Source organism: Lonchura striata, chromosome 2 (assembly GCF_050655825.1).
Source record: "Lonchura striata isolate lonStrDom1 chromosome 2, ASM5065582v1, whole genome shotgun sequence".
NCBI classification, from domain to species: Eukaryota; Metazoa; Chordata; class Aves; order Passeriformes; family Estrildidae; genus Lonchura; species Lonchura striata.
The window spans coordinates 104,440,908-104,710,836 of NC_140704.1; the positions used below are offsets into that span (position 1 = coordinate 104,440,908).

The window sequence follows — 269,929 nt, forward strand, 5'->3', positions numbered from 1 at the left end:
GTTGGCCGGGTGGGGGTCGGTCCTTCTCCCGGGCGAGCAGCGACAGGACAAGAGGACATGGCCTCAGGCTGCGCCAGGGGAGGTTTAGGTTGGACATTAGGAAGAAATTCTTCACAGAAAGGGGGATTAAATATTGGGACGGACTGCCCAGGGAGGAGGCGGAGTCTCCTTGCCTGGAGGTGTTTAAATCAGGATGGGGCACTTAGTGCCACGGTCTAGTTGACGCGGTGATGTTCGGCCACAGGCTGGACTCGATGATCTCGGATAACTTTTCCAACCGAACCGAGTCCGTGGTTTCTGTGACAACAAACCCTCGGTGGCCGTCTGGCGACCGAAGCCCCCGGCCCTGCCGAGCCCCCGCGACACCTGAGCGCGGCCCCGCCCCCGCCGGGCCAGTGACGTCACCGCAGGTGCTTCCCGCCTCCTCGTCCCGGGGAGGCGGGATCGCCACGGCTCTCGGTGGGCGGGGCGAAAGCCGCGCATGCGCCCGGCGCCGGCTGCGGGGCACCCGATCGCGAGCGTATGTGCGCGCCCGCCGCTGCCGCGAGGCGGGGGGCTGCGCGCGGGCGGTTGCGGGCTCGCCGCTCGGCCTCCTGCGGACCGGCTCGCGCGCCCTGGCGGCCGCCGCCATCGCCATGTCCGCCGCCATCGAGCAGGAGTTCCAGGAGATCGACGCCACGAACGACTGGCAGGCGCGTTATCTGGTGAGCCGAGCGGCGTGGTCGGCTCGAGCCGGAGAGCAACAGGGAGGGAGGAAGGGCAGCGGGGAGAGAGACTCGCGGGCCGGCAGCGGCCGTGCCTGGCGCGCGAGCCGCCTCAGCGGCGGGGAGAGCGGAAGTCGCTGGGCCAACACGGCTCTCGCCCTCAGGTGCGAGCAGCGGAGCCGTGGGCAAGCGCTGAGCATGCGCCCTGGGGGCGGGCGCGGAGGGGGGCGGTGGCGCGCAGGCGCGGGGCGAGGCGCGCGCGCGGCCGCGGCGGCGGCGCTTGTTGAGCGCTGCCCCCGGCGCTGAGCGGGGCCGGGCCGGGCCGGGCCGGGACAGCCGCCGTGCGACTCCCGCCGCTTGCGGGCGGCGTGGGAAGCTGGGCCCGATAGTACGGATTCGGCCAAGGCTTGGGTGCCCCCCCCGCCCCCGCTGGTTCGTGCGGCTGCTCAGGCACCCGTGCTCCCTCCTCAGCGCCCGCTCCCTCTGCCTTGGCCAGCTCGGCATCCACTGCGGGGGTTCTGCGCGAGTGCTACTTATAAAATGCAGTATTTGCATTTTTTTTTTTTTGACGAGATTAAGAACTTCCAAGAACAGTCAGTTCCGTAAAACAGGCATTACGTATCGGCTGGTGTCACTAGAGCAGTTATTTAAGCCCACAGTGTTTTAAAGCACTATTTCACAAATGAGAAAGAGAAACCCCTAAGTTTTCTTTACTGGCTTCAAATTATGCCTTTTCTCTGTTAAATTAGTAATTTATTTGATTTATATTTGATTCAAATACATATATCTTACTGCAGTATTTCAGATGTTTCATTTTTGGATATATCTGTATTACAAATAAGTAGGATCTAGCACCAAGCCTGCCAGAGTTCAGGAAATGTTCCGACAAAGCTTTCAGGCACATGGTGTGGCTCTTCGGTTTGTTTTGTGCAGAGTCAGGAGTTGGACTTGATGGTCTTTGTGGGTCCCTTCCAGGTCAGGATGTGCTGTGATTCGGTGTGATGGCTGGATACTATGTGGGAAAACTGATTTCTGAATTAGTCATTAAATTTCTTTAAGTTTATTTCTCTTTAGCAAACCTACCCTCCCACACCATCACTGTAGAAGTGTTCTCCTTATTTTAATGTTTCTTTACCAAAGCAAGGGTCTGTTTCTTTGCACTGGTGGTGCAAGTGCTTTAAGAAACAAAGTATGTTGCATCCTGTTACTGAGTAATAAAAGATTTACCTTTCATGCAAAGTTGGGTGTGAGTGCCTGCCAGATCCATTGGTTCCATGAGCAAGCTCCCAAAGCTTGTCAACCATGTAAACGAGCAATTCCAGTGTGCTGTATCAAAATAGAAAACCTAATAGATCAGGAGGTTTTTACACAAATATGTGGAGTATTGGTGCTTGGCAGTTGTTGCTCCACATTGTGATTTATATTCTTTGCAGATTGGCAATACATTTTAAAGAAAGGTCACGCAACCAATGCTAAAAATTGGAGCTTTCTTTTATACGTTACATTTCCGCTGATGCCCTTTCTGGCTGTGTTCATTGTCTGGGAATAGACTAGGCTATTTAGGAAGTTTGAAGACAAAGATAGTGGGAACATTGAGAAGACCAAAGAATGCTCAGTTGTAATAAGAAGTCTAAATGCCCTTTGGGACCTAATGATCAAATGTAGCAACATAATCTAAAAACGGAAGGAGAATTCAAAGTAAAATATTGTTAATTCTCTACTGAGCAACATTTCTGCTGAGATGGCATCAGTACAGGGATATAAATACAGAGTAGAATACACTGAAGGCTGTTTTCAGTTTTCTACATAGGGTAATTCTGTATATCTTAGTGAAGCTGTAGAAAAGGTGCACTCAGGGAAGAAATCAGTAAAGCAGAACATTCAGAATGTGTCAACAGTAGTGTCCTTAAAATAGTGTGTGGGTCTGAATATCTCAGAGATCGTTAGGTTTGTGCAAATGTGTGGGGAGACCAGGCTTTGATTCACATTGATATTTCTGACTCTAGAATTCTTCGTATTGGCTCGCATTTAACTAAAGTTGTATGGGATGAGCCATCAAACCACCAAGAATAATCCTATGGCCCTTAATAGTAGCCATAAAATTATTAACTGGTTCACTTAAGTTTGTGGGGTTTTAAACTGCCAGTCGCTTTAAAGGAGCCAGCAGAATACTGCTGTTGCATCTGAGTCCCTTACTGCTTTGGGAGATCATGTGCAGTTCTGAGGTAAACTGTAAACATAATAAATATCTGGGATTAGAGCTATTTTACCCTTTGATCCTGATCCATAGGTTGCTTGTCAAATGATGCTTACATATGGTAGTTTTAGCCAAATGTAGGAGGATCTAAATGGTAGCAGTTTGATCATGAATGAAATCTATCTTCTGAGCGAAAATAATACTAGGGGCAGTAAAACTTGGTATAAAAATGTTAGTTAATAGTAATGTTGCTTAATTAATAGTATGTGTAGAACATTAGTCTTAATCAGGTTGCTGGCTATAAGTCAATTATCTATTTTGTCTTTTTAAGGAAATCCGACATAAATCCAGTGACTACCCTCACAGAGTGGCAAAATATCCAGAAAACAGAAATCGAAACAGATACAGAGATGTTAGTCCATGTGAGTATCTTTTCTGCAATCATTGCAGTAAATTTACTAGACCTTCTCTTACCCTGTTGACACTGGAGGGGATAAATCATGGTCATTGCAAATTTTGCATTTTGTTTATTTCTGTAGGCATGTATCATGTGATAAATGTGAGATTTTTGGTAACACATACACAAATGTGTATAACAGGTTGAAGATAAGTCTGCATGTTAAGCTCATTGTACTGAATGGTGAATGAGAGATAGTTGCAAATCACAGGTATTTAGTGTATAGGTAAATTTTTTTGAGCTACAGAGTAATGTTTTAGAGGTACTTTTCTAATAGGGAAATTATTTGTTTACTAGTTCTTTATCCATTGTAAAAAACGAGTATAGAGGTTAAGTTAGTACACCTTGACTTAAAGAAACGTTTTCTTTTTGGACTGAGTGATTCTGCACATTTTTAAGGTGGTGTGGATAAATGCCATTCAATTTCTACTGTTGCTTTAAAAAATGCTTGAGATTTTGTTGGTTTTGACCATAGTAAGTAAGATATGAAGTGCTTCGTACTTCTACTAATTGCAATGAAATGGTTGTTTTGACATAATGATCTTATGTCTTATGTAAAAAAAAAAAAAATTAGACTAGCTTCTTTGCTACAGAGATGCTGTGGGCTTCTTTTCATCAGCATTTTACTTCAGAAGTTGTAAGCCAAAATTATTGCAAAAAGATATGTGAGCTAGAGATAGGGGAAAAATTATATAGCTTTAATTTTTTTTGCAGTATATTAGAACTGGGACAGATAACATGTTTATGTATTCCTTATGAAGTTTCCCAGAATACTGAAGGGTCCTGAAAACCACCTTGTTACTGGATCTATAGTTTTTGGAGGGTTGCTGGTATATTGGGGCTTTTCATTTGCAAGCCTGATCTGAATACCTATTCTAAGATTTGGGGAAGTGCTGAGCTCCTTGTTTCCAGTTGAAAGTTGTGGCGACAGCATGTGCATAGCACTTCCCAAAATTGCGCAGAAAGGTTCTTGGATTGAGTCACACTGGTAAGATGCAGTGCTGCTCCTTAGGCTACTGCCAGGATGCTCTGCTGGCACAGTGAACTTGTACCAAATGGGTCCAGTCTGGCGTAGTGCTGAATCCTTGTGCTGCATGCTGATGAAACGGAACTTAGGAATTCAGTGCATGGCCTCCTTGCTGTGTCTGTGTGGCATTCCATTGGAGGAGTATCCAGTGCTGAGGAAGATACATCAGATAGGCAAGCCTGACTGACTTTCACCGTAGGCTCAGGAAATGGAGCCAAGCCTCTGGTGGACGCTTGTTGGTCTGTGCAGAGGCACTTGGGTGTCCCAGCTTTGCTGTTCTGTTGCAGCACAGCATTAGCATCTTAGCAGTGCTGAAAGAGATGTTTTGTTTAATTTGTGTTTCATACCTAAGTTGCAATGGGGGTTGTAAGATGAGAAGGCAGGAAATTAGATTTGAACTCGGAAGTCCTAGGTTCTAGTGCTGGATCTAACATCCTATACAATTTCCATGTCAGACACTATCCATGTATTTATCTACTGTTTCTCCCATACATAAATGTAATTTATGTAAAGAGAGTGAAAATTTACTTTCAAACTGTTTGTGCTTTTTTTTCTTTTTAAAATAGTGTTTCTGAAAGAAATAAAAATGCATAGTATTATTTAAGTAGTATCTAATAATGCCTCCAGGAATACCTTTCGGATGTGACTTGTATTCATCTCTTGCAGTTATGTGGAGCTCAATATTTTCCTTAATCATGGCATGCCTTTTACAGTATTGAAGAGCATCAAACACCTTACTTTAGTCATGGCAAAACCTGCTTCTGAAGTGCATGTTTAGCTAGTAGAGAAAAATATGAATGATTGTATTAATTCTTGAACCCAGTGCAAAAGCAGAGAGACAGATAAAATCTAGTATTGAAGTAGTGGTTGTGCTTAGGAAAAGGCTAGAGCTTTTCTGTCACACTCTTGACATAGATTATTACATGATGAATGTATGAACCGAATAAGATGATGAATTTTATGAAGAATGTGTCAGCTTCTAGCATTTATGAAAGAAGGATGGTTTGAATTGGTCCATCTAGATAGCTTTGCAGAACTGGGCACTAGGAACAAAGCTTTATCAGGATTACAGAGCAAAACACTGTATTTGAACTGGCTCATTCCTCCTGAATTTTACTTCTGTATTTTTAAATATGACTCAGTTGCTTCAATGAGGATGAGAGTTGGGAGCAGAAAGAGGCCTGGAAGGGGAGTGTATGATAAATAAGATTTCAAGGTAGCAGTGCCTAAATTTCAAAGCAGCTAGGATAAAAGCTGCATGGTTTGCTCACTATGGTGAACACATCTAATTGTGGTGCATGTATGGAAGGACCTGCTGTTGTAGAAATGCGAAACAACTCAGTCTCACACAATCCTGACATCTCAGTCCTTCACTTTGCAAATTTTGCTGCTTTTTACCAGTATTTAGGTGAAAAACAGGTGATCTAATAGTCTCAGATAGTTAAAGGCCTTCAGAGCCAGCTGTTGGGCTTTTAAGATCTATCTACTTCGTCATACTGGAAGACATAATTTAAAGAAAGAGTTTTATTTCTCCAAAAGCAACGAGAAAATAGTTTGTTAACCGTCGTAGCTGCCAAGCCAGTGTAAAATCCGAGGTTGTGTGTCTGCAAGAGGAAGTGCAAAGGTTCTTCAATTTTACGGGAAATATGGCAATTACGAGTCCAGGAAAAAATATTTTGGGTTGGTTTACCCCATTTCAACTGTGATACCTGGGACAAGTACACTGAAACTTGTGTCTGTTACATACATTTCTAGATAAAAATTTGTTTGCTGGGAAAGGCTAAGCATCTCTGCCCGTTACAGTTGAATTTCACAGTATTTCCTGTTTAATAAGTATTTTTGTTAGTGTCCATTTTTGTTGGCTAAAGATCTGTAGCATAGATAAGTTTGGTTTGGTAGAAGCCCTCAAGAATTACTACCTAACTGAAAAAAATAGCATTCTAATAGTTTGGTATTAGTCTAAAATAGGCAGAGGAGTATTTTGGCTGCATAGTACTGAAACAGGAAGTTAATCTGAAATAGGTTTGGTTTGACAACCAGTCATTTCCGGACAGATGAAACCATTTCTCAGAAAACATTTTTGACAGAGGAAAGTAACTTATGAGGTTATTCTTTATTAATAATTTTAATGAAACTCCAAAGATTTCTGTAATTAACTTTCCTTCTAAATCTTATCCTTAGTTGTTATCAGAGGAGTCTAGTGTCTTGGATTGACTGTAAACACCTTTAGAGCTGAGTTCCCAGATTTACAGGCCAGAATGAAATCCCCTCAGCAGAATTGGCAAGATTTGTTTTTTGCCTTTTGCTTTTGAAGAGTAGATGAGGGTTTACACAATTTTCTCTTCAGCCTTTATTTGTTAATATGGTGTGTTGCTCAAGAACCTGTGTCATCTGAGCATTTTTGCTGAAAGATCATGTTGCTTTTGGAAGATCTTGCAAGGTAGTGACTTCTCATGTTTTCTTCCTATGGCCTTGAGTAGGTTTTGTGTCAGATCTTTCAACCATAGGCTTACAGTTGGTATAGAGTACAGGAGAGGAACACAAAGAGAATTGTGCTTTACAGTGAACAGAGTTGGAGCTGATTTGAATGGTTTTGCACATGGTGCTGATTAATTATCATTGCAGGAATGTTTATTCCCTTTCTGTCCTGTGCTTCAGGTGTATGTGCTGAGAACAGGGAAATGTTCAGCCCAGAATAAGCCTGCTTCATTTCTTGTCCATATTAGAAGGTGACATTGGTGATTTTTATTGCATTATCTAATGATTCTCTAAAACATCTTACCACGTGAAATATTGTAAAATAAACTCAAGATGGTGTTGAGTTTGGAGATACTTCTTCCTTTGGAGTTGGGGAAGAGGGGAATTTTATAGCACATGCTGATCTAAACTTTAATATGCCTTGAGATGTTTGCCTGTAATCCTGCTTACCATTGTAAGGATGCTATGCAGTAGTGACATGTGTATTTTGGTGTGAATACATTTCGGTGGTGAGCGAGGCCATGGCTGATACGATGGCATTCATTATATGCATCCAGTGACACGGTGGTGAGGAAAAGTTATTTTGCCTTTCCTTCGCCTTAGGCTACCTCTGAAACTCGAGATTGTAAGTCTAGTGACAGAGTATTGCAATTTGAATAATTTAGCAGTTCAGATAGACTAGATTTAGATTAGTGAAATTGAAGGGATTTGTTGGTAGGTGGGAAACGTTAGGCAGGGTCACTGGGATGGCTTGTTGGCTGCATGTTTTATTTATGACTTTTTTTAATCCGCTAAGTAGCATTTCTCCTTCCTCTATTGTTAATAGCTCTATATTTGGGGGACCAGAGACATCTCTTAGATAAAAGATAATTTTGAAGTTATACAGTGTTGTAGAAACACAGTTGTTTTATAATGAAAACCTTTCATTAATTGCAAGAACTGCATGATGTAAAATGCCAAACATTTTGTATCTTGATTTTACCTGGATCTGTCATTTTCTGTTAAGCAGGAGGTGAGCAGATTGATGAGTGTTGTGAAGATTTGGCATTATTTGATGCATGTGAAGTATTTTCAGTGAGACAGGGTTCCACTAGAAATGGGTAATCAGAGTTTGCTTGGCTCAGACAGGTTCATTCTGGGAGTGTTTTTTCTCAGTGCAGGAGCCAGAATGAGAATAATTTTAAGGTTTCCACTTCCTTTTCAGGCTGCATAGTTTGAAATAGGGAAATTAGCACTTCAGAAAAGCAGTACTGTATTTTAGCTGCTGTGGGTATGGCAGCGCATAAGCTAAATCTTATCTTAAAGATGGGTTTATCATTCATATAAATCTAAGTACTTTGTAACTGGAAATTATATACATGCGGGAAATGCATTACAGCTAACTCACTGTCAAAAGTTGGCTTGCTTCAGTTAATTCAGAAAAGCAAGCCAGGGTTTGAATGAGGTTTCTAGGTCATTGTGTCCTTTAAGAACCTCATCCCTTGAAAGAAGAGAAATCAATATATTCTAGTGGGCTTTTTTTTTGTACTGTGGACTATCTGCCAGAGTACTTGCAGGATCTCTGTTTTAACTGGGGAGGGAGAGGGAGGTTATCTGTGCATAGAATTAGTTATTAAAGGGACTTTCAAAAAAGCAACTTGCAAAACTTTGAGTCATGTTTACAAAGCAAAATTTATAAGAAGGGAAAAATGAATCTGGGAATGTAAGGATGAAAGTAGGAAATCTCTGTTGAGGCTGCAGTTATTTGCCCCTGGCAGCAGTACAGCAGCTGCCGCTGGGTGATTAAACTGTTAACAGCGCTTGCTTGCGTCACCTTTCCGAGAACACTGGTACCGGTATGTGTGATTTACTATAACAAGATCTTAAGTTTTTCCTGTTGGCAAATGACATGTAATATTTACAGAGGTCTTGGTTTCTTTCCAGTAGAAACATTTCAGATAAAGTGATACATGAAAGGAAAAAGTAATGCTTTCCTATCCTGGCACAATAATACAAAGAGATATATTTTACTTTAAAATGCACATGTGTCTTAATTTTGCTGCGTCTTGGCTTTGATAATATTTTTTTTTCTTCACACAGGGGTATCATAAATCTTTTAAGACTCCTGAAAGTTAAGATGGTGTTGCCTTCCAACTGGAATGCTAATGAGAACAGCCTAACCCAGTATATTTCTTATGCTTTTATATAAAAAATAAATTTTCAGCATTTTTCTATTCTCTGCACATTAGTATATGACTGCATATAAAAGCTAGGAGCTAAGGGAGATGGAGCAACACACCAAATCTGAATGCTTCAGCAGCAGAAAAACAGTTCTACTTTACTGTTGATTTCTTCACTTGAATCCAACAAGATCATCAATAGCAGATAGATGAGAGAGAATGTAAAGGCAGATCAAGACCTAGTAAATGTTCTTTTCCCAGGATTCCAAACACATGGAAAGTATTAATATTAAATCATACAAGCAGTCTGTAGAACAAGAGTCTAATTCAGTAACTGTTTTCTGATTGCCATCAGCTTTTTGCCTATCCAGGTTTATATATATGGATTTCTGAGATAAGCCTTCTGCTTCACATGCTGGCTGTGAGTTCATCTATTGTAGTTGTGCTGAATTTGATACTTGGTAGTTGCTCATGTCCTTCTGTGTTTCCCAAAGTATTTGTCTAAAGGAAGTGAACCTTTTGGTGCAAGGATGGGTGGGCTGGCATTTTAACAGCAGTCTAGGCCCTAATTGAGTTTTCTATGTTAGACTAGGTGCATTTGGTTTCAAAAACTGGTATTGCATTGTAATTCACTCTGCTGTTAGTTTCCTTATGGAATCTCTTCCATCTCTTCCTGAGATATGTTGAAGTTTCTTAAATTAATTTTAGTTTGCTGTTTTTAATTTACTCTTCTTATTTTGCTAGGTGTTGAGCTTCAGGAGGTTTACAGTCAGTTGAATCTCATTTTCTGGCATGTAGTTGTATACAAATTTTAAACTGAAAGTACTGTTTATTTAATACAGTGACCGATAAATGGCTGAAGGATTATTTACTGTAAACAAATCTGATTACCTAAATGTCTCCTAGAGGTTCATAAACCTAGAGATTCATAATTCATATACTAGAAGGTTCTAGAACAACCGCAATGACTTTCTATTATGCAGTTGTTTAGTTTGACATTATGATAATCTTTCTCATATTAATGGTAGAATTTTAAACAGAATCCTTTGCTTGCCTCTGCCTTAAAAGGGAATCGTCAGTCTTGCTTGTGTAATTTTGAGATGAAATCATGTTGTTAGATTAAGCTTCATTTAATTGGATGATTTGTTGACTATTTTTGGTTTTGCATGTGCTTTTTTAGTTTTTTATGTTGTATAATATTAGACAATATCTTACAGGGAAAATGAAATTGATGAAATTCAAGCCTGGCTTGAATTAATGCCAGTAGATTTTACTGAGATTTTTTTAGCTGTGTGAGCTGTGTGATTCTACACCACCCTTTGAAACTTCAGTTCACCAGAAATCTTTGAATTTTGAACTTAGGAAATAATGCCGTGGAGTGATCTGGTGTGATAGAATGGTGTTGTCTGGTGCGAGTTGTGGTGCTGTTGTATTAAGAAAATGCAGCTGTTGAGGGATGACTGTGATGAGCTCTAGGCTTGTGTGGGAGATATTTTGTTTGCTTAGGTTTTTTTTTTAAAGAAAAATAGGTATTCCAGTTTTCTGAGCAGTTTCTATGAATAGCTGCCTGAAATGACTCTGATGGAATGCTGATGGGAGAATGGGGACAGTTATCAAAGTTATGTGAGAAATTAGTTCCACTTATTTGTAGTTTGCTGTTTGGGTCATACAGCACAATTTAGTTCTAGTTGCTTGTGGACTAGACCTAAACTTGCCTGTTAGAGTATTCATCGAGATGGATGCATCATTAATTCTTAATTTTCTTTGAATTTTAGATGATCACAGTCGTGTAAAACTCCAGAACACCGAGAATGACTATATCAATGCCAGCCTAGTAGTCATAGAAGAAGCCCAGAGATATTATATTTTAACACAGGTAAGCAGTACAATTACTGGGTTATTACAGGAATTGAACATCTAGGGAGAGGGATTTGTACAGTTGTAATTTGTATTTGGATTGTTTCTTGTCTCCATGAATTGCAAGTATGTCATTATTGCATGAATTACAATATCTCATTGTGACATAGTTGCTAACAGATTATTTTATATTTTAAGAAAACCTAAAGAGGATATTGAAGTATGAGTAATTTACTGCATATTAAGCTTCTCAAATACTTCCTGCTCTTTTCTTTAGTTCTTTTGTAAATATGTTACAACAATACTTCTACCCCTTAAGCCATCTTGTATCTTCTGAGCATGCCTGCAGTAGCTTTTCTTCTAACAGCACAATAGCAGTGATGCTTAAACCAAAATATCCCTTCCCTGAGTTCTTATTGTTTTGTTGGTTGCTTTTGTTTGCTATTTTTTTTCTTAAAAAAGCCCCAGCCTTTTTAAGTCCTGGAATTATCTGTTCAGTGTGGCTACTTGCCTGCCATTTCTATAATTATCTTAATAATTTGTTTAAACTTAATAGGAAGACTCTTTCCTGTTTCCCCCAGTGAGCTATTAACTGTGCTCAAACACTGATTTGCCTATACATTCTCATGCCCATTTTTGTATTTTTTACTACATAGGGTCCACTACCTAATACATGTTGTCATTTTTGGCTAATGGTATGGCAACAACAAACCAAAGCAGTGGTCATGTTGAACAGGATTGTTGAAAAAGAATCGGTAAGTGACATTAGGCCTGAAGTTGTAAAATAAGCCCCACAATTTTAATACAGTTGAGCAATGTTTGATTGTTACGTTAGAAGAACTAACAAACGTTCTCAGTGGTGTGCAGTTAATGTAACAGTGTAAATGTGTAGTTAATGTAACAGTGAAGTGAGGGAGCCAAGACCTACAGTTCAGTTTGGTGAAAATAGCATCTAACAAACATACATCCAGAAAGGTGAAAGTAACATTCTGAGAAAGGATGTACAGTTAGAACTGATGAGGAGTAGAGGCAGTGTACAATGTTCCCAGAACAAAATGGAAGGTGGGAAAACAAGTATCTTTGGATGAATTCTTCTAAATGTAATGGAGTAGTGTATCTGTTATACAGAGATGTTAGCTGTAACAATGAAGGCAGACTGCTGCCCAAGAACTGTTGAATTGATCTAGTTATTTTTGATTCTTTAGAACCAGTGGCGTATGTGCAGAATACACAAATCTTCTGTTATGATGTTCTCTGCTGCAGTGCCTAAAGGCATTGCAGAATTTTGTTATGAATGCATGTCATTTGAGGTTTATTTCACAGGTTTGTGAAAAACAAATTTGACTGGTGGGTTAAAAAGTCACTTATATTCTTGTGCAAAAATTTTCCTACAGAAAGTTTGAGGGCAGAGCAAGAGGAATACAAGACAAAGAATAGTTTTGCATTAGTTTGTTAGTTCATTCTTTTGTTTCACTAGAACCTTCCAGTATGCAGCAAGCCTGGGTAGAACTGGGTGTGGTAGATGAGTTCTGTAAATGTGCAGGTGTACAAGTCAGAAACAAAGGGGGGAAATGCTGAAATAGCTGAGCAGAGATCTCAGTTCCCTGTAGAGAACGAGAGGGAAGGCTTAAGATGTATCTCAAAGCTTGTTAGCCATGTGATGGAAGAAAACATAAACATGTAAAACTGGAACACATTATAGCCACTGAAACAGTTGTAGCAACTTGTCTGTAAACATTATGGACTTCAGGAATTCCTCAAAGTGGGAGCAGGTACTTGAGTCTACTGTATTGAACAATGTGGACTCTGAATCTGCACATGCAAAGCCTAAGATACTAAGATATTTAACAAGGTTTTTCTTTTTTTCTTTTCCCTTCTCTTTAAAAAAAATCCATTAGGTGAAGTGTGCACAGTACTGGCCAACAAAAGAAGAGGAAGTTATGACATTCAGTGAAACAGGCTTCCGTGTGAGACTAGTGTCTGAAGACATCAAATCCTATTACACAGTACATCTACTGCAATTAGAAAATATCAATGTAAGCTTTTCTCAGTTGGTACAGCTCCTATTCATGGGCTTAAGTGTATCATGTGAACAAATTAGCATGATGTCACTTCAGATTTGAGTGAGCTTTTACACTGGAAATTTTAATGCACTTTGTTTCTGAGAATGTTGAAGATGTTCGTGTGGAAATAAGTAAGTGATTTAGACCTCAGTCTATACATTAGGAGAGATAACATCTTTAGCATTTGTATACTTGTATTTTCCATTTGGCAGTACACTAACATGCTGAATTCTAAATTGTGGTAGTGGTGATTCTAAGAGGAGCTGTAAGAATTAACTTAAGGGAGGAACACAAGAGTGGAAAATTCTGATTTCCTTTGACTATCAGATACCTGATAGAGTAATTACTGATTTTGTACTGGAACTTGAGTTTTCTATGTAATTTAGTCTAGCTGTCTTAAGTTTTTTGGGGGAGGAGTGATTACCACCTGTAGGTAGGTAGGTAACTTCATCTTGTCTTGCTTACCTCCTGTTTTGCTCCACAGGACCAACCATCCTTTTCTCTTAAAAAATTAAGCACTTTGACAGTTTAACCAAGTTAAGCTCAAAAAAACTTGTTCCTGGCCTGAGCTTGGCTTGGAATTGATTGCTTCTGTTTCAGAGTGGAAGACAGGATTGAAGAGCTTGTCTGTTTGTTCCAGCTATGTCTTGTAAGATACTCTCTCTCCCTATAAATCTTGCCTTATTTTAATTGAAAGTGCTAGTATGGCAAGTTTTCAAGGTCATCTTTGTCAGAGAACTTGGGAAAGGAAAGCTTGAAGATGTTCTGCATGTCCAAATAATTGAATTTATAATAATTATTGATGGTAGTACTATGAGATAATATTTAATTCAGAACTTCCCTCATGCGATTAACATGATAAAATTTGGCATATTGTTGGTTGGTCTTCTCCATGTTAGAAGAGCTTTATGAAATACTTTTCCTGCTGACCTGAAGAATTGAGTAGTTTGTTTATTGACAGCAAAGGCAAAAAAAGGATGAGTAATGTTGGCTAGCTAGTGCCTGAAAAAGACAACTGTGCCTTTTGGAAAGCTGAGGCAAGTTTTCCTTACTACCAAAAATGCTTCTTCATGGAAGTGTTTGGCTGATGTTGGCCCTTACTTTTACACTTCCTATTTTCGAAGGATGCCATTTTCTTTATATGTTTATGGTTGAATATAACATTAACTGGAAAATGCAGAAATGCCTTAAGGAAAAGCACAACGGATACTGTAGGAGACTTTTGAGTTGGAGCTATTGAGCACTTAAATTTCCAGGTTTGTTTTGGACCAGCAAGTGCAGGCCTGTCAGCACTGTACAGTTTCTTGTGTGTCATTGTCCTGGTTTAAGACAGCAAACCCAGGACAGTCATATAAATCAGTTTCACAAATACCAATCTTTCCGTAATGAATTTTTATTTTATATCTCTAGCACTCTGGTAAGGCTTCATGAATATTAACTTCAATGCATAATTTTTATAGAAGAAGCAGAACATACTTGGTTACTCAAGCGAAAAAAGCTCCGTAGTTTCTAGTCTAACACTGTCAGTGTTATATGCAGCCTTTTGTAAGAATTCGATAATTATACCATAAAACTTGTGGGAACTGAGTATTTGCAGTAACTTGAAATGTGAGCTTAACTGTGTTTATGTAAGTTATTCTGCAGGGGCCTTTGGTGGAGGCAGAGCATAAGGCATTTAGCCACTCAATGCCTGGAATATAGGATGACTCATGAACAAAATATACTCTGAATGCCAAGAATACTTAAAATTTAGTATTTCCTTGAAAACAGAGAGAACCAAGGTTATCTTTATAATGCAAGCATTCTGAGCTCAATTTAGTTTGTCTTACTGCAGCAAATCTCTTTAAGACATAAACAAAATATGAGTATACAAAGAAGTATATATGGGTATATATAAAATACAGTCATAAAGTGTTTATGCTGTTACGAATGAAACAACCTCTGAGTATTTGGTTGGTTCATTTTGGTGTTGTGTTAAAGATTATTTAGAAATACAGGTGGGATTTTTGAGCATTTTGGTAGTATTTTATTCAAGTTCAAACTCTCAGGTGACTGAACAACCTGAATTTGCTCTTAAGATTTTTGCTCCTTTTTGTTTTGTGTGATTGGATAGTCACTGTTAAAAGGTTATGGCAAGGCTTGTTTTTCTGAAAGTTAATCTAATGGGCTATTCCTTTTTTGCTCAAGTCCTCATGTGTATCTCTTAACTTGGAACTTCTGCATTGATCATCCTTTGATTATACTGTTGATGTTTCCAGCAGTCAGTGCAGAGCTGTGCAGTGTGGTGTCTGCTTTGCAAGTTCATCAGGTTTAGATATCTTGGTTATTTATAGGAAACCTATTCCAGTAGTTTGTCAAACTTCCACAGTTTGAGTAATTTAAAAACAAAATAGTCAAAATATTAAGTGTTTATATATAAATACTTAAACAAGTATATATATATTTATATAATACTTTGTTAAGTCAAAGTATTGTTTAAGTGTTGTCCCATGGTCATTCAAGGTTTTTTTTTGTTTTGTTTTTTTTTTTTGGTAGCTAGTTTTAGGGAATAAATCTTTGAAAATTGCAATGTGGTTACCACAGAACTAGCTGGTTTTCTGCTACCATGCAGAAATATATAATATTTCTGTGTTATATCTCTTGTATATTACATATAAAATTTTATAGTGCCTGAGTCTTGAAGTCCAGGGGTTTTTTATTTTAAAAGATTAGCTAGTTTCCTGGTAACACTTCAAATTAAATTAGTTGTTATTTAAATTTGAATTTTTGTCCATCAACAGTTGTGAATCAAAAAGCCAGACCTCTTCTCGTAACAGTCCCACGTCACTTCATGTAAGTGCTGCATGGCTCAGTGACTGGGAGTTGTTTAAGGGAGGGTGGTACAGATCCTCACAAAGGCAGTGTTTCAGCTGTGCAGCTTGACTGCCAAGCACCACTTGAAAGAGCCATTCTGTTTAAGAGAGCAGTGTGGGAGGTTTGAAATACTCAAATGGGATTTGGCTGTAGGATTAGAGACTGTGAATTCAAAGATGACCAGCTGGTTCCAGTGCCTCCCAATGGGACTCTTGTAGAGAGAAGAGACTAGGTATTTCTATAATGAGCTGAAGGGATGGAAAAACATGGGATGGACAAAGCCTTCATACAAGAAATGAAAGAAAAATGTAGTTTTGTGGGTTAGAGCAGAATGACATGTACAACAGCACTGTTTCATCTCTCTTTTAGAAATAACTATTTCAGATTAGTATATAAGTAGGGTGACACTTAGCCATACTTTATTCTTTTTCTTAGGGAAGAAGATGCCAGTGATTGTTATGGACGGGATTGGGGTAAAAAACCCACACAAAAGAACCCCCCACCAAACAAAAGCCCACACAAACAAACCCCACAGGTCACCTTGTTTGAGGTGACAGAAGAAGACATTTTTACCTTTTTGAGGTGTAAAGGATGCATTTATCTGGAATGCTCTTTCAGAATGTTGAAGTAGGGAGTATCAATTACTACCTGCAGACATTGTCTAGGTTCACAAGAAACAATTCCAGCCATTACTTCACATGTGCGTTTAGCTCACCTCTCCAGTTTGGTTCCTAATTTTGTTTCTAAAGTGATGACTTTTCTTAGTTTTTCCTAGAAATAGAGAAATTGCTCAATTGTTACTTCCAGATTTCTTATGCAAAATGTCTCCTTCATGATTTTTAAACAAACAGGTCATTCAGTTCATTTGTCAGTTAACTTTCTAATTGAAAAAATGAGAAGAGCAGTAGGAGAGCAAATGCAAACCCTTCAATGCTTTGCTCCAGACAAAGGGAAGTCCCAGTATATTTATACAGTTTTGAGCTTGATACTCCTTTTCACCTATGAAATCTTAACGTAAATTCATTTTCCCAATATCACGGATCACATTTTGTTGTCCTTGTTGAGCACCTAGCCAAAAGACAAAATATTTCTGGAAGATAACTGTGCATCTGAGGGTGACGGGATTCATGTTAATATCCACTGCTTTTTGTGAAAGTATTGGCTGTCTTGCAGTACTGAGCATTGAAGGCACAAGACAAGTTGGGAGACTTATTTTTGTTACTGCAGAAACCATGAAATGGATTCTTTTAGTTTCACAATGGAGATTTGTAAGTTGTCTCTCATAAGAAGCAGAAACAGACTGAACAGATAAAGAACAGTGGAATTTATTTTATCTCATGGCTATATTTTACTGTTGCTGAAGAAGAATAGGTTTTCTGGAATACATTGATTTTAAATAATTTTGTGTTCAGACTTTGCCAAGGTTTTTGTAGGTGTCAGTCTATGTGGAAAATTAAATAACTGAATTAATTAAAAATTAAAGAACTGAATTAATAAATTATAAAAAAAATAACTGAAGATTTATAAAATTCTTGAGCCAAAATCAGAATCACCATGGCAAGGAGTAGCATTTAACAGCATGTCTGAAGTGAGTTCTATAAAAATGTGATCCACATTTCATTTAAATACTTGCTTGCTGTTATTTCAGTACTTGCAGTTAGTTGTTTGTGTTAGGAGAGGAACTCTAAAAGAGCAGTTCTAGAGCAGCTGTATGATTTTGGAATCCTCTTTTTTACTTAAAAAAGATAGAAGATGTTCAGCAGAAGTCTTGCTAGACATCCTGCTGTATGGGTTTTATAGCCTTTTCCGGGAAGGAACGCTTCCTGCTCCTCTCAGTAATGTGGTTAGTATAAACGAGATGTAATACCTCTTGGCATTAAAACTTGCTTGAAGCAAGAATGCAGAGTGTGTACAATGCTGACATGGGTTTTTTTCAGTCATGTTAATTCTAACTATCTAATAACTGCTGTCAGACATTGAACTGCATTACAAAGAAAGACATTTGGGAGTAAGTAGTAAAGCAAACCAAACACAATACTGGAAGTTTGAGAAGAGGAAAAAAACCCACATGTGGTAATAATTGTAAAGGAGAAAATTACCAACTCAGATAACTGCTTCAGCATGCACTGTTGGTTGTCATCCAGCTTGAAGCAAGTTACTGGGTTGTTTGTCTTAATGGGAGGTTAAAAATAGAAAAGAGCTGTTGATTGAGATTGCAGAAATGTGCGCTAACTAAGCCAAAGAGGAATGCTTTCTAGTTCTAGTGTTTATTTGTTTTCACTTCTAGAGTGGTGAGTCCAGGATTATCTCTCATTTTCATTATACTACATGGCCAGACTTCGGAGTTCCTGAATCCCCAGCTTCATTCCTGAACTTCCTCTTTAAAGTCAGAGAATCTGGTTCACTGAGTCCCGAACACGGACCTGCAGTAGTTCACTGCAGTGCGGGAATAGGACGTTCCGGCACATTTTCATTAGTAGATACTTGTCTTGTTCTGGTAAGTGTTTGTATTTTCTCTGTAACCCCTTCCCTTGTCCTGACACCCTGCCAACCTTCCCAATATGGACTTTTTGGTCAGAAGGCTTTACAAACATTGAAGTTTGTAAAACTTGAATGTTTGAACATTGAAGTAATGACATTCCAGTGGAAACTTAAATTAAGACATCTGTAGAGTTGTGTTTGTACTGTATATCCTCTCATAATGGTTTATCCCTCCATATCCCCTCTTTGTATCTGTTTGGGTCATCCCAGCTTTCCCATCAGTACCTGTATGTCCATCAAACCCCAACCCATCCCCCTGTCTCCTCCCTCTCTCATCACCTGGTGACCCTTCCCCTTTGTCCAGATCCTTCTGGCAGGGTCACCAGGTAACTGGACCCTGGCTGGGACTCCTCCCCCACCCCCTCCTCAGTGGTCACTCTGAGGCCTTGCCCCCAGAGAGCCGCTCCCATGCCCTTCCCCTGCTGGCTGCTCGGGTTTCCCTGCCCCCCTATATCTGGCTGCTCTGGGCGGGGACCTCCCGCTCTTGCTCTGGATGCCCTTCGAGGTCAGATGTGGCCTGGGATCTCTCCAGGCCCCCATTAAACTTTGGAACTAATCCTGAGGGAGAGCGCCTCTTTCCTTTGCTTGTGGGACCAGCTCGGCTTTGGACTCACGAGGGAGCTTCTCCAAGCCCCCCGGGATCCAAGGAGAAGTTCCTTCCCTCTGCCCGCCTCACCCCACTGCCCAGCTGGCCAGGGTCCACAGGGGATCTGTTCCTGTGGATTTGAGGGGGAGACACAACAGACATCATGCTTTTTTATTCTTCACATATTTTGATGGCAAAAACACAGCTCTTGAAATGCATTTACAAATTCCTCTTGAAGTACCCCAGGACAATTACATATTCTCAAACCTTCCTGGAAAGTAAATTGTAAACATTCTTTTCCTTTTATGCAAGATGTGCTTAGAAAAGGTTGCAAATTGGTTGTTTTTTCCATATGAAAAAAGCTTGTGACTATATATTGAGATGATTGTATGTTTTTTTCTCCAGAGCCCTTTTCTTAAGCATGCAGAAAATCGTTATCTGAACTAGGATGAGAACTCAGGCATGCCCCTAATTCTCCTGCAGTGTGTATTGGAGGGTGGTGCAGAATTTCTCCTGCTGTGCAGCCCTCTGGGTAGTAGGCTTGGCAGCCAGTTTCAGTGCTACGTGAATGTACAGATTGTTTGCTTATAGTGAACTGCATCATCTGTAATTGCTCATGACATGAGTGAACCTTGAATGTTAAATAACACTTTAAATAAATCAAAAATTTTTTTGGACTTGAAAGTCCAGGCACAGTTTTCCCTTTGTGCTTGGTAGTAGTAAAAAGGACAGCACAGGTTTAACTGAAGAAGAATTCCAATTGAATTACAAGAGACACATGTTCTGGTTTGGTTAGAGCCTCTTAACTTTTTTTTTTTAACTTACTTTTGTTTGTTTGTTTTGTTTTGTTTTATGCATTTTGAAAAGCATAGGGGTATATTTTGATGCAAATGTCCTTCAGAAACACCCTGTGAATGTAATGTGGGGACAAGCATGTACATTGATTGGGTTCAGGGTTCTCCTTTAAATAAGGAAACTTCTGCCATAGACTGAATTGCTGTTCTACTCAGAAGCAGTAGGAAATACTGCTTTACAGCTCTGATTCTTAGTTCTATTTCAAAGTCCAAATACAAGCCTAAACCAAATTGAGCATATCTATATATCTTAATTTTAGGAGTTAATATTAAAGGGTACTAATTTATTTGTTTAATACATAATCCTTGATTTGTTTGTAGTAAGTTTTCATTAGATGGTTTGCATTTTTCTTTCAAAAACAAATTAGAAATAATTTGAGATGTTAATCTTCCATGTAACTAATAAAAGCAAAATATGGAGAAATTAGTTTTTAGATTGAATTTTATTACTGATTTTTACTTGTAATTATTTTGTATATACTGTTGACACTTTCAATGTAACTTGCTTTACAGATGGAGAAAAAAGACCCATTTTCTGTAGATATTAAGAAAGTATTACTGGATATGAGAAAATATCGAATGGGACTTATTCAGACTCCTGATCAACTAAGATTTTCATACATGGCTGTAATAGAAGGAGCAAAATTTATAATGGGGGATTCAACTATACAGGTAAATGTTTTGCTCCATGTATTTGAACAGCAGATTGCAACAGTAGTAAAACATAAGTTCCAGATTATTTTAAAACATGTAATTTTGTGGGATTTAAATAATTAGCCTTTTTCAGCAGACGCCTAAGACATATCAAAGGGTATCTCTTCAGTGCCTTCTATCAAACTAAACTTTTAACCATGTGTATATGTCCCCTCTTAGATAAAATATGAAAATGCTTTGTCTGTCCAAATGTTTAAAGAAAAAAAAATAGGTTCAGTTGATGTTTTCAATACTAAAAAGAGAAAGTAATGTCCAGGATCACTTTGAAGATAGCAAGGATATTTTTTAGAATTTCTTGATCTTTGCTGTTTTTCTAGCAGGTAAGTTGCCTGATGCTACAGATAATATTTATTAGTAAAGTTGCCTTGTTTCTTCATAACATTTAAAATTTGTATTACAGTTAGTACAATTTAGCCAAATCTGGGTGCAAAGAAATTACCAAATCTCACTGTTTTATCCGTGTGGCTTGCAGACACGTAACAGCTTTGTTAAGTAGCTGGACCTGGGTGGGAGGGAGAACTGGGAGAAAACTCTTTGAAAAACATTTAATTTTGCTTTCATATACTAGGGCTCTTTTATTTTGTTGATTTTTTGAAATTACAAATAGAGCAGATAAGCTAAAATGCATTTCCTTTCTTTATGGTATTGCTAGTGGTCTGATTCTTCCCTTAAAATATGTGTTCTCCTTGTTTGTAGAAACGCTGGAAGGAGCTCTCTAAGGAGGACCAAGTGCCACGTTCAGAGCAGTCTCCTCCACACCCAACCAAAATAACCACAGAGAAGTACAATGGGAACAGCATAGGCCTGGAGAACAATGATCAGATGGAGAAAATAAACACTGACCTGTCCACTAAGGTTCAAGATATCACAGATGGGAACATTGAAAAGTAGGCAAGATAAAGAAACTTTAAAAAGGCAGATAGACTCTCTCAAAAGACTTAATTATTAGGCTGCTTTTCTTACTGTAAAAACATTCAAGATCATTCTGCGGTAGCAAGGGAGAACAGGTGGTATTTGACAGTCTTATTTAATGATTTTTAAAACTACCACCTCAATGATTCCTTGTGATTTGGTTTTACTTTTCAGAAGTCAAGAGAAGAAAAGCAAGTGTCTCTAACTGAAGCAGCTAGATCTCACACTTTTCTTAACAGATTGTCAGTGAACTCCACTGTGAAGTGTGAATGAGGTCCTAAAATTGTCCAGCATAATTTCATACTGATTTTTAAATACAATGCTAACTTTTGTTTCAAAAATTACATGGTTCCTCAGAAACACAAAGGTTTTATCACATACTACTTTCTGTGTCATGGTTGAAATTGTATTATTGGAGCCATGTATTACCCTCTGTTCATGTTAAATCTACCTGCTGTGAGTAGTTTCCTGTGGTTTAGCCGTGAATTTGCCTTTCTTTTAGGAGAAATGATGCCTCAGCTGGGAGGCACACTGTCATTTGGACCTTCCCATATGTGGATTGCCAAATGTTGATCCATAGCCAGAGATCCAGAAACTGGGTCAGGGCTGTGCCAAGCTGAGCCATGTGGTGCACAGGAGGCAGGATGTGTCCCAAAGGGCTGCAGCCCGAGATGAGACACAGCAGCTCAATGTAGATAGGCTGGAATTGCAAGATAACTGGCCCACCAAATGAGCTGGCTCACCAAATGCCCCAATGAGTTCCTTTCTGTGTCTTCATGTGTGTTTTGAGAGAGAATGACATTAATTCTGTAGTTGTGTGAAGGAGCCCTTCACAAGAAGGAGTGAGGCTATGGGCATGTGTGTTAGAAGTCAATCAAAGTTGGTTTTTATGTCAGAGTTATGCTGTCTTAGAGATTTCGAGGGCACTTTTGGAGACCTGAATTACAAAGTTGTCCTGCTAGTGTAACACACAGAACTTGGGTTTATTGTGTGTCCTTTATCAAGATCTGGTTTGCATTTTGAGATCACTACTATTAAACTTGCATGCAACCCTGAGTAGGGGTTAGGGGTTGGAGTCAGTGTATCATTGAGGCTGCTGTGAACTCTGCACTGGAGGCACCCGTGTAAATACTGTGGCACTTGCATGTGGCACCTGGCACTACATATAAAGGCAGCCTCTACACAAAACATCTCAGCCACTAAATGGGGCACAGACAGGGATGAAAGACTCAGCTCAGATAATTAACTAATTCTGTTCTCTGTCAAACTCATAGATGTAGTACCGTGTACATCTTTACATCTGTCATTTACTTCTTTGTGGGGCTTTACTATCTGAAACTCTACATCAAGGTGGTTTAAACATAATAAAAGATTGTTTGGTTTGGATTTTATATACTGCTGCCATATGCTGCTGGTGGGTTAACTATTGGGAGTGTTGGAAAGAGGTTTGTTTTAATATTATAATAGCCTTTTTTCCTTTTCTTCAGTGTAAGATTCACCTTTTTTTCTTTTTAAGTTCTGTCCGAAAACGACTGCGGGAGGATAGAAGAGCAAACACAGCACAGAAGCTGCAGCAGATGAAGCAGAAGCTAAATGAGACTGAAAGAAAAAGAAAAAGGTGGTTATACTGGAAACCTATTCTCACTAAGATTGGGTTTGGTGCACTGATATTAGTTGCTTATTTTTGCTGGAAAATGTACTCTCAAGAACATTCCTTGTAAGTGAACAGTAAGTGTGACTGCTCCAATAGCTGATTTTGCTGGAAGGTAATGAGTAGGGGTGTGACTTTAAGCATAAACTCCTTATTCCTGGAATGGGTACAGACTGTTACATACAATAGAGAAGTGATGTAAACTTGATCTCATGTCGACATCTCAGGACTTTCCACTGCAGGTACTTAGAAAAATGAACTGCTGCCCCCCACAGAATTGATGGATTTTGTTTAATATGAGCAGGTCCAAAGTTGCTGCAACTGTTTATACACTTTTTAGCATGGTGTTCTACCAGATCTTGAACAAATGCTGAACCATGGAGGTTTAGCTATTGAAGGCTGTCTGGATTTAAATTTACATGCCTGACATAAGCAATAAACAGTGTTGTATCATTTACATTATTAATGCAAAGAAGTTATCCTTAAATATGTGTAATGTGTAATGTACTAGTGACATGAACATAAACATTTTATATTCTTATGACCTAGGATAAATATATTTTATAATTGCATATTTAATCTTTTTGTAGTTCACTGTACTTTTAAAAGCTCAGTTTGTACAAATTTCTGACCAAAAGAATTTAATTTTGAAACTAAATGTAATTATAATTTGTGCATGAAAAGAATAGTGCAGCCATTCCCCATATTTGACTCTCCAGTTTGAAATGAGCAGCTAGGGGTCTGATGAAGCACTTGCCAATTTCTACTCTGTTAATTTGCATTCCTTATTTATTTTTTGTAGTTTTCATTATTTAAGACTTGGAATTTTTTTAAGGCTTTTGAGAACTTAGCCCCCACTGAAAGTCATACTGTTGATTATTGTATTCAGACTTCAGCTACTGTTTGAAGGCCAACATTGTTCAAGTTCTGACATTCCATTAAGTGTAAAACATATTTTGTGTGTCTACAGATTTTAATTGCTAGAAAAAATACAATTAATTAATTGGTAATAGTTGTAGAAAACACATCAAAGGAAACGGTAGTTGAACTTCCAAGGGTGGCTCTAATAGAAAATAAATGTTGGTAATGTTCTGCCATACCCAGTGTTCTCAGCTGTATGAGCCACTTTGATAGCTTCACAAAGTCTAGAAACTGCTTTTCAGGTTCCCCAGCACTGTATTAGACATGCTAGTAAAACACTTAAAGACTAATATTTTGGGAGTATCTCTGCTAAAGCCCCTTTAAAATGGAGCACTCCCTTTCCATTACTTGAATAGTAACACTTCCTACATAATAATTCAACACAAACCACTTTCTGCCCTTTAAATTACCTTTAAATACAGAGATGCTATATAGCTGAATGTAGCTTGTTCAAGCAAGGATCTAGTAATTTGTAAGATTGGAATGTACTTTGAAACGGGAATTTTATTTATTCAAGCATTGCCTTGTTGGGTAACTTCAAAGAAGTTATGTTTTCTCCTTCCGTTTTCTAAGCTTGGTTGTTTTCTGTTGGGCGTGGGGTCTAAGGGGTTTTCTTCAACTCCTCTCCCCCATTTTGTAAAGCACTTCTTGGATTTACTGCTGAAAAATACTCAGAGAGCTGGATGATTATTTGCTCCTTATTCAAAAGAATTGACTTCACAGTTTTCCAGTATGCCCAAGCTTGGTAGTCACAAACAAGGCATGGGGCCCAATTACTCTGACATTTACTACACGAAGCTAAGTGCAGTTTACTCTTTAAAATTCTCATTTCGCAATAGCTAATACTATTCTGGACTATGGTCTTTGTATAGTAAACAAATGGTGAAGGGTCCACATAAGGAAAACAAATGTAGTTTCATGGAGTACTGGATTTGGGAAGTTGTACGTCAGTAGAGTAAGACAGTTTGTTCCATGGCATTGCTGACCAACTGTGCAGCTTGAATAGCAAAATGACTGCTGGGACACAGCACAGGCAGGCAGCTCATTTATTTTAAGACATTTCACAATTTTTACAACCACAGTAACTTTTAGCCAGCAAGAAGACTGTCAAAAGATTTTTTTTTTCCTCCTTTAAATTGAGGATAGGTTTTTCAGTATCAGCTGTAATTGATAATAGGTGTAAATGTATGTGCCTTATAAAGATATTTTGGTTATGGAAAAATACATGGAATGTAATTTAAATGCTTTTGTAACTGAAATATTCCAGATTTTATTCTAGATACTTAAAAGCAGCTAAGGAAAAAGTGCAGGCAAAACTTGGACTGATACCACACTGTTATTTATTGCCCTTCTTTTGGCATGAGGAGGATTTCCTGGGCTACCAGTATCCTACAGGCACTGAGCTCTAACCACAACTTGTCAAGTTGTCACTTGATTTTTTTTTTTCCTGATTCCATCTTCTAAATTCTGTCTTTTCAATTTTCTTGATCCTGAGTAAGCATTCCTCAGTTCAGGGTGGGGCAGGGCAGGGGGCAGCCAATTCAGATCACCTCATACTCTGTTACCTTCTTAATGCAATAAAGCAGGACTTGCACATTCAGCAGTTGTTCTGTAAAAGTTTGGTTCTGTAATTGCAAGTACCTTGGGAGTCTTAAATGTTAATAATTTAAGGAGGATGAACCAGTACAAGCTTCAGACAAAACTATTTTGAACAGTGAATTGTTTATGATGGTCTGAGAATAGTAAGGAAAATCAAATTATTGGTCTCTTTTTACATTCCAGGAAATAATTTGGATAAAAATCTTCTTTCTGGTCCATCACTAATCCTTAAAACCCAAAATCTGGAGGATTGTTTTCCTTGCTGCACACTAAGCCCTTGTGATACTTTGTTATTCTGGAGGATTTAAATTTGCAGCATTTTTGCACAGCTTGGATGTTTAATAGGAACAAATATGGGCCAAAAGGAAAAATTGTCAATCCCAGTCATCTCTATCATAGAAAATGCTTAAAGGGTGAAATTGAAGGACCCTCTCCTCTTCCCCTCTCCAGTTTCTGGCAAACTGCTGCCTGGTCTCATGCTATTTTTAAAATGTCATTGGGCTTGATTCAAAATTGGTTTTGGTTTGGTTCGTGTTAGTTTTCCCCCTTCTCTGGAAATGCATCGTTCAAAATATTTGATGCATAGTGATTAAACGTTTGACTCTCAGATGAACACTTGTGTACAAATCACACACGTTTTCATAAAGAAATACCTAGCAAACATTTGCACCTCCACTGCAAGGGGTTTGCAAGATTGGAATTAATCCTCTAGGTTTCCTACTTGGGTTCTTGATGCAGGGACAGTCCACTTAGTGACGGTACATCTGTATTTTCTTTGAAATGTATTAAGTAAAATAATTCAGTGTGAAATAGCAATTTGGAAAAAACCTCTGGATTTGTTATGCAAGTGAGATGTTGCCAGTGAAATGTGGCTTATTCTGTTAAACCTTGAGTAATATGGTTTACTGACATCAGTTTATGTCCCCCTGAAAAGGGAAGAGGCATAAATGTGTATGCATGTATGTGTGACTGGATCATGCAGGCAGTGAAAAAGCCTGGTTAGCTTTATGTTTATTGAATGTAAACCAAATTATTTAGTTTGCTGTTTGGCATTATAGTAAAACCTGAGACACTTGAGGACTGCACGAGAAACTAAATTAACAGTGACAAAAGAGGAAGTCTTCTGCAGGGCTGAGTGGCTTAAGCCAGAGGATGGTATTTGCAAAGGTGATGTGACACACACAGTAGTCTTCCTGGGCCTTTTTGTTTGCCCCCAAAGTTTTAAGTCAGTCTTTCATTTTTATGTACAAAAAATAAACGTGTTCAAAATTGTATCTCTGTCTGAGTCTTTATTTAAGTTGGAAGGATAAAAACTTGGAAGCCCTCTTTCAATGTGTCGTAACTGGTGGAGGAAAGCTGCTTTATGAATCAGTGTAGTGCTTGCAGAACTCAGACTCATTTTACCTGTAGTAGCTCGGGGGTGTGGTGCTGTAAACACCAAGGTCTCTTTCTGTAGACTCGAGTAGAGCCTTCCCTTGCCTAAAAAGAAAATGTCCAGTGCTGGGGTGTCTTTCTTACTGCAGGAAATCTTTGCCTAGAAACAGTTACTTTTGAGCCGCTGTAGCAGGATTGGCCTCCTATAGCATCATCTCTGTGGGAGGTGATGAGTTTTGAGATGCAGCCTGTCATAGTCCCTCTGAGGCCTAAGGAGACTTCTGCAGTGCTTGTGGTTACATGTGTGAGGAAGTTGTTTGCTGGACTGAGACCTGTACTTGAAACTCTCCAGCAAGGATGTGCCTTATACTGTAACATGGAAATACCTTCTGGAAAAGCAACAGTACTTGCTCAGAGGCAGTAGTTGCTCCGGGAACACATGAGAAGCTGTTTGGTGTTGCCAGTGCGCTGCAAACCCGCTGTCAGTTCTTAGTTCTTTTTTTTTTTTTGTTGCTTTTTATCCCCGTATTCTGTACTGAATCGGTGACTTTCTTTTGGTTGTATGTCGCAGGCCGAGACTGACTGACACCTAAGCCTTCGAGACTTGTGAATATTCTGCAGCTATAAACTGCAAATTATTGACATGCAAAGCAAGACATGACCCCTCCCCTCTTCGGGAACAAAAAGTGAGGTCTGTTAAGTACCAAGAAGACCTCAGTTATCTGTTTACAGCGTAAACTGCACCGAGGGGATGAAGACCACCAGCAGCGTGTGCTACTTTGCAAAACGAAATAATTTGCCATCTTGTGTTTTTATAATGCCTGTATTAATGTAGAAATATGTAAAAGAAATAAATTAGGAAGTATTTTGTTTTGTACTGCCATTCTTATTGTATTTTTATACTTTTTGGCAGCATTAAATATTTTTTTAAATTGATGATGTGCTGTTGTGTGCGCGTTATGTTAGGGAGAACCTGTTAAAGAGTGTGTGTTGTGGAAAAAGAAGGGTTTTGCCTTAAGGTTTCCCGATACCTGTCTTAACTGGAAAGTGGCAAAATTGTTAGAGTGTGCTTTATGCAGGTATTTTCATTAATGCTAAGTATTGTAGTTTGATTTAGGAGGAACTCTTGCACATTTCTTTTGTAATACACCACTAAGAATATTATTTTAATAATCTGACCAGTTGGTTTGGTAATTCTTTTTATGTTTGCTATAAAATATGCACAAAATGTTCAGAGTAACTTTGTGACGGGAAAGTGTTCTGTTGGTGATGCTTTAAAGGGAAGAAAGAGGTTGAACCTGACCTCTCTTGACCCACAGTTCTGTGTAGTTAATGGGAGCTGAGGAACAAAAACAAAGTGCACAAAAGTCAATGGTGTCTGTAATTAAACAGGTTTTGGATTGTGCCATTACTGTGTGTTCTAAGGTATTTTCCTTCACATCTCCTGCCTTCTGTCAGTGTTGTCCTTGACACAGTCAGGATGGATTGGAAACGGGTAAACCAGAGTGCTCTTTAAAGGAGTTCTTCCAACATGGTCAGCAGGGTTTCCAGCCTTGTGCCTTCTGTAACAGAGCTGATCTCAATTCTGGCACTTGTTCTCTGATGATTTCAGATAAACCTTAACTCACAAAACAGTGTATTTACTCTGACTGTCTAAACAGGCATGTGGTGGGGTTTTACATGGCAGCATCCTGAAATTGTACCAGAACTTGGTCTTGAGGCCCATTCATGAAAGCAGTGATATTCAGAGTTGTGTTGAACTTGAAAGGGAAGCTGAAGCAGGGGAGTACTTAATGCTATTACTTGAGCTAAAGATGCGCTTGACACCATCCTAAAATAGTCTAAATTTCCAGTCTGGTTTGTCCAAATATTTTTTCTTTACATGATTACCATTGTTCTGAGCCTATGCTGGAGAAGAAAACAACATTGAGACTTGATTCAGTTTTCATTTTCAAGTTGGTGCAGCTATGAAACCAGGAGTATTTATAGCAAGAGATTAATCTGCCAAAACCACTGCAACAAACCGTGCTATTGTTGATTACGGGAACAGGGCCTGTTAATACCACTTGGGACATCTTTGGATAAGACTTTCAGCAGTTCATGCCTTTTACCTTTAGCTATGGTTTAGGTTTTCATTATTCTCCCCCTCTTGGAGTTGCATGACTACTAGAAGTGTGCATGTGCTGCCTTATTCTACCTCCTGCTATCACATGCAATTAGTTTATCTTGTGGGGCATAAACAGCTGAATATCCTAATAAAAATGCTGATTGCCCTCAGTTTTTAAATGGTTTTCAGCTACGGAGATGCTGGAATAAAGTTGATGTCAGCCAAGATGATGAATCAGCAAAGCAGATCAAGATAAGAGTAGTTCAAAAACCAGGGCTTTGTTGTGTTTTGTTGAATGCTGTCTTGTGACAGGAGAAGTCTCGCTTTCTGACCTCTATACTTGTTTGGTTATTTCTACACAGGCCCCAGTTATTGACTACTGTTGAGAAAGTGTATTTAAAAGGGTGAAGGAAGAGGAGAGCGGACCAAGTGAGTGTGTAATTGTAGCTTTTAAAGAAATGGCATTAAAATGATGAGACTTTTGAAAGACATTTCTTTCCAAATGAAGAAGCTGTGATTTACTGCCATTTCTTTTCTCCATGCTCAAGGGTGGTGTTGCAGAGGTGTTTTTATTTTTGCTGGACACCTGAACAGCAGGGCAAAGGCGGCCTTTGTCCTGCAGGAAGGTTTTGGCGCATGCAGGGCAGGCATTTGGAGGCAGGAGTGGCTTTGGACCAAGGGCAGCGCTGCCCACGGAACTGCTGGCCTTAGAGAAGCTGTGTCCTTGTTCCTCCCACAAGGATCTGACTGCCCTCTACCTTCTTCACAGGGAACAGGAAAGCCCTGAGGATTTTGTCTTTCAGAAAGTGCTCTCAGTGTTCTCCTTCTCCCTTCTCAAGGTTTTGCTCGGCCATGCCTCTTGAGAAGATAGTGAACATCTTTGGCTCACTTAAGAAAAATATGTGAAGCAAGTAACACCCCTTTCATCGCTTCTGTCTGGTCCTTCAGTCCCTCAAGACTTAATTTTCTCTCCTGCTCTATATATACCTTGTAGTTACCTGGCTCAATTTGAATATAGTTATTTTTCCAACTAGCTTTAGGCTTATTAGACTTCCCATGTGCTGCACTTGGCCTTTTGTCTGCATTCCCTGACTGCATCTGCATTTTGACTCACCAGCTTACCAGTCTGGATACCTGTGGGAGCTCCTAAAAATGTATTTTGGTTAATTCTCACTTTTCAACTCTAGAACTGACCATCTTGCATCCATGATTTAAAGTTGTTTTTAAATCAGCTAATGTGACCAAGCACTTCCAAAATGTCAAAATTGAACACATAGCTAAATACTACAGCAACAGGTACCATGACAGACATGGAACATGTGAACCGTCTATCACACAGCTGCTCTCTCAGACTAAGCCTGTAGAATACAGAGATACAAGACTGCCTGATATTAGAGGTTTCCTGATTCCTTTATGTTTCAGGGCACTGAATTAATGTTCGGTCTAAGGCTCATTGACCTAGAAAGCTTTAGTTTCAGCCTCTGGAAATGGAAGGGAAGCCTGGAAAGGAGAAGGCTTAGGGGTAACCCAATTGTGGCCTCCCAGTTCCCAGAGGGACTCTACAAGAGAGCTTGAGAGGGACGTTTTACAAGGGCACGTAGTGAAAAGAAAGGGAAATGGCTTTAAACTAAGAGTAGATTTAGGTAGGGTATTAGGAAGAATTTTTTTAATTTCAGGGTGGGGAGGCACAGGCTCAAGTTGCTCAGAAAAGTTGTAGATGCCTCATCCCTGGAAGCGTTTAAGACCAGGCTAGCTGGGGCCTTGAGCAACCCGGTCTAGTGAGGGTGTCCCTGCCTATAGCAGTGGGGTTGGAACTAGAGGATCTCTTGGATCAGGACCCCTTCCAACCCACACTGTTTACAACTATATAGACAGAAAAGACAGAACAGGCTGTTACACTGTTTGCAGTCTACCCTGTTGAAGCTACCACAAAAGCATTGGGAAAAGAAGGCAAAATCAGATCACTTCTGACCTTCACTTACCTCACCAGGAAGTCTTGAAAAAAGATTAAGATCCACAGGTGATGTGGAAGTGGAGGGTTTTATCTCCCAAGAAAATCCATGCCTACACATCACTTTCAGTTCTCAGCTGCATTAAAAAGAAGCACCTTAAGCTTGTCCATGGCAGTAACACATAACCAGGAAAAAAAGTTTCTTAAAAAATATTTTATTAGAAAAAACTTCCAACCAAATTTACTCAATAAACAACTGTACAAAAGGTATTTCTTTGGTGAGTTTGTGAAAGTTACCTTAATTTCTTTAGCTACCCACATACACAAAAGGAATTTTTCTTAAATAAAGCATTTATGTAGACACCAAAGCAAGCTGCTGCTCCTTGACAATTATTGTGTAATCACCACCTCAAGGGACATCTGTGACTGTACATGTGACTCACAGCGAGTTCAGAGCTGATCAGAAGAGGGCAGGTGGGAGACCATTGCCAAAAAGTAGGCGCCAAGAACTTGGTATCTTCCACTGCGAAGAAGGATCTGTGGAATTTTTGATCTGCAACAAACCCAGAATATTTAAGTATTAAGCAGTAATGATGTAACTGGGTGTTAAAATAATGGGCAGCAGTACAAGTGTCAGTGTCATGGTGGGTTGCTTTAGAGAAGAGCATTAGAAGAGAGAACTCAATCAAAACTTTACACAATTTTTGCCCACACTGTCAAACAAAAGAACTGGTGTTCAGATTTGTTTTTTCAGATGATGAAACTTCCAGTGAGATTTTAATACAAATACCTATTTTATTTGGCATATTCTTGATGACCAAGAGCCAAAATGAACCCATCTGGACTGAAGAAAAATAAAATAATGGATATAGAATATGACAGCAAGAACTTTAGATGAAACAGTACTTACTTCACTTTTAATTAGCTGGAGCCATTCATTAAGATAGTTAACAAGAACAAATGCATCAGGGATGTTGTCTCCTTCTGAGCAAAATTTCAGAAGAACTGCCATTTGGATTCCCTCTGAACAGCTGCAATAAAAATGACCATGCATTTATATTTATTTTTAGATCCAGAATAAATATACTTATGTTTTAAGAGCAGCAACAATATGCATGTATCTTGTGAAAAGCCAAAACCAAAAAGGAAAAATGTATGTATACATATATATTCTTTTTCCTCCAGATTTCCTAGATCACATTTTCACACTTCAGGCTTTTTGCTTAGTCTTGAATTTGTTCTTTACTTTGCAAGGCACAAATCCTACATCTTGCAAAAGTATTCAGGCCTTTTACATACTTAAGTTTGCATTTTTGTGCTGGTGAGGTGCCTGTACACATCCTTTAATACAATATCTCCTTATCTTTCTGTGTATTTGAAACCAGCAGTTTTGCAGGCTGCATATCACTACTTCACTTGGAATATTCTTATTTTTTAATTTAGATATTAAGATGGTTATTTTTAATTTTTTTACTTCAAGTCCTGGCAGGTTTTTTTCATTTGCAATTGTGTATCATTTCCATTCTGAAGTCAGTCTAAATGTAAGCATGGTATTAGTAACTTTGTTGCTGTTGAATACAACAGTGTGGTCAAGTGTCAAAACTAATAATTAAAAAATAAAAGTCAATTTTCCACTGAACACACATCTTTTGTGGAAACACACAATTGTGCTATAAGTAAGTATTAGTTTCTAAAATTAACTCAGCTTTCAGCACAACTTCTGATGCACACAGCTTTTAACAAAACCTCCACATCTCATTTTTTGGCTGGCCCTGAAATCTTAACTCATTCATAGAGCTCAGAATTGTTTGTGGATTTTTGAGTTTTTTTATATAACTGATGTTGGAACCATTTGCCTCAGGAAACAGCAAAGGTACAGAAATTTACTACAATTTATAAATTGTCATTTGGATAATATCAGGTATCAGATTGATTGTGATCATAACTGTAAAGACTTTATTATTTTCCTTTAGCCTATTCCCTTATATTTTTATCTTACTCTAACTTTATGATCCAGGACTCTACTTCTCTTCCTCTTAATTATGGGCCTGACCTGAATGAAATTCTATTCCTGTAAAGCCCTGTTCTATAAACAGAAGGACTTTGCTCTCCCTATAACATAGCAGTTTATAAGATAATTTCACCCAAGTACTAAAAACAAGACTTCTGAGACCTTTCTGTGCTTATCTTTAGGCCACTCACCTCTCAGTAAACAATAGTTTTGTGATTCCACCTCCAGGTATATGCAGAACTTTGTCTGTATTATTTATTCCAGGATAAGCTGCTACTTTTTCCATTTCTTTCCAATTTAGCTCCTTCATGCGGCCTCCAACTGCTTTCTCCAGATCAGGTGTGAGCAGGTAGCGCAGTGGTGTCCTAGAAACAAGTCAAGGATGCATTCAGTCTGCCAAGGAAGGACACTGCCCCAGTTAGCACTTCTGGCAGACAGAAGGTGCCAGCACTGAGGACCTCACACCTGCAGGGAAGAAATGGTCTGACATTGTCTCCCTCTTCAGATCGAAGTTAGAAAGTAAGTCTGTGGCCTCAAAACTGTACAAACTATTCAACTTTATGCCACAAACAAAATTTAGGTACCCTTTCAGGGGCTCAAATAACTGGCAAGTGCCAAATACTTAAGCACCTAAATAGGGAAACTGCTTATGGTTGTTAAAATAATTTACTAATAAAATGTGTTTTTTCTTCCTTCAGATAAGAAGTGATTAATTCAAAATCCGTTAAGGTAAACCTGGACTTCACCATGATACAGTACTTTTAGTAAGCTCACATTATTAATAGATTCAGACTTTAGTCAAGTTAAAAGTATTTTCTGGATGCACTACTCTCACTCTTTAGTAAATCTGCTCTAAGGGATTTGTTCTGTGGTGCTGAAGGAGCTGGGAGGGTTTAAATCACAACTTATGAATTAGACCTCATCAAATAACCATCAGTCTCTCTCATTTCATTCCATGTTAGCTGGCCATCCTGCAATTGTATGGATCTACCGCTATATCTGGGACATGCATAGATCTAAATCTCCCTTGAGGCCCTACACACTTATAGAGCCTGAGGATAACAACTGCAGAAATGCTGGTCTTATTTCTAGAAGTACTGATTTTATTTATTTCTCATTAAATCACCAATTAGGATGCCCTCAATCATCAGGAAAGGCCTGGTTTTTGGATGGGTAGTATCTATTAAAAAAAGACTGCAATTGCAGCCTTGCAGTTGCCTCCCAACAAATAACTTCCTATAAAAAAACACCCAAAAACCAGGAATGACAACTTACTGTATTGAAGAAAACCTTTCAAATGCAGAATGATAACAAAGAGGTCAGAAACAAACTAATACTGCCATCAACTATTAAAAACCTAACTTGTGACCTGTATGTCAGCAGTTAAGCCCTGATATTGCCTGCAGCCACAGAAGTTGAAACTGAGGCAATGCAGGCTGAGTGCAATTTGCTTACAGCTTTTCATTTGATCAGTACTTCTGACAGTAGTAACCTAGAAAATTCAGTGACTTGTACTGTAATACGTCATGTTTTAACAGTATACTAAGCATTTTATGACCAATGCACACATGCAAGTAAAAGCACCTGCCAAAAGTACTCAGGACATGGAAGTAGAGGGAAATATATCAGTCAAAAAAACCCAGAAACATCAATTAGATCTTTTAAGGAGACAAACATACCCCAAAAGTTGCTCATCATCACGCTGGTATGCGTGGCTGCTGGACAGGAGGACAACCCTGGCAAATTTGCTGCTCTTCACCCAAGAAAGCAGAGTTTCACAGAATGGCCTGTACTTGTTCTTCATGCAAAGACACAGACAAAAAAGTGAAAAATTTAATGTGTCCTTAACAATACTAGGTGTTACATATAGTATTTAGCAGTGACGTAAATTATTCTTCATATCCACTTAGTTTTCAGCCCCAGATATATTAGAAAGCAGAGAACTGCCCTGGTTGTTTACTTAAGCAAAACTACAAATAGAATTACAAGAATTATCTCTAAGACCATGTCAAGAACAACAGTAATACCTGTTTTGTGTGCCGTTAATACCAAAGGAAAAAGATTTAGAGCAGGATGGGATGGCAGGATCACACAGTATTTTTCCACACTTTGAACTGCTAAAATACTGCACTACAATTTTCTTTTCTGTGATGGCATTCTGCTTATTTTAAATTACAGACACTGCCCAATTGATGAGTAATACTAAATTCCTCATTTTTACCAAATGAACATTGTTTAAATGAATATAGAATAATATGAAATAATTAAATTGGCATAACACAAAAAAGAATAAAGCTATTACAAAGAATACAGAAAAAATATAAATGCAAAGGAAAAAATAAACAAACAAAACCCAGACCATTTTGTATTTTCATGACTCTTAATAACTAAGGAGATATTAGCACTAAAATCTACCAACACAGGCAGCTGTTGTGGGGCTTGGAAAAACAAAATGCCCAAACTGATGATGCAAAATGCCTCAGCAAATGCAGAAATCAGTAAAACTTTACCAACTGCAGAAGGTGTTACAGCTTGAAGTAGAAAAATATTTTTGCCAGCAGAACTATTCAAACCAAACAGTGAAGTAAAAATGATCGATGAACATACATACCTTTATAAAAGGTGATCTGATCTGCAGAACTACAAGTTTCTTTGAAGGTAAGGAGTACACTACAAGAAGAAATCATTGTCATATTAAGCAGAAACTGAGAATCTGGGTTTAAATATATCAAGAATTACCCCACTTACAAACTTTAGGATAGTAAAGTAAACCTTTCAGTTATCAATTCATACGGGAAAGCCTGACAACATCCACTGTGTTAAAAACACATATTTCTGTGCATTGTACTTTCAGTTGTACTAATTTAAGGACTGAATTATGAAACATATATGAGGATTTGCCTTCTGTAATGATTCAGATTATGTATGCATCTTTGCAAAGATTGCCATATTATTCTGAGATTTCTGTGATTTAAGAGTGTAAAACAAAGGAGATACAATGATGAATGTAGGGAAAGAAATTAAGAATTTGTAGGGGGAGTGGGAGAAACATTACACAGGGAAAAAGGCAGAGGTATGTAGGAAAGAAGAAGAGCGGATAAGTATCTTTCTAAATGAGAAATTCAACTTGCATTCCAATAATTTAAGTATGTGCACACTTCATATTGCTTTGGATTAATACCACAGAGAATTCTGGTTGCACTACAATATGGCTCAAACATTCTAAATGTCAAATTGGTTTTCCAAAATAACAACAGGAACAGTTTCATTTGTGAAATATGAATACATTCCTATCTGTAGGTTTCTGCAGCTGTTATTACTGCCCTTAATTTAAGCACATCAGCAAAATTTAACAACAAAGAAAAAGAAAATGTGGTGTTCTTGCATCTTATGTCCCTTGCAAACGCTTGCAGTATTCTATACCCACCTTCAGCATTTATACTCAGCTCCATTGAGTTTTCCTCTGCTGTTGCATATGGGTTATTTCCAACCATTGGCACCAGGCAATCGGTGTAGAAGTAACCAACTTTAGTCATGTCAAGCGTGGAAATCACCAGATCTATTGCCAACTGACCGACATTCCCCACGGACACTGCTGGCTGAAGTAACAGAATGAACCAAATTACAGCATACTTTATGGATGGCATAATGTGCTCTTCAAATAGTGAAACCTTAAAATCTGGTCAAACATCATTTCTGAAAGTGGCTGCTCATCCTCTGGCAAAGGTGACTATTTCCTACCAGAAGAATTGGTAAATACAGGATTTGGTCTCTGTCCGACAAAAAACATCCTGGCCAGTTCTGTGAATAATCCTGTCTAATTGTAAACTGAAAGAACAGCTTGGAAACTTACCTCCTTCCCCACATTTTTGGATTGAGAGTAGGTAAAAGTCACTCAAGTGACTGATGTGAGACTGGCTCACATGATGCCCAAAGGCAGCTCTGGTATTACATGTTAAGCCTCTAAATCTCAGACTGACTCATAGACAAGAGTATGTAATTTTACATATTTTTTAAGGATGAAAATTATAAGGGTGCCCTTAAATTAATTTCATAAGAATTGCTACGGGTTGTCATCGATCGGGGCAGATACTGACCTAATATGACGACACGGAAAGAGAAAGTAAAGAGTCAGTGTCCTTCCAAAGAAACTATTACGGGAAGACTACCATAAACCGCTCGGTTGCTTTCCTCTATTTATAATCACATCTAAGAATTACTGCTGCTGCTGCCTGTTGGGGAAAGACAGCGGATTTGAGGCGGACAGAAGATGAAGGGGGCCGCGGCAGCACTGCTGTGCCCCCGCCTGGCTGGCACCCAGCTGCCCGCCCGCCGCAGGCGCGCAGCTCGGCAGGGATGCGCTTCCTGGCGCTCGCCAGCGGAGCGGGAATGACTCCCCGGCAGCCGTGCCGGCAGTGGAGCCGCCTGGGCGGCGGCGGGGCTCCTGCAGCCAGCGCAGCCAGGCCAGACCAGACGGCGTTCGTCCCTCCGCAGCCTGCAGCTCCCGCCGGCAGCGTCACCTCGGGCACGTCACCCGGCACCGGTGTCACGCGCAATAAAAACACTTCCGAAAACAATCCTAGTCCGAGATTTAAATGTAGCAGAATGGCTTTTTAAAAAAAAAACATTTGAAGCATTTATATATCACATCTAAATGAAAAAAAAAAAAAAAATCCCAAGCTTTTATTGCAGTGACAACCCACGGGTGCTGCAAATCCAGTAAAAGCACATAGGGCGCGTTAATTTTTAGAGCAACAGCGTATAGCTATAGCTCCGAAATAGCATATAGTTATTGCTCTAAATTAAAATATAGCTGTTGCAGCTCGGCACGGATCGTCTTGACAGGGGCAAACCCGGGGTTCTGAGGAGGGAGAAGCTGGCAGAAAAGGAGAAGACCGCGCTAAGCTCTGCCGCAGACAGAGCCCTCCAAACCCTCTTTTCCCAGAACACCCCACAGATTCCACACACACCGCCTGCCCTGAGCTTTCTCCGCGTATCCCGCGGCCAAGCGCCCAGGGACGAGCCTCGGGCAGGGCAGGGACCGACACCAGAACCCCGTGGGACGTGTCCCGTCCCACAGGAGCGGAGCGGAGCCCTCGGCACAGGGACCGCGGGCAGCGAGCCCTCAAACCCACCGAGGGCGAGGGCGGCGAAAGGCGAAGCAGGAGCGTGACTCACCATCAGCAGAGTGAACCCTTTAAAGTCGGGGGCGGCGGAGCCCCCGCCGCGGCCGCACGGAATGAACATGCCAGCCGGGAAGGGAGGAGAAAGCAGGCAGTGAGGGAAGGAAGGAGGGAGGGAGGGAGGGAGGAAGGAAGGAAGGAGGGAGGGAGGGAGGGAGGGAGGAAGGAAGGAAGCAGGGAGGGAGGGAGGAAGGAAGCAGGGCGCGGACGCCGCACCCGCGTGCTGCCGCCAGGGGGCGGCGGCGGCGCTGCCCGCGCTGGCTGCGGGGCGGTTGGGCTCGCTCGGTGGCGGTGCCGCCATGTCGCTGCCGCCGGAGAAAGCCTCGGAGCTGAAGCAGATCATCCACCAGCAGCTGCTCAAGGTGGGCCCGGCGCCGGAGAGACTTCCCCGGCCCTCAGGGAGCTGTGCTGGCCTCCGTGCCGGTGTCACCCGGCCGCGGGTGGCGGCAGCGCCCGCTCCGGCGCCCCGCTTTGTTTTCCCAGTTGGGTCGCTGCAGGTGGTTTCCAGGCGCCGCTTGGTCGCTTTCCTGTTGCTTTTTGAGCGAGGGTCTTGAACTGGCCGGGGAATAAGTAAGGAGGCTGTAACTCCTATAGCGCTTGTTAGTGCAGTGGTGAATATTCCTGCCCGTCACAGGAGAACGGGGATCTTGGAGTGAGTCCAGAGGAGGCCAGCAAGATGATTAGAGGGGGGCAGCGCCTCTGCTTGAGGAAGGCTGAGAGAGCTGGGATTGTGCAGCCGGAGAGGAGAAGGCTCGGTGGGAACTTCATAGCAGCCTTCTGAGGGGAGCCAGCAAGAAAGGAGACAGACTTTTTACCACAGCGTGTAGTGACAGGACAAGGGGAGATGGATTCAAATTGAAAGACATATTAGGAAGAGTTTTTCACTGTGATGGGTGTTGAGGGACTGGAGCAGGTTGTGGATGTCCCATCCCTGGAAGTGTTTCAGGCCAGGCTGGGTGGGGTTCTGAGTGACCGGATCTAGTGGAAGGTGTCCCTGCCCATGGCCAGGGTTTTGGAATTAGATGATCTTGAAGGTGTTTTCCAACAAGGTCGTTCTGTGATTCCGTTTCAGGTCCTGGTGACTGTGTCCTTAGCAGCCTTCCAGTGTGAGAGTCAGCTCTATAAATCCATCTGCTTTCACAGCTCAGATGATGGGCATTCTCAGACATCCCTTTGAGTATAGGGAAAGCTTGCAAAGGAGATCTACTGCTTTTGTGCCCAACCTATATAATGAATATTTTTTCCCCTTAAAAAATAAGGAAGTATTATATTAAGGTTGAATTTTGAGGGAGACAAGAAAATGGAACAGTGACCATTTTGTAATTTATGTATTTCCAGACCTTTTTGTAAGGGGGGAGGTTCAAGATGAGTTGCTGTCAAAGAGCAGTGAAAATGCCAAGGTTTTGTATGCTTGTAATTTTTTTTTTTACTGGGAGAGTTGCTTTTGTAAGATAGTGGCTCATTTGATTAGTTGTGCAAGGATCAGTATTTTGATATCGTTATTTCTGTGTTCTTAGGAAAACACCATTAGCCTTACAGACTTAATTGGTAAGTTGTACCTGCTGCCATACAGAGGGCTGGTGTTTGTAGCACATAATGAATTTTCTTTCAGATGGATGTCCATGGGAGGATACGAGAAGTTCTTGCTGAGACTGTACGAGAAGAGCTGGCGCCTGAGCAGCAGCAGTTGTCCACAGAAGATCTGATAAGAGCCCTAAGACAGCGGGGAATCATTGATGATGTTATGAAGGAACTTAAATTTGTAACTGTAAGTAGCTTTTTAAGAAGGGAAATATTTCTGCTTATTCCTCTTACTGCCGTGGTTTTTTGACAAAGTGAAACCGCTGCTTCTGGAGTTTTGTAAGGACCTTACTGATTTGAGACATTATAGGAGCAGAGAAGATTAATGCACATGCTGAAATCGGTTTGGTGATAATACTGCACTGAAAATATTTGTTCAGTTTTAGAAGGGAGTATACCTAAGGAATGGCATTCAGACGAAATGGAAGATCCTTTAATTTTTGGAAGACTGTGGTAAGAGCACTGTTGCATCCCTTGAGTCCTTAAAAAGTCTTAATTGTAATTCCAGGATGTGAATGAAACGGAGAGGACTTTGGCTCCAAAACCATCAACACATTTTGTTGACAGAGAACCACCAGTTTTGAAAAAAAGTATGTTTCTTGTTTATTTAAATGTTTAGATCATGGTTTTAAAGCAAATTTGAAGTCTCTGATTTTGGCACTCTGAATTAGTAATCCAGTATCAACTGGAATAAAGGTGGATGTTTCCTCTGCTTATCCACAGGGAGTAAACTCATGTAAGCAGCAGCAATCAGTGTTGCATTAAATATTATTTATTATTAATTCATTTACTTTACACAAAGGTATATTTTAAAATCACTTTCTCCTAAGCATGTTTCAAAGAAGTTTCATTTTTTGCTAGTGTCCTGTTAGTTACCTGATATTTAACAAATTAAGCTTTCTAAGATCTGTTTGTAGTCTCTTCATTTTTATTGCTACGCTTTGCAGCTAACATTGACCCAACACGGAGGTATCTTTACCTTCAGGTTTTGGGTGGAAAAGCTTTTCTGGAACATCTTCAGGAACCAGAGCCTCTGCCTGGCCAGATCTGTTCTACCTTCACTCTGTGTTTACATTTTCGAAACCAGCGCTTCCGTTCCAAACCTGTACCCTGTGCCTGTGAGCCAGATTTTCAGGATGGTTTTCTACTTGAAATACACAAGGATACCCTAGGTAAGGAATATTGTGGGTTTAAAGCTGATGCTGTTGGGATTTCTTCTGACCTGAGAGTTATTGTGAAATATGTTTGGTATTATTTAGTGAATTTTTTTCCTGGTTTTTGTCATGTTTTCCTGAGAAAACTGATTACTGTATTGGGTTATACCCCTTGTAGATCTTTCTCTGCTCTTGCTCTTTTCCTTCTTTTTTACTCTAAAATAACTTGAAATTGACCAGCTTTATAAATTCTTAAATGTTAATTCCATTTATATTTTTTGTGTATCTGAACTAGTTGCATTGCAGTACTCAACTGCAAAATAATTTTATCTTCTCTGTAATCTCTCTGTAGCTCTGTCCTAAAGTGAGTATGGCGTTAGAGATAGGATCATTGTTTACACTTCTGGACTCAAGGTCTTTCTTTATACTTATTACAGACATTGCATTTTGTTGCATGCTGTTTTAAAATTCTGAGGAGAACTTGGGATGATAATATTCTTGTTGTTTTATTTTGGTTTAATAATGGCAGGTGATGGAAGCAAGATGGTGGATGCAACCACTATGTTATCTATATGTGACCCAGTACATATGGTTCTGATCAAAACAGACACATTTGGTGAGACCACACTGGTAGCATCCTATTTCTTGGAGTGGAGGTCTGTCTTGGCTGCAGAGAATGGCATAGCAAGTGTTGCTGTGGAACTCCTGGGTGTAGGTAAGGATGAAAAATAAGCATGTTGTAATGACTTAAAATATTGAGTAGTGAGCTCGCTTACAAGCTTAAAGCAGTATTTTTGATCTAGTTAATTTTTTTTCTTCAATTCAGAAGTAACTGTAAATTATCCTTAGAAAATCCCTAGAAGACTTAATGGTCAGATTTTTCTGTTATCAAGCTGCTAAAAATGAGTATTCCAGATCCCATATAAAAATGGTTCTCATGCCTGGGAATTCCCACTATGGATTACCTGCAAAATCTGGTTAAGTTATCAGAATCAAACTAACCAACCAAAAATCCAGTTCATCTCCAGGAATATATCTGGTCAGTGCACTGGGGAGTAAAATCCAGCTTGTGTGCCTTTCATAGCAAATTAACAATTGCTGGAAAAAAGGATCTCTGCTCTGCTCCCATTTATCCCAGTAGCTGGAAGTGTGGTTCTGAACGGCTTGGTTTAGGTGCTTAGTAGTTAGTACGCGTGTGTATTTTTGTGTGTCACTTGTCCCCAGTCCTCTTCTCAGGACTTCCAACCCAAGATTTAGGATATGATTTAGTGAATGAAGACTAGGTCTCTCATGACTTCCTACAAGACTTTTTGCAAGAGCAGGTAATGAGAGGACAAGATCAGAGTAAATTTAGATTAGATTTTAAGAAGAAATTTTTCCTGGAACAAGTTGCCCAGAGAAGCTGTGGATGCCACATCCTGAGAAGTGTTCAAGGTCAGGTTGGATGGACCTCTGAGCAACATGATTTTGTGGAAGGTGGCAAGGAGATTGGAAATAGGTGGTCTCTAAGATCCCATCCAGCCCAGGCCATTCTGATTTTAATATTCTATAATGACTTGGAAATGCATAACAAATAAGTAGGGTTTAATTCTTGGATGGGTTATGGAGCAAATTAAATTTAATTCTCATTAGCTTCATTCCAAGTAATAAAGTATCAATCCAATAAATCAAGTGCTTTTTCTCCTCTTCAAAATCCTGTTATTGTACAAAATGCATTAAGAACATCAAAGGATGCTGCCATCTCAGATAAACAGATAAACTATTATGTGAGGTTTCCATTGCTTGTATTGCTTATGTGTTGTATTGCCATCTGTGATCTGTTTTGTAAAGCTCATTTTTGCTTATGTAATTTAAAATTTTCAGCATTAGGCAACAATATTAAGTCCAGGGGGGTTGTTGTTCATTTGTTTGTTGTTTTGGGGAGTTTTTTCTAACTTGATAAATTTCTTTGTATGTCAGCCAGAGTCCTTCATAAGAACTGTATCCTGGAGGAAAATGAGCTTCACTTATTTCTACCTATTTAAATTTAATCTACTTGCGTAATCAGTAGAAATAGGCACATTTACAGTGTGTGATTCTCTGGCTTGATTTTAGATGCCTATTCCAGACATTTCTAGAATAACATTGTAGGCTTCATCTCATATGTCCCAGTACTGGCTGCAAATAGGGCTGTGGAACATTTTATTGGATGTAGACACCTGTGCTTTTGTATATTATGCTTTCTTGTAGCCTCATTTGAGTTTGAAATTTCAATTAAAATTCCTACTTAGCCTATGTTGAATGAAGTTTAGTTACTTTTTGTGATTATTTAAGGCTAACATACATATTTTAATGGTTTGCCCCTGCCTGGCTGAAATAATCTAACCAAAATGAATATGAGAGAACTGATGAAAATTTTTTTTGTTTCAAAGGTACAGAATCAAAGGTTTCTGTTGGTGTTTTAAGCATCAGACTGGAAATGTATCCACAGCTTAGTAAGACACTTTCTTCAGAAATAACTAGTACTCAAGTAAGTAATTTTGGGGAGGGCTAACTTACTCTTTTATCGGTGGTGGGGGAAGCTCAGTATAGAATTGTAAATGTTGAGGAGTTGGGGTTTTTGAATGTTTAATGATGCTTCCTTTTTCTATTAAATTTAAATAGAATTACCTTTTTAAAGTATTTTGTCTATACTGAACAGTACTCAAAATATTGCTGTCATAGGTTTTTCTAATTACATGTATCAAATCTTCTGAAGAAAAAAGAAGGATGCAATATATCTCATTTTCTTCAAGTAGTATATATGTTTTCTTGCTCTTTCCCATATGCAACAGTAAATTCAAGTTAGCTATTCTGCTTGGAAAGCCAGTAAATGTTGGCCTGAAGGTGCATGCAGATATTTTTCTGCACATTAAAATCCAAGCAGTCCTTCTATGCAGAAAAGCATTACTTAAAATGAACAGTACTTTGGTCAAGCCTGATATATGAACCTACAAACAAGAAATACAGCTTGAAGTTTTTCTTAATTGGATTTCCATTTTATTCACATGGCACACTTAAAATGTTAAGCTTTATTTTACACATGCCAGGATGTGGTGTTAATGTATTTACTGGTTATGATGCCTTGAGAGGCTGCCTAGAACAAAGGCTAGACAGTGTTAAAGGAATAAAGTAGGTATTTATTAAAAGGCCTTCAAAGGTTACACCTTGGGCAGTAGAAGAACCCAGCCATGGCTACACCCAGGAGGGACACCAGGCCACGAGTTCTCACACTTTTGTGTGAGAACATACTGGGGTCAGTTGTCCAATTACAGCTTCACATTATGAAGTTCCATCTTCTCGGATTGCTTTCCTCAATTCGCTGTTGTTTATATTTTTTGGGCCTGAAGCTGCAACAATGACCTTGGCTCTTGGGCTGGAAAAGGATTGTTTTGTCCAACTGAACTGTGAAGAGAACTTGCTAACACTTTATATGAAGTTCAGCATTATATATTAATACAGTACAGAATCTGGAAAATATAAAAGCTAAAACTTAAGGCATCATTCATGGGTTTTTTTCTCCTGTTTGGAATTAGTATGTGTAGGACTGATTTTGTTTTTCCTACTTACAGTTCACTTTGGAACGTCAGAAAACAGCAGAAAAAGAACGTTTATTTCTTGTGTATGCTAAGCAGTGGTGGAGAGAATACCTGCAGATCAGGCCTACCCACAATGCAAGGCTGGTAAAGATCTTTGCACAGGTTCGTAAATTTTACAAATAGACCAATCCTTTCTTTAAGTTATCTTTTTATTTTATTTTGAACTTTATGTGTATGTGGAATCTGTGTAGATTATGATCTGATTATGTTCAGGTCAGGGCTAAATGTGGTGTATTGTGCAAAAAAATTAAATTTGTAAGGACTGAACTTCTGTTTATCTATTGAAGCTTAAGAGAACGATGCAGACCGGAAGATTGTTCTGACTACCTCTGAGGTACCAAGTGAAAAAGCCTGCTCAGTCTTGTCCTTGAGTACTCACAGATGGCAGAGACTTAGGTGGTCTGTACAAACTATTTCAGATAAGTTTTGTACCAGATAAAACAGTTACAAAAAATTGACTTCCTGTATTAGAACAGATCCTCAAAATATTTGTACTCTGTCTCATCTGCAATGCAATCTCTCTAGTTTATGTCACACAACAACTACAGTAAAAATTACTTGAGTCTGATAAATTACTTTATCAGTTACTCCTCAGTTACTGTTTTTCAGTAAAAGGAATGGTATGATCCTTGCATTTTTCACGCTATGAATTTACTTTACATAGTAGCAATTTTCCTACCACAGTAACTTCTTATCCCAAAGCAGAGTCCTGAAGCGATCTGTGCCTCCTCTTTGGTGAGGCAACAGCGTCCCTTCTGGCTGTGCCCTGAGTGCGCCGGAGTGATGGGAACTTCAAATCCCAGGCAGCAGATGAGCCCCCACTCCATCAGTCTTACACTCCTCGTCAGCAGGATGGGGGCAAGAATAAAAACTGCAAAAGCAAGGAAAAGTTCATGGGTTGGCATAAAGGTGGTTAAATAACAGAAAGCAAGGAAGGAAGGAAGGGAAAGCAGTGATGCAAAGACAGGCATTCCCCTCCTCCCGGAGCAGACAGACGTCCCAATAATCTCCAAGCAGGGGCAATTTTCGAAAAAGTATGTTCCCCACCCTCACTGTTTTTATTGTGAGCATAACACTATATGGCATAGAATATCTCTTTGGTCAGATCAGGTCAGCTGTCCTGGCTGTGTCCTCTTCTAGCTTTTTGTCAACACTGAACCTACACCTGTGTGGTGGCAGAATGATCCTACACAAGCCCTGCTCAGCAGCAGCTAAAAAACTGGTGTATTCACAGCATTGTTTTGGTCACAAATCTAAAACACAGCACTGTGAGGGCTGCTGTGAAAATAAACAAACTCCCTTCCAAATAGACCCAATGGAAAGGCTTAAGGGTTTCAGGGCAGGGTATAAAGAGAAACAAGTCTATAATTAAATAGGATAGAAACTTGACCCCTGCTAGATTAGTACCTATATAGAGCTTATCTTGAGTTTCCCATTGGCCATAGCAAATCTTAGTAAAACTTTCTGGGAACAGAAATTAGTTTATTAGATTAGTTTGATAATTTAGTTACCATCAAGTTTCAGATGAGTAATGCAGAAACTGGCATTATATATGTATGAGACAAAATTTTAAAATAAATCCTGCCTGTGGGTTTTTAAAAATTGCTTTTGAACTGTGAAATAGTTTTCAACAGGATTCCAGTCAGCCTCAAATAAATGCTGCTTTTTTTCTGCCAGCTTGCTGGAAAAGCATGACAAAACCTTAACAAGGACATATGTGCCTACAGTAAAAATATGAGACCATAATCTCCTGAAGCTGCAGAGATTCAAAATGCTTTTGATCCCTTTTAAAACATGTATGAGCATAAAAGTACCAATTTAGCCCAGTGAGGAGCAGAAGACCTCTATGTTCCTTGAAATAATTTTAATAGATGATAATCATAGTATTTGCCTGCAGCATGTATGAAAACAGATTTTTAAAAGTAATCTTATTTTTTCACTTTTACAAGAACTTAGAAATTCTTAGTATTATTGCTTAGTTTAGATCCAGTTACTAGATCTAGTTGCTTAATAGATGTAGTTACTTCATTTTGAGTAATTTTTATTGTTTGCTGTTATAAAAAGAGGTATTCAAATTTAGAAGCAAATAGACACCTTTTAAACTCTAGAATCAGTTACTGAATGTTTAATGGGTTTTGGGGAGGGTTTTTTTGGGATCGTTGTGGAATTTGGTGTGTGAGATTTGTTCTGGCTTGTTTTAATACTTGATGATAATGTGGAAATTGATAGTAGGTAGAGCATAAACAGTTGCTCACTCATTTGAGAAAATTAATTGCAGCCTGTGCTGTTCCCGGTGTTCAGGTATTTAGTCCAGAATGCCCTGTGAGTGACAGAGCCAGACTGAACTCTGTGATGTCTCTAAATGAGTCATCTTAATGGTTTTGTCTCCTGATTCAGGGGGTGATTTCGTGTCTTACTGTTTCTGAGTGATACTTATTCCAGGGAGGATACATCCCAGAAGAAAAAAGTCTAAGCTAAGATGAACATTTTGCGACACTAGCGCGGCCGGCAGATAACCGGGTTTGTCTCGTTCAGGATGAGAATGGGGTGAACCGGCCGGTGTGTTGCTACGTGAGACCTCTGCGGGCCGGGCGGCTGCTGGACGCGCCCAGGCAGGCGGCGCGCTTCGTCAGCGTCCTGGGCTACGAGAGAGCCCCGGTCATCGGCGGCGGCGGCGGCAAGCAGGAGCAGTGGTGCACCCTCCTCGCCTTCCTGTGCAGGAACAAGGTGCGTGACACTGCCCCTGCTGTGCCCCTGCTCTAACCGAGCAGGAATTTAAAGCAAGCTGCAAATACATGCATTAAAACCAGATTTGGAAGGTTCGGTTACAGTCGTGCTTGAGGTGTTTTATATAAAGAGAAACAGGTGCTAAAATAGTAGGCAAGAAAGCTTTGGAGCAGGCTTCCTTTACTACTATTCTTGGGGTCCATTTGTCAGTGTGTATGTTTGATACTGAAATAGCTTCTCTTCTGTTGCATTTCTAAGAACACTTATTGTCATCCAATGAATACTTGCTACTGTGCAGGACACTAGTTAAAATTCTGGACTAATCTAGGAAGATTAGAAAACATCTCTTTAGTCTCTTGTCTCCTTTGCTGTTTTGATGGGGATTTTTTTGTTGGCTTTCGTTTTGTGGGTTTTTTTGGTTTGTGGGTTTTTTTTTTCAATAGATGGGCTGAAATACACCGATGGCTTTTATGTTCCATTTTTGCAAGATAGGAATTTTCCACTAGAAGTTTCAGCTTAGTTCTTGGTGGTCTGACATTCATATCATATGACTGTAATAAGCAAAAGAAATTTTAACTGGTTCTGGTTTATAGCTCTTCCATTTTATGAGCAGAAGTAACAGTGATCGCTTCTGATACCTCTTTGAAGTGGTCAGTGCTTTTCATTGCCATGGAGATACTTCTGCCTTCAAAAATAATGTCACTGGTGTGTTTGCATTTAAAACATGTTCAGGGCAGCAGGAACTGTATCCCAGAGTTTAGATCTGCCTCCAAGACCACATAGAACAGGCATTGGCTGTTGTCTCTGAATATCAGATGCTGCATAAAGGCAGCTCTGGTGGCCCACTGGCTTTCAGACAGAGATGTCAATAGGGACTTTGAGGACCACTGTGTTTGGAGGCATAGAGAAAGGTGTTCTTTCAAGGCAGAAATTAAAAGCTGTATGGAAAATAACTGAATTTAGCCCCTGAGACACCAACTGGATCATTATTTTTCTTGTGGAAAGTGGTATAGTATTATTAAATAACACAGGTTCACTACAAACTTATTTAAATCTACTTTTCTGTATAGTTCCCTTTTATGCTGTGGTAGGGCAAGATTGTGTTGTTTTGATACATCTAAGAACTCAGAATTTTACATTTTCAATGTTCTGAATAGTTATTTGTCTAAAGAGCCTTACTGTTCTTCTTCTGAATGCTGTACTTTGTGTTATGAAGCCTTCATTGTTTGAGCAATTTTTGTTCTTACTTTAAAGCTAACATTTGTAAAGAACTCGAAGAGACAAAGGATATTAGACATTGCATTTGGAAATTGTTTTCTGTGAATTATCAGTGGTAGTAATGTGTTTATGAGATAGATGTTTTTCTGAGTGAAGGAAAAAAAACAGCTGCACATGATTCCCAGTTATTTTACAGTTAGATCTGTGGAGGACCTTGTTTTATCTTTGTCTAGTTACTGAAGACTGACAGCACATTCAAGAAAATGAAATACCAGTAGAATTATATTTTATTAAGTGAAAAAATTCCTGACTGTGTGAAAATACTGTGTGATTTCTAGTCTTGCCTCAATTGTTTGCTTTATATATATTTTTACATTTAATTAGAACATTGATTTTGTTGTCATGCTCAATAGATTCTGGTTTTGGGTTTCTTGAAAGTATCTCTATAATGATAAGAAATGTTTCCCAATGTTAATCATAGACTATACTTCAACAAACAATATCAACAGTCTATCATTAGAACATGCATTTTTAACTAATTTATTCTATTACAGAAAACCAAAATGTGTCTAGTTTAAATGGTCAAATCCTGATTTTTGATACATGATTTGGATAAATAAGAGTAATATAACTTGTTAAATGGTGGTTTAAGAAATAGCACTATTTTCTTTCTTTAGGGTTTTATTATTAATAATAATATATATTAATATTTACTGTCTAGGGTGACTGTGAAGACCATGCTAATCTTCTATGCAGCCTTCTTCTTGGGTTTGGATTGGAAGCCTTTGTGTGTGTTGGAACCAAAGCAAAAGGAGTCCCCCATACTTGGGTAATGACTTGTGGATCTGATGGAACAATTACTTTTTGGGAGAGCTTAACAGGACATAGGTGAGTAAAAAGAATATAAGAAAGCAGAACAGTGTATCTTGAGGTTTGTGTAGTATATTTCTGTTCTTGTGGTTTTTTTTAATCTTCATACCCTGTCATATAATCCAGGTGATGTTTGTCTTTGAATCTTTTTTCCATCTACTGCTTTTGCTTGGGAAATAACAGATTCAGTGTGAGGGGAAGTATTTCATCAGTTTGCAATATATCAATGTCTTTAATACTGTATGGTAATTGTCTTTTGTCTTATGGCAGCTGATTGCCATCGATGTTACCGCTGGCATTATTTGTAAAGGAGATGAAATCTGACATGACTGTTTAGGAACCCATATTTTTTGCTTGATTTCATCAGTGAAATCAATGTTGCATCACTTTTTTTCCCCTGTAAGAAATCTCTCTAAGTTCTCTGAGATTTTCTCTTGTCTTGAGTAATTTGAGAAGGGCACAGCTAGTTTTTTGGTGTACTAATGCTTCTGGAACATGTTCTTTCCAGTGTTCAAAACAAGCAATTCTCTTTTGCCACTGTGTATCCTGTGATTAGCATTTGTAGATGTATTTCTCTAAAGTTGATCAATAGCAGGGAAACTGTATGATCATGTTCTTATAGTTGCAAAATTTAACTGCTTCATTAAACAGCTTATTTTTCTAGATTTAAAGACTAAAAATGATGTATTATTTGATTGTATACTATGCCTCCAAAGCATGTAAAATTACATTTCAGTAAACAAATTAATGCCATTTTGTGGGGGAAAGTTGATGGCAAACTTGGCTTGTATTTTTAAAGGAAAAATGGCTATATCTGTCCCATCTAAATATTTTTACCTTGCCTTGAAAGAAGTTGTATTAATAAAAAATTGAATCTTTTTGTCTAGGTACGTCCACAGACCTATCAACCCTGATGACCCTCCCCTAGTTGAACAGCCCAAGCCTCTGTATCCATATCGCACAATAGGTTGTATCTTCAACCATGAAAAGTTCTTTGGAAACTGTCAGCCCTCTGATGCTGTGGAGGTGTGTGTGTTTGACCTGCATGATGAATCCAAATGGAAACCCATGAGTGGAGAAGCAATAAAATCTGTATGTGCTCCTGGAGCAACGTCTTCAGTTCCCCCTTTTCCTCCTCTGTGTGCTTCTACAATAGATGCTGCTGTAACAAGCAACGAGATAGAAGTGCAGCTGAGGATACTGGTCTCTGAACATAGAAAGGTGAGAAAGATTGGCAGTGATATGTCATGGTAATAGAAGTTTGTGTGTTAATTGTATACTTGTTTTAGATAGCAATTTGTTAGTTTGCAGTGTGTTTTCCATCAGCTTTTGCAGAAACGTGATATGGGAAAGGTGAAAACCTGAAAAAAAATGTTTGGGAAGACTGTAATAAGCTGTTTTATACTATTATTTGCAGTGGTAGTCCACAGCCTCATATGTGGGCTTTTCCACCTACCCTGCCTTTGCCCCTTGTTCTAGATCTGTGACTTTCAGCTTACTGGCACCTGCAGACCACCCATGAGGGGTCTCTAAAAGCACCAGGAAGATGAAACCTGGATGTTAGTGGGCTTTGCCAATCCAGCAAAAATGTTTCTGGGTCCTAGATAAAAGCGGGCTTTCAGCTTTCGTGATCTTACTCTGACTGCTTTACAAAATCAGAGAAATTTTTAGAAGTTAGTTTTTGCCTTCACCAGGATTTTTACAGGGCATAATGTGCCAGCAATTATACTTCCTGTGTTGGACATGAAGACAATATTTTAAGTCCCTGTTAGCTTATGTCTGTTTTTAATGAGGTTTTTTGATTGATTCTGTTTTATCTCCCCACACGATGCTCAGCCTTTAGTGTGGCAAAGTAATTGTCAGAGTATAAGTCTCATGCAGTGTTGAATACATAGACAGAAGATTTTTCTACTTATTTGCATTTGGGATGCTGGGAGGAAGGTTCATGTACATGGTGGGAAGATAGATGGTAGAAAGAAGGTGCCTTTGTGTTTCAGGGAGCTGTTGTGCATAATTTTTTCAGAAAGGGTTTTCCATGAGACATTTGAAAAAATGTCAGGTGACTCTTAGTTGATCTTTTCCATATTTTAGCTGTGTATTTATGCATATCTTTATGCATTTTGTGCAGACATACTGTAGCTGAAACATCTGGTTTCAGCTCTGCTGGCCTTATGTTTTAGTCTAATAGTTTAACTTCATTCCTTGATAAATGTTTGATACTTGTGGTGTCACTTGCTTCAGGTGGTGGTTTTTGCTTCTCCCAATTGGTGTATAAGTCAATACACGAATCTCACTGCTTTGTGAGTACACTGCCATTAACTGCCAATATAAAGATTCTTGGATTTATTTGAATCTATACAGTAGGTGAGTTTAAGCATATCCTGATGTACCTTCTGCACAGTTGTCATCATTCTGTGACTTGCCTCCCAGGATCTCGGCCTTTCGACTGTTTGGGATGACCAGCTCTCCTATCTGTTGTCACCAGCATTAGCAGCCTATGAGCTGGAACGCACAACAGGTGTTTGTGCAGGAAATGAAGAGTTTCAGGATGCTGTAAGGAGAGCAGTACCTGATGGTCACACCTTCAAAGGGTTTCCCATCCATTTTGTGCACAGAAATGCCAGGAGAGCATTTGCCACATGTCTTCGGTAAGTCTTAAGTGTAAAGATACAGGTATATGTTAAAACGAAATAGTAATCCTTAATTGCTAATTGCAACTCATTTTTTTAATAATGGATTTTAAAGAAAATTAATTTCCTTAGGTTAGAACTGGAGGAAGAGTGGTGTAGTGTAATGGATCATGAAGTACAGAGCATTTAGGTTACATTGGTGATTCAATGGTGATAGACTTCTCGTGTATTAAATTGAAGAACAAGGAGTTAATTTCATTTCTCTGTACTTAAAAATGATCAGTGGTCGTGTCATTTTCCTCCAAGGCAACAGCCCTTGCACTATAGAGCAATATTATTTGTAATGACAGATTCACAATATTAATTTTTACTTAAATGCTAGTCACACTTAAAAAAAATTGCACTATGTAATTAAAAGCTTAAACAATATCTTAGGATTGTCTGTTACTCCTGTGTTTCTTTTTGTGATATAGGTCTCCTTTTTGTGAAGAAATAATCTGTTGTAGGGGAGACCAAGTGCGACTTGCAGTTCGTGTACGAGTGTTTGCATACCCTGAATCTGCGTGTGCTGTTTGGATCATGTTTGCTTGTAAATATCGCTCTGTCCTTTGAAAAAAGTCCCAAAATGTTCATACCTTTTTAGCCCTGCAAAATAATGTATGTGGGTGTAAAATTATTCAATTAAAAATGAATATAGTATTTTATATAAATGCCACTGATTTTGAACACCACAGTGTGTGTATTGAAGGGGATTGTGTACACAGTAATGATTGTATTTATAAAGAGAATTTATTCTTTGTAATAAAAGTTACTTTTTATATTTACAGAAGTGTGAATCAAGTTACTAAAATGTGTCAAAAAATATCTTCTGAATTGGTTTAAGAGTTTGTTTGGGTCTGCTTTACCTCTGCAGGGTAAGAGACTCTTTTCTACCTCACCTTTCCCTGTAGTGTAGAGGGTATACTTTGTGAGTGACTGGTGTTTAGGCATGTTTCCTTCAGACAACAAAATTTATTTCTGCGTCTTGTGGCTCTAACAGTAACTTCTACATTCAACTTCTGAGAACAGTTCAATTGGATAAAGGTAAACTTGTTCATCTGTGAATTTAGTAATATATGGATTTATTTCAGAAATACACATTAAGACTTGCATACCTGAAGATATGAATAGCTATGATGGGTTGGATAAAGTAGTTAAACTTGGTGCCTTTTGCCTCTTGTTACCTTAAGAAGTTTCTGAGGTAGAAATTGTAGCCAGGACATTTTCCTTGACAGCCATTGTGTAATTCTGTTGCTCAGATCTGTACTTAATTAGCCATCTGTGATTTTGTCTGTCTTAAACCTGTGGGTGATGATTTTGCTGAGTATCTTTAAATCTTTATGTTATGCAAAATGACAAGCTGTTGGGCTTACTGAACTTTTCTGTACCATACTTCTCAGGTTTTTCCCCATGTGGACTCCAGGCATCTCTTCTTGTGCCTGGAAAAATCTGAAACTGTTTGATTTCTTCTGTAGAAGCCATTCTGTGTCAGTGATAGCCCATGACCACCTCCTTTGGTTGTCCTAGTAAGAAGGAGGCAACTCTTTCTGCTGGTGCTGGACCAAAAAAAGTACCTGATCCTAAGAGAATTTTGCAACACATACAGCAGGAGTGAATGTTGGCATTTTGCATGTACATTTAATCAGCAGTGTGGCAGTGTGAAACCACTTTTAACTTTTTACTTCAAGAAATGTTAAATACTTTCTATGGCAGCACTGAGGTTTTTTAAATTTAGGACTCTTAATAGTACACTATGTACCTACTGGCCCTACCGCTAACTTTACAAGTCTGTTTTTGTGGTATCTTTTTTTTTTATGCCTGAAAGATCAAAATGCATTCATTTGCTTGTTACACAGCATATAGGATGCTGATAAAAGCTTCACAAGTACAATTTCTCCCCCAGTTTCCTTGAATCTAAATGTAGCCTGAAAGGCTAAATCATATTGCATGGTGATTATCGCCAAATTCAACAGCATTAAGTACAACTTGCATCTTGTATGCACCGCTGCATGTTGCACAAGAGGAAAGAGGAAAAAAGCGGCGTTCAGAGCAGCTGGAAGTGGGATGGGAAGAGAGGAGCTGGAAGTGGGATGGGAAGAGAGGAGCTGGAAGTGGGATGGGAAGAGAGGAGCTGGAAGTGGAAGGCGGCGGCGGGGACCTTGTCCAGGTGCAGTACCTCTCCTGTACGGCAGGGGGCGCTCCCGGCGCCGTCCCTCACACCCGGCTCCCTGTGGATTAGGTGCGAACGGGAGATTTTTGTTTCACATCTGAGAGGTACAACGCTAAAGACAGAAACACCAAGTGTTCGGTGTAAGCTCCAGCTTATTTAGTCTGATGGTGCTCTGCGTGAAAGTGCTCGTTTGCCTGGGGTGAAGCTGGCATGAAGGGCTGTGCTCTTCTGGTGCCCAGGTGTGTCCAGGGGCAGGGACGTCAGTTCCCAGCGGCTTGGAGGACGATTCCCTTGTTCCCCTTCTCGCCTGGGCTGGTTTAACTCCGCTAGCCTCTCTATGTACCGTGGACGTTTCCAGCCTTGATGCTGCCGAGGATGGAGCTTTCCCGGAGGAAGTTTGCTTTGGGAGGGCAGAACCTGTAAATTCAAAGGCACTCACCCTCCCGCTATGAAAGCGGGGCCCTGCTACGTTTCGCTGTATCCGTGATGGCGCGGGTTGGTGTCAAGTGTTCAACACTTGGGGGTGCAGGGAGTGTCATCCCACGTCCCGCCGGGAGTTGCTTGTTTCTGGGGGTGGTGGTTACCGACACCCGGCGCAGAAGCGGCGTCCCGAGGGCCGTGGGCCGAGTGCCGCAGGTCCGTCGGTGTCTCCGGGAGCTGGAAGCCGAGCGGTCGCCGCGCCAGCCCCGGGTGGATCCCCCGCGTGCCGTGGCGGCCGTGCCGGCAGGGGGCGCTGCGGCGGCGGGCGGCGCCGCGCGGCGGGGGCGGGCGAGGACGAGGACGCCATTGCGTTGCTATGAGCTGTCGCTCCCCCTGCGGCGGCGGCGGCGGCGGGCGGACCGGGCGCTGATCCTGTGCTCGCCTTCCTCCTGACTCCTGCCTGTTTCCTGGCTCCTGCTGCCTGCCGCGCGGGCCGGGCTGTCCGTCCGGCGGCCTGGTGGTACTAGCGGGGCGGAGAGGATGAGCACGGCGGGACCGGGCGGCAGCAGCAGCACAAGCAGCAGCAGCGGCATCAGCGCAAGCAGCAGCATCAGCAGCCACCGCCACCGCGGCGGGGCCGGTCACTGAGCGAGGAGCACCGCGGCGGACGCAGGGCATGGAGCCCCAGCCCGGCGCCTCCCGCCCGGCCGCCGAGGAGGAGGAGGACGGCGGCGGCGGGTCCGGCGGGCAGCCGGAGGCGCTGTCGCTGGAGGAGATCCTCCGGCTCTACAACCAGCCCATCAACGAGGAGCAGGCGTGGGCCGTGTGTTACCAGTGCTGCGCCTCGCTGCGCGCCCGCCGCGGAGAGACCCCCGCCGCCAGGCTGGGGGCGGCGGCCGCGCACCTCCGCGTCTGGCGGGACGGCGCCGTCACCCTGGAGCGGGACGAGCCCGACCGGCCGCCCCCGCCCGCCGCAGGTAAGGCCGGGGGTGGCGCCGACCCCGCGCAGCCACCGGCGGCAGCAGCCGGGGGTCGGCGCGGGCGGCTGCCCGTCTCCATCAGCCTTTGTCCGGGACGTGACGGTCCTTCCCGCCCGAGGGTCGCGGTGGGCGAGCGCTCGGCTCCTCAGTCCTGCCGGGGGCTGTGGCGGGGCTGCGTGCGTGTGTGTGCGTGTGTGTGTGTGTGTTCCTGCGGCATCTCGGTGTCGTGCGTGGAAAGGCAGAACCACGGGATGCGATCGCCTGCGTGCGGGCACGGGCAGGCGAATGCGGGGCCAGTGTTTTATAATTGCGTCGTCTCCCCTGGTGCGTAATCAATCCCGTGCCATCCGCACACCGGGAGCGCCTCTCTTGCGGGCTCCCTGCTCTTTGGGTTCCTCCGGCCGGGCCGTGCATCCCGCAGGGGCTCCCGGAGCAATTGGGCATCAAAAGGCACCTATTAGAAATATATCCTTTTAGATGTGTGCTGACACTAAGTGAGTGAGAAAGCCGTGTACAGGGGCTTAGCACCTACCATCTGTTTCGTTAAAATGCCCAGGAAAGCGTATTTTGCATTGGAAAGGAAAATGAGGGCGCATGTCTGTTTCTCAGCCCTTCAAAGCTTCTGATTTTTAATGTGGAAAGCAGTATTTTTTTTTTTTTTTGCAAGTAAAGCTCAATTTCTGAAAATAAATCAAAGATGGATAGTAGAAGGATGTGACCAATACATGATGGTATTCCCCAGTATCAGCCTAGTCCACATACCACATCACAGAATTTTCTGAGAAGACAGAGGTTTCAGCATTTTAAAGTTGTGTGAATCAGAAGGCAATGGTAAATGCACAAAATGGGATTAATGGAGCCCTCAGCATTTAGAGCACGAATATTATGCCTGGTGTTACAATTTAATGAAGCCTTTTGATACAGTGCCTGTCTGAAAAGTCTTTTGGCAGAGACATACAGTAATCCAGTTTGGAGCTAGTGGTACATGCAAATATCAAAATATATTTAGCGGAAGAAAGGACATAATTTAGTTCTGCAATTGTAATGAGTCTAATAATGACTTTCATTTAAATATGATCTGGTGTGCTTTTAAAATAGTTTTAAAAAATAGGTCTTTGTTAATTAATGTTAATTAAATGCCAGACCAACACCCAGAAATTCCAGGAAAATGCTCTCCTGACCAAGGCATCTGCATGTCACAAGCGCATTGAAGAGTTCTGTGTTGCATGTTGTGTGCTGTTTTTGCTTACAGTCTTTTCAGATGACATCAAGACTTTTTCTTTTCTCTTTCCTATTGCAGGAAATACATTAGTTTACTATGTATTTCTTTCTTTTGTGTCTTTTCCTTGCTATTGGTGGACTTACCCTATTTCCTCTTACCATTACTGGCTTACTTAACTTTGCTCTTATCATTACTGGCTGTAGGATGGTGTTGAATATACTTGTATATAAAGTTCAGGCCCCTCACTGATATCTAGGATATTTATTTTACATTAAAGCTTTACTGTGAAAATGTTTTAGTCAACATGTGCTAACCAGTGTATGTTGATATCACATCTAAATTTTTGAACGGATTAGATTTTTTTTTTAATATTCCAGCCCGATTTTTCTTTTTTTCACCTTATTAGTGTATGTATTATTTTGTCTAACACCACATGTGTGTTCTTATATCTGGAGAATATTAAGAGAGTGTGTATACGTACCTAAACAAAGATAACCAGTCTTTGAAGACCTCCCAGGAAAGCAGGAGGCAGGAGCTATCCCAGGGAGAGTACCCCTTCCAGGGTGTATAATAGAAAAGGGGAGGCAGGGATTTTTCTGCCAGCTGTCCATTCCTAAAGCATCCTCAGTGAACTCACTTTTCCATCAGCTGCAGGCTGGTAGGTGCCTGGATTTGAAAAGAGGCAGAATTCCTCCTGGGGTCCTCTCCCTGCCCCTGGCCTTCTTCATCTACCTAACTTTGAACAGACTTTGGAAAGAGAGACTGCTCAGCCTCCAGGCTTTCACAAGGGATTTTGTGTGTTCTTTGATTTGTGAAACCTGGAGCAGGTTTTCACTGGAAATTGTTATATATATGTGATACATGTTGGGAGTTCACTATACTGAATGTTGAGGAGCTGACAGAAGGCTTGCTTGTTGTTGGTATCTTTTGAACTATCCCTATTCTTTTCCCTATTGCTTACTGCATTCTCTTTGGGTGATGATTAATGTGCTTCCTCAGCCAGTTACAGCTTGAGCCTCTGGAATAGGTGTTTGTTTGTAGGCTCCTGTATTCTCTTTGCACCAGTGAAAGCTTAGGAAGAACCAGTGCCCTGGCTCTGTGGCCTGGGAAACAGTACAGTGTAACAGGCCCTGAAGCTGTATGGTCACAGTAATTTTACTTTCAAGATACAAATTAAAGATCTCTTAGAAGAATTACTGATTATACAGAAACTGATGGTATTTTTCCAAAGCAGTTTCTTGTGAAACAGTTTACCAGTTCATGCTCAATACTTGAAATTCCAAGTAACAATACATAGAAATTGAAGAAAAATGTCCTTGAGATAGGAAAGAGATGAGTTTCGCTGATAGTGGGGCAGAAAAATGCCCTTGGAGTTGAATCCCATCCTTAAATAAAACCAGAGACTGATTTTCTGATCTTTCCAGTTATCTGTGTGATCTATTAATATTTCATTATCTTAAAAAAAAATAATGTTTTGGTTAAAAAGAAGTAAAAAGATTAAGGATGAAAATGCTGCCTAATTGTTAATTTTCATGTCACCATTGATATCACCTGAATCCCTGACAAGAGGAGGATCAGGAAGGATTCCTGCCTTTGTATTTCAGACAATTTAGATTTAAATGCCTGTGTCAGGAGGTTTATTAGAGCAATAGGGGTTCTGTGGGTTAATGCTCTGAGTTGTAAAGCTGCTTTGTTCTAGCAATACATAAAAAATGTATAGGTGTAGGTTGGTGCATAGGTTTGGATAACTCACAGGAACAAATATTGGCTGTTAGTTTCTATTTTAGTAAACAACAGAATCCTGTGTGGGCAAATAAAGGAATCCCTGAAGAATGGTGTCTTTGGGTAGTGAACATTCGGGCTTTGTCCAGGATTGTGGCGAACGATGTGATCAGTCACGCCTGTCAGTGGGGCTCGAGCAACGTCAGGAGCAAATGCAGTTCTGTGACAGAGTTTGCTCTAGAGATGCACATGAAGGCATATTTTTACAGAGCAGTGTGAACCTTTTTACTTTTACAGAACCAAAGTAAGAAAGAAAAAAGATTTTGCATGAATATGCAAAATAAACATAAAGCTCACTGTGGTTGTCTTAGTGACATCTAAATACCACAGAAGTGTGGGTTGCTTCAAAATACCCATGGTGAAATTGGAGATACAGTGTAGAATTTATTTTAAGTAATGGGTGCTTTAGCAGTCTTTGTCACTTGCAATTTCTATGAAAAGAGCTAACAGTGCATCCAGTAAATTATTATTATTATTTATTGCCAGATGCAATAAAAAAATAACTTCTGAATGAGCTAAAATGTTTGGGGTAAACATGAGGTTTGACTCCTCCAAGCTCTCTTTTTACAGAACTGCATTTTTTGCACATGTTTTTATAAACTTGAACCAATAATGAAATGGTAGCTAGAGGAACAGAAAACCCGCACAGGAGCTGGCAGTCGACATCACGTCCAGGATCTGCGGGCACCAGGATACTGTAGGGTGTGGAGGAGGCTGTTTCATTGGGGTTGTGTCATTGCTGCAACTGGATAAAGAGCTCTAGCTTTTCATCACAGAGGCTGTGCCACCTCCTTCTCAGAGATGGGAAACTGAATAGTTTTGGGGGTGAGTCGGTTTGGTAAAATGAGAGTTTCCCTGCTTGTTTTGTAAGTGCCAGATCCCTGGCTTAGTAGAGGTGGCCACTGACTTTGGGCATTGCACTGAGCTCCTGAAGAGGAACAGCCATGAGGATCTCAGGAAGTGGCAAAGAAGGATATTTTGAACACAGAGTGGGGCTCACTTCCAGCTGTTGGCTATTCAGGACTGGCATGAATGTGGTGCTCCTTGGCCTTCATCTCCCTCCTGAGACCCTGAACTGTGAGTAGTGTCAGTGTCCCTTTTGCCTCATCCTCCAGCCCTAACAGAGAAAGCATGCAGGGAAATTACTGCTGGTCTTACTAGAAGTGAGTACTATGCAGTTTTTTCTCTTGGAAATCTGCCAGGCGTTCAGCAGGAGGGCATAATGCATGGAGTATTCTGGCTTTGAATCAAAAAGATCACAGAAAAGTTGACTGCATGGTGGCTTTCATGAGACTTGGAGGGCTCAGGGTAAGACACGCTGGAGAAGAATAGTTTATGTTGTCTTGGCAGTTTTAATGACTTCCATGTCCCTCTTACATCCTTGTGTGCTTAGGTTTTGGAAGGCAAGAATGGAGAAACAGGATGAATAAATGCAAATACAACTTGTGTGCATGAAGATGTTCTTATCTGTCAGTCCCTGGTGGATTATTGAAAAAAACATATGCATGATTTTTAGTGGAAAATGAATGTACTACCATTTTTCTTCTAATTTTCTTGACCCTTTTTCAAGATGATGGGTGGGAGTAGCCTTTCTTGATGTTGAAGTTTTGAAAGAAGTGTTGCTATGAATAGTGCTAAAATAAATAATGCCTTTAGGATGAAGACTTAATTATGTTCGGAATTCAAATAAAATTCAAGAGTATTCAGAAACATCTGCATTTAAGAATAGTAAGGCCCGATGTATTGAGCCTCACTTTCTTGTGCAAGAGTTTTAAGATAGATGCCTATGTAGGTATTTTAATATTGAACATCAAGTAGGAAGAAAATAGTACTAGACAGCAGAGAGGCGCCTCGGTGGGTTGCTGTTTTTATCTTTTCTTGCTCTACTGATCTGTGGAAGAGAGAAATCTTTGACCTTATTTATGCCGACTTTCTGTCATCAGTGTGGTTCCCAGTACGTAAGCATGAACTGGAAGGCTTCCAGTCATGGCTTATATGGATGCATCCCATGCACAGGGGGTTAAGTGGGCTCTCTGTGAATATCAGCAGATGCTGGGCATCCTATTGTAGGCAGTTCTGTTAGGGGAGGACAAAATAAGCAAAGAAAAGATCTCAGTATAACAAAATAACGTACTTGGTTTAAAAAAAACCTGCAGATTTCAAATGCCTGCACAAAAAAAATGGAAGGAAATTGCCAACAAGGATAAGTGACCTTAGTTGCCAATATTTGTATGGAGAAACATTGAAGATGGCAGGTATGCAGTGAACAAATGAACTCTGATTTGGTGTTTGAAAACTGCATTTATTCCTAAGGAAAACATTGACATTTGAACGTAAAAAGAAGAACTTGGAGGAAGTGTGGGCACCTAGCATTATTAATGACTTAAAATAAAAGATAAGATTTAACAGAGATTTTCTTGTCTAATGCAGTAAAAATGTTGCTTTAGATGGGAAAATGGAATTTTAGTTGTCATTGTTAACGGCAGTTGAAGAGAAGAGTGAAAAATGAGACATCTGCCATGTTGCTGTAGAGAGTTAATATCATGTCCCTATGGGGCATTGCTGGAGAAAGAAGAGAGATGCTTTTTTGGGGGGGAGGGGGGTGCAGAATAGGTAACGGATAATGGAGTCCAGCTTCAGGGCTGGCTGGAGGTGATAGTTTACCCACAGTGCCCAGTGAGACGTCAGGGGTGGGACTGGGGGAGCACAAGCAGAGCTTTGAAAATGCAGACAGTAGCAGTGTATGATGTGACAGAGGGGAAGAGAGAAAGAGAGAGAGAGCATTGAACAGGATGATTCAGAGCAAGACAGGATCAGAGTTACAGGCAGTGCAAATGACCTGCATGGCAGCAGAGCTGTGGATGAGTCTTACCCAAGCCTGAATGTGACTGCCAAGTGTGCAGTAGGAATGTTGCAGGTAACAAGAGGATTAATGGCATGTAACATCCTGCATCCAAGTTGGCAATGAACATATCTTCACGAAAGTGGAGAAGCTTTTTCATAATATCTGCTAAAAGGAAACTGAGGAGTGTTTGCTCTTTGTTTCTGAATTAGTTTATCACATTATAGCATCAGATCCAATAAGGCGACAATATTGTTTTATTCCTTGTAAAACTTAAAATCAGCTTGCATGACACATGGAACTATGATTGCGTTACTGTATTTTATTACTGTGCACTTTAAGAGGAACAAAAGGAGATGAGTCACTTTGTATAGTGCAAAGACATAGCTGAGGTAGAGAAGAATTAAGAGAGCTCCTTTTTCACTGACTTGAGAGAGTTTACTAACAGCTAGTGACAGTTTTTAACTGATCCAGTAGTGCTGAGTTATCAGGTTAGAAAAGCTGTAACCTGCTTGAAGATTTGGATCCATTAAAAATGATGGGAGAAACTGCTGATGACTTGAATGGAGTCACAGTTCTGCCAGGAGCACACATACGTATTGAATGAGCAGGCAATTGGGTAGCTCTGGGAAAAATTAGAATATGATCAGAGTAACAGAAATTAAAAAAAATAAACGTCAAGACCCGTGAGCTCCATGAATTCACACTTTTTTTTTTGGAAGAGTTGATACCTGTACAGGCCAGAGGAGGATGAGTGCAGTATCTGTATTTATTTAAGTATCTACAGAAGAGATTGACAGCTATGAATGGAGTTCAGCACTACTTGGGAGATGCAGAATTGCCACAGTATTTATCTTAGAGTAACAAAAATTGATGTGATCCCAAGGAAAACTTCGTATGTTGATCACAGCCTTGTGCAGAATAGAAATGAGACAAGACAACAGCCTTATAATTATGTCTTAGGAGGTAGCACTAAGGTAGCAGTGATTTGTTAATTTGCAATTTAAAATATTTTTATTACAAAATTTATTAGGGTATTAATACAGAAGACCTATTATTCATTACCCTTACTTTGTGCAATAGACAAAAAGTGCTTATGACTGTTCAAAATTAGGCATAACTTCCATGAAGTGTTGAATGGAGAAAAAAGAAGGCATGAAAACAGTTTCACACAAGTAAGGAAAGTCCTGATTGCCATTAGTCTAGAAACATCTCTGATAATTTTCCTTGTACTCTCTTAAAATTTTTACAGTTTTCTCTTTCTTTTCCTCAGCAGAAAAATGAGGCATATAATAACTAAGTCATCAGCTGTAGTTTGATACAGAAATCATGAGTCATATCCAAAAAGCCACAAGCTCTAAAACGTCATCCCATTTCTTATTATCTTCTAATTACAGTGTAAAGGAAGGATTTGTTGATCCTCAAAGCCTAAGTATTTTTCTTAAGAAATTTGGTCTCTGTGTTTCCTGCTCTGAGGGGTTCTCTACCTCTCCTAATCCAGTCTGCGTCTTTCCACTTCCTCATGTTCTCTCTGTTTTTGATCTTCTCCCCTGCATCTTACTCCTAAGATATCCTTTGCCTATATTTGTCTTTATATTTTTCACTTTTTTTTTTCTGTTTCTTTTTATCTTACAAGTTTTCACTGTCTGTCCTCAACCTGGCTCACTTCTCCTACATCAGTATTTTCTTTTCCCTTCATTTAATAACAAATCCCATTCTTTGCTCATTTATCTCTTTTCCTTCTGTGGCATATTTTCCTTCTGGGGCCTTCTTCTTTCATTCCCTTTCTTTTTATTGGTGCTCATCTTGACTCTTGTATTGATGAACTTGTCATTTTTGGTAACTAATCTGACCAGTTTCAGATCAGGTAACAAATCTCCAGTTTTTGGTAATTCCAAAGTTACCTAAACTCCATTTTCTGGATGTTTAAATGTGAGTCTGAACTTCTTTTTATTTTCTTACTCGAGGAATCCTCATTCTCTTAAAGGCAAAGAAAAGCTCACTATTGTAGCTACGGTGCCTCTTGAAGATGTAAAAGCTAGAAAGCAAATACAAATTCAGTTTATTGTTAATTTGGAGGGCATAAGTAATGACTGTTCACCTCAAGGAACTTGAGTTAGTGACACTCCTGTTTTTCCTTGCTCCCTTTCCCTAGGCTAGCCCTTATGTTCTTTCTTCATTCTCTTCTTCCACTGTCCTCCAATACATACAGGCAGTGTCTGTCACTCCTGAGGGCAACTTGAGTTCTGTTGTTGTAGCAATGGCAGCTTGATTTCACTCCAAACCTGCAGAAGTGGGCTGTGACATTTAATGGTAACAGTAATCTTTAATACAAAATGAGTTTCAGGTTTATTGGCAATATGTGCATCAGCCACAATGTTGCCAGAAAAATCAGTGCTTATAATTTAAATTCTGGAAGAAGGTGTCTTGAATGAGCTGCCTGTGGATGTGAGCAGAGGAGTCTGAGACACTAGAGGAAGGCTAGGGAGATGCTCTGAGCTGCCAGGCTCCTAGACCAGCTGATTATAGCCAAAATGGTGCCTGTGTGATTGTGGTGTCACATCACTAAAGTCAACTCAGTAGCTTGATTTTTCTTTGTATAGAGGAGTGCAGATGGGTTGGTACATTCCACACATAGTCCTACAGATACCCTGGGTCAGTCCATTCTAACATACTGAGTTATCTGTGTTGCTTTTAAAACTCAGTCTTAAATGTGTGTTTCTTACCATTGGTAGGAGTACAGGGAGCTCCTGCCTGAAGGGATGAGACAGTCTTCCCCAGTGCTTGAGGAAAGTTTGTCATGACTCCTCTTGCTCAGGGTTTGACAGAAGAATACTTTCCAAATACAAATTTTGAAGAATAAAAAATGAATGTGAAAGTTTTTAAGTTTTTTTCCTGTCAAATGTGTCTCTCTGAAGACTGTTTTTAGAAATACAGGAATCGGTGACAATGTAAGTCACTTTCCTTCTTTCAAAAAACTTCAGTTTTTCCATTTCAACATACTGAGAGTGAAAAATGATCTAATTTTCCAAACTGTAGTTTGTTTATAAACTGCAGTTGACAGTTAAAGTTGTGCTGTTTGCTAGTAATGAATGCATTAGCTTTTATTTGAAAACTGTAATGGAAAATTACTGTTGAATATTTTTTGGCAGTAAGAGTGGTAAAAATGCTGCACAGATGAATATCTAGTTGAATGGTTCTGAAGTCTGGAAAAGTCTGCATTGAAATAGTTTTTTAAGGCTTCACCTGTTTACCAGAAAAGCACTTCATCCTGTGTGGAGACAGAGACTGTTCTATGACTTATAGGGAGGTTTTTTTTCTCCTGTGCTAATGAAGGGAGTGTGACCCTTAGGCTATGTTTATGAGTTACTGATTTTTCAGTCATGTCAGCTGAAGAGAGAAGAAATTTCTACTCCCAGCCACTATAGATAAAGCCAGTATAAATAAATTGGCTTGCAGGGGCCATATAAAAGCAAATTCATTTCAGTCTTGATAGATGCATGTGAGTGCATCAACAGTATTGTTAATGAGCTCTTCAGAAATGTAGTAAATTCCCAATGGAGGGAGTCCACAAGTGACTGTGAACAGCTTTGGGAAATCTGCTAAGTGTGTAGCTGGTCTCAGGGTACAGAGGCATATAGAATGGTTAATAATTACCATAATGCAGTGTATATTAAAATGTTGTCAGTCACTTGCAGTATCCAGCTAGGATACTGTCTGGGTGCATGAAAGACTTGTTATTCCCCCTTCCTGCCCCAGCACATGCACTCATGACAATACTATTAGGGTTTAAAATACTGGTGTAAATAGGAATAGATAGTTGAGTTTAATTATAAAAAAAAAATCACTCCAGAGTTTGAGTGCTTTTCCTTGAGGAACAGCTTTCATGGAAGCTAATCAAAGGAGCTGCAAGATAAGCTTCTTGCTGCTACTTTCAGAAATTAAAATTTTATCTTTCTTGTTTTGATCTGGGCTGATTTATTTGTTTCCTGTGCTTCAGGACTTGTTTGGGACTTCTGCTAAAAGGATGTTCATAGAATCTCAGCTCTGCTGTGAGGTGCAGCAATGAGTGCTTGGTGCTACTCAGAGGATCTAGTGGACAGCTTTGCTCCTGTTCCCTTAGACAGTAGGAGGTGCAAATCTGAGTATTTTAAACTATCAGTGATTGCAAACATTGGTGGCCTAGTGTATGCACTGCCTTGCTATGGGTTTAAAATTAGTACTTTTTAATGAAGTAGTAATTTTTTTTAAAAGTAATGTCTTTTTAAAGACAGCATGTTCTTTTTTCTCCTCTGTGATGACTACATTTCTCTGAATTAATCTTGTATCATCTTGTGTCATAAAGCTACATTATTTTGGTCACCTGTCATATGACTTCACAAAAGTAGCCTCTAATATTAATAAATCTGGTAATAATCCTAGCAGTTAAAACACATTCTCAGCAAATTTCCCCTGTTTATAGTTTGTAGCAATCCCATGAATGTTAACATTTTAAACACAAAAAAATTTATTATGTGGCGGTACCAGTCCTTTTGAAAAGACAATATGCGATGCAAAGCCTTTTAAAGTCACTCTTTGCTCTTGGTTTTGAAGTCAGACACCAGTGCTAAGCATTAGCTTGTTTTGGCAACAGTACAAAAGGAAAGTAAACAACTTTCACTCTGTTAGGTAGGTGTTCCTTATTAATTCAGGATGTGATTAACCTGTAGTTTCAAAGGGAAGGTGACCAGTTCAGTATGAAAAATTAGGTTTTTCTGTGCATGTGACTCTTCCCAGAGCTGAGTGTTTTTCCTGCCATTCACATTTGTCATATGAAGTCAGTGGAAGCATTGTGCCAGCCAGTTGGTTGAGCTTCCTTGGGCTTGTCAGCAAGTCTGATAAAATAGTCCTTCCAGTTATAGGTACAAATCACAGGCTTTTCCAAACTACTGCAGTAAATCTTTCCTAATCATCACCTGAACATGTGCTCATAGAATACGCATGCACAGTCAAGCAAATGCATCCTGTTCTAGTTTTTGAGTACATGAGATCTCAGAATTATGCTATGCATTTTGTAGGCTCTATGCTATTGGGTCCAAAGCTGCAAATTCTAAACCAGCAGTGTGAATGCAATGAAGCTGAAAAGCTAAGACAAAAAATGTAAAATTTTATATCCATGTGTTTTGAAATTAAAGTTTTGTGTAGATCCCATTTCAAACGGATAGATTTCTGTGGAATAGTCAAATTCATTGAATAATTTTTTTCCAGCAGGAAATGATCCTGTCAGGATTCTCTGACCCTACTTTGATAAGGATTATTAATACAAAATGATAAACTTGCTGCTTTTAGTGACATGATGCTTTCTTAATGCACTGTGAAATTTCAGTCTTCTTTTTGCTAAGCTGTCAAGCCACTTTGTAAAACTGTTTTGTGTTTAAGAAGACTGAGATTTCAATTTAATGAAACAGTTGAGAAACTTAACTTTTCTTTATTATGCAAATTCCAAAGCGACGATTCTGAACTCAGAGGAAATGCAAAAATTGACAAGTGGGACTTACAAAAATAGTAATGTTTTAACTTTAATTTACTTGAACTTCATATTTCTGTTGAACTCTTTGAAATCCCAGAAGTATCAGATGAAACAGTGTCTTTTCCCTAGTTTATGAATTAATGCTATTTATTCTCTTGAAATAACTATTTGCTACTGCTTAATTTAAGCCAACATGTTTTCATGCTCCCTCCATGGCTGAACATCAATCATACTATTTACATAATGAAGCCAGGCATTAAAGACACATCTTTTAAAAAGCTAGTATTGTAAAGGGTCCAGATAAAAAGGGTAGGGCCTTCTTGTTGTTAATACCAGGATGCATATATAATAAAAACATTATTGAAATGTGTGATTCAGGTAAGACAAGGAATATTTGGCAATTACTCAAATAAGAGAAGTAACTCAACTTTTTAGTTTTGTTCTTCCATCATCTCTTTATCTGAAAACCTGTTTTTTTCTCTTACAGATAAATCAGGCCGCTTACACTGCACAGAAATGGAGGTAAGAGAAGTATTTTGTTTCTCTCTTAGTGGTGATTTAGCTCAGCTTTTTCTCATTAACTTAAAATGTAGATGTAGTATACTTACAGTGTGGAGTTTTCATTGCTAAGTGTTTATTGCATTTATGACTTTCACTGGCAGCTGGTGTGTCTTAACATGGGATATTTAGTCTCATGTTCAAAAATACAGGAAAAAAGGGCTGTGTGATTTTTCAAAACCAAGATTAAAGATTTGTGATGCAGCCAGTGTAATCTCATTTGATATTAATCTCTTAAAAACGTATGTGTATTTTAAAGAATATTTAATGTAGGTAATTTCTGTTGGATAAATTATTCTGTTGTACTTACTTTAGAAAGGACTAATCAGTCATGGAATAAATCCTTAGTGTTTATGGAATGTCTTGGTAATTTTTCACAACCTGAGAATTTGGGTGGAAGCAGAGAATACAAGTGATCTCAGCATTGCTTGTTCATTTAAAAGCATCCTGATTTTAGGTACTTTTGTTATGACCTTTAATTTATCACTTGGCAATGTTTCGGGGTCCAACAAATATTGTTGTATGACTTGCTGGGGTAACAACAGAAACACAAATCCACTTAAATCGGCTTGATTTGTATCTTGATCGTTATTTAAATCTGTATATTTGTTACTAAACTGTGATTAGTGTTGTAATTGTTTTATATGTCAGATTCATAGATTTAATCCAGACCTAAATGCAAAACTAAGTAGAACATCTAGTTGAACAAGATGTGGACTCACAGTCTAAGTTTTATTATCATACAAAGTAAATAATACAGTCTACTCAAATAAACTTTTCCAGCAATAAATACAATTTCTGTGTCCTTTACAGAGCAGCCTTTTCTCACTTGCCTTTGAACTTTCTTTGAAATGTAAAACTGAGTTTTCACTGCAACTGTTCCATCCGTACCTCAGGCTGAGCCTGGAGATGGGACAAGTGGTGGAGCATCTTAATTGGCAGCTTGTCAGCTTTCTCATCAATAATATATGTGAAGGTGACAAAGTGCTGTTATCAAGTGGTTTATTCATAGATAAACTGTGCAGGATGATGACTGACTATAAAGACAAAATGAAAGGCCAGCTAATTCAGCTACAGATTGTAAATGCAAAGGCTATCCAGGTTTTTTCAAGTTTTATTAATAATAATAAACCAGAAATGTTCTTTCTGCAGGATACAGTGTAAGTAATTCATAACAGATGGAAGTATAGAAAGAAGTAGGCATGTTTTATTGTTTTGTGTGGTTTGGTTTAAACAAATGCATCCTGCATTTGTTTCAGGATTTGCAAAATCTCAGTTCACAAATCTAGTGCCTTATTTACAAATTATAATCTATTTTGTCATATGTTTTGCATGGTAAATATATTTGCAATTTTGTATTGTGGTTTTTAAAAGGAAAGTAATCAAAGGCCCTAAGACTAAAAATACTGATAATAAAGCACTGTTAAAATGTTTTTAACAAAACATAAAATACTTCATTTTGGGAAAGTAGAAGTGTTGTTGCTTCAAATGAAAATGTCTAGTATGTGTCAGTTCAATATGCTATAGTTCATCTTCCATGGGAAAAGAGTTTTCTAATTTTGATCTTCGGAAAGTGTATTTTGTTGATAGTTGAAGAGCAGATTGGAGCTTCCCATGAGACAGGGGTTTAACTTTAGAAATGTCTCTAATAAGCAGCACTGTGACCATTATCATATTGACTCTTTTCTTTATTGTTGTCATTTTGAAGGAGGCTGTGAAGGAGTCAGTAACTTTTTTTCTCCTTCAAAATTCCTTTGGGGTTGCAGCATTAGATTTGAAGTTGATGATGTTTGTGTTTTTCAGAACTAGGATTTCAGCAGAGGCAGCTCATCTCACTTTTTTTGATTCCTGTGAAAGAGTGTGGCCTAAATGAACATACTAGGATATGTGGGAAACACCTTAACATCTTAACGAATAACAATCATAACTTTTTTTTTTTACAAAATATGTAAAGTATCCAGAACTGGGACATCTTTTATTTCAAGCCAGCAATATGAGTGGTGTGTTAAGTTCAGAGTCCAGGTGCCACAGCCATAATAGGAGGATGGGAGTAAGGAATGAGGTGACCTTGTTTAATCTGCACCTGCCTATAACTCTGTTATGTACATAATGATAGCACTCCTTAGTCATCTCAGCCAAGGTGGTAAAATTATATAAAATATGCCAGCCTCATTTGTAAATATTTAGTGCTCACATAGAAAATATTCTGTGAATGCAAAGTGATTCATATGTAGGAGGGTTTAATTGCCATCTATTTGAAAAGACCCACCTAAGTGAGCACAGGCCTGTCGTGCGTGATTAGAGCAGTTAACCAGGACGTGCGCTAACACAGACACACACGCAACCTCTCACACTGTTTAAGAGTCAGAAGGGAATTAAAAAGCCTGTCCCAAACTATGGTGAATAACATTCAGTCCAAGTCAAATCACAGAAGGAATCAATTGTAGAAATGTTTTGGGGAGACTGTGCGCTGTCTATGCAAATTCTATTCATGAGCTCTCAGTAGCACTATTAAAAATCTTAACATATATTTAAAATCACAGTACTTGTCTATGGAGCTATTTTTTTTAACCTCTTCATTGGAAACTTGAAGCATTGACTGTATTTTAGATAATAATTCAGGGGAATAAATATGCAGCTTATAAGAATACAGTGTTCATGGTCATCCAAATGAGAATATACCTGTTAGTTCAGTGTATTGATGCAAATAAAATTAACCACGTCTGTCATGCAGATGAAAATGAGAACAGGTATTTAAAAGCACAGAATGTTAGGATTTCAAAAGAGGTGCCATAATTTTGCATTAAAAACCATGCCACACCTGTATTAAAGTGTGTTGCTTGCTCATAATTCAAGCAGTGTGAAATGTGTATTTAGCATATGGTAATATCTAGGGTTCATATTTTTATTCTTGTTGAGTGTAAACAAAAGTAACATTCTGATTGAAGAGTAATTGCTGCAGCAAACAATCTTTGTGCACAGTAATAGTCACCTTGTTCTCCTTCCTGAGCATTAACCTTATGGTGACAAGGGAGAAGAAATGTCACTGCACAGAGGACAGGCAAAAATGTTTGAGAATTATTTCTTTTAGTAAAATATGAATGCGTGTGACTTCCATCAAGATAAGTTTTCATTATGTACTCAAAAAATAAATTTCTCTCTGAATGCTTGGTTACAAATCTAGTAACTCTATGAAAGCTTTTGATTCCTTGTACTTTTAAGAGGAAAATTAACAAGAGCTCTGAATTGCCTTGTAGAAAACAGAGTAGAATTACACGTCTTTTCTTGCAAGCATTAATTTGTGCTTAGGCATTATGTGGCAGTTCTGATAAGTGAAGCACTCATCCCTTGCTGATGGAATTACGTCGCAGAGAAGCTGCACTCTAGCCTTTGAGGGACCTGTTATTTTAGATACCTGAAAGTCCATTATGCTTGTTCACTGATGTGGGGGTTCTCTGGCCTCCACATTTTCCTGAAATACTCCATAGTGGCAAAGAAGCAGCTTTAACAGACAAACAGCAAACACAAAAAGAAGTAGAGCTTAGGTTTTGATCTTTAGTGTTTTGTAATGAGTTGCTTTTTCAAGAGGAGTTTTGTTATTTTGTAATTTGTATAAGTTTCTAGCACATCAGGAGGAGATTGATTTGGAGAAAAATGGATTTCTGACGTTTACTTGCTATAAGCTTGACACATTGCATTTATCATTCCGCCGTTTCATTGGGAATACACAGCAAATATTGGGCTGGAGAACTAATAATGTATTTGACTAAGCTGATTTAGTGATAATCCTGCCATCTGTCCAGAGTTCTCAAAGAGAATTTGCCTGTTCCTTGTAAAGACTTTGTAATTTTGCAGTATATGATGTGCCTTTATTAATCTACACGCCCTGAAGTCACACAGGATTTATGATGAAATCTCCATTCCAGTGATACCACTGATAAACCTTTCAATCAACTGGAGAAGAATCCACAGGCAGTTTCAACCTTTGGTCTTCTGACAATTTCAGATAATGACTGGTGGAAAATTAGATCTTACAGTAACTTGGGCCCTTCCAGGGAACATTTTGCCTGCACAAAACACAAATAATAGAGCATAGAGCATGAAGTTAAGTGGCGTTGGTGTTTATTTGATGTTTTGGGGGTTTTCTTGGGTTTTTTTCTGGTTTTTTTTTGGTTTGTTGTTGTTTTTTGGTTTTGGGTTTTTTTTTTTTCTTTTGGTAACTACAGAATTCCCTTTTTTTTCATGGGATGAGATGGAAAAGTCTGTAGCTACAGATTATATGAATATGAAAAAGGGCTCAGAGTTTTGGAAGAGTAAGATAATTTTTACAGCTCTTTAGTTTTTGCAGAAGCCTTTCTATATAAATTATATTAAATTGTGCTTGAGAAGATACCCATCTAATCAGAAGCATGCTAGCATACCTATGGCAGCAATCATATGTACTGGTCAATAGCTATCCTATAATTGGCTTTAAGGTGTTATTTTTTGAGTAAACCAGTGCTGGTGGACATGTTTGACTGTCTGTTCAGACCAAAGGACTAACTTGAATGCTCATTCCAACTGGAAGAAAAAATTAAGCTTTAGATGTTTGCATATCAACAATTTAACAGCCCTTTGTGTTGTCCTTCTTTGTTGTTCTGTATAATAAAATACAAGTTTAGAGTATCAGTATGAAATAAGAATGCTGTGTCTCATACTTTTTTTTATCTGCTAAAGCTCTTGAAGCCTTCTGAGATTATATGACATTTTTCTATGAACTCTGCTACTTAGGAATTTTCTGTTAGAGATGCTGTGTTTTCCTACCTCTTTGCTAATTTCCAAAAAGTTAATAGTCAAAGCACAGCAACATAAGGACTATGCATTCTGTGGATGAATAAGAGGATAACAGTGTGGTTGCTTGGTGGGAGGTGGGAGTTCTTTGTTATTGCTTGAAGGACTTTGCCTAGGGCAGTGCTGAAACTGAAGTAAAATACACCCTGGAGTTCAGTAAGTTCAGTTTCAGTGATAAGTTTGACCTGATACCATTAGCTTTTGGATCTGTAGGGAACAAACTCCAACTCAACCCCTATTCCTGAATGTCTCTATTCACTCAGAAGTTCAACATCCTCAATACAAGAAGTGCAGGAGATACGCAGATGATGAGAATAAAATACATAAAATGTAGGTTGAATGACAGATGAAAAGCAAACAAAGCAGTTCAGTCTCTGAAGATTTCCTGTTGTTTACAGCTCTTCTTTCCCTGCACCACTTCAGTCCATACAGTGCTTTCTTGCAGTGATGAATTTTGGAGTACTGAATAGGTTCAGTTTGGTATTTGATTTTTGGAAAGCCAAGGAAAACGAGACTTTAGTACATTTTTGGCTTTTTTCAGATGAACAAGGAGCACTTTAATGGGCTGATTAGGTACCTTAATATAATATTGCATTCATTTTGTGCTACATTTTTTGCTTCCATATTTTACTTTTGATGAGTAACTTCTTTGACTGAAGTAGATATTCATGGTGTTAATGAAGAACACTAGATTTTTTTGCTTTTGTAAAATGTTACAGTCTTACTGGATTGTTAAATCATCTTAAGATAGAAAGTTGTTCAAATAGACCTTTTGTGTCTGTGTGTTTCTAACTAATGTCTAATATTTTTAGAGGCTCTCTCACATAAAGTTCCTTGAAACTCTAAACTAATCTAAGCAGCATTATTTCAACAATAACATGTATTACTGGCCATGGCTAATTTTAATATAGCTAAGGTAGCCTAATTGCTTGTTGATCAGTTTTGAATTTGGTCAGTGGTCAAAGAAGAAGGAACTCAAGGGAGCTAAACACTTTATTTCATTTCAGCAGTTCAGTTACCAGGCACTGGTTTCCCAATTTAAAAGCAAATGTTTTAAATTTAGCCATTAAGAATATGAGGTAAGGATTGAAAAGACAGTATCAGTAGGTTTGTTTTCAAAATGTGAAGAGATTTAAAGTGAGAAAAATAGTTGTTTATGAACAAGGTGAATTCAGCGTGCTCCAACCTGCTTTGTTTAATGCACCTGTGCTCTTCTTTCAAGTGATAACTTATTAACATTGAGTCATTCTAACATTCCTTCTTTGAATGCTCTTAGATATATTGATCTAGTTAATCTAAACAATTCTTGTATGAAGTAGATAATCTTTTAACATTTAAATTCTTGTTAGTTACTTTATACTTCACATGTATCAGACCCCTAGCAATTTATACTTGGGAAAATGACAAATCCTTATGAAAGGCTTATTTTTAAAGGCAGCTTTAGCTGACCTAATGCAGATGAACATGTGGAATTTTTAATGAACAAATAGACAGTGCTGTTAATCTTCATTTGGTCTTCATTCTCTCTTGTACCTTCTGTTATTTTGTCTCTTTGCTGGAAGCAAGAACTGCTGTCCTGTGCCTGTGAACCTGAAGAAGCTTCATTTATTGCAAGAGAAGGGAGGGGGAATGTGGTGTCCCTCGCAGGATTTCTAAAGGTTACTTAGGGAAAAGCTTAGGGAAAGGTTATTAAGAGTAAAGCTTAATTGGAATTTTAGTAAGATATGCATTTTCAGTAGGTCAATAACAGGATAGGTCATGGTGGTTGCTTCAGAAATTCACTCTTACACTGTCTTCCAGGAAGCAAATACCATAAGGCTTATCCTTGTATGCAGTGAGATCAACAGAAAACAATCTGTTGAAAGTAACATGGGGGTTTTTTTATTATTTTCTAGGTTTTAGTTAATACATATCCAAATAAGTATATTTTTTCTTTGCACTTTTATGACTAAATGTTCTTCACACGAACATTTATCATATAGCTTTTTATCTAAATCTCTTGACCTGAGAAGTTGAGGCATTGAAGAAAGCAAGATTTGCAGTCGAGTCATGAGAGTGTGCAGCATTGCATGCTTTCTTTGGCAGAGAGGATCCTGAGTTGGTCCCGGGGCTCACTGAGGCAAAAGGGGGTTTTGTTAGTTTTGTGCTTTCTTTTGTTTGACTCGGCACAGTGCAATTCATTCTAGCTTTTGTTCCTGAGTGAACCTTATAGCAACTGGTAAGTTTATGTGCTCCCCATGACCTACCAGTGTGAACATTTTCGTCTTAAGCTATTTGATTTTGTCTGCCAGTTACATGTCTGTAATGTCAATCATGGGAAGACAAAGCAAGCTCCAAGATTTCTTCTTAACAGCATGAAGGAAAGAAAGATGTTCTATGCTGAACTGTTGGATTAGCCTTTAGTGTTGTTGTGAGCTCTAGCAGGTGAAGCAAAATACTTTTATTTACCAAAAGGAAATGCAGAGGGTAAATTAAACACACAGATAAAATTAAACTAAATTCTAAATATGTGTTTCATCACATCCCTTTCTTCTATTAACCAGTGGCAATTTATGAAACACCTGTAATGCTGTTAGTACTTCACCCTCAGCAAGAAGTAAAGGTTAAATAATTAACTAGGACAGGGCAAGCTGTTCACACTTAGTAGATTTACTCCTGCTTCATTTAAGAAAGTAGAGGTACTCTTTTAAATTGACAAGTGTTTCTCCTCCACCTTTAGTCCCTGAGCCTGAAACATCCTTGTCCAAGTCTCCTGTCACTGTTTCTCATCTGTATTGTACCTTCCAAGTGTCCCTCTCCTGCCTTCTTCCAAAATCTTCTATAATTCATTCATTAACTTCCTTTATTTCTGTTTCTCCTTAACCAAAAAGTTAATCATCTGCTTTTGCAGGTGTGTGTTACTGCCTCTGCACAATATTTGATGATTGCCAATGTTCCTGAGATGAGTCTCTGCTCCAAATGTGTGCTTTCACAGATCTCTGCTCTTCTGCTTGTTTCTCGGTTGGTCCTAGTGGATGATGTACTGCTATCTGAATTCATGATTTTTCTGCTGCACATTTCTCATTGTGTCTTTATCTTCCTCTGTTATCTGGACCTATGATACTGGCATTATCTTCGACTCGCACCCTTTCCTTTCCTCCAGATGCTTGCCAAATCCTTAATTGCTGTCTGCTAAAAGCACCCCTCTCTTCTCTGTTGCCAAGATGGTAATTCAGGCTTTGTGGTTTTTGTATTGGGTTGTCTTGGCTAATGCAAAATGCCTGCCACCTACTCCTTTCTTAGCAATGATAGGAATTATTTCTTCAAAGTTTTTTGAAAGACTCTCCTCTGGCTACGTTGTGGCTTTGGGATTGCCATATGTTGCTTTTTGCTTCACCTGTGACCTACACATTCAGGCTGTCTTCTTTCTGCTGTTGTAGATCTGAAGCAAGCACTCACTGCATAGTAAACAAGTTGCTCCATCTGGTCTGTTTGTTAGGAAGATGTGCCATGCATTGTTTGCTTTGAAGGGAAGCTCTTACAAATGGTTCAGGGAACATAGATGAGAAAAACATGCATGTATCCTTCGACTACATATCTCAAACTCCTTCACTATTTGATGCTTGTGAATCAACACTGTCTTTTGAATATACTTTGTAGCATCTCAAATGACCTTGTTTTTCTGAGCATGTTGCTGTCCTTGAATATTCGAGTATTTTACCTATTTTCTCAGAGTGAAATCTCCATGCAATTCCTAAGTCTTCCTGAAGTGTTCATGTCACTGGGCATGGAGAAAATAATTATGGTTGAAACTGCCCGAAAACAGTCAAGTAATTGTGGTCTCTGGTCCTTGGCCACGTTTTTGCCTTGTAATTTTCCAAAGAGCTGTTCTTTATAATTTTGTGTTTCTTGGTGTTAGAGTTTAGTTTAAATCTACAACTAGTAAGGCATGTAGAAAAAGAGTTACTTTCCCTTTTCTTCTTTCTTTTATTATCTGTCTGTATAATGACAGAAATAATGTCCTTAATGCACTTTGTTGGCCAGAATAATAACATCCAGCATTGCTTTATCATAATAGTTTTAGCTTTCATTGACCAACTGAATATACTCAAGGACTTCTTATTTAATACACATTTTTTTTGTTATAGTGAATTTTTCTTCAAAATTCTGCCAGTTTCAAAATTTTGTGAGCTGTCATGTTGATCTGATAGAGAACCAGTGCTGAACCTAGCCCTGGCTTTCTTTATGCAGAGTCTGGTGCTTCTATTGCATAATGGGCATTTGAACAGTAACACTGCATGTTTATGGAGAATCACCTTCATGGTTATACCTGTAACATTTAAACCATTGGCACTGGGAAAAATATGTTGGAATACTATTTGTTTTTCATGTTTTGGGCTTATTGCTGAATGAGAAATAAAAAGTTAATCTGAAAAATATAGGTAAGGGCTGTTATATGAGACGAAGGAAGAAAAATATCCCATTGTAATGGGGAAAGTTTTGTCACTTAGAGACATTACAGCAAAATTATTTTTCAATTTAAAGCACTTCATTCTCTTACAGAAGGAACGTGTTTGTTTAAAAGTTAAGATCTCTTATCCCTGGACTTCTGGCTTTCTGGAGTGTTGCCTGCCTGCAGCTCTCAGATCCTTCAGATAATTTCTATGTCTTGTTATGCTGGTTATATATGCAGGTGTAGTAGCAGACTTCACAGTTGAAAACCCAGACCAGGAATAAACGAATGTATGATAAATTTTTGGTTCTATGAGTTGCTCCAGTGACTTAATTATATCGGCACTAAAGCAGACTAGATTAATATTTTGCCAGGAGAAAATAAACATTCTCATTTTAGAGAAAGAAAATTTAAGTTTGAAGACATCAGGCAGATTGCCTGGTGTGACATTTGGACTACATGGTGGAGCTAGCATAGAATCTAGATTGTTTAAGCCTTAATCATAAACCCCAAGATCATTCTTCAGATTTAAAAAACTATCCAAAATACAAGTTCATTACTTAAACTGCCAAGAAATTACTAATTCCCTGGAGAGACATTTCATCAAGATAAGTAGGAATTTACTTTCAGGCTAGGCTATTCTTTATTTCTTGTATTAACTTCTTAAATACTTTAAAATTATATGGAAATAGTAGCCCATCCTCTTTAAAAATAAATGTCTTATCTTTCAGGTTTATACATGTAGATGTTACCATCCTAGTACAAAATCAGACTTTACTTTCTGTTGTTCCCTTTCTGGAAATAGATAAACTGAGCTTTGTTCCTACACAGAAGACAAGCTTACTTTTAAATTTCTTGTGTACATTTCAGTCAGAAAAGGCATTTCAAAAGAGATATAGAATGTTTGGAAACAATAAAAATGAACAGTTTCTTAGAAGGAAAGAAGCAAATGTGGGGAATTTGAATTAGGAGTGGTATTTAAGTGTGAATAAAGGGAAATTATTCCAGTAATTAAGGATAAAAGCATGAAGAACTAATACAAAATAAGGAAACTTCTTTACTGCAGCATTTGGAAAGGTAGTGAAACAAATTAGCCCTGTTGTCATTTACATGTGGATTAAATAATATTTGGCTTTGCTGTGTGGTATTACTATAATATTAAGTAGTAGGACAAAGAACTTGAACAAAATATTCTGTTAGAAATGAGCTAGCTCAGGGTCCTAAAAACAGAATTTCATTTCACAAAATATGTTCAGAGGACTGGTATAATTTTTTTCTTGCACTTGTTTAATGAACAAAGATATGATTATTAAATCTAGCTTGAACCTTACTGTGAATTTATAGTGTATAACAGCACTTTTGTGTTGTTCTAGCATTTAAAATGTCATATGGAAACACAAAGTGTCAGACTAATAAGATTCCATGCACTTTCCTGTCAGTGGCTTGACCTTTTGTTTTTGGAAAAGGTGGTTTGTATATGTATGGAGATCTTGTTTCTTCAGTCTTATGTCTGTGTGAATATCTAGATAAATGGATTTTAGCAGGCAGTGTACACTGCAGCAGATATACATATACGGTGCCTTGCATTTCCTGGCATGGAAATTTGAACATGGATAACAGAAAACTGCATTTGTATTCTTGTTGTGTGGTTGTTTAACACTCATTGAAATTTGTGTGACACTGGGGTTTTTGTTTGACATGGCCTATTACAGGTTTTATAAAGTGACTGTGAAAGCAAGTTTTCAAAAAGCTTTCTGGTTGCTGTGCTTTTCCCCTGTTTAATGGCTGCAGGAGCAAAGATCTAGTTAAGATCTTGCTCTTTGTTAGGAGCATGCCCGCCCCTCTCAGTCACCAGTAAAACAGGAACTATATATTACTTTTTTATGATTCATTCTGTTGAAATGATCTTGACTCACTTCTATTCTTTTACATCCCTTTCTCCCTTAAAATAATTATTTTCTAATTACTTTGCTTGTCACTTCTTAGTGCCAGCTCTCTTTAGCTCCTCCATGAATGAAGATCCCAGTCTGCCCCTTTTTATTTTGATTTTTTAAAAATTTATTTTAAATTGCTGCAACCTGCCTCCAGAGAACAGACTCCTCAAAGCATTCTTTTTGCTATCCACCCACACATGGAGTAGCTCTGCTGCTCCAGAGAGTTTCAGTAGCTAAGTGTAGAGCTGTCAGTGAATTCAAATCCCACAAACAGAGGAAACAAAGCCCACATCTGCAGAATCCTTCCTTGTAAAAGTGATGGGTGGCTATTTAAACCATGTTGGTCCTGTTTGTGTTCCAGGCTAATTCCATTGTTGTCTCTGTCTTAACCCAGTTCTGCCATGGCCCCAGGGGCTGCAAATGGCAGGAGTGCTGAGCATCGTAGTGCAGGATTTCATCTCAGATCTTATGAGGTATCCTGAGCTAAAAAACTCTGAGCAAAAGAATCAGATATTAATAGATACAGCAAATAACTGTCCTGAGCCCCAAATCCTGCTAAATTCTGGTTGCCCTAAGCCTCACAAGTGCTGCCACAGCACCTTCTGACAGCACCTACAGCTGCAGCAAGTCTGGATTCTGAATGTGTAGCTGATTCTTAGAGGTGCTGTGTCTCCCTTACCACCTTGGGCCTGTCACTTGTTCTTGGCCTCTGACCTCCAGGACTGGAGGGCTGTGTCCTGGACTGTGGCCACTGTGCCCCCTTGACACTGAAGTGGAGGAATAACTCATGCTGCCACAGTCCATTTTAGAGATGTAATTACTGCAAAAAGGCTCTGATTTCCACAGCTTCTTCCATTACAGTGACTAATTTAAGAATGTCTTGCAGAATTCCTAGGGTCAAGAAAAACAGGCATTGTCCTTTTCCAGCCTGCAGAGAATACTTCTAGGTCATAAGATGCTAAACAATCTGATTCCTGTATCATGAGACTGAACGATGCAACATCTCACTGAATTTGTACCTTTGGCAATATTCACTAGTGTTTCTTTCAATGAAGTTGCTTTTCCTGTTAATCACAATATTATTTATGAGAAGACACTGAAGATCCTATGAAAACTGTTCCTATACAGACAATTTGTGTTTTTCTTGTGGATACATAAAATTTATGAGTTTTATAACTTGCTTTGAATGTGAAAAATTGCCTTTTAACGTTCATGGGTCTGAGCCCTTCATATTAGCTCTCAGATTTTTTGTCTCCACTGTGGAGTGAGTAACTGTGGGGGTTGCCCATCCTTACTCAGATCATTTCACATGGGCTAGTGGGTTGTGCCAAGACAGATTCTATTAGCTGTGGTCATGTTGGCATTGCTGATTGCCATTTATGTAGTGAGCCTAGCTGCATTAGAGTTGATGTTGGGAAGGTTTCCAGCACTGACTTCTTTAGCATTGGCACCAGCAGCACCAGGAGCTCTGCACTTCATTAATTGTGGCATTGCTGATGACCCTGGCAGCAGTGATGTTTGCCAGGGGCTATGCAGGGCTCTGGATCCTTGCATCCATGAAGATCTCTGCATTTAAATGTGTATTGTTTGTGAGTCAGGGCTTGAAATCAGCCAAAGTTACAATGTTATGGAATCACAGAATAATATATTTAGAAGGGACATTTGAAATGACCTCTGGTCATCTAGGATAGATGAATGAACATGCTGAAGACAATACAAAATGCGGTTGATACGGACCTTGCCTAGCTACATTCAGGATTGGACATCCCACAACCTCTTCAGGAAATCTGCTCCTCTTTCACCACCCTCTTTGTGGAGAACACATAAGCAGACAGCCACCCACCCAAACATAGAAAAATAACTTCTTAGTGGTAGCTGTATTTACTTGAAAATGTAATTCATGGGTATGAGTACATTCTTTCTGTCTTGTCTTTAATCTACCACCAGTTATTTTGAATTGCAGGTTGAGAAATACTGAGGGCATGGAGGTTAGTGCTCAGAGCAGAGCATTAATGTGGCAACACAACATAAGAGACAAAGGCATGAGATACTCCATCTTGGAGTACTGTTGAAGTTAGAGACAATGAGTGATCTTATTTAAACTTTGCATTATTGTTATTATTATTATTTTTCTGGATACAAAGATCATATTTTATCATGCATAGCAAGCAACAACACATAGGAGTATTTGTATGTAATTATTTATATTTACTTTTGTCATAGTGAAATAGCACACAAAAGGAAGCAGAGCAGATACATCAGTGTTTCCTGTGAGGAGCAGTATGGTATTGCTTGCTTTGCAGGCATGTAAAACAACATCAGGAGTTAGTGTGGGTGGCACGAGGAGAAAATGAAGTGAGGCTTGGTAGCTTTTTGTTAAGTAGGTATGGTAAGCAGATATGTGCTCATTTTGAATATGTAAATATCTGGGGTGGGATGAAACAATTCCCCTTTAAGTGAAATAATGATTTCAAGAGTCATAGAACCTTGTGACTGATCACAAGTTTTAGAAGAAACTTCAGTTCACTGAACCTAATGTTACTTACATAAAGTTTATTGTTACTTAATGAGTCTTATGGATTGTAATATTTAAAATACCCAACACATGTTACCATATGTAGCCATTTTTAAATGTTATTAAATGATCTTAAAAAGATGGTTAGGCTGTCATTGTTATTAGGCAGCTGGAAAGATTTCATTTTCTGACTTAGATTGTATCACTGTTTGCCTGCAGCGAGGCCAGTGATGAAATGTTTTCAAACATATGAGCCTGGGCAGTTTCTACATAAACTAAGAGCTCTTTGTAGATCCTGGATCTTTCTCCCTTTGTTGTATACATCTCTTTTTTTCTTCCCACCTGGATGTCTCAAATTTAGATAGATCTTTGACAGGGATTATTTGTGCAGATTTTATATATCTGAGATTATTTAATGTTTCTTATGCAGCTGCCTAACAATAAGTAATGTGTTATAAACATTTTACTCATATATATGCCTATACAAATAATTCAGTTTTAAAATAATAAGGCTTCAGGATAAGCAAGTATTTCCCAGATATTAGTAATGTTTTCTTAGCTGCTCATTTTGTTAAACCAGCCTAAACATATGCTGTTTGAAACACTGGTGGTTTGTTTGCTCATTTGTCATAATGAAATAATTTATGTAAAGAAGAGTAAATCCCCGTGTGTAAATCAATCCTTTTTATTGCTCCTTAAATGATCTGAGTCAGGGTTATTTTAACTGTGCCTTAGCCTCTTCAAGTGTTTGATGGAAAGAAAGTTTGGTTGTTTTCCAGATTCAGAGAAGAGAGAAAGGGAGTCTAACACATGGGAGTCCTAAAATATTTAAATCATTTGGAACACCCACGCTGACCTTGCGTAGGGAGATGAAGTGTCAGAGACAGCACAGGGAGGTTTCAGGGAGGAGGTGGAATTGTTGCCCTGGCCTCAGAGACTGCCAGCTGACTCACAGAGTGTCACTGGGCGTGTAGGATGGTCAGGTGGCTAGGAGGAATGAGCCATCATGTTGGCTAAACCAGGTTAGTGTCTCTCAAGAGAGCCAGAGGTCCTTCCCAAGGACAAATGGGAGGAGGATCCTGCTGCTGAAGCCTCCCTGTGTGCATTGGGGAGGATTGTGCCACCCAAAATGAGTCTGCCAGTGTAGGAATCACAGTCACATGGTAACCAAGACTGGTTTGTGGATGTGAAAATCACATGCATGTTCATGTTCAGTATTTTTTGCAATAATTGGTGTAATTTCCTTTAAAGGAAGGTCTTGTTTATTTGTTACTGTTGATGGACCTAATTGGTGTTAGTTTCATAAACAATCTTGGATTAAAAAGGCTATTGTTTGGTCCCACAAACCCATCAATGACTTGAACGCAAACATTTTCCAGGATATTCCCAAATACAATAGACTTCATTTAATTAAAAAATGAACAGAACAAAAAAGAACAATGTGGGCTTGTGAGTAGTCTCAGGGACAGCTGTGAAACAAGTGTAGTGAGAAAATTGCCAAATCTTTATACTGTAGGATGAAGTTTCTCTTTTCCTGAAGAACATGACTATTATTTTGTCTCATAGGTCAGAAAAACTCAAGATTAATTAAGAATCTGATGCAGCTTTCTCACAAGTGAACTTTCAAGGTCCATATATATTTCAATTATGTCTTGTATATCCTAGGTTATGTCTGAGCACTAGATTGTTCTTTTTCTGACTTCAGACATCTGATTTTTCAGTAATATTTTCTTTCCTGATAGTTGCCACATATGTTTGATAGAATAACTCACACTTTTTGCCCCATATTTCAGTATTTCCTGGTAGCAAAGCACAGTGCCCTGTGCCAGGATGCTCTGCACACACCTCTGGTATAGGGATGGGTTTCCCATGCCCAAGCTGGTTCTGCTGTGGTATAGTAGCCTTGGATCTGGTGGCTGTGGAAATAGCCATGTCACAGCTGTGAAGAAGCCTTGTTGCAGACATTCCACCTCCTTTCTAGGAGGAACATTTAAGCTGAGCCTTTGCATTTTGTGTCTTGAACTGTGCTGCAGCTTGTCCTGTGCCCAGCCACATCCCTCGCTGGACCTGACCCACTGGCTTGCCTTCCTGGCCAAGCCTCAGACCTGCCTTGGCACTGTGGGATGACTTTGGTCATCATGGACTGTGGCTGACCCTGGGTTCTCTGAGCAGACCTGCTCTGCTCTTCCTGTTTGAGGATCTGTGCCTGCGTCCCTGGTCACTGGGGGCACTGCCCCTGCCTCTGTTGTGGTCACCCTCTGCTCCTGACTCGCCTCCTCTTGCAGAGGTGGCTGCCCTTAAATGCTTCCTCACATGAGTTCCTTTACTCATTCAGGAACAGGGAAGCGTGTCTCCTTTCCCTGATCACAGCATGAAAAACCAGTACAGAAAATACAGACACACACAAATGCTGAACTTTGGAGGTGGGTATGCATGCACTTCTTTTCTCTCCCTGTAGCAGTGGCTGCCAACACATCATGTGAGTACAGGTTTACACAGAATACAGAAGTTTTTTAGGTAAATTTATGAATGATCTAGAAAGCATATACTTCTACTGCCTCATCTTTTTTGAGAGTATCATAGTGGGGTATCAAAGTAAATATTGAGGAGTTGTCCTGTGTTTGTCCCAGTGATTACCATACCCTAACTGCTGGCAGGAATCAGCATGCCCCAATGCCTGAGAAATTAATTCCAGGTTTGTTTCAGTATTTTACATCTGCATCCCCTCCGAGGCCAGTGAAGATGCCATGATGAAAGGGACAATATCCATAGAAGAGCCACCAACCAGCCAGTTGGGTGGCTGTGGCCTATCCATTTTGTTGATCTTCCCACCCTTGATGTGTGATTTATGTGGCCATTGTGAGCTAGTCAAAGTATAAATTTAGATTGTTACTGGGATCATTGTGCCTGTTTGCTTGAAGGTCAAAGACTTGTTTGTGATTGAGAGAAATTCCTGTGTGGAAAGTCAAGCATCTCAATTGTTTCATAGCAAATTATATTTAGAAAGAAATATTTTTACTGTAACTTGTGAGGAGAGAAATTATTACTTACTTTAAATAAATCATCTTACTTCATGAGTCAGAAATGGCTTAAACTTTCAGCCCAACAAAAAATAATACAATAAATACCAGACAAATGCTAAATAAATACTAAATACTAGATGTCCTGTGATACTCTAAGTGCCCTCCACTTGCTTTCATTAGCAGTGTTATTACCACACGCTGCTGTAAAAACAGTTTTAAAGCAAGCTAACACATTTCATGTCACTTCTCTCTCAAAGATATTGCATGCAAAGAGGGAGCTTCACTTGCTTTAAAGAGGAACAGTAAAAGCCTGACCTTTCCAAAGATGGATAACAAAGTCAATCCTATGTCCTTTCTCCTCTTGCAGCATCTAAACTGAGAGCTGTTTTCAAGAAACCTCAGTTTTGTAACTTCCATAGTGTTTATATAGTGTTTAGTTAAAACTAGGTGTACTTTAGTAGCAGAGTTGACTTTGGACACTACAGAACACACAAAGTAATTCTTTGCCCATTTTCATTGCTTCCCAAAGAGGAATGGACACAGACTTCATGTATCTGTGGAGCTCTTCAGTTAGGAATATTTGTCAGATAGCTTTGCTTATAATACTGTTGTTAAAGTGGTAAGGGAACAGAGCACATCAGAAATCTTCCTTTTCTAAATTACTAAGAGAGTATTTCAGAAAAGCCCAGCAAGGAAAATGGCAGTGTCTGTCTGAGCTATGGCTGCTCTATGAATAAAAGAATCATATTGAATGAATATGAAAAATGAAGAATTTATTACTTAGTCAAATGGTTATATTTTAGAAATCCTACAAAGTGAACATCCCATAACCATCTGATGCCAGCTTTTTCACATTTCTGTGACATTCTGGCTTCTCTGAATAGATGCTGCTATATTGCAAATACAGAAATTTCATTTAAAACAAAAACCTAATATATCCATTTATTACATAAAAAATTTTTTTGGACCAAAGTATCTACAGATTATACACTGACTGAAGCTGTGAACCAGGGAGATTGGGTAGGGTATGAATTAACATACAGATATTTTTTCAGCATCTTTACTATAACTGAATAATTTCCTAATTGATGTAGAGTGGGTGGAAGTTCCCCATCCAATGAGTCGTAGCTGAGATTCTTGCATCCTGAGCTGATGCATGTGTTTGGGCTGCCTTTAAGGCAGTGAAGCAGAGATTGCAATGTTTTGAATTTGAGCATGCAGTTCTTTTTACTTAGAAAAGCCTCAAATATACATATATTTATTAAAATTAAAATCTGTGTATCTGATGCTACCATATAGTGTGTCTATATATGTGTGTGTATAGGAATATCTAGTTGTATAAATATTTGTTGTATAAATCTCAGTCTGGAACATAACTAACTCTTGGTTCAACGGCTGTCCTGCAGTGTGTTTCAGTGTTTGAGCAGGAGTTCTGCCTTGCTGAAAGAATACAGCTGCCACAGTTTCCATCAGAAAACACAAAACTTGGGACTTGTAACCACAGGGAATACTTGACTCTCTGTTTCAGCCTGCTGGAGCGGACATACATGCCCAAAACTAATGGTGTATCTTAAAAGTCAAAAATTGTCACACCAAGCATGAAGCTTCTTTTTCTTCTGTTAGCAGCAGAATGTGAAAGTGAGAAATTTCCCCACACTGCCCGTCTTGCCTGAAATTCTGCAAGATAAATGAACTTTTAAGAGTATTATGGCCTTTTAAATAAACTTTTAAGATAATTATAATGAATTATTATAAATAAATTTTGTCTGCCTTTTAGGAGGACTGGCAGAAATATTTTTTAGAATATTGCTGTCTCATCAGAACAATAGAAACATTCTATTTCTTAGGTCTCATGACATCTTGCATACTCAGTGTGGAGACTTTGGTCATTATAACTACTTTAAGCTCTACTAAGCACGGAATTATAAACATATAGATAGAAGGGACTTAAAAAAATTTTCTATAATTCTCCTTTGTACATAGAAGCAGAAAAAAGGTCCATGTAATTTTTGCCATCATCTTTCACCTACTAGATGGTTTCTTCATAGGAAAGTAGTTGTTTTACTTGTTTATTCCTGTCGACTTGCTTGTTTATTCCTGTGCTGCTCCTCTTTGTTCTTGCTCTTCCTACCAAGGAAGAAGATTAATGTCTGTAGTTAAAAAAAAAAAAAAAAAAAAAAAGCAGTAATAAGGAATGTGAATCCTTATCTTTTGCTTTCTAGGTGGTGCCTTTCATGCCTTTGGGTAAATGTAATGCAATAGCTCAACAACATCAGCTGTAAATATTCTATCCTGTTGATAATATTTTCTAGTTCTTGAAATCCTTTGGATGCAATAAAGAGCTAGCTGGTCTCTGTCTGAGGAAACGATGAAATGAAAACTAAGATTAGGTTTAGGAGAAGTTTAATGTAAAAACTGGAATGAATAATGGTTTTGGAAGAATAGTGTATTTCTTTTTCTATTTCTGTTTTATTTTGTATGCTACATTAGGTAAATTGCTTGAAAGTTTGTGAATTTACTGATGTGGTTAGAACACAGGGTGCAGCAAGCCTGGTTTTTGTAATACTGAATGTTTTGGCCTTGCTTAGTTGATTACTGGGAAAGCATTATAGTGGTAATGGCTATTAAATCTGCTCATTTTGGGTAGGATTTGATGGCTATTTAAAACTGGCTTAATGTTTCTAGGAGTAAGAATGTTGATACTGGGATAATGCGAGTTTGGCTTTTTACTTCTTTTTTATTTTCCTCCTTCACACTTGTAACGCTGGTGTAGAATGTACATAGAGCCTGTGTATCCTAAGCATCCCTAGAAAATCTGCAGCTGTTAAAGTTGAAGTTGCATAATGATTACTATGGGAATAATAAATCTGAAATGAAGCAAAGGAGTGGTATAAAAGCAAAGCATTTAAAATTGGGTCAGGCCTTAGAAAACTATTTTTCCCCCTCAGAAATTCTTGACTTTGAATTCTTTAATTTCTTCCCTAAAACCCCAAGCCTTTCAGGATTCCTAGGTTTGGGTTTTGGTTTTTATTTACTGGAATTTAAAGGCTAAGAAACTCCCATGTTAAAATGAACAAGCAAAAACCCTTAAACTTTGTTGCACAACTCAGGAATTGTAATTGTAAGGAACAGACTAAATTGCATGAGTCTTCTGCTGAAATCATAAAAACTGCTAGCTAATATTTCAAGTGCAATTACAAATATGTCTCAAGACAGAACAGGTTTTAGTAGAAATATGACCAGATAGTTTTCTACCTGCTGTGCTACAGTCCTCGTCATTTGTCTTTAAATACTATCAGTGTATTTTAAGGGTTTGTCTTTAGATTTACACTAAAATGTTTTCAGTGCAAGTTTTGTTGAAGTCCTGTGGAATGCCTAGAATATATATTCATTTGCTACAATTTAAATATGCCATATATAATAAGTAAACATAATATTTTGGGAGAAAAAAAGGGAGAGGAGGTAGCTTTTTTATGCTACAAAAATTGGCATAAAGAACAGCAAAATAATGTATTTGTAATGAAGCCTCATCTTCTTGAGGGCACAAAAATCAAGGGTTTTTTTACTAACCACGTCTGGGTCATATCCAGAAACTCAATCTTCATCTGGTGAAGTCAGAATATACTGGCATAATTTCTGCTTTTAACAAATAGTATTTTTGTGATGCTGGTACAGTCTGGCTGTTCTAGTGGGAGCATCTAATGCATTCCTTAATTACTGAGAAGAGAGGGTGACCTGGATTTTACAATTTGAATTTATGTATTTCAGAGAGTCAGCTCTGTCAAACAGCAGCACTTCTGTTAGTTAATTAAAGTATTTAAATTGTTCAGATGAGGAAAACCTTACCAAATTAGTAAATGCTAATATTTTTGTTAAAGTGAGGAATTCCGAATATACCAGAGACTCCCTAGCTTTGTTTCTCTTTGTATCTAGTTTATTTCTAGTTGCTGTCCTTCAACTATGATAACAGTGCCATCCCATCTCCCATTGAAGCTGAATGTTTTCAAGTTGGTCTTCTCCCTTTGGGATCAAGAAGGATGCATTTGTGTTTGGTCCTGCCCAGCAGGCAGCTGAATCAGATGGGACAAAAAGAGTTACTGTGTCAGGAGTGGGTTCTGGATTTTACAGATTTTTAGTGACTTTAAATTCTTTGGTATGTTTGGTCTATCCAAAGATCAAATTATAACTTAGCACAGTGTCTGCATAGTACATTGCTGTCATCTGGACAACTGAAATACTAGCAGAAAATTATACAGGGATTAGCTTCTTATATTCATTATGAAAAAAAAAAAGAGGTAGGTTTCTTATAGGTGATCATTTTCACACTATTTGATATAAAATGTACTTTTAAGACTGTATAAATTATGAATGGTCATGTGTAAACCTTAAATCACCTTGCCAGGAGAATTCTTTATTCTCTGTTAGCCAGACCAAACACCAATCCTATAAACAGCTGTATTTGAAAATATCCGTACATAAATATGTAATGACTTCTATATTTTCATTAAAATAACATATAACAATAGCACCAATGCCATAAAAGAGATTATAATACTGCATACATGTGCATGAACTTGTGCCCATGGCAAGATTCCATCTTAAAAGATAAAACTGAATAAATAGTCTCACATAAATAAAGCCTCTAAGACTTGGGTTTTAAGTGACAGGCTTTATTTTCTTTTAATCATGAATGTGTGACAATTAATCACTGTATTTCTAGAAAAAGGAAATTCTTGATTTCTGTACTTGCTGCTGTTGAGATTGTGGCCATCAGTATGACTGCTTTGTGCAAACTGCTGCATCCTTTGCAACTGCAACATGAAAATTTAAAGAGAAATGTTTGCTTAAAAATTTCCAAACAGAACCATTAGGTTGGAAGGGACCTCTGTTCAGCTTTCAGTGCAGACTAAGTTACTCAAGGCTTTTTGTCTAGTTGGGTTTTAAAAACCTCCAAGGAGAGTGGTTCCATAACATCTCTGGATAGCCAGTTCCAGGGCTTCATTGTCCTCCAGGTGTTTGTGTTTTTGTTTTGTTTTGGGTTTTTTTTTGTTTTGTTTTTTTTGGTGTTTTTTTTTTTTTTTTTATTATATCTAATCTGAACTTGTCCCGTTTCACTTTATTTTCATGGTATTTTGCTCCCACACTGTGCAGTGCAATGAAGGCTCTGTCTCCATGACTTTGCAGGTATCAGCAGGCTGTGCTTCACTCCCACAGCAAAATTTCCTCTTTTCCAACCTTGAAGAAGGCCAGGCCCATCTACCTGCTTTTCAAGAAACTGTGTTTTAAGGAATTGTCAAATAACCCTAAAGGGCTAATTAGAGCAGAGGTTGTGGGAGAAGCATTGGAAAGGAACACCTGAGAACTTTGTGAAGTTGAGCAGAAAGGAAACAGCCTATTCACAGCCATACCCTGTCTATGGAGCAAACTGCTTTGAAATGTGGCCTTACAGAGGCATAAGAACCTTATTATGATACAGATACAGGGTATTTTAATGATTAAAAGTGAAATCAGAATGAGGAGGTGTTTTAAGCTTTTGAACCATTCAGTATAATAGGCTGTTCCATATTATCTGATTATCTGTTGTAAGCAAGCATGTAATTTTTTTTTCCTGTAGACATTCTTGGGTTGCTTTGTCAAGGTTTTGTTAAAATGAGCTCTGAGTAGTGGAGACATCTGAGATACATCAATAGTTTTGAATTAATGCTCGTGGAAACAGTATGTCATGTTGTGAAAGCAGAATGTTTGAAAGGAACATATTCTACAGGAAGGTCTGTGTGCTTTTAAAAATGAAAACTCTTTGTAATTCATTTTGCTGGCAGTTATTCTGATATTGTGTTCATTCTTTGTTTTGAATTCTTTAAACTGATAATGTTCAAGATGTTCTTGGGATCTCCTGTTTTTTAGTATAGAGGCATAATAGTAGAGGTACTTATGATACCAAAAATTCTCCTTTACATGAACAAAAAATCTTGGTGCTGGTTAAAAATTAATGAAACTTTTCACTGATCCTTTATTTTTTTGAAAGCAAGGAGGGTGAAAAATCCTTTTGTGATGCTTTCTTTAACTTTCCTTCTTCTTGATTGTAAAAATGGAGCTTTGTATTCTTGACCTTTCTGCCCTTGCAGGCACAGAACAGAACTCCTGTGCTGCTGCTCAGTGTGTTTACTAACAAACTGTCTCATTGAAAGCCTCCAAGAAATCCTCTTTGGTGCTGTCTGTTCTGTATACTCATAACATTAATGTTCAAGTGATATTATTTTTTATCAGGCAGAAGATTTGGGCATATATATATATATATTTATACATATATTTATTTAAAAATATAATATATATATATAATTACTTTTTCCTATTATTGTGCACTCTAATTGTACAAAATTCTGTAGTATTTTAAATATTTTAAACAGCTCTGAATGGAAAGGGACATGCCAAATCATCCCTGCCTTTTTTCCCTAGCAATTGCTGGCAAAAGTCTTGGAAATGGTGTTGAAATGGAATTCTGCAGAATATTTTGACCTGAATAGGTACACAGTGCAAAAGCATGCGCAAAAAGAAAAGCCATTCTGCTGAAACAAATATAATTTCAGCTTGCTGGTAATGCTTGTATTGACTCAAATGCGTATTTTTCTTCTCATATATCTACAGAAAGGTGTTGAAGTTCATGTTCATCCATGATCTTACTAAGAGCTGATTTAAAAAGAAATTACTTCTCTTAAGTCCTTAGAAATAATTGTGCCTTTGTTCCCTGTATGACATCACTAACTTGAAAGAGCAGTAGAATTTTAAAGGTTCATATTTTAACAGACCTTATGACTGTTCCTTTTAAAAACCCAAACAAAAAAAAAACCCCACCAAGAACAGCAGTATATTAGATATATTAGCTATGAGCTCCCTAATTCTAGAGACCTATGAATTGGCTAAGGGTTTCATTTCTAAAATGTAATTACTGTGTCTAGGTGATTATTTTTTCCCAATTAATTTCATGTAATACCTTTGCAAGTCACATTTCATAAATGGAACTTCTTTATGTTCAAACTATGGTTGAACTTACAATTTGCGTAATGACACTGTAAAACACTTGTAAAGAAGACTTACTATAATTAAGCATTAAAAAAGCTTAAGCTGATTTTCACAAGCTCTGTGCAACTGACCTAATGCTTGAAATTTGTAGGTGGCACTAGCAGTTGGTAGTCAAGAAAAGCTTGCATAATTTCTTTAAATGAATTAGTTTTAATTTAAAGCAAGCTGCTAACGAGTGGTGATGGCTAACAGCTGATACCTTGTACTGCTGGGGCTCCCAACCCCTTCCTCTTGACTGCTCCTTTGGCTGCTCTGGATACTGGTCTTGGTGAGGAGGACTGAAGCATGGTGCCTCTGCACGGCTGAGAGGCCCCATGAAGGGGACAAAAGCCAGTTGTCCTCTGTGGAAGGACACGTAGTGCTGTGCCCATGCCCTGTGCTGTGCTGGCCTCCGGTGGCATCCTGGATGGGGCTCCTGTGTTCAAAGCCCTAATGGGCTCAGACAGACCATTTATCACATTTATCAGTTATCGCAGAGGCTGCCTGTCTCCTCCACAGCAGCTTCTCCCAAAGAAGTAAAACTACTGAAGTACACCTTTGGTCTCTACTTTGTGAAATACCCAGGCACTAGATGGAAGATTGAACATTTTATGGTCTTCAGAAAAAAACAAACCTATTTTATGTCTGGGTTTGTTTTTTAAAGCAATTATTCCCCTAACAGTTACGGTGTTAAATTGCTTCTTGTAATAAGCTTCCAGAGTAAATAGAATAGGTTCAACTCTTTTAAAATAAGCAGCTTAGCTTCAAAGCCATAGGAGGGGATAGACAGGAAAGTGGTTTACTGCTGTAGGTTGTTGTGTGGACTTGTGTGTGCCTGTGTGCATGTGCTCTCACACACGTGCGCAATGTGTGGGCACAGCAGTAACATCAGTGAGGTGGGCTATGCACTCATATATTTTAAATATAATTTTGGATAAATCTTAGTGTGCTAGTATTTCTTCACAAACACATGTTTAAGAAAGGAAAAGCTTATTAAAGATGTACATTCAGGAGTTCACAAACTGAGAATGCCCATAATTGACAGTGATGGCTTTGCAAGAGCAGTTTGGTTCCTTTCCGTATTTGCATCATCCTGCAGATTTTCCCCAGGATTTTTTACAGAGTCATCCTATGTTATAATTGCAGCATTCAAATAAATTTCAAAGAAGGGATGGCTCTGTCATGGACTCTGCCATTATATTAATTACTGTAATTTAAAAAGGTTTTACAAATGCATTTTCATAATATGCTTTCATTTTATTGTACAGATAATCTAATTTTAGATGTCCCATTTTGAATACCTAGAGCCCAATTTTCAGAGTACTTAACACTAAACAGCACTTGAAGTTCTGAGCATGTGGCTTTCACTGATTTCCTTTCATTTCAGCTCTGTAGATTCAGTGACTCTGTCGTTCTGACCTAAGTGAAACTGAGGCTTGTTGGAAAAGAGGGGTATAAAATCTGGGGATTAACTGTACTAAGTATGTGCAGCAGGTCTTGTGGATACTTATAAAGGTCCACTATGACTAAATGGTAGAAGATTTTATTAAAGCTAAGAGAAGTCATTTCTAAAACCAAAGCCATAGACACCCAGATGTGTTTTAAGCCAGTTTTCCAATCAGTAAAGACTGAAGTTTTGCCAGCAAAAAGTTGTCTGAGTTTAACACAATGCATTTTTGTTCTTCCCTTTAGGGGATGAAACAGGGTGAAGAATGGGTTGAAAAGCACAGGGGTGGATAAAAGACAGGCCATACACTTCTGAAGTGTTTTTGGTAGAAATATCAGGGAGACTGCTAAGGATAAACCAGTCCATGTGGAAAGCAGCAGCCTCATATTGGATTAGGGCTTCAACCTTTTTTTAGGGTTGAAGTTTGCAATTTTACAGGTGTCTTTATAGTAACGCTTTGACAGAGGTCATTTTTGTTAGCACCCAGACCATCCTTTCTTACTTCTTGCTTTGCCAGAATAAAACCTATGATCTCATGCATGTGACAATTGGGAAATGGCAAAATTAGTGTTGCCCCTTCCATCACAATAGGAAATCTCTTCTGCTAGTATAACAAGATTTTCATGTGTCATGACAAGGCATTCTGCTGTCTGAAAACTTAGCCTTCGTAACAATTAAAGTGTCCTGGCAGGGGGTTACTTCATTGCCCCTTGCCTGGTTCACGTTATGCCAAAGGCATAGATTACATATGTTTTTATGTTTGGTTGGTTCTAATTAAATCTATTCAGTGTCTATAATTAACAGCAACAGCAAGAGATTCAACAGACTTTCGAAATTTTCTACCCTTAAAATTTTCAGAAGCCCTCTTTTATTATTTAATTTTTCTGGGAGTAGCTATGAAAAAGACATCTGCTATCTGAAACTAAAATTAGAGATCTAACAATGCCTGTGGGAACCCGAGAGGGAAGGAAAAAAGACAGAGACAAGCCTGTGTAGCCAACACAAACTTTCTTTCTGTTTCCCTTTGCTCTTTCTTGGAATAGGATACTTTGGAGACACTAAAGCTTTCTCTTCTCTTTAACTGCATTTATCTGAACTCTGCCAGAGTTCAAGTTACAACCAGCTCGAGATATCTGACCTTGACAGCCCCAAGCCCTGCAGAACAGGTGTAGACCACCTGAGATTGCATCTCACAGGCTGAGCATTGTGAAATAACGACAATAACTACTTGTAATGTAGATTTGTACATCAATGCTGCTTTGTGAGTCGTCCTCATTAGAAGCCTTTATAGTCTCTTGTAATGTAGATTCAACCTGGCAAACTGTTCAAGGTGATGCTGGCCAAATGCTGATCTGCTCACAAGTTATCTCCCCTTTGGAATAAACGCTCATTTGAGAGGGGTCTGCTTAGTAATGATCTGTGTGATAAGATGGCTTAAGGTACTACATCCATTTGTGTTCCCAATGCTATTTGTTTTAGGGACCATGTATCACAGTTAATAGCTGTATTTTCAGGTGCATTTCACACAAGTTATAAGTTTTTGCTTGGCTTTTTGATCCTTTCTTTTCTCACAGAGACTCAACAGTGCAGTTTCACATAGGTGTGAGTGGTTGTATGAGGTGTAAGTTAGTCTTAAGCATCCTGTTTCTTTGCAGTCTCCCTCCCCTTTCCCACCCCTGATTCTGATCCTTCCAAAGCTCCCTTAGTCGTTACCACATGTGCAGGTTTTTTGAGATGACACATCTCCTGTAGGATGCAGGTTATTTCAGGTGAGGGTCATACAGGTAAAAATGTGGGTGTTTTGTCTCTATGGGATTTTAACCTATTGCAACGTCTGTGGTATAAAACAGAGAACTTTTGAAAAGCAGAGTGATCAAACACTGTGAGATGACATTGAAAAATATTATCTCATGTCCAGATTAATCTGGTATTTGTTGTCGTGAAGCAAGTGCTTATTATTGATTGAATATTTTTGCCCCACTATCACAGATCATATTATATCATATAATAACTAATGTGTTTTAATCAAGCATGTCACTTCATCTTAATAGCTCTTTCCGTATGCCTCCTTTCCTACCTTTATAAGGCTGTGAGTACCATGGTTTCATTTTGCAGAGGACAAATGAAAAGCTTTGAGAATTTAATTGCAGTCCTTTTTTTGCTTTCCTTGAGAAGCTGCAATTCTCTCAGTTACAAAGTGTTAAGTAATTTATCCTTGGGGTAGATGGAGTAATCTTTCCTTGGGAAAACATAGATGTCCTAAAAGAAGACAGAGGGCTGAGCAATGTGTTTATATACTGGTATTTATTTTTAAAAACCCACAACATTTGTCATGAGTGTAAGACTACCTATTAGGTTTTAATTTCTTTTATTTAACTTACATTAATGTATCCACGTTAATGTATCCATAATCTATCCTATGTAGACTAATGGACTAGTCTACGCAGGATTTTTTTCACAAAGAGTAAAGAAAAGTGGGTAGCAGGTGAAAGTTTGAACTGTAGTATAGGTGTATTATTTCACATTTTAATATACAAATCTCCAAATTATATTTTAGATCTGTTACATTATGGTGGTTATTACATTCCCCTGGTAATTCTACACTGGTGATAATTACTTGCAGTTTCACAATATTGTAGCAGCAAGAAAAAAAATTTAGAGTGTATCTGAGCTGCCCTACTAAAACCACAGATTTTGTTACAGAATTTGGCCCAACAAAATGGCTGCTGTTATTCTTTCTGTACTGGCTTAATAGTTTTCCAGTTATTTTACAACTTTTCAGTTGTTTTTTAGTCTTGCATTCAGGGTATTTATGACATTTCAGTCTCAACTCAGTCTTTTTTATTAACAAATAGCATTTTGCAAGTCTGTAGAGCAATAAAGTTTGTGTTGAGGACCCCATGTCCATGGAATGCATATCCCAGTTGTTTTATTTCAGCTGATCTCTCTTCTGAGGGCCTTAGGCTGAGTGTGCCATCAGCAAAATGAGTACCGTAGGTGAGCATTTGGATTTCATCTAATGTTTTAGCTTCATCCAAAAGGAGCCCCATTCTGCATAGCACCCCATGCTGCAAGCCAGAAGCTTAGGGAGGATGATGGGGAGGTTCACTTCAAAAGGTCTATTCTGATCAGTCAGCATAAACGTTAGGGTGAGATCCCCAAGGGAGAAGGTCAGTCAAAAATCTGTTTCATTAAGGTTAACAAAAACCCATTTTGCTTGAAAAATGAAGTGCTGCATTACCCTCTAGTAGCTGTGGCTTTTTTATCCAAGCATGTGCTTCCTCACTTTAGCAACCCACAGTAAGCCTGAAAGCATCATTTGGCTTGGTAGAACATTCATCACAAGATGAATGATGAATGCAGAAACAGGGTGGTTTCTATGCAGGCACAACTTGCATGCAGTTACTTCTTAGTTACAGAGTTACAGAAGAGAAAGATTTTTTTTTTTTTTAACAGATCCAGTACATTTTTTAATGCTGTAGCCCAAAAATGTGACTGAGCAAGACACATAAAAATGAGCAAATATTGCAAAATTGGTAAATTGGTAGCACACTTGGTAGGTCTGGTAGTCATCACAAGTTTCTTTTCCTAGGTATAATGGCTGCTGTTCCTTGGAAAACAGTAATAAGTGATCTGTTGTGAACAGCTTAATGGTAACATTCAACCATCTTTAAAAAAAAAAAAACCAAACACTTCAGAAAAGAGTAAAATACTCCAATAGAGATTTAATTGGAAATATCATAGCAGAATGAGGTATGTTTGGAGGAAGCATGTATAAATCAGTCCAGAAAAATTAGTTGCAGTTAAATGACTAGAGAGATTTGGGCAAATATCACATATACTCTAAGAATATTAAGACTTGCCTTCAGTTAAAAATTCCTCCAGAATTGCTACTGTCTGTATCTGTGATGGCTGCTGGCAATTCTGCCTAACACAAATTTCATGTAGTGTTCCCATAAGAGCAGCAGTCTCTGCTCACTGCAGAAAGTTTCTCCCTGAGGCCATGCTTTCAAGTGATCAGTAATCCACAGTTTGAGATGCACTTTATGCATAAGGGGGAAAAAAATAATTTTTTTGGTGTAAGTTTCTAGGTCAGATACACAGTCCCACTGGTTGGTCAGTTCATGGTGTTTAGCTGGGAGATGTGTTTAAAATTATTATAAACATTATTCATTCCCATCTAAAAATAGAGAGCTTTCTAGGACAGAGAAAAGCCTAATTTCTTCTGGTAGAATACTTTTATTGGCTTAATTAGAGAAGTGCAGTGAGCAGGGAAGGTTATCTTTGTAGTCTGCTTTTTCCTTTGCATCTGGGCCTTACTGGAATGTTGCATATTACTCCATAAAAACTCCTTTAAGTGTAATGGAAAAATCCTTAGAAACTTGATTTTAAGGGGTTTTATTTAATTCAGTTCAAAGAAAAATCTAAAAGAGATTGTATTTGGAGTGTTTTTACTGCACTTTGAAATATCTTTAACATTATTAGAGCTCTCTGACTAATAAATATTTTTAAAAAATATTATTATTTGAGTTAGACATTTTTATTTTATTGTGTTTGGCTTTTAGGTGACTTGATTCATCTTGATATAATATTTTTAAGAGAACCATATGTTTCTTCTTTCAATTTTTCTTTTTGTTTTTTTGTTTTTAATATTTTTAATCTTTAATCTTTTTAGTCTGTTTTAACTATACAAAGCAAACCCTCCTACTTTTTCCTAGGTAGTTCAACCTACCCATCCTATCTATACCTATCATAAAAAGTATTTGGTAAAAATTATTGTACATGGGTTAAAAATGGAAATTAGGGAAGACTACAAACATTGGAAAAACAGAAAAATTGTTAGAGGAATGATTGCATTACACCAAGCATTTTATCAAAATATATTAAAGTGTTATGGCAAACAATCATGCAGTCACTCCTTTTTAAGGCTAATTGTAGCTCTTCCAGTTAAAGCAGACATTTATTTCTTTCATGGGTAGGAACAGATCTGAGGTTTCCGCTGTGCTGTGCTTTCTTTTGCCCTAAAGCCAGCACTGATGTCTGGTAGCACAGGATGCATCTGTGCAAGCACACAGAGTGGGGGTTTGGGTCTTTTGGGCTTTTTGGTTGTTCTTTTTTCCCTAAGCTGCTGAGGGATATTTGATTTTTCCCAGCTAGGTCAGTGTTCTGAGCTGTCAGACCCCACTGCAGCACGAGCCCTGTGATGTTAGCAGGGGGTACACGGGGCAGGGAGGATGACAACCACCCCCTCCTCTGCTTTGGCAAGTCATAGGTGTTCCCTACAAGCAGCATTTTCCGAAATTGTGCCACTGCAGTTTGTCTCCTGCTGCTGATCCTCAGCAAAGGCTCCTCTCCCTTGGGAGCTGTTGCCTTTGCATAGCATAACATTTTTGTGTCTCTGCCTGTTTGGTGCAGATAGTCCCTGCAAAGGGCTGAATGAAAATGAAAGAAAACCAGATTTTGCTGTCACTCTCTGCTTCAGAATTCACAGATATAAATTGTTCAGTGGCACTTAAAATACTGAATGTTTGAGTCTCTGGAGGTAGTTGAGTAAATGCTCTTTCAAACTGATTTAATTAAAGGTCTTTAATGCCTTCAAGAGTATTGATGACTGTGCCCATTTAGTCAGAGAAATTAGGCACGTGTTTGTAATACAATGATATTTTTCTTTTATTTTTAATTTCTTAAACTTTTTGGAGATGACTAAATAAGAGAACAAGAGAAAAATATTCTCTCTTTTTTTGGAATCAAATGGATGTCTCTCCAATCTAAGGATATTACTTTTAAGTAACTTGTTCCTTGGCTAGGCAGGAATGGTTTTGCTATTCCAAAACTGGGGTTTCTATGAAAGTCCAGCAGAATTCAATATTTTATCTTTAATGGACCTTCTGACTGTTACACTGTTGTTTGGTAGTTGGGTTTTTTGTGGTGTTTCAGTTTTTTTGTTGTTTTCTTGTTGTTGTTGGGAATGTTTTTGTTTCATTTTGGTTTTAATTAATCATATTTTTTTATTCCCTCTTGGAAAATTTTTCCACTTGTTAGAGAACTACCTGAAAAAACAACCATTCTTTCATTTTTATCGGTGTGGGAATTGCCAGACAATTTCTGTTTGAGCTTTAATATGAACTGTAGAAAAGGTACTCCCCAAAGGGTATGTGGATATGGTGGAGTTTGTAAAATGTCAAAGTCTTAAAAGATATTATAAATAATTAGGGATATTTAATTAAATTAAGGAGCAAAATGTAAAGCCACAGTGTCAAAAATCATTAAAACTTTGCTTTTTTCCCCATTTCTTAAGCTTCAAGACATTAATTCTCTAGAGGGTAGCCTGGTAGGTATAATTACATGGTGTAACAAAGACAAAGGGATGATCCTGTCAGAATTTATTTCCTGTGAAGTTTAGAACAATCTGATATTCTAACCCCAGTAACTGTTTTCTCTGGCTACCTGCGCTACTTACATTTAAATAAACCATTCTTACATCTTGCTTTATATTCTCAAAGAAAAGCAGCTTTATGTGTTGCATTGCACCCAGTTGATAAGCTTAACCATTAGCCTCAGGCATGTACTTTTCTTCATTTTGCCTTCCTCTAGTTTATTGGGAACAAAAGTCATATGGAAAACTGGATGATTAGAAGCACTTCCAGCTGTGTTTAAGCCTGTGTGCATGTCATGCAGAAATACAATTTAGATTTGCACAGCACTTCTTATCCAAAGCTTTGAAAATGGATTAATATCCTCATATAGCAGGTGGTAAAATTGTTATAGGAGAGGGGAAGTGACCAGTGGGAGGTTTCACAGGGAAGATTGCTGAGGAAAACCCCACAGGACAGACCTTGAGCCTCATACAGTTCCTATATTTGAGACTAGCTCAGTACTCCAGAAGAGGTTGTGCCTGTGCTTTGCCATGTACTTAGGAAGGGCAGTGCAGCTTATTTTGCTGGGGAGGTTGGGGGTATAAAGATGGGACTAAATATAGGATTTGAAGTCTTTAGCTGTTTTGTGTCAAGAAAATTGCAGGGGCAATTGAATTCTGACTTCAAGGTGCTGTGACAGCAGTTACCTGGGCATTACAAACCCTTAATTTTAGTTTATATTTTACCCCAAAATTTTCAAAAAATCAGGAATTTTCAAAAAATCAGGAAACTCGCCACAATATGAATATAATTGCTTGACTTACTTTTTCTGGGTAGGAAATCTCTTTTTGTCATTTAAAGGTTAGAAAGACAGGGTAATATTGCAGTATTATTTTAGTTTCCAAAGCATAAGAAGTCCAAAAGGATTTATAATCCCCGTACACCTGAGCTCAGCTCTGTTCTTTACAAGCCAGTGAGGAAGCTTTGGGGAGCTTGTTGTGAATCCTTGATCCTTGTGTAGGACTGCATTAGAGCTCCTATGGATGTGACAGGTCATTCTGTCCTGGTGTTCACTGTTCCCCTTGCTACCACATTACCTAACATGCACATCTTTACCTAGCTCTCTTTTCCTCGGGCTGAGCACATGAGAGTGGCTTATACAGGAACTTTAGCACATCCTATAACAAGGTCTCAGCATGAGAGAAAATCAGGATTGCCTCTTTTAGGCCTAAATTCATGAGACTCTCAAGCTTCCCAGGCAGTGTTAAATGCACTGAATGGAGCAGCTAATTTTATTATAGTTTTTTGAGGCAGTAAATCTATTTAGTTGGTATGCATATAGCTTTTTTGGTGTGTGTTTTTGCTCCCGAGTACCTGAGTGTCTTACATAGATGGAAATGTTGGAATTAATCCCTCTCCACCAGTTGTTGGATATCTAGTAACTTGGATGCCACCTAAGCAGCTGAATAAGTTATCTGGATAATATCTGTATTCTATTTGAAGATGCTGAGCATTGTAGCAAATTTGACTGTGGTTTCTGCAGACAGCCAGAGTCAGGAATGTTTTGGTTTTGTTATATTTTTTGGAGGTTGGTTTTGTTGTTGTTGGTTAATTTGTTTTCCAAATCTAAGCATAAAATCCATATGATTTTTTTTTTTTTTAAATAGCATAACACTTTTGACCTGTGACTGGAGGCAAATCTATGTTATCATCACTGTACTGGAATATTGTCATTACTGGCAGAGAGCAGTAAAACAATGCTCAGCAATTTGTAATCCAGGAATATGGCTGTTCCACTAAGGATAATAAACTGTCACTGTTCAGTACTTTGATTACTATGACAGCTGGCAGGTGCTGGAATATCTTCTGCTAAGGTACTTCATGACTGAGGTTATAAACTGTATGCTTTATGTATCAATAGCTTTTATCTCTGATAGAGGTGTGCCTTAATATGTATTTCTTCTGTGGTGATTTCATTATTCAGAAGGAAATAGAAATAGAAATAGAAATCTGTGAGTGACATTTCATCAACAAATTCTCTGGGGTTTTGTAGCCCTAAGAGCAGGTGCTGAGCTTTTTGCTGAGTTTCAGCCACACATTCTGTTGCTCTTCGGTGTAGGGTAAGTCAGCCTTCCATGCTATGATTGTATGAATTTCAGACCTGAAAAAAATAATGTCAAACTAATGTCTTTTTATAGGTAGATAATTTGTTATCAGTGCCTACTTGTGATTTTTTGAACTATTTTAGCAAATACCAGATTTTCCAATAAGGCAATTACAAGAACTTGAGGGTAATTTTGCAGTAGCTCCCTTCACATATTACTAAAATATTTTATGTTCACTTAGGCATTCAGTTTTGGATGAATATTTGAGAGATCTAAATGCTAAATGTCCAGTGTTGCTTTTTATGGAGAAGAGGGCCTAGAAGAAAATTCAAAAAATCAGGAGCTTTGCAGAGGCTTTGTCAGTCTACAGTAATACTTTGCATGACATACTCAGAGATCATACGTGACCTTAATAATTGTGTCTAGCCCATTAGTAATTCCTTGGACTATCATGACAGTCTATGTTAAAATTCACATGCTTCATAATCAAGCCATGTTCTTATGTCAGGATGATGTTTCCTTACATTTATGACTAGCAAGAAAACTCTCAGTAAGAGTCGCTCATTTTTTTCCTTTCTGGTCACAGGCTGTATGTGTGAAATCCCATCAGCTTCTTTAGGAAAGAAGTCTAGGTATGGCTGAGTGACCTTCCACAAGACAGTGGAGGTAGCTGTGCATGGTTTCTTTTAGGTGGCTATGTGATAAATGCAACATCCCATAAACATCTTGGAAGTTTCTCCTTTGGCATGGATGGAAATAACAACCTTCCTATGGGTGGTTATGTGACTTGCCATGCATATGCAGTACCTGCAAGACAAGCAGTTAAATGAGTATTTCGTTGTGTGGGGTTAATGAACACTGCAGTCACTAGAAAGGAGCAGCACATACCAGCCTTCTTTTGTGGCACATCACTTTGAAAAGGACCTCTTGAGTGGTTACATTTGGGCTTCTTTCTTGACATATTTGATTTTATGTATGGAATCTTGGAAATAGGATGATTTGACTGACAAGAGAAGTCTATTAGGAGGCAGAAAGAGATATTTTTTCAGGAATGGAGGAAGATGGATTTGAGGAAAGCTAAAATCAAATGAGAAGAGTTGTCATGTTCCCCACTCTCTGTAAACTTGTTCAAGTGCTTCATCTGTCTCTGTGAAGTTCACCAGCTGTGAAACACTTGAAATGCAGGCATAGCCCTGACAAATATGGTGAAACCAGCCTAATTTTTATAAAGTCTGTTGTGAACTGCTGCTGGAAAGCTTCTACATTTACATGGAGATGTAAAACTTTAACTAATCAAGAATTTGTATTTAAAAGAATAGCTTTCATTGTCCTGGTATTTTGTTTGCTTGGCTTTTGTAGTCATTAATTTTGGTGAAAATAGGTGTGAGAAAGTTCTTAACTCAGAGGAGAACAAATGGTTTATATTGCAGAAGGTGTTTACTCACTTTAATTTTTGGATTAATTAAATGAGGGCCAAGCCTATAGCAGGCAGCTGTAATGGTTGACATAAAAGCCACAGGGAAGGCTGAAAAATTCATGCAAACTGACTCTTTGAGTGGACTAGTTAAACTGTGTAGATGATTTGAATAAAAGTGGCATTGATTTTGCATTGCTTCATGACTACTGTAAATTGAACTGAATCAAAGCTCTGGTAAGCTCTTTATTATCTATCTTCTATATCTTGTCTGACAGACCACAGGCAGGTGTGCAGTGTCAGCCAAACTTAAACCAGTCGCGCATGAATTCTCAGGATCAGGGCTACTGAGCTAGTCTTATTCTCCTTAGTACCAGTTTTCCTTGAGCTGCTTACTTCTCTCCCCCACTGCAAAATCTTTTGCTGCAGTTAATCTGGTACTCTCATGTAATCTAGATAAAGCTTTATTCAAAAGGCTGATGTGATAAATGGCAATTTCTGTCTCTTACAGAATTTGAACCCACTGGCATTTCTGTGGCCTGGTTATGTTTTTGGAAGTCAGCTGAAGTCTTTGTCCCTTCTGTTGCCTCACCTGATTGCTTTCTATTTCTATAAAAAATTATAGGTATATGTTTAGCTATGTTTTATCAAATAAAATGAAAAATAAAACAGGACAACATAACTAGAAGTCTGTGACATTATTAGATTTTTTGTCTTTATCTTAGGATAAAAAAACATATTCTCCTTATTTAAATGGCATCAGGATAACATGACCTGTATTTGAAGCCTGATATGAATAGAGGAGTATTTCAGAACTTTCAAATTACTTTCACCATCTAGGTTACTTAATTATTGCATCTAATTCTTTTACTGAAGCTTCAGCCATTGCTAGAGTCTCCACAGTTAAAGAACTTAATTTTATTTTTTCTCTGGGTATGAACTGTCACTATGGTGAAATTCCTTCAGGTTGAATAAAGTCTGTAGTAACTGAGTAATGATTTGTTGTGATCTCAGGGATTATAATGTCAAAATAAAATTTACAGTTTTATTTCAGTGTTTAAAGTGAAACACTGCAGATAAAATGTAAATTGAGACTGATAGAATAGAAAAACTTCTGCTTTCATTTATGCTAATAAATTACAGTTGTCTTGAGATAATATCTGTAGTGCAACTTTAACAACTAAAAACCACTTTTGTAATTATCAGAACCTTTGAATAAATTAAAGATTTGTTACACTTGATTGTATTAGTGCTACACTCCTAGAGGCAACTGTATTCAACAACATTTAACTGCTTCAGTATTCACATATTCACTTTGAGGGGAATAAACCAGAACAAAATATCTAGTATCCCCTTTGTATGTTTTAGGCTTGTTCTGTGTCTTTGATCCAAAGTTCTTGCATTGAATCTCTTTAACACATACCTGAATAGTACAAAGAATTCAATAAGTAGATCTGTCTGCCCACTTAGTGCATTCAAAGATTTGGGATATGAAATCATTTTGAAAAAGATCTCTGAATATGGTAGAGAAATGTTCTAACTCTAAACCAGAGTGAATATTATTAAAAGTATTTATTTAATTTTATCTCATATTTATTTTGAAGTAGACCTGACATACTCTGATTTTCTTTGCTTTCATTATTGCTTTGACTTAAAAAGCAAGGTTCATTGTATTGCAGAAAGCAATATAATGTTTCAGTAGCAAACCAACATCACCCAGAAGTTAAATAATTCTGTAACTTATGTCTATATTCTTTGGAAATGAATGGTTAATTTGATTCTTTGGAAGTAGTCCAAATCCTTGCTGCTTTCCTGGAAGCACTTGGAAGTTTCTTCACTGTTCTCATTTACCATTGCACGGAGCTCTAATTTAGTGAAGGTCACATTTAAATTTAGCAGTGTCCCCTGCCATTAAAACTTGGGTAATGCTACCCTGTTTCCACTTGGGAACGCTCTGGTGAAAACCACATTAACGTACCCGCGGTGTGCAGTGACAGCGGCACATCTCTCATCGCGCCCTGTTCAGAGACGCTTTTCCACAAGGTGCTCCTGAGAGTTATGTAGGGCCCTTCGGGATGAGCTAAATAACCAAAAATATGTGCATGGGGTTATCCTAACCCCTTTATTTGTTCACCTTTCCTAAAAGTAATTTTCAGTCCCAGTACTGAATGCTGAAGAAACAACAAATTAGTAGTTACAAATGGAAATGAGAGCCAGAGCAAAAGCTTTCGCCCTCTGTCCTGTAGCTAGAGAGAAGCAAGTTGGTTTTGCATAACATTCTTACATGCCAGTCCTTTGGACCATATTACAGAAATTGAACACAAAAACTTATGTGTGTTTGTCTTCTAATATGTCATAGAAAATTTAAGATACATAACTTTTGACTTCAAGGGTGTCTGTGTCTATGTTTATCCTGTCTTTTATGGTTTCAGAAGCATCATGTGGAGTTCCTGGCAGGGTAATTTAAAGTCAGCATTAGGGCAGGATAGTTTTTTACAGATGGACTAGCTGCTGCCTAATACCATGTGTGATAGCAGAGTTGGTGGTGGAGAGAAGCTCTGCCCTAAGAAGTGTCAGACCTGAACTCTCAGCACTCTTACCATGAGGCAGAATGATTCTCCTTCATTTAGTGTGTTGGAAATCTGGGTAAAATATGGAAGCACTTAAAAATAATTATTGTACTGCACATTTTTAATAAAAAAACTATTGGAATTCATAAAAGTGCAGTAGTAATGCAAATATTGTTGTGACTGGTGACCATATCTGAGGTCCCTGTGGGAAGTTAAAAGTTAACTCACCTTAGGAGCTGGAGCTTTACAGCATATTTAATCCAAGTTTAGGGAAGCAAAACCTGTGTGTCTTTTGAACAAAGGGAGAACACTAGGGAGGGACAGGCATTTGAGCTGAAAAACAATCCTTTGCTGCTGTTAAGTACAAGCCTGTCCTTAGGCTTTGTTTGTTTAAAAATTGAGGCAGGCCTAGGAGGGGGAGGAAAGCTCAGACAGTGCCCCCATTGTGAGATGTGCATTCTGCCTGTTCTCATCTAAGCTTCAGCAGGAATCAGGGAGATGTGTATGGTGAGGGGAAAAAAGGTTTTTTCTCAAAGAGAAGTACTTGCAATAATTGCACTATTGCAAGTATCAGACCTCTTTGGTTCCTGTACAAAGGCTGTATATTTGAAGAACTCAAGAATGTTAAATTGGCAGAGATCATTGGAAGAGAGTAATTTGGGCCATGTGAAAAACCTAAAACACTAATGAATCCCTGTGCAAGAGGCATTCTTTAAGGTGTTGGAGGAAGGTATATGGAAAGGAAATACGGGCAGTGTTTGTGCATGAAAATAATCTAAATAATGTGAGTTTTGTTTTTGCCATGTGTGTAAAAGGAGTGTGTGTGGATATTGTTTTTATATTGCTTTTAAAGTCGAAGTGTTCCATCAACTTCATCACAATCTATCAGAAAAACACTGTGTGAGTCCAGACTGGTGTAGAAAGTGCAGGAATGCTCACAGTGGGACAAAATTGCCCTTTCTCTAATGATTTCAGTGCAACAAAGTACAAGTTCAATCTGTGGGAAATGCTTGTGTGTTGGTATTTTTTTTGGTCTGAAGCCATGACTTTCAAAAGAACTTGATGAGAAGGTGTAAAGGTTAATAATGCAGGCTTTCTTGTTTATTTTAAAAATTTCTTTATCCACTGATTGATTTCCAGAGGTCAGGTCTTTGCTGAAATTTAAATCAATCAGGAACAAATATGTTCTAAAATTCAAGGTGTAGGTCTTTATTTTTTTTTTAATCTGAGTTGAGCAGCATTATTTACTGTTAGTGATGACACTTATTTCAGTGTTATGCAGTTGTTTAGGGGTATAAATGTGCATCTTTGTGGTTTAAAAAAGCTTTGCTAGGTCCATTTTTACCCTTGTTTTTCTTAATATATTTCTGTTTTCACATATAATTGAAAACTATATCAGTACTTGTCACTTGCAAGGTTCCAGAGGTTTTTATTTTCTGCTAAATTGGCTAACAGTAGAGTTTAGAACGTGTGATTTCTTTGTAAATAATTGATGCTTTAAAAAAATTTTAAAAGTGACAGTCCCTGATTATCCAACTCAAAACCCCCTCATATTTATTAATTCATCCAGTTAGCTGTGAAAATCTTTTCCTTTTTTTTTTTCTCTTTAATTTGTATTACAGATAAAGTGACAAGCACTCATGTGCTGAAGCACCAATCAGTTGACTTGTATATTTTGCTTCTAGTTATATAGATCTAAAAGTTTTACTTGTATGAAGTTGCATTAGTAGTTTTATCCATGGGAAGAAACGTTGACAATTCTGTGACTTCTGTTTGATAGTGTATGGCAATTGTGTGGTTTACAGGATTCCTTGGTAAACTGATACTCCTGAAAGTGCTAAATTTTCCATTTCTATGCAAGTCAAAGCAAAATTACTTAGTTAAGTTGTTTGCTGCTTTGCCTTTTAGCAAGAAGAATCTGTGATACAGACAATGAGTAAATACGGTTTTGATCACGTGTCCTAAATTAGGAGAGACTGAGTGACTGAATTACAGCTCTGACTTGGTGCTGTTGCAGGCTTTCAGCTTGTGTCAGCTTTGCATGTATTATGAAATCTGTTCATAGCACATAAAAACGCTCAAACCATATTGCTGAGCTGCGGAAGCCCCACTGCTGATACATCAAAGAAAGCAGCAGCTGTCATCCAGTTTTAGCCACGGAGCTTTTGAATGCCTTAATCCTCTTCCCAAACAGAAGAAGGCAGAGAGAGTGTACTTTCTATATCCACCCCCCTTCTATTTTTTTGAAGTTTTGGTAGCAAAATCCAGAAGCTGTGTTCAGCAGCCATCACTGCATGGCACAAGATATAATTTTATTTGCATCTGATCTGGACATTTCAGTCTTCATGTATGCTAAGCCCTTTCAAATGTACTTTTTATTAAAATTAGAAATTACTCACTTTTTGTTTATTCTCAGGTGCTCAAAGTATCAAAGTGATTATTCATTTTCATTTCAGTTTCCTTCAAACTGGTATTCTTTGTTCCCTTTCAATTGCTGAAGAGGTGCATGTTAGGATTGTACTCAGGAACCTGAGTTACAGGAAACACATGTCTACCATTGGAACTAATATATTTTACTTGGTGTGATTCCACATTTTCAGATTTTTTTTTAACAATACAAGTTTAGAAGACAGTTACTACAAACTAACTTCCTTAAGAAGTGAGGAAGATATACTACAAATATAAGTTTAATCTTTTAGAGCTGTTTCAAGATCTGTATGGTGCAGTGTCCTGTCTCCAAAGTGAGTTATGGCAGAAGTCAGAGGAAAGGTACTAGAGCTGAGCAAGAAAGCATTGATGCTTCCCTGGCATATTTTCCTGTCTCAATAGCGCTTCCCAAGACAGAAGCTGTTCTTTGAACTGAAAAAACACGTACAGGTTTTTCTTCTTCACTAATTTGCCTAATCACTTTCCCTAACTGCATTTTAAAATAAATATATAAAAATACATTTCAAGGGAATAGCATGTGCAAAATTTTTATATTGAACCACATTACCAAAATTATTTGAAATAAATTATAAAACAAAGTGGTTTGTGTATTGGGTTTTAAATTTGGTTTTGTTTATTAGCCACCATCTTGCAAAGTGAATTTGCACTGCAAAGTAATCCCAACAGAGGAATGCAGTACACAAGTGTAAAGCTGTCAGACTACAGCAATCATTAAATCATCTGTCTAGATAAACTAATGGGAAACGATTTTAAGTCATTGCTAGCTTCCAGTCTCTCAGACCAAAAATACTTTGTTGTGCTGAAGTAAGTAAGCAGATCGAATAAAATTTAATGTTTTAAGAATCTTTTTGTGTTGTCCTACTTCCTCAAAAAGAATTTCAAAACTCTGCAGTAAGAAGTGTGTCGACCAGAATCATACCGAAAGGTAGATTAGAGAAAATGTCATTTGATGACAAGGTTTGGTATATTTAGAAATGCTCCTCTTATTAAAGTTGCTGCTGTGCCAACTACTCCTACACTGGAGTCTGCTGATTTGTGTGACATGCAATCTATCCCAAGAAACAAGGAAGATCAGAGATTACATGCAATAACTCCAGTCCTACTTCCGTTGTCAGACAAGGATCTCCCAGCAGTGACATTACCTTCTTGTGGTTTACTACTGCAATCCCATTTTCCCTTCCCTCTTCATTAATACCCATTTTCAAACTCCTCAGTTTGAAATGCCATCTGTTTACATCTTTAACATTCCAGAGGCTTCGATATTGCTCATAAGGAAAATACTTAATGTCAAGGGAGAAAATGTGCATTTATCATTGTGGGATGTTCACAACAATCTTTTCCTAGCTCAGACTGAGTAAGAGGTCATTGGTATGCTTTGCTCTTGACAGGGCACAAATAAGAAGCCTCAATTCAGTGAAAACTTGAGGTACGACCTCATCGCTATGGAGCACAGTTGTTGGTAGTTTCAGTGGCCTGTGTGCAAAGCTTTGCACAGCTGTGCAACAGGCAAAGGAGTTCTTGTGGGCTGCTGTCCCAGTGCTCAGGGAGTAATACTGGACATCCACAGCTGGGTCCAGACACCTCCCAGGTCAATGAAGAGACACAAACTGAAGCGAAATTTCCAAGTGTCATTAAGCTGTAGGAGGAAGAAGGCATCTCATGTTAGTTTATTCTTTCTTTGAATTTCTTCCTACCTGTCCCACAAAAAAAGGTCATGTGTGTGCAATATAGTCTTACAAAATACAGTAATGTTACTTTGATGTTAGCAGTATCAGAAGGAAAAAGGGAAAATAGCCTTAAAAGGTCCTGTTTTGTTTCTAAATGATGAATTTTTATTTCAAATATTGAAATAAGAAAGCTGTAGGTATGTGGTATGAGCTGCTCTTGCTTATTCTATGCTGTATTACTCAAGTGCTTACTCAAGTGCTTCTATAAGTATTAGCAGATCATTTTGATTTTGATGTTTATTGCCCCCTCAGTTGCTGGGCTTGTTATACGAACACCAGAAAAGTTCCTCACTTGACCTATTAATTCATGTAAATGGCATTAACATATATTTCTTTTTTTGTTTTTTACAGGTTATTGAATCACTAGGGATTATTATATATAAAGCCCTGGACTATGGTTTGAAGGAAAATGAGGAGAGGGAATTAAGTCCTCCACTGGAGCAGCTTATTGACTACATGACTAATGCCACAGAAACAGATGGGAGTAGGGATGAAGGATATGATGCTCTGGATGAAGGAGTGGAGGATGACGATGATGACAAAGAGGAAGTCGAGGCCATTCACTCCTATAAAGATGTCATGAAGGTACAGCAGCGTGCAGTTTATTGTTGTGTCAGTGAGAAAACTGTTTGCTGTGATATTATTCTGTGTGATACTGGCTGTGTCATTTTCTGATTTCCCCGGTCCTTTTATAAGGTTTGCTTGTGAAAAAGGCATGCAGTATTATTTCAAGTTTGACAGTAGGCAACAGAAAATCCATGATCAACTTCAGCATTGGATGTGCCATTAATATCACAATCTGATTTAATCTCTGCACTGGATAGTCAGCCTTCCAATGTAAACATCTGTTGAATTACTTTGTGTACTCTTGGATACTTCATGGTGTGTTTCAATTAATTCACCTTTTCATTAGCAGGTTATTAGTGTAATTACTTCTTATCAGTCCCTTTGCTTGCCACCCTCCACTCCCAAAGCACAGCAGTGCTTTTGTACGAGTAGCTTATTTGTATGGAGTGAGTCAGGACATAGTATTTCACTGGTGATCATTATTGTTGCAGTTCTTAACCTGAGTTGTGAAATTCAGAAATATAGCTTATGAATTTTAATTGTGACAAGTTCTTTAATGTTATCTGGGCAACTGTGAATAATCACTTAAAAGTATTACCTTCTGTTTTCTAAAGAGTAATCTGTGCATGTTTTAGAGCCCAGTGAGCTCTTATTACAGAGAGAGGTATTAATAAGCGTGGCTGAAAAAAAATAGTGTAATTTGTTTAACTCATAAAAAATCTGATATTAATACAGGTTGGAAAACATTATGCCAACTTGTACCAGAGGATTGAGTAATTTACAGTGCTTCTTCATAAATGCAAGTCATATCTAAGGACCAGGAGCTTAGTGCACCACATAAATTAAGTGTCATGGTGGAAGCTGAGACTATAGGAATGTTCCAAATAGCCCATTTGGGACTCACAACACATTGACGCAGGAAAAAGACCCTGCTAAAACTGTTCAGTTCTGCTGGGTTAACAGTAGAGAGAGACTCTTAGGAGACTGGAGAGGAAGTAACTTTAAGGTTCTTTTGCATCCTCCTTGAGTCAGAAGTAATGCTAAATGCTTAATGCCTTTGTTTTTCTTCCCTCCCTCAGAGAAGCAGAGGCCAGAGGGAGAAATGAATGAAATGGTCTTTTGCTCCCTGTGATGGGGAGGGCCTGGCTGGCTGAAGTGCTCTGCCCTTCAAGCCCCTGCCAGCCTTGCCGAGTTGCTGCGTGCAGGTGCTTTGCTCTCTCCTCCCTCTGCCTCTCCCTGACTCCTGCCCCAGAGGGGGGCAGTTGCACCCTGCTAAGCCCCCAGGCAAGCTGCTCCAGATGGTCTAGAGGAAATTTAAAGATTGATGGGATACATTCCTCCTTTTCCCCCAGTTTGGCAAAATGCTGTGAATTGGTGACAGCTGAAGTTAGATTGTTAAGTGAAAGTTTCACTTAGTGCAGAGGCAGACAAGACCTTTGCATACACAGAGCTGAAGGCAGTGGCTTTGTGGAAGTGATTATTTTGCAAGTTCTTTACTTGATTTCTGAAAAAAAATGGAAGATAAATTTGGAAAACTTTACTGAACTCCTTTAGGTACACTGATGTAGATGTCCCTGAAATCAAAAGCAATTTCAAAAGAAAATTCAACAGGTTTCAAAGGTTAAGGCCATGGAATGGCATCCTGTTCATTTGGCTTTGTTAATATCTCTGCTAGTCTAAGGTATATGCTTGTTTCTATGTTTTAAAATCAGCATCTTCCATTTTATTTCTTCATCATATTTTGTTAATGGTTTTATATCATCCTGGACATGTACTGCTTCTGTGACTTCATCTTAGTAAACTGAAGGTCAACTGTCATTTGTACATCATCCTAACTTTTACTTGTCCATCCCTTGGAATTCTCTTTTATTTCTGTTGTTATTTTTGCCTAAATTATGTGCTGTGGGCTTAACTCTGAAAGTTACCTTTATTCCCTACTCAGTGTTGTTATCGCATTGAGAGGACTAGAATGGCAGCATTGTTCTGCCATATTTTTGACATGAGTGCAGATTTGCAAGATCTTTTTTCTTGACTTAATACCTTTTTAGGGGTAAGACCATCTTCTGCATGTGGCTTTCTCTTATTTTCCCCCCTCCCCCAGTAGTGGTAAAATGTAAGAGGCTACACCCTTATTTACCCAGTGACTGTTTCACAACAGTAGTGTGTGGTCTTGTGACCATGAGGTTCAATTATTTCAAGATCCTCTTGGCAAGACTCACTGTGAAGCTTTTTCCTCCACAATTTGTAACGAATGCTGAAGCAAGTTTGCTCGTTGAATTGAGAGCTGTTCTTGCTTCCTCTGCATTCTCTACATCACAAACTTGGAAAATGGTAGAGATGGCCTGTGTGCTACTAATACTGATTTTTAAGGTTTTTAACTATGTAGGCTTCCCTCTGAAAATTATTTTGTTCTTGAAAAATGACTATATGTTCCTCCTACAAAAACTGTCTTTGTCTGGCCACTAAAATGGAACTTTTCACCATTAATCACTAACTTGGGTGAGAATATTTTGTGATTAAAACACAGAAGTTATTAAGATATTTGTCAGGTTTTTCTGTAATGTGAAGTAAGCAAGGTCAATCCTGCACCCTCCCCCTAGCCTGGAAAATGCTGACTAATATGGCAAACACTGATTCCCAAGAACTGGGAAAAGGGTAAGTGCTAAATAGTACTGCCAAGATTATCATTGGAAAAGCCAGTGGGGAAGACACAGACAAGCTTTTGTGCTGCTTCTTGGTATATTTTTTGCTGATTTAGCCTCTGATTTGCTTGGCAAGACTAACCTGCTGGCCAGACTTGACCTACTGTTTTTAAAAATGCATCTGTGAAGAGAGGAGACATTGGTTGCCAGAAGCTTTTAGTCTTTGATATATTTCTGATTTGCCAGCCCTGCTGCAAATGAAGAGGGAAATGGAGACAGGAAAGACTGGACATTTTCAGACAGATGCTTTCCTTGTTTGAGTCCCTCTCCCCACACCATCCACCATGTGTACACAGTGTGCTCTGTGGTTCAGGAAGTCTGTGCATGTGGGGAGTGCCAGCTTGGCTCTGCATGTACACAGGGCACAGCAATCCCAAGGGATCGGGAGCACGGCAGGCTCACAGCACACATACCCCTTGGGAAGCTTGGTCAACAGAGAATAGACAGGGAAGGCCTGGCATGCTGGGCAGCGTTGGGCTTGCTAAGGGTGTGGGAAGTCCTGTCATGTGGCAGCTTTATCACAGCATGGGGCCCTCCCTGATACTGAGACAAGATGATGCAGTTTATCAACCTCTTCCAGAGTACGCTCAAACCCTAATTCGCTCCTAATCTTAACATTATCCCACAGATCTCTGCAGTCAGATGGTTTAAACCAGCAACATTTTTCATGTTAACCCGGAGGCACTTTCTAAGATGCGATTTATCAATATCTGTTGGCTTGAGCCCCAACCCTAAACCCAGTTACAGTATTATACTCCATTCTAGGTCAACACCCCTTTCTAATTCTGGATGTAAATGTAACCTCATAAGGCTTTGATAGCAGGTTTTATTTGCTGGGCTGAACTGCCATTCTAGTCTGTCATTTCTTCCAGATTTGGATGTCACTGTAGCCAAATCACTACTGCCAGTACTAGACTTTACCTCAGCCCTTCTGCAGAGCAGAGGTGTAGTAGAGGTGTTGTCAGCTGTGCAAGTCACGACACTAACCTTTGTCACTGCCTTGCTACCTTTTTCTGCAGATCTTGTAGAAGGTACAGAAAGGAGGCCCTTCCTGAACCAGTATCTTTCATATATTCACCTTTCATCCCAAAAGTTAACTCAGCTTTTAACAGGAACCTTATCTGTAGCTAAGCCACACCTTCTTGTCTAGGACACAAATACGAGGTGGATGGTCTCTGGTGCTCAATGGCTTTGGGTCCCAGGTCTTACCTAATTGCTTTTAAGAAGTTCAGTAATAATGTTTGTTAATTCTGACCAAAAATGAAATGTCCTGCAAATGCTGCTTCACAAAGGTGAATGAGTGGCCCAGATCCCATAGTAAACAAAACTCATACACAGAAAATCTCCATGCTGACTTAATTTGCATGAATTTTTTTTTTTCAGAGAACATGGCCAGTATTATGTTATCTTGTTATAAGAAATATGAAAAAGGATGCAGTTTGCAATATTTTTATTGGTAGAAAATGATGTTTGTGCTTTGCAAAGAGGAAGAATAAATGGTTTCTCTGAACTTCAAACACTCTTCCTCTCCCATTTCAGTTTTTTTAATCTTTGGCATGGTCATGAGATGAGAAACTTGTATGTCTAGGTGACTCATATATCTTGGTAGTTCAAAGATATGGCTGACTCCTTTCAGCTGGAAGGAACTGAAATTTACAGTGGTGATATTGATCTGCCTCTGTTTTATTTTGAGTACTCTGATAGTAGTACAGATCTACCATCTATGGCATGTGTAAGATTATAGGGGAAAAGTATGTCCTGTCTCAATGCAATTATAGGCAGGATAAGAAGATCTACATTTAGATCTAAGTATTTTGGAAACTCCCTTCTGAGTCTGAGGACTATTATCATATAGATGTTGTGACCCCATGTAAGTATAATATGAGAGAAACCAGAAAATGCAGTTAAAAACAAGTCAGAGTATTTGTTTATGACAGACAGTTAAAGAGTTCATGTTACTGGAATTCAAAAGCCCAGGATTTTGTCTAGTCCAAGCTTAGTAAGGCACAGATTTCTGTGAGTAATTCAGTTTAAGACTGGGCTGGCTTAAGCATTTTTATATGGGCCTGCAGAACAGTATTTATGCTTCATTTCCAAACAAGCAATTTGCAGTGTATGCTGTAACTTTGTGTGAAGCTGGTGAAGATTTGCAAACTTACTGAGATGGAAAAGAAAGGCTCAGAAGTTGCCAATTCATTTTATATTAGAAAGGAATGCAACAACGTTGGTGAAAATGCTCAAAAAAAGACAATTTATTCTTTCCCTTCTCATGAATCCTGTATTCACATGTTTATGTGCTAGTCTTTATCTTGATGGATCTCATTTTAGAAAAACATTATTTTTTGTCTCATGTGCATGGAGAGACATTGAAATTACAGTGGGTTGGAAGTCCTCAGGTCTCTTGACTTTTTTTCTCACAGTACTTGCTGGCTTGAACAAAAATTTTTCATATTCCACTTGAGGATCTTCAGTCACATAGACCTGCTCTCTGAGACCCCTTTTATAATATTGGGAAACCTGCTGTCCTATCTATTTGGGTCTCTGAAAGTGCAGCCATCTAGTTTTTGTACCTCTTAAGTTCTGATGAAGGCAGGTTCTCCTTTGGCTGTTCCTTTTTTGCAGTTTAACTCTTTGGGGACTGTCAGCTAGAAAGAAACTTCAAAGTCTCCCAAAGTGACTTTTTAAACACTGCCCCATGTCATACTGCGGTGACAGGACACCATCAGGTGGATGCCCCTGGGCAGTGTGGGCTTCTGAAGGTGGAGTTTGATGGTGCTGCTCTGAGCAGGTAGACAGCTTGTGTCAGCTGTCTGGCCACCCTTTCTCTCTGCTGCATTGACAGAAGTAGGAGCTCTGAGTTCAGCAGTGAAGTCACAAGGACCAGGGCTCATCTCCTGTGTGAGTATGTGTTCAAGCATTCCCTTTGGGACTCCTACAAAACAATTACTGAGATTGGACTAGCAAAGGGATATATGGATCTTGGCTGAATAGAACCCATCCACAGGCCTTTTCTTATTCTTTCACTGTGCTTTGAGAGAACTTTGAGTTGTCTTAGAAATGCAGTAAACCTGCTGCTTTTTTCTTGCCCAAGCAAGCCTTGTGCATCATGGTTATCCATTCAAAACACAGTGTGTTTCTCTGTGCTGTCACCTTTGCTGGGACCTTTGTCACCTGTGTGTTGTCACAGCATCCTAAAAGTTTATTTGTTTGCCTTTGTTCTTCAGTCAGTTCCTTCATCTATTTTGTGCCACAAACAATTGTGCAGGTGCAGAGTATACAGCATTCCTGGCTTGAGTCATGGCCAGAGCCAGAGTTGGAAGCTCCTGTACTGTGCAGGCCCACAGAGCTGAGCTGAGGACAGACTGCAAAATTAAGCAGGAGTGTCTCTCTGCATGTTTGAGTGTTTGTAACATATGAGCAATATCTCCATGTTGCTGATATTAAAATAAAAGTATTTAACAATAATAATAATAGGGCTTTGATATGAAGGGCTTATACCTGATGTACTTGCAAGGAAGTTGTCCCTTAAGACCTTAGTCTTTCCATTTAAAAAGAACTTTTTGTCTTCCGTGCTTTAATTATTCTTGTAAACATTCCTTCCATCAATATGGGCTTAGATAGATGGGAGTGTCTTACTCCAAGCTGGGAGACAAAACCAAATGACCTTTCCTGCAATGGTTTATGGCTCACAGTAGCACATCTACACTGGTTTAAAACCCCTGTACCCATAATTCACACAATTATACTGGTATAACCTGTCTAAGGTATATAATAGTCTGAGGAATCCAAGGTGTTGTCCAACGAAAACAGGAAACACAGATGGGGTGTTCAGATTATTTTTATGTATGGGAAGGTTAGAATATATCTGAAATGTGTGTGTGGCCATTATGCACCTAAAGGAGGTGCAGTAGGGCAGGGACTTTTTTCCTCTGTGACTTTTATGCTGTAATTTTAATAAATTACAGCATAAAAATAAATACATGGTAAATACAGGTAAAAATAAATACATGGGTAAAAATAAAGGTCCGTATTTTAGTGCAGGTGGAAGAATTCTTTGGTGGCAAGAATGGTGCCCCATAATGCATAAAAGGCAGAATTTGTCATGACAGAGCTCCAGTTATCCAATAAAAAAAATACAAGTTCAAAAATGTGCAAAGCATTCTGTAAGAAATAATATATTCAAAGTATCAAAGAATCTGTGTGAGCCTGCACTGCCTAAAATATACCCTGGAGACTGAAGTAGATCAATGAGTGTTTACTTTCACAAGGCATGTTCTGTTTGATCAGATTAATTTGAAATTCTAAGTAATGAGAGGAAATCAGGGTAATGGTCAATTAACACAGTAAAGCTGTAGAGACCCGTAACAAAAAGGAAAAGAGCAGGGCCACTATTACAAAAAGGACCCACATCTTCTCTGCCCTACAGATTAACTGCAAGCACTCAGCAAAGCAGTGCTGCCTGACCTGGCCAAAGCTGGAGGGATCTGCCTGAGTCTCCTCTCCAACTCTTAACTTCCCTCTTCTCCAGGTGTTAAAACTGATAAGTGCACAGAAGGCAATGATGTGTTTTTCAGATTCGCTGTCAGCCTGGTAAAGGCAGTAGATCTGCTCAGAAAAATTAGCCAGAACAGCAGCTTGTCTTAACATTAGGATTTGACAAAGGTTCACCTTGTCAGAATCCTTTCTACCCATGTAGGCTTGGCAGACTGGGATGTTTGTGGTGTTTCTGGTAGCTTTTTATCTCTGCAGGTTCCTTTAGCTACTTCAGAAGTGAAGGCCACTCTTACACAGGCTCACATGACATCTTCTGTCATGCCTGCAAGTGTTTGATTTGCAATCCATGTAATGCCAGCATCCAACAGGGGATAACCCATGAGGAATTTCCAGTGTAGCTTCCCAGGACCCCCTGGATTACATCCATTATGTGTGGGATACATGTTTCAGTAGACAGGTAAACGAATGGTGACAGCAAAACTGATGGGCAGGTTTCTTGTGTAGTATTATGTGCTGCAGATTCCCAGTCACCGCACTCACTGACCATGTTCAAAACAGCAGGTGAACTTATTTCTGCAGTTTTTAAGTTGTGCATCTGCAGCTCATTTAAAATAGGCATTGTGGATGTTCTTGTACCTCTAGTGCTCTACAGGCATGAGAGAAGCAGGATTTGTGGGATGAGGGAGAACTTCTTAATTAGTCCAACTGATTTAGCTGGGGTAAAATGTATTATGCCTTCCAGGGTGAAAGAAAAGGTCCAATGGCAGAGTCTAATAGTGCTTGTCCTCTATAAATTGTGGAGTTCCTAACTTCTCTGAGGTGTTAGAGCCTCACAATCCATCAGTCTATTCAGGAGAGAGGTTAAGAGGAAAGTGGAAGAGGTTAAGTGGCTGTGGAAGTTTTGCCTTTTTTAGATCTTGCCAAGAAATAAATCACTAAATATGAGTATGCTAAGAAGATTGTCTTTCTGATAGCAATTATGTAAAAAACTATGTGCATTTCAGTTGTCAATATTGCTAGTCCAGAGTCACTTATAATGGTGTAATTGCATTGCCAAAGAAGATAGAAGTAGCATAGATGCTACAAAATTACTTAACTCCTTACAGAAGCATATTGTCCTGTAACAGCAACATGGGAAAAGTAAAGAAACTGAGGGAGGGCCCTTTAATTAAGCCACTGTGATCTTTTTGCTTTTGAATTATTCAAGAGGGAGCCTTGGGCTTGAGGCAAAATTTCTTTTGGTGTATTTATTTCAGTGCCAGTAACAGTATAAAAAGAAATTTAACATTTGGAGGAAAGGTCATAGAATTGATTTAAAAGTACCGTTAATTGTAAAAAATAATAATCACTCTCTTTTATCTATGTGATATTTTTTCTAATATGCTCTTGACTACTGTGCTCCTATTATACTATTATCTGCTCCCTTTTGCTTGGTGTACTGTTGCATGCTGTATTTTAGCAAAATATTTAAATGAGATAAGGCCATTTGATACAAAGAAATAAATAGTGTCTGCTAGTCTGTGTTGATCCCTGAAGATCCACATCTAAAAGGCAGGATATCGTATTTATCCCAAAGATTGGTCTGAAGACAGGGCATATTTTGCATTGCTTAGTAAAAGGTTTTTTACAGTAGGTTTTTGTTTAAAACATTCACTTCCATCATCCTTAAATAGCATGGTAACTGAAGCACTCCTAAGAGGTAGCTTTCAAAAGATTCTTGTCTGCAGGATGCATGGCCCTGAGTGTGTTTTTAAGTGACGGATTTGTAAATATTTTTAATGAAATAACACAGTGGGAAAAGCAGGATTCTTCTGGGTGATGGCTTCAGGGCACTTCTCATGTATTTTCAGGTTTGCCTCACTGCAAACTTTGGACCATGCATTCCAAAGCTTCTTCATAGTGGGTCGGGTATGTGGAATTTTGGGGAATGATTTGAACGTTTTAACCTAGCAGCTTTTCAGATAATTCACACTAATCTGTGCAACTGAATCAAGTGGTCCCAAGAGATAAATTCCTTGGATCTACTAAGCTTGGCAGAGCTTTTACTGAAGGGGAAGGTGTAGGGCAGCCTGCATGCTATAGAAAGGCATGGGAATTCGGGGATTTTATGTGAGGAGGCAAAGCAAACTGGCAGCACTTAGTAGCAAGCATGAGTAGTTGTTTGGAGACCCATACTAGACCCTCTTAGGAGGAATACTTAGCTGAGGGATTGACAAGGACAGAGAGCTCAGGGATTGTGCACGCAGTGGCAGAGCTTCACACGCTGCTCTGGGTTGGCTTTGTGTAAAGGCTGTAAAGAAGGCACTAGGAAGATCCTTTTCGGACGCTTGGGTGAATGGAAAACAGGCATTTTATTGCCTCTGCACTGAAGAGAGAACAAAACCCTTTGTTTTGTTGCTATTTATCTATTTATCTCATAGAAAGAGGCTAGAAACTTGATTTTAAGCACTAGAAAAAACAGGCATTTGTTTTGTAGTTATTGCACTCATGTTGGCAGGGAAGAACATGATACTTTGGGTGATTTAAACCAAAAGAGAGTTGTATGGTTGGGGTTTTTGGAGCAAGTTCACTAGGTTTGGGGGTTTTTTAGCCTTCTCTTAGGACAAAGCATGCTTGGAGTTGGGACAAGAAGGTCCTAATGAGGAATTGTATTATTTTTTCTTTTTAGCATGCCAAGATTTCTTGATGTGAGCATTAAGACCAACACTTGGTTTATGTCAGCAAATTCTCATGAAGCCAAATCTCTTTATAAACTGGTCCCTTCTAATCAATTCACATCTACCAGTCCGTTACATCACACTGTATGGAACAAGCCCCCATTTATGTATTTCATACAGTCACATATACTTACATAGGTTGGTGTAAGATATCACTGTCCTTAATCCACCCTTTGAAAAAGAAAGATTATAAGGTGATGTTTAAAAACAGGACAGTATTAAGAGAAGAAAGTTAGCTATAGGGTTTGTTTTTTAAAAAATCTTCTGTGGTAGCGTGTGATATTAAAAAAACAAGTGAAAAAACTGAAGTTCAGACCAGTATTAGCAAGATTTATTACGTCTTTCATGTCTGGACAGAAGCAGCATGTCACACTTAGAACTATTTTTAATGGCCCAGAAGTAAAAAAAATAAGGAATACGTTTTCTAGGCAATACACATTTAGTAATAAAAATACCCAGTGAGCTAATTTTGTCCTTGTGTTTGTCCTTGTGTTTACTTTCTTATAAACCCATATAGAAAGTGAAGGGATTCTTGTACCTTAGCTTGATGAAGAAAGCTGGGGACAGTTTACCTAAATCCCTTCAAAGTAATTTTAAAGCTGCTTTGAACGTGACAAGTGTTTAAGTGAATTATGTTGATAGACAGGTTTCATTAATTAAAGTGATGTCATTTGGTGTCTCAAACAGTTGTCCTGATTTTTCATCTGGGGCAGTGTAACTGGAGGTCAACATGTGGTCAGCTTTACTTTGAAAGTAAGCACTGTGCTCCTTTTAAAAGGTGATGTCAGTCCTTTTCACATTTGAGTGTGCCAGTGAGCAAAGGAGGGTGCTTATTGCAATTTCTTGCCCTGGTAATGGTGCCCACTGTGTTTGGAGCCAAGGCACTTTGCTGGGGACTTTCCAGTGAAATCTGGTTGTCAGAGGCACTTGGCCTTATGGTGTCACCTTCAGCAGAAGTGCTGAAATCTGTCCGTACTTAAAAAAAAAAAAAAAAACACCAAAAAAACCTTACCTTGGAATGCTATGAGTTGGGCTTGCTTTCCTACTTGGAGAGGGAGAGAGGGAACATGCCTGCTCCTCCCAGGTGCTCTCCTGGTGGCCAGGGGATGGATGGGACCCACCTGCTCCCAGCCTGGGTCTATGGTCAAGCAAGCAGGTAGAACAGGACGGGCCTTTCTGTTGTGTTCAGGACACTTGCTGCTGTGAAGGTGAAACTCAGGAGGTTTGTAATAGCTTGGCAGGTATTGCTTGTGCCTGGGTGCAGGGCAGAGAGCAGCTGAAGGGAGATAACTAGCAAGATAACTAGATACCCCCCACAAGCCTCTTTTGTCTTGCGTGCCTACCACAATAAAAGGATTATTAATTTTCTTCACCACTCTGGCAGATAAAGATAACCTCTCTTTGAAGGTAATTTGGCAGCTATCTAGGCCTTTTAATGAAGGTGCTGCAAGCAGAGTGGTTTCTTGGCAGCTCCTTGCTGGTGTCATGCAGAGTTTGAAGGAACTGATCCCTCCTTGCCTTCCCTGCCTCCCCAGGATTCCTCTTGAAGCCATCTTTCTTGTGGGACACTGATTTGTACTTCAGGATACTGGCAAAAAGTCCTTTAGAAACAGTTTTGGGCTTTTTGACAAGAGAGTGATGTTTTAAGTTATCTTTGCTAACAGAACAATCTGTGGGCTTTAACACTCATCAGTTTTACACCAGTCTTTTGGTAGATGTGATGGTATGTCTGAAATTTGGTTTGGATGCCTCCAGTTGAGGAACTTTGCCAATGTGTTAGTTATGTCCCTTTATCCATTGCTATAAAACTCAGTATGAAATAGATATTTAACTGCCTTTCATCTTTCTGAAGGTAGCATATTTGAAATAGATGTATATACTTGCATTTCTAGTTACTGTACTTTCCTCTAAAACCCTGGTTTTTAGAAATATATCTGCTTTGACTTTCAGCCTTCAAAAGTGGTTTTATTATGAAAAATGTTAGTATAGAAAAGAGTTGTCCAAGAATAACAATTGGTCTTTGAGTACATGAAGGAGAGTGCTCTACCATGATCACCCCTTTGATAACCTTACTCTCTGTGGATGGAGGTCACTAGAGTATTAATTACCTTCCAGAGATATAATTCCCTGTATATTTCTGTTTTAGAAGGCATTGATAGACTTATCATGTAAAAGCATCAATTTCAATGGACATGTAGTAGATGCCTCTGCAAGTGCCAGTGGTTTTAAAGGTAGCTTTGAAGTTGAAGAACTGAGCTGGGAGTTCCTGCCTGACTTGTAAAGATATATCTTTCATGATGTGTAACTGAGAACAGGTAAATAATTACCTATGTTGCAGGTCCTTAGAGTACTTGGCACAAAATTGTTTAATTATTTCAGGGGCTGTTTTTGAAAACAGAGCAGCCATGCAGCACTTCACTGGAGAACTGGAAAAATGGTTTGCCTACCTCCATTTTCTTTTTTTCCCTTCAGATAATAAGATTTTGATGAAGAGGTGGGTGGTAGCTGGGTTGTGTTGTGTGGGGTTTTTTTATTGTTGGGTTTTTTTGCTGTTTGTTTTTTGTTCCCTGAACTGTTCTCTGTTGAGGGCCACATCCCTTTTAGTGAGGAACATACTTGTTTCTACAAGGTTCCATCTCAAATAAGAATGGTAAGACATATCTGATATGGTTGAAATAACCTAAAGTGCAAAATTATTTTATGCTAATTAAAAGCAAGGTAATAAAGGTTGGAAAAATTCTTCAACTACTTTAAACTATGTATATGTTTTCTGAGTGTAAATTCATTTCCAAAAGAATGTTCAGCATTTGAAAGTACATGGAAATTTATTTGAAAATAAAACAAACTGCTTGGTTTTGCAGTCAGAGATTGGTCCAGGTGCATGGGTTGGCCTACTTCTACAAATAGCATATTTTGAAATAAACAAGATAACTGTTAGAAAGAACAGTCAAACCCTAAGGAAGAGGAAGAAATTTTCTTGTGTTCAGTTTATTAGCAAGGGACAATCTCTCTTTCTCTCCATCTTTGGGTTCCCATCTTGTGTTGGGGTCTGTGTTGTTCATCTCTTTTGGAAGCAGAGACTCATTGCTTTCTCCTCCAAGAAGTCCTGATGTGAGGAAACTAATGTATTTTAAAATTGCAGCAAGAGATCAGCCTTTAAATATACTAGAATATTCACAATCTCAATTAGAAATAATAAAGGTTATATTTTGTATATATTCCTATGAGTTCAAGACCTAAGATTTCAAGAAAACTATAAATCACTGCAAGATGCTCAATAATTCACTACAGCTGTCCATCCTAAATGTTCATATGGAGAGCAAGACCTTTTGAGCAGATAGAAGTGCAAATGGACCAAGAGAGCAGGGAAAAATATGCTGTAGCATCATACGTGATTTGGTCAGCGATGGCTTTGGTCCAGATTTTTTTGTTTGTTTTCCATATCAAAAAAGATTCCTGACCAGCCCACTGAGCTTTGCACTGACCTCAGCTGCACAGACAAAAATAAAATTTGTACTTCCTAATATCACAAGGGGGAATGAATATGTGTGGGCATGGACTGCAAGGCAGTGACAGAGCCCCAGCAGCACAGCTACAGTCCCCACAGTGCAGACTCAGCACAGTTTGGGGAACATGAACTGGCCTTGAACAGGTGACAGAGTGGTGCTTTTACTCCTGTTGCTGCCAATGGTAAGAAGCATGTGGAGGCAAAGTGAAGCAGCAGAGTTGTCTTTTCCTCAAGCCTCTGAGCATTCAGGGCAGTATAAACACCATCTGCAGTCCCTACAGGTGGTTAATCCCACCTGTGTTCTGGGACTGTTACCTAGGAGCCATTGGCTCCAGGTAATTCAATTTCTAGTAATTACCATCCATTTCCAGGAATGAATTGTGTGTAAGTAAAAGGACAAAAAAGGGCACCATCACTACAAACAGAGGGAACTGAGGAGAAAATAATGCTTTTAAATACATTTAAAGTTCTGATTTATTGGATATCTATTCTGTTTGAATAAGCAAGCATATATATTTGAATCAAAATTACTTAATCAATTTAATCAATAAATTGTGGGTTAAATAATTTTGTTCATATCTTTCTTAGAGTGGCATATTTAACATTTATGTAACTGATATGCTTGATAAGACAATTGCAATGTAGATTCAGTGGCTATAAATTTTAACAGAAAAGTGTTAAGCATACTTGCCTGGAAGAAGAGGAAGAATTTTTCTGTAGGCCTGGATGAAGAGAAAGAATTTTTCTGTAGGCCTTTTTCATGCAATCATGGTTCCAAGACCTGGTTTTCCTGACAAAGGTAGTACAAATAAGGAGTAGGCACACATGAAGGAGTAGAATAGCTTTCCATACACTGAGGTCTAATGAAAGCAAAATGAGACTGGTTAGAAGTGACTTGATTTTTTCATTGGGAGTGAAGTTTAAAAGCTTGTTATGCTTAGTAATGCTGTCTATTTGGTTATGTGTCTGGAAAGCTGGTTTCTGGATAAGAATAAAAAAGTCATGCTTCAGGACAAAACATGAAAGCAAATTATTATTATTGTTATGCCTACTGAGAGAAGTTTCAGCACTTCACATAAAAACAAACAAGCTTCCCACACACACATACACTTTAAAGCTTTGTATGTGAACTGTAAATTGCTGCCAAGGAAAGTGTATGTTTTTATTTTAGTTGATATATTTTAATTGGATTTTAAGTGTCTCATGAATAAACTGCCTTACATTAATATATTGTCTCTCAATTAGAATGTACTCAAACATCTGAACTGTGTAGTGATGAGATTGATGGGCATTATTCAAGAAGTGGGAGATACAGCCTCTATTCTGCAGTATTCTCTCCTTTCTTTTCTACATGTGTCACTGTGATGAGGTTTCTGATTTAAGGGTCATTCCCCAACATTTTTTTGTACCTTTTGATAAAATTGTTTTCTCGTTTAAACTGTTTTAAAAGCTTCCCTACTTTCTACTGTTTTTCCTGGGGTGGTCTGGTTTTGGGTTTTTTCTTTCAAGCAGCAGCCTGGGTGTAAACACTGCTTTATCTGCTTGTGTTGGGTCTTGGGGAGAGGGGAAGAAAGAAGAGCTTTCCTCCTGCCCTCATTCTCTGCTGCACATGCCAGGTACAAAACCGACTCTCCTTTCTTCTCCTGAGCAGAAGCAGTAATTCAGTAGTGGTAGAAGGCACCCTCCAGCCCTCAGGAGGGCCTGAGCAACATAGCAAACACACAAAATGGCATTACAAGGGTGCAGCTCTTTGCTAGCAGTTGTTCAGGTCTAAGTTATTTAATAATGCGAAGGGTGGTTCCACAGCTTAATGGGCTGTTAGCTAAATAACTACAGGTAGCCCTGTGAATATGCGCAGCCACTCCCCTTCTCCTTTAATTATCCAGTTTTATCATGTTTTCCCATCTACGCCTCTACTCTGCTTTTGAAGCTGGTTTTCTTACCCAGATGCCTCCGTCTCATCCTTCACTCTGCTGCTCCAGCATGAAATGCAGATGTGTGAGTGGTACAGATGAGAGTTGCAATAAGCTGTTGTCTACCTGTGAAGCAGACAGCTTTAGAAAGCAGTTGTTGCTGGCAGGCTACCTAGTGGTTTTGCTAAGTGTTGCAGAGATTGACATTTCATGTAAAAAAAATGGGAAAATAGAAATGGTAGGGTTTCTCCCTTGCCCATGAATAATCCCATTGATGTTCCACTGAATAGTCAAAGAATGAGAGCTAGCAAATTCAGATTACTGCATATTTATATTATTAATTCCTCCATTATTCTGCTAAGAAACAACAGAGCACAGTTTTCCTGAAACTAAGAGAGAATACAGAATTGGTTTTCACTTAATTGGCTCTTTTGAGACAAGTCTCTTTGAGAAGCAGGATGTTGTTAGTGCACTGTGTAAAGACAGTGTAACAATACATCTAACACATAGTCCAGAAACAGCTGTATGCAGGGGGCTGTATTTCAGGGGTAAAAATATCCTTGTAGCTTTCAAGTAGAAATGAGAATTTATACAAATGTAACTTTGTCAAGAAGTCTGCACTAGCACATAAAATTAGTCAGTCATTGAAAACTTAATATCAAAATGTCCAGAGGAAATAATCATTGTCTCAAAAAAACATAGGTTGACTTTCATTTCAAGTCTGTTTTGATGGTCTTCCTGCATTCTTACAAAGCTAATAAAGAGTGAGAATAGGGTTCACTGAGCATGAAAAATACAGGATTTGGCTTAAAAATTGAGATGTAGTCAGTAATGTATAGTGGAGTTTGCTTTTCTCTTCCTGACACCAGTGTAAGTTTTAAGTAGTTTCAAAAATGTTTGTAATTATGTTAAATATTTGTAAGACTCATTTACCTAATGATAGTATCATATAAATGTAACCGATTACAAATTATCTTCACCTTTAATTGCCTGTTGTTGGGTAAAGTTGATGTGTGAGACAGTTCAGTGAAGTGTTAGTCTTGTAGTTGCTGTCTGTTGAAATTTTATCAAGACTCTCATCACTGCTTAAATTCAGTCTAATAGCATGGAAAAGTAGTTAAGACTCATCAAATAGTTGTGTAGTGTTAAGATCTTAAGAAAGAAAATGAATCATGGTGGTCAGCACCTCAGTGCAATTGATACCTGAAGGAAACAGTGTCAGGACAGATATTCTGCTCAGGAAAAAATAGTGGAAGGGAGTCCTTAACTATGAACCAGCTTCATCCTCCACATTTTGAAGCCATGTGTTTTGCTTTGTGTTTCTAAAACAACAGCAGCATCCAAAACCTCACAACAGCATTTCCCAGCTCAGTCTACCCTCATGACAAGCATCTTCCAATTTTACTTGCAGGCTGACTTAAGTTTTGACTCAGGTCGGCATTTGTAAACATTTGTTAGTCCATTCCTGTTTGACATTTCAGCATATATATAAATAATTTGCTCAAAGCCTTTAATCCTTACACTTTGCAAAGCAGAGGGTAGTTAGTGGTGATGATGACAATTATCTGATACAGACAAGTGGACATTTCTTTAAGGATCAGGATCCTATGCAAAGCAGCATTTTTAATTCTTGCATCATCCAATTTCCATTTGCAATTTTGGCTTTAATTTCAGTATCTACCTTGTTGTGTCCTTTACACAGTCCTGAAAGAGAGAATCAACCAAGGCCACTGTTTCTTAAAATTATACCTGTTATTGCTAAATGCAATAGCTCTGCTGCATTTGCAGAGTCATACTAGAAAGGAATCAGGAAAGAAAATCAGGAAAGAAAAAACTGTATTTATTAAATTACTTTATGGGGAGGATCACTTAAAACATTAAATTTAGAAATTGTGTAAGTAGGGGACTGTATAGTACTTCCCTTGTCCACCCCAAAGCAATGATCAAAACAAGAAATACCATCACAAGGGAAGGCCCTACCAAAGTGCTGGAGACCACTCTTAAATGCTGAGGTAGATGTGCTTGGTACTAGCAATTTCCTTCAATTTCCAGAAATTATACCTTTTCCTTGAGGTGTGCAAAACTGACTAGGAACTCACATGCCAAGCAATTGAACATTCCATGGCACTTGCAAAGGATTATTTAAAATATTAATTAAAAAGTTCCACATATTTGCAGGTGGAGAGTAACTTTCTGTGAATACTTTCTGTATTTTCTGTTAATTTATATTGAGGATTAATAGCTAACTCAGCTCCCATCCCTTTTATCTTACTGCAGCCTTTCCTCAGTAGTATTCCCCTAGAATCCTTATCAGAGGGACCAGGCAGCCCTTGCCCCACTGCAGGTACAGGCAGCAGAGCCAGGGCACATGGCTGCCTGGAGTGTTTGAGAGAGCAGCTCGGAAGTGCTGGGAGGCAGGTGAGATGGCTCCAGGTGTCATGAAAGCCACCTCAAAACTTGTACTGTGCCTAAGTTGTGGGGACTGTGCACAGGGGTGCTCCTAGCAGGCAGAAACATCTTACAAACTCATGACGGAACATTTACTCCTCTCAACAGCCCATCCCTCAACATTATTCTGGATAATGAAGCAAAGCAAAATGCTTGGTTGAATTTTACAAATGTGCAGGTACTGTCTTGCTAACATTTCTCTAGTAAGGTATGTGGCTTCTTGAAGTTCATATTCATATTAAGAAGGATATATAAGAAAACAAAAGCCTAACCATAAACTTATTTTCATGGAGACAAAATCTTTCAGAAAATAGCCTTGACTTGAAAAGGCATCTCAAGCTGAGTTTTATTTTGTGAACCTGTTGCAGTACCATACTGCAAAGCATGAGGCAAATACCTAGTACGCTTGCCTGTTCAGTGATCTGTTGGTTAAAGTAATTTCTTCTTGTTGCCTAAGAAAAAGTACATCTTTTAAGTCTTTGTTAATACTCCAGGGCTTTCAAAACACTTAACAAGCCTGGCATTTGCAGGCTGGTAATATGTTTTGCATAATATCAATGGCCTGTCTTTGTGGCCCATGGGAAAAAGAAATCTTTTTCTTCTTTGTGGTGCATTCCCCAAGATAATTACAAGTGGAAACACTCTTTGTCTTCTGAAATCTTAATTCCAGCAGCCCAGGTGTTTTGATGAAGCTTCCAGTATATATCTAGCCAAAATGGTTTTGCAAAACTTAGCTGCATTTTAGTGGGAGAGTCAGTTGTATTTCTTGTAACTTTATGGAGGCCTTGCTGGAATATATTCAAACAAATGCAAGAAATGCTGTTTGATCTCTTCAGATGGTTAAATTGTGATTCCTGTTAGCAGTGCTTTGGCTTGGTGCACCCTGTTTCCTAGTCAACTGAGGATGAAGTTGGAGGAGCTGGCAAGGCTATGATATTTACATAATGCCTTTTTTTCCTGTGAACCCTGAATGTAGATGGAAACAGCCTCTAATCTTCTTAGTGATCTAAGCAAAGATTGAATGCTTTGGGTCAAGCTGGGGTTTCAGATAGGCTCAGTTAGGAAAAAAAAATTCAGAAATCTCAGCTCTTCATAATGATTGCAATTGGAAATATTTACAGACTGAGCTAGTCAATGTTTCAGTAGTTGATAATATTTTTATTATTTCATCTGTTTGCAAAGACCACATAATTTGTTTTGAGCTATACTTTTTGAGACTTCTTGGAAGCAGAACAAACAGGCCTTGTATTAAGCTCTGGGCACTGTTCGAGTTCATTCCCTTAGGGTAGTTTTAAGTTGTATCATGAGGGATGAAAAGGCAAGTGTCAGAATAAACATACAACCTCAAAATGACTGGAAAAGACTGTATATATGATCTTAATCCTTCTTACACTACTACCACTATGACATAGTAAGAGGAGGGGTTTATTAGGTACCTTTCCTTTCATATCTCAGTTTTTAAAGCATACTGACTGGGATTTTTGCTGCGTGTTACAATAATATAGCCTTTCAAACACTACTACCATAAACTTAAACATTTAAAATATTTTAAGTGGATAAATATCCTGAACTCAGGCTAGAAGTGACATTTCATGCTTGATTTGCCGTGCCTGCTTAGATTTTGTATTTTTTTTTCATGCAGAAGTTACAGCTTGTCAGGCGTTCTGAACCAATGTGCAAGTACAATATATTACAATGAAAAGGGGAAAAAAAAATCAGCCTGTCCTATTTACATTTTCCTTTTTCTTCAGGCTTACCTTCCCTAATCCAAAAATCCCATGTTGAGTTGTTTGACTTAATATTACCACAAGGAGTTTTATTATGTAATGCATCTTCACATAATATAAGATCACTCAGAGACTGATTTCTCAGAACATGAAAGTTAGTAGAAGCTGCTGGCCCTCTTTTAATACCTGCAGCTAACGTTTGCAAAGCAAATGTTCAGATTTTATGTGATTGCTTTTGTAACTTCCATTCAGCAGCAGGCTTTTTTTTTTTTTTTTTTTTTTTTTGCTTTACTTTATGTTCACTAATAGAATCAATATTACAACCATTCCCTGCTTGAACTTGTCACCACTGCATTTCATTAACTTTCTCAATATTTGATGCAACATGTTTCTAATTAACATGCCTCTGAATAAAGAAAAAAGGGATTCTTAAAAACCTGTGTGCAGTCTGTATAATAATAAAATTTTATGCTCAGCTATGAAGACTTCTAACATTTTATTACCTTTTTCAAAATTGCTGTTGCTATTATTTTTATTTTTGTAAGTAGTGTATTTTAGAAACTCTTTTTTCTGTACTATAATTAATAACTAGAAAATGAAAACATAGTAAGGCAAGTAAGGACATGGTTCAATATTGAGAAAAAAGAGCACAACTGGTCTAATATCCTCGTATTTTCATTAAGGGAGATGTTTAAAGATTTATATCTTTTTGGTATGTGTTATCACTATTGCACACATTAGGTGTGCATCTGTTTTGGTTTTTCTCCCTTCATCTGCCAAGGAGATGATCTGATTTGTTAAAAAGGGAAAAAGGAAAAAATGAAAATAAAAAAAAAAAGGAGGAAAAAAGGAGGAAAAAAAGGAGAGAGTTGGAGTGGGGACAAAAAGGGAGACATATGTCAACTATGTCCTTGTGATTAACCAGAAATAAATTTGAAGAGTGTAAGAAAATTTTGGCCATTCACTGTAAAAAACATAAAATGTGAAGTGTAGGAATCAAGGGCAATTTCAAGAACATGGCTGCCTTGCATTTCCTACGTGGAAGAAAAATATATAGAAAGGAATAAAAATATACACATGTACACACACACATATATATAAAAACTTTCTGTATGTATATTCTTTTTTACAACTAAAAGAGATAAATACATACGGGTACATAATCAGAAGAGGGTATTGCAGGAGTCCAAATGTGCTTGTAAAGGTTTATCAAAGGAGTTGACCAAATCTGAGCCCTGAGCTCTGTATTGTTATTCTAATGGGAAGAAATAAAAGATAGCAAGGGGCCTATGCCCTCAGAGAGCAACTTGTCAATGGGGTTGAGGCAGTCTAAATCTGACTGTACCCAAACACAATTGCTCAGCCCTTTCTCCCTTTTCCCACCCTGGCAGCACGTTCTCCTTGCTCCTTTTTGCCTTCACTTCTGTGAGTGTGTCCCTGCCATGAAGAGTCATTGTCTCCTGCTCCACTTCCTTCACATTGTTAATTTTTGTCTGGGTGAGTAATCATCTCTGAGTTAGGGCATGAACTCCTGTGCCAGCATAAGGGTGTCTGTGGATTCCTATAGCTGGAGGCCACAGGACCACACCTTTTAGTGGCAGCATGGATTTAAATCAAATGGAAAGCAATATGGAAAAGCAGCCTGAGCTTTACATGCATCGTGCCCCTTGTAACCACAGCATTCACTGTAATAACAGGAGAGATTTAGACAAGTATGCCACTAGGCTAATTAAGGGCTCTTCTGCTAAAGGGGTTTTTGTCTCAAGCTTTAGTTCTGGAGATCTAAATGTAGCTATGTGTATATATATATATAAAAAATAGTTACTATACAACCACATAAACAAGACCAACTTTATGGCCTTGGTTAAGACTCTTTTTTACATATACACCAGTATACAGCCATCCATACTCAAGTTTCAGCTTTGGATATTTTAAATGTAAAAGTGTTTAGGAAAGAAATTATAGATGTTATTTTATTCTGTCTGTTTTCAGCCAATATTTCCATGAACATGATATGTTCATGAAGCTGGACGTCACTCAGACTGTTCAGGTTCTCAGTTTGAAATGTAAATGAAATGGTTTCAGTGAATCATCTCTTGTTGAAAATGGGAGCTGCATATTTTGCTCTAAAAGCAATGCTGGACTGACTGTTCATCGGTAACTGTGAATAATTCTTAGTGATTTGAATAAGGTTTCAGAGTTTTGCAAGCTTAGGGCATATGGAAACACCTGTAGGGTTCCCTTGCAATAGCTATGCCTGTGTTTGGAACTGTTCATGAATGCCTGAGGTAAAGCAATAAATAAGCCTGTGCTTCCATAGCTCTTGCTGATGTTTAAAATCTTCATGCTGCTTGAAATAAATCTGATCAGAGTTTCAGCTTGATGATTGCACTGTACTTTTTTCCTTGCTTTACCTTCCATCCTTTCATAAGCTGGTAGGGATACAGTTCTCTTCCATGTTCATAGGAATACTTAACACTTACTGGTAAAACTGGTTTGAATTAAGTATGTTTTCCCAAAATTTGTTACTGTAAGATAGCTTGTTTTCACAATTATGACAATCATGTTGAATTATATTGTCCCCCCCACCTTTTTTTCTTTTTTGTTATGAAAAGGCAGTGTCTTGGTTTTCCAGAACATGGTCTACCTTACCATTCCTATAGTACTCTTCTCATAAAACAGAGGAACAGAAGGTCTAGAAGATACATCCCAATTATTCCTGACTAAACCGAAATGTCTCATGGATGCTTGTGCCCTTGATGTTCAGTTGCATTCACTTTCATGTTATCTCATTCTCTGTAGCATTAATGAAAGCAATGGGGCATTGTTTTGATCCTGTTATTTATTTTTCTCCCTAGCTGTGTGCTGCCCACCTGCCAACCCGATCGGAGGCGCCCAACCACTACCAAGCAGTGTGTCGGGCTCTGTTTGCCGAAACAATGGAGCTCTACACTTTCCTGGCCAAAATTAAAAGTGCAAAAGAGGTAAGCAGTCTGAGAAAGTTTTCTGCTTTCGAGCTTATCACTATGTGAATTTGGCTTACAAAATCACTTCTGTACCCAGCCAATAGGGAATGTCAGATGCTTGAGGAGATATCTGTAGTTTTCAGGGAATACACTCCTTCAGCCGAGGTTTTTTTTTAATTTTGGCCTGTAACCATTTACATCCCTCATAATTGGTTGTTAATTAGTCTATTTGGGAGTAAAGCAGAGTGTTTTCTTGGAGGGTAACACATTGCATACATGTACCCATTCCTGCAATCATATATGCAATATATTTGAGTCTAAACTCTTCACTGGTGTTTTGGGGATGTTAGGAAGTGTCACAGCTTTGCCTGTTCTTCCTCAGCTCCTTCCCATGAGGGGATTCTCTTTGCTGAGAATTATCTGACATTCTTCTTGTTCATATTTTGTCCCCAGTCAGCAGCTTCTGTTACCTCTTGCTATATGATTAGTTTGTTGTCTGTCACATTGGTTTCACAGCAGAGCCAACTTTAAAAATAGAAAAATTTTCCTTTTCAGGTCACAATGCTTATGTTCGCTGCTTGTTTGGCTGTTATTGTTGGCTGAAAGGCCATCCTGTGAACCATTGCAATTAACGAGTCTGGCTGAAGAATGATTTTAAGGTTGATACTGTAAATAGTTTCAATGATGTGGCCTGCAGAGTGGCCCCGTGAGCAATTGTATTAAAACAGTCTGGGTGCTGGTAACATTGGAAAACTGGTGGGTGAGGGGAAGGGCAGGAAGGGAAACTCATTTCTCAAAGCTGGTTTCTTCACCAAAGCAAAGTTGTCAAGTAGCAATGCTTTCATATTTTTTTTTCTTAATAAATCCCTGAAGGATTTTCTTTTCTTTTGTAAGTCAAGATCTACAGTACCTTTGAAAAACAGGCTAAGGTTTTACAGGCTGACCTAAAAATTTTGCTGCTGAAAAAGGCAGAGCTGTTCCACCCACGCACACACACTCCCACTGTTTTCCTTCTTCTGGTTCTAGGGAACAAATGCAGTAAATATCAAGCAAAACAAAAAGTAAAGGAGTTACTCCGTATCAGGTTAATGAGCTGAATCAGCTCATTAAAGGGTCAGATGAGCCTCAGATGAGTACAAAAGAAATTTTAGCACACTGATGGTGGAAGATGCAAACTAGTCAGAGACATAAGGGGCTGCTGCTCTTTCCTTCCTGAGTGAGATGCATCATCCAGGAGGGTGAATCCTTCTGAGATGTTTTTCTGCTGCACAGGTCACATTTAATCTCCACTTCTTCTCCAGTCCTATTCAAACTGAAAGCAATTTTTAAACTAAAGCAATGTCGTATAAGGATAATTTTGGCAATGTCAGCATGGCTAAAGAGCCACTTGTTTTCTAAAGTGGGACATCTGCATCCAATGTCCCTGATACAGGAAGCAGCCAGGATACAAGATCTCCATGCTAAAGCTGTCTCCCGAACCTTGACATCATTAATTTCACATCTTGGCTTTTAACTACTGGATATATTAACTGGAAGGACCTGTGCTGGAAACACCTCACTCAACAGCTATTGAAAAGTCCATGTTGGGGCTCAAAGATAACACCCTTCAGAGTTCTTCTTTCTGCTCAGAGAGGAATTAAGTTTCTAATAGTTCTCAAACACTGTGGCCACAGTGAACAGTAATAGGGCATCTTTGTTGTCAAGGTCAAAATAAAGTATTTTCACCTATAACCATGTAAAATCATGTCTTAACAATATTATTTTTAAAAATATTTTTAGAAGTGGAAAGGCATTTTGAATTTGTAAATTACTTAATCACCTTTTATCATTGGGCATAAAAACCCAACAACATCTGATCACACCATAGAGAATACTATGAGTTAATCCCAAATGAAAGAAGCCATTTGCCTCTCACAGACTATTAGGCATTGATTCAAAGCACATTTAGGTCAAAGGAAGTAATCCTTGTGGATGGAATTTTGGCCCTACTGAATCAGTAAGACTTTTATTGCTGCACCTAACCACGGCCAGGATTTTGACCTTTTGATTTCATTTTACTCTGGATCAGTCCCTGAGTAGACATGTAAGAAATTACCGAGAAAATTATCCTGGAAGCAGCTTTTGGAATCTGAATACTTTGGGTTTATTATGTGCTTGGTCCTTGGTCATAGCTTTTATCTAACTATGGATTTGGAAGATATTTAATTTTGAAAATAATAAAATGTACAAAACAAAAAAATAGGTATGAAGAAAATATGAGGTGCAATGCTGTAAATCTTATTGCACCATTTTAAAATGACCTTTATAGTTTATACTTGAGGCAAACAGGGATCATATGATCACATTAGGTTTGTGCCAGTAAAAGCTGTGCTATTGTTTACATGCTCTTCTGTCTTGCAAATACACAGCAGAATTTTAAGTCATGAGGAGCACAGTTAAATACTCTTCTAATGAATTCCTTTTTTCTTTTCCTTTTGTTGTTGTCATATAAGTAATGGGTATAAAGGGATAAACACTGAATACTTCAGTAAGGAAATTTTGTTGTCATGGATTTGTGGTGGTTGCATTGCCAAAGAACTGGGGGAAAAGAACCAAGTTACATACATCAGTTCCAATTAAAAAAAAAAAAATGCTGTGTAATATTGTGGATTTGACACTAAAGATGCCAGGAATTTTAAATTGTTAGTTTGTTTCAAAAAATAACAGCCTAATTTGGAGATTGTCCCTTAGATTCCCTCAGACCTACATGCTGTTGTGGATGTGAGATCAAAATGAAATTAAAAACACCAAAAAAGGGAAAGAATCCTCTGGAATTATTCAAAGTAACTTTCCTGTGGATAAAAATTACTTTGAAATTACTTCGATTCATTCTAGGGCCACTGAGTGGCATCTGGGTATCTGTTTCCCAGGTATATGAGGTTCATATTCTTTGGTCAGTAAATGCTTAAATAGGCAGCTTCACTGTAGTGGAAGAGGGAGAATTTTTATCAGTAAAAATTCAACTTGCTTGGACTGAAAGAAATCTGACCTATATTATACTGCAGCCAGGTTTAGATGTGAAAGAGGGAAAAAATATTGCTGTGATGTTGTTGTCGATTTGGCCCTATAAAAACTTAGCAGAACTTTGAAAGTCCAGGATTTCAAGAGGGATAGTTTGGTAGGTAGGAGGGGTAGGTTTATGGGTTGTAATATGTTTTAATACTAATATATATACTGAGGAGTCACATATTCCCCAGTCATCATCTGTCATATAACAAATAGAGCATAGATTCACAAAAGGCTGGACTGGCATAAATCTGGGGGAGTGTATTAACCAGAGATGATGAAGCGATGAGTGAGCTGCTCATATCATCTCAATGGATGTCAAATAGGATGTTTAAGGCACTTTGTCATATAATTGATGCCATATGATTATTTCCAGTCTGATTCCCTGTGTATGAAAGGTCAGCAGCAAAGCTGACTGGCAGACAGGGAGATGGTACTTCCATTCTTGAAAAGTGTGAAATGTTTCATGTATTGGATGCACAGGATGGGCAGAGTTGAGAAAGATGTGATAGCGCTGTTGCAATAGTTAAAAAAAAAACTAAACAACTATAAGTTTTCTTTTTGCAAGGTGAAATTTTTTTTAACAAGCTTACTGGTGTGTTTTCCAGCTTGCTGACAGCACCTGCATGCTGTTCAGGGTCTGTGAAAGTTGCCCTTGCTGCAGACTCATCCTGGTTACCATCTGCTGGTATCCAGTTTTCTGATGGGCCAAGACCTCCTAGTACTTGTAACCTGCTGTTTAAGCTTTTACAGCTGATAACAAAGATAGAGTACAGCTTGTTTTTCATGTCAAGAAGTGAGCTTTCAAAACTGCAGTAAGAAAATCCCATAGAAAGGGATTCTCTCTCTCTCTTTATCTCTTTTTTCCCCCCATTGTTTTTGGGGGAAAATGGTCCACAAGGTGAAGGAAATGCACACATGTATGGCAGGGGGCAAGGTAATTAGAATATCTGCTAAAAATTGACCCATGTAAAAAAAAAGATCCATCTTTTTCAGCATCACCCAAAAGTCATTGACATAACCTTTAGTGGCACCTGGTCATAGACAGAACTGTATGCAAAAATAAGTGATGTCCATGAGATAAAGCAAATGTTCCTGCTGTGAAGTATCTGAAAAGGTCACACACGTTGCTCAGAAATGGCATCATGTGTGACTGAGAGAGACAGGAGAGACTACGTATGCAAGCAAAAGAATGCAAAATTGGTGCTCTGGATCAGACAGAGGATTCAGCAGGGCTGTATCCATATTGTGAACCTGCTTTTTTGGAAGGATATCTGCCCTAGTCCTCCTCTGGCTCCCTGTTACTGCCTGGTCTTGCCTTCCCCTGGAGTTAATGTTCCACATGCTCTTCATGGCTGAGTGAACCAGCAAAGTGCCCTTGCTGCAAAGAAGGCCAGTGATGTCCCAGGCTGCATTAGGAGGAATGTTGCCAGCAGGTTGAGGGAGGTGTTCCTCTCCCTCTGCTGAGCACTGGTGAGGCCACAGCTGGAGTGCTGGGTGCAGCTCTGGGCTCTCCAGTACAGGAGAGACATTGACACCATGGAGAGAGTCCAGAGAAGGGTCAGGAAGATGATGAAGAACTGAAGCAGCTCTCCTGTGAGGAAAGGCAGAGAGACTTAGGGCTGTTCAGTCTGAAAATGAGAAAGCTCATCAATGTCTCTCAATACCTGAGGGAGGAGTGCGAAGACAACAGCATCAGGTTCTTTTCAGTGATGCTCAGTGACAGGACCGGAGGCAGTGGACACAAACTAAAACTCAGGAGGTTCCTCTAAACATCCAGAAATACTGTTTTTACTGTGAGGGTGACAAAGATTTTCTGGGGAGGCTGTGGATTCTCTGTCCTTAGAGATGTTCAAAAGCTGCTTGGACATGATGCTGGACAATTGTCTCTGGGTGGCCCTGTTTGAGCAGGGGGCTTGGACCAGCTGACTTCCAGAGAACTCTTCCACTCTCAAACACTTTGTGACTCTGTGGGTCGTACCAATAAAGGTGATACTGGCATGTGGGTTGTAGACCTGTGGGTGATAAACTCCTCAGCTGGCACAGGAGGTGCTAAAAAACACCGTGTGATGCTGGCCAGCAAAGGAGATGAGTGTCCAGTAGGCAGATCTGTTGCAGTAGGTTTGACTTAAACCTCAAAAAGTTTTAGACATTGATGTACACCCTAGAGCATCAAAATTAGTGTTCCTTCCAAAACTAATTAAGACTTTGTATATTTTTATAATTGCCTACATTTCTAATTGCAGTGAAAATCCATGCTCATCAAAAACTCATCCATAATTTCATTATCCACAGTGTGCCTTGTAATTAGGTTGAAAAGAGAGGAAGCTCCCAGTCTGTCATTTTTGTACTGTTCTTTTAAAATATGTTGCCTTGCATTTCTGTCCTTTCTGATGTAAAAACATAATTCTTTCAGTCTGCCTGGGTATATTTCAATCCAACCTGTATGGCATGCAAGCATACAAATTCTAATTAAGCACATGCGTGAAATGAAGTTGTTATCTCTTTTATTCCTAGTTTCATGCCATACAAAGATTCAGTTGCAAAAGAGCTAATGAAAGAGGTCAGGTGGCTATACTGCTGTATTATTTGTACAAAATATGATAATGGAGGTAGTTAATAGGTACCTAAACAATGTTAATGGCTAACTTATTTTGGAAATAGAGTCATTAGCTCAGTTATGCTCAAAAGTCTTGTGACTGTAAAAGTTGTCAAATACTCTGCTACTTGGATTTTCAGAGAGCACAGCTGTAGAAATAAATCAATTCACAAACTTTTCAGCTTATAACTTCACTTTTGTCTACACTTCCAAGTCTCCAGAGACTCCACCTTTGCAGTTGTGTTTTCATCAGGCTTGTGGCTCCATTGTGATCAGATTGACCCTTCAATTTAGGACCTTTAATAAAGGAAAATATTGCTGGTTCTGTTTGGCAGGGGAGGGTTTGGTTTTATTTTCTTGAGTGATGCAGCCACTGTCACTCGATCAGGGATACATGCCCTTGGTTTGGGTTTTTTGCCTCTCCTTACACAGTTATGCTGAGCAGCATGGTGACTATTGCCCCCTCCAGAGCTGAGAAGAGTGAATCAGCCCATACCACTGTACATGAAGAACTTTGTCTGCTATCAGCCTGAGGTTTTCAGGGACTGATTTAACTGATCCTATTCCCAGTTTGAATTAAATGGGGTGTGGGTTTTTTCAAATACCTAAAGTAGTGCTACTGCCTAACATGTCGAATAGCTGAAGGTATATAAAAGGAGTTTTTTCCATATGTGAATGTTATATATTTTTATATTGAGCCTAGATGTGCAAGAATATTTTACTAGTTTTACAGATAGCAGTGTAAAAATAAATTTAATTAGTGAACAAGTGACTCCTAATTTAGAGTATGAACTGGCAACTGCAGTAGACTGTGCTCTGCAGTTGGTGAAAGTCAAAGTCCAGGTCTGGATTCCCTAGAAAACCACAATAAATTAAAGTGTCATGTTTTTAGAAAGCATTTTATGGTAGGAAGTCTTTGACACTGTGCTGACAAGAGTCTTATATAAATTCCCATCTGTCACTGAGCACAGAAGAGCATATCTCAAATGTGGGCCACATAGCAGCAGCAATTCATCTGCCTGCTTTTAATAGCACAGCAAGAGGTTTGAAGACATTTGATATTTTTATTACTAACTTTTGCCACAAAATGCAGTCTTCTGAAAAAATGGTGAAATGCTGTAAAGGTTTTTTAAAAAGGTGAAAGCTCTTGAAACAGTAATTTCCTACACATCCAACCTTTATTGCCTGAATGAATGCCCAGGCTGTAATAGGTGAATTGGGTCTGAGGTTCTGGGATCATATAGAAAAACCCTTTTAAGATGTTTCTGCTTTCTGGAATGGAAATCCATTTAGGCCATGTATTTATTGTACTGAAATAGATTTTCTTAAGCCATTGTCCCAGGGTTAAGTGCAAGTGGCTACAGCAGCAGCAGCTGAGGTTACTTGCAGGTTTTGGAACACAGATGAATTCTGACAAAGGGTCTATTATATTTTAAATGTGTTGGTTTCTATTATTTATGGTTGAAACAGAGGCAGAAACCCACTGATGCTGGCTGAGCATGCTGGAGGGAAACCCTAATGTTCCATTTAGTCTAAATATAGTTTAAATATAATCATTTGTTACAGTGAATTTACTCCTTCCCAAGCAGCACCTGACAGTGTAGAAGAGCTAAAGAAGTCTTCCTAAACACTTCCTGCAAGCATAGAGTGCTTGCTGGTTTCTCCCAAAGTTTTGCTAGTTCTATAATGATGGAAATTCCTTTATCTTCTACTCTTCTCCACTGCTTGCATGGTGAGCTGTATGTAAGTGCCAGAGCCAGGTGCCACGGAAGGGAATGAACTATCCCTACAAAGTGGGTGTCTGTGGTTCCAGGGCTGCATCCAAGCACTGAGCACAGGGATGGGGAGTAAAAGAAGCCCAGCTTTGGCAGTAGTCTGTGCTTGTACCAGCTCATTTGTATCATAAACTGCACTTGGAGACACTTCATCTCTTGGCTGGCAAGTCTTGCTCATGTAGCTCTCTGGTGCATTGCAGCCAGCATCTCACCTGTGCTTTCTTGGGTAGGAACTGCCCCTCTAGCTATGTTCCAGAGAAACTAATTAGATGGTTGCCTTATTTGGAAGATCTTTCAGCTGCTTGGGGTGGGTTTTTTCCCCCTTCTTATTTTTTGCTGTTAAGAAAAACAGGTTGTAATCTCTTTTAGCTTCATGAAATATTTATGTCAGTCAAAAATGCCAGCCTTTGGGCATAAACCAGCCCCATAAACTGTATGGTAGGGAACACGGTTGCTGAGATGGGTGATTGTCACCAGTCTTGTTGAATAGCTGAAGCATAGTTTAAGCAGCTGGAACACATTAATTTAAAAAAAAAAAATAAAGTTTAGCTTCCTGCTAAACAGTATGGGAAGGAGGTGCAGATCTGAGTTGTGAGCTCATTTACTGAAGTTATCCTTTTGATTACAAAGAGATAAAGGAAAAAATATCAGGTGTTTTTGGTTTTTTTCACAGTTTACCAGTAGATGTTAGCAGTTTGCAAGAAAGAAAGCAATTTACAGTTCATAGGTACTGCATTGGAAATTATTACTCCAGCTGTATGATTCAGAAAAGAAGAACCCTGGATAGAAGAATACACATAAACAAGACCTTTATGTAACCAAATCTTTCCATGTTTCTGTTTTTCCCTTGGAAAGGGCAATTGCCTATAAGTGTCAGACTGACCACAGTGCCAGGACCAGCATAAATTTCCATAAAGACATTTTTTCCCAGTTGGGTATCCTGTTGTGATGCTGCAAGTCATGCCAAAATGTTCCCACATTGTCCCATGATGTATCTGCTTTTGTTAGTGTGGGTGATTTATGCTTTTTTGGAGTCTCCTTGTAAATTATGTATTTTATTTTGATAGGGCAATGGTAGTATTTCTTCTTTGATACTAAAGCTATTGTGTTACTTACATAAATAAGACAATGAAGATCCCATCTGGTGTCTTTCCAAAACCTCTGTGGTAGCTGACTCACATGTCCTAGCTCTGCAGCCAGGTTTGGTAAATGCTTGCACTGTTGGATGTGCAATTTAAGCACTCTTCCAGTGCTTCCATTTCTTACACTGAAATGCTGGCAGTTCAGGAACTACCTCCACAAAAAAAAAAAAAAGAAAAAAAAAGTTTTTAAAAGTATGCTTATTTTTATTTTTTCTGGAAAGCTCAGAAGCTGAATTCAGATTGATTGTTCAATTCCATTAAAAGAGCTTAAGTGTATGATTGTTCAATTCCATTAAATGAGTTTAAGTGTATTTAAAGATATAAATACTTTAGTAGATACATCTGTCAGATCTCTGACCTGTTGCTTATGTCTCATAAAAATAAAAAAAAAATGCTATCAGAGGACTTAAATATCCATTTCTGATATATTATTGAGTACTTAGAAAATAGATCAAATTAAACAATGTTAAAGATTTTTTAGAAAACAAAGTGGGTTACTGAGAAATGGCTTGTACTGCTGGTTCCAAAACATTTCAATACAGAAGAAAACAAAAAAAAAGCCTTCTTTATACAGGTGTTGATGTGTATGAGGAAATTTGTGTAAAGCCACAGCCTTCTGTGTTAAAGCTTGCCTGTTATTTGGTCTACTGTAATTTTTAGTTGTCTTTCATATTCTTGTTGGCATGAAAACTTTATTTTGCCCCTTTGCATTCAATCTTTTCCATATTTGCGTGATCTGATCTTGTTAATAAGTAGCAGTTTTCATCTTTGAAAGATCTGTTTCTCTTCCTCACATGATTTTATTATGGATATTTTAGAATCTATACCCATGTTATACAGACTAATTAATTATAGTATACATATGCAATTCTGTCACTATTCAATGTTTCTCATAGTTTATTTCTCCTTCAGCAAAAATGAGCTGCCCTGAATTCAACAAGTATTAATTTTGGTATGAATGATAATATTGGTAATATTTTCTGTGTTGTAGCTTAACAGACCTGATAGGTGGCTAAGGTTTTTTTTTTGTCTGTGCATATAAAAATTTTGGGATATAAACATTTTAATGTGTAGTTTTTCCTTCAGCATGTTATTATCTGAAGTACTTTCATACTCAAAATGTAACATTTGTTCCCAACGTTTTAAGGTTAACTTTCCAAGGAGGAGAAATATATTCAAATAGTGTTTCAAGTTACTTTTACAGTATTGCTATTCAAGGCTTAAAATAAGCAATAGAATACCCAAACATTACAAGAGATTAAAAATTAAGCTTCAATTTTACATGAGAGTTAATGTTACTGTTCATTTATTCACTCATTTCCTTTTCGTTGGCAGAACCTGAAGAAGATTCAGGAAATGGACAAAGAGGCAAGTGATGAATCCAGCACGGATCTTGATGAACTGAAAAATGCTGACTGGGTAAGACGAGAATGGAATAGTGATTCAGCATCGCTACTGGTAGTTTATTTTTCTTTATACAGCTTAACTAAGGCAATAGTACCTCTGCCCTCATGAGACCCCTCCTGAAGCAGTGTCCATCTCTGCAGCTCCCAACATAGAAAGGATGTGGACCCGTTGGACTGAGTCCAGAGGAGGCCAAAAATGCTCAGAGGGCTGAAGCACCTCTCCTATGGAAACAGGCTGAGAGAGCTGGGATTGTTTGGCCCAGAGAAGAGAAGGCTCCAGGGAGACCTTAGAGCAGCCTTCCAGTACCTAAAGGAAACCTGCAAGAGAGCTGGAGAGGGACTTTTTATAAGGACATTTAGTGACAGGACAAGATGGAATAGCTTTAAACTGAAAGAGGTTTAGATTAGATATTAGGAAAAATTCCTTACAATGGGGGTGGTGAGGCACAGGAACAGGTTTCAGCAACCTAGTGAAAGGTGTCCCTGCCCAGTGCAGGGGGCTTGGAAGTAGATGAGCTTTAAGGTATTTTCTACCCAAACTATTCTATGATACTGTGTTCAAATCAGTCTCTGTTTTTTTAAGTATATGTATTAATAGTAACCCACTACAAGTTAGAACTAAATGAAGGCTTAACTTCCCTTGGCAGACAGATAAAACAGTAGAAGTATCCAAACAATATATTTTTCCTGAGGCTGTTTTCATGGAGAAGCTTTTGCAGTTTGAAGACTGGACATTTAGACAGGTACCATGCTGACTGCCTTTCAGAGGGGCAGTTGGGCAGTAGACAGAGCCACCAGCTGAATTTCTCCAGTGATGAAAGAAGAAGGCGGCAGGATAACTTAAGCAGGAAGTAACTTTATTTTCTAGATATGGTTCTTGCCAGTTCATAGAGGAATATTATGAGGTTCTTAAAAAGTACTTGATTTTAACTTCCAATATTCAATCCACCACCTGTTCTTTCTTCTCTCCAGCCATTCTGCTTCACAGAAAATGACAGAGAGGTGTTAGTGTGCAGTGTTCTTACAGGCAGAGCAAAAGAAGTTGAGTTTTCCTATTGCAATATCTTAAGACTTGGGAGTCCATTCCAAAATTTATATTTGAAGAACAACTATTGAGGAAATTATACAGGAGAGTCCTGGGTAATGAAGTTTTAGATTCGATCACTGTTTTTATTCACATAGTATTAGCTATGAGTCTAAAAACTTTGATTTTGTGCTTGCAGTATACTTGAAGTGGGAATTTAGATACAAGAATTTCAGATCCTCTTTCCATACTTGAGGTGAGACCCAGCAGTCCTGCTGAGTTGCAACAAAGTTTTGTTATGTTCACAAGTGTTAAAAATAAGCTTATATAAAATAAAATGGGATTTGGTTGATGTGTTTAAAAAAAAATAGTGCAGCTGTAAATATTTGGTGGTGTCCTGGAAGAAAACTTTGGTTTAATGTGAGGTGATATTCAAGGGTAAGGCATGAAGTAAAATTTATATCTCTTCTGTCTTCAGGCCCGTTTTTGGGTGCAAGTGATGAGAGATTTACGGAATGGTGTAAAACTTAAGAAAGTTCAAGAGCGTCAGTACAACCCACTGCCCATAGAATATCAGCTCACACCCTATGAGATGCTGATGGATGATATCAGATCCAAGCGCTATACCTTAAGGAAGGTCATGGTAAGTCAAGAGAATCACTGGAGTTTTTCAAACCTGAAATGTTATTTTCCTTTTTTTGTCTTCTTTTTTGTCTTCTTTTTTCTTCTGAGAATCTTGAAATTATTATTTCGTTTACGAACTAATGTTCATGGGGCTTATCTGGCATCATAAATTTGTGCAGTGCATTGAGGGAGAGAACATGAAACCAACATATGTAGTGTACTTTGTTTTCCATGTGGCAGGCATTTCAAATTCTGAAAGACATGCCTGCCTATCATAAGCTTGAACAAATCACTTGTGGTGGGTTTGTGATAACTTTAAGAGTCATCTCAGAAGTCATGTCATGCTTTCCAATAAGAAATTGTTTTAGACTTTTCTTATTAGCAGTACATTTATCTTGAGCTGCAACATAGTTTTTGGAGTTCCAGAATATAAAGTGCTACCATGAATGATACTGTGATGGGAAAGGAAAACCTACAGTGGTTGAAAACTGCCTGTATCACATTGTTAGAAAACTTACACTACCATGATCTGTTGTGAATTTTCAAGGAGTAGTCTGCATAAAAAAAAAAATAAATCTTCCATTTGTAGAAGTTATTTTCAGCATATTTTCTTGTTGCTTTCAAATCAAGACAATATGCCACAGCAAGCTAGAGAATGTTCATGGGTCTCCTCCCCCTAGATCCTCATAGATGTGCTTGTAAAATTGACTTGAGGCACGACTTTGATCAGAACACATTTACTGGTGTCTCCCCGTTCTTTCCATACTTTTGGGTTATATTTTTTTTTCAGTATTAAGACCTTCTTCCTGATCTTCTAGCAACTGATCTAAAGGGTATCTTATCCCTAGTAGGACATTGTAAATCCCTTTGTCAGAGGCATGTATTTGGTCAACATCAATATTTATACCTTACACTTACTTATCTTCACTTGTCATTAGTTACAATGGAAGCATTGTCTTAGAATATTCAGTATTCAGATGTATTTACTTTCCTGAAAAATCTTCACACAGTGAGAGAGCTGTGATTCCACAAAAAAAAAAAAAAAAAATTAGAGGGGAAGATGGGGGGTGAGGGAGACAGTTAAGAGAAGCAGAAAGTGTGTGGTATAAATGCTTTTTATGTTTGAGCTGAAAATACTTTCCTAATTGAGATCTGGATTTAGACTATCCAACTGTATTTATTTTCTGCTGCAGATGTTGCTTAAATGTTAAACCAATAGGGTAATGATGTTATCTCTCGTTCCCTAACAATTCAGAGAACTGTGCTAAGTGTTCCTACTACCCTCTGCAAAAGAGGACCAGTCCCCTCAGGACCTCAATTACTGTATGCAATCAGAACAGTAGTTTTGTTTGAATGGCAACCCCTGGGTCATCTAATTTTGCTTTTGTCAGACTAGCTTTTAATTCAGCTGCTACTAAGGAAGCTCCTGCCTCTTCAGAAGAGATTTCCTTCATTATGTGGTACATCTTGGGGGCACAGCTGCTGCTCTGCTTATCCAGACTCTAACTCTCTACAAAATCCCTAGAAGCATCTATTTTTGGCCTGCTATCTTGTCTTCTAGATAGATTGTCCAAAGTGAACTCTGGGAGTAAATATGATTGCAATCAGCTGCAGGTACAGTACCTGTAGGGCTGTCTGTGATGCAATTGCTGGCTTAGTCTGACAACTGCCGATGACACTGTGTTAGAAAAATCACTTCTTTCTTACTGGAAACCTTAAACTCAGTAACTTGGATTCTGCTGCAGGGTCTGCTTGAAGATTGTGCAAAGCATGTTCAACAACAAGAATGCAGCTTGACATGGAATGTGTGGAACCTGAAGGATTCACACAGAATTACAAGTTTAGTTAGATTGCATAGATGTATCTTCTAACAGGCTATCACAGGTTGAAGCTCATTGTATGGATTCCCATCAGTGGAAACCCTTGTGGTTCTTGAGAAGAGGAGAAAAGGATCCCAAATCTGAATTTTAAGGCAGCCTAGGAAAAATGGATTATGTTTCTTTCTATCACTCAAAATGGATGTTCAGCAAAATTTGTATTTAAAGTAATTTTTGCTTTAAATTTATGGGTGGTAGTTTTAGACTTGGTAGCTTGTGAGGACATGTATCCTATTAATAATACCAAGAGGTTAAGTAAATTTCCATGGTAATAAGTAATTTCTTTAAATAAATGAAATGCAACATGAAATCTTTACTGTTCTTTTTACTAATGTGATGCTATGTTTAAAAGAGTAGCTTGATCTGTTGCTGACTGCTCAGTGTTTTGCATAGAAATTAAGGAAGGAATAGATGTTCCTGTTAGGCCATATTTTAGTGTTTCAGACTGTTGTGCTAACAGACAGCAGTAACTGGAGCTTCCTGTTCTCATCCATTGTTATAGTGCAAATATTCAAAATGTTTTGAAGATGTAAAATGTCAAATTCTGGGCTTTTGGTAAATAACTGGTTTCATTTGTTTCAGTGACGTAGGCATTTCTATTTCAGTACATCTTAAAATAATTTCAGATTTGTCATCTCTCTATCCTGAGACAAGAGTCTTCATTGCTGCAATTGTTGTGGGAGCAAGATAGGTTTCATTCTGGAATCTTATAAGCTTTAGGTATATACCTTAGAGAGATTTAATAGCTTTCCTCCCCTATGGAGCACCCACACCCACAAAAGCTAAAAGCTGTGGTCATTGGTAGAGTCAAGATTTGGAAGTGAAGAAATGTAAGAATTAAATTACTCTTTTAGGTTTAATTTTTCTTTCTTATTTGTATGTGTTGAGCTGCAGTTTTTAATTTCAGAGTCCTTCACAATTAGCTCTGCTTTCTGCCCATCTCCACTTCCCTCCAAGATATGCACCATTCACTGTATTTCTTGAGCAGTGCTTATTGAACAGTAACTGATATCTCTTGTGCTACCTACTCAATACATGCCTGACAGGTACTTTTATGCCCTATCCAAACTCAGCATTATGTTCCATAACAGTTACACTCTCTGTAGTAACAGCACTCTTGTCATCATATTCGAGTTCTTCACAAGTATCTGTCATGCAGTGGTATTGGCTCGGCCATGTTGCAGAAGGGGTATTTAAACATACAGGTTGAAGTCATTATTATCAAAAATATCCAGTAATTTGAATGTCTAAGCTGAGAATCCTGTAGCATGGATTTTTTTGTTTTGTTTTGGTTTGGTTTGGTTGTTTGTTTTTTTTTAATTTATTTCTTTGCAGTATTTATCATCTTAGAGTACTTAGGTTACTTGCAGTAACAGCTGTGCACAGACAGTATTTTCATAAGCTTCAAGGAGGACAGAGAATTTGAGTTTTGCTGTGCAAAGGACTTTGACCACTTTATCCAGCTGGACATTGTAGAGTTTGTTACCCCCTTACACACAAGTCTGACTTGGTTGTGGTGAGTTCTTTCAGCAGGGGAAGTGTGCTTTTCATTTTACACCTTTATCACAATGTTTCTACAGAAGTGTAGGAGTCATCCTAGGTAGAGCAGGGAGCTTTACAGTGCCTAATCATGCTTTAGGGGTATTCAGAGGAGGGACTCTGTGATTACCATATGGTATCCTAACCTTGTTTCTGCAATAGACGTGCAGGAGCAGCAGTGTGAGTACAGTGCCTCATGATGGGAAATACCAGAGCACTTCAATCTTGGATATTGCTGCTTGAGCTTGCTGTGGGGTATCAAAATATTGTGTAACAACTGTGTTAACTTAAATACCCATTAAGCACTATACTGCATAATGCAAGATGGTAAATAGGTATCTATTTATAATAATTTAATTCACTACTGAATTTCATCATGGGCTGTTCTGGAAATGATGTAGTGTGTCCCCCTCTCTCTGTTTCAGTGTCCATGCAATTTCCTTTTAAATGAAAATTTCTAGACAGTAGAAAACCATATCAGTTTCCCATTGACTATTATTTAAATATAGCACTCTCCTTCTTATTACTGACACCTTTTATAGCTGAACAAATAAATGGCTATGATATTTGAGAGTCAATGATAAGTGATGTTATTTTTTGTGAAAGTTATCACCAATGTACTTCTTGTTTGGGATCACCATTTTTAAAGCTTCAGCCAAAGGTAACTAAGTACCATTTGCCATTATTTTTTAAATTGCAAATCCCTATTTATATATTAAAATATGATGGTTGTTGGTAGATGATGACATGCTTATTTTTCTGCTCATTAGCTGTTTAAATCTCTACATTTATGTTTGACTTTTATAATAATTGGTTAAGCTTCCTTCACACTGTCTGTTTTAATGCACACTGCTGTACAAAAGCTGTTTTACACACATGAAGATTTAGGGTAGTTTTACCATGTTTTGAGGTATTTATTCAAATACTGGTTTGTAGTTGGGGCCAGCCTGTTATGTGGAGAGGAAAAAAAAACCAAACTTTTTCCTTGTTTTCCTTCCCCTGCAGAGTGGGTATCATGGCTGCATCTGTCCAATGTCTCTGACTGAGACTTTAATCAAGAGCTATGAATTTTAACTAAGTAAAAATAAAGGATGCATTTGAAGTTGCTCACTACAGAGAGAGTTACTTTAAGTAAATAGATAAATAACTAAATCTAGTCTGAACAGAGAGGATAAAAGTTTCCCTGCAGTATCTTTCATGTCAGTATCTTGTTTGGGCACCAGGTACAAAAAGTTGGGTTCTGCCATTGATACTCCTGCTCTTGGCTTGTTGGCTGCAAAACATCCACTTGCTTGGCCACCAGCTCCCCATGTATCCTGTGGAAAATCACTTAAGCAAATCCTGCATTTCTCTTTTTTCCAATCAGATGGTAATACTGATACTAATTATACCCTGGTGGCATTAAGTCAGGGCCTAGAGTGCCCTGAGGTGAAAGGCTCAGAGCCATGTATTATTTATTGAGTATTGTCACGAAGAGGGCTGTTCCCCAAGGCTCCAGCAGAGATTATCAGTTTACAAAACAGCTGTTCTGATGATAATAATTCTCAACTTCAGCTATCAACTTTGACATCTGATGAACACTAGCTCAGGGAAGAAAGACTTCTCATTTCATTAGCCATCTTCCAGGGCATGCTGGCCTCAAAAAACTGCTCAGTCTTTGAACAGAAGAAATCAATCACACCCCTTAAAATAGTATTCTCCTCATCAGGAAATGTCAAATCATGGTTTAGTATAAACCTTTTCCATTTTAATTTTCCTGCACTATTTTTAAGAAGATGATGCATGTTGCAGAGTTTAGCAGCTTGGAATTCTTTGCCAAGCAACATGAAATTCACTCTAAGGAAACTTAGGAAGGTGGAACAAATAGAGTTTGGACTATGTCTGGGGTAGGATATCTCCAGAAAGAGTCCTCAGGAAAGCAATTAAATGCTCTTCAGGAGGGACTCTGCATCTGATTTCTTAGAGGAAAAGGGATGAATCAATCTTCTCAAGGAGGCTGTCACTCATCTTCAGTCTGGACACAGGGCATGCCTGAGGTGAGCAGAGCTTGTATGAAGCTGCATGGCATTGATGAAGTTCAATTAGGAATTATATTCAGATGACCTCATGGACATTCAAACCCTTTTTTGTGATGGCAGCAGTGCTTCTAGTTAGCAGAAGGGCATGTTATTTGGCAAACCAGACATGTGTCTTTACATAGGTTTTCTGGCTACAGAGCTTGCATGAATATAGTCCCACAAAAATAAAATGAGGCAACTGACCCTTAAAAAAGAAGTCTGAAATACGGAATACTTGGTCTAAACAATATAATGTCATGAAAATTTCTGTCAAATTGGAGGACAGGACTGATAGCCAGCTACTGTGCAATAAGAGGAGGTAGCAGAAGGATATATATGACGCAGGATGATCTCTTGTCCCTGATAGCATGCTTGGGCACTCTGCTCTGTCAAGACTGAACCTGGCAGGTGGTTACTTTTAAGGAAATCCATACACTTATTCCCAGCTTACAATATGATGTGGAAACTTCCATTGCCTTCTTTAAATCCTGTATGTATAGTGAATTGATGACTCTTCCCTGTGATGTCTTGTATATGGTCTTACATCTAAATGTCTAAGTGTCTCTGGAGAAAACCAAACAAAAAAAGCAAACATTCCTCTCCCAGCCCCTCTGCTACAGAAATATGTGATTTACAGCGAGGAAATGTACTTCTCCCATAGACACAATTGCAGCCTTGATGTTCAATTTCATTACTTCAAAATCCTAAATATTGCTTAAAGCTGCTGCAGTTGGAGTTATTTTGCAGGCATCAGCAAAACTGAAAAGCTGCTAAGTACCTTGTTTTTTTTGCCTGTGCTCTGCATATGAATTGTTGCTCCACTCAGGACTGGTGGGGTTTTATGTCTGGTGCAGGTGTCAAAACACTGCAGCTCTGTCAGGGTTGTTGTGAGTTTTCAGTTGATCTCATCTGCGTGAGTACAAATGTGAAACACAGCAATGTATATTTCACTTTCTCCTTTCCAGGTCAACGGTGACATCCCACCTCGATTAAAAAAGAGTGCCCATGAAATAATCCTGGATTTCATCCGATCGCGACCTCCATTAAATCCTGTATGTAATCCAGTGGCCTTCATTCCTAACACAACAGTGGCTTTTCAAAGCATGTTTGGTTCCAGCAAATATGTAAACATCATATTTTCTGCTAGGGCTTCCAAAAACATTGTCTTCTGTACATAGAACAGGATCCCTTAAAAGAACAGTGTGTAATATGTTGCACATACCAATTAACATCTGTTATTGCCAGCAGCTCTTTATCTCTAGGAAACCATGATGCATAAAACCCTCTTTCAATTTATGCTGAGGTTTGAAATTGAGTGTATGTAAAATCATATCACAGCATTCCACATTTTCTCAAAAAAAGTGTGAAATCTACTTTCAAGGATGCACTTTTTAATGTAAATATGATAATCTCTATATCCCAAGGCCTCGGCAAGGAAACTGAAACCTACCCCGCCACGGCCCCGCAGCCTCCATGAGAGGATCCTGGAGGAGATCAAGGCAGAGAGGAAGTTGCGTCCAGTCTCCCCTGATGAGATTAGGCGGAGCAGGCTGGGTAAGCACATGGCCAGTTTTTACCTGCAGCATCCACAGAAAACTTCCCACATAGGAAGCAGCAATTTTAGCCACATCTGTTCAGATGTCACCAAAGATAAAATTACTCCTTCAGAAAAAGAAATGGCTTACAGGCTTTTCTAGGGTTGTGCAATCTTTGTGCTTAGTTATATTTTAAAATATGAAATTGAATGGTTCAGCTTGATTCCGTTCAAGTTTTTAGTGTATTAGATAAATGGAGTGGTATTGTTTTGCTTGTTGTATATAAAAGTTTATGTTAGATTTGCTGAGAATGGAACAGGTATTGCTTGTCTCTATTACAGTATACCTTGACTATCTGCAAGTATTCTTTACATGTCTATTTTTAATGAATTTATTCTTTGTTTCCTGTTATTAGCATCATCAACTTCTTTATCTTAATTTAAAATCGGCTTTTATTTTGTTTACTGAATCTGTTGCATTTATTTTGAATCTAAATCTTTGCTTCCTTTTCCAAGTTATGGAAAACGTGTTTGTATGGAAAACGTCTTTTCATGGGAAAATAATTCCTACTTGCACTGCAAAGCATTTAATTTCTGCAGTGTATTTTCAGCAAACCACTATGAAATAATGCAAATACTATGCAATGTAGCAGTCACCCATTTGCATTAGTTCAGTGGTTCTGATGGCAAAAGCATGACAAATACAGGCCTACATAGTGAGTTAGATTGCTTTAAGTATACTGTATTTATCTGTACCAGAAAAACAGAAGTAGATTATTTTTTAAAGAGCAAATGTGGAATCTTGTGGCTGAAAACTGTATGTACATACAAAAATCCAAATACGTACTGTGACATCTCTGTAACTGCTTTTTGAAAGATATTTGTACTTGCCACAAGTGCCCAAAGGCACTGGTCCAGATTCAAGTGGATTGTGACAACCTGTTGTTTCTGGAGAATAACAATTTCATCAGTCTTGCTTGATTGCATTGTTTTCAAAGTGCTTGATGGAGTTTGGGGAATGCTTGCATGCATTTGTAAAAGAACAATACTTCAAATATTGTTTTTTTGGGCCTTCCTGTTTCTGGTTTGGATTCAGTTTATGTTTGCTGTATCAATTAACATTTTTCACAGGCCTAGACTTTTTTCCAAATGTAAGATGCTTGTCAAAATGTGGAATTACTCCTTACTTTTCTTCGAGACATTCAGCTTCAGTCTTTTAAATGTTGTCCGTCTGGGAGCTACCATGTTGTCTCAGGGGCAGCAAACCTGATCTAATAAATCTTTACAATTTGTAAATTATATAAATGGCATCAAACCCAGTTAGTATACAGTTTCTAAAACTGATTTTAAATTTTGAACCACTACTGCTCAGGACTTCTGGACTGATTTCAAGGCATTGCCTTCAGTGAGGGATACCTGTCTTCCACTTATTCTTCCCTTTTTGTTAAATCCATTAAATTTTTGTGCTTTGGAACTGGGGCAATTCCTCTTAAGTCTAGTGAATAGACTGGATTAAATGCCACATTGATGAAAGTATAAAAGTGGATGCATGCAAGCTTTTTTCCAAGTATATAGTAGCTGTTGGCATGAGGAACTAAAAAGACCAAAGGCCTTTAAGATAATTTTCCTTATGTCGACATATGAGGTTTCATTCTTTCTCACAGTTGGAATGATTGTAATGTCTAAAGTTCCTTCTAAAAAAGAATGTGCTTGTGCAGTTTGGGAACAGAGTAACATTAATGGTATTCAGTATGGCACAAATAGATCTGCCATACAGTTTAAATGACCACTGAATGTGATTTAGTGTAACAACATGTAAGGTAATGAGGCTTAAGGATTATAAATCTAAGTAGAAACACCATGTGGGACACTTGCACCATCTGGACAGAACTATTTGTTGCTATTAAAAAGGAGAAAAACCCAACACATTACAATGACGTATTCAGGAGCATCAGGTGTGTTTCACATGTCCCAGAGCTACTCCTCTTTGCTCAGTTTATACAGTCAGGAGCACAACTGTGTGTGGCTATTGGGATGAGTGGGGGCTGTACTCTTGCAGCTCCTCCTCTGTGATAAGGCTGTGCCTATGGCATGTGTTCCCCAGCAGCCACAGGCTTTGTCCCTCTCTCTACACAGCACATACTGCAAGTAAGATCTTCTCTACCCTGGCCAGTCTCAGTCTAAACCTTTTTGGAAGTGGAGTTGAACTGTGCTTACAAAGGGAGAGATTTGAGTAGAGGAGTTGGAATGAGCTTTCAAATGACCTCATAAAATCATCAGCGTAAGCCATGGAGACAAACAGAGCCCTGAGGTACATGTGCTTTTAATTAAAAGCGTGGATTTGTGACTCAAGCAAGTGGAGCTAATGGAGCTTGGAACAAACTTTGTTTCATGTGCAGGTTTTATCAATGTCTCAGCATCAGGTGATAAACACCCTTCTGCTTTAATAAGTATGTGCCTTTATGCTAAGTTTGGACAGAAATTTTGATGCTGTTCCTGTAGCTATTATCTATGGATAATTTCTAGATAATGAATAGAGAAAAAATGCCCCAACTCTGAAATTTATCTCTGAGTCAGCCACCTAGTGAATGCAGCACTTTAGAGTCTTCTCATGAACAAAACTTGTCCCAGTACAACCTTTTTATAAACATCTTTTAGGGCAGTGGTATGTGTGTCTGACAGGCCCTTTCTACCAGCTTGCAGGTTGATCACCTGTCAAGTAAGACACATAAGGTGATTTCAATTTTGATGCATTTTTGCACATCCTTGTCACTGGGCCCTGCCTGCTTATCTGGATTAACACACTGATATTTTGTTTTCAGCTGAAGAATATTTTGAGGCTCTACTCCCTGAATACACTGTTTTATTTGAAATATGAATAGGTCTTTCCAGAAATTAAGAACATCTGGACAATTTCTTATCTAAACAATAAAATCATCAGAGGCTCAGAAAGAAGAGAAAAATATTATGGATGCATTTTAAAGGCTAAGTGCACCTAAGGTTTTTAAAAAGAGCAGGAATCAGCAAAAATCAGATTTTGTTTGGCATTTTTTTCCATCTTCTTCAAGGAGGATTGCTCTACTGTACAAGCTTAGCTTGGGTGTCTCTCTTTATTAGTTTAATTATAATCATTGGAGATTATGCTTCAAAAAAATTAGAAATATCTTTATTTCAGGTCACTGAAACTTGTGTGAAATGTGGCTTTGTGCTTTCAATTTTTTTCCAGCTCTTTCTCTCTCCTCTCTCTCTCTTTTCCCCTTTTTCCTGTTTCTCTTTCATGGTGATTTTATTTTAAAGTATTAAATATTTTTTTGGATATTTGTCTCTTGTCTCAATATTTGATTTATTGAATTCCAAAACTCTTAATTTACTAGTAATATAATTGCTCTGTTTGCAAGTCCCGTTTATGCTACTGTAGTTTTCAGGCTTTGAGCTTTGCTACAGTAAAGTAGTAGTATGTCTGACACATTTTGGATTTAAGCAAGAGAGTCCAAAATGTCTCAAATGGAGTTAATATTTTGTTTTCATTATCCTTCTGCTTTTCTAAGAGCTGAATCATTTTATTTTTTTTTTGTTGTGTTTGTTTCTTTTTTTACAGCAATACGGCCACTTAGCATGTCTTACAGTTTTGACTTGTCAGGTAAAATGTGCTCACCACCTGACGTGGTTGTTGTGCTTATTGTGAAATTTGTTCCATCTGTTTGTTGAATTCCCATCTAAGAAAGAAACTTGAAGGGATTCTTCCAAGATATGGTCAGTGAAAATAAAAAAATTCAGATAAATTAGTTATTTATACTTATATTTCCCTTGCCACAAAAGGGTGCCTAGGTTCAGGAAACATCTGCATTTCACCTGAAATGCAGACTGTATTCACCAGAGTGCTGCAATTCTGCTTAAATAAATAAACAAAATAAGGTGGTCCAGAGCTATTCCGGACTCTTAATATGATTGCAGAGTTCAGCATCACCTTAAAGTCTGATTTATTTATTTATAAATCTGACTTCTGTGTCTTTGCACTCATTTTTTGACTAGATCATCTTTTGCAGTGCTTCATTTCTCACCAGGATGCTAAAACTAGCTTTGAACTCATCTACCTTTCTAGATTAAATGTAATATACCTATGTATATTGATATAGAAAGAAACTGTCAGTTCTACAGTGTCTTTATGGTGAAATCATTGTGAGGTATGAAATCAAAGACATTCACCAACAAGGCTAAAGCTTCCTTCTTTACTTGTTAGAAAAATAAGGTTTGCTGGTAGTAGCTGGTACAGGGGATCCAAAAGGTGACCCTTCATCAACTATCTAATATAGTTCGTGAGGGCAGCAGCTGTATGAACCTGTTGCCCTTTGGATACTGCAATGTCAGATAGCCTAGTAGCCAGAAAGTAATTTATTCTTTCCTCATTATACATTAACTTTCCAGGATGATCGGGCCCAAAATTTCCATCATTGATGTTGGAAATATTCAACATCAGCCTCAAAGGTTTGTTGGCAGAGGCGATAGCTAGCTCTTACCTCATTTCCCCTAGGTGACTCTCAAAAAAGTTCCCAAATAAACCCAAGCTCTTTGTACCACCTCCCCTTCTTCCTCTGAGTTACAGATAGAAACATCTCATCTAGGACTTCAGCAGAGTTCACATCTTCATTTTTTTCCATGCATCCTTTAGCCTCATCTGGTTATTTTCCCCACAGAAAGGCATCATCTGACTGAAATGCTGGCATATGGTGAACTAGGAAGACCATATAGAAGTTTTTTTATTACTATAATCTAAAAAAGACAGCATTTATGTAATATGGGGACACAGTTCACAAGTGACATATCTGTGAACATGGCTCCCTGTTCTGACAGAGCCAGGAAAACAGCTTGCCACTGTTGAGAGGGGAGGAGGAACTCTCACTGCTCCCTCTCCTCCCCAGGCTCTCCTCTAAGCATGTGATTCTCTCCCTTTCTCTGTGTCAGTACTGCTCATTTATTCACAAGAGGACCGTGTTAAAATCCGTAGCCCAGGAACAAATACTTTTAATATTTTTTTACCAGGTGGTTCTGCACTTTTAGTGATTGAAACCTGCTTGCTATCTGGTCAGATGATCAGAGAGCTGGCTGAGGAGGGCAGCTGATAAGCAGGGGTGGAAGGGAGGAAGAAACAGGCTCTGCTGTCAGAGGTGGTGACAAGCTGTTAATGCAGCTCAAGCCTTTTTGTGAAACCTTACACTCGTGGTGTGTGGTGCAGCTACTACAGCTGTCTGCTGGGATTCAGATTACATATGTACATGGCATCATATTTGACTCCACTGAAAGTTGCAGGGTCCCCAGGGCCTCAGATAGAAGCATCAACAGGCAAACTTACATTTTCAAAAAGTATTGCTACTTTCAGATATGCTGAAAGTTTTAGTTTTAAGAAGATAAGACTGAATGTGCCAGTGACCAGCTAAAGGGAAATGTTCAGATCTGTCTTTCTCTGTGTGTCTGTCTGCTTCTTCTTTTGGCTTTAATTTCTAAGAATTCTGTGATGTTCTCATTTGTTTAAATCCAAACAATATTTTGTAATCCATTAATTCATAACCATAATATTTTATTTTGAAGAAGTAGCTTTAAAAATCTGTACCATACTTGGATTTGCTGTTTTTTTGACTGACCACCGAAGAACTCTTCCTGGTTTCTTTATCCATTTCCCAAATGTTTTGTTTTTGCAAGTCATGTGGTTCTCAGCAAGTAGCATCATATGGTGTGTCTGAGTGATCTGATAAAGTGTCCTTAGAAGTAAATTCAGGATGACTAAAACATTCCAGTTAGGTAGATGTGAGACACCAGATGAGCAGTACAAGTGAATTAGATGGGTTGGGATATTGATAGTAAGCAGAGAAGCAGTAATTTTGGATGCTGTTGCTTTCCGTGCTTTTACTTTTTTAATTCTTTTAGAGGCAGAGAGGCTGTACTGTGCTTTCATCACTGCTTCCACACACTTGCTTTTTCACTGCTTTCATTGCACTCTGCTTGATGGAATTGCTGTCACAAAACCCCACAAACCAGCTGAAAAAGAGAAGTGTTTCCTGCTAAGTGCTAAAGGACGTGTGCAGGTTTATATTATTCATGCTGCCTGCAAAGGGGAGGATGCAGAATCCTGAGAAGACTTTTGCTGGCACCAGGCCATTGTAGTTGGTGTGTCACACTGCCCAGCTCCACACATCTGCCTGCTGTTCTCCTGAAGAGGAGAGGAGGGGCTCCTGGGGTCTCCTTTTACACTCATTTTTCCTCCTGGTAGAATAGAAGGAGCAAGTGGTAGCCACCTGTACTGAGTTACCTGAGAGGTACTCAGATAATAACTGGGGACCGGGGCAGTCATTACCCACTTCTCCTAATAGAAAAATAGCTGAAAAGCAGCTTCATTTCAATGCAGTGCTGAATGCAGCTCTAAAGATCAGTCGTGAGTTCTTACCTCAAAGCTCTGTGCATTGCTGCTTCGAAGTTATTACTTCAGAAACAGTTTGTACATTTTGTGAGAAGGGGGAGCTGGGAGGTGTGCAGGGAGAGAAGAGGAAACTGAAGCCTTTAACACCGAATTTCATGGGGATTATGACTTTTAGATTATGTCTGTCTCAGACCAATGGGAGGCAGGAGCTCCACCAGGTCTTTGTAAACTCTTTAGTTTACATAACACACTGATACATGGGTTGCAAACACAGCAAAAGACTGATTTGTTAGTTCTCAGGTTTGAATTCAACATCTGAAGTCCACTGAAATGAGCACTGTTACTTTTACTCATTATGTAATATACCCCAACATATTATCAACATAACAGCCAGCAAAAAGCAAACATGTAATAATTCTGCAAATCCATCTTAGCCTTCTTTTAAACTCAGTGTAAAAATTATAATATCAAGGAGTACGTTTCCTGTATAGAAGTTTCTGTCATCACTCTTAGCTGAGGAGAGCTGGTTAGGAAGCAGACAGCATTTGGTTACATGACTGCTGAGGTTTGCATGTAATTTGTGGTCTGATTAATTCCTTGTTTCACGAGACATAATCTTACATGTAAATACAGGCACATTTCATATTATCCTACAGTGGGCTTTTTTTGTCTCCCCCTTCCTAAGGCTGGTCAGGGAAGCCCAGCACAATGATCAAGTAATCAAATCAAGACCTTGCCTTCTTTCATTTGCCTGTTGTAATGAAAGCTTAGAGAAAATCTCAAAAGAAACCAAACACAATCATCCAATTTTCAGGTACTGTTCACTGTACTTGCTGCCTGAAAACACAGAGAAATGACACTCTCCCAGCTTGTCTGACTCTTTAATAAATTCTTAGCCTCAAGCTATTACTCACACAAGCATTTTTAAATATAATTGAAATCATCTTCAAAACCTTTAGGTGTTTTAGGCAGCTAGTGATTGTAAACTACTATCCATTTTTTTAAAAAATAAATCTAGGTTTTGTTTCTAAGAATTGTCCATTGATTTCATCTGTCATGTTCATATTTATAAGATTTGGCCTATTGCTTCTGACTTGTTTATCCTAAATAATTTTATCTTGTTTAAGACAGTGTATGATTATTTGTCACCCACTAATGTTTCTGTTGTCTGAACAGATCACTAAAACAGCTAAAACAAACTAATAATTTTTTGGTCTATGTCTGCTAACAGATTCTGATTTTAATTTTAGAACAAGGCTTTTTACTTGTAATCTGTTTGTTGATACTCAAATATCATGATCTTTTGCTTAAATTATGATAATCCATTTATTCACATGAGTTCACAGTACTGTAAGTACAAGAATGATAAATTGAACTTGATTGATCAAATGAATTTTATAGATTGGACTGTTTTCTAATTTTATTCTTTTTTAAATTATTATTCTTTAGTGCTTGCAAGTTGCAAAAACTCCCTGGGTTTTTTTTTTTCTCTAGAGGAAAGAATGGTGATAAATCACATCTCCTACTGAAGAAACCTTGAAAATATGTCCTATGTTGGATTGTCTTCTTGATTCACCTAAAATTTCTTTGACATTCAAGAAGATTTGAATCAACACATGAGCAACTCGGCAATATCTATGAACAATTCATATATGCCTGACTTTAAATAACAGCTAGTTTAGGCTTCCTAGGTCACAATTGGCTACATAAATTACTTTCAAAATGGACTAGAGAGTTCCATTCCCGAGGCCTAAAGAAATTTGGCCTAAAAAAAAAAGCAAGGGAAGAAAAAAGCAAGCAAGCAAACAAAAACCACCAGAAAACAATATTTGATGTGAATTTTTTCCTTTCCCCAGGCTTATTGCGTGTCTTATTTTTGGCAGGAGGGCAGTGCTGTTTGCCTTCCCAGCATTTATCTCCCTGTGAGTTCAGCAGTACTTACTCCCTACCATCAGGGAGGGGCATCCCCACCCAGGAGGTTTGGAGAAGAAGGGGCACCACCTTTGGCTGTTGCCTGGGTGGTGCTGGGGCTGTTTCCTTGGATGCTCAGGAGCTGCCTTGTTCCATCCAAAGACAAATCAAAGGTTTTTCTTGTTCATTTGGGAAACCCAGAACTTCTTCAATCAGCTGCATGGCAGCTAGTTATGAGGTCTCAAGAAGTGTGACTGGCAGCAGGGAGGGGAGGCAGTTTGGGTTTTGTTTTCCTGCTGTCCCTTTCTGGAATTGTGTTGAGCTGCTGTTAGAGCAGGAATGCATTTGATGTGAGGGACGCCCATACTGTACCCACAGAAATCTAGGAGGAAGAAAACCCATGACCTATAAGCCATTGTGGTAGTCAGGACAGCCATTAGCAAGGCCTTTGAAGATAGGAAGTAAGGGTTAGAGAGTCTAAGTCTTTGATTTCACCTCTTTGTAGGAAGGACCTAAAGGCAGTAATAACACTGTAGTACACAGATTCATAGGCCTGGAATGTCACCATGATTTTAATACCCCAAATAATTGCATTTTCTTACACTCCCAGCTGAAGATATGATTTATATAGCAACTATAATGCACCCCCTCTCATTTTTAGATCAGTTTCCAGCATTTAGCAATAACTTGAATAATTCTTTAAAATATATATTGATTTAACTTATTCCTTTTCTTAGTTTATTTCAATAGGTGCTGTTGTGAGAGTGTTGTTAAAGAGACCTACTATGTAGCTGTGCTTTGTGTAGTCTGTAGCTTTGCTTTACCTGGTGCAAGGATGGCTTTATCCATGCAAATGGTGTTGTAGCAGGAGTGGCTGTGTCTGTTTATACCTGGGCAACTGTGTAAGTAATTCCAAATAATGTGTGAGTACTTGCATTGTTGGCACTGTGAATATCTGGGTGATATAATTTCCCTGTCATAGTCCTCCCAGTAACCTAAGGTACAAGTCACTTGACCTTCTTTTCACCATGTATAAAAATGGGAATAATTACTCATCATTATTATTACTCATCATCTAGCCTTATAATACCTGGAGGTACCTTGTTATTACACAGCTGGGGAAGGAGTCCTATAATTACATGAGTAGAAAAACACATTTGTAGAAAGACCAGCTGCTTAGACATACATGCAGATGGGAGATTAAAAGCTTCTCTTCCTTGTCCCTCCAACATAATTTCCTTCAGATTGGAATACTGTACTTTGTACTTTTACAGGGATAAAACTGATTTATCAGACCAAACTCTAAGCTCATTCTAAAATATCAAAGGCTAGGTCATTATCTTAATGTCTAAAGCTAAGCTAGGCTAAGCACAGCAGACCCAAAGCTTACATTATCCAAGATGCACTTTCATTGCACACTGGCAGAAACCCTGAGTAATTTACTCAATGGAGTTACATCCTTGTAAAAGTTATGTAGATGAAAATAGAGCTGGAGCCTCATGTTTCTGCTGTTCCATGAAGGTCTGACCTCACAGACTTGTTCTTAATACAAACAGCCAAGTAAGCCTAAGAGTTGTGCATGTGTTTGATGAACACTTATTATTTACCTAATTTTCATTCCTTCTCTGTATCCCGCAGACTAAAGTGCAATTCTGTACTCACAGGAAAAACTGGGTTTACTCCATGTTAAACCTCCTAATTTCTGTGTGGTGTTGTCTTCAGATTCACTGGAAGCCCACTTGCCCAGATATGGTTGTGCATTCTTCTGGTCCTTGTTACATAGTTAATTACAGACTATATGTTGAAGGAAGAATATTTTTGGGTTTAACACAGGCAATTTTTTTAAAGCTGATTGGTGTTGGTGTGAGGTTGGGTTTTAGCATTATGCAATGCTGCTTTTTGCACTGCTTTCATTCTTTCATACTGCTTCTGTACTGCAAGCCATTGCCTGTAATTGTCTGAGTAGTGAATCACTAAAAGTAAAATAATTGCACAGATACAACTATCACAATAATTCTTTTTCCTTTTGTGAGTGTTGCTTTAACAGTAAGATTTGAGAGGGCAAAATACATTTCAGATGCAAACACCAATTATTCTGTTTCTTTTGGTAGATGTACCAACGCCAGAGGCTGGAAGAAAATTAGTGGATGCCTCTGTAGTGAACGGTGGTCCGGCACCACAAGGAAAGCAGAATGGGGCCACACAAGCGACAGTGCAACGCAAGAGGCTCCTTAAGGCTCCCACACTGGCTGAACTTGACAGCTCAGATTCAGAGGTAAAAAATCAGGACACAACTTGATTCTCGATTTGTCAGAACTGAGTCTTGCTTCTTAGTTTGCTGAACTGATCAGATGAGAAGTGACTGTGCAAATTATAATCTGAATTTTCCATGGCTGCTTTGTCAGCCCACAGAACTTCACAAATATTAGAGCAGACCCCAAAAAGGAGAATATTCTTTTGAAAGATTAAATGGTAATTTTGGCCTTAAACCCACACTTACTTACTTTCCTAAGTGCCCAGTATCTGTCCACAATGTGCTTGTAGCAATTATGCTTTTGGGAATTTAGGAAAGTACATAGCAGCCTTCTGCCACTCATGAAGTAGCTGCTAAAAGACTCAGATGTGGGGCTAGCCTCACCATAAAAGCTGTTAAATAAAGAGCAACAGCTGTGTCACAGGAGTTGCAGTTTGGTGCAAATGTCAGTGCATTAATTTGCTATATAAGATTGGGAATGAACACCCCAAATCACAGATAGGGACAAGCAAATACCAGTCAGATGGAGAAATAATTTTGGATTCATCCACTCTAAATGAAGAGTTAAAAGATTTTAAAAAGCATTAGAAGGAGAAAACCTTAGGAAGCTTTTTAGCTTCAAAGCTGCATTATATATGACCCTCAGGAAGCACCAACATTACATCCTCAAGAATGAGCTTTGTCTTCTGGACCAGTAGTGTTATTAATTGAGTTTGGACCTTTCTGAAAGTTAAGCTGTCTGGAAAGCACATGCAGGCAGGCTTTATTCACAGAGGATAATTTTAGCCTGGGGAAAGCAGTCTTCCCTGACTCTTTTTCTCTTTTGTAAATGGGAAAGGAGGGGTTTCCTGACAGGGTGGTTACAAAGGCGTCTATGCTGAAAGATAGGAGGCTGGGAAGAAATATATGTGGGGAGAAATTTATCTCTTTGCATACTTTCTGATCTGTGAAAGGTTGGCCTTCTTTGGGGTTATCCTGTGGGTGACTTGTGTGGGTGCATAATTTGATGCATCTGTTCTGAAAGCAGAAGAGATTTGCATTCTGAGATCACTCATCAGTCTTTAAAATTACAATAGAGGCTATATGTGGTTTGTTAATATGAATGAAGCTGGGCAGGATTCAGGAATACTAAGATCTCTCAGTGAGAGTTGGGTCTTACAGCCTGTACCTCTGTGTATCCTGAAGCATCATGCTATTTCACACAGGAAAATGAGCAGAAATGAGTAAAAGAAAATTATGTAATGGGAAATGTGAAATGCTTCTTGTAGAAGGGAAAAATAAAACATCTGAACATGACTATTGATTAGGGAATACTGTGTAGGCAAGCAAAGTGGTATGGAACAAGCTCTGGAACATACAGCAAAAGATAAATTGAAAATAAATCAAGCACATTGAGCTGTCACAGAGAGCAGATGCTGGACTAGTTTGGGTTAATAGAAATAGCTGGTGAAGCAACTGAGATGATAAAGATGCTCAGCAGAATACTGGTTGGACTCAGGAAGAGTGCTAAGGTAGTGAAAATAAACTGAAGGGAGTTTGGGTGTTTTTCAAGGTGGTGAAGGATGTAGAACATTTGAAGAGAGTGGAGATTGCTCTGTCCAAATGTTTTATTTCTTCCCTGACTTTCACTTTGTATGTAACACAGAGAAGAGTCTGTGTGTTGTTCTGCTTGCCTGTAAATGACTTGGTCACCTCTTTGTCTGCAGTTTGAATTGGGCTTAACCTATTTGGAGTTACTCACTGGGAGTGATATTATTATTTTGTGCCCTAAATTACAGGCTGGGAATACCTGCGCTGCTGAGCTGTGGACCTCCAAATGAGCTGTGATGCAGATCCATTTTCTTCCCCATGCGTCCCCTTTGTTCTTTCATCAGTGTTGCAATGCAGGCTGTGTTCCAATACTCAGTGTAGCCAGGCAGAGGTGAAAGGCAAGGTCTGATACAGCCCTGTGCCCATTTTCTATCAAGGATGAATATTATATAAATTTTTCCTTCTTTCTTTCCTTGCTTTTTCTGCATCACCACTAAAATCACAGATTCCAGGGGGCATGGAACAGGAAGTGCCATTTTGCTTTGTATGGCTAAGAGAAGTACCAATCCAATAGTCAGTTTCAATACAGATGAAAAAATTGTCTCTTCCTAATGAAGCTACAGCTATCTGGCCAAAAATTGTGTCTGTAATATATTTAGATGTTTTAAGCTGTGGCTTTCTCAGTAACTGTAAAATTCTGATTGGCACTCTGGTGCAGTGCAGAGTCCTGGATGTTGGGTTGATTCAACCTCAAACATAAAATGTCAGAGAGTCTAACATAATAGTTAACGGTTACTGTATAGATATGGAGGAATTAATGCAGTGGTTCATCAGGACTTCCTACACAAGATTTCATTCTCAAAAGAAAGCCCTCTATGTTTGAGAAATTGTAGGACAGAAATAGCATTGTCAGTGCATATGTTTGTGCACAGAAGTAGTAATTTGAAATTACTAACCTGGAATACCTGTTGTCTAAGTAGGATTTTATGTCCCATTTAATTTCCTCCTGGCTTCCATTTTCCATGTCTTGGTTTATACTTCATATTTTTTATACTTAGCTGCTGGCTCCAACAGTTCATTCTTTAGAACAGCAGAAGAATTTACTTAGTTCTTCATCATAGCTCATTAGCTTCTCCGGCAATGGTAAACTTGTCATCCACTCAGAACAATCTGACTTCTAGAAAGTGAAAAGTTGAGTGGGGCGGGACCACAGAGTAGTTCCCTTTGTAGTTCTCTTTCTCAAAATGTAAATATTTTACTCTAGATTTGTGAACACTCTTGCACCCCTTCTAAAGGACAGTGCATCCAATTGTCATGGAAGTTTTCCATTGGTCTTTTAAGGCAGCCATGCAGAGGTGTCTTAGCCAGCTCTGTAGCTGAACTGTACTGGTTTCTGCAAGTAAAACAGCTGATGTAGCTCAATGTGCTGCTCAAGCTTCCTTACAAGCTTCCCATCACAAGTGTTTTGTGGGGTCACAACTGAAATGTTAAAGTGAATATACTGTTTTGGGATGTGAGCTGGTTTGAAACCCCTTGCAGAGTACTATGTTGTGGCAAGTAGGTGGGAACAGTTTCCTACCTACCCTTGGGCTAAGCCTAAAGGACAGATCACCTGATGGGAATTTGAGACCTGTGTCCTGTGATGTGTGGTGCTCATTGAGGTGATCCTGCCAGCTTTGCTTTCCAACTTGCTGTTACCAAAGAAGGCAATCTTTCAGCTAGTGGAGATTTTCAGCTAAGGAAATCTGTGTAGAGAAGCTTAGCCACTTGCTGGATTTTAGGGCAGGTCACTTGTTTGATCTGTAAATCTTGACAGCATAGATGTTAAGTCTTTGGTTGAAAGCATTCACATAAGAGGCAAAGAGCATTCAAGCTCAGTCCTTCAGCTCTCTCCATTTGGGAGGCTTCTGTGATGATCTGTTTCCTTGCTGGTAGCAGGTGGCTGAAGACAGGCTTTAGGTGACAGCAAAGGATTTGATAATTTGGGTGGCATAAAGCTTTAGATAGCTGAGGGGAGTTTAGTCAAAGGCCATTTCACTTTCCTTCATCTTAGAGGAGTTGCTCTTGGCTATTGAGAAGCATGTAGATACAGTGAATGAGTTTTCTTTTAAATACAGAAGAAAGGAAAAACACACCAGGATTGGGAATTAGGGAACAGTGCAGTCAAATTCAGTTTAATTTCTCAGCACCTCAGTCATTTATGTGAGTGGCTTTCATGCCTTTGGAGGCCAGAGAAATCTAAGTGCTAATTCTTTGTTAGTATGAGATATAAAGCTGTGTTAATATGTCTGCTGTAGCTGCAAAGCCCTAGAAGTCTTTAAATACAACAAGGGAAATTAAGAGTTTACCATGGATTCATGCACCTCTCTCATGATCTTGTTTTTTCATGCAGCAGTTAAACACACTGAATTCAAATTATGTACCATTTATTTAACTTTCTAAAAAAATTGAGCATTGAAAATTCTGTTTGCTCAGTACTGTAGAGTCAATGTTTTTCTCAAGACTTCTAGGACTTTGAGTGACTGAATGGTCCAAAATATCTTTGATGGCTTGTGTTTTCTGTGTGCTAAAAAGCAATAGAAGAACTAAAAACAGTCCCTAAGGATTTCTGTTTCTTTCCCTCTTGCCACACAGGAGGAATCAGTGCACCAATCAGGAAGTAGCAGCAGCATCTCCCCCTCACAAGTGGAAGACCCCTCTCAAGAAGGCACCAGTAGCAGAAAGAGTGAGTTATGAGAGAGCTCAGTGGCTGCTTTTACTCACCTCTGTTGTCTTCTGTGCTATGAACTTTGTCTCAAACTTATATGGAAAGCTAAAGCTGAGTGTTGTCAATGGAATAAACTTCTAAAGCTGAGCCCTGCTGAATGGGTCAAATGTGATAATCATTTGGAAGGCATCAGCCTCCAGTCTGGGGGTGTATCTTTGTGAACCAGGAGGTTTCATCCTTGAAGTTTATGTAGGACTGTAGAGAAAGTAACAAGTGAATGGAGGAGATAGCTTAGCTATGCTCATCTCATAAAATAATCTTTTGCTATTAGAAGCATGATCTAACCTAAGACCAATTTAAGTTTCCTCCATCTCTGTCACTGTAGCTGTGTTTGAAAGACACTTAGCAATCACCAGTATTTCTCAAAAATACTTACTGGGAAAAGGTCAAGATCTGGTCTTTTTTTTCAGGCGCAGTTATTGCAGGTTTTCCTGTGTAACAATATTTTTTATTTGTTTGAAGTGTTTCAGTTTCATTGAGAAGGTTTTGTAATGAGCTGTGTCATCTGTGCATGTGTTTTCTGTGTATGATGGTGAAATAATGAGAATAATATCCTGAAACACCTCAGTATGGGATATGTAACTTCAGCCACCAGTAGTAGGAATTCTAGCAAATCAGTGACTGGATTAAGTACTGAGTAATGTTATCCAACAGTTTCTCATAGAAGAACTAACTTTTTTGTACTGATTGAATCCTTAGTGCCTCCAAAGTTCTTGCCCATATCGTCTACGCCGCAGCCTGAGAGACGGCAGCCACCTCAGAGACGACACTCCATTGAAAAGGAAACACCAACCAATGTGAGACAGTTCCTACCCCCTTCAAAACAGAGCTCCAGGTCACTTGTAAGTGGAGTGGGTGGTAGGAGAGAGAAAAAGAGGAATGCTAAGAGTATAATGAAAATTAAAACTTGGCTTCAGTGTGATTAGAACATGACCCAAAGAAAATTCCTCAATCCAGAAACAGCTCTTGGCTACTAAACGTGTTTTGAAATCAAGATTTGAACTTTGTCTCTCTAACATATTTATCCCAAATCCCAGGTACGGGTGCCTTGGAAAACATTTGCACTGTGATTAGGACTCTGGGTAAACTACGTGTCTTGATTTGTGTTTCAGAATGTTACCAAAACAGCTGAACTTCACCTTACTGATATTCCACTTGAATAGAGACAATTCCAATGCAGTGGATCTATTTTGGGATTTGGGGGAATTTTTTTAGTTGTTGGAAGTATTGCAGCTAATAACTGGATGAATGGAACAATTTCTTTTCTTCCCACCTTAAGAACTTGCCTGGTAATGTTTATACATATGAAAGCTCTTTCAGTAATCCAAATCAAGGTTTATCTGTGTTGTTTTGTTGAAGTTACTGAGGCAAAAACCTGTATTACTGCTTGAAAAGAAAGTACAGTGCATTTGATCAATTAGCTTTAATTGAGAACTGTTTTCCAGCAGAGTACAAACAGCAAAGGGTATGAAATCCTGGTTCATTTATGCTGACATACTGATTAGTGCATTGTAATTTCAGGCAGGGTATGTTCCTTGTCTCTTTTCCTACCAGCAGGGTTTCAAAGTGTGCCCCATGAGGTGCTGGTGAATCGAGAAATCGATAAAAACATCCGAGTTTTTAAAGGAAGGGAATATTCACTTGCCCTGTCTTGTGCTGCAGTGGTATTAAAGGGCTTTGAAGAACATTTTTGTCAGCCCAGGAGATGACAGCTGGGTTCCAAACCTATTAGATGATGAAGCTGATCAGTTCTAGGGAAAATAACTCCAAATATTCCCACAATGGGCTTTTCCTTTTCTGAGGTCTGCTGGATTTTATTACATCCTTCCAAGTAGAATGTAGTTTCTCATTCCAGGTGCAGGTCAGGTAATAACATGTTGATAAATGCACAGCCCAGGTGGACATCTGCTGCCAAAGTGAACTTGCAGCAGGATGTATTGCAGCAGACCCATACTGGAGAGCTCCTTCAGCATGTGTTTGAAGTCACTGTCACATAAAATGGGTTGCTCTGTCACCTCCTGCTGCATTCACTGTATGTGGAAACCCAGACTTTTTTTTCTGGTAAGCCAGTGTCATTCACAGACAAATAGTTCAAAGGGAGGATGGGAGAAAGCATCCTGTGTTATTCTGAGACATTTGCTCCATCACACTTCTAGTGTATCTGAGTGTGCTACATTGTAATATTAATCTTGTGTATTTCAGAGGATCGTGCAACTTAAAATCTTACATGAGGCTGTTATTTTAAATAGGTCAACCAAGTTCTTAGCAGGATCTTCTTGACCACATACATACTCTCCGTCAGTCTGTTCATGGACATATGCCTAGAAAAATACATTAAAAATAAAACCATTGCAGAAAAAGTAATTAAATTATTCCATTCCCCCTGAAAAATACTAAAGGAAAAGGGAGAAAAAGCCATTAGATAAGTCAGGCTAATTTGGAAACAGATGGGAAGAGTTTTACTAGTTTCTTTTGTGCTTAGGGGGATTTTTTTGTTTGGTTTTTTTGGTTTTTGTTTTTTGGTTTTTTTTTTTTTAATCTCTAGAGAACTGTCATCTAGTTTGGTTTTGACTTTGAAGTGAAAAAGAAGGAAAATTGTAGTGAAATTATGTTCTGTTAATAAGAACCTATTTTATTTGACGCCTTGAGAGGTAATTCTTTAACTTGGCAATAGTGCCCTCTAGGGTGTACCAGACGTCTCCCTCAACACTCCTGTTTTTCATTCTGGGAGATGTGTTCTGGTATGCTGGCACTGGCCCAGTTCCACACTTTGGCTTTCTGCAACTCTCTCCTTCTCAGAGGGATCCCAATCTCTTCCAGTGGCTGTGCCAGATGTTGCACCTGTGAAATTTCCATTCCCAGAGTGAATGCTTCTCAATAAGTGCAGAGTATTATTTATTTTTTATTTGACCTCACACTTCTTTATCCCTTCCTCCAGGATTGATGGAGTTTCATTTCTTATCACCAACTCCTGTGACCCTGGTTTCTCTCCAAGGTGAAAGAGGCCTTGTCAGCAAATTGCTGTCAATGCCAGTGAAACCAGGCAGGGGTTTGCTACAGTCTCTTAGCAGGATTAGCAAGAATGTCTTGCATACTAATGATGGTTTTGTGAACTGGCATCTCATCAGACAGAGGCAGTTAGGCCCAAGTAGGTGGGGAGGGGAAACAAACTTGGAAAAGTGCCACACACAGTCCTTTTGACATGTCACCCTGGCAGTGGTACATGGAAAGGCAGGGTGGCTCAGTGATTTTGTGGGGGTGAGCCGTGGTGGTTGCTGTAGGGAGCTGATTTGGTGCTTAATCAATGAGATAAATTCAGTGTCCTGAAATTTACATGTGGGTGCCTTTGCAGTCTGTTTGCTTTTTTAATGATTATTTTTATTATCTTTTTTTTTTTTCATGACCCAGAGGACCAAAATTAATGGTTTCATTTATACACAGCATTCGCTTCTCTGCTTCCTATCTATTGTTCAGGTTCCTAGGATAACCAGTTTATTTCCAAGGATGACTTTCAGACCACTTTTTTCAACTATGCAAACAGCTTCCCTGCTCAGCTCTCATCCCGTTGAAGCAGCCATGTGTGGGGTGGCAGGGGCTATGTACTATCTCTGTGAGAGAGCTTTTGCCAGCAGGTGGAAACCCGCAAAGGTTTGCCTCTTTTTGCTGGCTTTGGAAATCACCTTCACCAGCATGTTCCCTCCTAGGGGAGCACTTCCTCAGCTCTGGCAAGAATTACAGCTTAGGCTGGGACATTGCACCTGATTGACTTTGATTTCAATGTGTGTAGGTTATCTGTGTGTCTTCAATCACCTCACGGGGAAAATAAATCAGTTCTGAAAGGACAGCAAACTAAAAATGCAACATCACCAGATTATCAGTGGGACAGACTTTAAATATTACAGCACATGAAGATCCTGCAGCAAAAATCCAGCAAAACTATTGTGATCCTTGGACTATGTTGAAAAGAATAAGGTTTTACGTTTCTCCCAAGGTACACTACGTAGAATGGGAGGGCATTTGCAATTTGCTTTACTTGAAAACCCATATATTGTTTTGGTCCTCAGCACACTTTTGTATCAGGACTTGCAGAATAGCTCATATCCATCTATCAGGAATGGCAAATCCACTGAAAATAAAAAGTAATTCATTTACCCCTATGTTAACTGAACATGAATTATTTAATTTTTCCTTCTTTTTGTTGTCCCAACCAATAAGTGGGAGGGTGAAACCTCTTGTAGGAGAGTTTATAGTTGAGATACACAGCTGACCTTCTAGAAACTTTTAGTCTGCAAAAGGACCAAGAGTTTAGAGTGCCTGACTAATTGTGAATTGCAGAATTTAGAGGCCACTTTGGCAGTCATTCATTTTGCAATTTACTAATGCAACTCATTTGAATGTCTAGTGACATCTTTAATGAGAAGAAGGAATATATTAGAGTAAAAATGTGTTAGTCATAGGAACCTATTAGGGGTGTGTACACTAAGAATGACCTACAAAGCACATTATGGGTATGCAATTCTTACTACCTGCTTTTCCTGTATAAAAACAATTATACATACACTTTTTAAGGTATAGTGTTTATAAAATGATTGCATAGTCAGAGTTAATCCAGTCTCCAAGGGTATCACGGACACTTCAAGTTCAAAATAGTATTTGCAAATAATATTTTTACCCCTTTAAAAGTAAGCATATTGGCTTGTGTTTAATATTTAAAAAAGTATTGAGTGTAATTCTGGAAAATTGAGACCAATTCAAACCACATTTTGTCTTTACCATGTTCTGTCATATGTGAGTATTGAAGAAAGTACTCTCCCTTGGAGCTGCTGAATTTGGGTGCAAGTTTTGAAGTTTGAGCAGTAATTCCAAAGTATCATTGTTCAATGAAGTTTAGCCAGTGCTTAGCAAAATTTAATTAATTTCAATGCCTTAGAGGTAGTGTAGAAAAAAATATTTTCTTGTGTACTTATTTATATTCTGAAAAGGGAAAAAAAAAAACCCAAGCAGTTTTCTGAAAACTGATTATTTATCTTTCATTTAATGTTGCATTAACATTTTGTTGTCCTTGTGTAACCACTGGAATTAAAACATTAGCATTTAAACATGTGAATATTTTCTGTTTCCCCTGCTGCCTGATGGCTATTTCTATTTTAATGGTATTCATTTTCGATTGGTACGACAACAGGCCCACACTATTCCCCTAGTACGTGCTCTACACCTATAGCAGATCTGCAGAATTTCTTCAAAGGAGCAATATTCCCCGACGTCATCGTTCTGTAAATTAAAGGAATGGGCGTTCATGAGGGGGAAGGAAGAGCTTCAAGTAAGAAATGTATTTCTAAAGGACTTAAAGCTCTGGTTGATTGCAAGCATTCAGCCTCATTCACCTCGGATAGTTTCCCTCAGTCTCCCACGATGCAGACTCGGGGGTTTTTGCTGGCATTGTGTGCATCCCGCTTTCCCACCCACTTCCTCTCGTGCCGCCCCAGCCTTCAACCGTGCCTTCCCCAGAGCAAGGCACTTGCTGTGGGAAGAACCCAGAACAAAATGCTGAGAGCTGCTGGTTAGCTGTAAAGTTGCTCATAAGGAACAGAAGATACTTTGTTTTGGCTGTGCAGTTTTACACCTCAGAGCAAATTGCAGCTGCTTTTGATGTAGTTTGTTTTTTCCAGAAAACTAGTTTTCCCTACCCCAAAGATTTAGCTGGCAAATCTAACAAAGTTAACTCAATTCTAGTCTTTTGTGGGGTACCCTAAACAGAGTGAAGTTTCTTTGTGTTCCCTTTCTAGATAGGTAAGACAACAGTTTTTAAAAATGTGGTGGTTCCTAAATGCTAATGTTTGCCAGGTCTGCAATGTAGAAGGATTTTCTTTCTAATCTGATGGAAAGACAGAACTCTGAGTACATGGAAATGGAGCATTTCCGTACTAATCCGATTCATCACTTCAATTTGTAAACGAGATCTCCAAACTGTCAGCCACGTCTTTGTGTATGCAGGAGAAATTTCCTTCATTTATTCAGAGAGCATTGCCTGTCATTGTCATTACTGCACAGTAGCCCCTCTGGGCTGACTGAAAAGGTTCACTAAGCATTAAGCAATGGGAGTTCCCACAGAGGTTTCTGTCTTTCTTTTGGAAATGTATAATCAACTACTGGGCTGGATTACAAATTGGGTTGGTGCTTTTTATTCCGTGGTACCAAATTCAGGAGTTCTGCACTCAATATTCTCCTAAATGCTGCAACACAGAACAGATGGAAATTTTTTTAAGTGGAAAGTTGTGCTGTTAATTTTTTATTTGAGTCTCTACCATTTATAATGCAACACTGGGTAACCAGTTCACCTGCTTGATACTGGGACATTATTCTGTAAAGCTTAAATTGCTGCTTAAATTTCTGGGGCCGAAAGGAGAACTTTTCTGCCTGAGCTGATGTAACTTTTTGTAGTCTTGGTGTGAACACCAAGATGTGGTACCACTGAATAAAAATTTTTGCTAGAATGGGCTACTAACAACTTCCCTTGGCCATTCTGGGCATCACAAAGTCTCAGAGAAATGATTTATGTATACCTCAAACAGTATGCATAAAATAATGCCATCTACCATATGACATTTTCCCTTTCAAATTATAAATCTGAATGTTGATTGGCTTGAAACAAATGTTTGCAATAAAAGACAATGGAGAGAAGGGTCAAGTGATTTGAGGAGGAAAGATGAAAAAAACTGTCATCGTTGTGAAGGCTGAACGTAAGATCATTTACATCATATTTATGCAGCTTCCAATGGTTTGGCACTCATGTGATGCCCATGAATGAGCCAGTGCTATTCCAGTTTGATGGGAGAAACTCCCTGTTTCTGGAGTTACTAACCAGGTGGCTGGTTTTCGTGATTGAACTCTGGAGAAGCCATTTGTCTCTGAAATAATGTGGGGCTTTTGGCTTCCAGGAGGAGTTCTGTTACCCTGTGGAATGTCTGGCTCTGACAGTGGAGGAGGTCATGCACATCCGTCAGGTGCTCGTGAAGGCGGAGCTGGAGAAGTACCAGCAATATAAAGATGTCTACACTGCTCTCAAGAAAGGAAAGGTAGGGCTGAGTCTGGCGAGGCTCTGAAGGGTACTGAGGGAGGCCAGTTGCACAAGCCTCCCATTTACACATTGTTTCTTACCCTCTATTGGAGAGAAAGAAGAGTCATCCACCACACATACCCTTACATGTGTGACACAAAGGTCAACTTCCTCGAATGATGTCCAGAAACATTAAAACATTTCATGGAAGCACCTTGTTTGTTAAGGTTGCCTATAAAAATGTAGTAGCATTTACAATTATCAGAGTGTATCTGTATGTGTCTGGTTTGAGCTTTGTTGACTGAGGTGATTTCTGTCCCCATGCCTTCTGCAGGTTTGGTTACCTTTTCTATTCCAGAAAATAGAATTACAGGTAGCAACAGAAAACTACAAGTTCATTGTATATGAACCCTTACTATCTAGCACAGAGGGAATGAAAACCTTCAGAGAAATTATGCTACCAGAAGGAGGTTTAATTTTAGAGACCCTTTAACTAATACATTTTTCTGCAAATTGCAGATTGGAGGTTGGTACTTCCCAGTAGAAGCAGGATCCTTTTCTCCCACTTTTAATTTATGCTTCTTGGACACCTCCAGAAAGCCTATTTTGACTTCACTGTGTATTTCTTCTACAGGCCTAACTGTGTCTAGTGTGCAGATTTGTTTTAAAGGTTTAATACATTCAAGGCAGAGGAACAAGAATCTTATAATGTCATTCATTAGATTCAGCTGTTGCCTGTTGTCATGATATATAAAGCTTAGTAATGAGCTTTTATCAAATCTCAAGGTAGGTTGAGGATTTAATTAATTTACCCCACTATTAAAATTGTTTGCTTTTATTTCTAGCCAAAGTTATCTAGTTAATGAGCAAGTATTTAATTTAGGCAAAACAATTAAAGGCTTAGTTCTGAATATATGAAGATACAGTGCTGGACCTTTTTCTCAATATCATCTTAGAAGCACAGGCCCCAGAACTGGATGTAGCACTGCCACTGTGACCTTGCCAACAGCAACTGGTCAGTGAAGTCATCACTGTGTGGGACTTTGCTTAACAATGTGGATTCCTCTGTTCTTCTTCCTCTAGCTCTGCTTTTGCTGTCGAACAAGAAGGTTTTCTTTCTTTACCTGGTCTTACACTTGTCAGTTCTGCAAGAGGTAAATATTTTACGTCTGTTAACAAATGAGTACAATTTCATAGGGAAAATGATTGATTTATACATTAGAAACCCTCAAAAATTTCTGCTCCTTACTGTTGGTTGGGTCTATGTATGTAACAGTCTGTGTTAAAAAAAAAGTATGCAGAAACATTTCATTTGTAAGTGACTGAATTGCTTCCTTGGAGTGAAACTCTTGACTAAAATGAGAAAAATGTTTTGTTTTTTTTTTTTTATACTTATGAGAAAGCAACATGGAATTTACTCAGGCTCCCCACTCAACAACCTTCTACAACCTCTGAGTTTGGGGAAAACATTTCAAGGCAATTTACTTTTTGGGCAATTTTTTTGAGTATTGGGGCAGGGGAAATGCAAGAAGGAATATTTGCAGGCAAAATGATAAATTTCAAGTTAACAGTGAGACAATAAATGAGAAGATCTATGTAATCACTGAGTTTTGGTCTCACCAGAAGAGGTTTCTTTAGAGGAAAACCAGCTTACTTTTCTTTTTTTTTCCCTGTTTTTTTTAATTTAGGTGCCATTCTTGTTCTGCATTTCTCCTTGCTTCTGGCATCATGTTCTGATTGAAGTTACATGTTAATTTACTTCTTCAAAGAAGCTTTAAAATCAAAAGTTTATTTAAGGGGAGGATGGAAGGGGGCAGGTTTCTAACTCCTGAAATCTCTTATTCTTGATTTAAACATAATTTTTCCCAATGGATTGATTCATGCTCTTGTTTTTTTACACAGGCCTGTATGCTCACAGTGTTGCAAAAAAGTAAGTAAGGAAACTTATGTTTCAAGCTTTTCTGAAAAGCTGCAATCTTTGTAATGATGCTGCACGTGCTCTGTGCTGTTGCCAACAGATGCGGCTGCCATCAAAGCCATACTCCACCCTCCCCATCTTCTCCCTGGGACCTTCAACCTTGCAAAGGGGAGAAAGCTTCATGAGGCCAGAGAAACCCTCTACCAGTCACCACCATTCCCTGCGGAGCAGGTGAGAGACACCCTGGCCCCACTTGTGTCTGTTGCAGATGTTCCCCAAATGTTTCAAGCTGGGCTATCAATCGTGAAGATGCTAATCACCTGTTTTGTAGTTGGCCATGTTTTTAATGCCTGTAGTAACTTTCCTAAAGCCTAACAGTGTCCTAACAGTGTCTTAAACCTTTTTCACATTACAGTCAAAAAATAATGAGAGTCTGGGACAACTGTATTTCTGTAGGACCTCTAGGAGAAAATATTCTTAACATGTCTTTTTCTAGTGTGAATGGACTCCGTGGAGATAAATCTTACAGACTGAAATCACCCACTGAATGGGAATTCAGTAATGTCTAGTGCACAGATTTATCTTCTTTCCCCCTAATGTTTCTTACTCCAATTTTCATAATTTTTCCACTTTAATATTATGAATTTATCTGTTGGTTTTATACCTTATACACAGAGGGTTGTCAAAGCTAATTCAAGAAATTAGATATAAAATAAATGCTCCTTTTTGAGGGAATCTGCTGCATAAACCCTCTGCATAGATCACCATTGCTATGGTGCTGTGTAGATTAGCCAGAGACATCAGCTATTTTTATTTACTAGTTGGGTTGTTTATGCCAGGATGTAAATGTTACACACGCCCTCAGTCAGTGACCCCGCAATCTTGCCAATCCAGGCAGAAGCTGCCCACTCCAGTGTTTGGAGTAATTTGGGACAGGACAAAGGAAAATTTAAATCCAGACGTTTCTGATGGGATTTTTCCTGGGTACTACAGCCAAGTTGACAAATAACATGACAGATCCTGCTCTTTTACCTTTCAGATTGACCTCAAGGTCCAAGTCTGTGGATAAGTCACACGAAGAGTTTCCCAAAGAATTAATGGAGGACTGGAGCACTATGGAGGTTTGTGTGGACTGCAAGAAGTTCATCTCAGAAATCATCAACTCAAGCCGGCGCAGCCTGTCTCTGGCCAACAAGCGAGCCAGGTTAAAAAGGAAAACACAGTCCTTCTACATGTCCTCAGCAGGAACCTCGGAGTACTGCCCCTCGGAAAGGACGATCAATGAGATCTGAGCCATGTGCCTTCTGCTTTGCTTCATCTCCATGAAGTCATCATCCATCAGCGAGGTCACTGGATCCAGATTGTCACCCCGTTGCTTCGTTCCACTTGACTGGCTTGGCTTTGCGTTCGATCACAGGATTTCCTACTCCAGCAGCTCCCAGAGACACAGAGCGCTGTGTGTGGATCTGTGCAGGGCGATACACAACGGGTCAGCTGCTCCCACTGGGAGAAAATCGATAGTTTGAAATGGTTGCCTCTTTTGTACACATGCGTTGAAATGAGAAAGCATTTTCTCGCTTTCCATCTGTTTTTAACCATGCTTTGAATCATTTTTCAGGAGATGAGCTGAGATCAGGTGTCTGATGGAGAACCAGACCTAGAACAGTGTCAGCGTTAGCACACTAGCAAACAGTAGGTCCTGCTGCATTCCCACCCTCGGAGTGCTCATGCCCTCATTGAGGCAGCCAAGGGCTGCGTCGCACAGCAGGCACCCAGCGTGAGCCAATCCATCTTCCTTTGAGCCATGTTGGTTGCTCTGAGATCAGGGTTCAGCACACGACTCTAGAGTGGCAGTGTCCTGGGGCAAAGCAGGTGACAAAGCTCTTCGCCCGTGTGGTCGGCCATACCCCTGAGCTGCTGTATTTCTTAAGCCTTAGTGTCCTTCTGAGTGACTCCTGAGCAGGTTTTTAGTAGTTTACTTTCTATCTTGAATGTATGATAATGACTACTAGTAGCAGTGAATTTTCGTAGTAGACAGAGTTGTACAGTTTATGGGGAGGATGGGAAATAAGGGAGGCTTCTAATTTTAACTGAATACCTGTAAAATTCTTCTTGTGGTTACTCAGAGAAAGCAGTGAGGAAGGTGTAAATTTGTATTATAATGGAGCACACAGATACTGCTATAGTTCTGTCTGGCAGCATATCCACTAGTAACCCCATTTTTTCTGGGGTTTATAACTTGGCTGTAAAAATTCGTGTTCTGCTGAAATTCGGGACAGTGCTCTCTCAGATTGGGAGCAATCTCCATTTTCCCTTTAATCTTTTTTTCATTCTTTCACCCTTTTTAATTCACTCACAAGGGAGTGCTAGGCTAATTGTTTAGAAGTTCCAACTATTTTACAATGCTAACTAACATCTCATGCTTTTTTGCACTTTTTTTAATATTCAAAATAGTTTTTTTAATCTTCAAAATACTTTTTTTAATTCAGTCATAGCCAGAGTTTAGTCAATAATTTGGGCCAGATCTTTTTGGTATTTAAAAACAAGCTAACATAGCCAAGTTATTAATACTTGAAAATCAACTACTGTAACTTTTTTCATGAATTTTTTAATACCCTGAGGCATATTTAATATCTATATAGCAGTGTATTATAGAATGACATAGCAGAAAAGTTTCAGATCTATTTATTAACATTTCTATTCTTCAAGTTAATGAGAGATACCTCAGAACTGCTCCAAAGTAGCTGGGACTGGACTTCCATAATAAAATTTTAAAGATGTATTAAACAAAACATCTTCCTCTGTCCAAAAAGCCCAAGAGACAAATGCCCCTCTGCCCTGGCAAGGCACAGTGCCCAGGCTGGGAGGCACCAGGGCTGCTTGGCTCCCATTTGGCAGCCTTTGGAGCAGCCATCCATATCGGCTCTTTCAGGCTGATTTGAAAAGCACATGCAAAAGTCTCTGTAAACCTTTCCAGGGAGTCAGCCATCCTTATTTTTTTCTTAAAAGCCCCCTTGGAAAATGAGAATTTTTGCATATGTAGGGCTTATTGAAATAGTTTATATTTTTTTCTGAACCAATGCAAACAGGAAAAGCAGGGCTCAGTGCTAACTCTCTCTCCTTGCTGTCCCATTTAAGGTCATGTGTCACAGCCCTGTCCTCATGGTATCTCTGGAAAAGTGTCTTGCATGTTAAGGCACCTGGAGTACTGGCATGGGATAGGGATGTAGGATTGCAGGGGAGTAGCACAGGCTGGCTGGTGGGAAAGATTCTGCTGCTGCTGGAAGGGTTGCCTGATCTCAGTCATATCAGCACTTTTTCTTGTTTCTGTGCCAAAACCAGGCCGTGTGTTTGCTGCACAGTGCACCGGGGAACCAGACAGAAACAAATGCAGGAAATCTCACTTTGCATCTGCCCTGTTGTTGTCACAATTTTTCATGGAGATGCCCCAGCCATGTTACAGTTTCACAGTCCTCTGCTCACAGTCTGCTTCCCTGGTGTCCCCAAGCCACCGAGGTGTAGGGCATCCAGCACATTTATTTTCCTCTTGGAGAGGGATTTGGGATGTTGTAGAGCAGGCAGGATGAAGGACTAAGTAACTCCTGAGCGTGCGAAGGGAAACAAGTCTTTCATGCCTGTGCCATGTTCCACTCTGGCAGTGTCTGGGGTGGCTCTGGGGCAGTGGCAGAGCCTTGTGATCCAGCCTGTGCCTTCCCAGAATTCCCACAAGTCCTTGGCTCAGGACAGGCTCTGCTGTGCTGGGCAGGGCACAAACACTGAAAAACAATGCAGTGGCTGTACAGATGGCTCCTTGTTGCTCACACAGAGCTGCCATGGGCCAGGGTCTGGATAACCTCCCTTTTTCACTGGGAAAAACCCTCCAAGCTGCTGACACATGCTGTGGCAGGCTCCAGAAGACACGCTGTGGAGGGCTGCCTCTCCCCTTCGCTCTATCCCTTCCTCCCTGGCACGGTTGCTCCGCATCATCCCGGCATTTCATTCCACAAGCGGAGAAGCAGCGGGTTGGTTGGTCCGTCGCAGGAAGCCTGAAGGAGCTCAGCTCGCTGGTTGCCTGGCTCTGCAGAGGGGGCTATTTTTAGCTCTCCATCTCCTCCCTGCCTGCACCAGCATCCCAAATCCACTGCAGCCATTGGCCCAGCACCCCGTGGTGCTGCCCTGCATGTCCTAGTTACAGGCTGAACTTCACGTCAGCGTAGGAGGGGGAAATCAGAAGCTTGTAAATATCTGTAATATATTTATTAATATTTAGGAAGTCTCCATCAATCATGCAATGGGAATTGATTTTCCCATGATGTTTTAAAAAGGAAATGAGTCTTATTTATATGTGTGTTGGCTGTTACCTTTTATTAGAGTTAACGCTTTCAGCCCCCTAATACAGTTTGCACATCTTAGAGTGAATTACTGCTGAAAAGAATGCAGCACTAGCACAGTGAACTCCGTTCCACAAATTTTAAAATTATTTTCTTCTGTTTTTTTTAGCTTTATTAGTATGCCCAAGGTTTGTTAAAATATATCATAGGAGACCCAAGGAGCTAAAAATGCCTCTGGCAGCATCAGTCTTGTTTTGTATGTGAATCTGGTTGTGGGGAATGCAAAACCAGCTCTGCCTCATGGCAGTGATGGAATATGTGAGCAGGCTTTTGCTGCAGCTCTCAGACCTGATCTTTCAAGTGTTCATGGTGACAGTAGTGTTTTGAGGAGTTGCTGGGTTATTTTTCCCTTTCTCCATTACTTCCTTTATACAGGGAGGGGTGTTACCTGGTAAAAATAAAATACCTTTCCATTATAACCCTTGTCTGTGTTAATTATTCATGGGAAAGCTGATTTAAAGGTTCTGTATCTCTCTTTTTCATGCTTTTATAGTTTTCTAAGATCAGTCAGATGTTTCTTTTGGCTAAGAATTGTTAACAAAAATGATTGCATAACAGCTGAACACTGGCTGGGCTGCATGAAGGATGAAAACCTGTCGAAGTACCTTTAGAACAGCAATAAAAACTGCTTGTGTAACCTCAGTGATGTGATTAGCTCCTTGTCATCATCTGCAGACAACTCCCTCTGCTACTAGTGTGCTGCTTCTTCCAACACTGGCAGGCTGTACCCGAGGCAGCACATTTGTCCTGCGTGTAATACAGGCTTTGGGAAATCTCCATCCCTTCCTCATCATTGGAAGAGAAATTCTGACACTCTTTTGGAGAGGTTTTTGATGGATTTGGTTTAGTTTTTAAACCAGAAGTGGAGAGAACATTATTATCACAACTCTTACATTGTTCTCTCTTCTCTCCTGAGTATCCCTTTTTCCCCGGTCTAGTTCAGCATTAGCTTCCCTGGTTCATTACTGGCTGCATGCTCTATAGGTTAAAACTTATTTAGAACCTCCAGCTTTAAACTGCTGATTGCTACCTTCCTGCTTTACTTCTTCTAGCAGCACTGCACAACTCTTAGGAATATCTGTCTTACAGCTCAGTCTCATCTGTGAAACGGTGACACCACACAGGCATGAGAGAAAGGTGTTGCAACTCTACACTCTGGTGCTACAGCACATGGATTACGTTCATGTTACTAGAAAATTTTATCCTCTTGCCATGTTGATAACTTGGAGCTGGTCTGGTTTATTTCTTCTTTTGTATATGTGTATCTTAAGGCCAGTCTGAGAATGTTTATGAATTCCAATTCCAGCTATAGAAACCTCTTTTGTTCTTTCTGTCTGATTTTTACTTCTGTGTTTCAGATTTTTTGGGTACCTGAAATTACTATTCCCCAGAACTACCTTGTAGGAGAGCCATGACATTAGCTCAGCCTGATGTGATACACAGAGCACAGAACCCCTGTGCTGAGTGGCACAGAGCAGAGGCAGCCTGGGGCCTTCCCTGTTCCCTCACCTTGACATGGAAAACTCCCAGAGCTGCCCACGCTGCTCAGCTGCCCTGGCACAAGTTGTGAACTGCTCTGTGTCCCAGAGTCCCCAGCTGCAAAAAGACACTTCAAAGTGGTTGCAAACTGTTTAAAGAATTTTGAGAGCTGCTGCTGAAGAGCTGAGTGCTCAATGTCAGAGCTGAAAGGATCCTGCAGTGCAAGTTCCCATCTGCTTTCAGTATGTGAAAACAATTAGCCCTATTTCCAGGTGAAACGAATTCCAGAGAGGTGAAACTTGCCAATATTCTGACAAGCAAAGACTTGTGAATGAATTTTTCTATGGTAGGTCTGCACTCAACAAATGTCATGGGGCGTAATCAGGAGATGGAGCTAAACAGGCATCAAATTTTATGCAGTAGTAGCTTAGTTTGTTTATTTGCAATAAATCAATTCAGTAACGTCCCAGTTTGTTCCCTGGTCAGGCTATTTTGCAGTGGCAGTGCCTGGCTGAACCAAGTGTCAGATGAGAGGTAGCCCAGGCACTGTGTCCTGAGGTAACGGGAGCTGCTGCCGTATGCAGAGGGCAGCAAGATGGGGTGTGTAGAACACTTCTAGATGTTTGGATCAACCCTTTGGAACAGACCCTTCAGAACAGGCCTTACTATAGCTAATTTGAAAATACACTTGTAAGCAGATGGTCTTTAAGGTACCAGACTGTTACTGTAAACTGACAGCTGAAAAGGACCTGTTAGATTATTGATATATTTGATTTAAAAAAAAAACAACCCATAAGAGCACTCAGTATGAAAAAAATATTCTTGGTCCCACCGATGCAGCTGAAGGTGCTTCCACTAAGCTTCAGGTCCTCTCTGCATTTCTCTAACCAGTGACAGACGCCAGTGCTTAGAAAAGGGAGCCAACATGCTTTGGATTTTGCAAGACGGGCCCTGGGCCAGGCAGTGCAGCATGGGATTTTTTTAAACTGGATTTCAGAAATCTGGGTTCAGAAATCTGCTAAATTTAGAATGAAAGGACATGAACTTGAGTTGATGTAAGTTCTGCAGGAGGCGGGCTCCCAAATTTTGGTTGAAATAAGCACCAGTTCAGCTGGCACAGATCTCTAGAGGGGCAGCACTCTCAGGGCTCAGCTTTCAGGAGAGACAGAGCCCAAGGCCCAGCTTCAGCTGAGACATTTAAGGAGAGCATGTTCCCATTGAAGGGCTGGTGTTTTCACTACCTGTGAATCAAAAGCAAAAGGAAGATAATGAGAAGGGGTTTTGAGCTGTATTTCCTTTAAAGTTGGTTCCGTCTCCCTCACACCCTTCTTTAATAAAGAAAAAAAAATTCCCAAACAGGAGGTGCACTTTTTGGACGTGAACAGGCCTAAAGCACAAACCCTTCCCCTTCGAGCTTCCCCTGCTTCTGTGCTGTCACTGTGCATGTACGGTCTGCGCATCTTCAGGGACACCAGGGGCATCAGCTCTAACAGCAAAAGGCCACAGAATTGTCTTCTGCTTGTTTCCATGTTATGTGGTACTGAAATGCAATTCCTTGTTCATGCGTTATTAATTAAAAGCTCTTTAAAATTACTGCATTGATCTCACTTTCTTGAGGGAAATGAAAAGACCATGGGCACCATTTCCTACAGAGCACAGCTGGTGAGGCTATGTGCCACATTTGTTTGGCCAAGCAGAGCTCTGATCTTTAGCAAAGTCAGAAGTAAAATTATAGCAAAGTAAAAGAGAAGGTATTGTACCAGCAGGGCCCCACATTAGGGGCCCTTACTGATTTCACTTGTGGGTGCCTTCCAGTAAAATGAGAATCATACCTCAGTCACCTCAGTAGTGGAAAAATTAAAAGGACAGGACTTGTGTTTCACAGAAATCCCTTCTCACTGAACAAATCCATAGTGAACGCATGACCTGCTCCCTTGGAGCTGCTGTTAAAAGGCTTAGCCCATAATCTGTATGATTCTGACAGGTGGCAAGTAGTGTTGGTGGGGTGAAAAGGTAGTTTATTAGATAAATAAGGTCTTATTTACAAGTCAAGGCTAGTAATTTTAGATGAGTCTTTCCTGTTCTAATGCAAAATTAAGCAGCTGCAAGTCCCAAATGCAGTTACCAGTCCAGGCCCAGAGGACCCCTGCAGAGCTTTTGAGCAGCGTGTGGCTTACAGCAAGCTCCAGGGAGACTGGTACTGGATCCTGCTGCCTACCCAGCACAGACTAATGGTTTTCTGCAGTTTTCTCAGAAAATCAAGTGCATTAAATATTACCAGTCGCACCCAGAAGTGTTTTTTTAAACTGCACATGGCATTTATTTTGGATAGCACCACAGGATACATAGACACTTTACAGCCCTGGCCTTCACAGATCTCAGTCTAGGGAGGTGCAGCAGCAGGAGTGGTGTTGCCTACCCACCACTGCTCCACCTGAGGATTTGAATGAAAAGTTTCTCACCAAGGAGCATGGCTGGTCATTCACTCACTGCTAGGTTATTACACCGTCAGTACATCAGTGCCCAGTTTGTGCTCTGCAGCACTTCCTGACACCACCCACTGCAGCTCAATGCCTTTTCTTACTTTAAGCAAAACTTTCAAGAATATGGGAGCTTCCACTAGGATTGCCTTTTGTCCCAACAAATATAACCCTCCTCCAGCATGTCTGCTGACCTGATGAGGAAAAGAAGTAAGGAGCATGGAGGAGTATGGAAGACACACACCAGACCATTTGACTACACTTACTTATGTTTTAAGTTAATACTTTTGTTGCTAACATGAACCTGCATCAGCACAAAAACTAGACATCAACCAGAAGCCAGTCTATTTGGAGTGTGGCATCTTCAACATCTTAAGATCCTTCAGGGCCAAGAACAAATGTGCCAAGTTTGCCACACTCTGGGAACCACTGCTGCTGTCTTTCCTCACTGCTTCCCCTGCAGTGAGGAATCAGCTTTTCCCAGCTTCTTCCTTCCACAGCAGGCACGTGTGATGCAGCTGTAGGGATGGGGAGAGCAGCCACACTTCTATTAAGCGTGGAGACCTGATGTGCTGGCACCAAATTCTTAAAATCCAACCATCTCCCTATATCACACCCTTGAATTGCAACCCAGCAACTGAGAAACACCAAACTGCAGCTTGAACTGCTGCAACCTCCCTCTCACAACTCACAAAACCCAACTTCAGTTCCACTTTAAGCTCTCAAAATGCAGAATTATTTCTCAAGATGGCACTTGCTGCCTATTAATCAACATGGTTAGAAGCACTGAGGACTGACACAAGTAAGAAAGGTGCTGATGGGTGGCAAGTGGAGCAGCAGATTGGAAAACCGAGCATTTAGCCACATACTTCCTAAGTAGGGGTGGAGTGAAAGCAGCCCAAAACCAGGAACAAAATAGAAAGGAGATGCTGCAACAGAAGCACATAGGGATTATCTGCAAGGAAACAAAGTGTCAAGAAAGTAATACAGGAACTTGATGTGTAATTGGTGCTGACCTGAGGGTGTGGCAGAGGATTTCAGCTCCAGAGAGCCTGTGGTGACTTTTGTGGAAGCCAGCGCTGAAGCGCTGGAAGTGCAATGCACAAGTCAGCCAGCCATAAGACAACACTAAGTAAATATTTCATTTCTGATGCAAGGAGAAGCTTTAGACAACTCTTCTCCCATACTTAAGCAATAAATGAACCTCTCCAAAGGCTTTCCTACCCCTGCTGACACTCATGTTTTCATTCCTCCAGCAGGCATGTATGGAAATACTGCAGCACAGGTTTTCAAATGTACACACGCCACCAACTTTTCCCTCTTTTTGTGCAGAGCTCTGCCATAGCTGCACTCCTCTGCCTAGCAGAACAAGACCAAGAGCCAGAACATCTCTGTTCCTCATCCAGGAAGTGGCATCACTCCTGAAAAGGAGGACAACTGACCTGCACCAAAGCCATCCATCTTACCTTCCAGACATGGGCTGCTTTGAGCTCTGTTTCTGTTCCAAAATAGGAAGGGCTTTAGGTCCACATAAAAAGAGCAATGTAAATATCTGCTATTCATTTAATTGCTCTCAACTAATAGACATACTTTTTAAAGTAGGTTTATTCATTAGGATCATGTAATTTAGTTACACCCAAATAAAGTTTACTTTCAAACTAACCAGAATATGAATACTGAAAACTCCCTTAAGCTACAAACATTTTAAAATCATCAGCTCAAAACAGCAACCAACATTTTAGTCTTCTGTTTTTTTAAAAGTTACTCATGCTCTTTAACAGCTTCCTGAGCACACACTTGCCACTTAAACAAGTAAGCATCCTTGCAACATTTGTCTCACTTTGTGTGCACACCAAAAAATAAGTTTAAATGCCCTAACAGAGGTTCTGTCAGAGAAACATATACTACATCTGGACCAAACAGGACAATTTTGTAAACATCAGACAATGCTAGAGTTATTACCAATATATATTTATGCATACTTAATAGGAAAGTTTCTGCAGTTATTGGAGTATTTTTCCAGATAATGAGAAGCATTTCAAAGGAGTTTAAAACCATTTTGTACCCACGTGGAAAAGAGTTGAAAAGGTTCAGTTACACTGATAGTCAGTAGTTAACAGAAAGCATTTAGAAAGGAGAGTCCATTTGTGATTCTTGTACTCTTGTTTTCTCCATTCAGCAAATTAAAAGTTTCTCTTTATGAAACCTTATCATTTGGATTTAAAATTTTCTGCTCATTTCTCATTTCAATTCTTCTGGTTATTGCATCAATTTTTCCCTCAGTTAAGATGTGATGTGAAGAGCAAGGACCAGTAGAATAGCATGGTCTCTTTATTCCAGCAGCCTACAAATACCCTTCTTAGAGATAATTATTTTCCAGCACCTTCTAGTAATCACTACCCCTGTCCACATAGGGAAGGGAGGAACTAGGACAAATTAATAAATAAGAAAATAAATTATACCCTTCTCCCCACCATAAAAACTATTTTAGGCTATTAACATCAATAGAAACTTTATCCTTGTTTGGATACAAACATCTAAGAGGTAAAGTATCTGTGTGTCATCTTCAGGCAGCACGTTCAAACAACCTAAGAAGAGTTAGTTCCACACAAGATGTAGCCTTTCAAGATGATCCTCTAGATAAATATCAGATTCTACAGTATCATGTTCTGACTCATGTAGTTCCCCTTTAACTGTCCATAAGACATTATCAGATTACAAACCAGACAAAATTCAGTGCTCTAGGACCTATCAGCCCTTTACAGAATAGAAGTTCACACAGAAAAACCTTAATCCCACACAAAAGTTTGTTTGAAACTTTTCAGTTTGAGATGGTGTAAATATAACATGCCCTCTACCTTTGTTTGAAAAGGTACATTTAGGCTGTTTTGAATGTGCTAAATGTTTTGTTTCCAGTGTTAAACATAAATTGTTCATATGAAAAGAGCATCTGCAGGAGGTCAGTTTAAACTTCAGTAGGTAACAAGAGCTGCTGTGGAGATGATGGATGAGGTTCTCTTCCACTGATCCGGTATTCTTAAAAATGGATAAAACCTCTGCAGATCAGCCTTGGGAGGGAGCTCTACAGAGCAGTCTGCAGAATAAGACTTTTTTGTCAGTTACTTTGTTTCATTTGGTGAACCCAAATTTTTGTTTTTATTTTTCCGTGGCCGCTGCTGCCATGGCTGGTTTGATCCCCTCGCGTGTGGACTTCAGCTCTTCTAGTTCTGTGTTTAGTTTGCTGATCACCCATTCCAGGGCATCCCGACCCTGCCAGAAAAATACCAGAATTTAGGATCAGAACACACACAACACCACTGCTCAGGTTTCTATAGTTCTTCCTCTGTCAGACATGAAGCTTGTTTTAAAATCAATGCCATGCCCTGTATAGTTAGATACCAGATTATATTGACAATTTCTTAGCATCTTCTTGTGGAAACTTCGCTGCAACGGCATTTGCTTCACCCCTAAACCAGAAAAAAATGCAATGCTGGTGTGAGCTCCCAGTAGCACAAGGCCTAATTCAGCAGTCAAGTTTCCTTAGCTAAGAGAATTGCTTGTTTTGATGATTACTGCTCCCACCACCCAAAGAATATTATGGCAAAATCCAGGTACTGTTCTCAGCTTTATTAGCCAAGTTATATAGAGAGTTTTTGAGAAGATCCAGGACAATGAAAGTCTTCCAGTGCTCTTTAAAGTAGCAGCTAAGTGATCTGATACTTATCAAGAGTTCAGAAGTGGACTCACACTGTATTCTACATTTGTACACAGCAACTTTTCAGCAGCTAAATCAGACTAGTTGAGAGTTGCACATTTTATATCAAGGTATGGGAACGTCTCAAGCTCAGAACTGATAGCCAGTGCTTCAGTAAGGGCTGGAGAACCCGGGGGAATAAGCCTGGCTAAAATCTTTTACCTGAAGAAGACTCTGTAGCAGCTGCACTCTAATGACCATAAGATGCAGCCAGTGGCACAATGAAGTCAAGAAAGACTTTAACTAAACAAAAGTCAAGATTTTATAACTCTGCAAGCTCAGAATAGCAGCTTTTGTCAAAGCAAGCAGATGGGATCAGACCAGGAGAACACCTGGCCTTTTTTCACTAAGAGAGAAGTCAAGAGATATTCACCTCTATTACTCTACTAAGAATAAGAAATATAAACAGTGGAGAGCAGTAAGTGGGAGCCACGTGGCTCTGGCCAAGTTTAGAATTCTGGAGATAAAGGTTGAGCCCAAAAAGTCATAAAAGTTCAGGACAGCCACTGTCAGCGTTTAAACCTTCTGTAGACACTGAAGAAAGGACAAGCAAGGCCTCCTCTGCATAGAGAGTTTTATTCCAAACTGTGATGAGCAACTTTAGTTGTATTCATTAAAATAAAGTGCACAGAAACATCACAGTGTCCAGAACCTGCTGTTGTCCTTTACAGACTACTAAGCATGAACAAGAATCTGCATAAGCATCTTTAAATCCTAAGGAAAAAAGAATGTCAGAAGAAAGCTCATACACACTTCAAGGATTTTTCTGCCAGGCTACAAACATCATTCTGGAATAATATGATAAGACCAGATCCAGAGGGCAAAGTGCAACCTATTAAAATAAAAAAAGTTTTACTGTAAATAGGAGCACAGTTATCTCAAGACTCTCTTGAGATGACTCACTAAGGTCAGTGAAGGGCTGACTCAGTTTCTCTTTGGGTTTTCCATATTCCAGGGACTCACAGAATAAACACTAATTGCTACTTCTGCACTGGCAGGTAGTCCTTAAACTGAGAAAAGTCATCCAGGTGTCACAATAAAGTGTTCAGCTTTAGTCAAGTCTCAGAAAGGGAGATTAAGCGCCACCCCAAAATACCTCAAGAACTAGGATGTTTAAGTTAACTAGTTCAAGAGATGCCTTTAAAACATGATAATAATAATATTCAAGAAATTGTCCACTTTAAGTATAGGTTGCTGATAGAAGATCTTAGAAGCAAAGATTTAACTTCTGAGCTCCTTCCATTTGAGCACCAAGTGACGGTTCTTCAGCAGGGAGTAATTCCCAACTTCTCCACAGACTGTGCAAGACCTGGGAATGCCAGCAAAGCACAAATAAAAGCACCTACACATGGGCAAGCTCCTGCACAGCAACAAGTTGTAACCAGCTGTGAATTAACTGAGATGAGTGCTCACTAAGGAAAAACTGGGGGCAGGGAAGGGGAATCATCTTTCAGTAAGCAGGTATTTGGACCTTTAAAAGTCAAGTCTAAATATCCTGTCTGAGGTGACACAGGTACACAGAACTGAGACAGCAACAGCTTGGATGTTACATTTGTTATATTGTTCAAAGACTTGTCAGAAGGTCAAACATCATGGCCATGGAAAACACTCAGTAGAAAAACACAGATTCTTTTCAAGCCCTGACTTGAAACAATCACATCACTGTGTTTTACTTGGTATCTTTGTGGATGAGATAAATTATTTTTAAAAATCCATGACATTCAACTGGCACACCAAGATATTTCCTCCAGTTTTTGAGAGTACATAAGTCTGTGTATAGCTCCTTAGACTTGCATACACTATATGCCATATTTTGCAGCTAAGAATAAACTCATGATTTTGGCAAGGAAGACTTCAGGAACATTCTGCACAGGAAATTAAGTTAGAAATCTCAACCAGATCCAAAGCTTCCAAGTGCCACATAAACGACACAGTTTTCAGAAAAATCTGACAGAGGACTATCTATAAAGTGTCATACTGTACAACAAGTCAGTCATTAAGCAAGCACATTCATCCCCAGGCATGCACGTTGTGTTATTCAGTATTGCAGGTGTCAGCAGCATGACGTGGCTGGCAGAACAAGCGCTGCATATGAAGATTTGTTGGTAGAGCTTAATGACTGATAAGTGCTGAGCCTTTGTAGTTGATGTTTTCCAGAAAAACAGCCATAAAAGCTTAGTGGAATGAGAATGTAAAAGCAAACGCTCATGGCATATACAGGTCTCAAAGTAAGCAGTGTAAAAAGCCCAACTTTCTTAACTAGGAGAAGCAGCAAAATGGATTTCTTTCTTTTTAAGAAATCTTATTGGTTGAAGCAGAAGCCAATACAGGAATGACAGGGACAGGCTACACTGACTAGTGGAAGGAGAACAATCTGCAGAGGTCTCAGAGAGGCAAATACACTCAATTCTCTCAACGCTGAACTCAGATTTGTTCATAGTTATATAACTGCAGGGACATGTCACTACCAAAATGAATATAACTACAAGACCAATGAAAAACAGGAACAGTCTGGCATCCTGACAGCTTCAAGCTTTGCAGAGTTCCTCAGAAGAGCAACATTATTCCTCAGGCAGAAGAAAAGCAAATACAATTCCGCTACACAAAACATTGCCCGTTAGGCAACCTGTTTCGAGATATCAATTTTATATCCTAGGAACACAGCTCTGTTTCATTTTTATAAAGCAAATTCCACTAGCCAATTTATTAGTTTCTTTAGGCACCAGCCTTATATACTGAAATCACAGAAACTAGGACCAGATCAAACACTCAGTGGAGGGACACCTTCTCATCCCTAGCTGTCTGCAGCTTTCAAGCCATAAGCAAGACTGTGTGGCACACTGCATGGCTGCAGCACGCTGGCTGCCGAGTGGCACAAGCACGGGTTCATGGATCCAGCCTGGACCGGGGCTACGCTCACCCTCCACAACTGCAGTGCAAGGAACAGGTCTGCCATTCCTGTATGCAAGGTGTGCAAAACAGACATGCAGGGTAGTTTATGAAATCCACGCGACAACAGTCCATGCAGATATTCGCTAGAAAGCTGAAATGCTGTACCAAGAAGAAGAATGCTGGCATTACCACTAGTTAGTACAAACTGCAGGTGTGGAGAACTGCTAGCTTAGAGCGCTTTCAGAATTTTGAATTATCCACTCAATAGCATCCCACCCCTAGAGTAACACAAAAAGATTTACAACAAACAGCAAATTATTTTTTCATTGACATTAAAAATAATAATGCATCACCTGCCACTGCTACCTCAGAGCAAAGTTTCAATTCCTATTTCTTCAGAAAAACAAAACATTTTTTGGTAACTGTCATGAAGTTTAAGAGGGAGATTGAGAGCACAGAGACACAGCACAGCATGTAAGAAGAGCTAGTAGTAGCACAGTAGGTACTGGTTAGCAAGGAAAGGGTTGGTAACAACAATTACAAATTCCTGCCAAGTTCAAAATCTGTAGAGACTTTTCAGTGAAATACATTGGACAAGAAGACCTTTCTGATTTGCAAGAAGCTTGTAAGCCAGTGTGTTCCTTGAAAATAGCAGAACAAAACAATCTTTAGAAGAAATTGAGCTCTCTCACAGGCAACACCTCAACAGGTACAAAGAAATATTTACAGTTTCTCTGATTTCAAAAGAGACATGCAAATAATAACCGATGCCTCAAGAGGAATTTTGCCAGCATTATAATGTGTGCCTAACTTGATCTGGCACACCAGCCAACTAGACAATGCTATGCTACCTCTGGATCAGCCTGAAATTTGGTTGTGAGCCAGGGTTTGCTCCTCTCTTTCAAGAATATACACTCCACACAGACTTTTAAATGGATCAGAGCAGAACTGTAATTTAACTGAAATACCTTCCATTTAAAACAAACAGAGGGCACCCAGTTAGGTAAAGGTACTCCTCAGTGTCTTGAAATGATCCATCACTCCTTCCCCATCCCATGATTTTAACATGTTTTCCACTCACCTTAGGAGAAGCACACAGAAAGGTAGGAAAAGGAGGCTTTCTCCTCTCTAATCTAGTTGGTCCTACCAAGTTGTCTTACACTGGCTTGTTCAAGGAGTATCCCTCACAAGGATGAAGGGGTGGCCAAAGCACAGGATTTATGGCATAGTACGAGTTACCTGGGCCAGATTCCTACTGTGCTGAACCCCTCCAGCAATGCAGAACACAATCCCAAACTCCTAACAGCACTCATCCTGTTAAGCAGCAAGGCCTATACTTCTCTAGCAATTCCATTTCTTCCCCAAAAAAACTATGGGACAAAGTGCCCAATAAGCAGTCCCATAGCTCTGCTTGTGCTGAAGAGCAGCTCCACAGCTGCAGGTAAAATAGAAAAAGCAAACACAGGACAGAGCAGTCAGTGCAGTGTTACCCAGCTGAGCCAGCACAGCCTCACCTTCTCAAAGAACATGCTTCTGCTTACACTAAATTACTTTCAGCCAAAGGCAAGGAGACAGCTCAATAATGGATATGAACTGGAACAACTGACAAAAGCAGCACAGAAAATATGCTGGTATTAACTGATATTATATCCACATTACAAAGACGAAGTTAAGTTACATTTTCTACTAGCACTAACTCCTAGAAATAGGTTTCTGAGTTTCTATTAAAAAATCTATTGAAGCACTGTGCACAAAATCTAGAGAAATTAGGTATAACATTCAACACACAGCATTGACAATTACTATTTCAAAAGAGTGACTGGGTGGGGGAAGAGAGGGAGAAAACAGAATAAAGATGTACCTTTCTGGCATTAGAAGATATCGTGTTTGCCATCAAGCTTTCCAGATAACTGCTCAAGCTAATGCCTTTAACAGTAATAATTGCTTCCTGGGTTAGCACAGTCCTGTAAGGGAATAAGGAAAGGTTAACACCTAAGCTGAAAAGGACTAACAAATTGTCTCCTAGACACAAAGACACACACAAATTTCCCTACTTACTTTTCCGGGTTTTCTGGATGAGGTGTGTAAACCAGTCTCTCATCAACAGACACCAAGTTTGTGAGCGTAATCTTAAGAACAAAAACAGAGCTGAAATCCTCACTTCCCACCTTTCATTTTGCTGTTAACAGCAGCACTACTCAATACTCAATTTAGTGTCAAAATACTGTACACAGAATATAAAACCCAGAACACAGTCAATAGAAAGACCTATAAAGGGTGATGCATCATCTCCTATCCTTGATCTAATTATATCAAATTTCCCATTCACAGGGCAGAGCACCAACAGCTTTCTCTGAATGTCAAGTTTGATTTATTGCCAGTGATTAAGAGAGGCTCTTTCAGACCCCCATAGCACCACCTGGACTAGACAGAAAATTAATACTCAGGAAGGACAAGGCCTCTTGTACAGAAACAAGGCTCTCCTACAGACAACCCCACATTAAATTTGAGAGTTACAAGTTACCAGGATACCAAAATACAGCACAATACTTCATTTACATTCTATGAAAAAAGGCATTTCACATTAAAACTTTTGTTGAAAATGACAGAACTCATTCATCTAAAAGTCAAACTATTTTACATGCATTCCAAGAACTAATCTTACATTAAAAGCAGAATCACAAATGTTTGATGATTAAGTATTTAAATTTGGAGAAAAAGAAAAAGGGAAGGGAAGAAGATTCATCTAAGACACTGATTAAGACCTGTACATTGTTGCCTCCAATGAAAGACACAGATACATTTCTAATCTACACGTTAAGAGCAAAACATCCACCTTCCAGAAGTAATTACCAGAAACTTCTTAAGCCAGTACTCACATTAGTTGAGCAAAGCTCCATCTTCTTTTCCACTGGATCTACCACAGAATGTTCCTCTATGTATGTCAGAGTTCTACTTGTTCCTAATATCTAAGGGGGAAAAAGAAAGGTTAAGTACCAAAATCCAACAAACAAACTGAACCTTGTAACACATGAATGCCAAGTTCTCAGCGAACCCAAATAAATACAAATTCATGGATACCAGAGGATTGTGATCAGTGGCGAGACTTCACTGTCTAGAATGTATCAGCCACTGAGCATGGCACACACCAGCCTGGAAGGCATTTACAGACATACACAAGTTTCATGTTTTACTTCAAAGTCAGCTCCAATTCACAGGATGATATAAAAGGGATCACACCCTTAATAAAGAATGAAGGCTGCAAAAATGTACCGCTTTGACAATACTGGGCAATCCCCACTCCGTGCTGAGAAGTCGGTGACTGTGCAGCCTCCCCTGGTTATCCAGGCTCCTGTCGAGGACATCTACTCCTACCACACATGGGTTCATGGGGTTGGGGTACTTTCTCATAGCAGCTTTGATCACAGTATCCCAGGGATGCCTGCAAAAGGAAGAGGTGAGAGTATTTGTAAGTATTTTGTATTGAATTGCAAGTAATCACATGATACTAAATCAGGATATAGGTTGTGCCATGTGGTACAGGCTGTGCAGCTGATAGCTCACAGAAATCCCTTTGGAATACAGTTATGCTTGGAAAGGCAATAAGAGAGCACTGATACAAAAACAGAAGAAAAAAAATTCTTCTCTCCAGACTGAAGCAAAGAATTATTAATCCAAGACTAAGAAAAATGAAGCCAAGGGGCAACAGTCACTCACTGCTACAAGTGGCATTCCAAGCAGTGCCCACAGATGGTGGAAATCTCAGCTCACTCCAGAACTCCACCAGGAAAACAACCTCACCTAACACATAAGCTGGCCCTGCTTTGAGAAGAGGGCTAGACTGCATGACCTGCAGGAGTCCACTCCACCATAAATTTTTCTGTAATTCTAAGCATACCAAATAAACTGAAGAGGACATCACTAGCTTCTGCTCCTTCCTATAGCAAAAACAAAAGCAAAGTGAAATTAAATTCTACTAAAAAAAGGATGATTGGGAAGTTCTAAATAAAGAAACAGATTTTTAGAAACCCCATGAGTTCACAGCCTGATGTCTGCACCTACACCACTGCTTCCAGCAGTTTGTTAGCATGAACTTCACTTACAGATACTCTTCTCAGAACTGTTTTTACAAAACAAATTTTGATAACCTCAAATTCCTGGGATTGGAGCAGTCCTGCCACTCAAGTTCAGACTGTTCACATAGCTCTTGAGGTACTTCAGGTGTTTCCTTCTGAAACAGATGAGGCTACAGAAACCATGGACTTGATCCAACAGAGAAATTCTGTCCCTCATTATTTCTTTATTCAGAATACTGACTGTCCTGACATGATAGCCTTAAAGCTATGTTTAAAAATTCAAGAATTGGCATCTAACTTAAGAAGGCTTAGGGATGCCAACTTGTACTTAAGAGTTGCACTTGGGGTCCTGAATGGATTTTATTTTAGTCTTAAAATAGACTGGTACAGAAAGGCACTGACAGTACAGCACTACAACAACAAACAGAAAGTTGGACAAATAAGTTATTTTTCTAACAAGAAAAGTGTCAGGAAGCTTTACTGGCGCAAGCAGGAGAAATAAGAGCCCTCGATTCCTGCAGCAGAAGAACTGGAAGATTGTTCCTTGTTCCATCTTTGGTGACTTTACACCTCCATCAACAGAAGATCCACAAACTGAAAATGACAAAATTCTGTTAAATGTCCCTAAGGGATTGAGTCAGAGATCTGATAAGTCAAAACAACATTTTATTAACCATTCAAATGAACTACCTACACCCACACACATTACGCCATAAGATGGGGATGTTCTAATGCAGAATTTGATGAGAAAATGTCAAATAAAAATAGCTTTTGCATTCCCTAGGTGACAAATACTCATCTGAAACTCGGGAGTTGTGTCACGCTCGAGAAGCTTCTGCCTGATATTTCCTCCTAGAAACCACAGCTCACTTACACCAGACCAATGCTGAAGTGGAGCACCAAGTACCTGCATCAGCGCAAGGAATTCAGTTGTGTTGAGGTAATTAGAGAAATTCAGAGCAACGCATCAGGGGTATTTTGTAAATATGTTAAGAACTATCACCCCCGGTGCTCTTCGGGCCTCAAGACTTTTGGAACACCTGTAGCAGAGGAATCATCCCAGAGCTGCAGCAGCACGGCAGAGCCCTTCAGCTCCCCAGGACAGCCTGGTACACGCCTCCCGATACTTTTCCCTGCTGCTTCCCCGTGTCGCGAAGCTGGAACCGGGCGGGCAGAACCGCGTTCAGCGCAGGAAAGCGCTGACGGCGAGACGCACCCAGAGCCGGCTGCGGGGCACACACCTGGGCTAAGGGACACCGGCACTCCGTCCACACCTCTTGGAATGCACCATAGCCTACATCAGTAGCTTGGGATTCATTTTTATTGATAGTGTGGAGGTCATTTTCCCGAAACTCACAGCCCTTTGTCAAGCCATCACGCTGTCGGGCCAGCTCTACCGCTCCATCCTGCTGGAATGCTGTTCCTGAGACAGGAGGAGCCCAGGCGCGGGGTCCGGCCGCGCAGGAAGCAGCTCGAGGCGATGCAGGACCGGCACCACCGAGGCCCGTTCCCGGCTCCCCTCCTCGTCCTGCGGCCGTGCCCGCAGCATTCCCATTTCCGCGTCACCCCAGCGAGACCCGGCTGGCCCCGCACGGCCCGGCTCCGTGAAGCGCGGGGGCCCCGCCGCGCCCTCCGGCCCTCCCCGCCCGGCCCCCTCACCCGAACACGTGCTCCGAGCTCCAGATCTTCATGGCCGCTGGCGGTGCGTCCCTGAGAGCCCAGCGGGAAGGCGGGAGGGAAGCAGGGAGGGAAGCAGGGAGGGGAGCAGGGAGAGCGGCAGGGAGGGCGCGCGGCGGCGGCGCGCGGCTGACTGACAGCCTCGCGCCGGCCCGGCAAGCGCGAGCGGCCACGGGGAGGGGCGCGCGCGTCACGCACCGGCGTCACCGCCCCGCCCCTCCCGCGGCCGTGGAAGAGGCGCCGCGGCGCACATGCGCAGAAGCGCCCGCCGGCCGGGCCCGGGGTCGCTGTGTCCCGGCTGGAAGCGACTCGCAGGGATCATCCAAGTCCAGCTCGTAGCACTGCCCAGGACAGCCCCAGGAACCGCGTGCCCGAGAGCGTTGTCCAAACGCTTCTCGAACTCTGTCAGGCTTGGTGCCCTGGCCATTTTCCTGGGGGTTTGTTCCAGTGCTCAACCAGCCTCTATGTAAAGAACCATTTCCTCATATCCAACCCAAACCTCCCGTGATACAGTTAGCGCTGGAAAGGCGTGTCCTGAGAAAGCAGTTGCGTGTTACCACTGACTGACTGTTCCCCCTGGCCCTCACAAATAAACCGTCACCACCAACTCCTCAGTACAAAGGAGATGTGGCGCTCCCGGAGCAGCTCTGGTGGATATACAAATACGATGGAGTTGGAGCATCTCTGTCATGAGGGAGGAAGGGCTGAGGGACCTAGGCCTGTTCAGCCTCCAGAAGAGATGGCTGAGAGAGGACTGCATCATTGTGTATATATATTTAGAGCAAAGGGTGCCCAGAGGATGGATCCAGGCTCTGCTTGGTGATGCCAAGCATCAGGACAAGAGGCAACAGGCAGAAACTGATGCGCAGGAAGCTCCATCCAACTAAATATGAGGAAGAACTTGTTTACTGTGTGGGTGACAGCACTGGAGCAGATTGCCCAGAGAGGCTATGGACTCTCTCTTACTGACGATATTCAAGAGCCATCTGGATGCAACTCTGTGCCATGTACTCTGGGATGACCCTGGTTGAACAGGGAGGTTGGACCCGATGACGCACTGTGGTCCCTTCCTTTCCCATTTCGTGATTTTGGGATTGTGTGAGCTACCAGCATTTTGGTTTAATCAAACCAGGAGTTTTTATAAAATACCCTCATAACAGCCATGGGGGTGACACACAGCCAGGGACAGCATGTGCTGGGCTGTGCCCAGGGATGAAGTGATTGTTGAGGAATACATGTGGGGCAGTAGCTCGGTTTGCAAGCTGCAGATTGAGATGTAGGTGGAGCTCTTGGTGGGAGCTTGAGACAAGAGGCCATGAACTGCCAACCCTTTGGTGGTGCCAGCCAGATGAATGGACACTGGGAGACACAGCAGGGGCAAAGACTCATGAGTAAGAGTGAAGTTTGCATGTGGCTTTGACTGTGGGGATATAAAAGCTAGGGGGCTTCTTTATTGGGGTCCCTTCTCAGAGGCATGAGCTGGGGCTGTTTTTGTGTTACTGCACCATGAATAAATTGCTTTGTGGAACGAGACATTTGAGACTCTGCCATGAGGAATGTGGGGTGGATCCAGTAAGGAAACCTGGCCTGACTGTGTGTGGGGGTCCAGTGGGGCACCTGTGGATGCACTGGAGCTGCCTGCTGGAAAGGGGCTGTGGTCCCAGCAGTGAAAGTCTCTGGCCCTGGGAATGGGACTGACAGTCTTGTGAATGGTCAGACTGGGATGTTTCCTTAACAGCGGTAATGCCAAGTGCCTGAGTTCACCTAGAGGACTTTGCACGGATTCATTCCACAGCAAACACATTGATATGAAATGCCTTACATAATGGGGCAAATATAGGAGACAGATTTCCTTATTTCCTACTTTGGCTTTGTAGAACATTACTGCAGGCTAAACCAGCTCCGGCAGCAAGGAGACCCACCCTTCTCAGTGATGCTGTCTGGCCTGGGCTGGGCTGGGCTGAGCCATGCCCCGCTGACTCACCTGCACCCTTGAGTCAGCAAAGGGACTTGGACAAGCTGGAAAGATGGGCTGGGACCAACAGCATGAGGTTCAACAAGAGCAAATGCTGGGCCCCGCACTTTGGCCACAATAACCCCATGCAGCACTACAGACTGCGGTCAGAGTGCTTAGAAAGTGGCCCAGTGGAAAAGAGGCTGGGGGTGCTGGTCAACAAGACTGAACATGAGCCAGCATGTGCCTAGGTGGCCAAGAAGGTCAGTGGTACCTTGGCCTGCATCAGAAACAGTGTGTCCCGCAGGACCAGGCGGGGATTTCCCCCCTGTATTCAGCACTGGTGAGGCCACACCTTAAATACTGGGTTCCATTCTGGGCCCCTCGTTTCGGAAGGACATGGAGATACTGGAGCGTGCCCAGAGCAGGGCAATGAAGCTGGTGAAGGGTCTGGAGCACATGTCCTGTGAGGAGCAGCCGAGGGAGCTGAGGGTGTTTAGCCTGGAGGACAGGCGGCTCGGGGGTGACCGTATCGCTCTCTACGACCGCCTGAAAGGAGGTGTTGGCCGGGTGGGGGTCGGTCCTTCTCCCGGGCGAGCAGGACAAGAGCACGTAACTTCAAACTGCGCCAGGGGAGGTTCAAGTTGGACATTAGGAAGAAATTCCTCACAGAAAGGGGGATTAAATATTGGAATGGGCTGCTCAGGGAGGTGGTGTTGTCACTGTCCCTGGAGGTGTTTAATGAGAGCTCGGACGTGGCACCTGGTGCCATGGTCTAGCTGACGTGGTGGCGCTGGGTCACAGGCTGCACTCGATGATCCCGGAGATGTTTTCCAACCCGGTGCATCCCGGGATTCCGGGAAACCCGACCGCCCCGGGGGGCGGGGCTCCGCTGGGGAGGGCGGTGGGCGTGGTCAGAGGGCAGCGCGCGCCGGGGGCGTGGCCTCTGCCGGGGCGGGGCCAGGCTGCCCTTCGGACGCAGAGGAAATGCACGCGGCGGCGCGGTGACGTCAGGCGGCGCGGGCCGGCGGTGACGGCGGGTCCGGGCGGCCATGGCGCACCGGTACCTGCTGCTGGCGCGGGGCGGCGGCGGCCGCCGGGGGCTGCCCGGGGCCCCGCTGCAGCAGCTGCTCTGCGGGAGGGGCCTGCTCGGGGGGGCACGGCCCTGCCTGGCGCAGGTGAGGAGCGAGCGCGGCGGCCGGGGTCGAGGGAGGGCCGCGGTGGCGGGCGGCCCCGAGGCGGGGAAAGGCGCCCCGCTGCTTGGAGCCGAGCGCGTCTCTGCTGCCCGCGGCCTTCCCCGGCTCGTCCTCGCCCCGGTCGGAGGACGCAGCCCCGGCCTGCTCCGTGCCGGCCCTTCCGGGCGGCGGCGAGCGACGGCCCGTGATGGGTGAGCGGGCGGGCTGCGGTGCCGCGGCTCCCGGCCTGGCAGTGGCACCGGCTCCGTGCGGGAGAACCTGCGGGCTCCTTCGGCCCCAGCGGAGTTGTCTTCAAGAAGGACGACGAGGCGACACCGCAGAGCTGCTGCTGGTGCTGTATCTCCTGTATTCATAGAAACTTAGAATGTTAGGAGGATTAAGGGACCGTAAGGATTCTCTCTTCCCAACTCCTCTGCCATGGTCAGGGACACCTCCCACTATGCCAGGTTGCTTAGAAGCCCATGCAGCCTGGCCTTGAACACTACACCTGCAGCTTCTCTGAGCAACATGTTCCAGTGTCTCACCACCCTCACAGTAAATAATTTCTTCCTGATATCTAACTTAATTTCTCTTCTTTGAATTTGTACCCATTATTCCTTGTCCTATCACTACAGTTCCTGATAAAGAATCAGTCTCTGGCTCCTCTGTAGACCCACTTCAGATACTGTAACTGTGAGCTCTCCATGCAACTTTCCTCCAGGTGGAGCAACCCCAACTTTTTCAGCTTCTCTTCATAGAGGAGGGTTCCCACTAGTTTCCCAGGTGCTGTGTCCCACCTAATTCCAAATTCCAGGTTCTTCCATTGCTTTCTCAGGGTGATGAGTTGGGTCAGGTGGATTTGTGGCTGGGTGAGAGACTGATATGTTAAAGGTTAGTGACTGGGCGGTTTGTTTTGGGTGTCAGTGCTATGGAAAAGAGGAGCCTGGTTGTTTGCAACCCGGGATTGCACAGTGCAATGATGCCATGAATCTGCACCTACAGTTGTGGTATTAACTGATAAATCACGATGTCTGTGTATTCATTGTTAGCAAAATGGCTTTCACTGTCAGCTGTTAGAAGATGTGTATTACCCTTATGGACAGCTCTAACACGGTGGGGGAGTGGCAGGCCTATGGGGCTGCATAAGAAAAGGAAGATGCTTAATTCCTCTCTCTTTCATGGGCATCTTGCTTTTCTTTGTTTTCCTGTACCATAGACTGGTGAACAGCCACACCTTTATAGCTGTGAAGGTTATCTCTAGGATAGTGATAATTGTGAGAGGAATACACACGGAAGGATGTTAGTAGCTTTATTGTCAGCATGAATATGTGGCTTGTTTTTAATGGTGAATTTGGTTTTGTTTGATCAGAGCCAAACATAATTTCAGCAATAAATAAAATATTGTCACCAGTGCTACTGATCTCTCAGGAGACTAATTCTTGTTTCTTTCAACAGAATTTAATGAGTTCCTATTTGGAATCAATCTTAGGAAGGCACTTGGTCTTCATTCTAGCATGTGGCCCTGTGTATAGGCAGAAAAATGAGGGTCTTTGTTCCATAAAAGCCATTACTTTTTAAAATCGATCCTTCTTTAAGAAAAAGTGAGTGGCTTGGAATCATAGAACCTTAGAAAGGCTTGGGTTGGAGGGGCCCTTAAAGATCATCCAGCCCCCCTTACCATGGGCAGAGACACTTCCCACCAGACCAGGTTGCTCAGGGCACCATCCCATCAGACCCTGAATACTTCCAGGCATCCACAACTTCTCTGAGCAACCTGATCCAGTGGCTCACCACCCTGTAGGTGTAAAGAATTTCTTCTTATTTCTAATCCAAATCTCTACTCTTTTAGTTTAAAACCATTTCCCCTTGTCCTATCACTATTTGCCCATGCAGAGAGTAACTTGCATTAAGGTAAATTTCTTTACCAGCTTTTTGTTGCTTGTTGTCCCCTCTTCCCATTATGTTCTTATATAATATTTTGGTGGCTGTTAGATAATTAAGACTTCTGGTTTAATATTGCTTTGATTTGGAACTTGATAATGGGTAAAACTGTAAACTTCCAGCTTTCTAGAATTAATTTATTCGCTATCCTATCTGTATAGCTAAGCAAATTGATTTTCTGTTCCTGCCTTGTGTAGCTTTGGTTTTGTAAACTGTTTAAGTAGTTCTGCTTGTGGTCTTGGGTTTATGTGACACTCTGGGCTAGTAACATTTTATGGGTTATTTTAACTCTAAAACTGATCTTTGTGTGTTTTGCTTATCTAGAACTTATATTTTTAAAAGTCTTGATTTTTGGGATGGTGTCACAAGGTTTGCCTGAAAGAAAAAAATCAGGTTTTTGTTTTGTTTTCTGGGGGGGGTTTGTTTTTTATTTTATGCACTGAATTTTTTTGCCTCTGACTGGGAGACACTTGGCAAGAGTTTCCTGGTATGCAGCCCAAAGCAGCATCCAGTCAAAATGTGCTCTGTTTGCTTTCTCTCTGTTTAGGCAGTGGGTGTGCTTATATCAGCTAAGCTTGCTGTGGCACCCCCCCTTGCCAGACACCCCCAGGGACAAGCCCTGTATCGGGATGATCAGTTTTTGTGCTGATGTTTTAGAGAGTTCTTGAATATCTTCAGTGAGCAGGACTCTACAACGTCTCTGGGCAGCCTGTCCCAGTGCTTAGTCACCCACACAGTAAAGACGTTCTTCCTCCTGCTCAGGTGGAGCTTCCTGTGCATCAGTTTCTGCCCATTACCTCTTGTCCTATTGCCCAGCACCACTGAGAAGAGCCTGGATCAAACTTCCTGGCACCTTCCCCTCAGATATTTAAAAACAATAATGAGGTCCCCTCTCAGCCATCTCTTTCAAAGCAGTCAGGTGACTCTGAACGTGCCATGAAGTCACTTGTTCCTTTTTCTCACAATGCAGCTTCAAAGCACTCAGCTCTCTGCATATTAACTTGACAGGTGACTGCGTGTATTCATGGAATTTAGGATCTGTAGAGACAATCCGACAAGAAGCAATCCCATTATTCAGGTCTGCCCCAAAGTTTTATCTGCTTAGCCTTCTCTCTCCTTCACTTAAACTATAACTTAACTCTGTAGTAAACCTGTGCTAGTCTAGCTGAACCAGGCAATTAGATTTGGCTTACTTAAACTTTTATTTTAAACATGAGCAGTTGTTTAGTCTTAGTTGGAGTAAAGCTTTCAGAATCTTCCAGTCTCTTTGCAAATAAAAAGTAATCTGAGTTTGCAGAAGAACTAAGTCCCTAATTTTTGTGTGTTGTAGGGGAGCACTGACATAGGAGAAAACCCCACTGTTTCTTCGAGTTTCATCAGTTGCTGCAGCGTTCACTCCCTGTCTGTATTTGAACTCTACGTGATCTGTGGCAAACTCTTTTATTGCCCACATGGCTGCGTCCCACTTGTCCTAAAACTTCTTCGAGGAGCACAGATTGGACTTAATAGCTGTTTTCTACATTAGCTTCTCTCTAGACTATCTGCACTGCACATGCTTCTGATAATCAGTGAAATTACAGTCTTGGATTTTCAGTAACAGATTTTATTCAGACACATGCAGCGGCACAAAACCAATGGCTTGATCAAGCAGCCCAAGAATTCTTAGCTCAGTCTATAGCAAAAGCAAGGAATGTGAACATTTTGGTGTTCTTCTTGATTCCAGCAGGTGGAACTATAGGGATGCTTGAAATAAGTCTAATGTATTTCATCATTTAATAAGGGGTGGAAGGGGAAACTCCAGATAGAAGATTTCAGTGGAGTTGCAGCATTCAGTTAATGAATGGTAGCATGCCTAGGGAATTTCTAGTGTGCAATCAAGTAATTGAAAGTTTCTTTAATATGCAAAAAATAGGTTTTGTTTACAGCCACTGTACCTTGACCATAGCACTGAGCTTCCCTTCACAGAAATAGTCCTAGAGGTGTTAGTCCCAGACAGATGTTTGCTGTCTTGCAAGGATACAAGGATACTTGGAGTCATGTTTTCAGGACCTGTTGCTTTTCAGATAGTGTTTGGTTTTTTGCATTTTACTATTTCTGTGACTCTTAAAGTAAATAGCTTCCAATGAAAAAGAACAGGAAACGGAGTGCCTTCATGTGGCAGAAGGAGTGGAGGCAAAAGGAAAGTTAGTCTGTTGGGAAATTTTGCCATGGATAATAATTTGTTTCTCAGAAGTGTTGGAAAAACTTATGAAGGGGATTTTATCTAAAGTCCTATTTGAAGAAATCAGGTATGATTTCTCTTGAATAAAATTGCAGTTTACACTTTTTTAAAGTATTCAGCTCTAGTAGCAAAATTTTGTTAAGAATTAGTGAGTTTAAATATTTAAATTTCCCTCATTGCACTTAAATGATGAATAACAGCCTTAGAACAAGGAGCAATAGCCTTAGGTTTGTTGTGGTTTTAAAACTGGATGTTTACCCACTTAGGGCTTTAGATCTTTTTGAGCTGAGATTCCTCATCTGTTGTAGTTTCTTAGCTGGATGTAAGCATTGTCTGCTACATCTTTTGGATTCAAGTAGATCTCTCATGTACAGAAGCTACAACTTCTTAACTATTTGAAAAAAAGTTGCAGACAAAACATGATTCAGTACTGTGTGGATCGTGCTTGTATAGTCACAGTTAATGTTGCACTTCAATGTCATTCAGCTGGTATGATGAAACATGTCCCATAGGAATCAATGTACATTTAATGTTCATAGCTTGTAGTGTTTTCTGCTAGACTTTTCTCTTTTAATAAAGAATGTTTTGTTTGTGTGTAAGATGAAACTCTGTTCTTAACAATGAGAATAGAAATCTCCTTGCTGTAGAAATTACTCATTTGATGAACTTTTCTCATTATTGTCTTACTTTCTGGCACACAGCAGTTATTACAAGGTCTGTTGTAAAGTTCCAGTTGGGAAGCAGTGTCTGACTAGCTGCCAGGCTCTACTAGTAAGCTTGAAGATTTTTGTGGCATGTTCTTGTTGCTTTATATTTCTTTTTCATCTTTCAGCTCTGTGACCAAGTGACCCCTGGAGTTACTGCTGATAGAAGCACTGTTTTGGCAAGTGTAATCGCTGCTTGCAGAAGGCTTTTCTCTCAACCTCCCAAAGGTGACTGTAACTTCGATTTGTGAAACGAAGCAGAGTGCTTACATACCTTGCTGAAGACTGCACTTATGTACTGTTTAGCTTTATTGTCTGTGGGGAAGTCAGTTCTTGTACTAACCAGCCTATAATCTTGAGATGGAATGTTTGATTTATAGGATTTTTAGGAACTATTAAAGAATAGTGTAGTTTGCTCAACTTCACACTGTGTGGTAGACCTTTGTGTTGACCTAGGTTTCTCTATCTCTGGTTAAAACATTGCTTTACTTCATTAAATAGATGTGGCATTCTCTTGTCAACGAGACCGGGTAGAGCTTTTCAACAAAAAGACAAGAACAAAGCTGTTTTTGCAGTCTGTATGTTCCTAGCTTCTTTGCTGGTGTATATATTCTACTGAAGTGTGGTAAAACAACTGTAAAATAAAAACCAATTGTGAGCTCCTTTCCTCTTTTCAATAGGATTTGAAAAGTATTTTCCCAATGGGAAGAAATCTAATGGAACTAAAGGTACACCTGGAGAAACAAAAGGTACAAAAGCTGCTTGACTTCAGTTCTTTGTGGAATGTGTATTCATTAAATTAGATTTTGGCATAACAATTGTGAGTTTGGGTTTTAGGTTTTTTCTTTATTTTTCAGGGAAGATATATTTGTACCAGATTAGTTTAGAAGTGCAAATTGTTGTTTTTCTATATATGATATGAAAGCAAAATAATGATCATTTTCTGTAATACTATTTATTTTTATGCTTCTGTTGGAGTTCTGTCCCTCAGTTGTAAGTTAACAGACCTCTCTTTTGGTCATAACTATCTCTCTGCCATTTACTGGACTATATATCTGGTTTTCTATGGAAAATGCTGTTTTTTACATCATCTAATTATTGTAGTATTGCAGACTAGTATATTTTTCAGAACATCTCCTTAATATAAATAATAAAAAGTAATGTGAGATTAGCATAAGATGTATTTTTTTTTTTTTATTAGAAACAAAGCAAGCTACTTCCAGGCAACCCAGTGGAACTAGTAGTGGAGGAGGTGGGAGTGGTGGAAAAAAAGGAGGCAAGAAAGAAGAAACTCACTGGTGGACCAGATTACAGAAGGTTTTGCCTTTAAAATACCTTTATGTCTCTGTCCTGTCTTCATTAAATAACCATACATTATTTTGCTTTTTAAGGCCGTATTCTGATTGCCCAAATCTTGTTCAAGCTTCCTGTGCCAGGCCTTTCATGGCAAGTGGCTCTAGGTGGCTCCCCACTCATGCCTTTCATAAATAACTATTTTGTACATAACTCCAGAGGCATCTACCTCTGTTCAGGAATGTTAATGAAGTTAAAGCTGTGTGAATGTGGTTGCTAGTAGTCAGTGCTCTTAGAGGGGAGCCTCAGACTTTTAAAGGCCTCGTGTTTTGTTTCAGTGGCAATTTGGAGAATTTTCTGACCACATAATGGTCATTAAATGTAGTTTGCTCTTATGTGTTCTGACCTTGATGGAATACTTATGTGAAAAGTATTGAAATTTATTGCCAGCTGTAACACAAAGATTATGGCACCTGACAGTACAGGAATGTATAAAATATTCCTGTATATATATAAAGAATTATTTTAGTGCAGGTTTTTCATCCTTATTTCTGTTTTTGGTGGTTTTTTTCCTTCTGTTAGTTTTTTCCTTTATTTTTTGTTGGTCTAGCATGCACTCCTGGAGACCAAGGATAATTGTTTTAGAATGGAGGCAAAAAGGTCATGTGATTTTTTTTTTCCTTTCTAAAAACAGTAGTTAATGGATCAAAACTCTTCAATTACTGTTTGTAAAACACTTCAAGATTTTCTATTGCTGTAATTCCTCATTTCTATGTGAAATATCTGAAGTGTATTCATACAATAAAGCAGACCTTTGTTTAACATTCTCTGTGGCAACCTTGAGGGCAGGAAATAGAAGCTACAAAGAAATACCAGAACCTGTTTCCTATGTGCTTACTTATAACAGACTCTAATTTTTATTTTTTTTTTTGCCTTCTCCATTTCCTAGGGTGACATTCCATGGGATGTCAGGGAGTTTCGGATGTATGTAGTGGGAAGTTCTTTTTTCTGGACAATGGTTGTGTACTACTTCTTCTTCAGGGTCCCTGGGAGAGAAATCACCTGGAAAGACTTTGTCAACAGCTACCTTTCTAAAGGATTGGTGAGTGGGGAGGGGAATCAGTGTGAAACATCAGAGTGCTGAAAATGCTCATTTCTGCCTCCCCAGTTAGGCTTGCATTTGTGTGTCTGTAGGGTGAGAATTGGCTCAGTGTAGTTTTGAGGGAGAAAGGAATTAGCTTTCATTTTAATCAGTTCCTAGATCTGATGTTCAGGATGGATGTGTGAAGATTTATGTCATTTTAAGAGAGGAGAGGGAATAACAACTCAGGACATAACTTTGGTTGGATATCTCATGTGGGTGCTGGTATGAGGGGGCAGTGTAGCCACACTCTCTCTGGGTGTTATGGCAAGCTGACATAATGGCTTAAAGAGACACACCAGCTGCCTTTGGAAGAAGTTTACTCATAACCTAATCACTTGCATGAGCCCATCCCTCTGAAAACAAAAGGTTTTCTGCTTGTTTCATGCCTGAAATCAGTTCCTTGGGGAAGCTGAGAAGCAGCAGTGAGAGCAGAAGGGGATGGGTGGGGAATGGAAGAATCCTTTCAAGGACAATACATTTATCAGCCTGACTGTGTTGTAAAGTAGCCTTCTCTCTTTGTTTTCTCTTCTCATATTCTCTTACCTGGAGCCACTACTGGAGCAATCAATTTTATCATCAGTATCCTATTTCTCTGTAGAACTTGGCAGCTTTCCATACTTGGAGTAATAGGTTGGTGATGCCCTGGAGTTCAGGAGATTGTGTCTTGCACAGGCTTTATCCACTTCAGGAGCCACTAATTCTTTGCTCTGTTCCTCCCTGCTGGTAGCTTTGCCCTACAGATTAGGGAAGGAAGCACTGGGTTGGTTTGTCCTCTAGGTTTCAGACCTAGAGGGATTTTCTGTTAACACAAATTAACCTTCCATTACCTTACTTTGGTAAGCTGCTGAACAGGGTGTCTCTTACCTTTCTTTTCTAACTGATCTCTTCAGAGCTGCTCTGTATGCTTCTGCCCAGACTGTCTTACAGTCAGTCCTGTTATAAATTGGTGATTTTTACATCTTGTGAAAAAAACCCATACTGATTGAATTTCTGAAGCTGTAAGACACTTAACTTTGTAAAAATATTAGTTTAGCTGTTACAGTGAACAAAGCCTGAAGCCTCCTTGCAGAAAAGCATTGTGAAAGGAGGCTGTTGCACAAAACCAAGTTTCTTGTGTCTTTGTAAGATGTAGTGTGGATATTTCGACAGATTAATTGTGTAGCTATCAAGTGCTGTTGGCTGCCTTGGTGGGAAGAAGACAGCACTACTGGAGTCATGTGCTTTTCAAAACAGATGTTCAGGTAGTGTTGGGAGAAATCAGGTTAGTTTTAGTGACTTCTTAGCTCGTGTCTTCAATTCTATCAGAAATAACCACATGTAGTGAGTTCAGGGAATAACCTTACTAACCTGTGTGCAGTTCAGGCCCAACTTCTAAAACCAGATTGCTAGTTTTAAATGCTTTAAAAATGTTAAAACCAAATATTTTATGGAAAGGAAAAGAAAACATGGAAAAATTTTTAGTTGACTTCTAAAAAGGCCCTGTCAAATCCAAGCAATTAACCATTGGAGGACACCTGTAAAAAAGATCTTAATGGTATATACCTGTTAAACCTATAGCACAGTTCCTAGGTTTAAATGGTATCTGTTACCTCAGCTAAATACTTCTTTACTTAATTGATGTTATTGTATTTAATATTGTAGCACAGGAAGCCCTTTCTATTAGGGAAAACAGTTTTTAGAACAAAATTCAGATTTCCATCATTTTGCTCAGTTTGATTTGTTTTGGAAGCTGCTCTAGAGTTTGGAATCATATAACTGACTGCTTTTGATGTTTGACCACTGAGACAATTAACTACTTTTAACTATTTTACTATAACTGATTTTTGCTGAGGCATGCATTGAGTTTTTCCTTGAGAAAAGGGTATGATGTCAATCTTTCAATCTAAATTCTGATGTGCCTTTTTTCATTATTATATACATGATTCCTAATGGCCAACTGTAGACTGTGGAACTGTCCTGATATACATGATTAATTGTAGTCTCCTAACTGGAAAACAGAAAGATTCAAATTTGTTATCTGAAGCTGTGGTGGAAGCACAATGTCTGTACACTCTTCACTCAGGTTTTGTTCTTCTCCTGCAGGTGGACAGACTTGAAGTGGTGAACAAGCGCTTTGTTAGAGTCATCTTTGTTCCTGGAAAGTCTCCTCATGAATGGGTAAATGCTCTTAATACATGTGCATGAGATACTAGAAGCAGCAAAACAGTCTTTTTATGTAAAATTTGAGACAAAAACTTAGTCTGTATCATTAATAATTTCTTAATCGAAAACATATTTTCTTGTTATGTTATCCTAAATCATGTGTTTTTCACTTTACTGTACCAGGTTTTTTTTCCATAGATACCTTTAAACTATGACAAGTATTTATTTTCCAGCACTGTGCTCTTTAATACAGACACTTAAACAGGAAGAGCAAGAAATTGTTGAAGGTTCTGTATTTTTAACTGCTGTTTTCCATCTGCTCAAGAAAATCCCAGACTTAAGTTCACATACTTATGAATCTTTTCTGTTCCAGACTCCTTTTAGCCAGTTACTTGAGAAAACAAAGACAAGTGTTTGGTTCCAAAGTATTTCTTTCATGGAGTTGCTCCTCTAGTAGCACAATGGGGAATAGGCTGATGCAGGTGAAAGTCTTCCAAAGAATGATACCCATTGGCAGAGACCTATTAAAAATATTTAAAATTTTTGTAGAAAAATCAAAGAAGCATTAGAAAAGCTTTATCAGGTTACCTCTTCTTAGGTGGTAGAGCTTTTCTTAACTGTACTTCTAAAACACAGAAAGACAGATACCTCCAAACACTCATACCTCCTGGGTAAAGTGAAATCTTGCAGCAATTACTTAATCAGTGAGTTTCAGTGTGGCTTATTTATACACTTACTCTTTAGCCCACATACAACGAGTTGTCTTTGTTTCCCAATCAGTTAACTGCTCTGTTTTTTCTTTTTCAGTATTAGAGTGAGGAGGGACAAGTCAGGCAGGTCATGGTGCAAAAGGGGAGATTTTCTTGACCAGATCTCAATGCATTTTGAAAGTAATGGCTGGATTTTTCTTTCTGGTCTGTGATAATTTTTTGCTGGGTGTTTTTTTTTTGTTTGTTTTGTTTGTTTTTGGTTTTTTTTGTGAAGACAGCTGACTGTAAGCTAGTATAAAATACAGAAGTTTATACTACTTCTTAGTATATACTACTAAGAAGTAGTATAAACTACTTCTTAATCAGAAGGGCTGAGACCTTCAAATAAAACAGTAAGTTGTATTACTGCTGTGTTTCCAGGTTCAGTGCTCTGTATTATTCTGACTATATAGGTCCCTTATAGAGATCTGTTTATTGCGCCTTTCTAGTTTGTTTCTGAAGAAAATGCCAGGATTTCCATCTGTTTAAAGTGCCCTAAAACTACTGGGATTTATCATCTCTGAAGAATCAGTGATAGATACAAGTGTATTCAGGTTGGGAGCTTCAGATTTGTTGTGTGCCTCTTATACCAGTTAAACACTTGATAAGGCAACTTAAACTTGATCAAAATCTAACACATGCATAAGGAATTACCAGACTAGAAGAAGCTGGTTTGTAGTGAAGATTAAATAAGATAGGGCAGTTGGTCATCTCTGCTTTTTTCCTTGCAGTACGTCTGGTTTAATATTGGTAGTGTGGACACTTTTGAACGGAATCTGGAGACTGTGCAGCAAGATCTGGGAATAGAAGTGGAGAACAGATTGCCTGTAGTCTACTCAACAGAGAGTGATGGGTAAGAAGTTGCTTTAAAAAGTCTCTGGTAAAAAAAAAAGGTTGTGTTTACAGTAGAGAAGTAGGTTTGTAATATGCATACCTTACGCTTCACTAGGTGGCAGTATTATCAGAATAACAATCAGCTCGGGTTTATTTTTGAGTGTTAAGTGTAAGAGAAGCTGTTCAGTACTTTGTCTATGAAGAAATCCATATCCTCCTACTCTAAATATAGCTTCTTATTATATAAATGTTATACTGTAACTCCTTTCTTCATTTAAGCCCTTCCTCCCTGTGACTTTTACTAGAGCAAGAGTTAGCTGGTCACAGCAGCAGAGCTCCAGGGATGACGCTTATGTAGATTTCTGAACAGACAGATTATATCACAGAACCAGAGTATATTGGCTGAGGTATTCTGGGCATCAATTTTTGGCCAAAAACTAAACATAAGTCAAATTTTGGGGCCTTGGAAAAAAGCAAGAAATGGGTGATTAAGTAGATCACTCTAACTTGCCTGTTAACAGAAACTGGAAGATGCATCATGCTTTTAATTGTTAAGAAAAATAGTACTGATACTAGATTTACAGCATTGTTGCTTCCCATTATACTAGATTTGTGTTCTTTGTATTAACCGTATGTAGCTGAACATTATTGACTTTATTTAGAAGACAGTAAAAGTGCTTCTCTGATGTATTTTTCCAAATGGCTTAGAAGACAAACGTCTTGTAACCCGAGGACTAGTTTATTTTTGAGTGAGCAGTTTAGAAATTACTCCTGCTGATGTCTGTCAATTAGGTTTTTTTATCATCAGGAAGTTCGACTTGGGGTGTAGTAGCTCATGAAAATGGCTCATTTAGTGCCTCTCATGTGTTTACATACTTGGTACTTGCGGGTATTTGTTTTGATTTGGGGGAATGGAGGAGAATGTCTCAGTTTTACTGCAGTGTGTGTTACCGAGCTGCTGCTGCCTGTTGGTCTTGGTGGCAACAAGAAGAATGGTGGTCTTCATTCTGGGCAATCCTGCGACTTCAGACAGGAGTTTTTATTTCCCTGTTGTACACACTGCCTGACTCATTTCTGTGTTTCTTTATAATGGAGCATGCTGCGGTCCGTAAATTAACCTGTTGAACCCTTATTTAAACAAACCTGGGGAAAAGTGATGGTTAGGGCAATGCAGCACTTGTGTGAAAAGGCTGCATATCAGCCTGAGGCTTCTCACCACAGACTGATAAAAGTAGATCAGTTCCTATGCCTTTTTCAGCCTTGTACAGACTTTACTTCCTGAATCACTCTTTCTGACCACAGCTCTGATCCTTTCCTCCTCAGTGTCTGTTCTTCATATAGATATTTATATATATTGCTCTGCCTCAGGAAAGCCATAGAAAACAGGGAGAGAGCAGCTATATAATCAAAGTACTGCTGTTCCCTGTTGGATAAGAATCTGCTGAATACCACAGTTGAGGGAAAAATCCTTCTTTTCCTCTTTATCCCAGGAATGTGGGTTATCTGTAGAGCCTGAAAATCCTGTGCTTTATGATTGTCCTTCTTTTCTGCATTTTGTTTTTGCCCAGTGTGGTTGGAACGTCTTGTGAGCTCTTTGTTGAATCTGTTCCTTTTCACAGAAAAATCTGTACAGTGCTCAGATACTATGATATAAAAAGAACTGTGTTAGGGTTTTGGGCTTTTACAGAGCTGTGCTAGAAAGCTGGAGGACAATGGACAATGAATAATAATTTTAAAAAACCCAAACCACAAAACAGAAACAAAAAAACCCACCTCAAGAAACCACCCCTCCCCCCTGCAAATCTGTATCCTTGAAAATGAAAATGGAAACATCAAAAAGAGAAAAGAAAATGTAAAAAGCTGAAAGACCTAAGGGAAGAAGAGCATGTATTTTGGAGAGAAATTTCTGCTTGAAGTAATAGGATACACGATCTGTATGCTATCTAATGCATCTTACTTTGAGAATATAACAATTTACATAAGTAGTCCTGTAAATTTACCTTTGAAAAACAAGCTACTTCTGTTTATTAGGCAATGCAATTTTTCCTCTGCAAAACTCAGCAATGTTACTTGATTTGCTTGGTTTAAAAACAAGCAACTAAAAGTATAACATTTTTTTTCTCGAATTTATTTGGATGGTTTCCCAGTGTGAACAACCTGCAGAAGCACAAACATTACAAGTTAATAGAGCATTAGTCCTGAATTTGCTTATGATGGGACCAACATCTTATATTTGGTTATTTGCAGTAATGGATTTTTGTGATAGTTTACTCTTTTTTTGTTTGTTTTCCTCCACAGATCATTTCTCCTCAGTTTGCTGCCTACAATTCTGATTATTGGTTCATTGCTGTACACATTAAGAAGAGGTCCTGCAGGCTTAGGTCGGGCAGGGCGTGGAATGGGTGGACTTTTCAGTGTTGGTGAAACTACAGCCAAAGTCCTTAAGGATGAAATAGATGTTAAATTCAAAGATGTAGCTGGCTGTGAGGAGGCCAAATTAGAGATAATGGAGTTTGTGAACTTCCTGAAAAATCCCAAACAATATGAGGATCTGGGAGCAAAAATTCCAAAGGTAAGGGATTGATGACTTAGACTTTGTTCTTCTAGTAGTCCTCAGTATTCTAAACTGTACTGGGATTGTTTACATATGCAATGGTTTTCAGCTTCTGTCTTCCAATCAGAAAAAAAATAAGTAAGCATTAAGTGCCAGCAGTGTTAACTGTGGTGCCAGAAGACTTGCCTTGTGGAATACAGTATCAGAAGTGATACAGGTATAGGTATAACAGCAATCTTGCAAGTAGTTATTACAGAGTTGCCTTTTGGCTGTGCTGGCAGTTGGCATGCTAATGATGTACCTTTTTCTTTTTTAATATGTCAGTCAAAGAAAACACTGTTCCTGAAACTCTAAGACAGCATGTTAGTGTTGTATCTCATTTGTTTTCCCTTTTGCTCCTTTAAAGGAGGGATTAATCTTCAGTTATTTCTTTGCATGATTTTGACTGTGGTGAAAGAAAAGCCAGAGGACTCAATATCATTAATATGTTATTTCATAGGCTTAATATATGTTTTCTTTATGAGGAAAATATACCTGTTTCTCTTGCAGGGGGCAATTCTGACAGGTCCTCCAGGTACTGGGAAAACACTTCTGGCTAAAGCTACAGCTGGAGAAGCCAATGTGCCATTTATCACCGTCAACGGCTCAGAGTTCTTAGAGATGTTTGTTGGTGTGGGTCCAGCACGAGTAAGTCTTTGGCCTTGCTGTTTTCTTGCAGTATTGCTGTTGAAAGGATGTTGTCAGGTTTGGGAGATAAATGGTTTGATTACAGCTGAAGTTCTTTATTCTATGCAGATTTCTTACAAGTGATGCCAGATGCACATCTAAACACAAAAATCATCAGTGTACCTTTAATGAAAGTTACAAAGGCAGTTCAGTAGCTGGTTTCAGCCCATTAAGGATGTGCCTCTTTTCAGGTGCTTGAGAACACATAACAGCATTCTTTAAGCTCTCATCTGAAGTAAATTTACTATCTGGATCAGAAATCTGTAGCTTATTCGACTACTGCTATGGGAATGCCTCTTCCTGCTCTAAATCCTGCTTCTTTGAAGAACTTTAATTCTCTTTGTAGTTTGAAACTCTTAGTTGTAAAGAGTTGTCTAAGACATTGATTGCTGATTGAAATATGAGTCCCTTGACTGATTTCTGGAGATCAGGTGTTTTAAAGAACCAAATATACGTCTGATTTTTTTTTTTGTGCTTTTCTGCCTTAACTGTCCTAAGAAAGCTCATTAAAAATACGTGAAGTGCTATAAACAAGTTACTGATAGTGTTTTATGGTAATTGAAGTTTGGGAAAGGATTAGGTAACCCAAAATTATAGTGATACTTAGACTTCTGTTGTCAATAGACACGTGAAATGCTGCAAAGCAAAGTGATTTAATTTTTCTGTACACGTCTCTGAAAGTACTTTTATTATCCAGTGAAATCTGTTGATATAACTTTGGCTGGGAATCAAGGTTTCAACACAGTTGATAATTTCTGATGCCTATAGAAAACAACATGAGAGAGTTTTACTTTCAGTTCCTATTTATTTATTAAATAAGGCAGTTGTTAGTGAATCTAATTGATAATTCGTAAATTGAATGTGGTGGAATTAAAACTACTTACACAGCCTTGGTTTCTTCAGTGACTTTTTAGTGTATATGCATATGGAAATCTTTAGTTTCCACAATGCATATAGACTAAAAATAGTTTTGTGATTCTGGATATCTGCTTATTCCAGTAAAAAGAGAATTCACTTCAAGCATCTGATAAGTGTTTATCTTGTTCCTTCATTGTACTTCTTAAAAAAAATTTTGATGACTTTCTGTTGTACAGCCTACTGTCCAAAATTTGCATCTCTTCATGTGCTGGACATTTTTTGTCATCAGAGAAACATTCTGTAATTGCATCACTAAGTACAGAGTAGTAAAGCTCTGAGCTGCATCTAATTCTCATTCAGGTCAAAACTCTTCCATTAATTTTTCATTTCCTGTTTGCTCCAGTTCGATTCCTCAGTTGTGATCTGTTAACTCACTGAACTGGTTTTAATGAGGTCCTTCTGATAGGTTTGTAAAGTATGAAAGTCTAAAAAAAAATGCAGCTATCTACTCATGTCCCAGATGCTTTCTCTAGACTTCTAGAAGTTAACTTCCAAATTAATATTTGAAGAGGAATTAAGTAATTTACCATTGCCTTGAGGGCTGGCTGAAAGCTTTGGAATGAATGCTTGTTCAGAGCTATACCCAGTTACAGGGATGCTGTTACTGATCTGCCTCTTCCCACCCCTCCCCATCCCCCAACTCAAAAGAGTTACAAACCAGTCTGATACATTCCCTGCTCTTGTGTTAAGGTTCGAGACTTATTTGCCCTGGCTCGTAAAAATGCCCCGTGCATTCTCTTCATTGATGAAATAGATGCAGTAGGGAGGAAGAGAGGAAGGGGCAACTTTGGAGGACAAAGTGAGCAAGAGAACACACTCAATCAGCTTTTAGTAGAAATGGATGGTGAGTATTTAATGCTTAATACTATGTTATAATAACAAGGATGTTTGAAAGAATATGCTTGTTCAGACCTGCTAACTAAGATTTGGGTTCTAGCTTAAATTCAAATTGTCTCTGTTTCCTTGTTTCCTAAAATAAAGCATGGTGACTCACTTTGCTGCAGCCTGATGTTTTACTAAAATTCATTCAGAGAAGAAGAACACTCATTCTATATCTCCTAATTCTTTGTCATAGTTGAATAGACAAAAAAAATTCCTCACAATGAGACCAGTCTGTTTGTAAAAAAATATAGCTAGCCATGCTGATTTCCTGAGCAGTTAATCTATTATTGTATTTTGGAGATAAAGCAGGATTTGATGTAGTACTTCACAAAGCAGAGCCCAAGGCCATTTTCTTGCTTGTTATGAAAAGCTGGACAATGCAGCAATAAATAGAAATATTTTCAACTTTAAGATCATTTGTTTGAACTGTTAGTTCTCACAAGACCGTGTAAAGTGGGCAGTCTTTTTATTTGGTTTTTGTTGGTTTCTTTTCACAGAAATTATATTTACACAGCTCTTCTCTTTATCACTTTTCTTTAACAGGGTTTAATACAACGACAAATGTAGTCATTTTGGCAGGTACTAACAGGCCAGATATTTTAGACCCTGCTCTGATGAGACCAGGACGCTTTGACAGGCAGATTTACATTGGTAAGTTTTACCTGGGTGCCTGAAGTCACTGCAATTATTTATACATATAATAATTATATATACATATATACATATATATGTATAATACATATATAATTATATGTAGCTTCCTTGCACACACTCAGTTTGAATATATGTGTGTGAAAAGTAAAACCATATATCTTTTATTTTAAAGGACCCCCAGATATAAAAGGAAGAGCATCCATTTTCAAAGTTCACCTTAGACCTCTGAAATTAGACACTGTCTTAAATAAAGACAACCTGGCAAGAAAGCTGGCATCACTAACACCTGGGTTTTCTGGTAAGTGACTCCTAATGCCACTATCATTCTCCATTTACTATGTAAGCTGTAGATATTTTATTTCCCTACTAATTATTTTCTTGCACCTGATCTTCTGGATGGCATTTGATTTCATTGTATTTACTGGCACAGCCTGAAATTCTCTTTGCTTGTTAGAGCAAGTAGAAGATTTCTGAGGGTCTCAGGTTTTGTCAGCTTCAGTCAGGGTGTCATGAAGAGGGAGTTTCTTCTGTCTTCAGGACAAGCAATTCAGAGGTTTCTGATTGTTATCACTCTTGCGTGTGTTCTTCCTCTGTCCTTTCCTTTGTTTTTTTCATTCTTGAACACTTATGGAGAAGACCTGGGTTTTGTGGAGTTTGTTTGTATATTCTGTAGTGGAATTTATGTTTCTGGATGTAAAAACCAAAAAGCAGTGCAGAATTCAACTACTGGTCAATACAGATTTGAAATGAATTAGATTATAAGCCAGTAATGAGAGTTCTCACATTTATTCTGAGTTCAACACCTGTGAATTCTTCACTGTTTTTTCGTCTGTATAAAACTAGTTTTCTGGGATTTGACTGTCAATGTTTCTGGCAGCTACAGTGATGATGTTTAGGTTACCTCAATAGCACCACTGCAAATGATTTTAAGAAAAAGTGGATGGCATGAAATCAGTAATGTGAAAGGATATCTTCTAAAGATATGCCAATATCTGAGCTATACAGAATTCACATGTAGGAAATGCATGCAGCTAAATATATGCTAGTTTCAGTATAATCTGTTGCAGACAGAAAAGGAAGGTGGGATGTATCAAACAAGTACTTCACTGGTAATAAACCTTATTTGTTGCTGTCTACCTATGAGAAAAATCCTGAAGTCTGTAACTATAGTACATGTATTTAAATACATCATAAATAATTAAGCTATTTCAGAGCACATTACCTTTCATTTTCAAGCTCAGTGAGAGTTTATAGCAAACTAGTTATAGGAAAGATTATGTTTATGCTAAACTCGGAGAAAAGTGTTGAAAAGGATCAGTAATTCTTGCCTTGTCTTTTAGGTGCTGATATTGCTAATGTTTGTAATGAAGCTGCTTTAATTGCTGCAAGGCATCTCTCAGATGCTATAAACCAAAAGCATTTTGAGCAAGCAATTGAAAGAGTTATTGGAGGTAGGTGAATAGCACCAATTGTTTCTCAAAAATGGTTATAGGCAACTTCCTTTTTTATATGTGTAGAAAGCCATGCTTTTGAATCTTTGACCTCCTCTTCAAGGTTATTTTCTTTCACTCCTAAACACATTTGATTGAGATTTAGAAAAGAAGTATCCTGTCTATATTGCTGACTTCTGTAATAGAGGAAGGCGTACAAAGAGAAATTTCATCAGGACATGTTTCTTAATTTCTTCTTCAAAACAGCAAGAGGAAAAACTGTTTGGATTTAGGGATGCTTTTAACTACTGCTAGCCTGAAATAATCTAGAAAATATTTTTAACGTTCAAATGTTTTATTTAAATATTTGAATATTCTTAAGAACTTCAATTGAAACTAAAAAGACTAAGGAAGGACAAGGTTACAGTGAAACCTGGAAACTGTGAGTTTCTAAAACTTGCAGGTTTTGGGGGGATGTTTAAACTTTTTCAATAGATCACATGTATGGCCTCTAAGTATTGCTCACCATTTTTGCAAATGAGGTAAAGGATTTCAGAGAAGAAAGTTGGGTCTGCAACTATTAATCAAATTTATTTTACAAAGGTTTGGAAAAGAAAACTCAAGTACTCCAGCCAGAGGAGAAAAAGACAGTAGCATATCATGAGGCAGGGCATGCAGTTGCAGGGTGGTTTTTGGAACATGCTGACCCGCTGTTAAAGGTAAGAATGCTAATTTTAACTTTTCATTTTAACAGTAGCATGGACAACATCTTTTTCTTTGTGGTTCCCCCCTACCCAGTGTTAAGAAGATACTAAAATATATTAAAAAGCAGTGTGTGTCAATTTTACAGTACATTTTGGTTCATTTCTTGTAACTTTTTAAACTGTTTTCTGACTTAACTGTTGCACAGTTTGTAGTATAATTATCCTTTGAAAGTGAGACCTGTTCTTTTCATGGATCTGCTACCTTGATGGCTGCTTTTTCTCTGAGGCTTTCAGTACTGATCAGTGGTTTAAGTTACTCTTACCAGATTACACAGATATACTTCAGGAATATAGAAAGCTAAATTTTAGTTACAGTTTGCTTTCTTTTGGGTTCACAGCATGACAAGTTGAACGTAGAGGACACAGCACCCCAATCTCCCAAACTTGCTTTAATATTCATAATTTTGCATAGCTGTGTTTTTAATCTAATCTCGGGCTTAAAAATATTGTACAGTTTACTGCTGGAAGAAAGGTCATTAGTAAATGTGGAAATTCCTTCAACTGTTCAGAATGCTAAAGGTGGAAAAATGCTCTGTTACAGAGTACATAATGCCCAATACATAACATTCAAGGAATTGTGGATTTTAATTAAAATGACATTTTTAAAATATGATACAGTTTTTAGAGAAGATATGACAGTGGTCTTACCTTTCTTTTCCAGATATTCTAGTAGTTGTTATCCCAGTTTAGAGCTAGCCAGGGCTTTTAAAGATAAAACACAATGGGGGCAAAACTGTAAATGGAAATAATGTCTGAATTAAACCTCAAGGGAGAGTATGGTGTAGGTTGTGGTATTAAAAAGTAAGTCAAACTGAAGAATGCTTTATGGTTTTAACACTGTTTAGTTGTAGCACTGTTACTTTTGTTTGTAGGTATCTATTATTCCACGTGGTAAAGGACTGGGTTATGCTCAGTATTTGCCCAAAGAACAGTATCTTTATACCAAAGAGCAGCTACTGGACAGAATGTGCATGACTCTGGGAGGACGCGTGTCTGAGCAAATCTTCTTTGGAAGAATTACAACTGGTGCCCAAGATGACTTGAAGAAGGTGACCCAGAGTGCATATGCTCAGGTATAGGCTTCAGTGAGATTTCTTTTTTTCCTTTACAGTTTTCTTTGTCTCTGACCTAACTCATATTTTGCATGATGCCATTTCATCAGGTGCATCCCTAAGAAACCTTGTTTCAGAAAACACTGTATGAATAAGTGTCATGATGTTGTTTAGAGATGCTGATGACTCAGATATTTTGAGTCTCACAACAGCAGTCCGTGCATTAGGCTTCAATTACTGTCCTACATCTGCTCACAGGAACATATGTATTGCAGTTGGATCCCATTGGATTCAATTATATGTGGGAATTGTTATACTTATTTTAAAATGGAATTTAGTGCTCAGATTTGATCTTATCATCCTAGACTTAAAATTGCCCAGTGTGAAGATTCAATTTGGATTCACACTTGAAATCCAGACAACCTTGTATGAAAGCACTATTTGATGTCCTTAAAGGCTATGGGAATTAAGACATCAGTTTTGGTTTGTATCCTATTAACTAATGTAGATGAGTAACTTAAAATCTTATCAATGCAATGACTCCAAATAAATAAGTGTAGCTGTGGGCTACACACAGTTGTGTTACTACATTTCCTGCATCAGGACAAAGGGTGTCATCTCATAAGACACTACAAGGAGCAAGAGACATTTTGGAGTACACCTATCTTCCCCTGCATGCTTATCCTCAAGCCCCACCTACTTCCTGGTCTCAGGCATGTTTTTGCTGCATCAGTTCTGGAAGGCAGTGTGTAAATGATATCCTGCAAATTCTGTGAGATCTTCAGTGGCTCTTGTTCAATTTTAAATTTGCAAAGTAAGTCTACTTACAGACTTTTGTACATGTCAACCAAAAAAAGTATCAAAATTTTCCTAAGAAAGCAGGTCAAGATGCTTGGTTCTAATGGTGAGATCTCTTTGAATTCTGAATATTCATTGTCATACCTATGTGCCTCTTGCAGTGCTGCTTTAGTAACCATCAAATTGATAGTAACCATGGAGTGAATAAATAAATAGCAGTTTGAACTTGCTTCTGCGTCTGCTGCAGCAAAAGGCAACTTAAAACATCCACATTTGGCAACTGGACAAGTCAGTGTTCAGTACTGAGTCAAGCAAGATAAGAATTGTTTTCACATTTGTAGAGGAGTGTCCTGGGATGAAAGGTAGCATATGATTTTTGGACTTGATAGAAAAAACCTTCAAGACCCTCTACTTTAGTACTTAAGTCAGCTTATCTTTATGGGTGAGTAGAATATGCTAAACTTTAGAAGTATTTTGAACTGGCAAAACACTTCTATTTTTGGTAAAGAAGGGTTTTACAGCTTAAGGAATGCTGAAGTATTTTTTGTGTAGTATCTTAGAATTTAAACAGCAAAGCACTATGCATACTTCTAGTAACCACTTCAAAAATGGTGTTATTTGTGTCCTTCACTTTAATCAGTAAAAAGAAATAAGTGAAAGTCAATGCGTGTTAACTTCAGTACACTTGAGTTTTCAGGGAAAGGTTGATGTTACAGGAAAAGATTAGGTTGTAGCAAAAGGACTTCTTCCTTTCCTTTTTGTTGGCCATATTTTACATCAAGGTACCCTAAATTCCTGCTGTCTCTCCTTTGTTTGATTTTTTTTTTTTTCCCTTCAGATTGTTCAGTTCGGTATGAATGAAAAAGTGGGGCAGATTTCCTTTGATCTCCCTCGTCAAGGAGACATGGTCCTAGAGAAGCCTTACAGCGAGGCAACTGCCAGGTTGATAGACGAAGAAGTGCGGTCACTAATTAACATTGCCTATGAAAGGACATTAAATTTGTTGACTGAGAAGAAAGCAGAAGTGGAGAAGGTGAGCATTACAGTGTTTTTAGCCACTAAGTTCCAGCTGGCAAGCCAAAATCTGAATTGAACTGAATTAGATTTAAAATAGAGACTGTATATGAGGAAGTTTGCTCAAAACACATTTGATGTAATCTTGAGAATGTGTTGCAAGACTTAAGAGAAACTTCCTTTTGTGTTGGAACACCTCTGAGCATCTCACGAGCCAGATTTAACATGCCTCCCTGCTTATGTGGTCAATATTCATTTGCAAAGTTGGAGGGAAGAGTTTTCCTGCTAACATAGTGTTTAGCAGATGTGATAGGCAAACTTAAAAACCCAAAGATTCCATGATCCCAGTTTTTTGGGCTGAAGAAGCTCTTGTAAGCAAGGAAGTTCATATGAGTTCCTTTCTCTGATGTCCTTTTGAGCATTAATAAGAATATCTTTGTCTTCTTCCATTCCTGTCCCTTGGCCACTTGTGATCTGCCTCACTGCAGCCAAGACTCGGCTTGTGCATATTCTCTTTCAAAACCACACCACAAAGGATAATTTTGTAGGATAGGCATCCAATAGGCTTACTGACAAGGAGACAAGTTTGTATGTGCTCCATAAACCCTGTTGTAGCAGGTCAGCATCCCAAAAGAGATCACTGAATGTGGTTTGTGCTGAACAATGAGCTCACTGACCCAAGGCTGCAGACTACCCTGGTGCAGTGTTCACAATTCACACATTGGTATTTTATGTATAAAAAAAGCTTGTAACAGAGCAGCAGCCCGACTGAACCATCCCCACTGACTGGAAGGGAACACTTGTTTTCATCTGTCACTTACTGTCTTGCATCAGGAGCCTTTTGGCAGAAGCAAAAAGCCTCTGTTCTAAAGCAACAGTGACCCACTGTGAGAGCACTTCGCTTAATATAAAAGCGGGATTAAAAATAAAATAGTATTTGTGCTCTCTAAAAATGCTCAAGGGGGAGAAGAACCTTGTATCTGGTGAACCCTGAACAACCTGGTTTTTCTATCAAAATTAATCAATGCCAAACTAACTACCTTAACAAACTCTTCCAAATAGGACAGCCATCTTAGGTAATTGATGTGTCACATAACTTGTTGTGCTATTCCAGGTTGCCCTGCGGCTACTGGAGAAGGAAGTGCTTGATAAAAGTGACATGCTAGACTTGCTTGGCCCAAGACCATTTGCAGAAAAGTCTACTTATGAAGAGTTTGTGGAAGGTACAGGAAGTTTGGATGAGGATACTTCACTACCAGAAGGCCTTAAAGACTGGAACAAAGAGCGTGAAAAAGAAAAAGAGGAGACAACAGATGAACAAGTCGCTAGACAGATCAGAGGAGGGATGCCATTTTAACTGTGAAGTGTGTGCCCATGGTGACTTGCACTCTGGAAGAGAAACAAACTCACCTAGTTTGTACTTCAAAACAAAAAATATTTATTCAACCAAACTGTATTAGAGATGGGTGGAAGAGTGATCTTTTGGGATGAGATAAGGATGTTCTGCTTCCAATGTACATGTGTGAGATCATCAGTTCCCTGGTAAAAGGTGAACATCTTTTGTTTGCCAGCTGGAGAGACATACAAAGAGTTCAAGCTGCAGTGGAACGTCAGAACTGAGCCTCTCAAGTGTTGGAACAGTTCAGATTCATGCACAGATTTTGTGGCGCAGGTTTTTTTTTTCCCAAACATCTGTAAGCTTACAAAAATCAAAGGGGTTTTTGATTATTTATCTAAACTATACCTGTATGTGACCCGTTTCCAAAAAGAAAAAGAATCATACAAAGTGCATTGTCAAATGTGAAAGTCTGGTTGTACAAAGTACTAGCTTTGCAAAACTATCAGCTCTTTCATCTGACCATTTCCCCTTCGCCTCATTTTGATTTTAGAGTTTGTCTACAAAGAACTGCCATGTAAGTTGACAGTGAAACTGAACACTTGATTAAATATCTTAAAATGTACTCATGGTTCAGTGTCTTAAATTAAGTCTGAAACTGTTTGGCTCCTGTAGTTTTACCAGTCAGTTTTTTACAGAGTTCTGTAAACTATTGAACATATGAATGTGATGTGTAAATACAGTTTGAGTCAATAAAAATAGTACTTTTCTGAACAAAGCTGTCCTTTTTTCTTTTGCTGGTTTCTGGGTATAGAATTCAGAACAATGCAAAACGCTGTTAATATAGGTTAAAATGGTTGTGTTCACAAATACAAGCAGCAACCAAAACCAAAGGTGCTAAAGCAGACTGTCAGAGTTTCATACACATTTGCTTATCAAATGCTGTAGGGAAAAAGCTATAGGGATTTTTCCCTGCTTAGTTGAATACAGTTGTCTTAGTAATCTGCTTCTCGTTGTCTGCTGCCTGCTAATGATTCATTAGTTAGAGAATTATTCTGTTCAAAAATTAATGGCCTTTCTCCTCATCCCAGCAGATGACAGGGAAGCATGGGTGGAGTGGTGGTTAAGGGAGGGAAGGCAAATGAACCAATCTCTGCTGGACCAAAAATCCTTTAAGAGTAATGAGTCAGAGGGCAGGTTAAAAGGATAACTAGTGACTGATTGCATCTGTATGTTGCAACATACTGGAAACCAGTAGGGATGACAAAGGAAAAAGTTTGTCAGAAAGTTCAGACCTTTGGTTCTAAACGTATTTAAATTAAATTATTTATGGAAATTATTCTTTTGGATTTTCTTTTTCTTCATCACAGAACTTCTTCCACCTGTGCTATTACCTGGCTTTAAGTGGAATGAGGGAAATGGAGCAAATATGGCTATCTTGGGCATATTTACTGGGCATTTTTAGTTCTTAAACACTTCTATTTATCCCTATTGCATTTGTTAAAGAATGAATGATAAACAGGAAAGCAGCCTGAAAAAACTAAACTTAATTTCCTTAATTATTGGAGTCAAAGTTTAGAATTATTGCAATAGTAAAATTCTTCTATAAAACTCAAATCCTGTACACATGATAAAGCAGTGCTTGATTTCTGTGCTTATGCTCTAGTGTTGTACCTTACATGTATTCTGCATTATAATGCCTTGTTTGTTCTTTTCTTATCCTCCAGTTCAGCTGAACACTTCTTGTCTGGGATACTCAATTTGTAGCCAGTGCTGAGGACTAGCTGTGCTTATACAGTAAAGGTCAGAGTTCTGCATTTCTTCATTCCTTGCTAAATAAAACCAACAGAAAACTCAGCAATCAACCACCCAACCCCCAAACCCTTAACCTGACTCTTCACAATGGCACTGCCAGACTGAAAAAAATCATCTCCAGGAGATGGTTTCTCTTACTCCCTTTTTGTGTCTTTTTAAAAAATTCCACTCCTGTTCAGTTGCAGCATGTAATTAATAGATGTATGAAAATGGCCTTACCTCTCCTTTACCTTTGCCTCTGTTTTTATTGCTTAGCCTTTCATTAGCAGGTGTTAATATTTTGTGCCAAAAATGGCAGAATTAGGCAGTTTTGTCATTTGGGAATCAAAGATACAGAAAAACAACCAAAAAAATCTCTTTACTCGACCTGCTTCTTTGAAGAGGATTATTAGCTTCCTTCAACTCCCAGATTTTGGATGTTAGGGTGGTTGAACATAAATCAAGAAAATCAAATTAAGTCTGTGCTGTGGCTGCCAATAATGCCGGATTAGTTTTTGTTGCACACTGAGCAATGCTGCTTCAGCTACCAGGGGCTTGTGCAACACCAAGGGAGCTGTCCCAGGGCTGGGAGAAGGAGCAGGTCCATGTGGTGTCAGTGGTGTAGGCTGCCATCTTTTCTCCCCAGCCTAGCGTTAACACGTGTTTGTGTCTGAGCAGTAGGAGCTGCACTTCTTCCTGGGGTCTGGCTTGTCCTGGCAGCCTCTGCTAGATACTGCTCTGTGGCCAGGTGCAAAGCAGTTAAAAAAAATATGATGGGCCAGACACAGAAATAAAAGGTGCTAGAGACTAGGCTGAAAAACTAAATGGGAAATGAAAATCAGACAGGTGAGGACTTTGAGAAGAGTAACAAAGCCAGGTGGGACTCACCATGGAGATTGCAAAATAAGAGAGAAGCTTCTAAGGAAAAGGCAGGAAGTTATTTGAAAGGAAGTGCAGCTGAAGGAATTGCTCACTAAACTTGCTACTAAAACAATCTTCAGTTGTATCTCAGGAAAGGAAGGTGATTAGAGTTGGTTGACAGAAGAGAAACAGGAAGTGTTTGTGCTTCCCGTGGCTGTTACTGCTTATGTACAAGCTGGTCCTCTGATGATCCTCCTACAACAGGGTCCTGGGTTCATTATGGTGTGAGGGGCTTCTTCCCCCTAGGATCAGATGGAAGACCTGGCTCTTTTTCTAAAGAGAGCATTAGTTTTCGTCTTCCACCTCCACACATTCTAGAAATTCACATCAAACAATTGCAAGTAAACACATGTGCAAGAACGGGTGAGTCAAAGCAGAATCATTGTGAGGCCTGAATTCCACAGCCTCAGAGTCTGCATTCTGCATTTTGAGTCAAGTGTATGAAATGCAACAAGGAACAGACTGGTTCACCAAGTTAATAACTCCATTATTTAGCAATGCCAAGATTTCTGGCACTTTTTAAGTATTAACTTTTTTTTTTTTTTCCCACAGAAATACCAGGATTTATGACTTGGACTTAATTATGAAATCTGTGTTACAACAAAATGCAATTTCATACACAATAAGATGGTTAATTCTGTTTCATTCAGCAGAAACTGTGCTAGTGCTTTAATTGGAAAGCCTGTGCCACAGCTGTGTGATAGCAGGCTCTGAGCCTGTAAGGCATCCTTCTCCCTTTCAAAGCAAATAGTCAACCATTTAGAAACTATCAACTTCACTTTGTTTAATGGCTTTACTCCCAATGGATTTTGCTTTGTATTGTCCTGCACAGTAATTTCCCTTCATAATGTATATTGTGTCATAACTTTATCTCATGCTGTAATTAATACATAGCCACATCTCACATTATTAAATGTGTATTTAAAGGTGCTCTTTGGCTATTCATAAATCCTTTAGTCATCACTGGACATAGCAAAGAACATGGCCTGTGAATTTGCTGACTCCTCTATGATCCTTCTAAAGACAATCAGTTGGGCCCTCCCAAACTCTGCCTCTGTGGCAAACCCAGTCTGGTTGGCAAGTTCAGCAACTGCCTCAACCTCTGAAGTGACTTTCTGTGAAAAACTTGATTAAAGCTAGTTTAGTTCAATTTCTGTGTGGAACAGCACTGAGCAGACAGCTTCATGTTATGTGATTAACAGTTGCTTGGTTTGTGTACTTCCTAAAGTACTGTGTCATTCCCTGAATCCCAAACTAGCGAAGTATCATCCTGTCAGGAGAAGAAGACCTTTAGAAATTTCACTATGTTTGTAAAGTGCCTTTTTAAATACTGAGCAACAGTTTTGCTTGGGAAGTGCTTCTGAAAGCAAGAAGAAAAAGCAAGATCTTGAAACATTTTAAGTTTGGATTTCCAGAGGTTTTCTCCTTTGTTTGCTTGCTTTGTTGCCTAGGAACTGGTCTAAATAAGAGACGCCAAGAAGACAGAGTGTTCTCTGGTAGAGCCTCTCTAATGGAGAAGGGCTGTTTAATTGATACGAACAGAAACATAAAGCATGCACGGAGGACAAATGCTCAGCAGTCACTTTGTGAGCTGGCTTAGGCAGAGACCTTTCTGACTTGGCTTTAGTTGGGGCAGATAAATCTGTTGCTCATCTTTCATTTTGCCAGCTGTTTTGAGTATAGTGATTAAATGCTTTACCTGTCCAGTTGTTTTAATCGATCTTGGTAGCAAGACATGCACAGCATCTGTAGGTGTGGTGAACTTACAAACCCAGGTAGTGAGATCTGTTGGCACATAGCCTATGTCCCCTGTCCCATCATGATCTGTGGAATACCTGGATTTCAGCTACATGGGCTGAGTGAAACGAGTTAGGAATAGCATTAGCAGCTGGTGATAGCCAGGAAGACAGGTAAGATATTGGGGTGCCACTTTAAACCCCAGGGATTTATGATGAACACATCACAAGTGGAGGGATTTCAGCTATGTATCAGATACATCTATCAGATTCATCTATAGATCACAGATACCATCTGTGATTATTCAGCAGCAGCAAGAGATGAAGTCGCATCACACAAATCCAGCCTCTAGACTGCAGCTCACTGGGTATTTATTGACTGCCCAGAACACTTCTGCTTGAGAGGGTACTATTAATTTTTATTTTATTTTTAGAGGACTAGAATCAAATATCACTGTTAACAGTTACTGTACAGAATATCTAAAAAACTTTTTGTTTTATTATGAATAAATTTTGTTTCTGGCAGTTAAGTATGCCTATTTGGTACAGAATACTTCAAGCTCACAACATTTTCTTACTCATAATTGGATGAAAATAGTGTGGCTCTAATTTGTAGGTTTTCATGCCTATTTTACATCTTCTCTTCTGCAGCTTTAGGGATGACAGCCCTAAAGAAAAAAAGATCCCAAACTATCAATCTCCACATTCAGACTCTTAGGCCAAAGTCTTAACTGAATGCCTTACATTTTTCTCATGAATAGAAATGGCCCAATTTCCAGAAATGCTGAATGTCCTCAGTGATCCAAACGGACTCTGAAGAGCACTTCTAACACCTGAAATTCATGCTCCCTTTTTTATTATTTTTAAACTAAAGTATGGATTTACAAGCCTAATTATCAGAAATCCAGATTTGAGAATTTGGCCTGGAAAAATCTCGCACCTAATTCTTTTATTCATTGATCTCTTCTTCATCATCTTCAAACGCTTCCTCTCCATCATTTGCCGTTGCTTCTTGGTATTGCTGATATTCTGAAACCAGGTCATTCATGTTGCTTTCTGCTTCTGTAAATTCCATTTCATCCATTCCCTCTCCTGTGAACCAGTGGAGGAAGGCCTTTCTCCTGAACATGGCAGAAAACTGCTCCGAGATCCTTTTGAAGAGCTCCTGGATAGCAGTGCTGTTGCCAATGAAAGTGGAAGCCATCTTGAGGCCACGGGGAGGTATGTCACACACTGCCACCTTGACATTGTTCGGGATCCACTCCACGAAGTAGCTGCTGTTCTTGTTCTGGATGGCCAACATCTGCTCATCAACCTCCTTCATGGACATGGGGCCGCGGAAGACGGTGGCCACCGTCAAGTACCGGCCGTGCCTTGGGTCACAGGCTGCCATCATGTTTTTGGCATCGAACATCTGCTGGGTGAGCTCTGGGACCGTGAGCGCTCGGTATTGTTGGCTGCCTCGCGCCGTCAAAGGTGCAAAGCCCGGCATGAAAAAGTGAAGGCGCGGGAAGGGGACCATATTTACTGCCAGCTTCCGGAGGTCAGCATTGAGCTGGCCTGGAAAACGCAGGGATGTGGTTACCCCGCTCATGGTGGCGGAGACCAAGTGGTTTAAATCTCCGTAGGTGGGGGTGGTGAGCTTCAGGGTGCGGAAGCAAATGTCATACAGAGCTTCATTGTCGATGCAGTAGGTTTCATCTGTGTTTTCAACCAGCTGGTGGACCGAAAGCGTAGCGTTGTACGGCTCCACCACTGTGTCAGAAACCTTAGGAGAAGGCATGACACTAAAGGTATTCATTATCCTGTCTGGATACTCCTCTCGGATCTTGCTGATGAGTAGGGTTCCCATGCCAGACCCTGTCCCTCCTCCCAGGGAGTGAGTGAGCTGAAATCCTTGCAAGCAATCACAGTGTTCACTCTCTTTTCTTACTACGTCAAGCACAGAGTCAACCAGCTCTGCCCCTTCTGTGTAGTGTCCTTTGGCCCAGTTGTTTCCTGCACCAGTTTGTCCTAAAATAAGATACAACAGGGAAAGAAAATACACAAAATTATTGGCAAGGTTTGGTATTTGCAAGCTAAACGCACTCACATCTGTAACAAAAGCTGCTGTAAATCTTTCAGGTAGATAACTGTGCTCTTCAGTTTCGCCTACAAATATCTCTGTAAGTATCAACATAAACTTTTTATATGGTCTCTGGTAGTTTTCATTAATGCCTTTGGGTGGATATTATTTGGGTATATATATATTTGGGGTTTTTTTTCCTTTTTTGTCATTTTACCTTCCATAAATGCAAAGATGGCCTTAATTCCTTGTTTTGAAAGCTTTCACACTCCCAGTCCTGATGATTCTGTAAACACAAGATGACTGTTTAATATTAAATGCTTTTTGTCTGTAAGGGCCATGATGCATGCAAAGCTAAATCAGAGATACATGTATCTCAATGAAAATGAGAGGTTATTGCAATGTTCTTGTGAGTCAAAGAGAAAAACATTGTCATTCAAGAATAAAGCTGGGCTTCAAGGTCCTTTTTAACTTTTTATATCAGGAAATAGAGCTTTTTAAATTCATGTTTACCTAGCCTGAATGAAAATAATGATCAACAGAAGCTTCAGGGACATTATTTCTAAAACTTAGAAGTGTCTTTTCGTTTTACCGATTTCCTTACAAACTCACTATTCTTCAGGATGTGTGAAATGTGGAAAATTGGATTACTGGTATTTCAGAAAAGTGATGAGTTCATTTTTTATTTCCCAAGGCTTCCCTTCTTGTTTTATGTGCCATTTAGTTTATTAAGATAAACAACGTGGATCATTTGCTATTGTCACTGCTTTGTTATTGGTTAGATAATGAGGAGGATTAAATTGGGCAATCCATTTTTTAGTACTCCTACTCCTCACAGTGTCTACTATACACATACATTGTGCCACTGATTTCACTTAGGGTACTCCTGGGAGTGGTATTCAGGCAGAGCAATGGTTTCAGAATTAATTATAGAGCTGGCACACTCTGTGCTGTTCTCCAAGACCCTCCCCTTCCTTCCTATTACCATTTCTCATTTCAATTCCCATGGCACCCTGTTGGTGCCAAACATATGAACGAGGGAAACTGCTGGATGGGACACTTCTGAAATCCTGTGTACTTTTTTGCACTGCATAAATGCTTGGTTTCCTCATGGTGTATTTGGTTACTTAATGCATTGTTCTGTATGTTGCTATATTTTTCTCTCTTTAAGCCTAGGGAGCTCAGCACTTCCTGTCCAGCTGGGCAAAGCACAAAGTAATATCCTTTCCAGAATTAAATGTTTGTAAGCACCTTCACCCTGCTTGAGCAGATCCCCTACTACAGAGAGGGAAGCATATCAGGATGCACACAGACAAGCAGACGTCGCTCCAAAAGGCAGAAGGTGTTCACCTCCTAATGGACATAAACTCTGATTTTAGGACAACTATCAGCTACTCCTGTGGCAAAACTACACTCCATTCACTAGTCAGCCACGTGCCTAGGGTCTCCAGCATTCTCACTGGTGATTTCCTGCTTCTACACCTGGTTATCTTACACTTCCAGGACGACTGGCTCTACAGCACTGTAAGAATACCACAACACAGAGCATATAAACGTGCCCTGGAAGCTCCAGCCTTCTCACCCCATGACATTACAGTCTGGAGGTGCCATGGCCCTGACAGGGCTGCCACGAATCTGGAAATCCTGATCATGATCCTGTGAAACTCTACTAGATGCCTGCCACTTACCAGGTGCCTACCTACCTGACCTCTGAAAATCTAATGTAAACACATAGAAATGATCAAATTTCACTGGGGGTAAACCGTCTGGGTGGAAAATGAGCCTGTGCCCACTAAACTCAGGACCTGGCAAATTTTTTGCCTATCCTGGAAGCCCATCTCCAGCATCCTGCGTCTGTCATTTGCCAGGATCTAAAGAAGCCTACATGAAGCAATTCCACAACTTATCTGCACTCCTGGCACCTCCAGGTCCTTCTATCATTATTTCTTTCTCCAACACGCTGTAGGGTTATCACACAAATTCAGGTTGAGCTGCACATGCAGAGAAACCATTTGTCTAACAGTCAATTTATTTTTTAATCCCTAAAATGGCACTTGTTTCCTAAAATCTTCTTTCACTCTACTCTCACTGCTCAAAATAGAAGATAAACCTGGTAAAGGAGCTCAGTAGCTTGCACATTAACACTGAGGAGCCCAATGTGAACAGCCCTGCTGCAGAACTTGCCTTTGACTGCCAGACAGCTATTTTTTGGTTGCCCCAATCAGTTCATACATATTCAACTGGAGCGGTATCTCTCTGTAGCAAATCTAGCAAGGGTGTACACAAGAAAACAATGACAAATGCAAAAATGTACAAATGAAAACTGGCTAACAGGAGGAGACACATCAGAGTTCACAGCAGCTCCTGGTGGGCAATTGTGTGCAGTCAGAAGGCCAGGAAGCCTATTGCTCTCATGCAGCAAGATTGTTCCACCTGCAGTTCTTCACCTTTTAAATCACTACCTTGTCAATGCAGGCATTAAAGAATAAGGAAATTTTTTTTTTTTGTGTCCATCTCAAATTTCTTGCTGGTTTGATATAAAATTCCTGTATCTGGAGTGTGTGACCATGTACTCAATACACCTGCATGAAATCCCAATTGATGGTCCATGGTTACCTGCTGTGAAGATGTGGGCACATGCAGGCTTATAAAAGCAGAGGTGGATAATATCCCCATCAGAACAAGCCCATACAGTGTGGGCTACAGCAAGTATGGGACTGTCAACTTCTGCCACAAAATCCTTTGTGGGCCCAGGCCAGATTTTTAAAAGAGAAAACAAAATGCTTTGTTGGCTTTTGACACAGAAGATGATTACTTCAGCACTCAGCCATTCTACATTATTCAGCAGGTTGGGAGGACAGTGCCTGATGCTGGCAGGGGCCTCTGAGAGATCGAGTGATCACATGCTGTTGGTTCATTGTTATCTTGGCAGGAAGGGAGTACAGCAAACTAGGCTATTGTTGAAGACATTCTGAATTGATTTTGCTCTGTTTTTACTGGTGTTGTGCTAAACTGTAAAGCTCTAGTTCAGGTATTTCCATAGGTCAGGTGAATTCACTTTCAGAGGGCTTGTGTGGTTTGTGCAGGTGAAAGGGAATGAAAGGAAAAACCTGAACACAGAAACACACTTCACTTCATAAAGCTGCCTATGTCTATGGCTTTTCTAAGTTTACTCCTTAAGTTACGTCTTGTAAATTACAGCTCCTTTGGAAGAGACCCTTAACATCACTTGCCATGGAGTTTACAGGAGAACAACATGGATAGCATAAAAGTTTTAAGTCAAAGACTTAAAGGAACTCTCTATGGCTCTTTCACTCCCCTCTCCAACTCGACAACCCAGATTTAAGTTTGTTTTATACCATCCAAATCATGTTTATCTTTCCTCTGTCTGTTCCTGGCATCGGTTCTTCCTTATGTTAACACAGCGTACCAAACTGAGTTCCAGCCTAAGCTTGCCTTGTCAGAAGAAAATGTGTTTGTGGCTAGTGCAGACTTGGAAACCAAAAGGACATTAAAGTCCACATGGTATCTTTCATTCAGGCTTCCTCTTTCAGCAAGTGGCTCACTTAACTTCCACATGCTGTTTCTCCTTTAGTGCAAAGTGACTGATAATGTTTCAGTACTTCATAAGGATGCTCTGAAAGGGTAATGTCCATTTTTAAGCTTAGATGCAAAGTACTACAGAAGTCCAAAGTAAAGCAGTAAAAGTAAAAACCAACCCTCTGCAAGAACACTGCAAAACCAGAAACCCCCACATGCTTTTAGACTGTTCCTCATTATGCTAGAAACTAACCCAGTAACTGGCTACATATGTGTTTTCTACATTACAGATTATCTTCTTCCACTGTTGCCATACTGCAAGGATATACTGAAAAAGTTTAATTACATAGCCTAAAAACAATTCCATACTCAAGCATTTAATGTGAATTTAAGTGAAGGGTAGTCTGGTTGTTTTGTGGTTGAGGTTTTTCCTCCCCCCTCCATTTTCTGCAGAATTTCTGTGCATTTTGTTGTGAAGAATTGGCCTCAGGATTCCTCTGGAGCTCATATATGTGGAAAGCAAACATACTTTCTCTGAATACTATAGGAAACTTCCACCGGTTTGCTAACCAAAGGAATGATCAACAGAAAAATGACTTTTTCACTTAACAGGATGTTTTGACTGGCTTACATAAAAACTGCAATTCCATTGTTAGCTATTAGGATTTCCCAGTAGGATCACGTTGGAAGAGGGAGATTGAATACTTTTTGACTGTTCACTTGGTAATCAAACAGTTGTTGTAGAACTCTGTTTTTTAAAGAGAAACATCCACATACCAAAGATGAAATTATCAGGCCGAAAGAGCTGACCAAAAAGACCAGACCGCACACTATCCATGGTTCCCGGCTCCAAGTCCAGTAAGATTGCTCTTGGTACAAATTTGTGGGCTACAACACAAAGTAAGCATGTCCTTAATGTTCAGAAATAAGCTAACACAGTTATAGCTTTTAATACACAAATATATTTCATCTCATATTGTTAGTCTAATATATGTATGTAAGTACTTCCTATACAGAAGGTCATGGTGGTGAAAAACCCACCTCCATAGGAATAAATCGATTCAGCTTGGAAAACATACCTGACATAATTTGGACTCTGCAGATTTTACATTTTGTAAGCTCTTTATTAGCAAGAAATATTAGGGAATTTCTGATTATAAAAAATGTTTTACTTGTTCTTTTTAAGAAAGTAGGTATTCTTTTCTGTAAATATCAGGGTGAGTGAAGTGCTTATGTTTAAGTTATCCACAAGCTTTTATGTTTGAAGGATTCTCCTCCACTGAAAGAGCTACTTGGTGTACATGGCAAACAGTAGTAGTCAGCACATCTACCACAAAGCACAAAACAAACAATCTCTGTCAAGTTCAATTTGTTCAAGAAAACTCAGTAGGTAATATGAATTAATCCCAGCTGGACAAAAGATGAAACATTCACACTTGCAGGTTAATATCTACAGACCAAAGTACTCCAGATTTCCATTTTACACTGTTAGCACCTTTCAACAGCAGGACTCAGAGGACTGGATGCCTTTTGCCATCTCATTAATGAAACAGTTCCCTATTACCTGTGGCCCAACCCTCTCATTCATGAAAACTAAAGAGAGAGTACTACTGATGCAGGCTCATATAGCCAACCAGTTTAATTTGGAGTAATTGAATAAATGCATTTGGTAAAGTAATCACACACTTGAAGAGCAAACTCCTACTGTAATGTCAAATAATAAACAAACCTCCACCTCCAGACCCTAAGGACAGCCCCCTGTGCCACTTCTCTATGTCTGAGGAGATAGCAGCCAGCCATCTTAATACTTTGTAGGGAAGTATATAATATTTTCTGTTGAGCTGAGCACAGCTGGGGGGCTGGTGGCATGTGAGGAGTGTGGCCAGGTGTGTAATATGGCTTCACGAGCCCGTCGTCTTCTGATTCCTGTGCCCCTTCCCACGGAGTCCCCTGTCCCGCACCCCGTCCCCGTCCCACACTTACAAGATGATTCATTATAGTAGACATTGATCCTTTCCAGCTGCAGCGCTGAGTCACCGACATAGCCTCCGGCCGGGTCAATGCCATGCTCATCACTTATCACTTCCCAAAACTAAGGGAGGAAAAGCGAGAAGTGGGTTGGGAAGTTCCGGGCCGGGCGCGGCGGCGGTGCCGCGGCAGCTGGCGGATTCCTGGCGTGCCGCCGCCCCTCCCGGCGGCGGGAGCCGGGCGGGCACCGGGATTCAAACCCAACGGGCTGCGGCGGCTCCGCAACCGAGGGGCCGCCCGGCTCTGCCGCCCTCCCCCGCTTCCCAACCGCAGCCTGGCCACCTCAAAGACAAAAATAGCTTTTAAAACAACTTTTAAAAGCTGTCCCCGTTTGGTTTCGGTACTTCCCAAGGCCTTTTATGGTCACGGAGAGCGGAGCGATGCGCGGTGCCCCGGGCGCGCCCGGCGCCGCTCGGCAGCGGCATCGAAGCACGGGCGGCCGGCGACGGGGAGCGGGGGCGGCTGGCCCGGCCCGGCCCGGCCCGGCCCGGCCCGGCCCGGCCCGGCCCGGGTGTGCAGCAGCCCCGGCGGTTCCGGCAGCCCCGCGGAACCACCGGGCGCGTCCTCCGGGCGCTCAGAGGCTCCGCAAGCGGCGGCAGGCGGCGGCTCCCCTTCAGGCTCACCTTGGTCCCGATCTGGTTTCCGCACTGTCCCGCCTGGATGTGCACGATCTCCCTCATGGCTGCGCCCCGCTGTCCCGCCGCCCAGCCCGGCTGTGCGCGGCGCCGTCCCGCGGGCGGTGCTTTATGCGCCCCGCGCCCCCCCGCCGCTCGCCCAGCGGCCGCCCCCGCCCGGCACCGCCCTCGGCTCCGTGACACCGGCCCGCGCGTTGTCCCCGACGGCAGAGGGGGTCCCCGGTGGTCCTCCTGGGGAGCCACCGGCAGCTCCCGTCCGTGGTCTGCTGCTCACCCCAAACCCAGTTCAGCAAGCGTGGCTGCGGCGTCTTCACCCCCGGGTGGCGGCCGGACATCGTCGCCGTCTGTCTCCTGTTTCGCGTCCCCCTGCCCCGACAGGCGCGCACATCGCAGCCTTTGCTGCACAACTCTTCTTCGGTAGAATTTCTTCACGGAAAGGGTGATGAGACATTGGGACAGGCTGCCCAGGGAGGCAGTGGAGATGTTTAAGGCCAAGATTGGATGTGGCACTTAGTGCCATGGTCTAGGTGACATGGTAGTATTTAGTCATGAGTTAGATTTGATGACCTCAGAAGTCTTTTCCAGCCCAACTGATCCTGTGATTCTGTGATTCTGTGAAGGGGCAGCATCCAAAATGATGGGTAGCCCTTCTCTGTGCCTTGCCATCTTCTTCACACAGCTCTTTCCTGATGGGTTTTTTGGTTTTGTCTTTTTGGAGTGGTTTTTTTTGTGTGGTTTGTTTGTTTGGGTTCTTGTTTTTGTTTGTTTGTTTTTTGGTTTGTTGGTTTTTTTGTTTGTTTGTTTTCTTTTGCCAATAAGAGAAGCTTCTGCCTGAAAACTGTAACTGGGATGTCAAGCAGTCTGTGAAGAAACTTTCCTGAAAGCTCGTGTCACCACCATACAGAGTATGCCCCGGGATATGCATGGTTTGAAATGCTTGTTTTTAATGCAAACGGAGATTTTCTTTCCCCTTCAGAGAGGAAGCTACTTCCCACAGCTGCTGAATCTGCTTTATGACCCCTTTGGGTACTGCTGCAGAGTTTCCCAAATAGAGGGTTCCTGCGGTGATACCAACATGACTCTTCCATGGTATGCCATTGTCTGTATAGCCTATTCCAGTTCTTAGCCCTGGTGGGAGACATTCATCTGTCCATGCACATCTCTGCTGCCCAACTCAGGCTCTGCTGTTGTGAAAGAGCAGCCCTGAGGCCAGAGTTACAGAACCTCCTTATCCAGGTTATAAAGGTGGCCCAGCTGGAGACCTTTTGGAGAACAATCTTGGGTGCTTTCTATAGCTTGAACACAATCAAGCTAGCCCCCACCAATCAATATATAACCTCCAAGTAACCCAAAGTCTGTGTAGTGTATTGGGAGGCCACCTGCTGCCTGCCTGCCTGCCCTTACATTGCTGTGATGTGACCGATGTCATCTTGACTCTGTGCTCTCAGCTCCAGCCTTGCCTTTCCATAAATGTTTTCCAGCAGGGAAATATTCCAGCTTGCAGCATCTTGCAAATTACCTCGAGTAGCCCACATGCATCATGCTAGGCTGAGTCAATGTCTTTCTGACATCAGGGAAGCAGCTGGAGGATCAGGATGAGCATGTTTGCCCTGCAAGCAGCCATTAGCAGAGTGCTGGATACTATGTGCCTTTTTCTCTGCTGAAGGACTCAAAATAAATGTCCTTCTGTGTGTGATCTGCATTTTTGGAAGAGATCCATGAACGAGGCATTATTCAGCAGCCTGATTAGTGAGGTTGGCTTGGACATTGCCTGAATCTGTATGTCCTTGACTATGCCTTCCAGGCCTATTTTTCCCCATGTTTTGAAATCCTCCAATTTACTGTTCATACTTGTCATCCTCTAGCCTGTTGCTGGTATGCCAGTTTTTAAAATCCAGGAGGTTCCCAGATCCAGGTAGTGGTAAGGCTGGGTGTGTGTTCCAAGTAGGCTCATACTCATACAGATATAGACACTGACTGACCCAGGCAGAAAACACAGCGCTCACCAAAACAAACAGCTTTAATGGCCCCATCCTGTTCTCCTCTCTGGCTGATCAGAACAAATGCCCATTAATGGAAAATAAATATGTATTTGCATACATCTATACAATATGAATCTCTCTATAGCTGGTCTGATACACTAATCTTATTCTGTTAACACCTGGATCCCAGTCTTTCCAGTTTTTGGCATGTGGAAATTTTATCCCAGAGGCCTACAGTTCCACTCTAGTTGCTGGTAATCAGATCTACAGCTAAGAAATGTGGATCCCTTATCAAGTGCTGGCTTTAGGACACTCAGCTGTTCAGTGGATGACCTCTGGATCCCCAGTTGCTTCACACAGAGATACAAACAGTCTAACAAGTTCCTCTGGTAGCTAATCCAAAGTTGTGGCCTCACCAGTAGCTGACCCCAGTAGCCTTCTCAGAAAGTGACTTAGAATCCTTTGTCTCTCCAGTAGCCAGCTCTGAGATCCTCTGGTCTCTTCACTTTCTTTCCTGGACTCATGACTACTCCTAAACTTGGCTCCCACCTGCCCTGGCTTGCTGTTTGTTAATGACCACACACAGACATGCAGATTCACTCTTGTCTCTCCAGTTGCTGCATTTAAGACACACAGGCCGCTGTGACTTGTTGCCCTCACCTCTAATTGGTGGCACTCAGACCACCATACACATATATACACATGGAATATAGATGCCCTTCTCACCAAAAAAAAAATTAAAATACAGTCTACAAAGACAAGACAAACTGAGATGATCAGGTGCAAGGCATAGCCAGACAAGCGTATTCACCAACAACCTGTTTATACCCAAATGGATCACTTTAGTCACGTATCCTTTTATTTTTCTATATCGAACTGTCCTTATCCCCTCTTGCCCCCACCTTTGATTCCTCCTTTAAACATCCCAAAAGCTGTCTTGTACAATCTCAAAGATGTTCTTCCCCTCCATCCCCTAGAGATTCCCGACCCCTGCAGGCAGTAACTCCTCTCTATAGAGCGATCCACAGAGCCTCTCCCACTGACTGGTGGTGACCCCAGACCCCAGGCTGAACCCTCACTGACAGGAGCCAGGTCAGAGGCTTCTTTTCTCTGAGTGTGCTTTTGGATTTCTCCCCTTGCCTCTATTCTTTTGTGGAGATAAACCTTGAATCACATAACCCAGCAGAAGGTAAAACCCATATGATGATCTGAATCAAATAACATTTTAAGAATAAAAGTAAGAAGGAACAAATGGACACAGGTAGGCAGTAAGGGGAAAAAAGAAGCAATGAGAGTGTTTTGTAGTAGAGCCTTTAGTCCATTTGCCTTCTGAAGAGCAGTATTGGTTGCATTGCCAATGTCTGTAATCTTTGAAAGATTGCTTTGAAGTCTGCTGTTTGTGAGTAGCAGTCGGTCAAACAACATTTAGAGGCCAAAACCTCAGCCAGTTTCCCACACATACAAAGTAACCCACTGAGGTACATAGAAGGCTGTAGAGCTGTGTGCCTGATGGAGGTGAGCAACAGCTTACTCAACAAATTTGCATGTACAGATTTTATAGGTACCTAAATAACTTTTAGTTTTCAGTCACACCTGGATCAGCTTGCAGCTTCTCCATGTTTTACTGCTGGTAATTTGAAAGAAGACACTTTTGTTGGTCACTGAATGTAGTTGTACCTTCAAATCCTTTTCATCTATGCTTGTGTTTACTTAATATTTCAGCTGATTTAGGACATGAAGGTGCTACTATAACCTGTGTCCATAGAAGGCTGCATATTCTTCTTAAGTCTCCACAGATTTGGTCTGGGATTTTAAAGGTACTTAGGTGTTTCACAATCCTCCTAGGTACTTAACTGTTATGGGTTACTTATGGCTGTATTTTAAAACCCCACTTAACACCTCTTGGAAATTTAAGGCATCTAAATTTCTCCCTGGTTGCTTCATCTGACTGAGCCCATGAGATTCATTGTATATTTAGATTAATATAGAAACACACTGTAAATTCTGTACAATGGATTCTCACTTGTTATATTTGGCTCTCTCAGATATCTCCTTCTCACATACCTATAATATATATTGACCTCTAGCCTTCATAACTTATAGTCTTTTTTTTTTATTTCCCAGTCACTCCACAGGTTAATTTAATACTTAAGAGTATGGCTTTTTTTCCGTCATGCACAAAACAGGAGAAGAACTTTAAGATTTCCTTTGCAGATTTACTCCCTTCATTGTTGTTCCTTATTTATTTCCTTTTGCAATTTTAATTTCATTTCTGCTGTTAAAAAGAATTAACTAATTTATTTAACCTGAAAAATCAGTAAAATGTTACAATAGCTACAAACCACCACCTCAAGTTTGCAGATTCATGCTCCAGGCAGCCTTTTGAACAATCCGTTTACATTACTTATATCCCTCAAAGTATCTTTTTTCCTCCCATGTGTGAAAGCAAAACACTAAAATCTAGAAGAGGTCAAAACTTGTGTTTTAGGGAATGGCATGACCATTTATGATAGAGAGGCTATGGATTAAGGAAGACCTGGCTGCTAGGCCGTATCTGGATTAGTCTGACATTGCTAGCTGGTAAAAACCCAAGACAGTTTATTTCTACTGGACAACTCTCTGGTGCTCCAATGTGATGGTCTTCAATGTGATGTGATTCTTCATTCCTGTTGGTCAGAACTGACAAGGTATCAGACAGTAGCAGCAAATTAAATACTCACACTGATCTTGTGTGAGATCCAGCTGTTTTGAAAAAGCTGCACACATTCACAGGATGGGGCCATGGGGGTTGTAGAGCATTCTGTGTTCTGTCATGTTTTCTCATGTTCTCCTTGCTCTTGCACAGGCTAAATAGAAATGGATTTCTACAAGATGATGAATTTCACAGGCAGGACAAAATGTATAAAGTGCCTATGCTGCAGAGCAAAAGGATTTTCCAGTAATAGCAGCTGAAGCAACAGTCATGTCCCACAAAGTCACATGGAAATTTGCTTTAATACCTTGGAAAAAAACCAGCAAAGTTCTTCTGTATTTAACTAGTCATGTGATATGATTATTAATCTGCTTCCTGCTTTTCAGGAAACACATTTGAGTTTCTATCAGGGTTGTTGCTAAGACTATTTCTATTTACTGAAGTTTTTAAGGACTAGAGAGAAATTTGTGCCATAAGAGAACACTTAACAAGTTAGCTACTATTTTCTTTTTAATAATGGTAAATTTGCTATATGTTGATATTTAAGAATATGTGTCATAAAGCTTGCTAGCACTTACATTAAACACCAAAGCAATAAATATTATCCACATAGTGAATTTATTCTGACAGCTTGTAGCAGGCTAGTAAATGCTCCTAAGTGCATGGTGACCTTTAGGAAGAAGATCCAGGCTAATTCCTCTTTTCTCTTTAGTCTGAAGAGTTTCATGCAAGTTAAGAAAGGGGAAAAAATTGTAAAACATCTTTTTTCCTGGCTTCCTGAGAAAACCAAGCATGGGAAATCATGCTCCTGTTCAGTGTGTACCTGTGTATCTCCACCACTACCTCTTTTTCCATCAGCCCCTTATGACAAAATCCACAAGAAGTACATGAGTTACAGAGACATTGCAGCTGCAGATGAGTCTAGAAACAACTCAAGAACCCAACAAATACATTTCAAAGGGGAAGTGAGACAACAAGACACGCACACACAGAAGTGTATGTCTATCAAGACGAACACAGACTGCACAGATTTAGTTCAGATGTTTTTGAGTCTGTTATCTGCCCAGATAATCCATTATATTTCGTATGGTTCTCAAACAGTTTCTTGCGTTGTCACCCCCACTACCCATTAAACTTGTTGCTGTGGCAGCTGTGGCTTCACGACTTGCCACCTATGCTCAAACACAGTACTCAGGGGGTTGTTTTAATGCCACTCATCTGGCTGCTATCTGTAGCTGTCAATGGAGATACAGCTGATGTTTGTTTTAGCCCACAAGATGTGGTCTGAACTTTGTAATGTTAAAGCAAATGTCACTAATTCAAGGTAGGAGAAAATATGTTAAGGTGCAAAGTCCAAGAGACTGTGAAGTGACACTGGAGAAATTCCACCACCTGGTCCAAAGGAGGTTCTAGCTGCGTTTTCACACACTTTTATCACTATTTGACAAAATGGATGGAAAACTTTAACTCCAACCCTGAATATTCATGTGTTTGAGTACAGATGCTTTTGCACTTTTCCAGCACTTAGTCTTTTGATTTGTAACATATTTTCTGTCATTTGGAAATGAATATTTTCTTTCAGCCCTTTGTTTCTTCCTATGCTTAGCCTCAATGCTAGCAATTACTTACCCAAGACTTTTTGCACAGCTGGTCATAGTGATTTTTATGCAATAGCTGTAGCACCTGGAGTAGTGGAAGCATGTACCTGCCTGTTTTGTCAGGCAGAAATGTGTGTTTGGTGTGGCTGTGTTTTTAACCTCCACTCTAATCGGTCACTTAGCTACACAAACAAACAGAGCCAGAGAATGGGCTGCACTCAGTGTTCAACAGCCAGTGAAGGAGCCGGTCCAGAGTTTCCTTACAGCTACAACCAAGAATATGGGAATACAAAATTAAGGCAGGCACTCATCTGTGGTCAACTCTCCAACCTCTCTACGCATTAAAGATTTTGGGGAACCAATCTGTTTGGAGGACAGAGTGAAAACATAATTGAGCTGGAATGTATATCACCCATTATCTGTGTCATGTGGTGAGTGAGTGGTACAGCTGTAAGAGGAAAATGAATATGAGATATTGACAGCTTGCTTTTGGAGTTTAGTCAGCTCTGAATAGATGCCAATACTATGCAGAGCTTATCAATGAAGTCCTGGTATTTTGAGTGTGGGAGACAAAAAGGACAAAAAGGTCTCTTAACCAGAAGTCAGGAAAAAAAGCATGTTTTGACCAGATGAGAGCATTGATGGCAGCTGATCCTGATTAGATGGAAGATCTGTCTAACCTAGAATTCCACCTCAGCAGTAGTCAGTGATGGATGCTAAGGAAAGAATATGGTTATGCTCACCCAAAAATGCCCTCTACACCTGGCAGTCAGTGATTAAGCCTTTGGTGAACCACAGCAAGGATCTGGACCCCATATTTAATAGTTCATTTCAGGTATCCCTGAAGTTATATGATTGCTTTTTAACGCAGTTACACTTTCAGCCTCCAAAGTCTCCTATGGCATTGCCTTCCATGCACAACTGAATTCCATTCTGTGAAGGAGCAGTTCTTTCTCTTGTGAAGCTGACAGCTGATATTAATGCCGCATAATTCTTCTGTTTTGAGGAACAGTGACTACCAGTTCCTAATGACCATTGTAGCTGTGTGCAAGGTGAAGGTTTTAGTGGCTTTGTTCTTCATTTTACCTATCTGCCCAAAATTTTCTGAGCTGAAAGTATGACACTAATTAATCTCCCCATGTCTGAGTGTGACCTTGCACTCCTATGATAGCCCTTGCTTATCAGCCTCCTTTACTAGTTCTACTGCAGTGTCTGTGAAATGGGAGTAACAGTATTTAAATCATAGCCATCATTTTATGCAGTGTTATAGGATGCTTCTTGCTCCTGTTTTTATTTTCTAATATGCCTTTTGTTTGCCCTCTTGGTTGCTGCTGAGCTTTTTCCTTCATTGAGGTATTCACACTACCTCCAAGATGTCCTTTGACAGCTAAACTAAATCCTGTCACTGGAAACACAGGGTTTGTTTTTCCTGTGTAATGCAGTTATGGATGTTAAATTTCATCAGGTGTTATTTATTCAAATTAGTATAATGAAATACTTCTTAAACTCAGTCTACCTGATAGCTTGATTAACTGTCCTGAAGATTTTTGTACAATCACAGAGATTTACCAGTTTAGTACTTTTTTTTTACCCAGATAATTTAGAATTGAGTAGATCAGGTCCAAGCACAATCTATGGATTTCATCTGGAATTTTCTTGTCTTTTGTTGCTAAAGCATTTTATCCCATTCAGCTCAGTCTCCTTAACACTCTTGAGTAAAACCCCTTGAAGTGGAGATCTGTACTGCAACTTGCAGGAGGGGAAGGGGGAAAGACAGGTTTGGGTTTTATTGCACAAGCTTAACTTTTTGTGGTTTTATTCTCTGAGAAAAAAAGAAAAAAAACAATAGACCTCTAAGATGAAGGGCTGGAATCCTGTTTAGACTGTCACTTATTTCACACTTACAAAGCATGTATTTGAGATGAAATGTGCAGCTCTCCAGGTAAAAGTGATTCATCATGGGAAACACCTCTTCTATAAGAGCAGGTTTGTAGCTAAAATCGACTCTAATATGCTCCTGTCAGGTCTTGGGTTTCCCAGGTGAGTCACAGTTTAACTCCTCATCTGTTTTCTCAGATGGTGAGTGGCTCCTAGTTGCCACCCTTCCCTCACCAGTACAGATCCCACTTATCTGTCACACATGTCCAACCCAGACCAACATACCACTCCTATCCTGCTCCATAGATGATTCTCTCAGATTACATTTGTGAGAAGAGCACCATTCCTCACAAGCCCACAAGCCCACAAGCCCCAGGACAAGCAGCCCAGCACAAGCTATGGCTGCACAAAGCCTGGCTTATTTTTGACAGCACAGTCCTCAGCACTGTCAGGGCTGGGTGGGTGTAGCCACTGAAAGAACTTGTTCTAAAACTGAATGCACAAGAGCAGCTGAACCATCCCTCTCTGAGCAGGGTGTTCCAAGAGTTACCTACTGGGAATTAGGAGAGCAAGCCAGCATTCACACACAGAGAGAACTGAACATTATTTTTCTTAGGAAAGCACTCTGCAGCAGTGGTACTGAGGGTGTTCAGCCCTTGCCTTGGACTGCAGCCCGTGAGCAGCATTACCATATTCATGATCTAGAGGCTTTTGAATGCTAGGAATGTAAGAGGTCAGTCTGGCCCAGGGCCAGGACTCAGTCCACTGCTGGCCCAGTGAATAATACACTTCACGGGCAGTTTGTTGAACAGAGAACCAGAATGGGGGAGGATATGGGGCTACAATCTGCACTGGCTGCACAACTGAATGCCACTGCTTTGTGGGAAGGGTGTGGAGACACAGTTGTTGTCTGTGCATGGAAGATTTCCAGAGAGATACATCTCTGTTATGCAAATGTATTTCATTGTGGTGTCCTGACTCTGTTAATGAACAGGGACTTTATGTTACATGTGGTCTGTATGATCTGTGAGGAATAGGGCAGTGTCTTGGGACACTAGCTTGGTTAGTATGGAAGGCAGTTATGCTAAAAGTGATACAGAAACAAGGAGGATGATAATTTCTATGTGAAAAGATGAAATAGAGCAAGAGAGCTATAAATGTCTTTTTTTCCTCAATTTATATTTGCTTAAACACCTGCCCACCACCTCATGCCCACCCTGCCCCCCTCTCCCCTCAGTCATGAAGTACTTTTAGTTTGAATGTGGCCAGAGGAGATCTGGAATAGCTGATGGAAGGCCACAAGAAAAACAACATAACAGATCTCATATGTAAAGGGGTCATCAGGGAAAGGAATAAAAAAATAGCCAAAGGTATAAAGTAATAGCTTGAAGCTGGTGACATCAGGCACAGAAGAAAAAGAAGAACAGAATGTAGCAGGTGGAATTTTTCCAGTGAAAGAAAACCAAAAACAAAAAATGTCAAAACCAACTAACCAACCGAATCCCCCCTCCTCACTCCAATAAAACCACCAACCCCAAAGTCAACAACCTTTGGAGAGAGAGAAGTTAGAGAAAGCAAAGTGACTTTTACCTGTTAGATTGCTACTGCCTTTAGCCATAGCTGGTGCTGCAAGTGACAAAACCTGCTTTGTTTTCACCTGTCACAACTCCTGTGAAAACTGAACACGGTACCATGTCAGGGCCAGCTAAGACTAGGAGGACTTGAGAGGACTGTTACTAATTTCAGTGGTCACAAAGGTGGAACTATTAGAGAAAGTACTTCTCAAGATGAAATATTTATCCTAATGTAGTATGCAGAAAGTGCTTGTAATAATGAGGAAAAAGATCTTGATTATCCCATCAAAAGATGAAATGGTTTTTCTGGGAGACTAGAAAATTTGCAGCAGGTGTCTAATACTTTAGATTTCTGGTAAAATGGATTTATTTTTGAATAACCAATCATCTCTGAAAACACATCAGTTTTTCTGGAAGATAGTGACTTTTATTTGGAAAGCAAGATCACTTGGACAATAAGACAATATTCTGCAACTGTTCAAGGCAGCTTTTCAAGGCAACTTCCCTAAGCAGGCAAGAAAGCAAGAGAGCTGCAGCTAGGAGAGCACCTACATTGAGCACTTTTTGTACAGGAATCACTGAAATGATGGCACTTGCAATTTAGCTTCTCAGGAATAAAATGGAGTTTACCATAGACTTCAGTTCATCTAGCCCAGTAATAAGTCCGCAGTCCTTCTACTTGAATTAGATTATTTATAGTTTTCTGGTACATTCTCTCCTGATTTTTGAGATGGGAGAAGAGTATTTCAAAACACTTTTAATAAAGAGCAGCAGCAAACCAAGCAACGTACCTATGCAAGGGAAGACGCTTTGTTAATTAGAAGTTTTTAACATAAAATATTATGGACTTCATGATGTAATTAAAAATGTGTCATAAAAAATTACCTTTAGGACTTTAAAGGACTTCTTAGATGTCTGAGATTTCTCTGGGTCTATTATGACTAACCACACACATCATTAAGCCACTGTTTTCTTAAATAGAGTTGTCTGAGGATCTAAGCTTTTTCTTTTTTTTTAATGCATGACAATCACAAACAACATGTTATAATAGCTACATTACTTAAACCCCACATAATCTGTATATAATGTATGCTAATTATTGAAGCATACATTATTGAAGCATTTATAGAAAACTGTTGGTCAATCGATTTTTAATGTTGAAACTGCATCAGATGCATTGTCCTGATTTGGGAGTCTGTTAAGACATACTTTATTTCTAGTGTTACATTTCATTAGTTGTTTTGTTTTATGAAACTACTAACAGTACTATTTAAAGTTCTTTTTCCAGTGATAATTATTATTTATTAAATAAATATTCCTAATCAAGAACAAATTAGGAGTGGGACCTACTATGAAAAATCCAGACTGATGGGTGACCTTATTAAAACCATGCCCGAGACTGAGCTTAGTAAAGTGAAAATATTAACTTTGTCTCACATAAGACTGCATTTTGTCCCTCCAAACATTGCTGTGAAAAGCCATTCAGAAATCACTCTAAAATATTTGTTTCCAATTTTACTGGCCACCATTAGCACAAACACTTTTTCCTTATTTTTACTTCTAGTGTTTTGTGCTTGTGGTGTGTTAAATTTTGCTGTCTGCCAGGCATTCACCAGCTGATCTCTCACTTCATCCCCTCAGCAATGTGAGAAAATAAGATTAAATAGTCTGTGGGTCAAGACACAGACAGGGGGATCACTCACCAATTACTGGCATCAGCAAAACAGATAGAACTCAGGGAAGATCAATTTAATTTCAGAAAAAAATAGAATTAGATGGTGAGAAACAAGGACAAAACATAAACACCTTCCCCAAACTCTGCTTTCTTCCAAAGCTGAACTTCACTCCTTCATTCCCAGCTTTTCTACCTCCTCTCCCTGTCCCCAAGCAGTGTGGAGGAATGGGGGCCATAATCACTCCGCATCCTTTCTTTTGTGCTGTTCCTTCCTTCTCCCCCTTTTCCCTGCTCCTCCATGGCCCTTCCCACAGGATACAATCCTGGAGGCTGCTCCGCGTGGCTCCTTGTGGAACGCGGGCTCCAGAGCGGGTCCCTCACTGGCCACAGCTCCTGCCAGAGCAATGGCTCATTCACTGTCCGAACCCCGGCCTGGTTCAGGGGCCTCGTGTGGTGCTAAAGTCCCTCCTCCAACCCGTGCTTCCAAAGAAAAACTCCATAGCCTCTTGTTCAGTCTCAAGGCAGTTTATTGTGAGTTATCTACAAGATTGTCTTCTCTGGCTGCTGCGGTTTGCTCAGCAGCTCAGGCAGAGGCACACACACACCCTGACATCCCCTCTGTCTGGTGTCTTCTTCTCCCCCCGCCCAGGGCTGCTGCTATCTTTTATATGATACATTACGTGTTACATGTTTACAGCTTTTCCCCAATACCTACTACCTATATTAAATGGCACTCTTCTATTCTAAACCAATTAATGAGTGCCAACATCATCAAGAACATGGAGGTAAGGAAGAAGAAAGAGGAGGAACAGGACCGGCCCACATTCCTCCATCTTAAAACCTCTGACCCCCATGTACAAAATAAAACCCCCCCTGTACAGGTGCTAAAACCCCCCTGTACAATACTAAAAAATTCTTCCCTCTGCTTTGTAACTACTTCTACTGTAATATCTAAACTTTTGTGACTTCTTGTTCCACCTCCAAAGTTGGTAACTCATTCCATGGCTCAAACTCAAAATCACAGCTGTTTCCAGCTGCCTGCCAGGGTCTAAAATGCTTCTGACCAAGGCCTGGAACCTCCAAAAATGTCTGAGGGACATTTTGAGTTCCAACAATTCATGGGCTGCAGCTTCCCCCAAGGCATGGCCACCTGCTCTGGGAGTGGGGTCCATGGGTGGATTTTTCCCCAGCAGGTTTCACCACAAGCTGTGGAGAATGCTCTGCCTGGCACATGTAGAGCTTCCTCACACTTCTTTTCTGACCTTGATGTCTGCAGGTTATCCCCCACATTTTTTCTCCAGTCCTTTCTCACAGCTGCTGCACAGAATTTACCTTTTCTTAAATACGTCTCCACAGAGACACCAGCAGCTTCTCTGAAGGTCTCAGCTTTGGGCAATGGTGGGTTCCTTTCAGAGCCAGATGGAAGGAGCTCTGTATGACACAGAGGCCGCTCCCAAAGCATCCCTCTCATTCTCACTGCCAAAGCCTTGCCACTGAACCAAATACAGCTCTATTTTGTGCTTTCCCACAGCAAGAAACCAGACTATGATTCCCTCACAAGAGGGGGAACTGCTCCATTAGTCAAGCTCTGCAGAACTGTCCCTTAAAGCTAAATACAAGCTGTACTTGTTAGATAGGAGAGCAACAGACAAATCAAAATTGCCTGCTAACCTCCCTCAAGCTTAAGTTAATACTGAACTAGATAAATATGATATTTCACTAAACTAAATTATTTTTTCCCTGCAGTCAAATGTCTAGTACTCTTATCTTTTGGTAAATGACTGCAGAGAGGTTTTACAAAATAAAGAGGTCCTTGATCCTAGCAGTGTATAGCGAGATCACTGAATCCTTCTGTCTCCTCTACTCAGTATTTTGAAGTCTTTTGCAACTTTTGTAAACAGTTCTAGCAACCCTTTTGTAGGAAAGGAAACACAGTTTGCACAGTTTCTCTGAGGCCAGAAAGTGAGTCAGCAGTAGGGAGTCAGGAGTTCAGAGCCACAAAATAGTATCCAGTTACTTCACTGCCACAGTCCAGCATTTGGAAACGGTTTGTGCCAGACCATGGATTCATTAATATTAATGATTATTTCAGGAATAAGTTATTCTGGAAATTAATAGACATCCAAAGCCACTATGTGATTTATTAATGGACAATGTTCCTTAAAATTGGCAGTGCACAGCAGAAAATACTGCCATCACTGAATGCAATTTTCACCCATCTCAGTTTTCACAGCAAGCTAAACTACTGAGATTAAAAATTGTGAAGTGGGAAAATACTATATTTTCCCTTAGCTAAACAACAATCCTTACACTTAAAAATATCTTAGCTACGTATGACAATGAGAAAGCAGTGATAAATTCTAAGCCCCACAAGAATACTTGCTGATACATAACTGAAGTGGTATGTTAATCACATTAAGACCTCTAATAAACCTTGGGCATCAAGTCAAAAATATGCTTTGTACTTTGGTTTTAAACTTTTTTTTTCTACTTTTAATTAAGTAGCTTGTCCCTTTTGTTCAAGTGTGATTTCAGGGAAGAAGTACACTGAAATGACTGAGAATTATATTTCTGCCAGATAGGAATTATCATATGAGGTTTTCTTCACATTTAAAATTCAGAAATACCAACATTTCCAAAATTGTGAATACCTACCTCTCCACACACTTCACTGAAAAAAATTGCAGCTTGAAGTCCAATATTCCTGCTTTTATCTTCCCTCCTCTGTAGGGAAGGGATTCATAATGTTTCCTACAGCATATTTCAAAAGAGTTCAGGAATTTAGACTCTGCTTTTTCCTTTCTCCTGAAAGAATCAGAAGGTGCAAGAAAACTTTCATGGGTTTATGAAAGGAAGGAAATGAAGTAATGATAAACTGCACACACATGAAAGCTACTAGATTCTTCATTCTGATCATGAAGAAAGCAACTTTGCTCTGTTTACAGAACAAGAGCAGTGCCTGAGTCAACAAGGTCTCTTACTTCAGTGAAAATTCCTTTTTTGGTAACCAGAGAGTAGGACTTGGTGCATTGTTAGTAAGTGATGCAAAGCAACAGGCAAAAAGAGTCAGTGCAAACAAGGAGGCAGCAAACACTTTTCACACCTTCTGCACCTCACTGCTCCCAGCCTTGTCTGCAACGGCAACAAGTGCAGTTTAACTGAGTTTATGGGAAATAAAACTAAAGTTAAAAATGCCAAGTGGAAAAATCTAGCTGCTTCTCTACATTCCTGCAGTTAAAAGCCCGTGTTTTCAGTTTTTCTGTATCTTGCTAGATAATGTACAGCACTTGTACATAGTTTTCTAAAAGGTAGATAATGCCAAAGTTTTTATTTGCTGCATATGAGATACAGCTGAAGTAAGAGCTATTTTTCTTAAGCATTCTGTTAAAAAAAAAAAAAAATCACACTGGTTCCAACTCACAGAATGACAAACTCCTCCAGTTTGACTCAAAGCCAAAACTTTATTTCCAGATAGAAGTTGGTACAGTAGGAAAAAAAAATCACCTCCCAGTATTAAGCCTGTGAAAGATCCAGATTCAGAAGCAATGAAACAATTTTAGACACAACTTCCAGGACACTTCTCCCATTCTGAAAAAGTATCAAAGCTGAGCTAATTTAATTCAAAATGCAAACAGCTGAACAGAGGGAATTGCTCCAAGATGGAGACTGCTGCACACAGGAACTTCAGCAGATCAAGTTTTGAGTGTTAAGCTGTTGAAGGAACAGCTGCATAAAAACACTGCACATTCATAGCAGGTCAGCTTTTCAGATCACTGCTGGGTTCCCAGACAGTGCCACAGGAAAGCATGATGTGTTAGTCCTGTAACAATTGCCTCTGGCTAGAGAGGGCTGGAATTTAGGATCTGCACTGTTTAGACATGCACAAACTTTTGTACTACAGATGTTGAAGAAGCAATTCAAACAAAGCAACAATGAGCTATTCCAGTTGTTTTACCTTCTTTTAATGCTGGTGTTCCCACCATAGGCAACAAAGATATTCATAGAAGCATTTAAGAGAATTTGCTTTCAAGAGGTGTGCTTGTTTTAGTAGAATAAGTGGTCCTTAAAAGCTGAAAAAATTAATTACCGTGTCCTTGTAAAGGCAGTTAAAATGCAGTTCCTTGACAGGGAAAGAAAGACTTTGGCCAACGATTAACATGGCAGGGGGTGTCAAGAAAAATACAGATAAAACAACAGGTTATATCAAAATGGGAACTTTCTCATTACTCCCAGAATAGTTTGTTGTTTTCTTCTGAAGGACACCTGACAGTGCTGCAAGCTCCAGGCATTCTCTCCTGTGAGAAATTAGGAAAGAACAAGTCCTCCCCTTATCTGGAGCAGTATGCCCTCTGCCTCCTCCACCAAATGCTTAGAAGTAGATGGGAAACAACAGGAATTAGGAAAAAAGGCAAAGTTTTTCTTAGCTGTCTATTTATTTGTAATACCATCACTTAAGAGATGGGCAGAGACCGACCAAAAATTGTATCCATCAGTCCCTTTAGCACTTGGGTTTAGGCTGCCTTTCCTCTCAAAAGTGATCTGAAAGATGCAGCTCCAGCTGGCATAGCCACACTCGGAGTGGGAAGGAAAAAAATAAGCATGTGAAGGTAAGATTTGCAGCTAAAAGCAAGAGCAATTTTCCCATGTATCAGTGACCTTTGAAGGGAACAGACCCAGCAAAGAGGTCAGAATAGATACCACCAACCATGATACTTCATCTTTTCCACCTTTCTGCTTCTCTTTTGGCAGATCAGGTCAGTGCAACTGGTGCACAGAGTTAATGGACTCCTGTCTCAAAGGCATGGCAAGAACTGTGGGGTCCATAGTGGTCTTTTCCCTTTCACTCCCACTGATTTCCTCCCCTGCCTCACTTGTTCTCTCTGCACCAGAGCTTCTCTTACTAGGTGGCACCTACCGTCAGGACAGACACATTTCCTGCATCTGATGTCACCTTAACAGCTTTCAGCCTTCCTCAAGTTCTTCATGTGCAAGCAAACAAAAACCTCAAAAGCTACACCTGTGAACAACCAAAACTGGGCTATTTTTCCTTCACCAATGTGAGTCTGCATTTTGACACAAGATGCCTAAGGGTACTTGTTCTCCAGTTTTTCACATTGTTGAGGAAAAGCTTACTGAAATCTGGGCATAGCAACAGTTCAATAAACTGCAAGAAGCATTACTTTGTCCTCTGATACAGCTTGTCTTGGGAGATTATAACACCACAAATATTCACTTTAGAGCATACATGTATGTTATGCAAGATTAGACAGTGTTCTGCTGCTCTCCCTGAAACCAAGGGCAAGAAAATACCCAGCATCATGTACCATACATGTACCTCAGGCCCAACTTGACAGCTAGTGTCATCTTGTAACAGTAAAAACGACAAAAGTGGTGGTTTAATCCCTGAAAAAAAGCTTCAGCAGGTTCCTTACAAGTCATATTCATGAAAGAAGATTATTCAATGCTCAGGCAGAACTGGACATCAGATTAATTAAGAAAACATATCAGGTTCTTCCACTGTGTGAGCTGTAACAACCTGAACATCCTGAAGATTTGAAAAAATATATAAAGAACTATAATGAAAAGGTTTTATTTGTTTCAAGGGAAGTAAGGCTAAATCTTAACCTTCTGCTTAGTGGTTGCACAATCTCTAATTAGACTTCATGAGAAGAGCCAGTGACTGAAGTAGAACTGAAGTTGCACTATGTAGTTCCATTGTCAGCAGGAGTAAATAGGTACATTCATCTCAATGTCAGCTTCACACTAATGCCAGCACTGTAAAGGATCAAAACTAACAAATAAACAAACAAACCCCACAGTCCCCATGACCTCATCTTACAGCCCAGACTGTTCAGAATGCAAGTAGATAGCCATGAAAAACAAATAACAACAAAATACCAAAACAAACAAAATAACCACACAAAAACCCCCAATGTCCTGATTGGTGCAAAAAAATATTTAATTGGTTACAAAGCATAAAGATTTCCAAGTATACTTATTCTTAATTTTGAATTTCTGGGCCAAAAACCTGCCCTCTCTTTCCTTTTGCCAGATTCTCAGACATTAGGCACCCATCTTTTTGTGGTGTTAAGAGCCTGTGAACATCCAACACTTCATGACTAAAGCCCACAAGCACTCCCAAACAGGAAAAATGCTAGTTCACAGTAGTGCACATCCCCCTACTATAACATTGTTACAATCACAACTGGACGAGAAAATATCTTTAAGTGAAAGGATTCGACATCAGAAGTTGTGGTCACTACTCCCGCCTGGATCTCGTGCACATGTCTTCTTCATCATATTCACCCAGCAACTGCAACATATATGTTCCAGTATAGAGCAGAAACTGTCCAGTTATTTGTGCTGCATGGGATATCAGCTGGATCACTTTCCTGGAAGAAAAATCATTTGTTAAGAAGAAATCACCAGCAAGATTACATTACCCCTTTCCACCCACAACATTATGATGAGTTAAGTCAATATATTTTAAAACTACTCTCATTCCTTCTCACTTCTGAGAGGGTGGTCTTTTTTGAACCTTCTTTAGAGAAAATACTTGATTGACAGAAAACTATTGACATGTTGGCAGGACCAGAAATCACATTCAACAAAGCAGACTGACATCATGCTAGATGCTTACAGGCTTCTGCAAAGCCATTACTCAAACCACCACAGTACCACAGAAAACAGCTTTGCCTGGGAGCAGCATTCTTGCAGCATAAACTCACCTCATGTCTCACCTTTGTCATTCACTAATACAACCCTGTATATATCTTCAAGCCACAGATCAAACCCGATTAGATCTGAAGCTGAACAATCACATTACAGTAGGTACTCAAAAGCAAAACAGGTGAAGCAGGAAAATTACTGCTGGCCAAACTGCAAGCCTTAAGAATTCTCAATTCACAACTATTTTATTTTCTAAAAAAAAATGGATAAAATCAGCATTCAAGTGTATAGTGCTGTCTAAGAATCAGATAACATCAGGTAAGCATCAGAGGTTGACAATGTAAGTTGTGGATCTTCACAGGGGAAGAGATAGTGATATTTGAATGGTCATTTATTAAACTTAGTTGTAACTGCATCTTCCATTCTGCAAGAAACAACAGGGACACAAGTACTGAGAGCTACATTTGAGTCTCATCCCCCAGAAATTAGGAGGACACTTGAGTAGGATGCTGGGGCATTGGGAAACAGTACAAAAAAAACTGGAACCATTCCAAAACTGGAATGGGATCAGTTTCTGAAGATACAGAAACCAGATCAGTCTCTCTGCTGGGAAAAAAAAAAAAAAACACCAAAACCAAACCAAACCAAACCAAAACAAAAAAAAAAACAACCAACAAAAAAATATTTTCTGAATTCTTGTCTAAGAAAACATGCAGCTGTGAACCCTCTGCTTCTATTCACTTGTTCTTAGAGCTTGAGCAGAGAAGGAATAATCTTCCTACAAATTCATATTTAGCCCCACTGTCATGAAAAGTTTGCAATTGAAATCCAATGCCTCAACACAGCAGAGTACAGACTTAGAGCCTGTGAAGCCTTTAAAGAACACTGTACCCTTATTCATGCTTCCCACATGTGCCATTGCAGCCTGTTCTTCCTCCGCCACACAGACCAGGCCCAGGAGCTTTGCAGTTGCAAAGAAAGCTGCACCTGGTGCTGGGCTTTGGAGCAGCTGCAGTGTGTCACTTGCACACAGCAGCAGTTGCCACTTAAGCCACTGAGCAAGTTATTTGTTGAACTGGACATTCGATCCTTCAGTCGAACACTGCAGGGAAACACCAGGAGGGGAAATGCACTAATCAGACCTGGCAGGCTTCCAGCCCCTCCCACCATGAACAGCTGCAGCATTTTTCAGTCCTTTCCCTCCACACTCAGCATGTGGGCTCGGGGAGAGGGCATCAGAGTTAGCAATCTGGAACTCATTAGCAGGGGGACTGCACCAGGATCCTGACTTCGTCTGTCTGATTTCAACAGCAAGCTGAGACAGGCCATGTCACTGTTGTGTTCAAGGGTACCCAAGGTTATGTCTTCTGTCACCCTGTTCTTTGCTAGCAGACTGTCATCCCACCCTGACAGTGACATTTCCCTTACAGCTCGACTCTCTGCAACACAACAGAGCTTCCAGAAGAACTCCACAGCTACTTCAGCTGTTTGCCAGCACCGCTCCTTTCTCACCAGCTGCCCTGTCTTGGCAGGGAGGCAGAACTGTCACTTCAAACTCTCCTTAGCAGCACCAGTTCCAGTGCTGATACTCACTTTCATAGCAGGCAAAGATCAGAGTTTGTTTTGGCTCGAGAGAGTTTGACAAACATAAGAACTGGAGGAGTGCAGCTGTCCAAGGGCAAACTTCTGCTTTGAAGAAACCCTAAAGAAGTCAGTGTTACAGGTGGGTGTAGCACATAGCTGGATAATAACTTCATCCTGACCAGAGAGGAATCTTGTCTCCTGCCACACCAGCTGTAGCCTGAAAGATTAAGGACCACCCAAGTAAAGTGCAAGAGGTCAGCGAGACTGAAGGACAAGGAACAAGATCAGCATTACCGTGCTCATCTGCATCAGGAGAGGAAGGACTGCTTAAAGACTGTTTCATCTAAAGGCCACATGTCACTCAGGACAAGTCAAAACTTCACTGATGACATACACATGTGTCTGTTAGATCTGGTCCTCAAGTCATAAAATGCAGCACACCATTGTGTCTCAACCAGAATTCTAAAAGTCAGGTAGATTAACTTGGGGTTGCAACCTAAACAGTTGTCAAAGTACAGCACTCCTGGGAAGGGGTCTGAACTCAAGAGTCTCCTTGAGCCGGGGCAGAATGCAGCTGATCGTGACAAGACACCCACTTTCATTGCTGAAAACAGTGAATTGGATGGATTATTTTGCCCCTGAATAAGACAGCTTTTCCCAACAGCCAGTTCTACCAAACTCAGAGCCCACAGCAGATCAGTCCTGCAGGAGACAGTGGTTCTTGACAGGCTCCCTTAGCTAGCCTAGAGACTACACCAGCTGGCTTAAGAACAGTGATATCACAGTCTTACTACAGATGACATATCCACATTAGCAGAGCAGAGTGTCAACTCTCTTCCATTTTCCTTTGCCTCCATGTAGCTCTAGTGGTGAATCTGGCAATCAGGAACTGCAATGTCTGAGCAAGCTTTAAGACCCCAGACATTAGATCTCAAATTCCTTTCATTTCATCCCCTTGAAGTCTCTTCTTCAAAGAGCTTCTTTCCCCAGCCTCCCACATTGTTCAGACAAACAAGTCAAGGAAGTGTGAGGAAATTCTCTCAGCAGAACAAAGAACCCCTGCTTTACACCCTTTCAATAAATACAAGCTGATTAGAGTTTTGCCGTGGCAGAAACTTTCCATCATAAAAAGCCACAAGAAGTTTTTTACCAGTCAGCTATCCACCTTAGGAAGAAAGAGTTAGAATATCGGCCAGTAGGTAAGAAAAAAAATACTGATTTTATAAACACACCTGTTTCACAGAACTAATAGCAAACACAGATGTTTACATTAGCACGTACACTTGCCCAGTAGTGGAAAAACACTCACCTCAATACACTTTTTGCTCCCATGCATTTGATGTCATATGAGATAGAGTAGATCTCATAGAAGGTTGCCTTGATGTTTAAGCAGCCAATAAAATCCTTAGGGTTCAGTTTGTACAGATCAAATGTGATGTTAGCTACTCCCATTTTCTTCTTTTTTCTCACAGCAACAACTCCATTTTTTGTCTGTTTTAAAAAGAGAGACAGTTTGTACCACAATGCAGGAAACTATGGCAAGACAATTTTTAACAATGCTGCTCTGCAGAAGCAGCTTTGCTTATTCCAGTCTTGGGGCTAGTTCTTGGTCAATTCTAAACTGGAATTAAAAGCCTTAGCACACAGAAGAGGAGGGCTGTAGCTCATGAATTGTTTTTCAAGTCCTGAACAGGCTTCTGAAGTTTTTCAGACACTAAAATTCTAGAGTCACAGAGCACTTCCTGAATATTTGTCTTCTGTAGTAGGGCTTCTTCAGAGTACACTGAAGCCACAGGTAATACCACTGGACCATCTTCCTGCCATTTATTTATCCTGGTACATTCTGGTTTCTCTGGCACAGCGAGGTTAAACCACCAAATAACCAGGATGACACCAGGTCCTTCTGCTAAGGAACACAGTACAGATGAGCACACTTGGAGACAGCTACAAAGATGACACCTGTAAAAAGTCAGGGACTCATTTCAAAACCTGGCTCACAACATCTTTCTTCCCACTAAAAAGAAACAGGGAGGGAACCACTGCTGACTAGGCCAAGGGTTTAATAATGAGATTTTAGGAGGAAAAGCAAAGGAGAGGGAGCATAGAAAGTCATCTTCCACCTTAAAGGCACCCTCCTCTATTGAAAGCAGCCCTTGTCTGCTGCAGGGTGTGTGCTTCGAGAAAGGGAAACCAAAAAGAAAACAGCAAAGAGGTCCCATATTCACAGAGACATCTAGTGGATACACGGGATCCTCTGCTCAGCACATTCCACTCAAGGTTAACGACCTGGCAGCTGCCAGGCTGTTTTCTGCATGCTAAATGAAGCAATAAAGTTGTGTAAGACTGGACCTTTTTGTACTTGACACTCCAGCCCTCAGACAGTGTCATGATAAGTCAGACAAAGTTTAACACAGCAGTATATCATTAGCTAGCAATTCTATGCCTGTTTTACTTTGATAACCTCCAAGCTCCAGCAACAGGGTCCCCTATCAACAACAGCTTTGGACATGTATGAGCAGTTGGTGTGCTTGGAAGCATCTCCCCACACCCCTCCCCATTAGCACCCAGAATATTTGGATAAAGCAGGACAGGGCTGGTGCTGCACTCCAGGTGATTGGTGAAGCTGTGACAATCCCTCTGTTGTCACTCAGCACATTCTGAAGAGGGGCTGCCTTCAAACTTGTGCTGCTGCAATACCAGACAAGAGACAGGAGAAAGGTGGAGTCACACCCTGGCTGCAACTCCTTTTCTGCCCTTATAGAGCTCATGCCCCAGGTGCAGAGCTTGAAAAACCAGTGAGTTATTTGGGGGGAAAATGTACAGGTTGCCCACACTGCAACAGGAGACTGGGAAAACGGGGCCCCATGATCGAGCTGTATGTGTGCAGGCACAAAATTTGTGTCCCTGCTTACAGCCAGCTCTACAGCTGGTAGAAAAAATTCTGATGCCAGCTTTTCAGCAAAAAGCATCTCATGGGAAAACAGTTACGAGTTTGACTCTATGTTATCGATGTACAGACGACTATTTCCCCATAAAATAAATAATTGAATACTGAATTTATATAATTAGAAGGCTAAAGCATGCCAGTTTTAATAGATCTTAAATATCATGAAGCATGCAGACCAACATTAGGTTCTGATGCCAACTTTTGGCTATCTGCAAAATGAAACAAGGCCCATTTTTCTATCATTAAATACTACTGCCTTCAGATGGCAGAACCTGCTTTATATTACTTTATTTGAGCATTTTTACAGTGTAAAGCTAATCATTAAAGACACTGTATTTTTTTAACTTCACAGAGTTAAAGTCCTAATTTTCTTTATGTACAAAAAGGCTCAAAGACAAATATTTCTGAGCTTCTCCAAAAGCAGGCTATTTTCCCTATAAGTCTTTTCAGTTGTAATGTTTTACTTCAATTCCTGGTGGATTTTGCCAACAGATCTACGTACAAACAAGGGATAATAAGAAATAGGAACTTGATTTTTCATCCAGGAAGGCTCAACAAGGAGTTTACACCATGCCTCTTGAGAGGAATTTTTCTTCCTCTTCTCCCCTCTTTTCAATAGTTCCAACAGCCACAAACATTGCTCCATCCATTTCTACTCAGATGAGAGATGAGAGAGAAGCAGTCAACACTTACTGGTGTCCATTTCTGCCCATTTTCGAGAACCATGAAGTGTGTATTGTCATCCAGGGACTTGAAGAAATCTTCTGTGTCCACAACTGTGCCATCTTCCTCCAATACCAGAGTAACTATTCCAGCAGTTATAAAGAAGGCATCTAAAGTCTGGAAAAAAAACCCGGGAGATTTTAGCATTCTAAAGAGTTAATCATTTAATATTGAGACTTTATCTGAAATATTCTCCTGAACTTCCCCAGTAATGGTTTTCTAGAAGAACATGAGTCTGTGTGTCTTTCTGGGATACTGTATTTTCCTGTAAGTCAGAGTGGGACTGTTTGCTATACCTTGCTGAGGAGCTCTTGCAGGCTGCTTGCAACAATTCCCTTCCGGCTGCTTCGGGAGGCATTGGACACACGGAAAGGGCGCCCTGCAGGCATGAGAGGAGGGAACAGGGTCTGTTTTGTTACTGCTCCTACAGATGCTCCCATGGATATGAAAGATCTAAGAAAAATAAAAATTCAGAGTTACAAAAACAGTCGTGTCAAGTACTGCAAGAAGGAGGAAGTCTGTTGATAATCACATTATACAAGTAATTCACAGATCACATTAAGACTCTTGGACTTTAATTTCAAAACCAAATACTGCATGGCCCTAGAGATATGTTATCTCTCTCTTGCCCATGACATTTGGAAAGACTTAAAATTAATACAGACACCTCTAGCTTGGCTGACATCAAGGTCACAATCACAGTGAAGTTGATGGGATGTAAAATTGAATTTAAAAGGCAGCAGCTCTGACTGCATTCAATTACTTAACTCATTCTCTTTATTTATAAGATAAACACTCAATGAGATACATAATTAGTTGAAAGTAATCTTGTGTGTTAAGATAGGGGTTTGTTTTAGGGAGACTGAACATATTACCCATATTCAAAACACCCATCGGCAGAATGCAAGCAGAGCTTTGTAATACAGTTACATGTGACTTCGAAGAGTCAAAGCATTTGTTTGTAAATTATGTCTGCAGCCTATAAAACTCCATCTGGTTTTGAAAAACACAAAATAAGAGGCTTGTATAAGGCCTTAAATGCAATCAAAGTTAATATCCAAGTACATAAATACATAGTGTTGGCTGCCAGTAAGGCTGGAAGAATTAAATCACTTATAGAAAGAGATTTTACATTTTTCTGGGCAATTGCATATTCACCTTTGGTAAACCAACACATAACACCAGTAACAGCCTACTCCCACACCAATGTACAGATCTGCTCTCATCTACACTTAGTGACAACTTTTTCTGCCAAATCATAATGGCTAAGTTAATAGTCAGGTTGCCAAAAATGGCATTCTGCCTGACACCTGGGAAGGATTGATTGCTAAGTCTTTTAAAGGGAAGCAATATTTTGTCTCCCACTCTCATGGACTTTACCCTCTGTATATAGCTTTGGCTCCTTCATACTGAATTGCTGAGGGGTGGGGAAGGGATGCATCCTCATTTTGTTCTTCCACATAGGTGTAAAAAGTCAATTTTATGTAGGAAAATCTATTCTCAGACATTTTCACTGAGGGTAGAGTGAACTGCCAGCCTTTATCTGCAGCCAGAGAGTAAATATAGGACTTCATAGAACAACAATGAGATGGTATAAAGTTACTCAACTTATGATGTCCCAGTCACACCTTTTATGCAAATCCAACAGTGAAGAATAAATATCTTCTTCACACCTCTTATCTGACCTATAAGCATATTTTTGGAATGCACAGAATGTCATCTTTGGGCTTGACCAGATTCAGATTTCAGCAAATAATTTGTTTACTACCTCATTCTGAGCCACTCTTCTGGGCTATCACTTTTCCTCTAAACAGTAAGTTTATATCTTCTGAAAAAACTCCGTGGCATTATTGGAAGTTTATTTTTTTTTAAGGAGGAGAATGTTCAGCAGTGTTGTTCCAGCTCATGCCCTTACTTTGTTGCTCATTTTGGCTATACAGCAGGTCCCTGGCTTTCACCATTTGGCATTTATACACACATGGCTAATGGAAACCTTTGTCCGTCCCATGACAAAGCTGCTGGGGATAAGCAGCCAGCTTGGCTTTCAACAAACAAGCACTGTTTCATTAAAGATCTAATAAGCACTATTCCTCCTGGAAAAGGGTGAGGGCCAGGGAGGAGGACAAGGAGACAGTACCACTGAGAAGGGTATTGAAGCTCCACAGAAGGGAAGCCTGCTAGGGCAGGCTGTTTGTCAATCTCTCTTCTGACTAAATTAATGGGTCCCCAGTCACCCCACTGGTCATGGACAGCTCACATCCTGAGTCACTGAGTCTCTCCCTCGGGAAGGAAGCCTGCTCATCTGCTTTGGAGCTGCTGACATCACTTCACAGGGCACCCTGATGTCAAAAAGTTCAGCACTAGGGTTTCAAGAGCTTTCACAGCTGATTACACCTCATTGCCTCTCAAATTTGAAAACCTGAGTGTAGAATAGTAACATGAGTGATATATATCTGAGTACACCAATTTTTTTTTTCAAGTGAGGACAGTAAATATCAGTCCCATTGAAAAGTTTTCTTTCCCACTACTTAAGCCAAGCTGTCATTCACAGAAGAAAAATCATAAGGGCAACAGCCAAAACATACATGCTGACAAAGAATGAGAAATGTTAGGGACATAGCCCATGGGTAGGACTTGAGCTAACAGGGTTCATCCCAGTCAACTTTACAAGCCATATTTTGAAGCTCAGAGCAGAAATTTCTCAAGGAGTCAGGATCAGCCACCTCACACTGCTGCCTAGCTCTCTCTAAAGTCAGAGCAATAAAACAAACAGATTAATAAACCAGGGCTTACATTATTGCCACCAGACAGTCACTGAACAGGAAAATCTTAAGAAGTTATTTAACAGTGGTTAAATAGAAGTCATTTAACAGTATTTCACCTACATTTTGATAATGTCAATATATTTAAAGTAAGCCTGGTTATAAAGAAGTGAGTCTGGGCTCCAGGGCAGGTTGAGGTTTCAGCTAATGAGGAGACAAAAGGCAGGATGATGAAAAGCAGCCAGATAAACAGACTGTGAGCTCTTCCATTTCTGGGCCTGTTACTGAAAGCTTGTTTTTATTTTGTGTCCTACTCTCCTTCCTAAATCATAGGCTCAAACAGGCCAGCCTACATTCGCAGCTCTTAGAAAGATCCATTGCTGTACCTGTCCTCAAAACATAGACAAACCAATTCCTGATACGGGAATTCCTCTGCTAGGCTGGAGTTACCAAAAATAATTTCCTATTAAAAGCTGATCAAGCTAAGTCATGATAACAAGTGGTAGAAAGGAGCTAAGGTGCAGTTGGTTTTACTAGAAAGTTGAGTGACACGTTGAATACAGGCAAATTCACTATTGCTTTATTAATCTTTAAAGCCAAAAGGATCAAGTCCTAGCTCTTCTCTAAAGGAAGAGGGAATCCCATATCTGTGGAAAATACAAAAATATTCTATAACTGAAAGATCAAGTACCTTCAAACTCTAGCATCTTATCCATTTTGTTTTGGGTAACTACAGTCTGCTAGAGAGGGCTTCACAAATGCTGCTACAAGAATTCACTCTTGTGTCAAATCTGGTGGGAGAGATTAATTAATTCTTGACGAGGACGGGGGGATTAAAAGCCTGCCTTGAGCCCTGTACACATATTTCACTCTTTATCTTTGTTTGCAATATGCCCCATATGTTTGTCTAAGAATGTGGTGCAATGGTCTTCGGCCTCACTCAGAAAAATCAACGTTGCACAACACGCTCCAGGATACGGCACGGATTGGTTTTTTAGGTTAGGGTTCACCGGGAACGACAGCAGCAGTAACAGCGAGGCAAAACAAGAGAAAACAGAAAAAAAAAAAAAACCAAAACAAAATAGAAAAAGCTCGGAAATTAGTGAGGAGACTTAGGGTTCGGTCAGACCGCAGCGCGGTCCTCCTGCTCAAACACCAATGTAGAGCCGCCACAAGCGCGGCCGGCAGCGGACAGCGGATGGGTTTCGGGGCAGCGCGCAGAGCTGCGGCTCCAGGGTGGCGGCCGGCGCGGTGACAGCATCACCGGGCTTGCGGTCAGCAGCCTCGGGTGCCGGAGGCCGCTGCGCTCAAAGGCAGGTTAGGCTGCAGGGCTCCCACCCGCGCCTCCCTCCGCACGGCTCCAGCCGGCTCGCAGGGCTGCGGCGGCGTCCCGACCTGCTTCTCCCACGCAGCGTCCATCGGGGCTAATCCCCCACGGCCCCGCCTGCCCTCGCACCGCGCCCCCTGCTCCGGAGGCTGCAGCCTCCAAGGGCTGCTCAGCCCCGGGCATCCCCGGCAGCCGGCGCCGCCGGCCGGCACGGCGAAGGGGATGGAAACGGGGCGGGAGCGGCCCCGCACTCACCGCAGCAGCGATCCCACGCAATCCCGCGCCACCTCCATGGCCCGGCCGAACGCGGGGCAGCGCCGGTCACGGCGCTTAAGTGCAGCGGGCCGGGCTCCTCCCTGCCCGGCCCCTCCCTGCCCGCCTTCCCCCGGCCGCCCGGGAGCCGTGCCCGGGACAGCGAGCGCGGCCGGGACAGCCCCAGGGCTGCAGCAACAGGTGCCAGGCTGGCCACGCTGTGGGAAGGGAAGTTTCTTCTGGAAGCCACTTATGGTTTACCCGGGAAAGGAGCGGGAAAGGTTTTGTTCAGCGTGTGCACGGGATGCGCTCTACACGTTAGCTCGTCGCAGCTCATACAACAGTGGAAGCTAGTACCATTTGCGACCTCCCAGCATTAGAGCAAATCAACAGATTAAGTGTCTCAGCTTCTGATTTTAGAGCCTGTAAATAAGCTTAGAGTTGGATTAATGTGTACAGTAGTGGAGTTATTTACTGTTGCTCCTACGGGCAGGGGAGCAGTGGCTTCTGTTTATACACAGGGAAAAAAAGGCAGTGTTTCCTGTTCATATGGACACAAGTCCTTCGCAGTTCTTTTGGCCTCTGGAACCAGGTTCTGTTGCTTACAGCTGTCCAGCAATTATTGTACAGGAAAAGTAGAGCAGGAGCATCAGAATCTGCCTCAGGCAACAGCCTGACCTAGGGCAAGGATCTGCACCAGGAAATCTTGCCACTGCTGATCAGGGAATGACTCAGGAAGCCCTTGCCACCAACACTCAGGTTACCCCCAGGGTCAGGAATAGTTGGTAACTTGGTTGCCTGAATTGCTTTTCCTGTTTAGGGTAGAAAGGAGCATGCAGTTTACAGTCCAGGTTTCTTTAGCAGGCAGTCTGACACCTGCTAGATGTCTTCTTCAGTCCTCAGCATTTGGAGCCTTTACCAGCTATTAAGAATTCAACTTTTTTGGTCCAGGGCAGATTGCCTTCTTGGATGTCATCTTCTCTCCAGCCTGATAAAACAAATAGCTCCTTTCCTCAGAACATATTCTACACCAAGAAACTTGTCCCTGGGGATCTAAGCCCAAACTTTTAGCTCTTCCTCCTCAAGCTTCTTAGATCTTTCTTGTAGGTGTATAGGGGTCCTTCTCATATGTTAACCCCCTTCCCACCTGTTTCCTGTGGCATTTAGTTTTGTTACTCTTCTGCAGTTGGTCCCTGACAACATCAGAGAGCAGGAAGTGAGAGGCAATATATAATTTTTGAGCACTGGACTCCAAACAGCCAGTTTTCCCCTGGATTTATATCTTGTGATGGATTGTGGGGCACAACTGATGTTGAGTTTGAAAAGTGATGCATTTTTAAGGAGTTCTTGACAATGTTGTATCTACTGTCAAAAACTTTAGTGTAACACTGCAGCTTTTCCTGCTGTGGAGGGAGAAAAGGAAGAAGGTGTTTTGTCAGGTGGTCTGCCTCCTCCTCTGTCTGTGGAAGGGAAGGGAGAATGCCCCTTAGAGGTCTTATGGAAATCACAGTAACTTCAGAGATTTTTCTGAACAGGTTGGGATACAAATGTCTGGAGGAGGTGGAAATTTTGTTCTTGCAGAAGCTTGGTTTTTCTCTGGTCATGTGGCTCTCCCCAAAGTTCTCTGCAGAGGTGTCCAGCCAGCGCAGCCCCTGCTCAGCAGCCCCCCAGGGGACATGCAAGACCTGCCACAGCTCTGAGGCAGGGGCAAGGACAAGCTCCTCCAACAGCATTAGTGCTTCAATTTGCATTAGCTATTGTAACTAATACAAACACAGATGCCTAACTAATGCAAACATAGATGTACAAGAGTAACAGGAAAAACATGTCCTTTTAAAGACTGTCCCCATCTGAAAAGGAGAGTATTGCCTGTAGTTTTACAAGCTGCACAATTACTCCTTACTCCTTTTCCTGCCCCACCCCCCTTTTTCCCTTTACTGCAAGCAGCAGTAAAACCATCAGATGGGTAAAATCACTGACCTAGGAGGGAGCTGGGGCTCCTGAGAAAGAAGTGTCTTTGAAAAGTAGCAAGACAGGACACAGATGGGATTTGCACAAAACCTACTGAGGAAGAGTACAAACCAGTAGCAGGTGCCAAAACTGGCAGGCCAGGGCAATCAAATGAGATGTCATTAAAAACTGATGAGACAAGACAACACCCAGTATAAAGACAATAGCTGTAAGAGGCAGACTCTTTCCCCTCTTTTACAGGAGAGAAAACAAACTGCAAACAAAAACAAACCTGAGGTGAGTAGGCCAGAAAACTTAACAACATTTACTTCAGTCACATCACTGAAAATATTAATCATGCAGGGGACAAAGTACATGGCTGATACTGAAGGGAGTGAATATTGGAGGTGGAGCTAAATAAGGATGCTAATCCCTCTTGCTAAATTACTCTCTTGCTGTCCCCTCACTGAGTGCAGTGACTGCCTCCACAGGTGTTACCTTTCCACTGCAGTTCAAGTTAAACAAGTTTGGTGAAGTAACTCCTCACAGGGGTCATATTGCTATGGAAAAAGGTTTGCATTGGGCATGTTTAACAGGGAGGAGGAGGCACTTGAAATAGTTTTGCATGCAACTTCACATTGATAAGCTTGCAGTATCAGGCCAGGTTTGCCTTATCACCCTTTGAGAAAATAATGTCAAATTGGAACAAACTCAGAGGAAAGTGGGAATGATCTGACATATAGAACATGGTATATGGGCTATGTAGTTTGGGAATGGGGGAGATTGGGTGGAGATACCAATCATGGACTTCAATGATTTTAGAGAATTCTCTGAAGAGTAATGGAATAACATTTTCTTTGTGCCTACAGGGACTTAACCTGTAGGAAAGGAGAATTAGGTTGTCCATATAAAACTTTTCACCTTTAAGGTGACTGTTAGGTGCTGGGCTCAATTGCTGACTGAAGATGTGAAGTCAATTAGACACTGATGTTGCTTGGGCCAGTGGTCAAATAACACAAAGGACAAGTCCGGACTCCAAGGATCAATTTGGACATTCCTTCTGCTCCTCAAGGCTCTGACAAATAAGACTTATGAGATTAATGCAGAATACAGTGCATTAATGATGCGAATTAATGAGGTGCTTCCTCACCTTCCTTGGCCCAAGAGGGGAGTGAAAGAAGTGAGCAGACACATTTATAGCAGTGTTAGCAACAAAGATAGCAAGATTAGAAGGATTGGCTTAAATTTGTAACAGTTGACCTTCTATTCAGCTTTCTGCCCTTTCCTGCTTTCAGTTAAGTCAGACCCTGATTTTTGTTAGAAGCACTCTTGTGATCACCCCTAAGCAAATTTGTTTCTTCTCCCTTCTATAGAGAACCAACTTTCTATTATTCATGAGTCCTCAAAATAACAATATTTGTTTCTAAACTGCTTTTAGTATTCAGCAGATTTCTATCTCCACTGCCTCTGATTCCGTTTTATTTGTCAGGCTGTTTATGTTAAAGATTTACTTGTTCATTCTTAAAATTTGTGCTAACCAATACTGCACCATCCTTTAAAGTTTTACAAAACAAATTAGAAAAGCATCCATCACAAGAGGTTAATATACAGCAGATTATTTTGAGAAAAGATTATGGAATAGATTTCATGAAGTTGCTTTTTGTTGTTTTCTATATTTTTCAGAATCTTTTCTAGTGAAACCACATTTTGTGAGGTAAAGTTCTAACAGCTTTGCAGGAGCCACCGAGAGTTTTTGTTAGCTCTACAGGAGGGGATGAGGCTCCTCCTAAAGGTGATCTCGCCGCTCTGCATGGCTGTGTAGAAGAAGATGGGAACATTTTTTTGGTACTGATATAAATCCTCTGAAATTTGCTGGAAATGGTTCTGTGGCCAGCAAAGATCCCAGTGTTGAAAGCTCTGTTTGAACTAAAAATTAACCTTTGACTGCAGTGAATTATCTGGATCAGAAAAAAACAAAACAAAACAAAACCTTCTTTATTCTGAGATTTCATGGGTAAGTATTTTGTTTTATTTTGTTCTTTATGGTTTTCAATGATTTAACAGTAGGATCAAGACAGCGTTGATGGGTGGGCACAACTTAGGAACGCTTAGGAAAAGTTGCCCTGCCAAGAATGTCTCAAGTGAAATACTTCGACACACAAATTTAAATTCAGATGCATTATATATAAAATCCCAAGGTCAGGCTTTGCCCTTCTTTACTCCCTTTGCAATAATGAATGCATGTGTGAATGAATTGCACAAATTGCACATATTTATGGGCAGCATCTAGCTGAAAGCTGACTTATGGAGAGCATCAGTGTGACAGAAATAACGAAAAACAGAAATATTGCCGAGGAGATTTTTGAAGATAATGAACTGGGAATTTATTATTTGTTTATTCTGATAATGCCAAAGATAATGTCAAATATTTTATATTTCAAAAGTTGGAACTCCTACATTGTATAAGTTCTAAATAAAACGAAATCACTTCTCTGTTCATTAATTTCTAACATCTTTATTATTGATTAGTGATACTTCCCACAGGAAGAAAAAATATTCAAGAAGAAATATGAATTTTTATTTTGCAAGCATCGTAATTTTCTTTTATGAGGCTTTTCATCACAAAATGAGAGGCTATTAGCTGTGGAATTGTCCCATAGCTGCACAGTCATGTTATGATTTCTGTAGCAGGGCTTGAAGCACTTCAGACTCCAGGCAGCACTCCAGAATCACTGGGCCTCATATTGAACTGTGAGCTCATGCTTCTTTGTTTGCTGCACTAATTAATTAAAAAACTAAATTTAAAAACAATTATTGGACAAGGAGCATCTTTATGTCTTACATGGCATTCTTTCAAAGTTTAAAAATAATAATTATTGTCCTTTGGTGTTGTCCAAAACAAAGACTAAGGCAGGAAAAGTCAGACAGGTTAATGGTGACTTTCCTGAGGGTCTCACTGCATTTGAATCCATGTGTTTCTGTCTATTATGGGTTCACCTGTGAGCATGAACAGTCATTTTTAATGTGTGCAAGAACAGGAACTAGATTCATAAATGCTACACAATAATCTATGCGCATGTGAAATTTCTAAAGCAGCTCCCCTAAGAAATTTTTAAGCATCACAGATTGAAACAGACCAAGAAAAATATTGCTATGACTTACTTTAGATTCTGCTCAGGTACTTTACTCTCTAGACAAAAACAGTCTTGGTAAGCTGCAAGCCCGAAGTCAAGTTCCAGTCAGATCTAATTTGGAGTCTAAGCCTGACTTAGGAGCTAAATGCTTTCTGACAAGAGCTGGCCTGCCTCTGTACCCATCCCTGTAAAATATCCAGTCAGCCCTCAGACTCTAGCAGGTCTTTGCACTGCCTTGAGGTGGTCAGGCTGCAGGAGCAGAATGGGTTTGTGCTGCAAGGCCAATAGCTCCCAGATCTGAATAGTCTCACTCCACCATGCAGCTTCCTGCCCCCGGCCACCTCAGCTCCACAGTCCTTGTCACCTCACACCCTCAGGTGTGGCTGTGTCTCCCACACCAGCCCCAGCCCACACACTCAGTTTGGTTTGATTCTGGTCATTGGATGATCTGTCCAACAAACCAAATTAGTGTGGGTCGCAACACTTTGGAGCATGAAGTTACTGCACCCTTTCACTTGCGGTGAAGCTGGAGCATTGATAGTAAGTCCGGATGGTTCCTGAGAAATGAAGCTGTTCATCACTTTGGAACATGCTGAGGGCTGCCAGCCTTATCTCAGGGTCACAGTTGAACCATACCACCTAACAGATACAACAGGAATCTTACTGCTGCTCTTTGAGATTGAAGAAATCTGCTTTTTAAAATAACTTGCCTGACACACACATGTATATGACAGCCATAGGCTCAGCGCCGTGGTGGTTTGCTGTAATTAGGCAGGGAAATCTCCCACGTGGTCAGTGGGGATAAATCTCGCAGAAGGTGAGAAATGCAAAGGGATCACTCATTCAATAATTAATTCTTTATTCAGCTGATGGGTTTTCTGTTTAGGCCCAGCTGAGTGGTTTAGCAAAACAAAGACAGATGGCAGCAGATTATATCAAACACGTCTTTGTTAGTGGATAATCAGCACAGATTCTACCACCTTCCCACCCCCCCTCACTCAGAGTTCAGTCAAAGCCCATTAAGTAAGTAGAAAGACTCCTATTGATTTTGGTGGGCACTCAGCCAAGGCCTTTGTCTCAACAGTTTTCTCAGCTTAACTTTGGCCTAATCATAATTTTTGAATGTTTTGGGGTTGGGGTTTTTTTGTTTGTTTATAAAGAAAGAAGTAAGTAATGCTGGTTATAGTCACTCTTGGGGACTATTGGGGGAAAAATCAGACTATGGTTTTATATGCACAATATGCTGCTATTAGCATATCCAAGGTAAAAGTTCAGCTTGTTTCAACTCTGAGTTTTATGCCAGTTAAGTTCAATTTTTAGGGAAAGTGTAGAGATGAGTGATACAGATTAAATAGGTGCTCTGTCTGCCTTCTGAGCTGCATCCCCTGGAAGAGGTCCTTGAGCAAGCTACCTTTGGGCTGACTACAGACCTGTGAGCTTGGATGTGCTCAGAGTGGATTCTAAAGTCTCTTGGCTGCAGGTGTCTTGTGAAGACTGTCCCTTTCTGCTAAGACACTGCCTATTTGCTTCTCCTTTCAGAAGCACCTTATCAGCCCAATCTGACATTTTGTTCTAAAACTCATTGCTGTCCCTGGCACAACCTTGTAGAGATTGGTTGTATTTCATGTTTTTTCCACAAATATAACTGAAGCACTTTATTTACCCTGTTGCCACACATTAACTACATTGATATCTAACTGGATTTTCTGCATGGCACATGCCTTTCTGTGATGCTGGCTCTCCCTACCAGTGCCATTTTGCTCCTTACAGTGGGTACGTGTAGACACACAATCCCTTATAATGAATCCTCCCGATGTCAAATGCTGTGTTTAGTCTTTCTCTCCTGACACACACTCTCTTACAAGAGCAGAAGCATTAAGTGTGCAGTGACCGTGTGTTGCTTGACAAGCCTTAACCAAAGAGATGCATCATCAGAAATGCATTCCTCTCTCTCAGAGCTTGAAGAGAGATGTAGGGCAAGGCTTTGAAGTGCTCCTCTTGTGCTTCTGTATTGCAGCACATCAGCAATGCCAGAGGTGCAGGGTCGGCCTGCTTCTCTCTCTGGCTGACTGGGAAGGATGGGGGAGCTCCAGTGTGGCAGTGTGCATCCAGGAGGCATCACGGATGAGTGATCCAGGTGCCTGGGAGCAGAAATTTATCCCAACCTAGAGCTGCCCTCTTTTGGCAAGCCAGGCTGGCTGAGTCAGTCTCCAGGAAAGGGTTTTATTGTGTATGGGAAAGACTCGATTTAGGGCAAGTTACAGTTCCACAGCCCCTGAGCTGCAAGGTGGTGAGGAAACACAAGAGAGCCTGATGCAGCCACCAGAGACATTTCAGAATGATTGGAACAGAAAGGGATAAAATGTTGCTGAATCAATAATTGCATCAGGTTTTGTCAGACTTCTTCCATGCAGCTCTGAGAAGGAAATAAACAGAGACAGAACTGTCTTGTGTATGCACCTCTCTCATTTCTTCATATAGCTCCAAGCAGAAATAAACATCCCTCTCAAATCTGTACAGGTTTTACAAATGTTTAAA

At 39.9% G+C, this 269,929-nt stretch overlaps 8 protein-coding genes across 18 annotated transcripts; 4 read left to right on the forward strand and 4 right to left on the reverse strand.

Moving 5' to 3' along the window:
- The first annotated feature begins 506 nt into the window (after positions 1-506).
- Positions 507-28,359, forward strand: PTPN2 (protein tyrosine phosphatase non-receptor type 2). Of its 3 annotated transcripts, XM_021527797.3 has the most exons (10): positions 507-704; positions 3,233-3,323; positions 10,798-10,898; positions 11,536-11,634; positions 12,778-12,915; positions 18,083-18,292; positions 20,290-20,448; positions 21,187-21,377; positions 22,919-23,020; positions 27,519-28,359. In XM_021527797.3, the coding sequence occupies exons 1-10, from the start codon at positions 636-638 to the stop codon at positions 27,538-27,540; spliced, it is 1,182 nt and encodes a 393-aa protein (XP_021383472.1). In that variant the 5' UTR covers positions 507-635; the 3' UTR covers positions 27,541-28,359. The 3 variants fall into 3 exon arrangements, with proteins under 3 accessions (XP_021383472.1, XP_021383471.1, XP_085429852.1); XM_021527796.3 differs by lacking the exon at positions 27,519-28,359 and having other exon boundaries at positions 22,919-26,847; XM_085573726.1 differs by lacking the exons at positions 12,778-12,915; positions 27,519-28,359 and having other exon boundaries at positions 22,919-26,847.
- A 2,842-nt stretch (positions 28,360-31,201) lies between these two features.
- Positions 31,202-38,300, reverse strand: PSMG2 (proteasome assembly chaperone 2). The gene is made up of 7 exons (XM_021527795.4): positions 38,195-38,300; positions 36,444-36,615; positions 35,628-35,686; positions 34,696-34,814; positions 33,208-33,381; positions 31,916-32,036; positions 31,202-31,558 (listed from the first exon to the last, which is right to left on the reverse strand). The coding sequence occupies exons 1-7, from the start codon at positions 38,261-38,263 to the stop codon at positions 31,466-31,468; spliced, it is 807 nt and encodes a 268-aa protein (XP_021383470.1). The 5' UTR covers positions 38,264-38,300; the 3' UTR covers positions 31,202-31,465.
- Positions 38,301-38,458: 158 nt separating this feature from the next.
- CEP76 (centrosomal protein 76) lies at positions 38,459-52,820 on the forward strand. The gene is made up of 12 exons (XM_021527793.4): positions 38,459-38,561; positions 39,812-39,967; positions 40,289-40,370; positions 40,728-40,952; positions 41,464-41,649; positions 43,346-43,443; positions 44,525-44,653; positions 47,087-47,278; positions 49,218-49,384; positions 50,254-50,587; positions 51,797-52,014; positions 52,470-52,820. Exons 1-12 carry the CDS (start codon positions 38,499-38,501, stop codon positions 52,606-52,608), a joined length of 1,989 nt encoding a protein of 662 aa, XP_021383468.3. The 5' UTR covers positions 38,459-38,498; the 3' UTR covers positions 52,609-52,820.
- A 2,160-nt stretch (positions 52,821-54,980) lies between these two features.
- Positions 54,981-179,924, forward strand: SPIRE1 (spire type actin nucleation factor 1). Of its 5 annotated transcripts, none has more exons than XM_085573724.1 (18): positions 54,981-55,602; positions 67,448-67,482; positions 109,730-109,963; positions 132,313-132,438; positions 142,317-142,400; positions 143,890-144,054; positions 150,474-150,560; positions 150,933-151,062; positions 154,641-154,682; positions 161,477-161,640; positions 165,784-165,874; positions 166,616-166,713; positions 169,391-169,564; positions 172,855-172,992; positions 174,057-174,127; positions 174,876-174,903; positions 174,992-175,122; positions 175,931-179,924. In XM_085573724.1, exons 1-18 carry the CDS (start codon positions 55,302-55,304, stop codon positions 176,181-176,183), a joined length of 2,352 nt encoding a protein of 783 aa, XP_085429850.1. In that variant the 5' UTR covers positions 54,981-55,301; the 3' UTR covers positions 176,184-179,924. The 5 variants fall into 5 exon arrangements, with proteins under 5 accessions (XP_085429850.1, XP_085429848.1, XP_021383464.2 ...); XM_085573722.1 differs by having other exon boundaries at positions 54,982-55,602; positions 166,616-166,758; XM_021527789.4 differs by lacking the exon at positions 169,391-169,564 and having other exon boundaries at positions 54,983-55,602.
- Positions 179,925-183,055: 3,131 nt separating this feature from the next.
- Positions 183,056-195,869, reverse strand: PRELID3A (PRELI domain containing 3A). Of its 5 annotated transcripts, none has more exons than XM_085573737.1 (7): positions 195,623-195,800; positions 193,161-193,329; positions 192,767-192,856; positions 191,946-192,016; positions 191,749-191,851; positions 191,402-191,489; positions 183,056-186,511 (listed from the first exon to the last, which is right to left on the reverse strand). In XM_085573737.1, the coding sequence occupies exons 1-6, from the start codon at positions 195,652-195,654 to the stop codon at positions 191,430-191,432; spliced, it is 525 nt and encodes a 174-aa protein (XP_085429863.1). In that variant the 5' UTR covers positions 195,655-195,800; the 3' UTR covers positions 183,056-186,511; positions 191,402-191,429. The 5 variants fall into 5 exon arrangements, 4 of the variants coding, with proteins under 4 accessions (XP_085429863.1, XP_021383467.1, XP_085429864.1 ...); XM_021527792.4 differs by lacking the exon at positions 191,402-191,489 and adding an exon at positions 190,077-190,165 and having other exon boundaries at positions 195,623-195,799; XM_085573738.1 differs by lacking the exon at positions 191,402-191,489 and adding an exon at positions 194,445-194,870 and having other exon boundaries at positions 195,623-195,775.
- Positions 195,870-198,597: 2,728 nt separating this feature from the next.
- AFG3L2 (AFG3 like matrix AAA peptidase subunit 2) lies at positions 198,598-222,703 on the forward strand. Its single transcript, XM_021527785.3, has 17 exons — positions 198,598-198,772; positions 203,764-203,863; positions 204,316-204,384; positions 204,837-204,952; positions 205,878-206,030; positions 208,155-208,229; positions 209,695-209,816; positions 212,096-212,369; positions 212,901-213,038; positions 214,686-214,839; positions 215,421-215,528; positions 215,704-215,829; positions 216,872-216,982; positions 217,565-217,680; positions 218,598-218,798; positions 220,414-220,608; positions 221,704-222,703. Exons 1-17 carry the CDS (start codon positions 198,647-198,649, stop codon positions 221,944-221,946), a joined length of 2,427 nt encoding a protein of 808 aa, XP_021383460.1. The 5' UTR covers positions 198,598-198,646; the 3' UTR covers positions 221,947-222,703.
- A 4,071-nt stretch (positions 222,704-226,774) lies between these two features.
- Positions 226,775-234,730, reverse strand: TUBB6 (tubulin beta 6 class V). The gene is made up of 4 exons (XM_021527784.3): positions 234,633-234,730; positions 233,965-234,073; positions 232,759-232,869; positions 226,775-228,389 (listed from the first exon to the last, which is right to left on the reverse strand). Exons 1-4 carry the CDS (start codon positions 234,687-234,689, stop codon positions 227,326-227,328), a joined length of 1,341 nt encoding a protein of 446 aa, XP_021383459.1. The 5' UTR covers positions 234,690-234,730; the 3' UTR covers positions 226,775-227,325.
- A 17,248-nt stretch (positions 234,731-251,978) lies between these two features.
- Positions 251,979-262,363, reverse strand: CIDEA (cell death inducing DFFA like effector a). The gene is made up of 5 exons (XM_021527783.2): positions 262,311-262,363; positions 258,263-258,419; positions 257,937-258,083; positions 255,606-255,787; positions 251,979-252,435 (listed from the first exon to the last, which is right to left on the reverse strand). Exons 1-5 carry the CDS (start codon positions 262,346-262,348, stop codon positions 252,303-252,305), a joined length of 657 nt encoding a protein of 218 aa, XP_021383458.1. The 5' UTR covers positions 262,349-262,363; the 3' UTR covers positions 251,979-252,302.
- Positions 262,364-269,929: the final 7,566 nt, after the last annotated feature.

Bases quoted from the DNA above. Each gene is read 5' to 3' on its own strand.
- PSMG2 (XM_021527795.4), bottom strand. From the start codon at position 38,263: ATGTTCATTCCGTGCGGCCGCGGCGGGGGCTCCGCCGCCCCCGACTTT. The intron at 35,687-36,443 runs GTGGGTATAGAA...TTCTTCTTGTAG, and splicing joins GCTGAGTATAAATGCTGAAG to TGTACTCCTTACCTTCAAAG. The intron at 34,815-35,627 runs GTATGTATGTTC...CTTTGCATGAAG, and splicing joins TCAGATCACCTTTTATAAAG to AACAAGTACAGGCCATTCTG.
- CIDEA (XM_021527783.2), bottom strand. From the start codon at position 262,348: ATGGAGGTGGCGCGGGATTGCGTGGGATCGCTGCTGCG. The intron at 258,084-258,262 runs GTATAGCAAACA...TTTTTTTTCCAG, and splicing joins TGCAAGAGCTCCTCAGCAAG to ACTTTAGATGCCTTCTTTAT. The intron at 255,788-257,936 runs GTAAGTGTTGAC...TTTTTAAAACAG, and splicing joins ATGGGCAGAAATGGACACCA to ACAAAAAATGGAGTTGTTGC.
- PRELID3A (XM_021527790.3), bottom strand. From the start codon at position 195,654: ATGAAGATCTGGAGCTCGGAGCACGTGTTCGG. The intron at 191,852-191,945 runs GTAAGTAGGGAA...ATTCCCTTACAG, and splicing joins CATCCAGAAAACCCGGAAAA to GACTGTGCTAACCCAGGAAG. The intron at 186,512-191,748 runs GTACATCTTTAT...TTTTTCTGGCAG, and splicing joins TATCTTCTAATGCCAGAAAG to GGTCGGGATGCCCTGGAATG.
- TUBB6 (XM_021527784.3), bottom strand. From the start codon at position 234,689: ATGAGGGAGATCGTGCACATCCAGGCGGGACAGTGCGGAAACCAGATC. The intron at 234,074-234,632 runs GTGAGCCTGAAG...TTCCTCCCTTAG, and splicing joins GAAACCAGATCGGGACCAAG to TTTTGGGAAGTGATAAGTGA. The intron at 232,870-233,964 runs GTAAGTGTGGGA...TTTGTGTTGTAG, and splicing joins CTACTATAATGAATCATCTT to CCCACAAATTTGTACCAAGA.
- PTPN2 (XM_021527796.3), top strand. From the start codon at position 636: ATGTCCGCCGCCATCGAGCAGGAGTTCCAGGAGATCGACGCCACGAAC. The intron at 10,899-11,535 runs GTAAGCAGTACA...TTTACTACATAG, and splicing joins GATATTATATTTTAACACAG to GGTCCACTACCTAATACATG. The intron at 21,378-22,918 runs GTAGGCAAGATA...TTTCTTTTTAAG, and splicing joins ACAGATGGGAACATTGAAAA to TTCTGTCCGAAAACGACTGC.
- SPIRE1 (XM_085573722.1), top strand. From the start codon at position 55,302: ATGGAGCCCCAGCCCGGCGCCTCCCGCCCGGCCGCCGAGGAGGAGGAG. The intron at 150,561-150,932 runs GTATGTAATCCA...CTATATCCCAAG, and splicing joins CGCGACCTCCATTAAATCCT to GCCTCGGCAAGGAAACTGAA. The intron at 154,683-161,476 runs GTAAAATGTGCT...TTCTTTTGGTAG, and splicing joins TTACAGTTTTGACTTGTCAG to ATGTACCAACGCCAGAGGCT.
- AFG3L2 (XM_021527785.3), top strand. From the start codon at position 198,647: ATGGCGCACCGGTACCTGCTGCTGGCGCGGGGCGGCGGCGGCCGCCGG. The intron at 214,840-215,420 runs GTGAGTATTTAA...TTTCTTTAACAG, and splicing joins GCTTTTAGTAGAAATGGATG to GGTTTAATACAACGACAAAT. The intron at 220,609-221,703 runs GTGAGCATTACA...GTGCTATTCCAG, and splicing joins AGAAAGCAGAAGTGGAGAAG to GTTGCCCTGCGGCTACTGGA.
- CEP76 (XM_021527793.4), top strand. From the start codon at position 38,499: ATGTCGCTGCCGCCGGAGAAAGCCTCGGAGCTGAAGCAGATCATCCAC. The intron at 39,968-40,288 runs GTAAGTAGCTTT...TTGTAATTCCAG, and splicing joins AGGAACTTAAATTTGTAACT to GATGTGAATGAAACGGAGAG. The intron at 49,385-50,253 runs GTGAGTAAAAAG...CTTTTTGTCTAG, and splicing joins GAGAGCTTAACAGGACATAG to GTACGTCCACAGACCTATCA.